The 252,959-nt window shown below is 40.8% G+C and overlaps 4 protein-coding genes across 9 annotated transcripts; 3 read left to right on the forward strand and 1 right to left on the reverse strand.

The window, feature by feature from the left end:
- Positions 1–23,019: 23,019 nt before the first annotated feature.
- Positions 23,020–121,609, reverse strand: LOC142391801 (rho GTPase-activating protein 6-like). 3 transcript variants are annotated; one of them, XM_075477875.1, is made up of 14 exons: positions 120,918–121,609; positions 45,562–45,721; positions 42,463–42,534; positions 38,078–38,226; positions 36,737–36,865; positions 36,429–36,624; positions 36,284–36,339; positions 34,182–34,332; positions 33,900–34,048; positions 29,355–29,534; positions 28,154–28,245; positions 27,821–28,071; positions 27,635–27,706; positions 23,020–26,621 (listed from the first exon to the last, which is right to left on the reverse strand). In XM_075477875.1, the coding sequence occupies exons 1-14, from the start codon at positions 121,404–121,406 to the stop codon at positions 26,050–26,052; spliced, it is 2,718 nt and encodes a 905-aa protein (XP_075333990.1). In that variant the 5' UTR covers positions 121,407–121,609; the 3' UTR covers positions 23,020–26,049. The 3 variants fall into 3 exon arrangements, with proteins under 3 accessions (XP_075333990.1, XP_075333992.1, XP_075333991.1); XM_075477877.1 differs by lacking the exon at positions 120,918–121,609 and adding an exon at positions 71,727–72,067; XM_075477876.1 differs by lacking the exon at positions 27,635–27,706.
- A 2,560-nt stretch (positions 121,610–124,169) lies between these two features.
- On the forward strand, positions 124,170–133,610 carry LOC142391803 (MSL complex subunit 3-like). Of its 4 annotated transcripts, none has more exons than XM_075477878.1 (14): positions 124,170–124,394; positions 125,612–125,694; positions 126,190–126,285; positions 126,559–126,653; positions 126,731–126,828; positions 126,907–127,071; positions 127,173–127,330; positions 128,123–128,281; positions 128,419–128,654; positions 128,922–129,011; positions 129,384–129,493; positions 129,735–129,834; positions 129,929–130,013; positions 132,269–133,610. In XM_075477878.1, the coding sequence occupies exons 1-14, from the start codon at positions 124,296–124,298 to the stop codon at positions 132,366–132,368; spliced, it is 1,674 nt and encodes a 557-aa protein (XP_075333993.1). In that variant the 5' UTR covers positions 124,170–124,295; the 3' UTR covers positions 132,369–133,610. The 4 variants fall into 4 exon arrangements, with proteins under 4 accessions (XP_075333993.1, XP_075333997.1, XP_075333994.1 ...); XM_075477882.1 differs by having other exon boundaries at positions 127,173–127,267; XM_075477879.1 differs by having other exon boundaries at positions 126,913–127,071.
- A 1,137-nt stretch (positions 133,611–134,747) lies between these two features.
- On the forward strand, positions 134,748–216,133 carry LOC142391212 (FERM and PDZ domain-containing protein 4-like). Its single transcript, XM_075476987.1, has 16 exons — positions 134,748–135,010; positions 190,334–190,456; positions 195,662–195,813; positions 196,621–196,723; positions 197,650–197,695; positions 200,409–200,513; positions 200,727–200,834; positions 201,979–202,110; positions 205,836–205,955; positions 206,376–206,512; positions 206,967–207,093; positions 209,317–209,406; positions 209,520–209,702; positions 209,842–209,980; positions 210,652–211,659; positions 211,872–216,133. Exons 1-16 carry the CDS (start codon positions 134,748–134,750, stop codon positions 215,222–215,224), a joined length of 6,189 nt encoding a protein of 2,062 aa, XP_075333102.1. The 3' UTR covers positions 215,225–216,133.
- Positions 216,134–217,826: 1,693 nt separating this feature from the next.
- Positions 217,827–223,114, forward strand: LOC142391401 (uncharacterized). Its single transcript, XM_075477174.1, has 6 exons — positions 217,827–218,205; positions 218,497–218,595; positions 220,480–220,610; positions 220,784–220,945; positions 221,163–221,389; positions 222,217–223,114. Exons 1-6 carry the CDS (start codon positions 218,139–218,141, stop codon positions 222,317–222,319), a joined length of 789 nt encoding a protein of 262 aa, XP_075333289.1. The 5' UTR covers positions 217,827–218,138; the 3' UTR covers positions 222,320–223,114.
- The last annotated feature ends 29,845 nt before the right edge of the window (positions 223,115–252,959 follow it).

Here is a 252,959-nt window from a genome sequence, read left to right on the forward strand (position 1 = left end):
CCAAAGATGAATACTATAACGACAACTCTGGAAACCCAGATTAGATTCAATTTTAGTGTTAATAAGATATGTCCGTGGCGGAAATTGTAAGGCACAAATAAAGATATTTTATGGTTAATTTTTTATCAGATTTACTACATTCCCATTGACCAACCTTATCTGTAAATTTGGACTAATGTGGTGTAGAGAATCAAAATAACATTTTGGCTTGGATCAGATTTGGTCGAGTACAGTCCCCAATTTTCAAAATCCGTCCACAAAATCTTGTCCAAACATATACAGTAGTTTAGATTTCATATGCAGCCAACCTGCTCTGACTTCCAACTCGTTGCATACTGAAGCTTGGTCAGTAAAAGGGTGCAAACTGGTGCAAAGGGCTTTGACCAAGTCATTCAGTTCACCGTGAAAGCAGGTGGTGATTGCCAAGTGGAAACCAATGGAATTGCTCATTAAGGCATTTCCATGTTAGCTTCATGTCATGTTGGCTTCTAGTGGTCTGATACATTTCTCTTCTCTACTACGCTAAAGCAACACAGCACAAACTTGTATTTCCACTCTGCCTCTCCTCTCATTGCCCGGTCTTATGTGACTTTTGTGTGCCATAGTAATTCGTATGCATCTGCCTCTTCCCTATGCCTCCATGACCTCAACGCTTCAGGGCTGTGGAACATTTGTTAGGGGGTGGGGAAAGAATGTCATGACCACTTACTCTTCCATGCCAGCTTCTCCAGCCTGACTCCCTCCACCCAGGAATCATCTTTAATTATCATATGTGCTGTGCGAATAGTACTCAGATAGACTCAGCTGTGAGAAACAAACAAGCGAGTTGACCTGGAAAAAGAATGCCGTTACACTGAAGGGCCCTGAGGGTTTGAAGGGCGCCATATAGGAAAAGCGGTTGGCATGGCTTCAAGTATTGCCAATGTCTTTCCCCTGAGCCTCAACTGCATTGGTTTGTCATGAGCTGCTGTTTTGTATCTCATCTGCAGAACAGTAGATGTAACATATAGGACCATAGCTGCTATCTGCGAAACAATTAGCTATACTCGTACTAAATCCAGCTATTATAGCAGTAACAAAGGGATTTTGAGGACTCTTGAGGAGCTCTGAGCATCCTCATGGCTCTCATTCTCATTAGATAAGGATCTGGATGCATACTAGACTCAGTTTTACAGGGCATTTCTTTCAGCTTCCTCCTCAGAGCGTGAGTAGTAATTTAATCAAGTTCACTGACTTTTCTAAAGGCCAGAACCAACACAATTAACAAAATGGGCGACTCCTTTGCTTTATTTTGCTCTTTGTTCCTCTTTTCTCATTTGAGTGGCTCAGCACAATCCCCTCACAGCCCCTGAGTTGATTTGCATTTAGAGAGTCAATTCTCGCCTCTCCCCTCTAATTATTCATAAACTTTAAGTCCAAAGTAAATGGCACATAAAGAATTAAGCAATGGAGTTCTGACTAAACTTTTCCTGTAGGAATATGGACAAGAGGAGGCATGATTTGCATACAAAAGGCTAAACACGGAAGCTAAAACAGCGAAGCTTCATAATCAGATTTAAAACCCCTGTTTTGTGTTTTTTTCTTGTCTCTACAGTATGATATGATATTTTTGGCTCAAGTACAAGCCATTGTGTAAGTAAATTCTGGTGTGTCAGATTTTCACTTACGTAGCCTTCAGGGAGTCTACCCATCCCTCTCAAATGTCAGCGTTTAACTGATTATGTTGCTTCCAAATGGGTCGGACCTCCCTGGGATTTCTCTCTTGAGCTGAGGGTTATTAGCAGGCTGGCTCTGGCTCATAGATGACTCAGAGATCCCATGGGACAGTTCAAAGTGTAATAAGGTTAATTAGCAAGAATCATGACCTAGACTGAAAAAAAAAATCCAATACATATTGGAAGCAGTGGTTGATGATTCATAGGTTGTTTATTGAGAATTTTGGATAGAAAAGGTGCACAAGTTATGCATGTAAAGTATAGTACTCTTAGCAATCAAACGCTAGAGATTAATAAAGATTGGTTTTCATTGGCAGTATGTTTTGGCAGCCCAGACCGAAACAAAGTGTCGTCATATAAAAGGTGTGTCTGTGGGTATTGATATTGGAGATGGTTTTGTTTTAAATGATCTGTTGTTTAGTGTCAGTGCTCAGGTGACATGATGTGAACCCGTAACCTTTTACTCATTAGTATTTAACCTATGTTTTTTAAATTCATTTATATATTTATCCTTAACTCTAACCATGTATTGCTTATGCCTAAAAATAACCAACCATTACTGACCAAGTAAAAAAGACAAAGGTCTTGGAAAACATTGAGTTAAAGCTGTTTTTCTGGTGTGAAAGTCCGGTGTGTAACGCTACTCTCCACCTCCTTCTACCTCATCATTAGCCTCTTGGAACATGTTAAAGTTTCATGTCATGCAAAACATGAGCATGTTACGATTTCCAAAGTCATTTTGATGATTTTGGAAATATCAATAGCGTTTTGATAATACACATGATTATATCAAGATTTAATCAGATAACATTCTTTTTTTTTTTTTTAATGGCACTCGTTGAATTTATTCAGTTGCAGCTGGATAAGAAGCAACAAAGGACTACAGGCCAAGATTCCACTTTGCTTGCGTTTATTTTCACTTGTAGTGGCGATTGTTTGTCAAACCAAACATCCTATAAGTTGAAACAAGCCACTACTGTACTGGGGTTGGGTTTCGTACGCAGGCTTTGTCGGTTCATTTTTCGAGCTGGCAAGCAAATAATACTGACACAACTTTTCTTTGTCCTCTGCTGCTTCTCCTGCTCCTCCTGCTCTGGTGAAAAACCATAGGCCCCACCCCAATCCATCCTGGTCCTATACCAGTCCCTATATTTAGAGGGAATGGACCCACAGTTCTTCCTGTCTAACAAAGAAACAAAAAAACAAACAATTATTAACCTACAAATAAACTCTGTATATTAACCCCCCAAAATATAAAGTAACCCATCCATCCATTTTCTATACCGCTGAATCCGTCGGTCGGGTCGCGGGGGGGCTGGAGCCTATCCCAGCGGTCAATGGGCGAGAGGCAGGGTACACCCTGGACAGGACCCCAGTCCATCACAGGGCCCCACAGAGACAAGTGAGAACAAACAACCATACACGTTCACACTCACTCCCAATTTTAGAGACACCAATTAACCTAACATGCATGTTTTTTTGGACAGTGGGAGGAAGCCAGAGTACCCAGAGAGAACCCACACATACATGGGGAGAACATGCAAACTCCACACAGAAAAGCCCCAGCTGGGAGTTGAACCTGGAACCTTCTTGCTGTGAGGTGACAGTGCTAACCACCACACCACCGTGCAGCCCCATAAAGTAACCCACGAATAAATTTTAACAAAATTCAAAGTAATGAAGCTATGGAATAAATAGCTCCAACACGATGTATTGGCACTTTCTCAATCAATTTTGACCCACCTGGAGAAAATCCTACCATGATTCCACACGTGTAAGACTTTCAATTAGTAGTTAAATTCTTGTTTGATACTCTTACACTACCCACCTTGCTGTTAAGCCAAAAGACATGATTTGTATCACTTAAACTCCTATTAAGAGAGTCCCCATAAATGATGCAAACTTAAGAAAGTATGAGGTCTGGATCCTCACATAAAGCCCACTACTGATCTGGCTGCCAAACACCATTAGAATCTGAAAGAGTAACAATCAGAAAGCTTTAAAGAAATCCTATAAACAGTCATGCAGAATAATCCGCAAGGGTTAAAGGAATATGGGCTGCTCATTTTTTCAACGTAATCCCAACTAAATGTTGCTGCCCACATGCCACACACATACACACTGCTTTGGTCATACGACCACCAGCAGAAGGTCAGTGTTGAGAGGACTGTTCCCTACAGCGGTAAAAAGAAAGATTTTAAGGTCAAACACAGACCAAGCACCCACTCACTCAGACAGTCGCGTATGCTGTGTGGGTGGCCAGGCGGTTCATGTGAGTGTGGTCAGCTATTTCTGGAAATTATTCCATTTGTGCTGAGGTCTAGATACTTCATCTGCATACTGCTTTTTCTGCTTGCATGGGTTTACACGCTGCACGTGCATGGGACATGCTAAGAGAATTGTTGGTCTCCCCGCCTCACAGTATACCAAACATCTGTTTTCCACTGTGTGTCTTGAATTATGTATTTCCTCACCTGCTTTTAGCATACAGTCAGAGACACTGTTTGACAAATGTATAGTACATTAGCTGCCTGCACATGTATTTCTGGATGTTTGTGGTTTTCTTTTAATGTTGTAGTGCATGGGAAGGTCACTCTTGTAGATTGGACTGTCATTTTAATAATGAATTAAAATGATTTTGACATTTATCAACCCTTAGGAGGTTTATTTAAAATCATGGGCAACATTATTAGCTTTGATTTATTAAGGAAAATGTAATGTGTAGGTAAATTGTATTATATTTTATGCTTTGCTTTTTTTTACTTATTGTGATGTGTTTAATCACAGCCCAGTCACACTGTCAGCTTCACTGAACAGCTGATCCTTTATTAATTTTAATCAAAAATCCATGAAAGTTATTATGTTCTCTCACAGCATAAAATAGCATTTCTATTTTTGCCAAATCATTTGCCTCTAAATTCCCAGTTGAGATCATGTTGAGAGCTTTTCAAATAAAAAGGCAAACCAAAGAATCCTCTCCCCTTCATGAATATTTCATCTCTCTGATCTGATTCTCGTACAGTTTTTCTACATCTGTATAAGTCTATCTTTTTACTTCAACCAAGCAAGGTCCTCTGAACAATGCCGCCTTCGGGCATCAAGATCTGTCTGATGAATCATAAAAATCAGAGTTTGAGAGGGAACGAAATGCTCTTAAAAAGCCACATGAAATCTTAAACACTTTTCAGACACTTTTTATACCCATTTGGCGACTGATGTGAGCACTGAACAAACTTAAAGGTCCCACTCAGTGGATTTACAGCACTTTTGCTGTGTAGCTGTTTTTTTGCCTTGTTTTCTCTCCAGGTGAAAGTGTGGGCTGTAACTAAAGAGTGTGAAAGCGCATACTGAATAAAAGAAGTTTGGATTTCTCACTAGAAGAGCATGAAACAACTGAAGGTGTGAAGCTGTGTGAATAAAACATGCATTATTAGTGCGCTGGCTTATATAGTTGCCACAAATGTCTATTTCTTTAAAAAGCCCGACAATTGTATTGAAATCTATCCAAATTTCAAAACTTTACAGATACTTGTGCAATTATATAAATAAAGCAAATACAGAGAATTACAGGGAATAAATCAGACAAGAGCAAACATTTGAAATTAACTTTACAACCGACACAAACAAACCAAAAAATGTCATTTCAAGTGGCAGAAATGGTTTTGCCACAGCACATTTTTTATGTTTTATCTCATAGTTAATTGGTCAAACCATCTTTGGCTGCAAGTCTCTTAGAAACACTGTCACTTGATGATCAGGCCTCGGCCAGGAATGTTTGATTCTGAAGACAGACAGATAGATTCATCATGAAAAGTCCAAGTTCCAAGTGAGGAACATATGGCTCAACTCAAATCAATCCTATCCGGTAGTTACATGAAGACAGTTGCTACAGTCTTAATCGACTCAAGGCTGGACTATTGTAACTGTGTGTACTTGGGCCATCAATCAGTCCCTTTTTGCCCATGTGTAGCTGGTTCAGAATTCAGCAGCAGGACTCCTAACTGTTGCCAGAAAAGGACTATATCACACCCCTGTTCTGGTATCTTTCCAGTGGCTCTCAATTAGATATAGAATTGATTTAAAAATCCTTATATTGGTAAGGCTTTACATTGGTTTGCACCTGCATATATTTCTGAATTCTCCTGCCCTTACTCTCACTGCAGACCTTTTAGATCCTCTGGAAAACTGCTTTTAGCTGTTTCCTTGGTCGAGGTTAGATAATAAGGGAGATTGTGCCTTCGTAGTGGCGGCTCCAACGCTGTGGAAAAGCCTTCCACTGTAAATTAAATGTGCCCTCTCTGCTGACAGTTTTAAAACACAGCTGAAGACATATTTGCTCTCCTTGGCCTTTAACTGCGTTTAACACGCTCAGTATTTTTATTGCTTCATTTCTTACTTTTAAAGGTCATCATTTTTATTAGGTTTTACTCTTTTTTTTATTTACTGCTTTAACAAACTTTTCATCAGTCTCTGTTAATATGTTTTAGTTTCCCATTGCTGTTTGTGTTATGTTCTGAACAGCACGTCGGTCAACTGCGGTTATTCTAAATAAACTTTCATTTGATTTGATCTTGATTGAATGTGCATTATGCAGGTATTCTCTGTAAGAGGCCTATGAATTTCTGAATCTGGACCTTTGCTTGCAGGTTCTTGGCAACAATGCTGGGATGACACCGCATCACTTTTCATAAATGGGTCCTCCTAAATGAAGAGTAGAGACGTCATTGCACATTTCCTGATCCAGTATAGGAGGTAAAGTACAGCACTATACTATACTTCTTTTATAAGACTTATATATTATACAGATGAAGAAGGAAAATCTAAACTCCAAAGTGGCACAGGTCCCTCATTCTTTCCAATGGTGTGTTGTCCAAAGAGAAACACAAGAGTGAAGGCGAAAAAGTTTTCAAAGATGATCATGATCATGTTCTTTTTACAATGAGACCGATACCTTCCTGGATGCCATTTTTACAATTCGAATACAGTTACTCTCATGACCACTTAGGGCTGCATATTCCTCAAGCATAAATACGTTTTTTCTGGCCTGCACAAATAAATGACAAACGGGGTCCTATTTGAAAGGAAAACAGTCTAGTTTAAACTGAATACACAAATCATTTTTGGTTTAAACACTCAGTGGACATTCAAAGTGGTCTTTTTCTTCAGGATCGAACCTGTAGAGCTGCATACAGCAATCTAGTCAATTAATAACATGCACAGCTTGATTATTGCTGCTTTAAACTTTAAAACGACCTTCTCTCGCGCCGTGTCATCATTTGTTTCAGTATGAGTTTCTTTATTTTATGTAACTGAATACACAAACTTTAAGAGATTTGCAATGAAACTCAGACGAGATTTACTTAAACTGCCCAAAAACATCTTTAAAATGTGGCAGGCAGGGCCAATGTTGGCTGATAATCATCCTACAAGTTTACATTTAATTAGATCATATTTTGTGTTACCTTCAGTATGGAAATGTCTGGCAGATGGTGCACCCACTGCACATGTATTTCTCTGGGCATAAATGTCTTACGTCCAACACTAAAACATGCTTCTTTCACTGTTGATGAAGTGATGTACACAGAGATAAGACAGAGATGGCCTTTTTCAAATAAATACACAACTGAAGCATATGTGGAATTAATGTTCCGATCTGTTTGCAAAGAGGCAAAACATCTGTGACATCTGGGACATTGGACCCATAGCACAGCGCATGACATGACAAGCTTTTTTCTCTCATGCCTCTTTACAGAAAACAGAAATCACAGAAAATCAGATCAGACACTGATGCTCATGAGGACATAACTTTTCTTTGGAACCGATTCAAAAAATGGGATTAAGATCTGCGGTTCTTTCGGTAAAACTCAAGCATAAACAAACCACCTCAGTAACTTTTTCCACTTTATTTCCAGGTGCATGTGGCCATTTTGAACAGCTCTCTATAAAGTGGAAAGCCAAAGAATCCTCTTGTGCTCCAACTTTCCAGAAGCCTTCTCCTTCCTACACGTGTTTTAAACATGAGGTGGTATATCACCTTGGTTTTGGCAGACTTGTCTCATTTCCACATCTCTTGCTTGTAAAAGTCCAGAGCAGATATTGAACAGCACAGCTGCAACATGCTTTAATGACAGTTTGTTGAAATGTCACAATTTAATACAAATTTGAGTTCTTGGAAATAACTATTACAATATATGATTGTTTCATATGCATGGGCATGGAAATAATTATACATAAAAGTGGGCTCACGAGGCATTTGATGAAAAGTGAATTCTAAAAGGGAAAAATTCCATATTTAGAGGAAGGAAGCTGACTCGGGACCCCAGAGCTCATTTCAAGTCTGACCTAGTTCTTTTTACACTTAATTCATTTTCATTGACTCTTCAGTTAGGTTTAGGCACCTAAACCATTTGATTAGGTTTAGTCATTAAAACTTTGTTCAGGGCGAGATAATGTCATGGCTTGCCTTAGAATAGATTCTCTGTTGTGCTTGATAACTTAAGTAGTTGAGCAGCTTCATAGCAGCAAGCCCCAGCAGGAAGCCCCAGTTTAAATCCTACGTTTCTTTCTGGAAATATTTTTCTGTCGCTCCAACAGTGAAATAACAGCCACAGAAGCCTGAAAAAAAATCATTGATACCATTGGCTTACGGTAATTAAATGATTTACGATAAACCTTCTCTGAGACTTTAGTGATGCTAATCGGTAAATGTCAGAAAGCTAACACACTCAGCCGACAAAACAGACATGCTTAACCTCCTTGCTTTACAATTCTTAAATCGAGCACGTTAGCATTCTAAAGCTAGCATTAACTTTTACGATTGTCACCTCATTTTTACAGTGCTTGTGGTATTTCAAAATATAGAGAGTGAATCCAGTATTACTTTGTTGTAATGGTGTTGTATCAGAACTCAAAGTAAGCTTAAAAAACTTCTCTATTTCATGTGTCTGACCTCAGATGTGTCTGACCGGAGAAGTCAGCTGCATGAAGCACAACCTCAAAAACAGGAAAACCATCACTGTAACTCTACCCAACGTGGTTTTTCGTAACGTGTATAATTTTGTCAAGTGAAAGCTTTAACCCTCAAAGGGGAAAGAAAAACACAGATTTGCATGAAATTGTATGCTCTGTAAGAGTCCACAAAGATAATTCCCCGCTCGTTGTTCGCACTTCAAACAGATACAGAATGACACAGCAAGCTGAGGTCCTGGGAAAAAGCAGTTTGGACACAAATTGATGGCAGATGTGACTTGAAATGGTGTGTTTACCCTTTAGAACTCGACCAAATGATCACTTTGGATTTGCGTCAGCAACTGACAGAATATATGTTTGACATATTCAAAGCTACAGCTATTATACGACCGTGGTCGTGCTGAAAACAATAAGACAGTTGCTCTCTGTCAGAGAAATGGAAACGACTGGATGCTGATGCAGTCATATTTGACTTGCTGAGAAACCACAGACGTGGACCGACACACCCTGCTTTAAACCACACACTGGATATTTCTACTCACTGAGGACATGAAGAATTTCAACTGGACTACTTCAGGCAAAACAGAAGAAGTAGGCCAGCGGTGGTTTAGCTTTTCTTGTCTTCATTTTCAACACTTAGACTTTTTTAATGATAATCACGGCATTATCTTTTTTTAAAGTAAAAAAACTAATGTGCCTTTAGCAAATTTTACTGTAATCCAAACTATATCGATTTGAAACAGGATTTTCTCTTCCTTAAAAACTCTATTACTCATGTTTGCAGTCAGTTTATCCTGCAAGTCCTTTCAAAACCTACCATCACTGCCAAAAACAAGCTTTTTTTTTTTTGCCTAAATATGCAGGAGAATCAAAGGATGGATGCAATATTACAGACTTATTTAAAGTATAAAAGGATGGTGAAGAAGATGTATCTGATGAGGTTAAAGTCTCTTTACCAGATAAGTGTAGATAAGCTAAGGTATATTCTGCTTTCATGCTCTTGAAATGCAAAAGTCCTCTGGTCACTGCTGCTGAACTTATTCACAGAAAAGAGCTGCAAAAGTAAATTATAGTTTTTATTGCGCTGTGCATAGAAATTTCACATCAAGCCCTTTATTCTGACTTGCAAAACTGCGTAGACAAAGCCATTCGTCGTTTAGCTCAATTCTTTTTTTGCTTGTTTTTTCTTACCAAGTGAAGAACCATCCTTTCAGTTGCACACTTCTACCTGCGGAGTTTTAGAGTCTCACAATGTGACCTTGTCCTTATGAATCTACCGCCCAAGGTGTTTGTCACTTGCGATTTGTTGTTGCTCTTTCAGCCGATAGGATAGGAATGAAAAAACAAACAATCTGTGCAAAAGAGAAAGAAAAAGACTTCTACGATGATAGCTTGTTGGTATCAAGATTATAACAGCACAGAAAAAAATAGCATTACAATAACACACTAAATGATGCTGTGTGTTATCACTGTGCATCTTAAGGTTTCGGTGTGTCATTGCACACCCTGCCTTCACTTTTACCCTAACTTGTATGTCATTTCAATGGTGTGAACAGTGACATAAAAAGCTCTCAATCTGTAGAAATGACAGATAATGCCAAGAAGGCTTTTTTTAGACACTTAAAAGTGGCTCGATTCAATCATTATTCTTCTCGCTCATAGTGTCATCCTTAACAAAGGGCAACATGTCTCATTTTATTTAGCTTTAAGATTGTCTTTGTTATTTCTGAATGAACTAACAATGTTTACAGAGACTGGTTTGAGCTGTGTAGACCTGTGATTAAATATGCTGCACATAACTAGATTGATGGAACAACAGATGGATAGCTGTTCAACCCTGGCTCAAAAAGCTAATAGCCACTGTCCTTCTGAAGCTGGATCATTTTTTTTTGATCACCAGCTCTGACAAGTTCAAGACAATTGATAGATGTTGAAAAAAGGTTCTTTATGTTTATTGTACCTAAAAACTGACACCAGTTTTAAACCATCTACGTGTGAGTATGTTGCAGTTCCAGGGGAGAAATGCTAAATCATGTTGTTGACTGCTAATTCTGCTAAGAATGTGTCTTTTAGCCTAAAATAAAACACCTTATGGACATTTTAACATGAGAATGATCTTCCAGGAAACATAGACCAGAATCTAAAGCCATTAGGAAGAAAGACAAAATGAACTGGTAGATTGTTACAGGATATAAACTGTGGTTCCCTCAGTTTTTTCAAATGAAATAGTGTATGAAAAACAAACCAAGTCATGCCCCGTGTTCCAGTTGTGCATCTTTTTTGAGATGTGTCATTTCAAGCTTAAAATGCACACAAGCGGTACCCGAGGGTGTGCCTGAAGTGGCGGGCTATTTATAAGCATTGCCATGAGATGATGCTGGTTTTCCTGCATCGTGGAGGTGCAAGTTTCTTTTAGCCACTAATTGAATATAAATAAAGTTCTGCAGGTTCTCTGATCATTTTGACAAATATTTGGTGCTAATTGTTCAATTTTATGATCTCAATGTCTTGATCATTCACCTTCTGTTGATCACGAATATGGATATTAAATTTTGTGACAAACCTTTTGCTGTTAGTTATTAGATGATGGATTAACAGAAATACTCACTGATCACTATATACATGACTATTTTAGTTACAAAGAACCATAAAAGAGATCATATCCTAAAGTGGAAAAGGCCATGACACGTTAGTCATGTCTTAACCAAAAGGTCCTCGACTGCAAGCTTCTCTGGCTTCTGTGCCGTACAATTTACTAAATCATAATCATGATCATCACTTCTTTATCGTGGGAAAGTTGAGGAAGAGAAAGGAAAACTTTGAGGAAACATGAAAGTTGGAGGAGCTCGAGGGAAAACGGTGGATAAGGCAGAATACATAGCTGAGCAATGAAACATTAATATGCCCACTGTGAATGGCATGCGCAACTGTGCCCTTTTCTGTCTGACTTATTTTCTGTTGTATAAGAAAAACTAACCCTACTTATAATGCACTGTGTAAATCTGTTTAATACATTATTACAAAAAACAAACTTCTACCCCAGGCAGTTACATATTTGTAGAATTTCCTCAAACATCATTTACACAAAGCCAGCTGGCTGTGGGACAATGAAAAGATTTCTTTATGAAGAAAAAGCCCAAAGCAGACATTTTCTCTTGGAAACAAGCAGTGAACTCAGCTGCCAATGAGCTGGAATGTTAACTGCTTTGTGGTGCTTGATATTTATAATGTGTTCGACGCAGAGAGTGGGCAGAATTGGCAGATGTGAATCAGGAAACCTGGTGGAGAAAGATGGTATTGAGAAGCAGAAATATATGAGCCAAATAGTTATTTACAAAGTACAGCTAACTAAGATTTATCACAGTTTCTTTATGCTTGTTAGCATTGTGAAATGACTACTTTTGATCTTTCTACAGACTTATAACAGCAGAATATGCTCTCATTATCCTAAAAAAAAATTTGAGGCATAGAAGTATGAGAACATAGTAGATGTTCAGACCAGGGTAATGAAGAGTGTTGTAAAAGAAAAAAGGAAAGATGAGCTGGTGGAGAAGAACAAGCACTACGCTAAAAGAGGACCATAAGTGACAGCCAGGTTCCCATATCCTGTAATTATAGCTCTACCATGACTTCCCCTCTCCTAACCTCCCCACCTTCACACTTCCTCATCCTCACAATGCACATTATCTTGCCTCTAACCCTTGTTAGCTGTCATTTTCATAGCTCTGCTCCTCTTGCCTCGGCCTCCTCCTCCTGGTGAGATCTGGGCCGCTTGACATTTGTGCTCACCAATGGGGAAAGTCTCTCCTGCCAGGTCCCCAGCAGCTTTGTTCCATCTCCAGACTGCAAGAGGTCCTCTGTTTTGTCATACACAAGTTCTCCAGCAAGGCAAATATTGAAATAGGATTCAAGCTAAGAGGCTACATGCTGGTGCTTGCTGGTACATCCCGCTTTGCTGTTTGAGGGCAGAACGTCTAATGTTTTAATACAAATATTATAGCACCAGCTGTAATTCCTGGTTAGGATATAAAACACTAAACAAAATACTGGTAGAGCAATATGAGCTCATTTATTTATTCAGTTAAGAGAATTATCAAACTGATTATGGGATTTGATTTTAACATGGAAGCAAACAACAACAGCAAAAGAGTTTCAGCTTCCCACCCTAAAGTAGAGAAAATGCAGCATCATCTGAGATTAAAGCGAGTTGGAGACGGGGAGGAGGCTTGATAACGTTTGCTTCAAAATTGTGATTTCTGACCCCACAAACAGCAGTTGGAAAGAGTCTTATGACAAAATTCAATTTGGAGCATTTTTTCTTCTTTCAGTTAAATTCAATTATCTTGTCCTCTTTTGCAAGTGTCAGTTTTACTTCATCTAATGTTGGTAATTCCTCACTTGAATATAGATTTGTGTTTTGTTTTGAGCTAACCCTGGCCAAACACAGGCAAAACAAGACCTCCAGTGTGCTCACTTTATCTGAAACATATGTTTTTGTTTGCTCTAAGCCCTTCCAGAAAATAGAATAAGAAACCAATGAATATCTCTGTTCATATACTAAAAGTCAGACAACGTACAAACAACAACTTTTAAGTGGTGAATCAATATTTCACACAGTCTCCTGTGCTGCGCCTTCGGCTGCAAAAGGCCTTCACCAAACAATAGTATCCTGACCTGCATTATTCATCTCTCACTCATTCAATCCTCTCTAACTCAGATACACAAGGGATTTAACTTTCCCAAACTAAACTTCAAATAAGAGAACATATGCATCTCCGTCCTTGAACGTCTGCAGTATTTTGAGTTGCCTTGTACATCCCCCTAATACAGTAAAGCTAACCACTTTTGAATAATGCATCACAGCCAGAAGACGTTATCGTGCCAGAATCTCTTTGGTTTGACAGAATGTCAATGAATGAAGCAAATACCGCTGATTGGGATTTTTTCTACAGTCTAATCTTATTTCTGTTATTTCAATTTTCGATGGAAAAACCCTCAGCCGACATGTAAGCCCGTCATAAATATGTAGAAACCACTCGTCTAAAATCTAACACAGATCTATATTTACAAGTACTCCAATTACCTTTAAATTAAACTTTGAGTATCCAAGTTGGCTTTTACAAAATGGCTCAACTGCATGCAGTAGATTTTTAATGAACTTGACATTTGATGCTTCATGGCTTTTAGTAGGTTTCCCCTAATGTCTCCACATAACGTGTAATTACCCGGACTTTAAATAATGTGTGTGCAAAGGTTCCTAACAAAGGAGATGAGGATCACTCAACCTCAATCAGTATATTATCTCTGCCTCGGAACACTACGAAGGCTGGGTCTTTAATAGCCTCTGCATGAGACGTGTGGCTGATTGCTCATTGAATAGAGGTGAATGAGGGCAGTGGATGTCAATCACTACATCCAAAGGGACTTTTAAGATCACACAAAATGGACCCTTAAGGAGAAAATTGTAAATGAACACATAAGTCAAGATGTATTTTACACCTACACGTCCGTCTCTACAATTAACCTACTGATACTTTTAAAAGTGACATCCAGTAAAAATGATAGTACCTCATTTAACACTGAATATAGACATGGAGGAACCTACAAAACCCGGTACTAAAATCACACTTTAATGTGATAAGAGCATTTTCACAATGTGATAGTCACAAGAAGTAACCACAGTGATAAAAGGAGGCAAGAATAAAGTTTTCTTGGGAAATGTCATTGAAGAATCACAACAAAACAGACCTTCATACAGTAAAACCCTGAATGCAAACAGGAAACGCACTCAGGGACGGGCCAATACTTGGGTGCAGAATGTGTGTTCAAGCTCTAAAAGTGTGCAGTAGTCCTTGTTGCAATTGCAGAGAAAAGCTCTCGAAAGGTTTTCGATGGGATTCAGGTCAGGAATAGCTGCTAACAGCTTTACAACTGTGCACTTTTGTCTTTGCAAACATACGTTTGTGCTGTCAGATGTCCACTTTGGGGTGCGTACTGTTTATGATCGTTGTTTCCTTTTTATCTTCCTTTCTGTAGAGGTGTCTACATGGGCGTTTGATCATAGAGTCCCACTTGGCAAAAAGTGCATCATATGGGACAAATTAAAACCACCACTTCAAACACGTCTTTTACTGTTAAATTTCTAGATCAGATTTTATACTGTCGAAACATGGATTTTAAGATCTCTGGTGATTGTCTTGAAGACTTTGGAATTGTTATGGCTTTTAATACAAGCATTCCTGTGCTCTGAGTTCGACTTAGTCTTTGTTTTTCTTTTTCTTTTGAAATGATTTAAAGTTAAAGAATGGAGTGCCATTAATTGTGCCCACATTTTACATCTTTTTCTTTTGTTATATTTGTAATATATAATATTTTGTCACTGTTCGATATCTATTGGAGTATTCTCAGTTTACACAATTTCTTTATTTGCATTTGTTTCTGTTTGTAATTTAAGGTCCGTACCACTTTCTTCATTAATTCTGACTAGGACTGTACCTATGTAACAAGTCCCTGCTTCCTCTGCTTTGAGAGGTGACTTAATGTCAAAAGAGGTCTGTTTGGAGGGCCACAACAGAGAATGAGGGAGGATTCAAAGTCTAATGGTAACCATAATGAACTACAGACGGGATCTTCTTAATATCACTGTGCAGCACATTGCAAAGCTCTGAGGAGATTCAACAGAAACTAGCTGGCAGTTGCTTGTGAGGCTCATCTGTTAATGCAGTGTACTTGGGTGATTAAAAATATCCTGAGGAGGATTGGAAAGTTAAAATGTCCATCTAAGGAACATGTTTCCAGCAGATTGAAAGGGGGAGAAAAGAACTGTGGGAGCAAATCAAATACACCACAGTCACATATTTGTCTGTACTGTAGCTGGCATCAACTCAGGAAGGAAGAGTAAGTTAATCAATATACAGCAGCATGATGTTGAACTTTCCACCTCCACACATTTAAAGCGCCATAACCTGGTTGATTAATTTAACAGCCCCTAAAGTGAACTCTTCATCTGGGAATTCCATCCAAATGTTTAATTCAGTCACCATAATTTATTCAAGTAACTTTATGACTAACAAAGAACACTCACGTTGTCTTTCTCACACACAAACCCACAATATGAGGCACTCGGCACACATATTAACATGATATGGAGTGGAATAACATCCCTCGAGGATGGCAGGGTGTCAGAGTGATGTCCTACACGTCAAGCTCAAAGAGCAGCATATACACTGCAGATATTTGCTGTATATGGGTACACCGGTTCGCAGTGGCTGCTATGCCATGAGTAATTCTGGGATGATTTAAAGCTTTGCTATCACTAACTGTCTAAATTCTGAAAATAGCCTGTAGACACAACTGAAAAACTATGCCCAAAGGTAAGTTTAACTTTTGTCCAAGCTAATCCAGATTATTCCATTGTGGCTCCCCCTCAAATTCTAACAACAGCCCAAGCTGCACAAGTACAAAGAAGTAACAGATTTGCCAAAAAAAAATCTTAACTCAAGACCAATTTACTGCAGTCAGCAGTCTGCTAATGAAAACTAATGTCGCCCCCCCCCTTAGGAGCACTGTCTGATTTGCTAAAAAAAAAAAAAAGAAATGACTAAATTAATCTGTCTCCTACTCACCTTTCTCATATAAAAGAAAAAGTGCAAAGTACTCTTTAGCTTTGAGTTTCAGCCCTTGGGAGTAATAAAATCATTTTAAAAAATCTGTTTAAAGTTAGCATTCATTTGCTACAACAAGCTAGCATTAGCTTGGTCAGGGCTAGCAAATAGTTAAGCTACAGTGCAAAGAGTGAAATCAGAGTGAGATGAAAATGTAGAGAATGCGCATAGGTGCATATGTTTGACATTATGAATATTGATATGACAATATAAGCATCACAACAGTATAAATAGTAACGTAATAATAATAATGTAGGCAATGATAATGGCTAGTTATGCCTATAGTTACAATAACAACAGCAATAGTGGTAATAATATTAATGATGATATCCTGAAAATGTGGAAACAGTAATGATATTGCAGTAATGAGCTCTTGTTGCCAAAGCTTTATTTCTGGTGTATTCCATTTGGTTTCTTTTTCTTGGTTGTAGTCTGTCTCGCTCTCGTCTCTATGAGTTTGGTCTAGTCTTGAATGTGACTGCCTCTGGATGTCCTCAGCTGCCTTGGTCTTGTTCCTAGATCACCATGTCAAAGCCTGTTCCCTGTTGCTCATCACTCACCTTTATCCAGTTACCTAATCACTCATCCCAGTATATAGTCTGTCCCCCTTGGCATTGGTTGTTTTTTGACATACCCTTGTTTTCCCTTGCTATACATCTGTCACTCAGTCTTGTTTCCCATAAATATGTTGTATCTAGTTTTGTCTTGTTTTTTCAGGTTGGTGTCCTCAATCACTACTGTGTCCTTTTCTTGATCTTCACCATTCCTTCTAAACATTCTTGTGATTCACTAAGTGTATTTATCTTGTAATCTGATGGTTTACGGTATCTTTTTATGCTGTGGTGTTGGGCACCACACAACACAAGTATCATTGAACAGTCTGATCATTGCTGGGTGCAGGGAGACCTTAAATGTCTATAAATGTGTGCATTTGGTATATAATTACAATTATTATTTACTGAACACTGCATCACACTAAAAAGTCAAAACTTCTAGTATATCTGACATATATTCATTATGTGGCTACATATCCTCACTTTATTGTTTTACAGTATTCTAATTTTACTGTTTACGGCATTTATATATTTTTCAGTGAAATTTTGTGGAGAATCTCCACTCATCTGCTTCGCATTGCATCTCCTTTTTCTGCTAGGTTTCCACTTGATATACTTAATTTTCACATCCGCGGTGCTTCCTTTTTCAACTGAATTGTACCGATTGCTCATTGGCTGGAGCTGTGTCTGCCATATTCGAGCAACCCGGAACTGTGGCTCTGTACGCAGACTGTTTTTGCTTCTGATTTTGCTTTAACTTTTGCACCGTGTTCTGCCTGAATGTTATTGTTTTAAGGGTCTTGCTCTTTTACTTTGCATGCTGTTTCTATCGCTCTTCCACTCAGATGCATATTTCATTTAATGCAAGCACAGAAAACAGTGAAGCATGCTAATTAGAAATCCAGTTTAATTAGGAAAAAAAACAATCTGACTGTAATATTTATTTTGTTCTCCTTTGATACCGTTATTAATAGACTGACCAACTACTTCCTGCAAGTTTAAGCTTTTGCCAAGTTTTGACTCTTGGGGCAGATCGGTGTTATGGATGGATGGATTATTTCTCAAGCTGCTTTCACATTTGTGCATCAGTTGTTGTCAAAGGCATTCTGTGCTGTCATTATTATATCATATCCTCGTGGATTTGGGGAACTTTGGGCAAGTTTGTAAAGCAAGTTTGTAAAGCATCAATCAGGTACAGCGTAGTAAATCTGAACACTCACCTGGATGCTAATACAGCTAGCACAAGCAAGAACAACTCCACAAAAAACAAAGACACAGATGTTAAAGAGTCTTTTCAATTACAACCCAGCCAAAGCTCATTGAGGTCGGAGGAAATGACAGAATCAGTTGCTTTTCTTGTTCAAAGTTTCAAGACTGCCAGTGTGGTTTAAAGTGGCAGTTTAAAGGACATGATACTGAACATACAGTAGGCCTCGAGCTGTGTTAAAAGATACCAACTACTCTGTAATCCATAATTGTTTTCCAGACTTGTGTCGCAAAATCAAACAAGAACTATCAAGTGCATTTTCCTCCCATGCAACAAAGAAACAAAATACTTTTGATTCCTTTGTCTTTTATTGAACATGTGTTTTTGAAGGTAGCTAACCAATACCACATTTCTAGAAATTACTTGTTTAAATTTACAAAGAAAAATCAATATCTGGATGAGACTAAAACCTGTATCAGACTGCACCAAATCAAACCAAATAATTGTTAAAAATCCTAAAAATAAACGCATCGTCCTCTGAATTCGTATCACATGCTGTGAATCATGAGAACGTAAGAAATAATCATACAAGGCAGAGATACACATCCCTTATGTCAAGCAAAAAGGTTATATGTCATAAACAATGCCATATTTCATACATTATAAACCCGAAATGTCCACTAAGAGCAAGTTGCCATGTTCTTTACAAACGCAGAGGAAAAGAAATATATATATATATCTGACAATTATGTGGTTTGACAACAAAAAGCCACACAATTGCTGGTACACAGAGCACCCCTGATGTTAAAGAATATCGTTCTGAAAATAACTGTTGTTGTCCATGAGCATCCAGAAGGCATTGGCTGACCCAGTGATTACCGTGCAGCGACGGTCACAGGTCATCTGCACAAGCATTTCAGGCGCAGCAATGTGACACACATCATTGTCTGTATTCACATCCAGGAGTGATGAGATGAGAAAGTGGACGTGATCTATAGCACTGATCAGTCTGAGGGACCCAGTGAAAGGAGGAAGCGGCATTTCATGAATATTACGCCTTAGTCACACCTTCTAATGAACTAAAGCAGTTATATGACAGAAAACTAGCATGTTTTCGTGCTTCTTTTGGTCCTTATGTATCAGAGCAAGAGAAAAATGAGTACTTGTGAATGATGATCTTTGTGGTCCTGTATTGTGATGTTTTTGTTTAGCAGGGAATATCAGATGGGTTTAATCAGGTCAGGAACATTTTCTATCTTCAGGCCAGTTTTTGGACCGTATGAAGCAACGCATGATGCGAATGAACCAACTGTGCCTGCTAATGAGGACCTTGTGGGTACACATTCCTTTCAGGGTGTGTTTGTATGTGACCATGTGTTTCTGCTTGTGTAGGCAAAAGAAAAAGTATTGAGCACACACTGGCCAAACTACTGGGCTTGCAAAACATACACCACCTCACATGGCCTTCCAAATAATGATAAAACAGGTGAAAACCGTGCTTTGTTTAGTGTTATGCGGTAATTGCTCATTCTCTCCGAGGCTGAGCTCTTGTAATGGCAATTACAAGTGTCTCTGTAAGGATGAGTTCATGCATACCTATTTGTGCATGTGTGTTTTTCTGGCAAATTGTTTTTTAGCTGGGCCAACTGGATAACGTTACTCCGGGCCAAGTCATTAGCCGCTGAAATAAAGCAGCTTTGTTTTACTGTCATGGTCCACAAAATTCTATTTAAAACCCGGCTCCTTTCCAGAAGCCGACAAAAAAGGGGACAAAAGAAAAACAGAAGACGAGCACTCAGAGTGCAGTATCTGAAACAAACTGCTTCTCTGCCGACACTGATCACAATTAACCAGGGCCTCCTCGAGCAGAACATGGCATGCTCGTTTCAGACATCAATTGCACACAGCCCACGACGAAAGCGTTTATTTGTGCGTTGAGGAGTGGACGCGGTAATGAGGTTGCATTTTCTCTGATGAACAAGGGAGCAAGAAGAAAGATGTAGCTGACAAAGAGAAGAGAAATGCTATGAATAAAAACAAATAAAAAGGTCCTCAGGTTGTTGTGCTCAGAAAGGGTAATCTGATTGTGAGCTGCAAAGTTTTTAAACTTAGTCGGGTTGATCAGAACTTCTGATAGCCTGCAAGAAAGAAAACAGAATTAAAGGCAGATGAAAAGTGGGCACCCTTAAACTTTTGTTTCTGCAGAAATCTCTCCTATTTATCCTCATTATTCCCCAAGTCTATTAAGAGGAGTGAGGTAAAGTAAGTCCTCACACTGCACATTGTCTCTATCCCAATTATTGGCTTATACCCATCTGTCAGTTAAGCACACACCCACACACACACTATCAGTCTCTGTCCCCTCGCAGTTAGGCACCCAAACGCTCATCCATTACCCTTTCCAATATGTTTAATGGTCTGCTTGCACTTCATTTCGCCTCTCTGAGGGTCTGTAAGATTATTCAATATGCTATCAGGTAGGGCTGAGGAAAATTGAAACCAAAAAACCTTGAGATCTTTTTAATCTCCTCTCTTTTTCCTCCATTTCTCTTTTCCTTTCTATAGTTTTTATCGTGGAACTTTTGAAACACTTGGACACACGTTTATTGCTGCTATTTCAATTGGCTTTGGCAAACACCTTCTGCTGTTTGTCATATTCTTAAACCTGCTCGTGTAATTCTATTAACTATCATTTGTAAACTATAATTTGGTGATGTGCAATGCAGAGGAGGAGAATGCTGTTAATGTGTACCCGCTTCAGAGAAGCCATTGCAGGCTATTGACTGATCTCTAGTGGCAATATAAGGAACGACAACAAACACAAGTGAAGGACTGGGGGGGGGGGGGACTTGGTCTCACAGTCAAAAAGAGAAGAAAACATCAATTTTAACAAGATCTAAATCATATAGTGAAGTCATGGGCCACCAAAGTAGATACAGTTTCTCTTCACGGTTGTGACTCAGTTTTTCCACAAGACGTGCTGCAATTTTTTTGCTCCCATAGTGGTCATGGAAAATGCCAACTCAGCATTCTCAATATCTGATCTGAATATCTGGGATCTGCTGACTCATGATTGTGTTGTCTGTGAGTTGATTTGGAATGCAGGTTTTCTTTTTCTTCAGGAAGGATTTTACCAGAACAATAACATGTCTTACCTCTGACTTGTTGACTTGCTTTGGACTCCTTTTCAGAGATGACTCATCACAGCCACGTCTTATTTTATCCACTGCTCACCAGACCGCCCCCTCTATTCTCCACACGTCACCCACAGACATATCTTTGTAGCCCAACCACGTTACGTTTTTAAAGACGACACTTTAAAACTCCCAGCTCACGCCTCAGTCTGACTTGATTTTCTGACTCAGAGTTGCTTTTTTTTTGCCTTTTTTCCCCCTCCCCCTGCAGTTTGTCCTTACATTTCAAATGAGAGGCACAGCTGTCAAAGATAAGGCGTATGAGGATGACATCTCTCTCACATTTCCTGGCTCACAAATCTTTTGTTGCTGCTATGCTGGCTGCTTGAAGGGCTTTCATGGCCCTTCTATCTCATAGTACCAAACAATCTGGAGCCCATAGGTTGCTTTGATCTCCTGGAGCAAAAAGCGGCCACAATAATGCAGATAAGGCTGACATGCAGAGGAACTATACTTTATATCCTGACTTTTTTTGTGTGTGTGTCTAACTCGGATTTGCCGAGTTAGACACACACACACACAAACCTGCCTTTAGAAAGTTTGAAATTTTTCAAAACGAAACAAAGCCTCATGAATGCATAATGACAACAGTTTTGAGAGGTAAAGTTCCATTTATCTTTTATGAAGGCAAAACCTGATTAGGAAGTGCACTTTGTGTGAGGAACAGAGAGAGTTCTGTGAATCCTTGATCCACTGAGGGGAAAGTTACACAGTAGTATGCAGTAGCCACACACACTGAACAAATAATAAAGGTAAGCCACCAACTTGCAAGGTGGGCTTTCCCACTGTATGGCTGTATATCTTATGTATGGAATGAAAATGAAGGAGAAAATGCAAGTCTCCTCTTCAATAGAAATGCACTCATGTTTCCCAACAGAAAATAACTTAGGGCTGTTCCAATGACTGAAAATCACAGGCACAAGACATCAAATCTGACAGTAAAATGATTGAAATGCTTAAAATAATGTCAAGTGTAAAAGATAAATTGGAATGAATTTGGATATTTCCCCAATTACATTGGAGAAAACGGCCATTTGTACTTCTATGATGGCAGCATTAAGTTCAATGAGATTTTTAGAACAATGTACGCTGCTTTCAAGACCACTTTTTTTCCCACGGGCATCCGTGCATGTTTTTCACATTCTGCACACATTACCAAGGCATGACTGCAGTCCCGAACTGTGTCCAATAGAGTATGTGTGCGTTTGCAGGAAGAATGGGATTAAATGAGACCCGAAAGGCTTCACTGCTCTCTGTCCTCAATGTCGGAATGCAAAATGGATGTAAATTAAAGTGAAGTTGACGAGACAAAACATTAAATATCTTGGGTAAAGTTAAGTTTCAATATTGTCCCATCCTTTTCAGATTTGGCATTGGAATTGCATGTATGTCTTAAAGCAGCATGTGGTACTATAATCTGTAATCCAGGAAATGTTCAGGTGGAAATGGGAGGTGTACTTAATGTTTAATATGATGTAATTATTGTGTATGCATGAAGATTGTGATAAAATTCAACTCAAAGCAAAATATGTAATGTAATATCGTACAATAAGCTGTATGACAATAACAGAATGCATAGAAATGCACAACATGCTGCATATGACAAAATACTTATTGTTACAATATAGAGTATAGTGAGAATATACTACGGTGTTGTATGTGACAGCATTTCTGTGTATGTAAAGTCAGCTTTCGCAGTGTTCAGGCAAACTCGGGTCAATTTTAACGTATTTAATTCCATTGTAGCATATGTTGATGATGACACGCAGTACAAAAGCAGTTACCAAACATTTCATTACAACTTGGACCCAGTAAAACCCACCAAAATGTAAAAAAAAAAGAAAAAAAAGAAAATAACACTTGTGTTTCTGGTAGTTTTATAGTGAAGTCATCAAGACAAACGTCAACAACATGATTTGAGCGAAACTAGGACCATGAGGATTACTCTTTTTTCTTTTTCTCTCCTTGAATAAAAATGGATACATTGTTTTAATATATTACAACACTCAAGACACAACAAGAAATACAAAAAAAACACACAACATATGAACTTTGAGCATTGCATGAAGACACATGTTTTCAGAGGAGGATCTATGGCACATTTATTTCCTCACAAAGATTAGCACATTTTTCACTCTGAGCTGGGCACAGATGGTTTGGTGGGTTCCCATGGAAACAGTAGCATCAGTTGCTGATGTGTGCTGTCTTACAATAGATGGCGCCATAACCATTTCCAAAATCATGCCAGTTCTTGCACTCACTGGGCTCTGACTTCTAAAAACATCAAATTACAACATTGCTTATTTCCGCATTAAATGCTGGAAATGAGCCAATATTACACCTAAACTGGAGAAATGTGAAATATTTGCCAGCAAATACCCACTTGAATGTGACATTTGGCAGGTGTTGGACAAGCTGGTCGAGGGTGTAAATAGTAAGTCACATATACAGAAAAGAATAACTAACTCAGGTAAAACAGTGTAGTCAATCTTTTAAACAATCCTATATATTTTTTTTTAAAAATCAATCAAGCCTCTTTGACAGGAAGGGAGTCCTACTTGGGATGATCAGTCCGGCTTTAGAGAATCAATCTGTGTCATTCAAACATTGGCATTAATGGCTGTAAAGATGGCTTGGAGAAGAATATATTGTTTACATCTTTAAAACAGTAGAAATTTCCATCCTGTCAAGTGAAAAAGAAAGTATAGTTGTCTTCCATATCTATGTTTTTATGTATCTGGACCGTCCTTAAAGGGCTTTTAAAATGACAAAAATACAACCTGATCAGATGAACACCCGCACAGGACATGTCCGATTGTGTCATTATTCATTTAACAAAAACTGAGCCAGATTGCAGAAGCAGTGTCTAAAAACTTTACTGCCTCCACAATAATTAAAAGGGTAAGAAGCAGCCAGGTGCTGCCAATCAAATACACTTAATTAATTGATCATCAGCAGTTGTGAGCATAATAGAAAAAGCAGACGTTTTGTCAGTTTGCTGCTCTGGGGCATTCAGGTGTGTGTTAACACAATGCAGAAGGAAGGACAACAGGAATGATCTTAGAGAAGCAGTTGTTGCTGCCCATCAATCTGGGAAGGGTTATAAGGCAATTTTCAAACTACTCTACAGAGAAAAACATTATTCACGAGAGGAAAACATTCAAGACAGCTGCAAATCCTCCCAGATAGTGGACCGGCAAGTTCACCCCAAGGTCAGACTGCGTAATGCTAAGAAACTTCAAAAAAATAAAAACAGAGCTACATCTCAGACTCTACAGACCTCAGTTAGCATGTCAAATGTTACAGTTCATGACTGTGCAGTGACAGATAGACTGAATAAGTATGATTTGTTCGGAAGGGTTGCATGAGAAAGCGTCTTCTCTCTAAACTGACAGGTTTAAAAAGCGGCATCTGGACAAACCACTGGCTTAGTCTGTGATAAATATTTATAACACAGCGTATTTCGTCACGTGAGGCTGTTCATCTGAAGCTGTATTTACTTCATTTCAGGACATGGTAGAACCGTGTGATTTTTTTATTTTTTATTTTTATCATGTCCCGATATGTAAAATCTTAGAATTGAAAGATTAACATTAATTTTATTGTTCTTAAATATGCATTTCAGTATATATTCATTATAAGGGCTTTTTAGGCTTTCTAGTAATTTGCATGTGAGCCAGTAAATTTGGTTTTTGCTCTTGTTATCGTTTGATTTTTTGGAAAAGTGGTCCTCACAACAACCAGATGAAATCATGCTTCTTGTCTTCCTGTCTTAAATTCTGCCTCCTCACTCCAGAAATGAGATAATGCTTGAATGAACTCTACGACAAACATCCTGTAGTGAGGAAAAGAGGCTTTGGCACCTTGTTCCTGCAGAGCAGCAGGTGGCAGGAGCACACATGAGTAAGCTTCCATCTAATCCATAAGTGAAGCATTTTACATTCAATATTAAAGACAAGAGAAGCAGTCACCAACATCTAGACTGCCAGTTAAGCAACTGCCTTGTTTTTAGGTAGATACTTTGAGGCAAATTATATATTTTACATATCAATTTACATGTGATGTTTATGCATGTTTGTCAACAATTAAGAGTATACACATATATGTACAGTTCAAAATAATCCGACATAGAAACGTAATCCAGCGTTTGATCTTTTTCGAAAGATGTGGCTGAATTTCATTTTTAGTATTCACGCAAAAAGTCTACATTTAGCAGCAATTACTAATGCGTACATCCTAGTGTGTGTAAGGTGAAGAATGCAAAACGTATGAAATGAAAATGTTTGTTTTTTTTTAAAAAGAAGCAAATGTTTTCTTTGTGTTCTCCATTAAGAAGCCTAAACTCACTTTGAATAAAAAGGATCTGGTGTTATTGTGAAAGGATCATCTTTTGAGGTATTTCTGTTGGGCATTTTTTTTTCTTTTTTTAATGCTCCTAAGTCACGATGTCATGATGGACAAAACATATGGGCCAAGATCCCTAAAAAAAAGAAACACTAGTGGCTCTTGGATGTAAAAGTCTTCATGAGGCAGCAGCTGCACACGTAAACAACAACGCCAAGGCGCTAAGACGCAGGATAGCACAGAGTGTTCGTGAAGAGGAGGAAAGGCAAGCCAAAGGAAAGAAAATGACAGGAATGAGGGGTGATAGTCATCTGGAGGGGTTTGATGGCAACATGGGTTGGCTGCTGGAGCTGGAGCTGGAGCTGGAGCTCCACAGACTGAGCAGGAGTTCATCGTCTGAGATCACACTAGTGTTTCAGGCAGTGTGTCAGCATTGTCTGAAGACAGCAGTTGCCAGATCTGCCACCGTTCCCTCTGCCAGTCCTGCCACTCTGGATTCTGCGGGACCGTTTGCGCCTCCCTGTTTGAGGCTGAGTTACTCTGCGCCGAGCTCGGCCTCTGAGACGCCACGAGCTGAGGGGAACTCTGCGAGGCCGCCAGTCGGTGATGAGCGTCGTACGGGGGAGGGGAGCGGATGTCGTTAAGCATAGCGGAGCTTCCTTGGCCCGTGTTCACCCCACCGTGAGGTCTGGAGATTGAGTTAACCCCTTGTCCGCTTGCTCGCTGGAGGCCCTGTTTGCTGTTGAGGTGTGGGGTCGCAGAGGGGTTGATGTTTAGCTGCAAGCGTGCTCGCCCCATCTCAACATGAGGGCCGGTGCACACTCGGGTGACCGGTGGGTGGGGTCTGATGTCTGTGATGCCAGGTGCTGTCTGAGTCCGTTGTACCGTGCTCTGTGGCTTGACATCACCATGGAATCCGTCGAGACCTTCCTGTGAGCTGCGGGAGCTTCCCTCTGACATGTTGCCGTGGGAACCTAGAAACACACCATCACTACATCAGTGGAATGAATTAATGTTCATGAATAACTAAAAAGACACACATCACAAACAGGTGCTTGACAAAAAAAAAAGCTTTATTAACCTCGGTCTCTAACCTCGTTTTTCATTTCAGAAGATACGAAAAATAAAAACATGTAAAACTGATTTACTTATTCTGATTGTCCAGTAAAAAATACTTTATTTATATCAAAGGGAAATTATAAAATAAAATATATATATTGTTCAAGTGCTGCAAATGATTAAAAATTACATCTGTGAGAAGCAAAAGTATATCCACCTTTGCTTTTTCGTATCTGGTTTGTTCTGTTTGTGAAGTAAAAGCTACACCTAAATGTATCCAGTAAATATTGATCAGTCCTGAACATCAGTTGTGAGGAATTTCAGCCAACTCCAGCCGACTTCTTCACAGGAAAAGTTTGATTCAGGTGTTCTTCAGGTTTTGAGTTGCATAACTTGTGTGCTTCGGACTGTTGCTGCATGGCCAACTTACTCTTGAGATTCAGTTCACAGACAGATGTTCTGACATCTTCCTTTGGAATTTACTGAAATATATTTTACAATTGAGAATTCCATCAACGATGGCAAGCTGTTCTAGCCAAACTGATCCGAACCATGATAGCCCCACCACCATGTTTCACAGATGGGATAATGTTCTTGATCTGCAGTGCCAAACCTAACACTATTTCATCAAAGTTCAAAACTTCTAATGTGGTCTCCTTACCTCCTTCTGACTTGTCCAGTTTAGTAAACTGGTGATAGCCAGCGATATGCATATTTATATTTAGATGAATGTGAAAGACCTTGTTAGGTGCAAGGGTTAGAATGTATACCATTTCAATATCATTGCACTTGGTTAAGAACAGAAACAAAATGGTCTGTTTAAATTTGGACAATTACTGACCTGACAATAAATAATCAAAACCAGCACATACTGCTAAGTCTCATATGGAATACCATTTGCAGTGAGTCTGATTTCAATTTCCGTTACCTGTGTATGATTGATTCTTGAGTGCTGGTTTGAGAGTACTGTGCCATGTGCCCCAAATGTTAGCATGCTCTTCTGAAAGAAGCAAATTCCTACTGTTACTTAATTATATGACTAATTGAGGTCTATAAAATGATAACATATTGCGATCATCTATCAGCGTGAATCATAGGGCTAGGTATAGCTCACCTTTGGAGCCCCAAGTGTCAGTTCCAGGCTCTCCGCTCCAGCCAGCCACCTGCCCCACCACAGAGTACTGTTCTGGGACACGAAAGTGCTGTTCGTTGGCCGGGCTGCCCTGCTCCCCTCTGCGCTCGCTCAGGACTGGGGAGTTGTTGTCATAAGGGGACACTTCCCCACTGGACACCTTGTTGGAATCACTGGATGAATGCTGCTCACTCAGGTTGAAGGGCTCCTCTGACTGCAACAGGTCCGGACATCTGTGGAATTATGAAAGTCCGGGTGTAAGATGTAATGAGTAAGAGAAACAAGAAACTATGCTAGCTTATGCGTGCAACTCACTGTGATGCTTTTCTCCTCAAAAGGTAATCAACCACATCTGGATCAGTCTCAAGAAGGCTCATCAACACTTCATTTTGAAGATCAGGAGGCACCTACAATAACATCAACATTATGGGTGAATTAAAATAAACTTTACAGGCTTCAAATCAACCAATTGTTTGCCCAGAGTTGGCATTTACCTTTCAAAATGAGACTGAATGTTTTTTTTGTTTGTTTGTTTCTTTTAGTTTTCACTTAAGCTACAAGAATCTGATCATCTCTAGTTCAGTTCCTGCAATCAAACCTTTACCAATGCAAAAAAAAGCATAAATTTGTATTTTTTTTAAACAAGCTATGACAGGTTTGTTACAAGTTTGAATAGACAGTTAATACCCTGTGAAGAAAAAATGATGGAATTAATGGACTTTTTTATGTAAAGAATAAAGAAGTCCATTAACTCCATAATTTTTTCATAATTTCTAGTACATTTCTCACATCTGTTCTTCTTCATTGTTAGATTTTTAGGCATTTTAGACAAGCCTGTTAAGCTGAACACAGTCCAAAAACCAAAGGTTTACCATTCTCAAATGCTTTGACATTAAAAGATTACCAACAAACCCGCGTAAAAGCAGGTTACAAAACACCTTTCAGATGTCTTTCATAGAGCTTGAGCTGCCAACAAATCTGTTTTTCCTCACCAAGATTGAGCAAGCCTATTCAGAATGTGCAATTAATAGCTCTTCGTTGGTTTACAGAGGGGAATGTAAGCCCTAGGAGAGGGGCTGTGGCAAATAACAAAATATTACAATTACGTTTTTGGACATGTTATAGCCCACTCTGCTTGTCAGGTAGAAAAGAGCAAAAGCAAATTAAGAGGTGGTATTCTGTGCAAAATCCTGACCTTATGACAGCACACATGGGATATCACACTTGAGAGAACAATCTGTAGTTTGTCGATGACAAGCTCTTGATCCTCTGATCAGCCAAGCGGCTTGACAGACTTTTCACAAGTCATTTTAAACAAAGCAACAAAGTCACTCTGGTTTTTCCAAAATTTCCTCTCTTTAATAGCGGTCGATTTCAGCTCTTTGTATCTGCTACTCATTAATATTCAAACTAAGATACAATCATTGTCTGTTAAGCCAAGGCGAATTATCTTACTTTAATCCAACATAGCATAGGTGAAGGTGAGACTGCGTATGTATGGAGACGAGTCACTGACCATGAAGAGTGTTTGGTAGCTGGCAATCATCCTCTGCAACACAGCGATGACAGCTGTACTCTCCTCGGCCCTGGCTGAGCTCTGCACACTGAACTCCTTGTCTGAGCTCTTCTGTTTGTGGAGCAGGTTGGGCCCAAAGATAGTAGCGAGGTTTAAAGATGTCATCTTGTTCCCTGTAATCTGAAATTGGGATTCAGACACAAAAATGCACAACTCCGTTAGGGACTTCTTTTCAGACTTTGTCTCCCACTCTTCATCCCTACGGATTTCATAATCACCAGAATAATTGCAAATTTAAAAAAAAAGTGTTTTTTTTTATGTTGTGCAACTATAAAGCAAGAAAATTGCTAAAAGGCATTTGCAACAACTGGACACAAAAAAACAGTGGTTTTGGATAAACTATTAGATGGCACCATTGTTTGAACTGTTACAATGGAAATAAGTTGTAGTATTTTTGTCATTAGCATGCTAATATTCCTGTTGTGACACTGCTAACTTCCTGCTACAAAGTAGGCGAATGGTTACTGTCTTAAGTTTGCGTGTTGAGATACCAGAACTGTAAATACTGTAGCATTTAGAAAAATATGCAACCTGCCTGTTTATGAACAAAATGCAAAGCAGAGTGAATTGCCATTCTTAAAGAAATACTTTGTTCAGTGAAGGGCAATGCAATTATTAGAAGCAAGTAACTAAGGGGGTACCAAAAACTAGTATGATTAGAGCTTTGTCCATTCACAGTTCACATGTGTGGGTGCAGACCACATGAAGTGGCCTTTAACACTGTTTTGCAGTACTTTTACAAAATTTGAGAAACTGGAATATATTTTTCTGGCCACAGTTTACCCTTTATGTTCTGCAAAGTCTGCCGCAATATCAGGAACCGTTTTCTTCCCTTATGAGGAAAAATGTTCAAAGATACTTGAAAAACACTGCAGAAATGACATCACTGTGTATTTCTGTGATTACACAATCTTTGGAGTAATTTCTTCCCCTCTCTACTAACTCTTCCTCTCTCCCCTTATCCTTCCAGTTCTCTCTGTCATGTTCATCCCCATGCCATCCAAATTTCGTATCTTTTGACATACCCCCCTCTCTGTTTTTGTTCATCTGAGCAAGAGTTGGATAGTTCGATGGCTGCCTTTCTGCTCGGGTTGAGTAATGGTGCAATCCTGTGACACATTTAGCAACTAAGATTATAAGCCCTTAAAAGTTTGGAAAACTACATTCATTTTCTTGTTTAGTTTACTCCCTTTCCACTCCCAGTCCCAACAGAGAGATGGGAAACACAAGCAGCCAAAAAGTACTGATGAGTTTTCCCAGACGAGTTTAAAACAGTTGGACTTCCTGCCACAGACTGAGATACTGGGGCCATAAGTCCGTGAAAGGAAAACGGCACATATCAATGTCTGAGTTCATTCTTATGCTAACACACCAACATAACAAAACACATTTCCATCTGTGCAGCGCTTTTGCTCACACATGCAGCTGAACAACACACACACACACACAAATAAACACTATGTGGCTTAAAAAAAAGTGGTATTATATATATAGTGCATAGAAAACAAATATAGACACTCTGAGATCAATTTTATTTCTTAAAAACATACATGTATTAGTCAGTGGTTTCGAAAAACTAGTTCGCCCCATTTGACCTTTTTCCCTATCTTGCATTACAGCCTATAATTTGGATGGATATTTTTAGATTTTATGTAATTAACCATTCTAAATCGTTCAAATTAGTGGAGCTTAAAAAAAATTAAAAACTGAAATGTGTGCAGTGGCGGCTCCTCCATAGGGGCGATTTGTGCGACGCACTACCAAACACGGAGGTTTTTTTTTTTTTTTTTAATCTAGTTGCTAAGGCGGGACTGATCTATTGCAGGCAAACTGGTTGTATATGTCATTGTCCAATCAGATTAAGGTCGCGCCTGGTGTTGCAATGCCCATTTTGTGCGATTTCTGTCAGGGTCGAATTTGCACCAGGAAGCTCCCATTGACATGAATGGTACCTCAGTTTTTTTCAAAAATCCTGCTCCCAATGCATTTTCTATGAGGGTTTATGTGCTCGCACAAACGACGCACAACGTGCTTTCGTCATATGTCTGTTGCGCGGGACCATGAACTTTCTACTTGTTGTTGTAACATTGTGGTTTTCAATAAATTAAAAAAAAAAAAAAAAAAAAAAAAAACATTCTATGAAGATGGCGAGTGTCGAGTGCAACAATACGGTAGTATATCTGAAAGAAGTACCCTTTAGTTGTCGTACTAATGCGGAGAAGGAAGTTTGGAAGAATTTTGCGGGATTTTCGGGCTCGCCTTGCGAGGCAAAGATGAAACCCAGGGCTCCACCAACCCTGCTATTTTTCCAGGTAGTATTTGATGTAGCTAAATAACTTACCCTTTTTGTGCTCAATCATTGACTTGTAATGATTTAAATCTTTTATATAATGTTGACAATGACAGCAGAATGTATAATGACACATTCATTGTTAATGGTGCAGTATTATATTTAAAAAAAGAGAGAAATCTCACATAAGTAAGCTGCACTTAACCATGTTTGACAACTGGTTATGCTTTTCTAAGTCATATTTTCCAAAACTTCAATAAACACTTGACTTGGATTTATATGCTGTCATTTTAATTACATTCTTTAGAATGAAAATTGAATGAATCTTATCATTAAGAGCTTATGTGTTTACTTATTTCATAGAATCCTGGAACAATATGAGGAAAATAAATAAATAATGGTTAAGGTGTAATATTAAATGATTGGCAAATAATGCAAAAAATAACAAAGAATTATTAAAAATTATTACAATAAATTATGCTACCTAGACAAATATACCTCAGTCCTATGGACTTTTATGGTACTTATGGACATAACGGGGGGAAATTGCAGAGTCGAGGGGTTATTTGGCAGACCAAATAACCCCTCGACTCTGCGTTGTGTTTATTTAAGGAAGACAAGGAGTTTCTGGACGATTGGACATTTTATTTCCTGTGTGGGAACATAACAGGTTTGCATCAGTGCAATCGGTTCAGCTTCGCACAGCACACTCTGATGCAGCTTTCACAGACTGGAAATTGCACTACCTAAAAAAAATGTCAGGAGCCGCCACTGAATGTGTGAGCATATTGTATGTATTCATCCCCTTTGTTTTGAAGCCCTGAATTAAGATCTGACGCGGCCTGCAGAATTTGGAAGTCACAAAATGAGCTTAATTAAGTGTCACATGATCTCAGTATACTCACACCTTCTGTAAAAAGCCTGTCTGCAACAGCACTGTGCCCGCAGCCCAATAACAATCAAGGTGCTGTCCAAATAGATCAAGAGCAAAGATCTGGAATACTACACTCTATGGTTGGGTTATACAAATATATTTTAAAGTGTAACTTGGAGCAGCACCATTGAAGAATTGAAAGAATGACAATAAAACAAACCTGCCAAGAAAAGAAAAACACAAAAAAGCATGTTAGAAGTTTACCAAAAGAGATCTGGATGTTCCCCAAACATGTGGAGGAGGGAAATCTACTCAGCTAAGACTAGAATTGAACTTGTTGGTGAACACTGAAACACTGCATTGATCATCTCGAGAACACCATTCTCCAGGTAAAACATGGTGGTGGCATTCTATGAAAATGTTTGCCCTTGGCAGGCCCTGGGAAAAAGGTCATAGTTGAAGAAATTTTGATAAATGTCAACACTGGTTTCAGTCTTCCAGAGAATTGAGACTGGGACATGGGTTCACCATTAACAATGCCAAACTGAAGCATATTGCTAAAGCAACCCTTGAATGGTTTAAAGGGAAACCTGTAAATGTTTTGGAATGATCTAGTGAATGCTCAGACTTCGATCTGAATGAGAGTATGTGAAAAAAAAACTTAAAGGTTGCTGTATTCCAGCTGAACCCATCCAGTTTGAATAAGATGGATCAGTTCGGACTTGATGAATGGGCATAAATCCTAGTCCCAGTGTAATAATCCTATTGTGTTGCTACAAGGATTTGCACTGTTTGTCCACTGTCTGCATTTGTGAAATAATACTTTATTCAGACACTTAATTATTACACTCGTGTACAATCTGCCGATTAGCTAATTCACACTTTGAAGCACTTTTTCTCACCATTAAGGCTACACAATCACAAACACATTTATTTGCTTTCTCAGACTTCCCCTAGGTTATGGTGTTTTCTGATCTCCAGAGTAGTAGTTTCTTGGTAAATTCAGCAGCCAATAGTAACTGAATATCAAGCGACCAGTCATCTAGAGTGCAGATGTGGAGCAAATGCAGCCATTCACATAATCTCCTCAAAACTACTTAGCATCAGTGTTTGTGCTGTGCATGACATCTTTCAGTCACTGAAAACTATGTATACAATCAAGTGCAACTAAATGCTTCCTGTCACTTTTTGTGGTAATTTCCAGCTAATGAGGTGGAAACAAAACACTAGTAAGCTGCCCACAAGCTGTTTGGACATGTTTGCATGACTAACAGGCGCTACAACAGACGCATACTTTCTTTTTTTCTTGCTTTGCTCTCACCTCCTGTCCGTCTTTGTCTTGCTGGCCATGTGCATGGTCAGCCACAGTGGACAGAAACTCCAGCAGCCGGTGAAGAGTGTCACTGTTGCATGCTGGGAGCAGGTAGATCAGAAGCTGGGTGACGCTCTGCTGCTCATCAGAGTCCAACACTGCAGCACAGATCAGGAATGGGATAGGTGTAAAAGAGAAATTGTGGCAAAGTGGGAGAAAAAAGATTGTCACAGAAGGAGATATGTAAGAAGAGGATAGGAGGCAGAAAGGTAGAGGTGACGGGATGCTCACATGCGGTGTTAATGAAGGCTGTGTAGAGCTCCTTGGTTAGGAGAGGGTCAGGCATGTCCCTGAGGAACTCCTTCAGCAGAGCTGCCACATCATGAACACTGTGCTCCTCGTCCAGCTGGACATCGACACCACGATCAAACTCCTCACGCAGCTGAGGGTGGTTCACAAAGAAACAGAGGAAGAGGGGGATTCAGAAACATCCTTCGCGCACAACAATGGACATTATATTCTTTGTAGCGCACACACCCACAAACAATCCCTTCCTTTTGGTCCTCCAAGTGACCTGGTAGATTGTGCATTCCAACTAGTTCTCCCAGTATGGGCTGTAATCTTGACCATCTGACCTTTTGGATGACTTCCAGAGAATTACACAGCTCATTCCAGGCCAGGATGATTCATTTTTCTAAGGATCATGGAAGAGTAGCAACTCTTGACTTGAGAGCTTTCTTCTTTTAAATGACCTTAACCACAGCTTCAGCAGAATAATTAACAGGTTATGAAATGTTAAACTGATAAACTGATAAAAAACATTATTTCACGAGTGACAAACGAGGGCTGATGGTCTCCAGGAGTAGCAATTTTGAGAGTAATAAAATTAGCAAAATTATTTGGATCTCCCATAAATCATCATAAAACTTCCAATCCATGACCTCTGAGCCATTAGTGTAGAAAATAACAATGTTGACAGTTTACAAATCGATAATATATCAATTTCCAAAGAGTGCAAGAAATGGAAGCAATAAGTTGTGAAAAACATGACAAATATTTTTTGATCATGTCTGTAAAAGACAATGCAGGAAGAAAGCTTGTTAATCCAAAACCTAAAAGATTAATTGCAAACACTGTCAGTGACGTCTGAGGGCCCAAGAATCAAAGGGATCCAATTGTGATTTTCATTGCCCTGTCCCTGTGTACAGATGTCTCCTGGTGGATGATAGACTATTCAACACCTTCACAATTTTACACTGAAGAACATTATTCTGCAATTGCTCTACAATTTGTAGACCTCTGCCCATCTTCACTTCTGGGACTCTGCCTCTCTAAGGTGCTCTTTTTATACCCAATAATGTTATTGAGCTGTTGCTGACGGACCTAATAAGTTACCACATGTTCCTCCAGTTGTTTCATTGAACATACTTTTGTTGCCAAATTCAAGATGAGCTCATATTTTCATGTTTTACTTTCAACACTTGATATCTTTTCTATGTTCTGTTGTGAAGAAAATATTTGTTTGAGACTTTTAAATTATTGCATTCTGTTTTTATTTACATTTCTATAGGGCATCCCAACTTTTTTGGAAGTGGGGTTGTATATTAAGACTGATAGTAACATATTAAATGAGTCAATCACTGTATGTTTGATCAATTTGAATCTACTATTAGGTATATATATGGTGCTTGAAAACAAGCTATTTCCTATTCTGATAATGGTTAGTCCTAAAAACTTTGGCTGGTATTTCTTATAAAGACGCATACAGACCCAGAAGTGAATATATGATGTGATCCATTATGATTTTGACCGGTGGAACGGCTAATGACACTGGCCACGCTGATTGTACCATGAAACTTGACTCTGATTTGAGCTTTCTATTACAGTGTATTCTGGGGTCAAAGGTAGTAGATAATGAAACGTGTAGCAGTGTCCAGATTAACTTCTCATCATCTGGAATAATAAAAAATAACGTCCGGATCCCCTTTCAGGTCACTGTGTCTGTATTTCTCAGGCTTATGATGAAAAAAAAAAGTTCATGCAGGATGTCATGCAGCAAAAATGCAATGGATGAAGTTTTGGATGCATGAGCAGCACATTGCAGTGTAACGTGTTAGTTATCACACACTACTCTTGGAGAGGAGGTTTTGTTTGCTGCCTGTTGACGTGCATGGATTGAAAGAAATGTGTGAAGAACATTTCACACAGTTTCACTTTCTTCCAAACTGGCTTTGGATTGGTTTTTGAGAGAGTTCAGCGACGACGTGTGTTTTATTTGTAGATTTAAAGGGTCACTAAATGCTTGATGTGTTTGAAAGAAACCCATCTGAGCACCTGGAGATTTTGCACCAAATGAAGGAAATCTTTTAAAAGATTACATGAAGAATACTCACTTGTCGGACTCTCTTCTTAGAGCTTCCGACTCTGAAGATCCCAACAGTCTGCAAACCTGAGTGGATAATTGGAACAACCTCAATGAATTTAGGTTAAGACTGGAGGTGCATGTATGAGGGTCGCAGAAGTTAAGTAGCAGCTCACCATATTTTTCGATGTGCTGACAGCAGCTATCGACCACCCGTGGCACTTGACGGTAGATGGGATTGAGGCTCAGCCTTTTGTCCCTGTGCTTTTCCTTTTTGCTCGGTGTTTCAGCCGGCAGAGAGAGCTGCAGTGCCTCGAGGAGGCGGGACTGGTTGTCGTCCAGGTCTGTGATGGAGTCCACTGACATGCCTCCCTGGGGAGGTGATCATGCATTGGAGTCAAGCTATATTGACTGAATAAAAAACAAATAAAACCCCCTGAGAGCTGTATGTGATTCTTGGATGAATTTTAAAGCATTGCCTTACCCTCCTGCGAGCCCGTGGTGCAGATTCAGGAGTGTTGGGGGATGTCGATTCATTGGCAGTCTCTGATGTGGAACTCAATGAGGAGTTACTGCTGGATAACTCCTTGTTGGATGGCCGCTTGGTGGCAAACTTCAGGACACATGATGAAAGAAACTGGTTTAGCTTTTTCTTTTCTTTTTTTATGGGACAATTTGCCTTGTGCAATGCAACTCTAGACACTTCATATACAGTAAAGTGCAAGTCTTGAGCCACACTTTATCGTTTGCTTCCAAGCAGCCAGACTTCCTTGTAGTTGTTTAAAGTGGTCTTCTACAGTTCTGCTCCTGGTTTTCTGAAGGTTTTTGTTGGACATTGGCAGCTTTTTCACTCATTTTCAGTCCAGCCTTTGTACTTGACAACGAGCAAAGAGCCCATTTTAAATAGCACTTTCTTACGAGCAAACCTGTCTCAAAGACACATAACTTGTTCCCATTTCTTTAGTTGCCTCAGTGAAAAATACCAAAGATAACAGTTGACAGTACAATAGTATTTTTGCACCAACAAGGTGATTCCCAAAGACCTATTGGCTGCAAGTGATCTCAACATGGTATGCAGTGTGTCCTTAAAATTTTGAGGAAACTGGACAAGGGGAGTACAAAAGAAGAAGTGGCAGGCCTAAAATAAAAAATATTTTTTTAAAAACTACGGAAAGATGAACAGTATCTGAAAGTGATGTCCTTAAGTCCATTAAAGGCCTGACACAGGACCTGAGAGATGCATCTGGACCTTCAGTTGATTCATCTACTGTTGGCCCAAGCCTCATCAGAAATGGTCTCCATGGAAGGGTGGCTGTCAAGAAGCCGTTCTTAAGGAAGGGAAACAGGGAGGAAAGGCTGAGCTGTGCCAAATGACACAAGAAGTGGACTGAAAATCAGTGGCAACAGGTCTGATGGAGGGATGAATCCTCCCCAGAACCCGGACCTCAACATTATTGAAGCAAGATGTGGGATCATCTTGACAGAGAACGGAAGGAAAGGCAGCCGACATCCAAAGAAGAGCTTTAGAAAGTCCTTCAAGAAGCCTGGAGAACTATTCCTAAAGCTCACTTTTTACAAGAAAGCTTGTCTAAGAGGGTTCACACAGTGTTGGATTATAAGTGTACTCATACCAAATATGACCTTCAAACATGTTAGAATTGCACAAAACCCTGTATTTCCCTTTTTGTTTGTACACGTCTCAGTATATCGCTGTAGCTAGTTCCTGTTTTACTTGTAATACGTAAAGAAATAAGGGATGGCTCAAGACTTTTGTACAGATGTGTATGGAAAACTCAGGGACAGGCTCATAGATGAGTTGAAAGACCTGTAGAATGGATGAGACAAGGTCAGAGGAGTCTTTGTGCTCCTCCCGCTGAGGAGGGTCCTGACGATAACCATCCTGACGCTGCCTGTGTGTTCTGTCATTAGCGATGACCTGGGAGAGGGATATACTGAAGGCCCGGGGTATGCATTCTGTAGGGTTCAAAAGAAGGAGAGAGAGAGAAGAATGCAGAAGAAAAATAGTAGTTAAAACAGGATCATCAAATGTATCTATTAATCACATCTGTTGAAGCTTGGCTTTTACACAAATGCTATAAAAACATCACAAAGTATCTTTACCATGTCAGTTAAAACTCTTCCCGCACAATTAAAGTAGTACATCTGTTTTCCAAAATAACATGTAATCTGGCTATGACAGCCCACAAATTCGAATGCCTTTGACCAAAATAACCCAACTTTGATGCCTCCCACCCACAAATAATGTAATGTTCCCCATGCAGGTCATTTTTAGGAACTGCTCAGCACTGACGAGTGTAAATAAGAGCCTGCTTGTATGCCTTTGTTCCATTTTCCCTTATTCTAAACTGTGAGAGAGGGGTAGAAGGGGTGGCAGTTACTCCCGATGGAAACAAGAGTGGTATGTCTGATGGATGCATATAGGCAGGAGCTGAATTATGTGCACAGATCCTTTGGAAGAGGAATGATGTCATGCTGGGCCATCACAGGATATATATTCCATGATACACAATCCCAGAGCCTGAGCCAACAGTTGAGAAAAAACATGCAGCTGTGCAGCATGTGTGTGTGTGTGTGTGTGTGTGTGTGTGTGTGTGTGTGTGTGTGTGTGTGTGTGTGTGTGTGAGAGAGAGAGATGAAGTGTAGAAAAGAGGCTAAGGAAGACAGGGAGAAGGAAAGCAAAATGCATTCCACAACCACAAGTGGAGGGCTGTGGTTTGTGAACAACATGACCGCTAACACTGTGACACAACGAATTTGCTCTGCAGCCTCACAGCGTTAACAGGGCTTACATAACCACACACACACACATTTTTATACTCAATCTGATTGGCATGGTGGGGAGGATTTTGCAAGTATAGTACACAGCATTTCAGGTCTGCATTCATCAAGCTGTGTCAGAATTTCAGAAATCTACATTTTCCAGGCCTACAGCTTCTTAGGATATGTTGCTTCTCATCTGTGTTCGTGCAGTGAGTGCACATGTACTGTATATACTAGACTTGCTCTCAGTTCATGAAGCAATCATCTAACGGCCTCAGGAAAGTTGCGAATACTTTGAGTCTTGTTCTTCTAATGAGTACAGATGGGCGTAGATCGCCTCGCAGCAAAATAGAACAAACGTGCTAAAAAGTATCAGCCCTATCAGTATCAGACAAACCGTTGGTTTAACTGGCAAAAACACCTTTAGCTATGCTCAAAGCAGCTTTTAAGCCATGTTTGCTCACATAGATCGCCAGAGGTGCGATCATAACAAACTTACAGCTCCGATTTCTCAGCCTTTTCCTCATCTCTCTGTGTCTCTCTTGCAGAGAAAAGACTGAGCCCACTTCAAAGTGGAATACAGGGATGGTATTTGGGGACCCCAGGAGAAAATTAAACCTAGAATCCCTTTGTTGTTTAGAACACAGGCACATCTGAGCCTTCTGGGCTCTGGAGGAGAAGCGAGGCATGCACTGGAGGAAAAAAATCCACCTACACGAAGTTTACACTCACAGTCTTACACTGACATAACTCTTACAGGCACGTCTGAATAACTGGATTTTTTTTCTCATCAACATGAGCTCATATGTAACCTGAAAGTGTATTTACACAGCTGGGAAACAGGGGCCTGATCATCATTACAATCTAAAACTAATAAAGTGGACACAGCTGACAAAAAGCTTAATTTCAATATGACTTCAAACTATGAGGGAAAAAAAACTTTAATGACGAAGACAAAGCTTTTATGAATGCAATCTCCCCGCAAAGAAGTGCTTAATAAAGGGCAGTTGTGAGATGGGCTATGACAGGTGTAAGAGTTGAGCTTTTGGACTGCTTTGAACCCGAGTTGACACAAGTTCCTGATGAGTTAATTTTTTAAAGCTGTTTCTGTTTTTACAAAAAGTTGGAGTTTTGGAGTATATGTAGAGCCCCCAAGCCCATTTGAGTCTAGCTGAATATAACGTACACATACAGGAGTGAAACCCAAATGGATAATCAGTGTGTTAGTCCAAGTTTGAGAAGCTCGATTTTATGCAATTCCAGTTGCACTAACATGTTAAAATCCATTTCAAGTCATTTTTTTTGTTAGACTTCAATACATAATATGTTGTTTTAAGAGTCATAATAAGGTGCATATTGAATAGTTTATTCAAGACATCCTCCCAGGAGTGGACGTCTCAGCAACTTCATTAGAAAAAGACTGAACAAGTATGGCTTGTTTGGAAGGGTCACAGGAGAAAGCCTCTTCTCTCTAACAAGAACATGGCAGCACAGCTTAGTTAAGTTAAGTTACAGCCGAACAAACCACAAGACGTCTAGAACAATCTCCCTTAGACAGTTAAGACCAAAGGGGAGATGTTTGGTCATCATGGACAGCAGCACATTTGGAGGGAACCAAACACAGCATATCAGCACAAACACCTCATACCAGCTGCCAAGCACAGTGGTGGAGGGATGATGATCTGGGCTCGTTCTGCAGCCACAAGACCTGCACACCTTGCAGTCACTGAGTCCACCATGAACTCCTCTGAGTTTTCTAGAGTCAAGTATTCTACAGTCAAATGTGAGGCCATCTGTCTGACAGCTAAAGCTGGGCTGAAACTGGCTCATCAACAGGACAACGATCCCAAACACAGCAGCAGATCTATAACAGAATGTCTGAAGAAGAAAAGAATCAAGGTGTTGGAACGGTCCATGAACTGAAGCATGATTGTCAAAAAGAGCGGACCAAAATTCCTCCACAGTGACGTGAGAGACTGATAACTTTATATGGAAAACTACTCAGTTCAAGTGATTGCTGCTAAAGGTGGTTCTACAAGGTGCTGAATCACAGGGTGACTTTTTTTTTTTCAGTTGTTAAATAAATGACACAATGCAATATGTCATGAGAATCAGCACCTACAAATCTGAGACCATGGTCCTCGGCCGGAAAAGTGTGGAATGCTCTCTCCGGGTCGGGAATGAGATCCTTCCCCAAGTGGAGGAGTTCAAGTATCTCGGGGTCTTGTTCACGAGTGAGGGACGAATGGAGCAGGAGATTGACAGGCGGATCGGTGCGGCGTCTGCAGTGATGCGGGCTCTGCACCGGCCCGTCGTGGTGAAGAAGGAGCTGAGCCAGAAGGCCAAGCTCTCGATTTACCGGTCAATCTATGTTCCTACCCTCACCTATGGTCACGAGCTGTGGGTAGTGACCGAAAGAACGAGATCGCCAATACAAGCGGCCGAAATGAGTTTCCTCCACAGGGTGTCTGGGCTCTCCCTTAAGGCTGAGTTATACCTCTTTTAACTGCCCTTGCGCTTGTGTTAATGGCTCGAGATGTTTATGCTTCATTTTGCTTTGCCGGCGGTTGCGTGTGCTGCGTAGCGATTCACCGCCAGGACAGTAGATGGATAGGGTGAGAAGCTCGGTCATCCGGGAGGGGCTCGGAGTAGAACCGCTGCTCCTCCGCATCGAGAGGAGTCAGATGAGGTGGCTCGGGCATCTGGTTAGGATGCCTCCTGGACGCCTCCCTGGTGAGGTGTTCCGGGCCCGTCCCACTGGGAGGAGGCCCCGGGGAAGACCCAGGACATGTTGGAGAGACTATGTCTCTCGGCTGGCCTGGGAACGCCTCGGGGTCCCCCAAGAAGAGCTGGAGGAAGTGGCCGGGGACAGGGACGTCTGGGTTGCTCTGCTCAAGCTGCTGCCCCCGCGACCCGATCCCTGGACCAGCGGAAGATGATGGATGGATGGATGGCAATATGTCACAAGGTTGTTTACTTTGGTGTGATTTATTTTTCAAATCAGTTGAACTAAACCTGAGATAAGCATTCCCATTCTAAAAGTTAAACAAGGAAATCTTTTTTTATTTCATACTGTGATCTTTCCTCCGTTTGAGCTTTGTGGGCTCAGGTCATTTTCTCCATCTTGCTAAATCAGCACAGTTTGCTCAGTGCAGCACAGTGGCTGCTTCTCAGAACCAGTCCACTTACAAGGAGTCCTTCCACTTAAGCTAAATATAAACTGTTAAAGGCAGTCAACAGAACCCGTGTTTTTATAACCTCACTGTTCACCTGCCTGAGGGGTGGAGACCACAAACTGGCCCTCTGTCTCACCAGCAGGACATTTTACGCCATAAAAATACATGAATAAGTAAATCAAAATAAGAGACAAAGAGAGAAAAAACGCTCTGAAGTGAGATTTGTGAGTATGTATTAAAAAGTATGGCGTACCTTTGTCCTTACTCTTCTCTTTTGCTAGGGAGTCCAGCTTCCTTCTCAGCGACTTTTTCCTCTTCTGTCCATCTGTTCCAGAGGGGAAAAAAGAAAAAAAGGAATAAAAGTAATTATTCATCTGAAACAAATGGTTCCCATATCTGCAGCATCTTATCTGGCTTATTATATTTAATAAGCTTATGTCAGGAATGCAGACATAAATTAACCACAGGGGGAAAGCTGTCCGTGAAATCCACTTAACTAAACAGTCAGGTCAGATTTGGTAGCAGCCACCACAAAAAAGCTCTATCAAAACACATTTAGTTGCTTGTACTGTTTATCTAAACCATCCAGTATGTCCTTTGCCTTTTTCACAGCTTAGTACTTTGCTTTCCAAAGCCATACATGGCAATTGTTAAGTTGCTTGGCCTGGTTTCCCTCCTCCGTCTTCACATGTTCTCCTCACCCTGACTAATTAAAGATGACAAAAATAGATGTAAAGCAATAATTAGACAGACCAGAGCAAAAACAGTTGATGCACTTGGAAAAGGATTCAACAAAAAACAGCTGAATTACTGCAATCACATGAGTGCTGTTGCTCATAAGAGGAAGCCACTTTGTCAGCTCTCAGCATGATGAATGACTCTTGGATCTGCTGATTAACAATCAGGAAACTCTAGGAAATTGAGGCACACGCAGCTTTTAAGTCCAGGAATCCTCGTCTTGGGCCAGGATGTCAGTCTGTGGAGACATCAGCCACTTCTGGTATTATCATTCTGTCACTCTATTTGTTTCTTTGGTATCCAAAATCAGCTCTTGTACAAATCAGGTCTGTTTGGACTGGTCTGTTTGCCTTGATGTGCTGGTTTTGCAACCTCAGTGTGAACCCCAGATGTTCCTGTCGGCTTGAATCAAACGAGTCACTCTTGGGGCAGAGCAAATCTTATCCAGCTCCCCAAACATGCTTCGTGGTGGTTTTAGGAGCTTACGTCAGGGACCAGGTTCAAGTTTCAGTTGCTGCTGTTTAGCAGATATCTATTGATTGAAATTCAGGTGATTACGTTAGAAGCTTTTGTGTCTGTGAGCCGTAAAAAGTCTCTTGTAGGACAAAGAGATATGCTCTTAGTGGTGCATGAGAGACATATAGGTGGAGAAAGAGTGAGGATTGGGTGCAAGATCCAAGGCAAAAGGAAAGCAGATGTTGTGATGAAAAGCGAGGGAGAGAGAGGGAAAGGAGGAGCAGGGATAGGAAATGGTTTAGATTTTTGACAGATGGCTCCCAAAGCCATACGGAAATCCCCCAAACCTTCACACTCCCCAGTTCAGCTCCCCTGACCAGTTTGTGACACCATCTGATGAACCTTTGCTGCCTTTCTGTCTAATCACACCCTCATCCCGTCCTTTCTTGTCTCTACTAATTCTGTCTTTCTTTAATCTGCTTTTCGCTCTTGAAGAAAAGCCAGAAACATAACCCTTGATGCTCAGATAAATACATATTTAAAAAAAAAAAGAAAGAAAAAAAGCACATTTAGCACTGCTGAAATAGCACTAACACATGCACACACTCTTGCACATTTGAAATATTTCCCTTGCTAGCACATGGCGGCCGTCAGGGCCTCTGGAATTCATAAGCAACACAGACAAGTATGTATTAAATCATGCTGGGGAGAGGTTTAACCTTCAGCTGGAATGCAAGGCCCTGGATAATCCATTGGCTGCACCACACTGCTGCTATGGCACCCACTTCACTGCTATACAGTGCAACACAAACACTGCTCACTGTGCATGGTGTGCATCTGAGTGCGCATGGAATGACTGCTCCAAAAATACTACGTTTATCAAAATTTTTATCAAAGTTTTTTATTAAATTTTTAAATTTTTATCAAAAATTTCTTCCCATTATGATCAAATACCATGTAAAGTAATTACAGAGATCTGGAAGTATGGAAAAGGTGCAGTAGTAAAGCAAAGTCTGAGGGAAAGAAAGTGTTTACAAAGTTACAGAAGTAGTAAAAAAGCCAAAAGCTTCCTCATTAAAGCCAAACTAGTGGAAGCCAAGATGGGGTTCATACTCTACAAGGAGAAACTGGAGGATTGGCACCGCAGTGTGCAGAATGTTTTAACATTAAAGTTGCATTGTACTAAACGTAGAGTTAGGTGGCAAAAAGTTGGAATAATTCTTGTTCTGCATGTATATTACCCACATTGTGTGAAACACTTAAGTCCAATCTTTTTAAAATATTGTGTATTCCAGAAATAATATTTAGCATAATGTGTTTTTTAATCACCCACATTGTATCTGATATCATTTTGTCATATTTTGCCCACGTCTTTGCTTTAAATTGAGGAGGATTGTGTGCATTTTTCCTCTATCTATAAACTGCTCTGCACGCTGACATTTTTAGCATGGGCGAGCCCAGTGGAAAACCACTGACTCCTGCAGTGCCGCTGCAGTGCTCTGTCCTTGTGTGGAAGATTTACATTAATTTGTCTAATTTAGTTATTTTCCAAAAGCTTATCAACTTAATAATTTGGTTTGTAGGAGCAAAACAAACTTATTAGGCTGCAGGATAAGCCCACGGGGACAAATATAGCCCAGTTTTTCATAACAGAGGACTTTTAGTGTTAATGGCCTCAAGCAGGGTGACTGCACCCAGCCTCAGCTACAGCAGAAAGGGAGTCGTGTGTCACTCTGAGGAGGGTCAAAAGATACCATGTCAAACAGGAAGCACCCGATTCCTCCGTGAAGTGTGGTTTACATCTAAATGCATGTGTTGTCAAAACTTCCCCAAACATAGACCATACATGACTTCCCTTAAAGTACACTTGAGGGATGACGAAAGGATGTGGTTAGAGGCTTGACTGTTAGCTTTATTTTATGGGACACTTGAAAGTATCTGCACAAACTTACACAGTAAACCAGGGTTAAGGGTATAAAATTAGGAGTACATGCTGCATGGAATAGTTATGGAGTCCATAAAAGAAGCATTTTGTCATAGCAAATGGTCACATAAATGTCAGTGTCTTACAAACTCAACGTTAACTGGAGTAAATCCCATCCATTAGAAAGTTGCAAACAAAAGTTTATGCAACACAGAATTACACAGATGCTCCCACCTTTTGGCATTGTTATCTGACATCCCAGGTCGTAGTCCTGGTGTAGGCGGGTGTAGGCCACTTCCTGCAGCCTGGCCCTCTCCAGCTCCGACAGGCTCTGGATGGTAACTGGCGTCAGGCGCACACTCCGCCCCGACAGGCCGCTCCAGGTGAAATCACCCTGAGAGGGAAAATGCAAGGCCAGGGATGAAACAAAGAGTAAAATAAGGCTATGAGATCAGAAAACGGCTTACTCGGATGGACAGTATATTGCATTTTCATGTCATGCAGTGAACCCTCCACTGATGTTTATCAGCCTTTTCAGAAACCATTTTACACCCTTTAACTTTTTTGTTGTTCGTTTTCAACAATTGCAGTGTAAAAAAAAGTATAAAACGTTGTTGTTGGCTTTTTTTTAATCTATTATTTGAAACTAAATTGTGACCAGTGTCCTCAGTTTGGCTTCAGTAGCACAAATAGGTTCCTCCAAAAGCACATTAGGACACATTTAATTAGATTACATTGATCATGATCTAGATGCACAGTCTCATGCCAGATTGTGCCAGAATAAAGGCTCAAAGATGGTCAAACTACAACAAAATCATAGCATGCCGACATTTTCCTTTGCAAACCCATGCATGCTTATATTTAACATAATGTTAAACTGTCACAAAAGGGATATTACATAACTATAAGAAGTTTCAAAACCCTTTATGGGAGGTAGGAGGAACTGGAGCATTACAACATTAACTGTCACGCTGGAGATCCAAATTTGGCCCCTCATGTTTTGGACATGTGGACAGATCCTAAAAGTGCTGACTACATCAACAAAATTACAATGCAAATAGGACAATTTCCTATATTTAAGAGATTTTTCTACATTTACTAATTTTAATCTTGGAAAATGACTTGTTTATCTCTGAAATTCTTCTCCTCAACCAGCCCTGTATTTATTTATTTCAAACCACAGTGGCCCTCGTGTAACATTGTAGGTTCCACAAACTGAATGCATACCAAGCTCAGAAAATCTTACCAATGCAGGAGTTTGATTCTCCCTTTCTAAAGATCATGGAAGCCTGTGATACCAAAAGACATCGCTATAACCTTTAAAGCTAGTACATATAAGGAACTAAGTTGAAAAGTTACAAGCACATGATTTTACTTGGAGAGCGGTGGGGTCAAAGCCAAATAAAACATGTAAAACTAAAGCAACAAATCTTCTCGATGCCTCTCAGAAGCAGCTGGGGACATTCTCTGAAGTGTCCTGTTCGATGTGAAATATCCACGTCACTAAAACACAAACCGGCATGGAGAGCGCACAGCTTTTTGAGGAGGTGGAGATTTTTCAAAATCGTTCTGGCGCAGGGCCGGAGGGTATAGGAAGCGGCCTTCTCCTCATTTTTCACTACAAAGACAGATTTTCTTTCCAAGTCTGGCTTAGTCTGTCATCAAGGTGAGACTGAATCGAAGTGAATCGTAATGAATTACTTGAAACCCTGAGACAGCTTTGGCTTTGATGAACATTTGAGTCATCTAAATCTCTGGTCATGCATTCCGCCGTGTCTACTGGAGGTCAGCGAGAGGGAGAGGTAGAAAGAGAGGGGGAGAGAAAGAGAAACGACTTCACTGCAATTCATCTAATGCCTTATTCAGACGGAGGCCTTACGAGTGTTCTCTAATGTCTCTGTTTGTGTGGTATGTTGCTTCTGTTAGAAGCAGAGGGCAACCATTGCATATCTGGGCCTTCTCTCTTACTTGACTGCAGCCAGTGCAGTGAGCTGTCACCCAGCCATCATGCTCAGGATCTGGGCCGCCTGAGTCAGTGTCCCTATGAACCAGGAGCCAGTCACTCGCCCAGCAAAGCGTGCTGCCCCATCTTACAAAGCATTTCATCCAGCACAGCTGCTCTTTGTGTTATTGTGTTTGCGCGCCTGTGTGTGCCATTCCTTATCGCTGACTGAGGAAACCCTTTTCCCTCCCGCATGACCTCACTCACAGCTTGAGGGGGCACACAGATGCACATGCCTGTACACAACCTCATGTCTGCAGCAAAAGAAAAGACAACCAGTTGGAAAAGTCAAATCGGAGGCCTCTCCTCGGTCGAACTGGTTCCGCGCAGCAGGATGTCTGACAGGGATGGATGAGCTTCTAGGAAACTCGTGGAATACTTACGGTGAGAGGAGGGGGACTAATTCCAGTGTCACAACATTAAACTGAATGCCTGTTTGACCTGCAGGGACATTCAAATTTACAAAGCGACCTGTTCAAGAGTTAACCTGCATGATTTAACTACCAAATAATAGGTCTATTGCTGCTTGATATTCATCAAAGGTCCTGTTTTAGTTAAAATGTAAAGGTTTTGTCATGTGTGTGGTCAAATGTACGCGTTTGCTTTTCCACCATAGCTCAGGCTCATTCCTTTAGGTGGTGGCTTGTTCATTTTCCGACTAAAGTCAGTGAATATGTTTTTTTTTGTTGTTTCACTGGGGCTGTGTCACCATCAGATTTTCACATTGCCATCATTGTGGCCAAACTCATTCAAGATGACGATATTATCGCAAAATCAGTCGCCAACATTTAGCATAAAAAGCATTTTTGTGTCTTTTATTGGCTAACTATTTACAAAATAGGATGTGTCTGTTAACTGTAAAAAAAAAAAACATAGAAATGAATCATTCAAAACCAGTACTGTAGTTATTGCAAGTTAGATCAAATCATAATATCATCATTGGTATTTTAAACACAATTGTCTGTAACGAAGCCATTTTTTCCATGGATTTTGAATCAAAAGCTAAGTATTAGCGTTATTTTTAGTATGTTATGTTTAAATTAACTGTACATTCAATTTAAATTTGGTGTTTTTTTTAAGGTTTTGTATCTACAGGAATATCTACCTGTTTTTTAAGATCAGAAAGTTTGGGAACTTTACAAAATATTGAAACTGACCTGGAAAATATCCTTGAGGTATTAGTACATTATAGGAAAATGATCCTTTTTGATAAAGTATTCTTCATTTAATTTCATTTCATCAACCCCAAACAGATAACTAAACCCAATTTAAAAAAATCCTTTGTCTTCAGTGACATTCTCTGACATTCTCTGACATTCTCTGACAAATTGATTTTAAATATGATTCAGAATTGATTGCCTTCAAGCCATTACAACTAAGTTTAAAATAAACATATTAGGCCATTTTCTAACAAGCTGACACAATTTTCTGTAGACTCAATGAAATTTCTTTGACACACTTTAATCAAAGTACCAGAGAGACTTTCAATCAGCTCCTATTGTAACCATGAATTTAAACCTCTGTTCATTCATCGCTCTCTTTCGCAGGATTAAAACCAAAGTGAGAGAGCATACATTAAGTTGCCTGAGAGAGAGCTCACACTAACACACACGCCAGCCCCAGCTCAGACTGACTGACACTGAAAGAATTTTAAAAATCTATTGTCAAACACGTATCTCCCATCTGCAGTTTGACCACTAATGGCTGATAACGATCCCTCTTTTAGACACAATCACACTAAGAGTTTGAGTTAAACTGGCCCCGGTTACTGAAACACAACAGATAGACTGAGGCCTGAAGTTGAAGTGGAGATACAGATCCAGGAGGCTGGATATTTCTACTTTAAGCTTGAACTGCGACGTAGAAATCCACTGAAATCTGAACAGATGACACATTTCCAGACCAAGGTAGCTCCAAAAAGAAAAAAATAGGGTTGCTGTTTTTGAGTTAGAAGTGACTTCAGACATCCGATTGCACTCATATTCCTCCACATTCGTCAATAAGTCCACATTTAATCTTAAGAACCAGTCTTTACAGCAAAGTACATGAATGCTCGTTACCATGCTAAAAAGTTATTTAGTTTTCGAGGCTACTATAAAAGAGGAGAGGATATAACCTCATGAAAAAGTACAAATTGAGTAACTAAAGTGATAAAAAGCTAAAATTTCTCTCTCGTCATATAGACAGCCAGCTATTATCATAAAAGCATGGTACAGAATACATATTTAGTCTCTGTCGAGATCAGTGGAGCTGGAAAACACAAACACAATGATATGATAACATCATAAGCAATTTCGCAACATTATACTCGGACCCAAGTTGATTCAATTTAAATCACATTTTAATTTAATGCATTCATTCTTTCAGACTCTTTATCCCACAAACCACAATGTACCATCACACAGAGCGAGTCAGCAAGCACTCATTATCTCAGATCTCAGTATGACATGCAAACATGCTGCTTTAAAAGCCTACATGGAGAAAAATCTGCCATGCAGCTCGTGTTACCATCTTTAAATTTGTTATGTTTGTTTCCCCAAACTGATTATCTGAATGGTTGTGCAGATCTAATCATACAATCCTGACTTGAAAGAAATGTTTTCGGCTTCTTTATGATACCTAATTCAGCCTGTATAAGCAGAACTAATGCACTGTAAAAGGTGATGGATGTGCATTTTAAGAATGAGGGAAAGAAAAAGGACAACACATGCAATATGGATTGGCTTTCAGCTATTATGTGGTAGCTATGTGGTCACCGGAGCTGATGGTGGCTGCTCAAGAAAAACTTTACGATTCCTTTGGACTCGCTGCAGAAAGTTTCTGGAATGTCCTAGAAGTATGTAAAATATTATCTGAGCCCTTATTAAAAAGCCTTTTCAAAAGCTTGACTTTAGCAAAAAAAATTAGGCTGTCATTGTGGCTGTTATTCTGTGTTCACATCTGACAGACATTTCACTGGAAAGATTAATGACTCTGCTGAGTGCACTCGCACCATGTAGTTAGATGACTAATGCCATCTGGACACAGAGTACAGTGCAAGTGCAGCATGTGGTTTCTGTTCTATTTCAGACAAAGGGACAAATGGCACAAAATAATATGCCAGTCTCCATGGCAACATATAAATGCGCACAAAAATCAAAAGAGTCCGGAAGGGAGAGAAATATTTCCAGGGTAACACAGTTTGAAGGCAGTTTGACACTTGTTGCTATGACGCATTGTGTAAATCATTAGACAGGCATGACCATGAGTGAGAACAACCATGTAAATGTTCATTTAAAAGTTATATTAATCATTTACATCCTTATAGTTAGGCAGCACGTGTGTTTTTGTGTTTAAATGCACGAGTAAAAAGAAAAAAATCTCTGGATTGTTTTATTTATTCATGCATTACCTCCAGAAATATGCAATAATGTAACCAATAATAAACAATATGATGACTTTTCAGTTGCAAAAATATTCCACATGCTAGAAAGATATAAATGGGATGATGATTAAGTGCGTGGGTGTGCCTGTTTGAGTTTAAGAACAGGGATACATCAGTCTGGTCATCACCACATGTTTGCAGAGGTGTATCATTCCACAAACAAGTAGATTTCTGAGGGCCTCAGAGGAAGAGTTATTCATGCCAACCAGGCCAGGAAAAGGTATCAAACCATCTCTAAAGAGATTGGATTCTGCTAATCCTGTATTGATCTTCTGCTAATCCTATATTCTGTATTGAGTAGTGGGCTAAACTGATCAACAGTTATTGGAAACGTCAAGTTCGCCATTAATGCTGCACCAGGATTTCACACCAGATTCTAAGAGAAAATCCGAACTTTAAGTCACAGGTATATTATCCCAGATCCTTTTACAATCTGTTCTGGCCTTTAAAATCTCATGAGGAAAATCTAATGAGGTTTAAAGCCATATTTATGCCGATCATTTTACAAATGTGCAAACTGTCAAGCACCACTGCCTTTCAGTGGCACGACAACAGTAAACAAAGAAATAGGGGAATTCTCAGCCATGTGTTACAAAGCCTTTAATCCACCGGTGTGACAAATTAACAGGGTGAAAATCTTGCAAGACTCCAATGAGTTAGAGGATACCCTGCATGTTGAGTCGCCTTAACTTCATTTCTTTTCTCTGCATATAGAACAAGAGATAGAAGAAGTCTTTTCAACATGTCTAATGGGTGAGCTGTAACACAAAGAGGTATTTCTGTTTCATCACCCATATGATGGCTTTGTTTAAACTACTACAACAGAGGCGATCGCCGACAGAGAGTGCAAAAACACAGAGGGAACATTTTAACATAGTTCACATTGTATTTTGGGGTTGTTTTCTTCCCCTTCAGTGTTGCAGCTGGTTTTAAATGACCCTTGAGCAGAGATTTCGTGCCACAACACAGAACTGGAGGAATGCTCAAGTATATTTCAACACTGCTTTTCTTTTTCTATCTTTTACAGGTTGGCCTGAATATATAATACAATAATAATACATTGCTTTCACTGACCTGGAACCTCCCCAAGGTTAACATCTGCTTGTAATTACTGACCACCCTGGCTTGTTAGCTGGCCCTGATAGTGTGTGTGTGTGCGTGTTTGTACATGTATCAGGCACACGCGAACAATTAATGGGCTTTCCCACCTGTTTTCAGACTGCGTTACGGAAAAATGGATTATTGTGCATTTATCCATATATAAGTTACGTAACCCACCACCCCAACCCAAAAAGCAATTTACCAGTATCAGGTTTCTTATTAGCTGTAATATGTGAGGTTATCAGACTCCAGTTTAGGAGGTTAGACGGATGAGATTTGACTGTATGCGATGAAAACAGCCTGTTAGCGTTATCAGTTAAATGATCATACCATTCATTCCATTATAACAGGTTGTCATGCATGTTAATCAGGGCTGAAATGAGTACCACTTAAATATTATAGTGCACTAAGTGATATCAGTATAAACAGTATAAATAATAAACAAATAACATTTAGCGATAATAAAGTCATTATAACAAGTGATTATTGGAAATAATGACCTTCTGTATTGATCCCTATCGCTTCACTGTTATTTAATGTTGTGTAAAAGAGGCTCAACCGTCTTCTATGTTTTGAGGAACATTCAACGCACAACCAGCCTTTCCTTATTCAGTTTGTTCACTTTTTTTTTTTGAGTAAGCAATGAACTTTTCTTACCCTATGCTAATTGAATATGAATTATTTTTATCGTTTATTGAACCGAAAATCATCTTCGATACATTTTCACTGTTTTCTTCCTCTTTTTTTCACTGATAAGTTGACGGAAGAAAATCAAAGCCGTATGTTGCAGCAGAGCATGCAGAATTTTCAGCTTCAGCCCAGCTCTGTTTCAACACAAGCATTTCATTTACAGATGGAGACCGGTGTGATTCGATAAGCACTGGATTAATGCCAAGCTAACAGATGAAGAACTGTATCTAATACAATGACTGTCTCATTTGTAAAGGAGATATTTACCATTGTGGTAGGGCTGCTTTCCTCAGTATAGCACATGGAATTCCTACTGCAAGTACTTGAACAGTTGTTTCATATAAAGTTTAACTCATATGCCATGGGGTGCACTGTAATAAAATACAGTTCTATAAACTCAGAGGCCAATAAAATGCAATTAGCAAAGGTACACAGCTTGAACTCTGTGTTGTTTTTCTCAGCTGGCAGGGCAAGAAAATCCATCCAAAATGTTCCTCAGAGACTCGTATTCTCACAACAAAAGTGATGTTTGCTTCAGAGTATCACTGTGACCCTTCATCTTCTTCTCTGAAAGGAATCAAAACGCTCAAACTTGACTGAATGTAACACATTTTAATGTTCCACTGAAATGTTACACAATGTATTTCAACAAGATACAGCTTGGCTTAGTTTAAATTTCAGGAGGCCTTTGTGAATACCACAGTTTTTTTCATGTGTTTTATGGATTATTTCAACACTTGTTCTTATTTTTTTTAATGCAGAAAAGATGATCTTTTAAAATGAATGAAATCAGACAGCAAAAGTAATTCACATAAGTTACCTCACAGTTTGTATCATACACTCAAAACTGCAGCTTTGATAGTTATTTTTGGCAGAATGAATCATTTTATTTTCACTTTTACGGCCAACACACATTAGTGCAGAAAAGCGAGACTTAAACATGAGCTCTTATAATATAGGTATCAACTGTCTCTGCACAATGTTGTTTGTCTGCCTTCGGATTTAATGAGCTCTTGCTGGCTCAGTGTCAAGAATGAGCGACTTGGAGTGCGTGCTCCAAATATTCCCCCCAATCATTGGCAAGAATATCTAAAGCCGCAGGCGAACTTCAAACATTTTAAAGAACAGAGAGAATGATATGAAAGGACCTACAGTAATAATGAGGCCCGACCTTGAAGACTTAATGTCTTGCATAATGGTTACATAAGCTGCTAAAGCATTGTGAATCAGGTATTAGCCCAACACCATAGCTGATAGTGGAGGGAGAAGTTGAGGTAATGTGAAGATTTGTGTGTATTTGTGTGTATTTGTGTGTATTTGTGTGTGTGGTAATGGTACAATGCAACCTGGGAATGGCAGCCCAACCAGACTCAATCTTAAAGCTGTCAGCGTTTTCCTCTATCAGCTGCCATTGACAGATTAGGTTTTGATGGAGACGACGTGCTGCAGTTTGCAATACAAAAACAATTATTATTGATGAATTATTTTTCCTGTGCTGTAACGCTCCAGCTCCTAAGGAATGCTTTAAATAACACTATGCACTAGGAAGAATTTAGATGTTTGTTGGGATCATGTCCTTGGCCCTATATTTTACCTTGAAACACATTAATTTGTTTTCAGAGCATTTGGTAAATCCTCACATTGCATGGGATGGTCCAGGAGCTATACAGTGGATGAGTTCAAGTCTCCATCCTTCCAATACTGACAAATATGTGGGGGTCCAAAATTGCTACTTTGTCTCTGTAAACCGATGCTATTGTGTTCTCTGTCAGGGTTCGGGTTAGACTCCAGGCTCATTTTTGTGGTTGTCTGCATCAAATTGGACAAAATGAAGAAATTATGCTGTTTGTGTGATGAATTGTGTGAACATTTCTCATAGTTCACTTGTTAAGAGGGAACCCCTTGAAAATGTAACCTTGGTGTTTGATGTGAATTATGTAACATGGGGCAGGAGGTGATATGAGACTAAGCCAAAAAGTTTTTGATTTTGCCACAAAGACGTTTAAGCTCCCTTGAAAGTAATACAACCGAAGATCTGTATCCCTTACTCTCTTCATTTTTATCAGTTTCTATTACATATGTCTTAATTTAGCAAGTCTTGCAGTCTCTAACTTTTTTTTTTTTTTATCTTTGTTCGACGCGCATACACATCGAGCCCTATCCAAGGAATGTGTGTAATCTCAACTGTATACAAGTCAGTAAATTCTCTTCCTTTCTGTGTAACCATACACGCCAGCTGAGCTATTAAAGCTGGTTAATCATTACTAATTCAGTGTGGAAAATGGAGCATTTTCTGATGGGGCTGAGTGTGTGCACATTTTGGGAAGGTTGAGAGGGCAAGTGGAAAAATGTACTGCTGTATTGCTGCACTTGAAGCAAGACCAAGTGACTGTGGCGTAATTGTAGCTGAGATGGTCTGAACAGGCAGCGCCGAGTCCTTAACGTGCATGCATGTTCGTGTTTGCATGAGTTCCTCCAAGCCTTCTTGTGTGCCGTGACACTCAAATTCAGGTCACAACTCAGCAGTAACCTAAACAGTGCCAAGTAGGATGGAGCCAACGACAAGTGCAGGCTTTCAACCAACCAAAATAGACACTTACAGTGAAGAAATAGAAAGATAATTTGCAAAGAAAAATCCCTGGTTTTAAGTTTCTTTTAACAACTGCCAGGTATGTGTACGTATAAACCTTTAATCTGTGTTTATTTGGACACAGAATGTTTTGGAGAATTTCTTTCCACGGTCAAGAAACAATATCTCAAGAAAAAATAAAAGTTTCCCCGTTCACGTTCCATCATCCTCCATGCAGATGCTTACACTAAACAGAAACAGAAACGTGATCCCCAACTGGACTCCAAGCTGTGCATGTGCATCCACTTCAAGGTTTTAGCCTGGGGTGAAAGCACTGCTGAACACTGGGCACATACTGTAAATCCACACTGACACAATCAGAATGGTTTCCATCCAAAAACTGAACAACTTTTGACAAGATGCAACCCCAACAACCCCAACTGTGTAAAAATGTAAATAATAGGCTAACAGAATGTAAAACCCTACATCTAACAGCGAATAGTATAACGGTTACAATTCAAATGTTGGGACTAAGTATGGGCCAATTTCTAGTTTCAAGGTGTATCACAATTTTAAAATGTCGAGGTTTCAAAACTAAAATTTTCCATCATAATGCTCTTGCGGTGTGAGATTTTCTTTAATGACTCGTCAGAATCAGAAGGTGTCAGAATCCCTTGTTCGCAGGGTACAGCAACAACTCCCTCCCTCCAGTTGGGGTAAGCAGTCAGTCCGCTGTGCATGAAGGAGAGGACATCAGTATCTCCTCCCCCAGTCACAAAAGACAAATGAGGCCGTGTTGGGAATTTTTCAGATATTGGAAAAAACCCATATGGCTAAAGTTTGGAGGAGGAAGGTAATTGTAAGATGTGCTTGGAAAGATTGTCTGCCAATGGAAGCAATACTTAATGTGTTTTCAAACCTCCAGGAACAAAACTCCTCACTTTATGCCAAACTTAAGGTAATGATGTTGAGAAATTCACCCCAGATTTGAGTTTGACTTGCTTTTGAGCAGACAACATGGCTGAATACCCCTATTGGGCCGCCTTTTAGCTCACTGGGATGGGTGACTGACCCATGTACGGAGGCTCTTTGCCTCGCCCCAGCCATCCTGGCTTGGATTCCAGCCTGTGGCCCTTTGCTGCATGTCACCCTCTCTCCTCTACTTTCAAATAATAGTAGAGAGTAGAAAAAAGTTGTTTTTCATTCAGCTGTTTTAAAGTAAGCCGTACTGAAATACCATGAAACCATGATATTATTGCTTAAGGTTATCATCAGAATCTCATTCCTAGTTGAGACTGAGAAGGAAAGTAACTTCCCTTTCAACATTTGATACGCCACATTTCTACTATTTTTCTAAAAAAAAAATTAATCAGTCAAAATTGTTCTGTAAGTGGCCTCATGGGCATTGGGTTCCCATCGACTCAGTCTGCAGTCTGAGATCTACTATGCTAGCACCGTGAGAACGGGATCTCCCACACACACATGTAGAGGCAGCTCAGAGATCACTCTCGACACAGTGTCACTCCATCAATCCCGGTATGTTCTGAAAAGTTGATTTAGAGATTAGCTGCGGTATTGGCGCTGAAAGGCCATGATATGTTGGGCCTCACATGTAAAGCAGGAATCTAAATCACGCAGCCTTATCTTTCTTGCCCTGTCAGTGGATGGGGAAATCCAGCAAATCAGAATACTTTCAACTCCAGTCATGGTTACTCGGGTTTCATCCTCATCCACACAAATGCGCACACTGTAAACACCTTCTAAGCTGATAAGAACTTTCTGACAATTAGCTGTCAACATGTTTTTTTGACAAGCAAAAATGTGCACGGACACATACCTCCAACACACTTTGCCGCTTTACTTCCTGCAGTCGAGAAACATTACAGCAAGAAAAGATGACAAGGACACACCCAAGGCTATGTTTTCCAGAGTTCTGAAGTCATGCCCTGAAGCATAGAACAAATTGTGGAAATTAAGCGGCATGCTAAGCGGCTAGTTTAATTCATCTGTCATTTTTGTAACAGCTGCTGTCTTCAAAACATTTTTTCCCCCCGAGACCCCGACATTTTTCCCTGTCGAGTTTCAAGACAAGCTTGATTTCACACTGTAAGGCGGTAGGACTTTTAGCCAAAGAGGGATTTTGCAACCAGAGAGTGGTCCTCCTCCTTGCCTAAAAAGATTTCCTCACTGAAGACCTCCATGCAAACAATCCCCAACTTGTAGCACTTGTTGTATTTTTTTAAGGAAGTGGGGTTGCAACTGTCATTCAAGATAAGTATGACTTCACTGTGAACTATTTCAAAAGAACACACTTGGTTTGGTAACAGCAGCTCTCATGAGGGCCCTTTGTTCTAATATGTCAGCATCTCTGTGCATTTTCACAGATCAGACAGTGGTTGCATTTGTAGTGCACCCCAGTCTTTATGTTTTTTTATGGATGCAAGATTATACACTGATCCTCTTAAAGAATTATTTCTTTTTCACACCATGGGCAGGAACATGAGCCGACAAAAGCCCAGCACATTCTTTTGGTTTTCTCTGTGTGTTTCTTCCATCCGATCCATTTAACACAGAGGGATAAGAATGAAGTCTGCTTAAGACTCTTTATTTTGTGGGTGCCATTTAATCCTACAGGGTAGCTTGAGAGCAGGGGTTTTAAATATAGGTCTGCTCCTCAGAATCCTCACCATGTTGCTGATGAAGATGACAGAGTTAAGGCAGAGCTGTGGTTGCTTTATGAGGCACATGCCAGCATTTACATACTGCTTAAAAGCAACGTGTGTGCACAAGACAGGCATGCGCACATGTTCAGGAGATTATGGAGGCCACATGTGTTGAAAATAGTGAAATACAAAGGGAGTAATGAAAATGATGCCCAAAGCTGGCCTCCATTTGTTTCCTGCTGATTTATCTTAGCTTTATTGATATGTGACAGTGTGTTCAGTGTGCTTCACATCATCCTTGCCCTAAAAACAAATCAAGGACCCTTCCTTATGCCCCAGGGCTCTTGTTCAGTTGTCTTTTCAGTTGTTTAACGGAGACTGAGAGTCTTCCATGACTGTGGTGGAATGTATAACCGGGTTGAAACAAAGCATATTTGAGCTCCTAGGGCTACTGATGGCTGAACTGCCAAAAAGCATTTTCATCATATTCCGCTACTGAAAATTGTTACTTTTTGCACACATTTTGCTGGATTTCCATTCACTCAGCTCTGAAAATGTCATTTCAAATCATGGAAAATGTCACCCACCCTCTCCCAAAATAACTGTCTATTAAGCCAGAGAAATTAACCATTTGGTGAATCTTTAAAACGGCACTATGGTGTAGCATGTACAACATGACAACTGACACATTGACCAGAAATAAATTATATAGGATTACACAACCAGAAACATTACAAACATTTAGAAAAGAGCCTATCCAATTGGGTAAATAATTGATCTACCCCTGGCGATTCAACCACAAAGTTCCTTTTCTTGAGATATCTCATCTACTGCTTCCTCTACAGTTTTCTTATAATAAGATATCATTGTTTACAGTAAAGTTTGGTGATCAGCATTTTCTTGCAGGGAAACTCACAGAAACAACAGTGACCTCTTTAACCCTGCATTACTATGACAATTAATGTTTGGATATTAGTTGGAGGCTCCATGGACAAAATAGCTGAGACAAAACTATATAACACCGTTATGGTGGTGGACAGTCGTGCACCCACGTCACAGTGGGCACATGACTTTGTCTTAAGGGACACATAAATCCCATTTCTAAATTAAGGGAGTTCAAAGAACAACTTAAATGCTGTTCAGGAAGAGAGTGAGGGTGACAAATGATTTTTACTTCTGCTGTCAGTCTGTGTTTGGCTAAGTTTAGGGATCTAAACTACTTGGTTAGTTTTGGACTTGCTATGGTTTGGGCAAATGATTCAAAAACTCATAAAAATCTGCAAATAGAACTTGAATTTTTTTTTAGCTGGAATACATGTAATATATCAGACCTTTTCACAAAAGCAGTTTTGTCTGGGGTTAATCTCGTCACCCTAGTGAAAAGTCAGTGGAAAAAGCCTTCTGTAGTACCGGCACAATTTTAACACGGTATTTGCTTCCACCTCAGCATGCTTGCTTCAGATATTTTATTGAAAGAAGTATGTAAAATTAATGCGAAATCTGCTTTTATGTGTTCCCACGACTGGGTAAAACTGAAAAATTGAAGTGAATAACCATAGTGGCAACGTAAGTGAAAGCTATCAATAAGCCATTCATTTACTATAAAAACTGCATATATACTGGGAGAAAACACTTCAGAAGTAATTAATCAGCTATTTAAAAGCAGCAGTCTTGTTTCAGTCCAGGAAGTTTTAGCCAAGTGTAACTTCCTGAAGACCCAAGACACACCCGTCACAGCCCAGCGATGCTTTGTTCTCCCTGCACAGTAGCTGTAACCATGCATGTGTTTATGGGTGCATGGGTCTGTGCACGTGCAACACAGGTCATCGTCAGGTCGGCTGGTGTATTATTGATTTCCTGACAGAAAGAGAGTGAACGCAGAGCGCTGCTGCCGCACACACCAGTCAACCTTCAACTGACCAACATGCGCGCGTGTGTGTGAGTCAATGTGTGCCAGCAAATTAGGCTGTAAAGTGTTGAGAATAACAGCCAGGTGCTGAACACTTTAAGCAGAGACTGATAAGTGCTAATGGGGTGTTTAATGAACACAGTAAACTACTTATTACCTTCCTTGTGGCAGTGCTCTGTGAGAGGCATCTAAACTTGACCAGAGCTTGTTTCTGTCTGGTTCTGTTTAGTGTCAGAGAGAGTTGGGGAAACTAAACCAACGAGCAATGTACAGGAAGGTTTGCCCCACAGTTCCTGGCTGACACCTGTGAGTTAAAGTAAGAACATGTGTGATGTACAACTTTGGAAGAAAAAAAAATATTCAAGTGTGTAGTTTTAAGTCTGCACCCTTTTATGGATATAAATATTGCCTTGATTTTGACACCCTGACATATCCCAACTATGTCCCCACTTTGTATTGTACACACTATAAATTAATGCATTTATTGATCATTTAAGAAAAATCTTTGTCAGAAATTGATACGGCAAATGAAGTAAAAAGGAGTGCTTCCTGAGAATTTCCAATGAACCTTGTGTCCTTGCCCCTTTATTAGTCTTTTTGTTTTCTTCTTTTTTCTGAATGAGAATTTTCCTTCCCTAAAATGAGACAAAGTCGCCTCCTGGGACATGCATGATATCCAAACAGACATCGTTGCTATGCCGATGTTGTTCCGTTAACAGATGCGATGCGGCCGTGAAAGCGGTGTGACCGAATCAGCTGAGAGATTCTTAAGAGTTTTGAGTGCCGCCATTACAGCTTTTCCTTACATGCAAATACAGATTTTGGCCCTGTGATTACCTCTGCTGCCTCAAAGATGCAAAAACTACCAACCCCCACATTCTGCCTTTGTGTCTTATAAACAGGATGGACTACAGCGTCGCATTTGTTCCACCTTGAAGCAGCAGTGCAAGGGGCTTTTGTTTACAAGAAGTTCACTCTTGCATTAAAACAAAACTTAATTACCTGAAGACCACGTGTATCAGTCTTCCAAAATGAGTGAGAATAAAATGAAGTTGTGGTCATCTGGAAGTCTTTAGAAATGGATCAATTTGTCTCTTAATTCATCAGTCAGCATTTCCAAATCTTCGCTAAACCTCTCAGAAACAGTGTAATTTTTATTTTTGTGGTGAAATGATCCAAACGAAAGGCCACTGCCTCTTTTTCATTACAAAAGTCCGCTTTTCTTTAAAAGGTTGTGCACTTGGATCTCTCGACAGCTTTGCAGAGCTACCAGACACGCAACAGGTCAATTAATCTTCATTTATGTCTGCACAAAGCCATGCACAGATTTAAATGATAAAAAATAGCCACTTATTTCCTCGCGTCACTAGCTTCTTGAAATCCAATTCCAGATATGCTCCCGGTGAGAAAAGAGAGAGGAAATAGCAAAGGAGAAGCGGGAGCTTATTAATGGAGAGTGATAGGCTGGTAGGTAAATAGTGAGCATGCCACGCTGGAATGAGCTTGTGTGCTTGAATGTACACTGCAACAACAGACTTGTTGATCCTCACATTCCAGTGGCAGCCTCGAGAGCAGCTAATCCAGTCTTAGGAAAAGACCCCTTTAACTCCGGGGTCACAGATTTTACTAGTTGTCACACAACCCGCAGGTTAAACGCATGGGCACGCGCACCTGTATGCGCATATCTGCATACCCAGCACAACTTGGATTCACACACCCACTGCAGCCATGTGAACGGCATCCCTGCTGCATCACATGCGTGGGTTATTCTTGTCATCACCATCTGTGTTAATGCTGGCATCATCTGTGTTACTCAAAGTCTGCATATTTCCATCGGCGATGTCACCAGGCTGGAAATCTGACTTCCACCTTCCTGCCCGTCAGCAAACCTGACCGATCCTATCACTCCGACCGACTCCAGTCGGTCTGTGTCTGAGTTTTTCTTTTTCTTCTCTAGGTGCATGACGACGATTTGAACATATGGGCAGGTCACGTAGACGTGCATACCATAATCTCAGATTATCTCAGATAATCCCTGACGGAAAAATATCACCGTCGCAACAGTCCGACAGTGAGGAAGTTAACTTAAGGCCAGTTGGTTTATATGCCACTTTTGACCTTGAGGCTACTAGTTTAAAGTAATCTGTAATATATTGATAAACTGTCTCTAGAACTACAGTTTGAAATATCTGCATATGCTTTGCTGTGTTATCTAGAATTACTGCCCTATATTTCTGCCTTTATCGTGCTTTGGGGATTTTACATAAGCACAACTGTACATGTTGCTGGGTTAACAGACGTCATTCTGTCGGGGGAAAGGTCAAAAACAGAGAGACCAGTGGCTTCTTCCAGCTGTTGGTTCTTCTAGTAAATACCCTGGATATTTCTGAACTTTGCACTGACTGATTCAGATTTCCCATCAATTCTCACCAGTTCGGAACATTCACCAAAGCTGGACCACTTTGTGTCTTCCTCTGTGATGTTTCAGGCTTTTCCTCTGAAGCAAAGAGCTTTGCTGCACTCAATAATACAGCCGACCAAACAAGCAGAGCTGGTTGGGATTTGGCCACATTAGCTCCTGAGGTTATTTGCACTTCGATTCAAAGGCTCAGCAGTGGTATTGTTTCTTGAGAGAATAACTTACTTCCTGTAAGCATGGAGAAAAACCCAGAGTAGAAAAACTCAGATCTGATCTTATTTTTATGAAAAGTGATTGTAAGAACTATAACTTTCAGGTGCCCTTCCAGGCTGAGAAGATTGTTTTAGAAACACCTTCATATCTGCAGTTAGGCTGTTTATTAGGCCGATGCCTAATAAATTCTCTTGTTTAGAGCCCAGACATTTCAGTGCAATAATTCACAAATATTCAAAGCTCCAGGGTCAAGTATTTCCAACTATCGATTGCATCTAGACACAGCTTTTTTAACCATCTTGCTGGAATAGTTTTCTTCAAACCTTAACGTGGTCGTGTTTTCTCGTTATGCAGATTGGTTTAGTACCATGCAAAAGTCTCCCCACATTTCTTTTTTTTTTTGCCTCCAAAAAGCAAGGAAAGTTGTCTTCAGCAATAGTTCTCCCGGCTTTCTAAAAGTCTTTAAAAGTTTTTCTTTGGACATTAGTTGCTTTTTCACTCATTTTAAGTGTCTTTCTTAATTCATTTTTTTGTTGTTCGTATACTAAACCACTCTACACTGACCTATGAATCATTCAAGCATAAAAAAGCACCTACCTCAAGGGATGAACCAGTGTTGTGTCTACACATAACATGCAACTTAGCAAAGAATCAAACTTGTTTAGTATCTTTAGGCCCTTTTTTACAAGCAGCCTGTGACAAAGACACGTCATTTGTTGCCATTTCTCTTTCCCCTTTGCCTGGCAGTATGTGAAGACATGAGGGTTGTTTCAAGACCTTTGTACAATACTGAATATATCCTAAAACACCGACCGAGCAGCCGAATATTGATTTTGGATATCAGTTACTTTTGCAGCACGCAAAACTTTTAAGCTTTGTAGCATTAATAAAGCCAAAAAAACACTCAATCTTAGGACATGCCTTCTCAATAATAATAAAAAAAAAGGTTTGAACAAATTAGAAAAACTTCATGTTTGAAAACTGTGCAGTCCAACTGTGTTCTTGTAAAGTGCTGTAGTCAGCATCTTGCATGGATGGGAAAAACCCAAAAGCATGTTCATCACATAAATTGGGAAGGCCTTCTTGAAACATTTTTTGGCTTCTGAGACTTGGAGGAGCAGCGGCCCAGCCCAAATGCACAATCGGGACTTTGGCTCACATCCGTAAATGTGATCTTGAACTGCATCTCAATCATGTGAATGATAATTAGATCCCTTTCATTAATGTACTCCATGCCTGTCCCTAGATTATTTGGTTATTCGATACAAAAACATCCACTGAGAGGTCATGCAGTGTATGGCCCGGACCGCTCCATGAACACATGGGCCTTGTTAGAGTAAAACAATATTCAGTGTATTCAGATGCTCTTTGACCTCTGAAGACACACTGAAGCAGCAACAGATGACACGATGCTTGATGTTGTGATTCCACAGAAATCCCAGCCCGAAACTTTATGACTTGCTGATTATTTTACGAGCGGACATTTTTAACCCAGAGTGTGAGGGTTTTTGTTCTTTCGTTTCCCCCACTGCATCCTTAAATCAGATTGCGATGCAAGCAGAGAAAATGTATTCAGCTCAGATTTAACGGCTTTTGCCAGTTTTGGCATAGCTGTGTTGCTAAGGTCATGTAGAGAGCAACAGCTGTCTGAGGCGTTTCTTTTGGGACAGCACGATCTGTCCTTATCATTTAGTTCTGCTTGAAAACGCATAAAATGAAGGATAAATAGCTCTGCCTTAACTGCAACTCATTCCACTGCTTTGCAGCGCAGGCAAATCAATGAAAACAAGCTGTTATGGTCATTTAGAATTCCTGAACTATGATGTAATACTTCACACAGTGACATGTTAAATGACATCATGCCCTTGCACACACAGACATAAAATGTGCCCAACCCCCTAATGACTAATGACGAAAGCATGGAGAGAGTGTCATCTGTAAATCAGACTCAGAGTGCGCGTTTTGCTGAGGTTCAGAGCCGTACCCCTGCCACTGGAAGTACATCTGCCTCCGCACACAGTGGATCAGATCTTGCCAGAACTTTCTCTTCTGCATTTCCCCAGCTCTGTTTTCCCCTCAGCCTTCGACCGTCTCCATAAAAAGACAAGTCTTGAGGAGGGCGGACCTCTCTTTCGCTGTTGATAATAAAACAAGTGCCTTTCCCTGACAGGGTGAAAAACGAGGAACTGACAGTGTTGTCATGACAAGCCAAAAGTGACGGCTGTGGAACGTGTACAGTCTTTTTTTGCTATAACGACAGAAATCCTTTCAAGTGCCAGGTTAATAAATCTACAAAACCACATATAGAGTGTTTGTACATAATAACGGGTTAACAAGCTCTAATTATATCACAAAGGCAGTTAAAAGTGGGATTTTGCTGGAAAAATAAGAGCTTTTTTCCTCCTAAATTGAAGTGAGAGGCTGTGATCTTGAAAGCAAAACTTTAAATTCATTCGGTATAAGTGAGTGCATTCCTTCTGACTGCAGTCCTGCGAACAAAATGTCCACTCCTGCTAAACCTCCTCCTGGGTCAGGGTGTGCTTTGGAAAACTTGTGATCAATGTAAATAAACTCGCTGTGCTTATGAGCCGCATGGATGGTTGACACCAGTTGCCTACACATACACAGACACTCAGTTGTTCATGTTGATGCTGAGTGGGTATTTGTGGATATTCTCTTCTGCATTACACTTAAAAAATCAATAGAGATTCATTCATTTAGCTCAACCTGCTTTTACTTCGCCTCATGAGCCGCTGCTTTGTGGCTTTTTCTGCCTGAGGTGTTTGTACTGGGAGTGGCAGGGGAGTAAAACAAACACTCCTACTGCCATAGAGCAAGGTCACACATCAGCAGGTAAGAAGAGGACAGCGTGCTGCAAAGTGTTTGCTCTCAGCATTACTGAGTCGGAGAGAGGGTGAGCACAAAGGGCACGAAAAGGTTTCTGAGAACAATGGCATTTGGAAAATGTTGGGAATATTTGGTAAAGAGAAGAAAAGTTGGAGACAATGGTCTAACCACCAAGGTGCTCTCTGGCTGACAGGGGGCCCGAGATGAGCCAAACAACTATGGAAGAAGATAATCAGTCATTTCATTAACCCTCTGAGGTCATGACATCATTAATGGGCTCAGACCCCAGAGGGTTAATACCGCCTTTTGTTTGTCGCCCTGTCTTAAGTCCATGTCAACAGTAAGAGAACTTCTGACCTTCCTGTAAAGTTTGAGCTGATTTAAAAAAAAAAAACTCAATTGCAGTTCAAGAGCTTTTCACACTGAGCCTCTCGAAATGCAACTTTTATTCATTTCAGCTCTAAGAGCACAGCCAGCAAACGCATGGACGCTTAATTTAAATGCAAGCCTACTTTAGAGAGTATGGACTTGTAACCAATTGCAAACACTTGTAAACACAAAACAAAGCTTGGAGACAAAGGGGATCTTTATTTGACTATTGGCAAAGCAGCAGTGCCGACTGGCAGCTCTCCAGGATTAGCTCAGTCAAACTAGCCTTCTGAAACGTCCTTGTTCATTCACTCCTCTGTTGTCACAATGTGACGACCAGACACCATGGTGCACATGACCCACAGCTCAACCTCAGACTCAAGAATGCTAATCAGAGAGTGAAACCCACTGTTGCTGTTACCGGTAAAGGAAAATCCAATTTTATGGAATAAACCCTGCAGAAACAGTCTAAATACGCCACCTTCTTCAAAGCGACAAATCTGATTAGTGTCTGTTTTGATCAACTGACGCTCTTCTCATTTGTTGTACATGACTTAGATTTCCTGCCTGGACTAACGCGATTAATTATAATTTCTATGGTTGTAAAAAAAAAAATAGATGAGTGAGTCGATTATCTGCTGATGATAACAACAGATGAATCAAGAGGGATGTGCAAACAGTTGCTCATCAGACGAACTGATTGGATGGAGGTCTACCATTTTGCTATGTAACCAAGATGGTGTCCACTTAGTGTATGTGTACAGCATTCTACACCTTTATAACCATTTGAGTATTTACTCTGGATACACATGATGCACTGCATGTACAAGTGCAACACAGCTGAAGTCTCTGAATTTATACCACCTGACTGGCATTTTTCTCCTTTTTTACACTGAGAAATCATTACATTAGGATTATTTGTTCATCCCTAACCCTCATAATACCATGTTAACCTCGGCAATACTGAGGAGTAAATTCCTTAAAATGCACGAGCTGAGTAATCAATTTGGACTGTTATCCCTGCTGGAATTCAGTTAGTAGCATAGAAAGCTTTCATGCCACAAGCACAATACATCGTGCACCAAAACAAGTGGAATAAATGTTCGGCCGTCTTTAAGGGGGATTAAACGTTTACGCAATGGCAACCGTCAAGTGCTGTTACACATCTCTTGCACTCACTTTCTAGATACATCTCTGTTTTCTCCATCCCTGTGAGTGTGGCAACCTAGAATCTGAAATATGTATCTAACCTGGCAGGAATGACAAAAACCTGCACATGTTTATCATCGACTCATGAAGAGCGGCTTGGAGAGGAATACTCCTCCATTAATACCAATGCAGTTTCATTTGGATCCTCTTTCTTTGTCATATTTCAAAAGCTGTCTTCTACCATGTTCAACTAACTGTTGAGAATTTATGAGACAGCAATGCATAACCTGGCAGAACTGCACTTGTATTTGATTATGATGTCCTGTCAGGACATAACTCTTCTGCCATTGCTGGCTGCTTTTGTATTAAAGTTGTGGTTTAAGGTTTCCTGTGGAATCGGTTAATATGTTTACAATCAATAGACGCTGTCTGAGGGAATTTTTTGACCTTATAAAGCTTTCACAAAGTACAGTAGATGGACTTCTTTTCACACATACTTTCCAACCGAAGCCACATCCACATTTACAACTACTCCAAACTTACTATGCAAGATTACTTGCAATATGTGTTCATGTGACCACAGCAAATTCAGATATCCATAGGCTGGATTCAGAATTCCTTTGACAAAATAAGGAATTATAGCTGCCTACTTTTCATGCCATAAGCAACAGAATTCTGACTGAAATTTCGACCCGTGTGTCATCAGTACAGCTCTAAAACAATAACAGCAAATGAATCTGCACATTTTTAGTTGATTAGTATGCGTTTAGATCATTTTTCAACTCATAAATGTCAATATTTGCTATTAGTTATTTTCTAGTTACATTTGTGGATGCAGCCATCTATGGACATGTTTTTAAGCGTATCTTTACTACTTTCTGACATTTAGCAGATCAAAATGATGCACGTCCTGCTCAAGGAAATAACTGCAGGATTTACTGATGAGCTTAAAGGCGGGGTAGGGGATCTTTTTCTGGAACATTTTTTTACATATTGCTTGAAATACTCTTCACACCCCCATTGCAACCAATTAATTAAAAGTTTTGACACAAATATGAAAAGTTTTAGTGGCCTCTAGAACGTACAATCTAGGAAAAACAGTATCCAATCATTGTGAACGGACCGTTCACAATGATTGGATACTGATGCCGTCTATCAAACTGCAATCTGCTCCTCCCTCCCCCTCCTTCCCCCTGTGCGCGTACCCTGCTCCGTGAACGAAGCTTGGCAGGAAGCTAAACAAGAGCCAGCTTGGCTAGCACCTAGCATTATTAAACATATAGTTAGCATAAACTAAATACTAAATACTAAATACGGCAACGATCGATGCTTGCTGTCAGAACAGCGCTCGTGCACCTTCGTGCGCGTTCATGTACTCTAGAGGCGTGCCTTCGGGGGGAAAGTGAAGAAAAGGGTTGGGACTTTTTACCTGTGTATTTTCAAAATGCAGCTTCGCTGGACTCAAAATCCAGGATCTCCTACCCTACCTTTAAAGGGACACTATGTAATTTCTTCCCCCATCTAGTGGTGCAATTTTATTTTGCAAAGTTGAATGAATTTGCTCTCTAGCGCCTCACGTTTTCAAATGTGCGCTGCAACTTCTTGAACTACGGCAAGCGGAATGTGTCAAGATTCAAGAAGCTATAGCTTCAGACTCAAGGTCCATACAAACAAAAAGAAATCAAGACACACAGTACAAAGGATTATATAACACACATACAACAACACTATGAATACAGATGACAGATAACATGTCAGATAACATAACATCTCCTTTGGTGTGCAAGCAATGCAATTAGTCATATTCCGGGAGTTACCGGAAGTGACGTTGACGCAGCGTTAGCATTAGCCTGTGTTAGCAATAGGAGCATTAGCAGCGGTAAATAAACTCCCGGTAAACTTACAAACTTTCTAATGCCTCGTTTTGTGAGCTAAGAGCCTATGTGTACTACGGCAGAAGTTTGGTAACAATCAATGCATTATTAGTGGGATCATTTACGAGATAAAATCTATTTAGCATTTTTTTTTTTTTTTTTAAACTTTATTAGTAAATCAACAAAATAACAGTTTACAAATGTGAGCATAACGCCAAAAAGAAGATATCCAGGGGGAGCATAGGAATAATAATAAAAAGAAGAAGATGATGCACTTACAAAAAGAAAGCTAATGAACACAAAGACATATGTGCCAAGGAATAAAATCTATTTAGCATTAGCGACTGTAATAAGCCATTTGGCGGAAATGACGTCACAATGACGTCATTTCTGCTTGTAGGCCTGGTGGGGAAATCGCGATTCGAAGTGCTTTATGTCCCTCTCGGCACTTCGTCATTTTTCATAGAGCGGAAGGACATGGCAGCCTCCATAGAGCTTACCTGCTCTATGTAGATACAGACAAGTTATTCTTCACTCAGGAGGATAAGTGAGATTTTTGACAGAGATCATTTTACACCAATGAGAACTAACTTATGAATGAATATGTTGATTTGAGCTAATAAATGACTTAATTTATTACATAGTGTCCCTTTAAATAAATGTATGTGTAAATGTATAAATAAATGAATGCCACAAAACTTGCTCATTTACTTCCACATGTTTTTGCCATTTTGCTTTTGTCTTCATGTGGGACGCATACAGTACTCTGCAAAGGACTTGAGCCCTCCCTAATTTCTTTATATAATGCCAGGAAAACAGGAAATAGATGCAACATTTTACTGAAACATAACACAGCACATAAGGCAAAATGTATAATAAAATGTATAATAATAATAATAATAAATAATAATAATTCTAATGAGCTTGATAGTCATTATTTAGCATGAGCATCTTTATTCTTCAACAAACAGCCTGAACCCTCTCAGACGAGCTTTCTGTCCTTTCTTTAAGGAGTCTTCAGGAATAGTTCTCCAGGCTTCTTGAAGGACATCCCAAAGCTCTTCTTTGGATCTTGGCTGCCTTTCCTTCCATTCTCTGTCAGGATGATCCCACACTGCTTCAGTAATGTTGAGGTCCGGGCTCTGGGGAGGATTCATCCCTCCATCAGACCTCTTGCCACTAATTTTATTCTTTTGTCATCAACTTTTACAGCGTCCTCATGTTTTTATGGACACACTGTTCTTTGTTGGAACAAAATATTATTGTACGTCTGTCAAACTGTGTTATCTTTGGTATTTTTGTAGAAGCAACTACAGAAATTGGAATTAATTTCGGTCTTGTTGTTATAGGCTGCTAGTAGAAACAACACTAGTTCATCCCTTGAGTTAAGAGCCTTTTTTATGATTTCGTGACTCGTGGGTCAGTGTTAAGTGGCTTCACAAACAAAAAACACATTCTTCTGGAAATGGTCAGATACAAGAACTGGGAGGAAGTTGCTAATGTCCAAAGAAAAACTTTGAAAGGCTTTCGGAAACCACGAAGAACGGTGAGCAAAGGGACGCAGCCCAAGATTCCCATTTACTTACCCTCCAAATATAATTGATTCCCCAGCTAATTATGACATAGAATATAAGGAATAAGAAGCTGGATCAGCAATCCTCAAGCCTTCCAGACGCATCGTGTTCTGGGGTTTCCTCCCCATTTGAATACTTGCACATGCTTACGCTCAACTGTCACTGGCTTTTCGACATATCTGAAATCTGAGTAATCCTAGTCAACAATATTTCAGATCTATAATAAAAAGATGCTATAATTTTATGGTATTTCTCCCTATCATTTTCTGTAACACAATTTAATCCCATTACTTTCACTCCTAATCACATCAGCTATTCTGAGGGGTTATTTGATTTCTTCCTGTGTATGACTGGGTTCATAAAAGCAGGCAGAATTTTAGTCAGCAAAAAGTCCTGATATCATCAAATGTAATTTTCAAGGTTGGTGATGTGCACTCTAGATGATTATTACATTGAGAACAAGCCAGTGTTTTGGACACAATTTAGACACATTACTGCAGACAATGTGGCAGCGGCTTCCACGCCACACATCCCAGCTACAAAGCCTGACTCAAACCACAGCACGGTGCCAGCAAAGCCAAAGAAAATTGTATTGTTTTCCAATCAATGCTTGCAGGTTTACGAACATTTCCAGCCACAGAAACATTGCTCATAAAGACCAGACAGACCGCTGGAGCAGTCAGCAGAAGGTTCCTCACCACTGGAGGGATGGGAACAGACGGGGGAAGATGATAAAATACTACCATGTGTGTTTGTGCTTCAGTAAGTGCATTCAAACCAAGCTGTCCTGCAAGCAGCCTGTTGTTTCTCAAGTGCTTCCTAATCTTTGTCAGAAATATCCCAAATCGTCCCATATGAGCTTCAAAAACGCTGAGGGTTTCATTTTGTAGGCACAGTTCTCACCAGCACCCTTATCAGTCCTCATGGCCTTGACCTATATCTGTGCGTTTTGCTTTCTTCGGGCCATCAAGCTTTGAGGTGTAGTATGTCGAACCTAAACACCTGTGTCTCTCCGCAGCAAGGCAGCGGCAGGTTCCTGCATCTTTTTTTGAGCTTCAAAAGTCTTCGAAGCAGGAGACGTGTGGTCATGTGGTTCTGAATGTGCATGTGCTCTGTGCACCACATGTTATTGAAATGTTCCATCACAGGGTGCCTCTGCATGTTGAGGCCCCTTTGGTCTGCTCAGTTTCAAATTTCTCCTTCACTCATACTTTACAGGGAAATGCCTTTGTTTAGTAAAACTCTTAAAGTCAAGTACATCTGCTGCATGTCCTAAAATGTAAAGTGTGTAAAGGAGGTTATGACTGCATGATGATGAAGTGCTGACTTTTTGGCGAGATTACAGAAGATAACCGAAGTTCTGCAGAGTCATTTTCGATGAGCACAGAGAGAAAGGCAGGTTTCAAATCCGCTTTGCAAATTTGTAGCTATTTATGTCATGATCAAGAACAAGAGGAGCTACTTTCCTCTATTTATCAAAAACATCTCAATCGTGCGTTTACGTATAACCTCTCAGACAGCACAAGATAAAAAAAAATCCTAAAGTCTCAGAGGCGCACGTTCGAGTCCACATAATTAATTGAACTAGATACTTACAAGATATGAATTTTGCCTGTCGAGGAACACGGAGTCTCCCATCGTCCCGAATTAGTATCCACATATAGTAAACACCCCCCAAAAATAGAGTCGAACAAATGATGTCCTGAGTCCAGAAAAGTGTATGTGCGCGCAGAAGAAGTCTCATCCGTCCTCTACATCAAACGCGAACAGAAACGTCGGACTTGTAATTTTTTTAACTGTAAGTAACAGCAGAGCTTCTTTAAAGGTGTGACGTCTTTTATAACACTAAGAGACACATGTCAGAAATCCAACAGTGCCAAAAAGCACACCATAGTGCGTAATGCGTAACGGATCCATACTGCGCGCCCCGTGCACTCTGCTTAAGACGGATGCTGAACCAGAGCGGGTAGGCAAAGATACTACTATCAAGTCAGCGCCAGTGCGAAGACATTTCCGGTGATTTCTTTCACAATAAAATATAAAGCTTGTTTATTTGGTATTCCCACACAGATATTAGAGATACTTGTTATAACACTAATGAGGGAAATTAATCCAAAAAGACAAATAGTTCATCTAAACACGACTTGTTATTTCCACATTCAATTCGTCAGGACATCTACTCTTTAGAAAGTAATGAAGAAGCAACTTTTAACATTTTATGGATGCCAGCGATTTTATAAAGCTATGTTTCTGCATACTTTTATTATTACAGATCTAAAAAAAAAAAAAAGTTACCTGTTTATAATGCATGTGCACACAAGTATTTATGTGGTATACTTAAAAAAAAAAAATCTCATTCATTTAGAAATATAGTTTTATTTTGAAGACAACGTTACCTTTTCCGGTTTCATTTGAAGTCTCTTTTGTACTTTGACAATGAAAAAAAAAGAGAGAAGAGAAGGATGGGCGGGGCACTGAAGGAGGAGGAGGACCAGCAGTGGAAGAAGCTTTTGATTATCAACAGCAGGGCTGCTCAAATGTTTTCGTGTCAGTGACCCACAAATGGGGCTCCACACTTGATAAGATTTGACTGGAGAAACTCCATACAGGGGAGGTTGTTTGGTTTGGGGGGGCTTTATGGTGCAGAACTGTAACTGTGATTACAGGAGGCGAGAGAGAAAAGGCACGAGGACTGACAGCATTCTGCCAGTCACAATGTAGCTGTTCTGAGACAGATGCATCCAGAAAAAAGCACACTGAAAGTCCCATCAATAAATTTTTGTCAAAATCAGCCATCAAATCCTACGTATTAAGATTTCTGACACCACCTACGACCTCAGAAAGGCGAGGTCAGACAGCCGGTATGTTTGACACGAGATATTGGAAGAACCAATTCTGACAACTTTCAGGGTGGCACTTTACAGTTAATGTGCATACTTTGTGATGACACGATGAAATAGCTGGGAAAACCTTTGAGGACACATTGGACACACACAAAAAACTAAATAACAGAGGTCCAATTCAACTAGAGATATCTTAACTGTGATGCATTCACTTTCTGTGACTTTCAACGATATTAAAAATGCACCAGTAGCCAGCTGGTCCAGCGAGCGGCTGTTAGGAGCCACACTTCTAGGTTTCTGGCTCCCTCCAGCCCACCGAGCTGCTGTATCTGCTAAGAGGCTGCTACCATCTCAGGCTCAACTAGTCATTGCTTGCAAACAGCAGCTTCACAGCTAGTTATTGCCAGTCAGTTGTGGCCACATTCTCTAGACTGGTGAGTAACTTTTAAATGGGGATGTGTTATTTGTGTCATGTCTTATTAAGGTCTTGAGACAGTATGTCTTATGGTTTCCAAAATATTATATATTATTTAGAGAAACACAAATGTGGTTTCAGGGGATTAACAACTGCTGAAGTTGAATTTTAAATCCGATCTTACATTTCCAAAACATTTCAAATCTGTTTTTCGACCTAGAAATTAAAGGTTTCTTTCAGCTATGTTAAATTATTTGCTGTAGACCCCACTGCTGTAGAAAATAAATCCCAACAGAGAAAATATACCAGATAAACCACAGGACCAAATGATGATCAGTATTTTTGTTTGTGTGTTTGTTTGTTTACGAGCATTCTCCTTTTAAAAAATGCTCTAAAAAGTGCCCCCGGTCCACCACTGGGATCCTAAAGAGGAGGGGCAGACTGTGGTTTGTGTAATGATTCATGTTGAACCAGTGTTGGGCAATCTGTGTCAAAAGACTCCGCTCACATTCAACCTAATAAAAAACAGAAGTAATGCAAAACAAATAGAGCACAACCAGGTTTCATCGAGGACATGGTGGCTGAGAAATGAACTGGCCTCACACACACACACACACACATAACGAGGGTTAATAAAAACCATCTGCTTTGCTTTCGTTCTCATTTTTTTCCCTTCAGAGCAAGACACCAGGTTCTTTTCTCTAATTCAATATTCAGAATGTGTGAAAGAGTTAGTGAGTGAGAAGAACTGGAATCCTTTCTGCTTATCAGATTGTGCCGAAACCATTTAAGGAATGCTGAGAAGTTAAGAGGAACACTTACTTTAAAACACTGGAGATGGCAGATAAACTCCTGATAAGTGACTCGGCCATAAACTAGCTGCTGTGATGTATCGTAGTGTGTATCTCTTACAGGCATCATCAAAACACTGTGGTGTTGAAACATTTCCATTAGTGGAAACCCTGTATTTACACAGAATTGACTCCTGCTTATCAGATCTTCTCACTATTGAGTTTTGAATGTTGCTTTAAATTTGAGGTTTGGTTTAGGACATTAGATTGAATCACATATGAGCAGAAGGTGAATCAGATTTGGGGCGGTTATCATGATCATATTAAGTTTGCAGAGGGTAACATTTCACAAAGGCATTTGTCCGTTCTGTGAATTGGTGTCAGCCACATGCTTGTCAGAAAGCAGGTAGACACACGTTTCTATCCGCATACAAACCTCCTGAGTTTAGAGACTGAGAGAAGAAGGCTTCATTGTTGGGTCAGTCTGATCATGCAGAACTTCTCTGCTTGGTTTGGATTTGGACATATCAACAACTGTAAGTAATTTGGCTTGTGACTTACTACAATGACTAAACAAATCACTCCCCAAAATAAACAGTCCTGTCCAATCCCAAATACTTTTCCATATGTCTGTCCTTTAGGTTAACAACCTCAGTGACATAAAGTGTAGCAACATGTAAGACTTGGATTTAAGGGGGGGGGGGGGGGGGGGGGGGGGTCTACATGTCCCTTACAGCAACATTTGAGGAAGTTTTAGAGTCTGTGTTTTGTGCACAACCACAGCTCAGCGGTCGCCGGTCACAGAACAAATGAGAGATCTCGGGTGAACCGCGCTCTGCTATTCATCTCAAACAATCCTGCAGGCCTCCGCATCCCATCTGGAACTCCATAAAATCTCCAGGTACATAATGCTCTTGTCTGAAACGGGCACCACATGGTCGTGTTTGTTGTTGTAGAAGAATCAGTCAAGTCCCATCTCTTAACCTGCACAAAGTACAAACAGGCAGAAACTTCACGGTACTGTGAAGACAAAATTAGAAACTGTTAACTAACATCGATAATGTCAGCCCCTCCACTGGCCTTCCTCGCACCACAAGTTAATTACTCTCGAATGGATATGATTTTTCTCCCAATTCTTCTTCTTTCCTGGTTGTATGACACCTCTCAGAACTCTTATGCTTGTGTGTATTAATATTTTATTATTAAATCTCTTCAGCATAATAAAAAATCATATGTGGATCCATATTCCTATTATTACATCAGATCAAGATCTTGCTTATGCTACATAACTGCAGTGCTGTGGTTTCAAGTGTCCAAAAGTATATAAAAAACTGCTTGGATGTTTACTCAGAAAAAGTTTGATACAAAAATTGGATACATTTGATATACTTTAGATCCAGGTCAATTGGAAATCAGCCGTAAGACGTGCAAACACCAAGTTTTCCAGCAATGCAAAATAACGGAAAGTGTGCTTCTGACATTTTTAGTCGCGTGAGACGAAACGTTTTTAATTGTTTAGCACTGTGGGTGTTTTGAAACAAACTAGCAGGCATTGTTGCTGGCAAAATTGTGGCTTGTTGTGAAGATGTGCTGCAATTTCCATTCTTTTTCCAGTATTTCTTCAGCATCCACCCCTCCAACTACAGCCTTTATTATATACATATGTGTTCTTTATTTATTTATTTTTTATACAAAGCACTAGTTGGTGTCTATATAATCCCTTCTCTTTCACACTGACTATAGATGTCACAAACACTGTAAACAGTATTAAAGTCTTTTCTCCCTGTTTTGGTCTGTGGCTTAAAACGATGGCAGTGCTAAATCATAAACCACAGCACTTCGGCATCGGCAAGCTCCACAAGCATTTTTTAAACAACATGAAGCAGCTAGGAGAGTGGTGGGAGAATAACTCACGGGACTTTCACAAAGGAAACTTGTGTTACAGTCCTGAATATGATCATTATTTTCCCCCCAATGTCAATTTTTTTGGATTTCAGTTTTGCTCGCTGTTCGTTCAGTTCATTTTAAACATTAAAACGATTTGGTTAGGTTCAGAAGAACATCATGTTTGGGTTTCAGTACACCGTCTCATTAACTCTTATGTTAGAAAGCTCATTAGTCCGCTGGAGATTTAACATGCATTGTACAAATGACTCATCTGGGTCAATTTAGTTTGAAACATAAAAACAGGTGATCTATGCTGTCGTGTCTCAGATGTCACTGATGTAAAAACCTTCACTTCTAGTGTTACCTTTGATAAGCTGCCATCTGTCTTGCGGTAAAACCTGCCATATAGTGCCTGAATTTATTGAATCAATTTCTTCTTCTCCCTCATGTTTGTTGCAAGTCCCCTGTCTGTATCCGTGTGTGTTTGTGTGTGTCTAGATGTGGTGCTTCTTGTCCAATAAGCCTGCACACCTGATACCCATCAACTCACAAAGCCCCACAGTATATCTACCCCAGCCTTTTATCCACTCCTAGCTAGTACTTAGTTTAAACTTGTCTTGCATGACAGGGTTGTCAGCCAGTTTTAGACCTGTGAATTATGGTTTATTTGTGTCGTGAAGTGAACCTTGCCTTTGGCCTAACGTCTGCCTGCTTGTTTGAGCTGCGACCTGTTCTGGCCAGGCCGCTATTCCAAAAGAGATGCTCAAGGTCTCCAGTCACATTTTCCTGATTTAAATAAAGAGCCAATTTAAGAGAAGGGATAAAAAGAAACTTGTATGTTCGTTTATATACTTTATTTTATACCTTATTTGTATGTAAGACTTTCCTTAATTTCCCAAACTAATTGAACCGTTTCCATGCATCTCAGCAGTAAACATCTTTACCTTTCTTTATGAACCAACCCTGTCGCTTTGATTGGGGCCACTTAAAAGTCTTGTAATGTGCAGATTTACAGCCTGCTCAGACATCCCTACAACCATGAAGTAAGCCCAGCACACCAACAACTGTAATGTCAGCTGCAGAGAGCAGCACTTGAGCTCCAGCCTCAGGGAACATGAAAGCAAAAACCTGTTAATGAAGGCCAATCAATTTTTTTTTGTATTGTTTCGACAACCTGGGCCTGTTGAACACCCTTAAATATTACAGGAAATAGTACCAAAGTAAGTGAACTGGAGACAAGGAAAATGTAAGTATTCTGCGATTCTTTGGCTATTAGCTAATTCATGCTAGTTGAAAATGTCAACTCTGTCATTTGACCAACCCGCAGGACTTGCAGTGTGTTGGTAACTTGTGTTCTTGTGTGTTTAACTGTTTAATCTTTTTAGAAATGCAGTTTCAAATATTGCCCTTTGAGTATTTTCTTTCTAAATTTAGTGTGTTGAAGTGTGAGCTCAGTTTGCTATGTGTGCTAATGTAAGACTAGCTATTTGTTGTGTTTTCTCTGATGGTTGTTAAGTGTACCCTGTGTATAAATATAAGTTTGCATTGTATCACAAAGGTGAGTGACAAAAGAAAAAAGGCAAACCCCACTGAAGTTTCCCCCTAAAACCAGCTGTTCTGGGTGCAGTGGGACATGGTGTCAGCTTGTGAAGAACAGGCTTATTGTGTCTCCTTTTAGAAACTGTAACGTTCAGTCATGAGGTTAAACCAACACACTTGAGGGGGGTAAATTAAATCAAGAGAAACAGGTTCTTGATAATGTATAGAGAGCACATGTTTGACAAGGCAGGAATCAGCTACTACTGCATGTTAGAACAAGATTAAACTGTTTGTGAAGGTCATCAAAAAGCCATGCCTGACCCGTTACGTCCTTGTGCTATTTTAAAATTGGAAGCAATGCTTAAATGAATCTGCATATGATCTAAAATTGATTTCAAAACATCCCCGGTTTTCCTCTGTTGAATTTCTTTCTGGCCTGTTTTGCATCTTTGCTTTTATAGTCAATCTGGAGACAAAGCTACTTGGATTTTTGGGGAACATAACCGACGGGAAGTGATTAAACCGACTGACAGTGCCATAAGGATCTCTTTTCTACCACTCTAGATTAGCCTCTAATATCATCAATCTACGGAAGCTTCAAACAAAAGCAGCATGAAAACTTCAATAGTTTGGGCCCACACTGCTGAAATCACTCCTTTTAATAGACATTTTAAGATTGCCAATATTATTTAATAGGGAACATGAGGTCAGCATATAATTCCAGTGCTACATGGTATATGGTTTTACAAGCAGCAAAACGCTAATGTTTACATCATTTACTCGGGAGGTGCAGCATCTTCCCTCTCTAAACGGAATGTCTGAGCTGTGAGGTCACTCCATCGAGTGGAAAGTATTTTTGTTAAAGTGCTTTAAGACAATCCAGTAAATGGCAGAGAAAAATCTGTTGAGGTCTTTGATCTGTTTATTAAACAATCACAAAATAAATGTCGCAAGACTAAGAATTTGCATGCGTCTCTTCACGCACGTCACTTCGCCGAACTCTTAGTGGATGCACGGTGAAAACTGTGAGCACAGGGGACGTATGACAATAACTTGTGACTTGTGCTGGAAAGGTTATCCTCGGCATGCGATCCACCTCATCACTGTGCTGTGTCACTTAGTCCTCCAATATTTTTTAAGCATTTGGGAACTTCGGTGGAAAACTGATGTGGTTTTTTTTAAGATGAAAAGTTTACTTCTCTGCTTGCTATAGGATTCTGAGCCCATGCAATTATTTCCACTGCAGAATCCAGTGCTGCCCATAGGCCTGAACATCCCAAAAGTTCTGTTTTCTTTTCTTTTCGGCTTGTCCCTTGCATAGAGAAATGCAGGATAGTCTTGTAATGTTTTGAGTAGACAACTAAACTAGAAAAGTGCTATATAAATACAGTCTATGTGTTCCTTTTATGATTTATTCATAAATTGTTTAACTGTTTTCCCACTCAGTCTTTAACAAGCCTTATCAATGCGGTGGTTGTGTCAGACCGGGCTAAAAATCAGCCTTGTTAAGCTGCCACTGTTTCTCTTTAGTAACTAATAGACCAGACCGAGACGGCATGATTGGGACTTGCTGCCAGTTAATCTAATTTCAGACTCATGTTTGATCAGTTATGTATTTAGCATTACTGGCTTCAATCAAATTGGATGTGAGCATATGTTTTTACAGTAGATGTTTCAACATTTGATATGCGGTCTTTATCCCCTTTTTTTCATCTTTTTTTTTAATCTCTGAATCAGAAAGCTGAATATGTTCGACAGAAATAATTAGCAAGTCATTGCATTTGTTTTAATTTTTCACAGCATGTGAACTTATTACGAAAAAAAGGATGGCGCCACATAGTATTCGTCATTTAATATTCATCGTTTTTTGCTTTTTCTTGTTGAAGATTAATCTGCAATGCCGATTTAAAAAGAAGAAAGTACATTTATTGCAGCCATGTGTTAGCTGGCTTGATTAGCTTGTCCACTTTCTTTCTGATATTGAACTTTGACCTCGGTTTCACAAGACAGTTGCACAAACTGGTGTAAGAGAAAGAAAATAAGATAGAGGGGAAAGGGTGACGGGGGTGGTGGTTAAAAAAAAAAAAAAAAAAAAAAAAAAAAAGGGGGCACACATAAAGAATTTACAGCAGGAGCTGCATAGAGCAGCTCCGGGGGATGACCTCAGAACTTGTGAATGTGTGCCTGTGCCTCTTTGTGTAAAAAGAGAAAAAGACAGCAGCATATACTCACCCTTCCCTCGGGAGGCTAATGGTGAAGACACAAACAAACATGACTAAACAATTATGTCTTACTCAGGGATTTAGAATGCAATAAAACTTAAGAGGTGACCCTTGCCCGGCAGAAGTTTTTTTTTTTTTTTTTTTTTTTTTTCTCAAGGAACCCATCACTCAAGATCCTCCAAATACAGAACACACACACACATGTTACACACATCTGCACACAAAGTGATGACGGCATGGGTCTGGATTCAATCTGGATGCTTCTATCAACAGGCAAGCCCACTTGTCCTTAATCTTCATACTGAGTCCTGAAGGCCAACAGACAGAAGGGGGAGAAAGTAGCAGGCAGGGATGGAAGTAAAGAATTTGGGGGTATAGCCATGCATTGCTTTGTACCTTTCAACTCCCCACCATTTTAATTAGACCATGCTGCTGTGGTCCTGACCTGCTGGCACAAAATGCTAAATAGAACATGAAATTTAGCTAAATGTGATAATGGCACGTCTCTGCAATGCAGAGATGCATACCTCCAGCATATTAAGCATGGAGTATTTCATTCCAGCGGGCTGAGATGATGGAATTGTGCTCTTTATGGGAAACACAACTGGTAGAAAGGAGTAAAACAGAGCTGCAAAAACTTATCACAGCGAGACCAGACGTGTTTTGGAAGATGCTCAGTTGACTTGTTGGACAAGATGAATTACAACCTCAAGCCTGCATAGTTTTTCCATTTTTACTGTTTCTATTCACCTTCTTGACATCTTTGAAATCCGAATAAAAAATATCAATGAAAATTCGGCTGTTACCTCTGTACTATAGCAGTTTGGAGTATACAACTGGGTTGGTCTTGAATCAAGCCTGGGAGCTGGGCACCTACCTAACTAAAGACGTCAGTGGCAAACAATCTGTTTGATTTCTCCTCACCTGAACAAAGAATCATTTTGGCCCCGGAAATGTTGTGGAACTATTCGTGTAATAAGAGGGGAGAGAAATTCTGCATTCAATTTATTCATATCCCTGACTAATAATCCTTTAATTCAAACTTAAAACTCACATCATTCTGATGGAAGGAATACAGTGGCATCTGCCTTTAATATCAAGGACACGTAAACCACATGTACAGAATTTAAATGTGATTTATTTCCGTTTCTACTGAGGAAAACTGCATGTCAGTTAACCGACAGCTTCAGAGGGTTTGCAAACACATTCTCCAGTTCTCTGCATTCTTTGTTACTACAGTCCAACTTTAATTGGCCAATAGTTCCTTTTGTTAGGTCAAACTCTGCAAACACGAGGCACCTTACGCTATCAAATGTCAACGTTCGCTCTCTAATACAAATGCTTTTGTTTCTTTTTTGGGTCACATCCTGTACTTAGTTTTGCAGGCAGCACATTAAAAGAACTGATCCTGACATGCCTGGCACTGCATCTGAAAGCACAACGTTGACAGCTAGAAAACAGCCGTCTTTAGCAGAACATATATACAGTATGTAAATATTTCCCCAGCAGCTGAGGACAGTAAATGAGCTCTTGGTCTTGTTCCAGTTGAAACAGTCTCTTTTTGAAAAACAGTATTGTTGACTCTTTCACCCACTCTGCAGACTGAATGGATTTTTGAGTGTGTAACACCCTCTTAAAAAAATGGGTTTGAGGTCAGCATATTACCTGCGGGTCACAAAATATTCAAGTGGGTGGTGCAAACAGATGTTAATGTGTGTTGGGTACATACTTCCCCCCCCAAAAAAAGGTCTATATTGCTAATGTAAGATAACATACTAACAGCAAACCTTTTCAACTAACAAGACAAATGTAATGCAATACATTTGATTCTGAGTATACTGACATCATCTCTGGGGTAGAAGTTTTTGTTGCTGAGTTCTGCCTCAGTCTAAATCCACAGACGTTGGTCTCATCTGTCTGTCTGTGTTATGTGCTGATGTACCAATCCGCTGATCTGACCTTCCACCCTTCTATCCATCTTTCTGCATGCTGCTCTGTCAGCTTGTTTGCCTGAATGGTTGGCTGGCAGCTTTTTTTCCCCCCAAGAATCCACATATTAATTGTTGCAACACCCTTTTTATGCAAAAAAAGTAATAATATAGTAGGGTTGGGATAGTTAACTCGTTATTATCGTGTTAACTCATTAATTATTTAACGCAGACAAATATTTTATCGCGCATTAGCGCAGGTTTTATTATTCATTTTATTTTGTAAAAGTCTGTTGCTGTCTGCTGCGGAACCGGAAAAGAAAGTAATCGGCGGATCCACCAAACATGGAGAAGGGTATGGAACTTTTGCTCGGCCATTTTCATTTTAAAGTTCTTCCAGACGGCGGGGTCGACAGAACCAAAGTCATCTGTAAACACTGCCAAGTTGAATTGTCTTCTCAGCGTAGTAGTTCCAGTCCAAAATATCACTTAAAGGCAAAACACACAACTGATAGCAGCAAGTCATTCAAGGAAACAGACAGTGGAGCGAGGCTTCTAGATAAAAACTACATAAAGATGCTGATGTTAAAAGTGTGTTGTACAACAAATGTTATGGCACTTTCATTCATATGGCAGCACATTTAAAATAAAACTAAATGCTAAAAGCTATACACTAATTTTGAATTAATTTTGGATTTTGCGTACAAATGCGATTAATCGTGATTAATCAGGGAAATCATGAGATTAATTAGATTAAAATTTTTAATCGTCGCCCAGCCCTATAATATAGAATTTATGTGTCAGAAGAAAAGAATGAAAGGGGTCAAAACATGTGTGGCATCCTGAATAGCTTTACTTTTAATGCATGCAATCCTTTTTTTTGGAATAGGGCAACTTATTTAATCAGTTTTGAATGATAAACAGAGTCAACTAAACATAGACCGATAGAAAACAAGTATAACTGTATACAGAAATATGATCATCACTTAATTGATTAATTAAACAAAAGAAATTAGTTTTGCTTTGTGCATTTCTTCACATCGTGGGTGTCCTCTTATTTTAGGTTTTGTGTACTTTCACTGCATGTTTGTTTTTTATTCTATGAGCATAATTAGAAATGCCAGAGTCCATGTGGAGTGGACAACAAAGCCTAACCTGTTTCTCCTGAAGTGTGCCTCATGGCATGGTCGTCTGTGTAACAAAGGCTGTTTTTCCCTCATTCAGACACATGTCGTATTTCTGCTCCAGCTCCTCCACCTTGATGCACCCACATACACACTAACTACCCTCTGTCCTCCACCTCCCACGCCTCCTTAATCTTTTCTGCCACAACAGTTGCCATGGTGTCTCAGCTCGCCCGCTGTGCCGGACAGCACTGTAACAAACAAGTGTGTATTTCAATTATATAGCGTGTGTGTTAGCAAAGCCACATGTCAGCATTTAATATGATGCACGAATATTCTTCAGCGGCAACGTCTCAGCTCGCCAGACTAATGTGTTTTAATGTCTTTTAAACCACAGGTTTTGTATTTCTCATGAGATAAAATATCTGTGAAATGTCAAGTCTGACAAATCGTGTTGTGGTCATTGTACCTCAAACAAATGTGCCTTGAATTTCTGCCACGTCGAGCTAATCTGTTGAGAAAACATTGCAAAACACCGTGGGAAAATAATTGCTGGGATTTTTTATTTTTTTTGTGCCCTGTGGTGCATTTTCTGGTGGCAGGAAGGCAGAAAATAGCCTGTCCTTTGTTGCCATGGCACCACAGTAAAAGCGTCTGAATCATTATGGGAAATATGAAGAGTGATGTTAGATCATCACGCTCACATGAGCTTACATCTGTAGCTCTTAATATATTTTTTAAAGTGCAGTCAATTACACATATTTGTTCTATCTTTCTGTCCTGTAAATTCATTTATCCTTTTAAGTGAAAGGTGGCAGTACGAAAGAAAACCCTTCTACATGTCAAGTGATCCCCAACAAAGCTCTGTTTCACGTTGTCCCCTTTCTTTTGTCACTGACTCAGTTCTGCCCGACATGGCAGGTTTAGACCAGCTCTTTGGTAAACTAAAGGAACAACCGCTGAGGAGACGCTGGCGAGCAAATCTCCAGAGACACCTGAGGGGAGGGTTTGGAATAGCTTGAATAACCGAATAAAATGTTCACTGAGCGACGTGACGCAAGTGTGTTGGCTCAGTCTCCCTCACATGAAGGATAGCATCTCCATCAGCACATTTGTGTGTCTTATTGGAGGGTTGGATGTTTGGACTGAGTGTGAACTATTTCTACATAAACTCAGTAAAGACCAGACCCACTCTCACTCCCAGCTTATCACATGCTGTGTGGAAGCTTGGTAAGAACATGACATGACATTTAGACACGTGGCATCCTTTTTCAGAGTGCCCTAAACCTAACCACATAGATTCTGTACCTAAACTTAACCAAAAGACAAAACAGTATAGCTTATTTTTATTGATGCTTAAAAAGAAAATTACTTGTTTGGAGTAAAAATACCATATTTGTACTTTTTACTATTTAATTTCACTGTGCTATATGCGTGGTGCATTAAATGACCAAAATCAAATGATAAAAAATCTGATAAGTGGGAATAAATCTTGAATTTGACCGATCACCTGTCGAAGTCGGTAAAGCTGAAAACAATCCAATACAGATAATTAACTGAACACTTGGTGCAAATCCAACATAAAGCCCAGAACTTTCTCCTCGGCAATCTCAGCCACCACTCAAGAGGCTTAAATATTTATTTATTTTGTGTGTGACCTGCTTTAAACCCTTTAATCTATAGTTTATATTTCAAACTATATCACTTTAGGGGGCAGTTTCCTGGGTGTTTGTCCAAAAGCAAGAGATGTAACCCTCTGTAAAATGGGGCAGCTTGGCTGCTTCTCTTGTTGTCTACAATAAGGGACACAAGTGCTTATCATTAATAATTAGTTTATTCAGAACTGTCTAAAAAAATTAACCAGGAACTACTTGACATGCGATGATTTGTTCATATATATTTCCCCACTAATTCAGAACACAGTGGGAGACCCTATGATAATGTTATGATTACAAGTAATGACTATTATTAGTGTCTTTTCCTTGTTTTCAGTCCTTGTGCTAAGCTAAGATAATCTAATTGACTGATGGCTGTAGACTTATCTTTAGTGCACAGATTTGTTCTAGAATGCGCTGCTGAGGGTGGCAGCACGTTGGAGTAGCTCTGTACCTCACATTGAGATTTATTCTTTTTTCTAAATTTCATTCCTGTTTTTTCTTGGAAGAAATTGCATTTTTTGGACAACTGTTCCTTCCTGCCTTGGATGCTGTGCAGCTGGATTGATTTTTCCCAATACTTTTGTATATTTTGCTCTTTTGTTATGATGCATAACCATAGCAACAAGGTGGTTTACAACAGGGAGCAGCTGATTAACATTGGAAAAGCAGAAATAATTCGACAACTGAAGCCAGAAATCCCACTGGAATTGAAAAGGAGGCGTCGTGGATGCAGAGCAGGAGCAAAGAGGAGAGAAAGAAAGAAGAAGTTCAAACCATCTCTGCCATCCGTCATCATGGGCAATGTAAGATCGTTAGCTAACAAGTTGGATGAACTTCTAGCCTTGACAAGGACTCAGCAAGAATATCGGGAATGTAGCATTATGTGTTTTACTGAGACATGGCTACAGGATCTTATCCCCGACTCCAGCGTCTCTCTGCCGGGCTTCCTGACTGTACGAGCAGATCGAGATTTAAAGAGCAGCAGGAAAAGGAAAGGGGGTGGATTGGCAGTGCTTGTCAACAACAGATGGTGTCACCCAGGACATGTTACTGTGAAGAGTCGTCTCTGCAGTCCTGACATTGAACTATTGGCAGTAGGTTTTCGTCCATATTATTTGCCAAGAGAGTTCACCAGTGTTGTTTTGGTGGCTGTTTACATTCCACCCTCAGCTGTTGCCGACACTGCATGTGATGTCATCAGTTCCATTGTTGCTCAGATACAGACACAACACCCCAATTCTTTTGTGGCAATATCTGGTGATTTTAATCATGCCTCACTCTCTGCTACACTGCCAACTTTTCAACAGTTTGTCAGCTGCTCTACCAGAGAAAACAAGACATTGGATTTGTTTTACACAAATGTCAAGGATTCATACATTTCCAAATCAAGACCTCCCCTGGGTAAATCAGATCACAACCTTGTTTTTCTCTGTTCAGCATATAAACCCCTTGTCCAGAGACTACCTGTCACAAAAAGGACTGTTAGAAAGTGGTCAGAGGAAGCTGAAGAAGCCTTACAGGGTTGTTTTGATGCAACCGATTGGATTTCTCTTTGTAAGCCACATGGAGAGGACATTAATGCCATGACTGAGTGTGTGACTGACTATATAAACTTCTGTGTGGACAACACCATCCCCACCAGAACAGTGAGATGCTTCCCTAATAACAAACCCTGGATCACCAGTGAGCTAAAGGAACTATTGAACAGGAAAAAAAGAGCCTTTAGGGAGCGAGACAGGGAGTTACTGAGGAGTATACAGAAGCAGCTCAAAGTCAAGATCAGAGAGAGCAAGGAGGTGTATAGAAAGAAGCTTGAGAGTAAACTGCAGAGGAACAATATCAGAGATGTGTGGTCAGGAATGAAGAAGATCACAGGCCTCAAGCAGAGGGAGGATCGGATGGATGGAAGTCTGGATAGAGCAAATGAGCTGAACACATTCTTCAACAGGTTCAGTTCAGGAACAAGCTCACCATCCTCTCCTCCTGTTCCCAGCCAAAGAGACATCCCACCCTCCTCTGACCCACAGCTTTCCTGTAACATCTCCACCTCCACCTCAGTCATGGATTCTTCTGCTTCCACTAGTTTGTCTTCAACCAAATCAGGAGATGCTGCTGTCCCCTTTGCCTCCCCCTCCCACTTTTCTGTTTCTAGAAGTCAGGTGAAGAGGCAGTTGGAGAGACTGAACCGGAACAAGGCTGCAGGTCCAGATGGTGTCAGCCCCCAAGTCCTGAAGGCCTGTGCAGAGCAGCTCTGTGGGATTCTGCAACACCTTTTCAACCTTAGCTTGACCCAAGTGTAGCAGTCACAGTGCCGTGTGGATTAAGAGTTTTTCAAACTTTGACAAAACCAACATTCCTGTGGGGGATGTTTACGTATGTGGATATAAACCAGATCTTCATTTTCTTTCCACAAAGGAAAAAGAGACAGAAACTGCCTAATTTACGTTAACCTTCTACCCTTTTGAGAGTTTTTGGGGAGTCGAACTCGCAACAGGCGCTCTCCATAAATTGGGATAAACTTGAATGAACAAAGAACCTTTCTGTTGGAGATGTTGGAGACCTCACTATCTTATCTTCACCATGAATCGCGGTTGACATATTAACACCCTCTCCCACCAGAGAAAGAGACCAGATGGCTACATACGAACTGAGAAGACTTCACTAAGACTCACTTTTAGTCGAATCTTAAAACTATATTAAATGTGTTTGATAACCGTATACAATTTCTTTCAGGTTTCCAGCTTGATCACAAGACTAATATAGAGACAATTTGTACGATTCTGGCTTAAATATTGACAAAGAACTGATCTTGGTTGAAAATGCCCAACCTGCCTGATGGAACCACATTGCCCCCTAGTGGTCTGCAGTGTTGATTAGTTGAACATTTAAATCCCAGAGGACTCAGTAAAATGGACAAGATATATGCAACTATTAACTTCTAACGATGTCCCTTTGGTATCTATTTGGTATTTGTTTGGTATCCCCATTGTTAACACAGAAAATTAACATTGTGTGGTTCACTATTCATATGTCACGATTTCATAGATATTCATCTGAATTTTGAAAGTCATAATCATCAATTACGTTGTCTGTTATTTTGATGTCTTTATATTGCAAGTCTGTTATATCTTTAATCTGCATATCTTAACAAGATGTGGTGTTTTCAGAATCACCGAGACAAATGTTCTATGAGACGGAGTAATGGAGAAATAAGAGTTTCTTTGTCTCATCCAGAAATCCCCATGCAAAACAGATCATCTTACACAGTTCAGGCATATCATTGGCTGAAAGAGTAGTGTAAGCTTACGTCACGCCCCGCCTCCGAGAGTCAAAACCCGGAGCCCGCGAAAAACACAGTCTCTCGCTCTCGTTCTCATGCTTCTAGTTTTTGTTCCAGAAGAGTTCCAACCCAGAGTTTCAGAAGGAGATTTGAGCAGAGAACAGTTGCTCAGAGAGAATTGGAGATGGTTTGAGCAGAAGAGAAGAGCTCACCAGAGTTTGGGAGTTTTCCCACAATCTCAGGAGAGAGCGGAAGGACGTGAGGATGAGCGATGCAGAGGACGACCGGAGGAAGCCCTCCAGAACCCAGTGAGACCCCGGAGACGAGAAAGAAAGACCCGAACAAAGATAAGAACAGGATGAAGTTTTCCTACCAAGAAAACCAACTCCAAGCAACCTTTTATTAATCTTCTGTGAACTTAAGTTCACTTCATCAGAGAAGCAACGGACCAACTGACACGCAGAAGATTCGATCATCTAACCACAGCCCTCGGCACCATCGTTCCCGTTTCCCAGTGAAAGAAGCAACTGAGAAGTCCGCTAAAGTCAGCCACCACAACCAGGAAGGCCCAGAGAGCGGAAGAGAAATCCCCTCGGACCCGCGTGGCCGCTGCCGTGTTCCGAGCTGACTAAGCAGAACTTCAGCACAGTAAGACCGACCCGTTTTCACCTTAAAGTGGGTTTGATGGATGTCTCGAGGCTTTCACAGAATGATACATTAATCCGAAATGTCAGTATTTAGCGTCAAATAGTCAGCCAACCTAAATTATTTGAATACATCCAGTATCTCCCCATTCCCCATATTTTATTTTCCATTCACTAAGTGTTTTATATAATCACCCATATTCAATGCATCTCCTGTTTGTTTTAAAGGTTCATGTTTTGGTCATATCATTTTAATAAACAGTTCATATATCTAGATATATATATGTTATAATCACAGATTGTGTCGTATGCTTTCTTTACGTAATGTCTGTCCAACCAAACGAGAACTTCACGAAAGTAGCGAGATATGAGACTGATTATTAATTGATTATTAACTGATTATTAATTTAACATACCAGGATCGTAATATTTCAACAGTTTTCCTACCTGACTGTAACTAAAGTTAAGATACCGGTAGGTGGTGCCCTTAATTCGAGGTTTAAGATAAATCCTTATATTTGATGCATATATAATTGCCCCAGAACGCTACACAAGAGAAGGTACCACTGTTGTGGAAGACATCCTGTCTGGTTCCGGTACCAAAGAAAACTCACCCTTCAGACATCAATGACTACAGACCTGTTGCCCTGACATCCCACATCATGAAGGTCCTGGAGAGACTCCTGTTGACCCACCTGTGTAAGCAAACCAGCACATATCAGGACCCCCTGCAGTTTGCTTATCGCCATGGAGTTGGAGTTGGAGTTGAAGACGCTATCATACACCTGCTTCAACAAACCCACTGTCATCTGGACAAAGCAGGCAGCACTGTGAGGATCATGTTCTTTGATTTCTCCAGTGCATTTAACACAATCCAGCCTGATCTGCTTCGTCTGAAACTCCAGAAGACTCAGGTGGAGGCCTCAACAATCACCTGGATTAATGACTACCTGACAAACAGACCACAGTTTGTCAGACTGAAGAATTGTGTGTCTAAACAGGTGATCAGCAGCACAGGAGCACCACAGGGGACTGTACTCTCACCATTCCTTTTCACTCTGTACACTTCAGACTTCCAGTACAAGTCAGACTCCTGTCATCTACAGAAATATTCAGATGACTTCTGCAGTTGTCGGGTGTATCAGAGATGGACAAGAAGCTGAGTACAGAGAGCTGGTGGACCGCTTTGTGGCATGGTGTGGGAACAATCATCTCATCTTGAATGTTAACAAAACAAAGGTGATGATTGTAGATTTCAGGAGAAACAGGGTTAGATCAAACCCTGTTTCCATCATGGGAGAAGAAGTGGAGGTGGTTGAGGAATATAAATACCTTGGTGTTCATGTGGACAACAGACTGGACTGGAGACACAACAGTGAAGCAATCTACAAGAAAGGACAGAGCAGACTGTACTTCTTGAGGAAGCTAAGGTCCTTCAAGGTTTGCAACAAGATGTTGCAGATATTCTACAAGTCTGTTGTTGAGAGCGTCATTTCCTCTTGCGTCATCTGTTGGGGCAGCAGCATCAGAACCAGGGACCTAAAAAGACTCAACAACCTGATAAGGAAGGCTGGTTCTGTTCTGGGGACGACTGTGGAACCTCTGGAGACAATAATGCAAAGAAGGATTTTGCATAAAATCAAGAGAATTATGGACAACCATGAACATCCTCTCCATGAGACTGTTATCGGAAAACAGAGTCTCTTCAGTCAAAGGCTTCTTCAGTTTGGATGCAAAACGGACCGCTACAGGAAATCATTCCTGCCCACAGCCATCAGCATCTATAATAACTCCTTGATTTAATTGAGCTACATGAACATTTAATTTCCCTCTGGGATAAATAAAGTATTTTTGAATTTGAATATGACAGTAGTCTTCGTTTCCTCATCTGATGCTCCACCAGAAAGTTAACTGACGACTTCAAGCACAAATGTACAACCAAAGCGAGAATTTTGGTCTTTCTGTGAAGTGTCGCCACAGGAGCTTTTCCCACCGATACTAATGCAACATTTAGATGGCAAGGAACTGAATGGCATCAATTGGCTGTATTATTCTGCTTGTTTCCTATTATAATAAGCACAGACTGATCACAATTGCTCTCATTTCTCATGCAAATTAGCTCGTCTCATGAATTTTCAGGTGTTGATGCTAATATAGACCATACTGTACTCTCGTTGTCCACAGTGTAGTAGTCCAGAAGAAGAAGATAAATCATCTTATGAAATACGGTATTGTTTGGAAACTGGGATCTGAATGGCTTTGCTCTTCTTTCCCTCTTCCTCCCTGGAGTCGTATCCCTTTCTCATCATATCTCTTTCTCATCATATCTCTTTCTCTGGAACAGCTTTCTTTTTCTTTCTTTGTATCTTATGCCTTCTTTCTTCGGAATCGTATTTCTTCAGAGGTTGTGTTTTTCCAGCACTCCATCCAACCCTTTGAGTTATAAAATGGAAAAACGTAAACAATGTATTTCAGTATGAGTTCAGGGTGATTTAAGAATTCTTTGTCAATGCACTTTTTTTTTTAAAACATCCACTTGATTCTGAGTATAGTTAGTTGTGATGCTACAGTACATTTTATACCTTTCCTCTCTTTTTGGTCAAGCCAGGAACTCAGTTGCACTAGTACAGGAGAAACTAATGAGCACAAGTAACATAGCTTGGACATATCTGTGCAAATGTTAGCCTTTGTGTCTATTAGGACTCCTCAGTCTATCCTGTAGATAAACTGTGTGCACTATATGTTTGCATACCTGCATACACAGCGTATATGAAACGTGTGTGATCTGTGCAGTATGTAAGTCACCTGGCCTGAAGGATATCAAACCTTTACCAAAGTCAGAATGAGCAGCCTCAGCTCTTCTTAGCTTCAGGGACAAATATTTAGTCTGCAGTATAAACACAGCGGCCTTCGAGGAATGCTCGGTTCACGAAGGACTGCGGTGCTTTTATTACTCTACCGATAAGATGGATGAAAGACAAAACTGTTTATTTATCCTAATATGCGACAGATATGAGCTCTGTGTTTTTGGTTTGAGAGATTGCCTTCAACTATTAGCAATAGGTTGACACAAATTCACTTGTTTTAACTGAGGTACATTTCATCCATTAAAATATAAACAAAAAAGCATTCTTATATTCTCATATATCTTCAGCTCCTCAATTTTATTCATCTGAAATGGTCTTTTTTTTAAGCTAATATGGGATCCGCCTTATGTATTAAGTGCTTAAATGTACATTTGTAGTAGATCTAAAGCTAAAAATGGTCTCTCTATGAATACTGCTTCATCAGCCTGGACTTGGATATGAATGTAAATGAGGCAGAAATTGTGAGTTAACAATGATTAAAAAAAAAAGGAAATCTGAGAAAGACTTTTCAAACCCTCACTCCCTCCTAAACTGCACAGCTGCTATCACAGCGTGAAACGGGTGTGAAATGTCAGTTTATGACTACAAGCAGCGCCACTAATCTATTTTCAAAACCAATTTCACAAAGGTTACAACGTCTATAATAAGCTAAATGTAGTGGCTGCAATAATTTGCAAATCGTTGAATTTCTACTAATGAAATTAAGACTGGACTTTCAATGCTAGCAACACTATGGAGTGTATCATTTTCAGCATTTGATATGTTACCTTTTGCACAATTTTTAGTAAAATACAGGGTTCAAATGATCCAGCAAATTGCTGTTTTCTGTTTTTAATTCAAATTTTGCTAAATTTCCAAAACTTTCCAAAAATTTCCAATTCCTTTGGAATAAGGATGGTACAGTGTTAGCATGGTGTCCCAAACTTAGCAAACACAGACTGGTGTGGCTGCTCTGAGGCTGATACATTTCTGTTCTTATTTGAACTCTTCAAGAGGTAAATGCACCCAAAAATGGGTCATAAATGCATGACGTCGTTTAAAAGAATAGCAACAAAAAATTATATTTAGCCAGTGCAACTCAAACAACAGCACTGGGGATTGATATGCAGTATATTTGGAGCTCTATACTGTATTTACAGCAGAAGGAAATGGAAATCTGTGGCACTGAATTGTAAAAAATAGCATCCATTTATTGGATTTGGTCGGGGAATATCTTAATTATTTAAACATTTATAGAAAGCTTGATATGCAATCGAAGAAAACCTCTGGGTTTTGCACTTGTTTAAAAGTCAGGTTTAAAAATAACACTGTACCTAATTCCAAGGCTTACCGTCTCAGATAAAGCAAGAAAATCTTAACTTTGTATAATATCGCGTGGAGCCTATAATCATACAAAAGGTCTTAAATATCTTAAATATATTAAATATTAAGTATCACGAATTAACAGAGAATTAACAAAAAAGTACTTTTAGAGTATCATGGTTTGCTTCCCATCATTGTCACAGTGACTGTAGATGTTATAACAATCTTTCCTCCAGCAGACCATGCCTACAATTTGTTGGAACATTTACTTGGTCTGATTTGGGATTTGATCACTGAAAGATCTCAGGTTTGAAGGGCAGCGTAGACGCCAACGTTTTATCCAAACACGCACGCAAACAGACAGGAAGGTTTATTGTTCCCAGGAGGTTTTTAATTTCCCAGACAGTATTGTCATGTGGTTTAACATGAGCTTCAGCAGGCAGACCCCAGTGTTTGTGTGTTTGGGTGGAGGCGCAGGATGAACGAGAAAGAAGTGGAAGAAGGAAGGAGGTGGGGGTTGACAGAGCCATCCCATCTCTTTTCTGCCTCTGGAATGCAGCTGGAATCCAAGCTTGCCTCCTCTGTTGGCTCCACCCACACTCTGTGCACCTCATATCGCGCCTCAGTGCGCACACATGAACATGATGCTCTGGTTATTGTTTCGGTTGGGTCATTTTTAACCACGAAATAAGTGACGGCCTGTTCTAACCCGTCCTGTTCATATCTAGCTGAGAGGACTCCTTAAGTTGTGCGTGTGTATGTTGAAGAGGGTGTGCTTGTCCATTATTTGAAGAACTGCATTCAGGAAGTTACCCAATCAGTAAAATAAATGCCCCCCCACTATGTTTAGATCAGAATGACTGGGCGCTCAAGCAACAGTTTGTTCAGCATCTCTATGTTTTAGACATACAATTTTTTTTATTCCCCCTTCATACATAAGAAAGCAGCTAAAATAATGCACAGAAAAATATGATAATGATTCATATCTGAGTGTCTGTTTGATTCTGAAAAAAGATTATACATGTTTATAATTAGTTTATTAAGCTTTCAGCTTGATTGAAAGGGCAAATCTCACTAACTGGGGCAAATGGAATGTTTATGGAGTGTTTTATCCAAACCAAACAGCTTAGAAAGCAAGAGGAGGCTTTGTTCATGATGCCCAGTACCAGCGTTTTGCCTGGCAGATTCAGCTATTCATGGTGAAAGATCATAAAACTTCAGGATGGACAATGCTCATCACATTTTGATGATAACAGTCAGATCTCCATCATTGTGGCTCCTTACAAAATCAATCCATCAAGTGTAACTCCAGTTTACCAAACACATAGAAGCTCTCGACTATCAGTGAATCCCATTCTTCAAGCTGTCCCTTCCTGAAATGATGAAGTTTTGTTATATTGCCTTAAGGAGGAATACATTTGTATAACAGCATAGTTAACTAACTAGATGCTGGATGCATAGCTCGATGCTGTGAGGGTTGCTAACCATTTCTATAAAATACAAAATGCACTGTAAATGAAAACCAAAGGTTCCCGTTCCTTAGTTACTTGATGAGGAATGCACTTTGACCGTTCGACTTTTCAAAGTTAATCCAGCTAATCAATAGCTGGAATTTGAAAGGGAGAGTATTTACAAGGCACACAACCTCATCTTTTACCATAATTTTCTCAATTAGTTTGGTATTTGCGACAACAAAAAAAACGGGATGAAGCAGAAGAAAATGATTAAAAATGCGACGGGCATCTAAAGTGCTTTATTTTAAGGCTGATATTATTTATCAAATCAGATTTGGACAAATGACCAATTACTTAATACAGGAAAAAGTTCAAATACCATGAAAGCTACCCCTTGAATGAAACACATTTTGATCATCATAAGCAGCTTCAAAAAAACTCCTTTGCTTTCTGGCTACTTTTATCGACTAACTACCCCTGTTTTTGCTCGATCACATTTTGAAAATAGTTCAGTTAACTTCTAAAAGGGTATGTAGACATTCTTAAATCCAGGTTAAAAACATTTCTTTTCTCATGCGTCTATGCATATAATCTGCATGGTATCTTTTAACTTATCTAGACTGTTGCTTGTTTTTAAATTCATTTAAATTATTTTATTTGTTTATCTTTATATTCTTTTATGTATTTTAATGCTTCTTACACTCCCTGCTGCAATGCTTTTATTTTATGTAAAGCACTTTGAATTGTTTGTACATGAAATGTGCTATACAAATAAATTTGATTTGATTTGATGATTTGATTTGATTTGATAAAATGCAATTACTGCAAATACTTCTAAACATTTTCTATTAGACTTCAATAATGCAAACTGATTTATAGATCATTTTGCTTTTCTTTTATTGCAAAGAATGAGATCGATCAGTTCACTTGGCATCAATAAAATCTTGGATGGTAGTTTGTTAGACACATTTCTTTCACTCAAAAATACAAGTCTGATCCGGTCGATGTTTGTTACTTGTATCTTTCTGAATTACAGCTTGACAGCTGAGTCACTCAGAAATGTAAATGTTTCCTGCAAGTGCAGCTCTCAATCATCCGTGTGTCAGGTTAGGCAGTAAAAGATGTTTAAGGTGCAGTAATTGACGTCCTGCGATTATGAACATTACTATTTTCAAATGTATTTACACTTTGAGTCGAACCTCCTCACGTCTGGATTTTTCCATGACAGAGAACTTGTGCTGACTGCGTCAGAGTTTTTCAACACATAAACTATCTCTTTAATGCTTACGTTTTAGAAAGATGCTTTCTTTGTTCTCACTCCTACAGCCGGGGTCAGCAGCAGTGTTTACATCACTGAGTTGTTGCTGTGGCAACAGACAGAACCTCATGGTGAGAGACCAAAAGAGAGTCTGTAGACTTAGATTTAGAAATCCTTGAGAAGTAAAATGAAACAAAAGCAAAGCAAGAACACATTCTGTGCAGCCACTTCTGAACTATGCTGCACAGAGGTGAATCTAAAAGTTGTGAAAAGGAAACCTTATTTCAGTTCTAAGGTTTTACAGATGAAGCCGTACGGTGGCCGACACGTGCAAACGCGCTGCAAACGCCAAAACAAATCCAACAGTAAAATGCTGCAAGAGAAAAATGCGGCAATCACAAAAACGACCGGAGCACACACGCTGCAAACCCCAAAACACATGCAAGAGAGAAACGCTGCAAACTTCAAAACACATGCAAGAGAGAAACGCTGCAAACCCCAAAACACATGCAAGAGAGAAACGCTGCAAACATCAAAACACATGCAAGAGAAAAACGCTGCAAACCCCAAAACACATGCAAGAGAGAAACGCTGCAAACATCAAAACACATGCAAGAGAAAAACGCTGCAAACTTCAAAACACATGCAAGAGAGAAACGCTGCAAACATCAAAACACATGCAAGAGAAAAACGCTGCAAACATCAAAACACATGCAAGAGAAAAACGCTGCAAACCCCAAAACACATGCAAGAGAAAAACGCTGCAAACATCAAAACACATGCAAGAGAAAAACGCTGCAAACCCCAAAACACATGCAAGAGAGAAACGCTGCAAACATCAAAACACATGCAAGAGAGAAACGCTGCAAACTTCAAAACACATGCAAGAAAAAAATGCGCTGCAAACTCCAAAAAACAACGGAAGTTCGCCAGGCCACTAGCGGGTCTCGACATGTGGGATAGGGGATCGACTATGAGAGAGCTCCCATATTAATGAAAGAGAAGAAAGTCAAAAGGTACGTTGTCATTTATGTCTTTTTTAAACACTTGGCCGTAATCTTTTACCTTATTATAGCGACATAACTCCGCTGCTCTTCTATAATAAAGTAAAGATTACGGCCAAGTGTTTAAAAAAGACATAAATGACAACGTACCTTTTGACTTTCTTCTCTTTCATTAATATGTTAGATCTCCCATTGTCGATCCCCTATCCCACAGGTCGAGACCCCCTTGTGGCCTGGCGAACTTCCGTTGTGTTTTGAAGATTGCAGCATTTCTCTCTTGCATGTGTTTTGGGGTTTGCAGCGTTTTTCTCTTGCATGTGTTTTGGGGTTTGCAGCGTTTCTCTCTTGCATGTGTTTTGATGTTTGCAGCATTTCTCTCTTGCATGTGTTTTGGGGTTTGCAGCGTTTTTCTCTTGCATGTGTTTTGGGGTTTGCAGCGTTTCTCTCTTGCATGTGTTTTGGGGTTTGCAGCGTTTCTCTCTTGCATGTGTTTTGGGGTTTGCAGCGTTTCTCTCTTGCATGTGTTTTGATGTTTGCAGCGTTTCTCTCTTGCATGTGTTTTGGGGTTTGCAGCGTTTCTCTCTTGCATGTGTTTTGGGGTTTGCAGCGTTTCTCTCTTGCATGTGTTTTGATGTTTGCAGCGTTTCTCTCTTGCATGTGTTTTGGGGTTTGCAGCGCGTGTGCTCCGGGCGTTTTTGTGATTGCCGCATTTTTCTCTTGCCGCATTTTACTGTTGGATTTGTTTCGCAGTTTGCAGCACGTTTGCACGTGTCGGCCACCGTAAAGCCGTGATGAAGACCAATGATTCAACACCATGTTTAACCCGCTTTAGCAGCAATACCTTGAAGTTAGTATGATGTAATTAGTCTCTGACATCATTGTAAAGAGCATTTTTGGTCCACTCTTCTTTACATTAAACGATTAACAATTACTAAAATGAATTCAGGACCACCGTGCTTGACAGCTGGTGTGAGGTGTTTGTGCTGATATGCTGTGTTTGGTTTCCTCCAAATGTGCTGCTGTGCATTATGAGCAAACATCTCCACTTTGGTCTGGTCTGTCCAAAGGACGTTGCTCCAGAAGTCTTGTGGTTTGTTCAGATGCAGCTTTGCAAACCTAAGCTGTGCTGCCATGTTCTATTTAGAGAGAAGAGGCTTTCTCCTGCAGCACTTCCAAACAAGCCATACTTGTTCAGTCTTTTTCTAATTGTGCTGTCATGAACTTTAACCTTTAACATGCTAACTGAGGCCTGCAGAGTCTGAGATGTAGCTCTTGGGTTTCTGACCTTGGGGTGACCTTGCCGGGACGTCCTCTCCTGGGAATATTGACAGCTGCCCTGAATGTTTTCCACGTATGAAAAATCTTTCTCTCTGTAGAATGATGGACTTCAAATAGTTTGGAAATGGCCGTATAATCTTTCCCAGATAGATGGGCAGCAACAATTGCTTCTCTAAGATTAGTGCTGATGTCTTTCCTCCTTGGCATTGTGTTTTTTACACACTGCTTCTGCATTTTTTTATTAAATAATGACACAGTGTATGTCATGTGTTGTTGTTAATTCAAGGTTGTGTTTACCCCATTTTAAGACTTAAGAACCAGCTGATTTTTCAAAGTGTCTTTATTAATTTCCATTTAGTCCTGATATGTAAAAATGTCATTTCTTTTTTACAGAATTTTACTTCAGTGCCGCATAATTCTGTAGCAGAACAACTTTTTCCTTTCAGCTGCTTTCATATCTACTTAAAGGAATACAGCAACCCTCACCCAACACTGTCCCTTAGTAAATTATGCTTTTCAGATATTTGAATTCATTCTTCAGAAGATTTTCAAATGTGCTTTACAAATGCCAACAAACTCCTTGATAACATGACATCCCTCCCATCAGAGCAGAGGAGCGAATCCCTTTCAAAACTTCAACTTAAAATTCCAATACATAGATATGAGCATCTGTCTTAGAAAAAATGAAAACTATCATTCCAAACAACACTAAGTGGCACATAGTATTCCAGCATCCTTCAGCCTGATGGAGCTTCCCAACTCAGTTCTGTAAACACAGGCTGTGGACCAAATTTAAACATCAGTTTTGTGTGGTCATGATTGCCCAGCATGGTGGCATTCCAAAAGCGGACTTTCTCCACTGTCAACAGAGAGCAAAATGGAAAGATTTGAAAACTTCTTCAAGCCAAAAACCATGCAGGGAAATATTCAAAAACAGAATACACAATGAAGCACACGCTGTAGGACTGTGGTAAGTCATTTCAGAGTCTATTAAATCTCCATTAACACACAGCCTCCCTGCTAGCCAGAGCTAATCCAATCCAGGTGTGTGTGTGTGTGTGTGTGTGTGTTTGTGTGTGTGTGCGCGCGTTTGTGGGTGTTTTTTTCCCCTCCACTGCCCGCTCATTCTCTTGGCCTCTCTCTTTCTTTCTTTCTTCCTTCCTTCTCTCAATCTTTCACTCTCTCAACATCTCTCTTCTTCATGTACTCCAGAAAAAAGTCTCCTTTTCCCACGCTCTCACTCAAACCTGGCAGCTCCGAGACTACAAAACCTTCTCCAATTAGGTCAAATTAAGGCAAATTGCAGCTCTCAGTGGGAAACCAGACTGACACACCTCTCCGTTCGACTTATCAAGTGAAGTCATGTCAGCTAAAGTCTGAAGAAGACAGCAGATGGAGTTACTTCTTCATTGCCATGCAGAGCTTAGGCTCTCAGTCCTTTGAGTGCGTGTCCCATATGCTCATCTACATCTACTGTACCCATCCATGAGCTTATTTCAAGTCTCAATCTTCATCTTAAAAGTTTGGAAAAAACAAATAAAAAATAAAAATAAATAAATAAATGACAGAGCATCTGGTTTCTATTCAGCTGAGTGCCTCTGTTATGAGACTGAAAGATGATGCACTGTGACAATGAAGAAATAGAGATGAGCTCTGTTTTCTTTCATGCTTATGTCATCTTTGTGCCTGATCCTCTGTTTACTGCAAACAGAACACTGTCGCTGCTTCGAGAAACATGCAGTAAAAGGCACTTCAGCGCAAGGGAATTTTCCAAGAAACACCCACTTGATCCCAGGTGTTAAGAAAGATAAAAACTCTCCTTTGCGGGCATCAGCATGACTTGCTCATTTGCCGCAGAAATCATTCATACAGATCAGCAAAAGGACCATTTATATCATAGGAAAAGTCAATAATGTGAAAACTCCATATTCAGCTGCAAAATTCCTCCTCTGGACTTTGTCTTAACCGACTCAAATCCAAGGATATTATTTTGTAAGTGTTCTGGGGACTACTGGATTTCCAAAACTATTATCTTACGTTCACACACACACACGTGAATGTTCTGGGAAGGTACGCTGCAGGAGAGAATAAGATCTCTGCTTGGAAGTGACGCTGTTCCCTCCTAAAGCAGTACAAACACACATTGTTATGTTTGTGTGTCTGTGTGTGTGTGTGTGTGTGAGAGAGAGGGAGGGAGAATATGTGCAAATTAGTGACAGTACAAACAACTCTGTTCCATGCGAGTTGTCATCATGAGAACATGAAGCAAGTGTGTCTTATAACAATACATGCCCACGTTTCCTCGAAGACCTGTGTGTGTGTGTGTGTGTGTGAGTGTGTGAGTGAGGGTGTGGGTGTGGGTGGGCTCAAGTGCTTTGCCACCATATGACTGGTCGACTAAGGTTTATCTGTATAAGATTGAAATATTTTAGGGCTGTAAAACACTCTTATGATGTCAACACGCTTCAGGAACCAGGATCAAATACGGGGTTTTTCCTCTCCGTCCGGCGCATTTTAAACAGTTTTATTTGACCCCGGCGCTGTGAAATTTGCTCTCACTGCAGCTGGTATCGGCTATTGTGATGTTTTTGGAAGATACTTATGACACAGATACACTGAGAAGACAGATGTGCACAGCTGTGACTAGACACAATGCAGCCCACCCACACATTACTGTGATTAATCATTTGAGTGTATATGTTTGTGTGTCTGACACAGTCGAGATAGTCCTGAGAGCTTTTCTAGAAGTTTGATGGTGCCCTCTCCTGGCTAAATAAGTCTTTACTTTTACATCTCCTTTTAAACCACACAACAACTAATCGAGCTGGGAGTCACAACAGTTTCTCCCTGCAGAAAGAGGAGGAGGGTACAAAGTGGGTTTTAATCTGAATTTATGCCATTGGCTGTCACTAAATCGTACACAGTAGTCGTTGAAAAACCCGCGACTAAAAGCTGTACCTGAAGCTTTGTTTGCTTTATTTAAATTAGATGATCCAGACTTTTGTTCAGTCAGTTTAATTTGTTCAGTATATGAATCTTTGTTCCAATGAGAAACAATCATCTCTGAACTCATTTGAACTCTGGGGGCGGTTTAATGTAAAGTGAAAAAGTTAAGGATGGGTGAAGTTTAGAACATTTTATGTATATAACGAGAGCATTTAAACACACATGCAAACAGAAGATAAGCCAGTTTGGAAATAACATACTATATGAAGTTGTAAATTATTGTATGTATGTATTGTCCATATTAAGTATATGGAGCATTTTCACCTAATTATGAGATGATTTATCACATCATAACTAATTAGGCCCAGCAGTTACTGGCTAAATACTGACTGAAATGTCAACTCAACTATCTCCAGTTCACCAACACAACATCTATGTCTGGCTTTATGTAAAACGTTGATAACCATCTCCTTTTATCTTTTGTATAAACACTTTATTTAACTGTTACCTGGCTAATTTACTGCATTTACACTTTTTCAGTGCAGGTGACCCCAGCTGAGATATTTCTTCAAAATCAGGCTAGTTGCCATTTTTCAGATACAGTAAAGTAATTGCATAGATTGGAAAAACGGGTGAGATGAAAGGGAATTGACCTAATATGAGCTTTTTAAAACTTTAGAAATAAATGGAATACCATGGTATTTCAACATGCAAACCAAAAAGCTGCCACTAGATGGCACCATGTTACCCATATAGCCTGATTTCAAGTAAAATCTGTTTCACTGATTTCTCATGCGCTGGTAGCGTTTGTTTCCTTGCATTTTTCTGGCCAACTTTGTATAACAGAGTTGTTCCGGCATTAGGTTAACCCACACCACCGTCAGACCGGAGCTTACACTGCCTTCCTGAGCCGTCCTATGCTATCCTCAACACACTCGTACACCCCTGAAACCAATGCGCCCCTCTCTGCTTCGCTCCTGGAACTTGAGCGTGCCGACCCATTCCTCTGCTGAGCTATTTTCTATTTATAGCAGCAGGGCTCCGGCTGTCTTTAAATTGCTTGTCTCATTCTGTTTTGCTTCCTTACTGTATGACTGATTTGTGGGGGTGGCCAAAGGGGTGAATAGGGGTTGGAGAAAGTGCTCCAGTTTTTCCATATTCGTTTGTATCCTTGGGTGTCAAGGATTTGCTCTCATAAAAATTGGTGAGACAGGCAGTCACAAAGTTTATGTTTAGTTTATGACAGATCCATCAGTAGTAACTGCACAAGTGTCTCTTAAGTTTCTTCCGTTGTATGACTCAACATCTTATTCATACATACTACTGACCTCATGTGGCCCTCCGCCACATATGGACACTTCCATCAGGCGTTTCCACATAGATTCCAAGTTCAGCCAATTGTTTGAGCTTACTCGCAGCAGTTCATGGTGACTCCAGACACAACAGGCAGGAGAAATGTATAAAAAGCCAATGAGATAGGATGCAGGAAGAATGGCTCACCCTGAAGTTAGTCGAGTCTTTCTTGTCTGAACCACCATTCTGTTAGTCACTGCATCTTATGTTTTGTCCTCTTTCTCATGTTTGGGTATGAAGTGGACCTGAAAATGCATTGTATGCAGTTTTTTCTTACCTTTTAGAGGCCAAAAAGAAAAAAACAAAGTGCCTAAATCTGAAAACCAACGAAGTCTCCAACGAAGACAGCCAATTCATAAGTTAATCATGAAATATTTACTGATCATAATCTTCAAATGCAGGCCTGATTATGGCTGAAGAGAGGAATTTCTCTTGGGAACCGACTAGCGCTCAGTGGCCATGTTGCTTTTGTCCTAAGGATGGTGAGATGGCTAATCTACGGTAAAAAGATTGAACCCTTGGGGAAATTGGACTTTTGTAAATAATAATTAGGAAAAAATCATCAAAAATGACACAACCTTTCGTCTCGGGACCATGACTGTGCACACACCAAGTCGTGGCTCTCTTGCGGCATGCTTTTAGTGTAAATATCGAACGGGTGAAGCTGGACTTTACAATACTTTTAGATTTCCAACTAACTCCTCCCTTGCTCAAAATTTGGCAGGTGTGATCCCTTCTTTTTGCAGTTGATGATGCATTTTGCATAAGTTTCAAATCTGAAAAGGGTAGTTCTGTAAAAGTAAGTCAACAAAGTGAAGACTGAAGGGGAATAAGCCAGCTTCAGAGGAGAGAAATAAAACCAGGCAAAGAAGAGAGAAGAGGAGCCGGGGGTCACTCAGTCAGTAGCCAGCCCAGAGGCGTCGGCATATAGCTCCAACCTGGAATTCCAAATGAATAATTCCCTCACTCAGCCCCCTCCTCCGCACCAAACTCGTAGAGGCTCAGTCACACACACATAACAGAGGAGCAAAATGCACTGTTTCCCCAAATCCATAGCTTATTTAAACTAAGTTTTTGGAAGTCTGCAACGTAAAGTCAAACACATGCATGCACAGGTATTCATTGTAAAAGCTGAGCCAGCCTGAAACCTACATGCAGGAACTTCCAGTTCATCCTTACCAACCACAGCAAGAAACTGTTTTAGTCATAAATAGATAGGTAGAGTGAGCCATGGCACAGGTGGAATGCTCTGCAGTACATATAAGTAATCAAAAGGCACTAAAGAGAAGAGCAGTCAATGGGATATTGACTCCGAGAGCTAACCAGAGCTAGTTCATGATACATGGGCAGCGAGCAAGATGTCTTTCGCTGAACTCAAGTTTCAAATTAAGTCTCAGATCAATAGTCAGATAAAAAGGCAGAGCTTGATAAAATCCAAAAAGCAAAATTGGATTTTATTCCTTTGGGCTCATTTTTCAGCAGTGGGGCAGGATATGAGCATGTTGATATGTCTTCATAACATTGACGTATGCATACAGCCCTTACCGATTGACACACATTCAAACTACAGCAAACCCGAGTTAAATAACAGGACAGAAAAACTTGAGTTTTTTTACGCTCATATTGGAGCTCATACCTTAAAGAAGTCGATGAAAACCCAAGTCTTATTGGAGGCCAGGCATTGAGGAATGGGCTGATGTTTACTGACATAGCAGGTAATATAAAAAAGAAGAAAGGGTCGGATGTTCCAACCAAAGTTCTGAACATCATCCATAATGATCAATACAACCACAATTATAATCACTTTATCATTTTGGTATCTACTTTATCTGTATTTCAGCTGAGCTAAGTCCTACTCAGCCATCATCTTCAGCAGGTCACATAGAAAATAACAACTGCACACTTTTTTTTTAGGAAGAAAATACTTTTTTTTATTTTTATTTGTGAAACCAAACACAAGATTCAGACTTCTTTAGTGCGCGCAACACATTTGGGTTTTGGTTTATAAAGCAGGATTCCTCACCCTAGAGGAGCCTAGAAGATGGAGTTTTAAGGATTTTTCCACTTTTCAGTGTCTCAAACAGTGGCGATTCTAGAGATTTATACATGGGGTGGTAGAGGGGTGGCAGGCATATATTGTAGGGTGGCAATTTTTTTAGGAAGCCCATCGTACTTTGTACTTTATATGAGCCCATATACAACAGTTTTTTCAACACCCAAGTGTGATAAATTCAATATTTGGTCTACATACATGAGCATTCCACTTTTTAGTATATTAAAACAGTGTTTCCCTTGGGATTATTGTAGCAGCAGAAATGTTTTCCCCCATTAACAATAACAAAATATGTATATCAACTGATTGCTATTCAGTATCAAATTTACAGAAGCTGTATGCGACGATTGCTGTGCTGTGCAGCAAATCTCTTAAAGCTGCAGTCTGCAAGATTTGTTGTTGTCATACGTAAAGTCCTACTTTTTGGTATTTTAAGGGTTTACATGATCTATCAGAACGCTTGAAGTTGAAAACGGTGACCTCCGTAGTCGCAAAATGCAAGAAATGTTTATTTTTTAACCGAAAAATAAAAAGTTATTCAACTTCCTGTCCCGCCCCTTCAAAACACATGAGAACTCGTGCACGTCCAGATGCGCCTACACGACTCCTCATTCATCAACTCACCTGTCATTTGCGATCATGGAAGACACAGTAAGTAGACTAGCCCGTAATGAAGTTCAATAGTCCAGATAAATAAGCGTGGGGACGAGCCTACCTTGTATCGCGCGTGCACAATCGGTGATTGACAGGCAGCAGAGCCCAGCTCGTAAACCTGATTGGTTACCTTTTACCGGTCCGGTCTGCAATTTTGTAAACAAACCTGCTGGCTTTGGAGGGACCTAGCGGGACATATAGGGGACCTGGAGAACTCTTTTTTTTTTTGTATTGGGGTATTTAATGTACTACTTTCAGAATCCCCGGACAGTTCCAGGCATTATGCTTGAAAAAGAGTTGCAGACTGCAGCTTTAACAAACTCATCCAAATCTAATTTTTTTGCACGTTTAGACTCAATCTCAAACTGAGAATTGCTAAACCTGTGAGTCTGTTCTCTGACGTAGTTGAACGCAGTTGATTTTTGATGAGTTTAAGAGCTGAAAAACTCCTGTATGGTTCCAAAAAACACGGAAATTCTGCTAGCCTTAGCCACCACTAGCATATTAGCCAACGCCAACTAGCAGACTTTTTAAGAACGGTTCATAGAACAAAAATGATATGAAATGCCACAACTTCAATTGGTTTCAGCTCAATATGTCAAAGGCTAGCCAGTAGCTAGCTAGTTATCAACGTTTTTCAGTTAGGTAGCGCCAGCGATCTAGTTACCGAACTGGCTTGAAAAGCTATCTTGTGGCTAACCGTGACATGAGGTAAAACGTAGCTAGTGGTTATCTGGAGATTTTCTTGTGCAAATCCGTTTCATGAATGAGACCCGAACTGGCTTGAAAATAATAATAATAATACTGTAGTGACTTCACGGAGGCTCTGAGACCGGCGGTTGCCGAACTGCTCTTTATTAAGTTTTACACCAGCAGTACAATCACAGAACACGGGTGACTCTCAGTCCTGCTCCGCAACCAACCCCAAGAGAGCACCAGACCTGCCCACGCCCACTCCTCTCCCCCAATCACCAGCCCACCCCTCTCCCCCAATCACCAGCCCACACCTGAGTGACATGACCTGCGGTCCAGTGATTGACAGGGAGAGGAGGAAACAAGCCAGTCCGTGTGCTTTTACCTTAATTCTGGGTCGTTACAATACTTTTATCTTGTACAGTGCCTTCCATCTATGAGGAATTATAAACGTTTCGAAACCATATTACACTTTGATGAATGTATCATGATTTTGTGTGAATGACAATTTATTTTCGCTGCGTTTAAACAACAGGATTACGATATACATATGTACCGCATGTTTATGGGTGGGTGAAGTCACACTCTGAAGTAGACCTGCGCTGTGGGTTACAGGGGGCTGGTGACCGTGATCTGGACTTCACTTCAATGATTCACTCCAACTTTACTTAAACTATAGTTGTTACTTCTTCAAATGGGTTGAAGACACGGACAAGAGGCTCCTCACTGTCAAAGTCACCACAACTTCAGAGTCCGGCTTCAAACGTTCACTTCATGTGCTAGGTTTTGACATACAGCAGGATAAATTAGCTGCTAGCCTACTGCTGTCTGTATCCTACTCATGAAAGTACCCAACTTTCGAGAAACGTATGCTGCTCCTGTCCTGAACGGTTTCATATTCAATTTATCCTGTTAGCAACAACAAAAAAGAAACTGACTAACTGGTTTGCAGGCTGCGGTTTTAGCTAAAACGTGTGCCCTCCTCTCGTCTTTTAGCTGTTCCTCTTACATAAAGTTTGCTGAATAAAGTTCCCCTGCACACTCAGAGCAAATTACGACATAAATCATTATATTACCATACCTTATTGTATGAATCCGATAAATCTAGTTAATGGATGCGGGCTCTCTGATCCTGTTTCGCGGGAGCTGCAGGTGACAGGCAGTGTTCATCTCGCGTTGGCTCTACTGAGCAGGGTTGCCAGATGTTGAACGATAAAATAAGTCATAGCCGCCCAGACCTGCATGGTCACTCGAAAAACTGATCAGAAATCAGCTCTCTGCAGCATCAGTCCGACCATTATTGTGTTAGTTCAAAATGTAAAACTGATCCGTCAGCCAGCCATCACCATTGACTGACAGCGTTTCTCTTGTTTGATGTGTGGACGAACTTGATCAATTACCTATCAGATCTAGGGTGGCCATCGGGGTGACCAATGACATTTCAGTGGTGGCCCTGGCCACCCTTGGCCACTACCTAAAATCGCCATTGGTCTCAAATTAATAATCCCGGCAGCTGTGATCAGCCCGGCCTCAGTTACCTCTAGGTTCTGTTCCATCAAGGAAGTGGCTGAAGCCTATCAATGACTTTTAATTTCCATCCATCCATCCATCCATCATCTTCCGCTGGTCCGGGGATCGGGTCGCGGGGGCAGCAGCTTGAGCAAAGAGACCCAGACGTCCCTGTCCCCGGCCACTTCCTCCAGCTCTTCTGGGGGGACCCCGAGGCGTTCCCAGGCCAGCCGAGAGACATAGTCTCTCCAACATGTCCTGGGTCTTCCCCGGGGCCTCCTCCCAGTGGGACGGGCCCGGAACACCTCACCGGGGAGGCGTCCAGGAGGCATTCTCACTAGATGCCCGAGCCACCTCATCTGACTCCTCTCGATGCGGAGGAGCAGCGGTTCTACTCCGAGCCCCTCCCGGATGACCGAGCTTCTCACCCTATCTCTAAGGGAGAGCCCAGACACCCTGCGGAGGAAACTCATTTCGGCCGCTTGTATTCGCGATCTCGTTCTTTCGGTCACTACCCACAGCTCGTGACCATAGGTGAGGATAAGAACATAGATTGACCGGTAAATCGAGAGCTTCGCCTTCTGGCTCAGCTCCTTCTTCACCACGACGGGCCGGTGCAGAGCCCGCATCACTGCAGACGCCGCACCGATCCGTCTGTCAATCTCCTGCTCCATTCGTCCCTCACTCATGAACAAGACCCTGAGATACTTGAACTCCTCCACTTGGGGAAGGATCTCATTCCCGACCCGGAGAGGGCATTCCACCCTTTTCCGGCCGAGGACCATGGTCTCGGATTTGGAGGTGCTGATTCTCATCCCAGCCGCTTCACACTCGGCTGCGAACCGCTCCAGTGAGAGCTGAAGGTCACGGCCTGAGGACGCCAACAGAACCAAATCGTCCGCAAAAAGCAGAGACCCGATTCTGCGGTCGCCAAACCGGACCCCCTCAACGCCCTGGCTGCGCCTAGAAATTCTGTCCATAAAAATTATGAACAGAATCGGTGACAAAAGGCAGCCCTGACGGAGTCCAACCCTCACAGGAAACATGTCCGACTTACTGCCGGCAATGCGGACCAAACTCTGACACCGGTCATACAGGGACCGAACAGCCTGTATCAAAGAGTCCGGCACTCCATACTCCCGGAGCACCCCCCACAAGAGTCCCCGAGGGACACGGTCGAACGCCTTCTCCAAGTCCACAAAACACATGTAGACCGGTTGGGCGAACTCCCATGCTCCCTCCAGGATCCTGCGGAGGGTATAGAGCTGGTCCACTGTTCCACGGCCAGGACGAAAACCACACTGCACCTCCTGAATCCGAGATTCGACTATCCGTCGGATCCTCCTCTCCAGTACCCCCGAATAGACCTTACCAGGGAGGCTGAGTAGTGTGATCCCCCTATAGTTGGAACACACCCTCCGGTCCCCCTTTTTAAAGAGGGGGACCACCACCCCAATCTACCAGTCCAGAGGCACTGCCCCCGATGTCCACGCGATGCTGCAGTGGCGTGTCAACCAAGACAGCCCCACAACATCCAGAGCCTTGAGGAACTCAGGACGGACCTCATCCACCCCCGGGGCCTTGCCACCGAGGAGTTTTTTGACCACCTCGGCGACCTCAGCCCCAGAGATGGGAGGTCCCACGTCCGAGCTCCCCAACTCTGCTTCCTCATCGGAAGGCGTGTCGGTAGGATTGAGGAGGCCCTCGAAGTATTCCCCCCACCGACTCACGACGTCCCTAGTAGAAGTCAGCAGAGCCCCGCCCTCACCATACACGGTGTTGACGGTGCACCGCTTCCCCCCCCTGAGCCGCCGGATGGCGGACCAGAATCTCCTCGAGGCCGTCCGGAATTCGTTCTCCATGGCCTCCCCGAACTCCTCCCAAGCCCGAGTTTTTGCCTCAGCAACCGCCGAGGCTGCGTTCCGCTTGGCCTGTCGGTACCCATCAGCTGCTTCCAGAGTCCCACTGGCCAAAAAGGCCCGATAGGACTCCTTCTTCAGCTTGACGGCTTCCCTCACCACTGGTGTCCACCAGCGGGTTCGGGGATTGCCGCCACGACAGGCACCGACCACCTTACGGCCACAGCTCCGGTCGGCCGCCTCAACAATGGAGGCACGGAACATGGCCCATTCGGGCTCAATGTCCCCCACCTCCCTCGGGACATGGTTGAAGCTCTGCCGGAGGTGGGAGTTGAAACTTCTCCTTACAGGGGATTCCGCCAGCCGTTCCCAACAGACCCTCACGATACGTTTGGGCCTGCCAGGTCTGACCGGCTTCCTCCCCCACCAGCGGAGCCAACTCACCACCAGGTGGTGATCAGTTGACAGCTCCGCCCCTCTCTTCACCCGAGTGTCCAGGGAATACAGCCGCAAGTCCGACGATACAACCACAAAGTCGATCATCGAGCTGCGGCCTAGGGTGTCCTGGTGCCAAGTGCACATATGGACACCCTTATGCCTGAACATGGTGTTCGTTATGGACAGTCCGTGACGAGCACAGAAGTCCAACAACAAAACACCACTCTGATTCAGATCGGGGGGGCCGTTCCTCCCAATCACGCCCCTCCAGGTCTCACTGTCATTGCCCACGTGAGCATTGAAGTCTCCCAGTAGGACGAGGGAGTCTCCCGGAGGAGCACTCTCCAGTGCCTCCTCCAGGGACTCCAAAAAGGGTGGGTACTCTGAACTGCCGTTCGGTGCATAAGCACAAACAACAGTCAGGACCCGTCCCCCCACCCTAAGGCGGAGGGAGGCTACCCTCTCGTCTACCGGGGTGAACCCCAATGTACAGGCGCACAGCCGGGGGGCAATAAGTATGCCCACACCTGCTCTACGCCTCTCACCGCGGGCAACTCCAGAGTGGAAGAGAGTCCACCCCCTCTCGAGGAGGCTGGTTCCGGAGCCCAAGCCATGTGTCGAGGCGAGTCCGACTATATCTAGCCGGAACCGCTCAGCCTCGCGCACCAGCTCAGGCTCCTTCCCCAGCAGAGAGGTGACGTTCCACGTCCCAAGAGCCAGCTTCAGTAGCCGAGGATCAGACCGCCAAGGTCCCTGCCTTCGGCTGCCGCCCAGCTCACATTGCACCCGACCCCCATGGCCCCTCCCACGGGTGGTGAGCCCGTAGGAAGGGGGACCCGTGCCGTTTCTTCGGGCTGTGCCCGACCGAGCCCCACGGGCACAGACCCGGCCACCAGGCGCTCGCCGGCGGGCCCCACCCCTGGGCCTGGCTCCAGGGGGGGGCCCCGGTGACCCGCGTCCGGGCGAAGGAACACGGTATCCAAAAATATTACTCATCATAGGGGTTTTGTTTTGTGACTTTTAATTTTCTTTTAATTAATGACATGATTTGTTCTTGGGTGTCATGTATTTACCTTTTTTCTACACAGATTCTCTGACTTTGCTTATTTTCTAATACAAATTGCATGATTGTGCAATATAGAATAGAATACATTTTATTAGAAAGTACTTTATTCATCTCCCCTGGGGGAAATTCAAAGATATAGTGAAGCATATTTCTGCACAAGTGATAAGAATTTGATTTGTTGAGCTGTATTGCTGAAACAATGTCTAAGAACAGGTTTTTTTGTTTGTTTCTCGTATTTTTTGCAGATGTAACTAAAGATATTCAACCAAATGATATGTCTTTGTGACTTGCTGTAATGAATTAAGTTCCTAAAGATGGATTTCAAAATTGTCTCTTTGCTAAGTTTTCTGTGTTGTGTCATCTTTTGAGTTAGGGGCCTTTTTATGCTTTAGTGATTCATAGGTCAGTGCTTAACTTAACTTACCTTAACTTACAAAAAGAAGTGTGGAGAACTATTTCCTAAGGCCACTTAAAACATCACATCAAAGTCTGGCTCCTGGGAAGCATATGAGTGGTGACACAAGACTTTTCCATTGGACTATAGATGGGTGGCATGAGGCCATTTACGCCACAGCCTCACACTCAGTCCAGTTATGAGACTGCATCCATCAGTATTGTAATTGCTGCTAAAATGTAAAGCAGTCATTTGTGTTGCTAACAAACAGAGGTGGGTAGAGTAGCCAAACATTGTACTCAAGTAAAAGTACTGTTACTTTAAAATAATATGATTCAAGTAAAAGTAAAAAGTAGTCATTCAAATAATTACTTGAGTAAGAGTAAAAAAGTGCTTGGTGAAAAAACTACTCAAGTACTGAGTAATTGTTGAGTAATGTCTGATTTATTTGTTAACACAAGCATTCAATCAGACGGACAAAAATACTAAATAATCATCTTTAGGCAAATTAGATATTTAATTACAAAATAGCTTAAATTAAAATAATCGAGGTAAATTCAAGTACTTCAATAAAAAATACAAGAGAAATGTTTTAAACATATGTAACCCATATGTAACCTAAAAAACAAATATTCACCTATCCACGGGGGAACCGAATTTAGGAAGCTTACCGCTACATGTTTCCTCAAGTTAGATGTTGAGTTTCTGAATGCTGAAATGTCCGTTTGTTTTGGTTGACACAGAAGACACATAATGTAGCTGCTGTTTCTCACTCTTCGTAAGGTAAACATGCTTTCAGTATGAGGCCTCGTCTGTGTTTACATTTCCCACCGTTGATTCTGACATTTTTCATCTACTTCTTTGTTTGTTTGCTACGACTGTAAACTGTAAAGCTAACCTGTCCCGCTGAGATTGAGTATGGTCACGTGACGAGACTGCACGGCTGCGTTTGATTGGTGAAACACAGTCAGGTGGTAGAGCCTTTGGCAGAAGTCTCTCTCTCTCTGTCAAAATAAAACATTAAAATGAGGCGTACGCGGGGGAATAAAAATAAAGAGGCGTAGAATACCAAAGAGGTAAGAAGAAAAGTAGCGAGCTCATTGTAGCCTAATGTAGCGGAGTAAGAGGACAGTTTCTTCTTCACAAATCTACTCAAGTAAAAGTAAAAAGTATAGTGATTTAAAAGTACTCCTAGAAGTATAATTTTTTCAAAAACTTACTCAAGTAAATGTAACTTGTTACTACCCACCTCTGCTAACAACCACCCTCAACTCCTTCGGTGCCTTCATTCATTCTGATAAACAACATGTAGTTTTAAAGTTATAAGTGCTGGTGTGAGGCAGTATCAGGAAGCGATGGAGAGTCGATGTGTAAGAACTCGAGTTCTAAAAGATACGACTGTGGGGTAACTAATATATTCAACCATTTTGTCAACATCCATGTTTCTGTTCCAAGACTACACAGTGTGTTTTGAGTCATTGTGAAACATCCTTTCCCAGCGTAAGTATCATATCACCAGAGTTTATATATACCACATCAGTGGGAAGTTTTAAACTTAAAAGAACTTTTGCATTTGTGAAAGAATCTTATCTGGACTTCCCCTCTGGCCCATGAAAATCCCTATTAGAGGGAGCATTAGTGGACATCAGGATCAGTGTAATACACACAGGCACAAGGAGACGGACATTTTGCCTTCAGACGAGAATGCGCACAATTAGATCATCCACCCACATTCACAAAAGTACATTCGACTACACAAAAAGTAACTCAACACTGCTGCTTTCTCACTGGAGGAGAGGTTTAATCTGCAACAGACAGAAAGATTCTGACTACGGAAATGAATGTTTACCTTTCAGCTGTCTCTATTTCAAGCTGCCCCCTTTTCCTGCATTGTTGAGAAAACATCCCAAAGGAGATGTGAGATTGCTAAACCAAAACAGTGCCAAACAAGCCCCGCTGTTTCATATGGTTCTTTTCAGCAGCGTATCATGGAAACTTGTCAAAAAAATTGCCCTGTGAGGTATCGCGTTTCCGTGCACAAATGAGCCACGGCACAAAATGTATTTTCACACACATTACACAGAATGTTGAGGTTCCCTCTCCTGCACCAGTCCATCTCTCAATGCCCTCTAAACTAGATTTAACAATGAGTGCTGTGCTGTTCAATTTGTTTGATGAGTTCATGGCCCTAAGATAAGATAATAGTTTACAATATGAAACATGAAGAGGGCTACGGAGGTAAACTGTGTCTCAAGAACATGAGGGTGGCGTATTCCTAATTGTGAACAAAAATAAAGATGATTTATTGGTTAAAAAAATAGGAACCCAAGAAGTTTATATTTTATGTAAAAAGAGTACAATGTGTATAGTATATTCGCCAAACACATAACCATTACTACTATTTTTGATCTCATAATATGTTTTTAATTTCAAAACAAAGCTGTGAAAAAAAAACAAAAGAAACAGTACTGTTCTGACATATATCCACTGCTGCCCATGTGTTATATAAATGGGACTTTGCCTGGGGAGACACAAATTGCCAGCCAGCTAAATTGGGATTTGCTCTCTGGAGGTGGCTCTGTGGTTTTAGGGCTGCAGTGGGTGTGCGACCTGACTGAAATTATGTGAGAAACTGTAAATAAGTCAAGGTGACACATCTCTCTGGTCTTCAAACCAATCATTATAAAGCTGATTACTGTCATTTTTTTTTTCTGTAAGTTCCCTTTTTGTGTAGATCTGTCAACCAAATGAATGATGTTGTTGCCATGATAATTATAAAGAAATATGACAAGAAAAGTTATTTAATCGTTACATTTAACAGGAACTGATTCCCACTTTACAATATTGCAGAAATACATCTTGACACGTCATGTCCCTTCAGATTTCAGTCAAAACGTCCTCACAGTTTTTGAAAACCATCTTTGAAAGTGAACATATTACAAAAATAAACTGTGTCCAACGTGCTTTGTCAACCCTCTATTGCTTCTATAATTTGTATCGCATCATTTGTATGTGTAAAGGACAGCATGAAAAAAGGTTAATGAAGTCTTGTTCCTGTGAGAAGCAAAGCAAAAAGACAGGCTAATTCATGATCATCTGTGAATATTATAGCTGTCTTCTCGCCATAGTGTAAAACGCCAACGTCTTAATAGTGCTGAAGGATTTTCAGCTGGCTTGCTTTAGTTTATTTTTAACTCAAGCTGAGCAGCTTGCTAAATGCATTAATTCACGGAGGAAGCATGACTAAAATCTTACACTTACAATTTCATTTAGTGAAGCTTAAACATTGTGTGAGGCAGATATCAGCTTTTTGGATTATGATGGCAACATACTTTTCCTCCTCTTTAACTTTTCCACCCACCTGTCTCTCAGCTGTCTGGCTGTCTGGGTCTTGAGTACATTTGAATATCAAGTGACCGGGTTTGCTGTTTTGTTCGGTAAAGCCATTAACCGAGAAAAGGAACTCTGTGGAGGCGTGAGGAAGCGGATGGGTTTTATATGCTTCACGTAACAGCTGTGAATCAATAAGGAAGTAAGACGTTAGGCTTTGCTCCTGCTGTTAGCCCTGTTAGCTCTTGAATTTGCAAAGTTTGGGGCTGGAAGAATCAGGAAGAAGGGGCCAATTTGGAGGGTTTTGTTTGCAAGCAGTCATGGACAATGTTGGCTCAGAATGTATTTAACTGTGACAAAAGTGTGAAAGTAAAGTTAAGCACCCTCTGAAGTTCCTTGGCTGAGCCTGGGCCAAATTGACTCTTTTAAAAATCCCATTACATTAATTCTATCTTCCTTTCTCCCAAAGCTAATACAACTGCTTGTATAATAATTCACTAGTTTTTTTTTTTTTTTTAAAAGGACATTTAAAAGGTTTCAGTCATATGTAACAACGTTTAAGTGGAGTAACCAGACTAGACCAATCAAAAGTAAAGACTATATCAGCTGAGAAAGCTGAAATGTTGAATATAACTTACACTGTATTATCTCTCATGATTGCAGACACTTCCTGTCCATCGGTGCCATGTTCACAACCAGGCACATCAAACCTAATAAGCGCCATAATCAAACTACAGCCCCGTGCAGACCCAAACGCATACATCCAGACCTTCTCCCAGGAGGGGAACTGTACCGAAAGATGTTGCACAAGTTATCTAACTAGGAATGTTTGGCAACAGGTGGCATTTATCTAAAGCCTTTGATTGAGCAGGGCATTGCTTCAAGGGAAAGCATCATTTCACCGAGTCGAAATCATTCTGAAGAAAAAAGAAAATCCATACTATAACCACTACATTGGTGTGGCTATATTCTCCTCCTCTTTAGCCACTCGGCCAACTGGAAATCTTTCCCTCGTATGCAAACACATTTGTACTGCTTGTTTTTCAATACCACATTAGAAAGGATCTTTAAATCACTTATAGACAATAATACTTGCAACAGAACTCTTTTAAACCTGATTCAGGATGCTGGGTGGGAGATCCAGCTTTAAAACATCTGTGAACAGTTCCACATCTTTCCAAGCCAAGAAAGTCAACCTGTATTTCATCACATTTTCACTGTTTTGATGGGGGCTCTTACAACAGCGTGATGACATCCCACATTTGACTCCTAGATCTAGATTATGATCTACTAGCTCTGTCAGTGCAAAACCCTTCAAACCATAGGAATTTGCATCTGCACGTTTGTGAGTCTTTCCGAATCTTGGCTGAACTGCCCAAAACTGATCTTTTTTTCTTTCTTTCTTTTTTCTTCTTCTTCTGTGTATTTTTGCTGCATGCATTCCAAAGATGTCAGCCCATCAAGGCCTTGTTCCTCCAACGCAGCCTCATCATTTTGAGGCAGCATAGGGAGGAAATCAGGGAGGAAAGGCAAAATGGATGGCAGTCAGGGTCAACAGTTCAAGCATTTCTGTGTCTTAGGGCATGTCCAACTATCAGCTGCTCGTAAATGTATCCACAGCGTACTGCTTTTTTTTTCCTGTTTCAGTTTACATTTTCATCTGAACTGTTGATCTAATTAATATGATCTAGCATCGTGAAAGTCATGGCATGAGGTATATTTTCCTTGCAACGCTTCCTGGAAATTTTGTCTTTCCTCGTTTATTCAGGCTGAACAGAGCTGCCATGCTCCATAAGTGTTTCATACTCCATGCATTGTTTTTAGTTGAGCATTCATTATGAGATTGCAGATAGCCCAAACTTTAGTTGTCAGGCAGTTTGCACCTTTAATAGATAAATCTTCTCATTTGTTGCTTTGTTATAGGCTTTGGTGGATACATTAAAAACAAGTCCTCTGACCATTTGTTATTCTTGTTGTAGGCATTTAAATGTGGACCACTTTGTGCACGTATGTGGGGGGGGGGGCGCAAATTGCAGGCTTCTGGCACAGAGCCATGGTCTGTGTGAGCTCCCCAGCTTGTATGGTTTGCAGCATAAGCAATGGCAAACATGTGCAGCGGCTCAAACTCGAAATGCTCCAGAGAGCATGAAGCACAAATGCTTTATTAATTAGATATTTTGCATACCTTATGGGGGACGCTTTCAAAACATAATGTACTTATGTGGAACAGGAAATTCTACCTCGTATCGTAACTGACAAACCGTCTCCCAGAGGTCGTTGTTTAATTATCAACATTTGTGAATGTTGCTTTGAAAGGAACATCCTGTCATTTAAATGAGGTGCAAATGACTTTATTTCAGCAACTTCTGAAAAATGTCTTAAAACTTAAATACTTTATAAAACAAAACACCTTTTGATGTATTTTTGCATCAAGAGTGAAAGGGGCTTTTCAATTTCTTTTTAAATGGAGCTGTGTGAAGTGTTTATGAGGAGGAGTCAGTGTTTTGCCTGCTGATGACAGAGGTCAGAACACCCTCTGCTTGAAGAATGAGAAGCTTTCCTGATGGGCAGGCTACAGCTAAAAGCCACTCAGAACGGAGCCACCAGCAGAGGCAATTTTCTTCAATGTAAAACAACTTAAATCCAACAAATTTCACAAAGGTTTGAGCCAATTCTACATTGTGGGTACTTGCACCGCATCACTTCTGCATCAGTTTGTTACACAGAGAGGCTCCACGTAACTAGGTCCTCTGCCGGTGCATATAGAGGAGGCTGAAGTGGATGAAGGGGGCAACAAAATATTTAGACGTCAACCAATGCAGCCATTTTCTGACTGAGGTTTGACCCCAATAGAAAACTTTCAGCCAATCTGAGCCCATCATTTCGTTCTTATCACTTTCATTTTCAATCACAGTTTAAGTTCAGGCACCAAAACCTTTTGGTTAGGGCAAGAAATCATTAACTTTTTAAAAAACTTTACACTCTCAACTTATCTATTCAACATAAAAGAAGGGTTTTTTTCAACTGAAAGTCAACATTTCTTTTACCCATGACTGTTCTATAACTTTATCCATCTGTTTCCCATCGCGATAGTGATACCTTGGTGTTTTCCCGAACCTAACCATGTTTAATAGACAATAAGGACACATATTCAAGCAATCTGCACAAAATTCCATAGCAATCTATTGATGAAATGTGTTTATTTCTACCAAAGTGGCTGACCGACTGAGCAAGCGACACTGCAATGGCTCTAGCATAGCAAAAAGGATAATAAAACATATGTAGTGATCCTTAAAAAGCAGCAAATGACTGTTTAGACCTTTTCAGAGTGTGCTTCTCTGCTTCTTCTCCGATCTCTAAGTACTCTGACGTAGTTCAGCAATGTTGCATAAACATAAATCAGCATGAGGGCCAAGGGAGATTTTTAAGAATGGTAACAGCCACGTGTAGGCAATCGTCTTTTAAAATGTTTTTTTCAGAAGAAGATGAAAGGGCAAAATATTTTCACACCTTCTATAAACTCTTAAAACTGGGTGCGGGGATTCCAGATGGTTTTGAGCAACTGTGAAAGCATCTGAAAAAGCCAACTTTTGTATTTCCAATTTCCTGAAAAAGTCATATATAAACTAAGGAATTCTCCTACCGCCAGGTTGTGATGACCACAGTTTGGTTAAATCTATCAAATATGAACTCTTTCTGAAGCTATTGATATACTTTACAGCCAAGACATTATTGTCTTACTACATTATTGTATTGCACTTTCCCTCAGTGGGGAATGGTGGGTGTAACAATTTCAGTGGTTGTAAATGGATGCACATTACACCACCAAACGTTGTCCTCAGAGACCAGCTGCTTGGCGTATTTCAATCATCTGCTATCAATCGTTCAGTAATAACTTTTTTTTTAAGCGGCTAAAATCTAATTTTGGACATATTTTCATCACTTAGTCTTAATCCTTTAAAGCATTACAGTAAGTCGGTCTAAAAACAGAAGTACAGCGTCAACATTCTGGCACTCCATAAACAACCAGGATTAAATTAGCTGACCACTGTTTCCTCTCTGAGCCTTTGTGCATGTGTGTTTGTGTGCATATATGAGCAAAGTAATGTAAAAAAAAAAAAGAGGATTTATTGAGGTTCAGCTCATCTTTCACAGACTAAAGTTACAAATTCCAGAACGTCAATATCCTCGTAAAACCCTGTGCTGTTTTTATGCTTGTATTGTTTTGCATGAGTGAGTAAGTGCTGATGTGATGTCCAACTTTCCAGCCAATTCACAACTTCCCAACAGCCAAATCCGGTCACTGACCCCTCTCCTGCAACATTACAGGAGGTACTTTCTGATGATTGGTCTTTCAACATCAACATCATGTAGCTATTAAGCAATCGTGGGCAGTAAAACTGTCAGACTCCGCTTTTTTTGTAAACCATTACATCTCTTCTTTGTTACTTTGTCTCTCTGCCTCATGTTCATGTCTCAGTCCTTAAAAAGGCATAACACGATACCAATATGGATGGCCTGCCCTACACACATGTAATTACACATTCAGTGGGGTACATGTAAATGATTTACAATGGGATCTCAGTTGCATAAATGTTTGGATAGTGATACATTGACTTGCACCTACTGTACATTTAAAGCTTGTCTATCCATGCAGTGAGAATTAGAGTTAAGACAGTGGCTGCGGTCAACTGTAGCTGTTATAACATTTGCTCAGCTCAGCTGGAACCTTAGAACCATTTCAATTAAGCAGCTTTACTAAAAGGTCTTTCCAATCCGACTCCATGCTTTGATAGAAATCTGATTTCAATGTATTCTGTAGAATGAAAAGCATGGAAACGTATCGGGTGTGTAAAGCCATTACTGATAATCTTTATAATGCATGTGGACCCTTTAAGTTCTGCTCAGCCACTGAAACAACACAGTTTCAGAGAAGTTCATTAAAACAAAAGTTTGTGAACCTGGATAGAAAAATCCTTCCATAAAGGAAGTCCGTCTCATAGTATTATGTGAAACTGTCATGAAGGAAGTAATGATCAGCTTTAACAGGTGAGAAAGTCAGTTTCTGGATGCTTTGCTGGTGTGATGTCAGTAGACTTAATTATATAAATGTTAGTAGTTTAGTGCCTTTCTTTATTGGCTGCACAGGGATTAGGAACCAATAAATATCTTGCAGGAACAGGCTGTAATGAGCCGAAGTCCGGCAGGTAGGATCCAGTATTTTGGGGGCTTGAACATTACGATAGACAGAAGGAGGTGGATTAAATTAAAGCAATGTTAGTGTTGACGTCGGGACTGACAGCGAGAGGAATAAATGTTTGTTCAGCATAATAAACTAACTCTACATGACTAAGTGACGTTTAATGCACGGCGCTTAAATGCATAATGAAAGTAGAAATGAATCCATATGATGTTTTAGTTAACAGAAACACATTTAAATGCATAAAAGCGTGCACACCCGAGGCTGAACTATGTTGGATACTGAAAACTGAATTACCACTGACCTTATGCAAACATTGCTTCCTTGATATCTTTTTTTTTTTTTTTTTTAACAATGTATAGACCTGTAATGCCTTCTACAAAGCTTATCCTCTTAGACCTCATGTCCCAGCTGGGAGTTGGAGGTTGTCTTTGCGGTGTGTTCAAGTGTTATTTTTTTCCCCAGATGCTGTTGACATGAGGAGGGGGGCCTTTACTCCGAGCTCCCTCTTGACATTAGTTTGGTGTGTAAGAGCTTTAACAGAATGAGCTGCTGTGGAGATTACAGCTGTATCTGACTCCTCTCGTTAGTAGTTGAAGAAGAGAATCTTTTGGGGCTTTTTTTCTTATTAAGAAAGCACACGCTACATGTGCAAATATAATAAACCCATTTAGGCTTTATTCGATCATTCTGTTTCTGACTTTGTCTTTGTTTAAACTTAATTTCAGGGTTTTGCTTCACGCCCAGCTGTGTAAGACACATCCCAGCACTCCAACAACACGTCTTGGCTCAGTATTTTTACAAACACTCAGAGGTGCAATAACTTCACGGTCCAGATTGTACTAATGACTCCAAACTGATGGCTTCATGCAAGCCTCAGTGTGCCTTATCAGGAGGGGGGGAGGGGGACTGCATGGAAAATAGTTAAAGCTGTGGGAAACTGCTTAGTGAGATGTGTTTGTGTGTGTGTAAGAAATAAAGGGAGGGACACTGCAAGAAAACTGAAAAGGAGATGAAGCTGGGGCTGTTGTTTGTAATGGGAAATGATGGGAGAGCTGTTCGGGGGCCGAGTAGTTTTGACCCTGTGACCGCTTCCAGTCATGAGAACTGACTCCGCAGCCTTGTGTCCTTCGGACCCTCGCATCGGCACACACAGAGGAGCTGCTGCACGTACAACCACGCACCCTGACACTGGGAGCAAGGATAATAAAACAAAAGCAGAAAAAGAGAGTCCTCAAACGAAGCAGGAAAATGATCATACCTTTCCACCAGTGCATGTGGACTCATGCCAAGTATGCAGCCTATAAAGCACCCCCTACCTCCCCCACTTAAAATAAGTCTCCCAAGTATGTTTTGGTAGGGATTTCATACCTGCCTGCCCCTCATTCACACTCAGTTTGAAGTTTAAATGAAGACAAAAGGCCAACCAACCCAGTGATGGCAGCATAGGGGGAAACATCTGAACTTCATGGCCCCTTTTGTTGGAATATTTTAATCCTTAAATGCTCTGTAGGATTTTATTTTGCTTTCCCACAAGAGAGAGGTGGTCCATAAAAGAATAAAATCCATGTGGGAGTAGTTGGCTGCTATCCCTTTGCCCACTTAATTACACATGTGCTCGTGGGCCAGAAAATTAACCCATGTGAAGAAATTGTCTAAAACAACAACAACAAAGCAGAACAAACAACAACAACAAAAAACACTGAACTTCTCACAGCAAAAAGTGATACAATTTCTAGTTATGTGACTGAATTGTCATCACAAAGGACAAAATAATGCATTGCTTTGGGAAGTTTACCTCCGATTTCCACACAACGTAAGCGTGAGGGCAGGTCGGCTGCACTTTCCTCTGGAGCCACCTCCGCGGAGAGAAGAGCGTGCCGGTGCTTCCGGACGGCGCTCCCCTCACCATAAACGGTAAATCCCCGGCGGTATTCCTTTTAGCACGCTTCACTATATCATAGTCAAAGTGAAAGTTGGAGGATGGTGAGACGTCCAAGGGTATGGAAGGAGAGGAGATCGAGGGTGTAATTGGTTCCTTTAATTTCGGGATCTTGGTGCGTAAAGCCGGTTTCACGCATAAGGGCTCCGGGGGCGCACCTGCGTCCGTGGCTGCCGCTGCCGCTAAAAACGAGGCACCACTCACCTCATCGGTCCCGGTGTCGCAGTGTCTTATGATAGCAGGGTCCAGGCTGCGGGTCTGGCGGAGCCTCCGCTTGGCAATGGCTTTGGAGGCAGGGGATGAGCAGGAGAAGACGCTGTTGAGAAGTCCTTGCGCCGCTGACATGTCTTCTTATTTTTGGATCTCACATCAGCGCCAAGCAATACTTCTCTCTAAAGCTCCCCAAACAACACTCACGTTTAGTGATGCCCCATAAGACGGCAGTTCCAGATATACGCTGATGTAGAGCTGGAAAGCGCTGCATCTGGCTGGAGACGCAGCGTAAAGGAGACGGATCAAGTGCTCCTGTTACTCTCCTCCTCTGTCCGTCTGCATGCTAATCAATGCTAAACTGGAGTGGAGCGAGGGAACATTGTGAGCGTGTGCGTGTGTGTGTTAAGGGGGTGGGGTTCAGAAAACTATTTTTGCTTAATAGCCTGCTCAGTGTGATTTAATTATTAGACATGGTTTTTCGTCCCTTTGAGTTTTTGGGTGAATTTACACGGCCATTTCGAGAGCCCGTGACTTTGTCATCCCCAGAGAATCATGAGTGGGCGAATCCCCATCCTCTTCCATTAGAATATGTCAGATTTTTTTTTAATTATTTGTTGTTATTTTGTTTGTTTTTGGCAACAGATCATCACTAACAGTAAAAAAAAAAAAAAAGGGTTCTTAGAAATCTTGTGTTTTAAAGAACCGACACTTTCCGTGAGATAAAAATCCAGATCAGTGTGAATAGTGTGTTGTTTTTCAATCAATCAATTATACTTTATTAATCCCCAAGGGGAAATTCCAATTTCGCTCATGACAGACAACACAGAAACAAACAGGGAGAATCTTAAATCTGGACTTGGTCTAAAATGGTTTAGGTCACTAGGAATGTTGTCCCTACCTCTTTTTTTGCATAAAAATGTAATGTGACATGTTACATACTGTATTCCCCACGATTTTCTTTATATGTTTCTACAGCTTCATACACAGTAAGATTTTTTTTTTAATGGGGCCAATTAAGCAAGGACAGATGTAATAATCAGGAGGTCACGCATGGAGATGGACATGATTTAGCCAGGGATGAAAGTACTAGTTTTAATCCTTGTCTCCATTAATCCTCCTTTCTGTCTGGGAATAACGGCCCTATCAGTGAAGCCTGCCGTGTGCTATTATTAGCCAAACAATAAGTGAGCTGTAGGATTAATAGCTCTCGCTTTTCTTTATACACCTGTGCATGCGGCTGTGTGCCAGACATTGGTTTACACAGATGCTCATATAGTAGAGGAGTCCAGCAGTTTGACTGTGTTAAGGTGGCTGTGTAGGACAGAGTGTGAGCGAGAGAGACACCGAGACAGAAGACAAAACAGAAGCATGTGTGTGGCCTTGTGCGTGAAAGTATGGGAAAAATGAAAAGAGACAGCAGGCAGCAGGAGCCTGGAGAGGAGAGTGCCGGCCAGCTGATAAAGGAGCTTATGAAGCCGGGCCACATGACACACTCGCACACAAACAACACAGCATGACATGACACTGATAACAACTGCGATAGATTTGACCCCTTCTAAAAGCAGAGGGGGACAAAATGAGACAAGGAGGGAGTGGAATACAGACACAGCAATATATGTAAACTTTGCACTGGAGGAAATATTGCTTTAAACTGCTGTTTAAACTATGCAGTTACACCTAAATATTCCCATTTGAAGAGAATTTGTATGAAAACATATGATGCAGATCATTTGACATGACTGCCACAATATATCTGATGCATTCAGGGTCAAATTGAGGGAAAGTAAATCAGCAGGACTACGGTACACTTCAGCCCGTCATGTTCAGGGTTATAAACACACTGTCCATATTTGGTATACAATAGTAAAGCAGTGTTGCCTTAAACCATTTTAAGCAAAATGCGTCAAGATTCAGGTTCAGCTGCAGGGACGTTGTTTCCTGCTGTCGGTGTGCATTACATTGTTTGAGCCTGTCAGACAGATATAGGCCTACATGAAAAGGTTGCAAGGCCAAGAACAAAAGAAGTAATCTCTTCAAGGCCCACGTCTGGACTCTATATGAGTCTATTTTTATCTGTGAACAACAATTAACTTGGGCCCATTTGTTGTGGAAAGAATATATGTGTCCAGTTCTCCTGCTCCTGCAAATAAACCTGGTCCTTTTAAGAGATTCATTTCTGAGATTATGGGAATATGTCCACAAATGTACACTCACATACTCTGCCTTCATTTGGAGTTTTTCCCCCACGGCAATGTACCTGCCTGACTGCATACTTTTCACGATCCCTCTGTAGCTCACTGCACATAGAACTATTCCCATGCTATGCTATATTTAGGAGTGACCATATTGTTCTAATATGAGGTAGATTAGATTTTTGAGACGTGGTGAATTTTCTTTCACTGTGCTTTGCCTCAAGCAAAGGGGCTTTCCCAGAGTTGTGAATACCAAAACCGCATGTTTTGTGTTTCTGTTCTATAGGATGAATGATCCCTGGACTGCTTAATTTGCAGAAATAGAGAAGAGTTTTAGTTGTAACTGTTTGCCGTGGTTATTTTACATTTTCATGTCATAGATCCTTAAATGAACACAGGTGTCTCTCTGCTTTGGTTAGACGGTAAGGTATACGTCTAAAATCAGTTAATTGAAGCAAAAGTGCATATGTCGTCCACATTCTGCACTGTTAGTGTTGAGTTATGTATTGTTTTAGTTTGGCACGGTACAATAACACGATAATATCTAATATCCAGACTTCAATTTAAATTAAACTAACTGAACAGAGCAAGGTTAGAGGTTAAGGCTTAAATTGAGTTTCACGCCTAACTAATTGTGCTTATTCTGGCATCTGTTGGCCAGTTTTCGAAATTGCACTGTTAGTACGGTGTCCGTGGAAGACCAGTTCTAGCTAAGCGCCATCCTTCCGTTGGATGTTTTGGTGGGAGACCCGTTACAGGAAGGGAAAGGGTTAAGGAGTTTTTTAAGGCTCCGATCGATGCCTCCTCTCCAACACGTCGCCATGAACAAATGAATTCGCGGGGAATTAAATATCAGTTTCACAAAGGAGACCGAGTCCTGTGCTTTGAACCCGACCCTACCAAGGCTAAAGTGTTGTATGACGCAAAGGTAACATTTTAAGCTAGCTAGTAATTTCCTTTCGGTGCTTAGATTCTGTACAAAGGAGTAGTTTATTTTGGAAAAGCGCGGTTGTTTCCATTAGGTGTGGGACGCTTGAGGACCACGAAGGTTACTGAGGCCACAGAGAAATATATTTGGGTGTAAATGAAATGTTGTTGTTTTTCTGGGCTCTCTTGCATAGTTTCCGGGTGCGTTGGATTACATGTTTGTGGCTGAAGGACACGATTCTAGAAAGTAAACACAGCTCTGTTATTTTAACGTTACTTGGTTGTTTATTGCATAAGAGTCTGTCTGATAAGGATTTCTTGTCAAAACTAAGACTCCTGCATTGAATAACTTCATCCGAATAAACGTCAGGTGAATTTTTTTTTTGGAGAAGAAAAATAATTATGAGCTGGATGGCTTTCGACCATCAACACTTAACCGACTAAACAAACCCACCAGCACATCTGTGCTGCGTGCTAATCTATTGCCTTTGTTTGCTATATAGGAAGACGCTATGTTTCTCATGGGAAAAAAATAAAATTAAACTGCTCCGCCCGGGTATGGGTGTACTTTTTCTTGTGCGCAGTGTTTCCCTTCATGTAACTAGCTAGCAAGCTAATGCTACGAGCGAGATATTTAAAGGGAACCGACCCATTAAAAGTGGCTTTTGCTAGCTAGCGTTTTGCATTGACTGTGTGCAAGATGTTAGCATAATATGTAAAAGATACATTTTCAGCGACTAGACTTGCATTTTTTCGGTGTGTGTGTTTGAGAATTCGTATTGTTGCTCCATCCTATGCATGAGTACAGTTTTGTCATTTATAGTTATCATTAGGCTTCATTAGCTTTACATTATCTGCTAATGACTAATATGACTGCATGTGCAGGATCTTGATGTGCAAGTAACTTCTATTGATGTAAAATCTATTAAGTTTAAAAGATGTGCCACATTTGAAACGAAATAACTCTATATTTTCCAAATGCAAAAAGATCAACAACACTAATACAAATGTCAAGTTTCCAATACTAGTCCTGTGTTGTTTTCCGAATTTGCTCTCGCCTCCTTGGGTCTGATTTAATGGGACCACCTGTTAGTTAGTGCTTAACTTATAATATAACACAGACTAAATTTTAAGCTGTATTTATGGACATTAACATCTGTTGCAAAGCCAAATGATACAGCATTGTTGTACATATTGACTGGTGTGTTCACATTACAGGTCCTTGATGTCATAATAGGTACAGATGAACATGGAAGACGAATCCCAAAGTACCTGATTCACTTCAATGGTTGGAGCAGAAGGTAACAATAATTTGCAATGCTTTATTGTTCATAAAAGCAAACAGAGTCCTTAAATTAAGGCAGCACAGACCACAATAGACATTCATTTTAACCTAGTTTTTACGCCGCTAACATTTTGTGCATTCACTGTGCAGCCTATGTTGTACTGTGTGTGCAAAGTCGTGAGTTTTTGGGACGCAGTTTTTGCCTCTTTTTCACATTTTTTAATAGGGAATTGTTTGAATTGTGAACCTGGGGATCAAGGTAACAACGCAGGTTAGGCGTGTGATTTCGGCAGCCATCAAAGCATCAATAATGAGCTTGATTTGAGCATATTTTTCAGAAAACTTGTAAAACCTTTAAAATCGTACAAACTTTCCTGACATTTTGCTCTTATACAGAATGCCTTGACTTTTTTGTCTGAATCCTTTAGAACAAATGATTGCAAAACAGCTCTTTTATATTAAAGATGTCACATTGATGAAAAAGTCTACATTCTTTGATGTTTGTGTGCAGCTGGGACCGCTGGGCTGCAGAGGACCATGTCCTAAGGGACACTGAGGAAAACCTTAAATTGCAACGTAAACTGGCTCGCAAAGCTCTCGGTCGCATGTAAGTTCGCATTCTAATCTTTCACGAAGTGAGTTGACAAGCTTTACAATGAACGTGCAGCTTTATTTTATTCCACTTCTGCCTGGAATTCAGTGCAGAATCTGCAAAAAAAGAGAAAGTCAGGTGTTTTGTGAACCTTCCTGAAACCTGTAATTTAAGCTGCTGGTGGAGTCATTGCTTGTGAGTTGTGGACCTGACCTTTCATTTTGTTCCATCTAAACACAAGACTGACACAGATAGTGGGGGTGTTGTGTTTCTTTTACTTGGCCGTAGGAAGAAGAAAGGATGGACGAAGAGGCGTCGTCGTCAGTCTGGTACTAAATCTTCTCTGAAGACTCTCCCTAAGGAGGACGACAGCGATGACGCTTGTGAGAAATCTCTCTGTCTTGATTTCTTCTCCTAGCCGCTATCAATCAAACTTAACCCTACATATTTGTGTGTCCAGGTTTGATTTCCACTTCAGAGAGCAGTGAAGGAGACGACACTGACCCGGAATCTTCAAACAGTGGGGACAGTACCTTCTCTGAGGATATCAACAAAATGGTACGTCTGTGTACATATATCACTTATTTATTGTCAGATTAATTTCCTCAGAATATTTTAGCCTAATTAGTCTCACAGTTACAGGTTCCTAACGCTGAACACGTTGTGTTTCAGAGGGTTGAGCCAGACATTAATGCGAAGAGGGAGTGTGAAGAGAAGATTGTTCATGTGGACATTAGCATCCCCGACGCTCTGAAGAAGAAACTGGAAGATGACTGCTTCTACATCAACAAAAGGAAAAAGGTACACAGCAGAGGAAATAACTATTTTAAGGGTTTTGGTGGTTATGGTGGTATTCTGAATAAAGGTCCAATGGAATTGAGTTGAGGCTCTTCTTCCCCCAGCTTGTCATGGTTCCCTGTCAGACGAATGTGGTGCACATCCTGGAGTCGTACGTCAAGCACTTTGCCATCAACAAAGCATTCATGGCCAATGAGAGGTACAGGCGTCAGCAGAGCACCACACAGAACAGCAGTCCACAGCCAGTTCCTCCAGAGAAGAGGTTAGTCTTCATACTGGGGATGGCTGATATGGGACCAAAAAAAAAAAAGAGACAGGAGTGACCTGAACAGGTCTGTTTGAAAAGAATGGAAGTGTTTAGCATGATTGGGGGGAGTTTTGTAGGGTAGTGAGGCTGTACTGTAAATGAAAATGAATAAATTTGGTGGTTAAATGTGTTCTCTTTGATAATGTCAGTCTTTTTGTACACATTGGATGTAGAATACTGTAGCTTGGAGCTGTTTGCTGGAACCAAGTCCCAATCCAAATTTCCTAACCGTCGCACAGTGACTATTTTACACAGCTTTTTTTTGTCCGAGCATTTTCCAAAAACAGTTCCACAGCAATTTAATTTACAACTGGGTCAGTGTATACACAGCAAAAGTGAGTCGTGCACTTAACTTTTCTGAGCGATGACTCTCACTCATTAGCAGCAAACTGTGTTTTGTAAATAAACTTCAATGAAAGTCCTGTGTTTGGAGGAGCCGTTAGCTTGCTGTGGTACATCAGAACAACTTCTCTCTCAGATAAGTTGTGGAAAAGATGAACTTATCAAGTTGGTCCTCAGTGTCAAGCAGCAGTAAAGTTGTGACATGATGTGTTTGAGTGAATTAGCCTCTCTCAGCATTAAACGTGACAGAAATGTCAGCGTTGATGCTCATACATTGTGTTGTGCAGTCCAACTTCAGACACTTTAAACAGAAGGGAAAAAATAAAGGGAAACCGTGTCTGTGTTGTTATATTTTAGTTCAGTCGCATGTTCTTGAGTTTACACTAAATTCTTCTTTGTTTTAAGTGAGGAGCTTTGTAAGGAGATGGTGGATGGTCTGAGGATCACTTTTGACTTCACCTTACCCATGATCCTCCTCTACCCCTGTGAGCAAGCTCAGTTCAAAAAGGTCAGCTCCTCCAGGCTGATCCTGGCCATGAATGAGGGCTCGCCTTGCTCCAGCAAGTAAGCGTGCAGAGAGGAATCCTTTCATGCGCTCAGTATCAGGGACCAATGATCAGCTGTGATCAGCTGTATTCAGATGTCGAAATCTGCCAGTAAGGTGTGTTTTTCTTCTTTTTTCCTTCCCTCTGTCTTTGAAGCGCCCAGCGAGAGCGCAGCCCGAGTCCACCAGGACACAACCCGCCTACCCCTCAGTCCACAGACAGCCAGCCGGCTCTGAGCGACACGTCTGCCACCACACCCACCGCACCAGCCCCCACTCCAAAGCGTCGGCGCCACCCTGACATGGACTGTATCTCCTACCAGTCTCAGTCTCTGAGACGCTCCACCAGGAACACGTCAGGAGGCGACCGGCCGGCTGAAGGAAGCAGCGGAGGTAATCAGGCTTTAATGGAATTGGGACTGACTCTATCTCAACTGTTTTGGAGAGTGTTTCTGGCATCAAACTTATTTATTTTTTATATTTTCGCGATACTATTAAGTTAGTCATTGAACACACTGAATGTTTGCTTTTTTGGACTCAAGGCTCAAATGAATGAACAACTTTCAGGTTTAAGTTTGTTGCATAAAGTTCCCAGCTTTACCAGAAGTTGGGTGTGTCTTTCTGGTCTGTTTTTACAACTGATGGTGTGTATAATGACAGGCGGAGGCAGTGCCACAGCGTCCCCGCAGCTCAAACGCCGGTTGGTCGACACATCGGCACAACCCAAGTTCTTCCTGAACCTCGACAGAAGTAAGTCCAGCTCATTATATTCCATTACTCTTGTCTGGATTTGTTCTGGAGCAAGAAGTGGCATCTGTTATTAGTCACAGCTGTGAATGACCAGACAAAATTGTCCACCTTTATTATTTTATTATGATTATTCTAATGAGGTTTGCATTAAAATGAAATGCACTGATGTTACTGGTATTTGTGTTTGGAATGACAAATTTCGCCCAGTAGATGGTGCTATCCTTCCTCCTGTGATAAATACATGCTGAAGAACTGTTCTCGCCGTTTCAGTCGTCAGCTGTGCAGATGCAGTCCGGATATGAATATAATTTCTTTGAAAATGTATTTAATCTTTGCTAACTCCAGCCTGTTTTTGAACCCCTCTTCACCCAGAAACTCCAGTCCACAGTGGCTCATCTTCCCCGTTGCCCTTGACGCCAAGCAAAGAGCAAAGTGGGCCTTTCTACGGCCTGGAGAGCCGCAGAAACAATGAGCTCAATGAGGTGATGCCATCGAGTGTGATGACCATGCTGTTAGCTCAAGGACAATAGCCTCGTTACATAAATGGCCTCCCTCATTGTAGGGGGATATGGACATAAACATTTTACCCGTTGCTGAATGAACATATCACATGTGGTCTTGGTCACATTTCGTGCAAAAATTTGTTTTACTCTTAAGTTAATGAAACTTGTCTGTTAAATGCATTTTCCTTTTTTTTTTTTTTTTTTTTTGTCTGTCAAGCAGGTTCTGAGCTGGAAGCTGACTCCTGACAACTACCCTCAGAGCGACCAGCCTCCTCCGCCCTCCTACCTGTATGGATCACAGCACCTCCTGCGGCTTTTCGGTTGGTTTCTTTTTCTCCTTCCAGGCACTTTCCTGTCCGTTATCTTGTCCTTAGCTTGTCTGACACCAAACTCTGCTGAACTCTTCTCTTACAGTGAAGCTTCCTGAGATCCTGGGGAAAATGCAAATCCCGGAGAGGAATCTTCGTGCCCTGATCAAACATCTGGAACTCTTTCTCAGGTAATACTGGTTTTTCCAATCTAATTGTGTCCTTGTGTTAAGTCCCTGCAAAAGAGACATAACATATAAATCATTGGAAAGATGGAGTGTTTCATTAAATTAACAAGACAATGAATCTGAGGCTCTCGGGCTGAAAGTATGTGCTAAGAACCAACACGGTTCATTAACCAAGGTGTGACCCAGCTAAGCATTAAAACCCTGTGCGGAACTGCAGGAAAGTCAGCCGGGAAACTTAAGCACACCTTTTGATAAAGACTCTTTACACATATTAGACAAAAGCGAGAGATTAAAAGATTCCTTAGAACAGCAGATGAAAATAACCTGGAAGCGCTGAATCAAAAAAAGAAAGGCAGGCTCAATAAATGCAAACACGCAGGGGAGACGGAGATGGAGCGACAGAGAGCATGTGTTGGAGGGAGGCAGATGAGTAGGCGTTACACAAGCGCGGGAGTCTAATCTTTAAATCCTCCCGAGCGATCTTCGGTTCAGCCGGTCCCAAACCTGAGGGATTTAGGTCCTTTCATTCTCTAATCAAACACAAGCAGTACCGCCTCCGGCCAGCAGGCAGCTCTGTGGAGCAGCAGCTGAACTCGCCGTGCCTCTCAAAGCTCACCCCGAGCGCCTTTCCGGAAAAATGTTTATTAATGCGTAAAACTGGGACTCAGCATTTCAGGCAATAAAAGTCACACGGTGCTCATTTTGAAAATAGCTTGTATTCCTGTGAGTTTGTGGGCTGGGGCGTGGTGTGCCACATGAAGGATCGGCTGCTTTCATATAAGTATGTAATGCATTGCCTTCATTAGATGTTCTTTTATTGTCTCCTGGCGGGACAGAAATGCTCAGAACATAGCACTCTGTGTAAATTGAATACCAATATCTGGAGCATCAGCGGTTTCTCTTGGGAAAGCGTCTCCGTGCTGGGGTCAGAGGGCAGAAGGTCTTTTAATTCCCTTCAGTGGCTCTGGGCTGGAAACGGCTGGTGCATCTCTTTTCGTAGAGTATTACTCAACCCAAATGACACGCACAATAACTTGGTTGCAAAGAGCGAGGTGCTTAAAAAGCAGATTAATTTTGCGGTTGCAATCTCCTCTGCAGCGGCCCGGAGGGGTGATGGGTTATCCACACAGAAAACCTGTTTTCTGAGGATCTAATTGATGCGTTCACGGCGTCAGAGACCCGGCAGGACACTTAAGCGCCCGAGTCTTTTGGGAAAGGCTGCGTGTCTTTACTCTGTAATCAGCCTCGTGTGCAGATTGTGCCGAGCGGGCAAAAACCGATTGATGTCGCAGAGACTGGCGTGCGGTGCATTCTGGGATTTGGCCACAGTTGATCTCTCACTCTCCTTTTCAGTGCAAAGAATGATTATGATTAAGTGTGAGGGTGTGCGCACGTGTGCGTGCACACGTTCCGGTGTGAATGCCTAAAAATCGCTTTGCTTCGTGTCGTCGCTCCTCTAGCCGCAGCACAGATCAGCACTTGCTTCTATTTCTGATGCCAAAGAGTCCGTAAGATATTTCAATTGAAGAAACATCAGTTGAATTATGTGTGTTGCTTTTAATGGACCTCTGTGAACCAACTGTTTGCGTTTATGGAGAGTAATTAAAGAATGAAGAGGCCCTTCTTGCTCACCTTCTTTCCCTTTAGTGTCCCACGAGGATGTCTTGATTGTTATTCATTCTTAAGTTCTCCTCTGATGAGGATAATTTGTTTGCATTAAGATTAGGAAGGCCGGTGGAGCTAAGATGAGATGGCAAGATTTAGAGGATTTGGCCGAGTAGCGGATACTAAGAAGATTCCGGATTAGTTTTCCCTGCTACTGATTAGATGGGAGGAGGGAGGGATTTTTTTTCACTTTCCCCCTCTGTGACTGTCCCTCGGTCATTCTCACGTCTGCTCTGTCTGTTTGAGCGATTGATTTTCGGCCGGTTGTACAGGGATAGATGAAGGGGCTTTGACTCTGGAATAGGGCAGTGGGTCTTAGATTTATTTTTATTTTTTTTGGAATGAGGCAGGGGCATCTAGGAAAACCAGAGGATGATGTGAACTAGGGTGTGACATTTGAGCTGCTTTCCTGACCTCGAGTATTGCTCCATGTAAGGCTTTCACGTCCGCTGATGTCCACGTCATCTGATAAATGGCTCATGTTGAATATTGAATGTGGACAAGCGGACTCGTAAACCTTTTTGTTGAATTGTCTAAATGTCTCACTAGATTTCCCTTTCTTGTACTCTCTTTTTTCCTAACCCCTCTCTTAGGTTTCTGGCCGAGTTCCATGAGGACTTTTTCCCAGAGTCTGCGTATGTGTCGGCTTCAGAGGCCCACTACAGTATGAAACAGCCGAGGCCGGTTTACTGAAGGGGACGTTGGCGCTTTCTTCCTTGACCTAAATCCATGCCGCTTGTCTGGGCCTGTGTTCAGAGGAATAGATACCATCTTCTGAGTTCATCTGTTTCCTGCCCAGCTAAAGTCCCTCCTGCAGCAGCATCTTAGTATGCAGACTTTCTTTATGCCTTTAATTAATTAAACACTTTGGATTTCTTGCCCCCTTTTTTTTAGACAAGAGGGTCAGACAGTCGCGGCATGTATCCATATCTCTCTAACCCATGATTTTCATTCCGTTTAATTTGTTGCTATTGTTGGGTCGTTTAAAAGAATCCAGCCTTGTCTCGAGTTGAATAAGATCAATACAAGTGTATGTGATTTATCTTCGGGGATCTAATTTTGAGTCTATTAGCCGAGCAGAAAGGATTAACAACTTGAAGCCAGGGGAAACTGTCACAATGACTTTGTCCAAAAAGCTCATGAATACACTTAAATGGACCTTTTTATCTCACTAATTTGTGAGCTCAGCGTCCTGATATGTGACGCTTTCACTTGCATCAGTGTGAAACGAATAAGATGCAGTGTTAACTGTGCAGCTTTTTTTTTTTTATTTCCCCCCGTGTTTCAGCATATTGTTGAGCTCTGCTTTGGCTGTTTTTTCTGTATGTCAAGCTTTGCTAAATTAATTTGGATTCCTACATAAGAGTGGAGTCGACGTTCTCCTCCAACTGACAGAAGCAAGTAAATGTGTGTATTTATTTAGTGTGTGCTGTCAGGATGCAGAATATTTGCTCTCGTGCTATTGTTGGGCGGAGTTGGGAACCTGAACGCTTTAAGTCACACGGATTGTGCAATTAAATTCTGATCGGGTCATCGTGTAACCACAATGAATGTGTGAGACTGTTGGACAGATTTTGGCACAGTTGTTCCTTTTTAAAGCCATGAAAAAGGCATATGATACACATTCTATAACTTAAATCTCTGCTTTTAAAAACTGTTTGCTGGTGGAGTTGCACAGCACCGTCAACAAGAACTTCCACATTTATCTCCTGTCCAATCCAGTACCATCGTTTCTTTACTTTGGCCTTTAGATGCAGCCGGGGGAAGTTAAGGCGTGACAATGAGATGAGGTTTAGACATTAATAAGTAGCTGGATAAGTTTAGACGTTTTATTTGGTTGATTTAGGATTTTTGCATTTGAGAAATAAAATCAGTTCATCAGCATGAATAAATGTTTAACTAATGAGATACCATCATTTAACGGGTTTGTTTTTTGTTTTTTTTTACTACTTATGTCGACTTGGAAAAAAGAAAAAAACAGATTTTCATCAGTCTTTGACTCTGCGGTGTCTTCTCACTCATTCTGAACCCGACATATTAGTGAATTTGTGCATATTTTCATCGATCCGCTCCAATTTGTATTTTTTAAAGATTTTCAGCAGACCAACTTTCATTCTCCCCTTTGAGGAAATGCATATTGTATAACAACTTTAATCCACATCCTAAATCTGTTGCAGCACAGCTGAATGTCTCTGAATAGAGGTGAATACGGACAGGAACTTACCCTTTGTGCAAATTTAATCAAGGCTTCCTATATACTTTTAACAGAGTATCTTTACTGTCTGCAGACTTGTGCTCTTTACTCCCTTTGCACCTGCGTGAAACTGACTAACCTCTGTTCCCCATATCACGGTTCTAATGGGCTTTAGTGGTGAACCTTAATTGCATTTGGACTGGATCAGTCCACTTGTAATAAACCACATATCAGTGCAACCCAATCCAGCACTCTGTTGCCAGCCGCTATCATGTAGCCACAGAAGCCACCAGTTCAAGCCTCTCTGCGCATCTCCGATTGATTTCCCATCCTCCGCTGTTACTATCAACTTACCACATAACGCAATTGTTGAGGGGCTAAAATGGAACGTAATGAGATGTGAGCTATCACCTCGTAAGTGCAGCTGACTGCACATTTATCCGGAAAGCACCTCTTTTGTTTGTGTTCGCCACGGCCATCTGCAGCGCCGGGTTCCCGCGTTTCCATCCCGCTCTCCAATCTCAAAGTCTCGTTTCTTCTTTGGTCCCTGAGTGGTTTTCTTTTCCTGCTTTCACATCCATATCACCACATCTCTTTAGTCTAATGTTCCTTGTGATTGGTCTGTTCGCTTTCTGCCAGTCTCCTTATTTACCGAAGCACTTAACTGAGACACAAGAGAGGAGGAAGATTTTGATCACGAGGAGCGCACACTCTTTGGAGCTAAGAAGCGTTTTCCACCTCTCCTCTTATTTGCATCCAAAGCTTTTGCCTTCACGACATATCTTTTTTACCTCTCAGCATCCTGGTCTTGCCAATTCATTCCCTTCCTTTTTCCCCCCACTTTTATTATCATTCTTTACCGTTTTCAATCTTTGGCCATGAACCTCAGACATGGATTTCGTGAGGAGTGGGTGGACTCCAGCTCGTCCGCCTCCTCTGACTCTTCTTGGACATCTTTTGACCTCAGCACTGACCTCACATCGGTCAGCTCAGACCAAGTCTCGACCCCTGTGACAGCTCCCAGTAGCTATAAACCTTTTGAGATCCAGCAGCCAAAGAAGTCCTCTTCGGTTAAGGTCTCATCTAAAGCCCGGATCGGGGATTTCCAATGGAGAGAGACGTCTTTTCTTGGAAATGATGAGTAAGTATATCAATAACTGAGATATTCATGATGGACCAGCTAAGAACAACTGACGGATATGCTACTGTGTTCAAGACACAAGATTGAAATAATTGGGAATTAAAGACTTAAAGATTCCTTTTCAAACTTTTTTCTTCCTCTTTCTGTATAGTTTTTTTAACATCAAACCAACACAGTAGGCTAAAATGAATTAGTTGTACGTATTGCTGTCTGGCAGATACAGGAAAGACCGCTCAATGTCATCATTTAGTCCATCAGTATCAACAGACATGGAACTCTAACCCGGGAGAGAAGAGGCTGAACGAACAGCACAGACGCCCTGGTCTCATTGAGTCCTCGGTACAGTGTGACAGTGATTCTTTGTTTTATCTGGTTTCAGTCCTGAGCGGCTCTGTAACGGGAGTCTGATTCTCTGTTGCAGGACAGTGAGAGCGGATAAAAGTTCAGATGGAGACCATATCTAAACTTGAATCCTTGAATTCATCAGTGGATTTCTGGCAAATGGAAAAACCTGAGGGGTCGTTCATCAGTGTCTGTTCTCTTTTCTTTCTCATCTAATCTATTTTCTTATCTCACAATCACTCAGGCATGATATAATATGTATAATTAAGTTTTTAAATCACGGTTAACTCCCCTGTTGAGTGCACAATGATCGAGGCGTGAAGACTGGAAAAAAAGGCTGGCTGGAGGGGAAATAAAAAGGCATTTTAGATTTTACCTTTTGAATTGAAGGTTGTGGTGTGAAGGTCAAATGTAGGCTGATTTACTTATTTTTCCTTTTCATGAATTTGAACACTTTCACAGTCACGTAGAGAAATGCAGATCGGAACGTAATTCTTCTTCCAGCTACAACTCAAAAATAAAAAAATAAATAGAAAATTTAAACAGCAGAGCCAGAGCATAGGGCGCTGGTTTTTACTACAGTCTGTAAACTCAGTGCCAGCTGCATGATGTTCGAGCTCTGCTGGAGCTGAGACAGCTAGAAATAGTAACTGAGATAACAAAAGGAGCTTTTTTTTTTTATTCAGCTGTGAAACAGTAGTTGTAGAAAAGTAGTCGAGTAAAATGTTCAGAACCAAAAATCCCGGCTTTTTAGTAAGGACCAGATACCAAATCAAATCAAATTTATTTGTATAGCACATTTCATGTACAAAACAATTCAAAGTGCTTTACATAAAATAAAAGCATTGCAGCAGGGAGTGGAAGAAGCATTAAAAATACATGAAAGAATATGAAGAGAAACGAATAAATTAATTCAAATGAATTTAAAAACAAGCAACAGTCCAGATAAGTTACACGATATTTCATGCATAGACACATGAGAACAGAAATGTCTTTAACCTGGATTTAAAAATGTCTCCATTTGGTGAAAGTTTAATCTCCACTGGCAGAGTTTGTTCCACTTGTTTGCAGCATAACAGCTGAATGCTGCTTCTCCATGTTTAGTCTGGACTCTGGACTGGACCAGCTGACCTGAGTCCTTGGATCTAAGAGCTCTGCTGGGTTTATATTCTCTGAACATATCACAGATGTATTTTGGTCCTAAACCGTTCTGGGATTTGTAAACCATCAGCAGGCTTTTAAAATCTATTCTGTGACTGACTGGAAGCCAGTGTGAAGATTTTAAAACTGGTGTGATGTGTTCAGATCTCTTAGTCCGGGTTAAAACTCCAGCAGCAGCGTTCTGGATGAGCTGCAGATGTTTAATGCTCTTTTTGGGAAGTCCAGTTAAAAGAGCGTTACAGTAATCGAGTCTACTGGAGATGGATGCATGGATGAGTTTCTCCTGGTCTTTTTGGGAGAGGAAACCTTTAATTCTGTTGATGTTTCTGAGATGGTAAAAAGCTGCCTTGGTGACAGCTTTGATGTGGCTGCTGAAAGTCAGATCTGAGTCTATCAACCCTCCGAGGTTACCAACTTGGTCAGTGATTGTAAGGTCCCGAGTCGATGGACAGCGATGGACATCCCCTCAGAGAAGAACAGGAACCACTTTAAATGTTGTTGTTTTTTTCTTTATCCTTTTAATCTTTTTTAAAGTTATGTGCTGGATGTGTTTCTTAGCTAACAGCAAACAGAAGTAACAACTAATTCAGTGATGTAATCACAGAAGTAGATGAACGCATTCATTTGTCAGTACAAAATTATGAACTTCCTATTGTCACTTCTAAAATACATGATTAAAAATTCTAACAGCTTGTTTTCTTTAATCTTTAAAGTGAGACATGCTAGCACTTTCCCCATCCTTCCCGCCTTTTTTTTTGCTAAGCTAGGCTAACAGACTCTTGGCTCCGCCGCCAAATTTGACACAAACTTGAATGAGCTGGTGCCTATTTTCTCCTTGAACTTGAGTAAAAGGAAAATCATTTAGGTTTGGCATTTAGTGTTAGCAAAATGTCTTGACTGTTATGAGCTTTAATTCTTTGGGCCTTTTAAAGTCCTCTGTTCCCTCAGTCCTGAGGAGTGAAACAGTCATTTTTCTGGGGGAGTGTTTATTATCTTAAAAGTTTATGATGGCCACACTTCTAAAGTCTTTTTGGGTGGTGCATTTAGGGAAGCTTAGCTGTGGCATAGGATCATCTGGCAGAGGACAAGGTCACTCATTTAACAATAATAGTGCAAAACAACAATATATTTACTCTTTAAATATATTAACTTGCAGTTCTGGACATGAAATTCACATGTCCAGATGTCAGGAAAGGCAGCCTGTTGCTAATCACATCGCATCACAGAGGAAAGGGCTACAGAGATGCAAAGAAGAAAGCAGATAAAGAGATTTAGTGATTTCCTACTTGCTGTGGAATCACCTGACCCCTTCACTACTCTTGGACCCTCTGTCCTCGATTCACAGCTTTTCTCCAACTTTAATCAGTTCTCCTTCCTCTCATTTGGCTTTTCTCCTCCTCCGTGTGCGTTCTTGCATCAGAGTGGCTTTCTCTTTTTGTTTTTAATTCTCACCCCACCCCTCACCGACGTAAACCTAAAGTCATTTTCCTGCAGTTTGGGGAGATTTTATTGTTGGAGCCTGCCTCTCCGCCGGTGGCAGCCTGAGGATTAGGATAGAGTCGGGCAGAAAGTCTCACCAGGATGGCACACTGAACCATGAGGTAAAAACATTTATTCACCTCTCACTTTCCGTGTCCATCATCAGCTTTGTTGACAAGTGCACAGTTTTTTTTAAATTTATGTTTCCGTTTTACAATGCCTCATTTCCCCTGAAGAGAAGTTTTAAAAAGGTCGTTTCAGGGATGTTGGAGAAGGTTGTTTCTGTCTCTGAAGTCGAGCACAGTCTATGGCAGAGTTAGACATTTCCACAGTTGGGTGGATACACTCTGAGTGGAGCCCTCTCCATCATTTTCCTAAAGTAACTGCATTTTCTACCTCCTTCAAGCTCTGTGCATTTGTCATAGAATTTGTGAGAGTTTAGAATAAGGCATTAGGTTGTAGCCTTGGACTTAATTTCATGAGATCGTGGCCGCCTAAAACTTAATGTAGTCTCTCACATTTACCTTTTTTTCTTTTTCGTTTTGGATGCAGCGTCTCAACTTGTGGGACAAAATTTAATTTAAAAGAAAAATGCAATGATTTGCAAAAACTCATTTAACAGCTACATTGAATTGGAAACGTTCTTTGTCAAAGGTACGCTCATGTTGAAATCGATAATGAGCTTTAACAAAGGTAAGACAAAAGGCATCTGAAGAGTGGAGACGCAACTTAGAATGTTGATGAGTAACAAGTTAAAAGCATGATTAAGAACACAAAGGGCGTCCCAGAGAGGGCGAGCCTTTCAGAGCAAAGACGGCGAGGGATTTGTCACTCGGTGAATGACAGCGTTTAACAGCTGCAGGATAACTTCTCAGTGTTGATTTGGAGATTTTAATAATCTGTGTTACATAATATCATCTCATTTTCAGAGAATCACGAGAAATCTATGCAAGGTACACAGCTGTGAAGTTACCTTCAGACTTTGAGGCCACCGGGCTTTAAAAACAGTGGAAATCGCTGTGTGTTCAGAAACACATTTAAACACCGCTGCCAGTGAGCACAGTTTGCTATTTCTAAATTCATGCCAAAGCTGAAAGAAAAAAAAAAGATGGACCATCCAACTTGTTATCATAAAAAAAACGATCAGGTTCTTACCAGGTCTTGATATTAGGTAACAACTTCAGATTAAGATATAAAATATGATATATTATATACACACTAGCAGTGTGTGGTAAAGCTAATTACATCCCATGAGTAACAGCAAAAACTTGAAGTAATTATTCTCTTCATGACTTGTTACCAGTCTCTCACGTTCTTGGACCCTCAAAAAAAAGCCCAGATCATCAGCCCTCCACCACCGTGCTTGACAGTTGGTCTGAGGTGTTTGTGCTGTGTTTGGTTTTCTCCAAACGTGCTGCTGTGCATTATGAGCAAACATCTCCACTTTGGTCTGGTCTCTCTAAAGGACAATGTTCCAGAAGTCTTCAGTTCAGATGCAACTCAACAAGCCTAAGCTGTGCCTTCATGTTCTTTTTAGTAAGAAGAGTTTTTCTTTCATTCCTGTAGAATCTGTAAAGGTGGACTTAGTTTTTTTCAATAACATCCTGATACAAATAGGCTTGGAATTGAAAGAAGTTATCTTCCTTTTGCCGTCTTTTAAGTGGCGACCTTTTAAGGGAATGTCTTGCTTATTTCAGCATGACGATGCAAAACCTCATTCTGCACATACATCAGCACGGCTCCATAGTAAGAGTGTTAAGCTTATATCCTGCAGTCATGACGAAAACCCAACAAAAACAGCTGAATTTAGAAGTGTTAAAAGAAGTTTTCAAACATGCTTGGCAATAATTGAAATTTAGTGAGCATTTTAAAAACCAATTCAAATTCTGTTTGATTTATTCCTGTTTTACACTGTTACAGCTTTCATTTGGTCCATGAAGATTAAGTAGATCATCAACTGTTTAATGTGTCACTTAGCAAGTAAACTGTACTTGATGGGTTGAGAAAAATTATGTTATCTATCCTAAGATATTGTTAATTCTAACTAAGTGCACACAAACATGGGTATTTCCTGTTTTTCACTCGCAGAAATAGTCATGTCGACACATCACTGTTTACAAAAATATCCTCCATTCAGATGACACCTGCACAGACACAACTGAAGCTAAGTGGTACAGTGCGCATGCAACATATCTGACAGAACTGACAGATGATTTACCGTGCCGTGTAAAAACAGCAAATTTAGAGCATATCTTACAGCCGCCCATCTCAATGAGCAGTGAAAAAGCGAGAGAAGACGTCTAAATCCCGCCAGCAGTGTCTGATGCATAACATTTGAGTTAAAATTTTGACCTTTCATTATAGTGCTCTCATTGGGACACCACTTGAATTTGCAAAGCATCGGTGGATGTGTCTTGAATGCAAACTTGATCATTAACGGCGAGCAAAATGTCTCATTTTAGAGCGCCATCATTAGCATAATAGAGAAAATTGATTAAAACTAGAACTGGTATACGAGATGGCACATTTCTTATCCTTTTACAGGGATTTTTGAGTGTGTGGCCGGGTTGGTAGGTTAATGGCTGTTTTGTGACTGAGAGGACAGGATGTGAGAAGTAAGGATCCATGGCACCTGGGAGTCAGCCCCATATTATATCACATTAACGAGCTGAGACTTAATATTGTAGATATAGATGTGAACGATGCAGATGATGTGAACTGATGACAGCCTTTTTGGCAATTTAGCTCTGAGTGAGGATAATCATTGTCCATTAGGCCTAAAATGAAAAAGGTCATCTTGAATTTTACAGAGTAAGTTATTCTTTCGCCTCTCAATTTGCTTTTCTCTTGCTTCTCGTTTACCCCTTTATCGTCTTTCTTCTACCCGACAATCCCCATAATATTACATAAAACAGGGCAGTGGATAAAAAAAAAAAATTAAACCTCTCCTTAGGAGACGCTCGCTTGCTTTTCTCAGTAAACCGATAGAGTTACATAAAGTCTACAAAGCCTCCAGATGGACAACCGCGAGGTCCAGTCATTTGGCCAGAAGTAATTCCCAGTATTACATGAGCACAACACGCAAACACACCTGCATGAGGGCATTTAGCAGCTCATTCTCATCCCTTAATCCCCCGTTTATTCCCTACATGCTCACATTTGCAATTCACCTCACCTTAATCATTATGGTAACCTTATCCTCTGTCTCCTAAATCCCGTCTTTGATGGCACACCAAGTGAAAATTTGCAAAAAGGAAGCCTACTTTGGAATGTGAAAAATAATTTGTAAGACGCATACGAGAATAAGTGAGATGATTTAGAAATGAAAATGAATTTATTCACAGTTCTACAGACTGTAGTAGTGGTCAAAGAGGGGCCTCCACATCTGTGGTTTAAAAAAAAAAAAAAAAAAAAAAAACCCCAGCCTGACAGATGCTCATGGTGTACTGATTCAGCAGATATTTCAGTCAAACCTTAATGTTTTATCATGTCATGTATATAAAATTAGACACACAAGGTCACGGCCGTGTGCAAATCAGTACTCGCATCCCTGTAGATATTGCTGTAGATAGCTTTGGCAAAGAATAAGCACCAGGTGGCATCTCAAGGGGTTATGAATGGAGCCGCTGAACAAGAACAGCATCATAAATTGTTTCCCCTTCCGAGCTTTGATTATAATTAATGTCCATGTGAAAGTGTGGAACATTCGTTTGCGTTTTGTAACGCAACGGAACTGATGTCGCAGTACAGATGAGCTGATTTCACTTCTCGAATGAATGATGCACTGAACTGAGGAAAGTGACTCTGGAGGACGAGGACCACGCAGCCATAAATTTGCTGCACGGACAGACACGGAACAAGTTTAACAGGCCCGCTAAGTGTTATAAAGTTTAGGGTTTGAGAGGGATGTTCTGTATCTCCTGGGTTAACAAAGAAGTGCCTGCTGGTATGTTTTATTTAGTTAAACCTTCCAGAAGCTTGCTGCTCCTGCTGTTTGTAGTTTCAGCCCATCTTCCAATCCACTCCTATTTGTTCGACCTTTTTAAAGCCTGCAGTCCTTTTTGTGGTGTGTTTCAACTCTATTAACATTTTTCAGCTTAAAACATATTTTCAGACCTACCTTTGTGCTGCTGGGTTTGTCCTTCTCGTCGTTGTCCTGCTGATTCAAAACCGTTTTTTCGTCATTTTTACTCTCGAATATAATCGTAATCTTTCCTTATTCTGAAGAGAACACACAAACACTTTGGTGCCAGTTACGTACTGGTGCGTTTATTTTTTAACCTGCAACAATATTGGACAAAAAGATGGAACTTGGTTTTGCAAAGGCTACGAGTCTCATCTGACCCAAAACTGTTTAAAGGCTTTGATTTAATGAGAGAATATCTTTATATAAAATCAGCGATCAAATCCAGACGGTTTTGGCCATATTTTTCATTCTTTTTTTTTTTTTTCCAAAAGCCCATTTTACAGGACTGTGCACACTGTGATAAGGATTGTGAGTCCGTATTTGTCCAACTGTTGATACAGAATGGGTGAAGATTAACAGAGAGGGACCCTCCCTATGTTACAGCACTGTGCACAGGCTGACCAAACAGTGCTGATTTTCACATTATCTGAAATCGGAGAGAAAAGGGGGCAAAAGTAGCTCATGTTCATGGTCCCAACAGCCAGATATTACGGTCACTGGTCAGCAGAGAGAAAAATGCACCGACACTTCATGCCCTCCTCTTTTTGTACACACAACTTTGCTCTTTGGCACAAAGGTATAAGAGCGATATCAGGCATCTTTGTGTCAGAGATACACAGTCGTGCACACACATGCTCGGTCTGAGTACAGCCACAGATTTCTGCGCTTAGTAGCAGCTCTGGGGTTGGCACACATCTGTTCATGCATTGATCCAGCTGCACTGTGCGCAAGCATTGAGCGAAAGACGACTATGTGTGTGTGCATGTATGTGCTGGCGACACTGTGTAGCACATATCTTGTGATGTTAATTTCAAGCTGTGTGGGGGAGGTCCACCATGCATTGTTTCCTCTTATCCTTTACTATTCCACACTCTGCATGCGTGTGTGTTCTGGCTTCCACGCAGTTGTGAGTATGTGTGTGTGTGTGTGTGTGAGTGAATGGAGTTTATCCCTGCTGGCCCAGATGCCCCGGCTAAATCCATCAGCAGCGGCGCTGCACAGCGTTGTTAAGCTGGAACATTTGGCACCAAGCTAGGAATGAAAAAAAAAAAGAAATAAATAAAAAAACAGAAGGAACACACTGAGACATGCACATGTGCTCACACACACACACACACACACACACACAGACACGCATAGAAAATTGAGTTTGGGGATTGTTTTTTTTTTCCGAGCTTCAGATGAAGTGGATTTTTTATAGTTTACAGAGTTGGTCTGACAGAGTGTGTGTCTTTCTCCGATGTTCTGAGCGTTTTGGTGGCGGTGGGGCTGGGGTGTCCATCCCGCTTACTCCAACCAATCATTACTTCATCGTCTATCCGGAAAGATGGAGCCGTGTGATGATGATGATGAACTTGGAATCTTGACAGCATTCCAGTAAGTTCTGGTGTCCCTCGACATGTCTCGTTTGCTTGATTTGATACTTTTTTTGAGTTGAAGTTGTATTGTCCAGCGCTTGTCACTTCCTAAAGAGTGTTAAAGCTCTTTAGTCGTGGGCTTTGGTGCTGAATGTCCATGGGAGGCTCACGCCGAGGTCGTGATGCGTTGTGGGAGCCCGTTATGGGCCTCTGTAACACAGCTTCCATATCACCCGGTCCTTGTCTGGATCTTTTATTTCTGTTGATGTTTTTAGAAGAATCATGTAAACATGCAAAAATGAATCGTGGATTTAAGGTCTTGCGAATTTAGTCTGTTTTCTTTATATTTGAACTTTAATCGTGGTACTTTAGTTGAAATGCACGCAACCAAGCAGGAATCCGATTGGATGGTAGTTATAAGTGCAGATCTTTCAACACGAGCAAAATGCAAAAACATGTTTGGAAGAATTTTTTTTTTTTACTTGGATTGTGTTAGAAGATATTAAACTGTGCCATCTTGCTTCCTGGTTAACTCCGAAGGATTATTAGTCATATGTGACAGTAGTATCTTTGATCTGAGATATTATTTCTGTAAAGTGCTATAAGCAAATTTTGGATTTACTGACTCAACATTGTTGCTAGAGATCCTTTATTTCTTCACTGCCTTTTCTATCATATATTATCTAAGCAAGCTGTCTGGCTGTCCCATGCAAGCTTCAGAGCAGCCATATTGTAACCTTGCTCATTGAATTGACGGCACGTGAGAGGCAAGTTTCGTAAGACTGAGTAGTCTCCAAGTAAAGGAGGAACCCGGGACCTTGTAATTATTAAACACACTTAGAGATTACATCATGGATTGAGGGGGTTTAGCTAGCTGGCTGCTGGAGAAGTGTGGCTGTGTGTGTGCGCAAATGTGTGTGTGGTCATTTGTACTTGTGGGTGGGTAGTCCCATGAAATGCCCATAAATCTGACTGTGCATTGCTTCACTGAATGTGCATTTCTGGTACATAAACACAGGCTGCATGAATGCGCATTATACAACATGCACGTGTGTGTGTGTTTCTGTGTACTACAGGCTGTAAGATTGGCTCCAATTTACGTGCTGAGTACCCAAAGCTCAAGAGGGGATTTAATTGTTGTTCCTTCAACAGCTAGACAGAGTGTTCACTCATTTGCAGTGATAATCCACAAATACACACAGGCGTAAATAAATGTATTTCTCTCTGTTAAATTTGCAGTATGTCAACATATAGCAGTAATTTACGATAAAATTTGCACCCCTGAGCATTTCCATTGACAGGAAAAGAACTCTGGAGACCTGGTTAAAATATAAAGTTGAAATCAAGGCAATCCTACTGAGTAGTTTGTGTGTCATCTATCCTCAAGTCAGCTTTAAGACGGAGAATATGAACTAATCAGCAATAAGAAAATGGATTATAAATAAAAAGAATAAATCTGTGTCATCTGTTATTCAAGTTAAGATGCAGCTTTAACTCATTGCTTATTTAAGTTAGCTGTAATGGATAGTAAAAAAAAAACTAAAAGTCATTGATATGTGGTTCTTAGCCAAAAGTCACAGGTAATAGTCAAAGGAAGTGAAATGATCTTATTGTTGAACTAGCTAAAAACGAGTGTTCTATCTGTAGGTAAAAGAGGTAGATGTATTTTCTACATGGTAATAGTTATTAAGAAAATGAATGATAAACACTTTTAAAAGTAAGCTAAATCCATCGGTCCATTTTCTATACTTGCTTAATCCAACTGAGAGCCTCCGGGTGAGGTGGGGAGGGGGGTGCGGTGGGAGTGGAGTCTATCCCAGCTGTCATTGGGCGAGAGGTGGGGTACACGCTGGTCAGGTCACGGGGCTAAATGTAATGCCTAAATAGTGAAAATAGTAACAAATGAATAACTAAACAGATAAATTATTTGAAAATTCAGGGAAAATACTTTTTTAAAGCCCGAAATGATGAGCTAAAAGTAATATTTTAGAATAAAATATTTGAAATCGTCTAATTGTCTTAACTGCTAAAGGTGACGAGTAAATGTTTGAAAAAACTGAAATATGGAGAATTTTGAATAGCCAGCTAAAGTAACATCTTAATAGACAAAACAGCTCAGAATCTGATCAACAAAAAGTGGAGCTAGTTTTGCACAGTTTGCACATTTAGAGGTCTTACATAACTAACTGATGATAAACCAAAAAACATCAAATATTTTTTTAAACTGCAACAGCTCCCATGTAGGAGCAGGACCTAAAACATAAGTTTGCACTTCTGTCTCCTTCTTTCTCCCTTTCAACACGTAAACCCATCCAGCTGCTTGTCAGCAGTGAACTGTGGGATTGACGGATCGCAGCATCATTGTTGAAGGATTACAGCGACGAGGTGATGGGTCATTGGCCAGGAAACATGTGGCCCATATAGGAGACAAATGAAATTCAATTTCAGACTTTGCTCTGCTCTGTCAGTCAGACAGTTCGACAGACAGGGACGCAGGGATGGACTGATTTTCTGTAAATCTCTCGGCCTGCTGTTACTGGTTGTCCAACCTTAGGTAATCCAAATATTTGAAAGTTGACTCAGCATCTGTAGTCCAGTGAATCTGCAATATTTGCTGCAAATCTGTACCTTTTTCCAGATATCATAGAAATGGGTGAGAATTCATCATTAATAACAGTTTAATTTATCCTTACTACTGTTGGGGGGATATGCAAAAAGCGAGATGTTGCATATTTAGTTGGACAGTCCCAAAACAAAAGCCTTAAATGGCTTTTGCACCTGGTTATGGATGACTGAACAAGCTCCAAAACCTCTCAAGGACATTGGAGGATACACCAGATGCCCATGACTCAAGGGCTGTCCTGGGAAAGTAGGTCCATCGACGTTCCCAGCCTCAGCAGGGTCATAAGCTGTGGGTACTGACTGAAAGTAAAAGATTTGCAAACAGCTGAAATGAGTTTCCCCCCCAAAAGATGTGTATGGTTCACCATCAAAGATAGGGGGCCACTGCTTTTCCACATCAAATACAGCCTTTTCAGGTGAGTTTGGACCGGCTGGTATGCCTCCCAGGTGATGTGTGTGCATGGACATATCTGGCTGGTATGAGGCCCTGAGGCAAACCCAGTAAATATTAGAGAGATCATGGCCCAATCTCAATTCCCCTCCATTGGGGTGCAGGCCAGGAGGGGTAAATGGGATTGTGCTCATATCCATCAGCTGGCTTGGGAATTTCTCAGTGTTCCACTGAAAGAGCTAGAAGACTGTTCCTCCACGACTCAGATTCATATCAGAGGTATAGATAATGGATGGATGCTCCTCTCACCCATAAGTCACTGAAGGTGCATAACAAGGATTTAAGCAATGAAAATGAGACTTTCTTCATTTCTTGGCAGTGAGTATTCCACTAAATTTTCCAGTTTATCTACATCTTCTGACAATACCCCGGATGATTTTATATTCTTTCATTTTCCCTGCAGTTTTAATCTCATTGTACTTGTACATAACAAGGAAATTAGATTCTGAGGTATTAGAATTTTTTTCTCATAAGATTTCAGTGTTGTGCAAATCAGTGTTTTGCTTCTTTTTTGTAGATACTTTGTCTTCTTTGTTAAAAGCGAAATGTAATTCTCCCCGTGAAAAAAGGGCAGGAAAGTTGCACGCCGACATCAGATGCTCTTCCTTTGGTTATGAAAAACACTTGCTCCATGCCTGTTTCTCGCCACGCTGCAGGATGTGCACAGATTGGCGGGGTCAAGCTGGAGGGGTCTTTAGGCCAAATCGGTCACAGGCCGATTAGTTTGCTGGCAGGTGCTCAGTCTCGAGTTCTCTTCCTCCTCTTCCTTCTCTTCCTCCTCTTCCTTCCACTGTCGGATGGAAATTCCTGTAAATTCCAGAGACCAAAGAGAGCAAACAGAAACCATTTACACGGCGAGGTTACAAATCAGACTGTTAGATAAAGCCGAGTGTCAGCTCCCGGCTTTGATCTGACTGCAGATGAATTATAAACTGCATGCTGCCGTCAGGATTCATATGTGGCAGACTTTGTGACTTATAAATCTTGGAGCTACCGTTGCTTTACTTCTGATGGGACCAGACATTCCCTATGCGCTGCCAAGGTTGCATTCACATGCGAATGTGACCTGTATAAGAGACTTCTGCTGAGAACGCACGTCACACCATTGACTAACAAGGGTAACCCATCGATGCCACATCCCCAGAAGGCAAAGTGTGTGTTTGTGTGAAAGCATATTGACAATGCACCAGCAGGATGTTTGCTTGCTATTCTCAGCTGATATATGCTGAGATGCTCAGCTGACAAATTTATAAATATATACATATACACAAACAGATTTGTATCTGTATTAATATGAGCATTTACATGTGTGGAGCAGACGTTGAATCACGTGTTGCACTAAGTGGGGATATGTGGTGTAAATCTGTCATCTGTCAAACAGTCGGAGATCTTTGATGGATGACGGATGAGCTAATGTGTAAAGCCAAAATCCTTTAATGGCCAAATAGAGATGTGGCAGCAGTTAAGCAACATTTACATTTAAAGAGGTTATCGCATAATGTTCATGTCCATGCCGGCGTTTTTTAACATTTAAAGCTCATAAGCCACTTAGTTGCATATGGTCTGAGCTGTGGTCCCCTGCATGTTGAATGGCTTTAGCAGATAGAGGATTGTATCAACAAGTGTCGCATTGCTCAAAATCTGTAATTGTGGACAGGTATGATGGCTTAATGAAAAATTACCTGCAAAAGCAACTTTGAATAATAATGCGACACATTCTCTGGAATGTACCATAACCAAGTCAGACGATGAATCAAGTTTCATTCACGTTTTTAACTTTAATCTATACTTGTTGTGACCACTCTGCATCTGTGGACCCTATAATTTCCACTCAAGGTCTACATGTCTGTGGTGGTTGTCTTTGAACGTGGCCTTTTTACATAGTGTACAGTTATTCAGCCCAACCTTTTTGGGGCTGAAAAAAGTGGAACAAAGTAAAGTTTTTTTTATCTATTTCTGAATATATTTAGGGAAAATCACATGTCCAAACTTACTATTCTCCTTGTTTTATTCTTGAAAGGCTCTCCTCTTTAGTTACCCAGACAGATTGTAAGAGGGAGTCAGGTCCTGCAGCTACTGTTGAGGTGTGCAGATCTGTGGACCTGTTCATTTATGATTTAGAAGAATAACACCTGTGAAACCACTGCTACGCTGTATTCCTCAGATAAGCAGCTTGTTGTACCTTTTGAACATCACCGTTGCTACTTCTCGTTCTCATTTGTGGCGCGGGGTGGAGGTGCCAAGTTCAATGCTGTGTTTGCAAACACAAACTCCATTTCCAGAAAAGCTTTCCAAAATGTGACCAAATCTTAAATCTGTTTGTTATTTTGTTTGAATTTTTTTTATTTACCAGACACTAGTACAAAAAAGGGTCGGTCAGAATGAGGTTTGGCGTTGTCCAGCTGAAATATTGTCTTATCTCCGGGGATAAGATGTTCTCTGCTATGTCTCCAGAACCTCTGTATCAACGGTACCTTCACACATATGTACGTCATCTGTTCTACAGGCATGTAGAACCAGGCGTAATGTTTTTTTGTTTGTTTTTTTACCCCAAAGCATCTGAAACACACAGCCACTGTCTTTCTTTCCATCTGAGGTGAGCCCATGAGCAGAGAACTCTGCAGTGTTTCTGCACAGAGTTGATATTTGGCTTCCTCCTTTCATAGTACAGTTTCAGGTTACATTTCTGGGTTCAGCTGTGGGTTGATTGAAAATGTTTTCCCAAGGTAATCCAGAGCCCATGAGGCCACATTGATCGTGGAGGCACGATGGTTTCTCACACAGTTTGTATCCACCTCCACAGAGATTTCCCCAGACTCTCTGAATCATTTCACACTATTCTGATCTTTAGATGTTGGTAGACCAAAGTTCTTCCCAGTCTTGCATTGAAAAAAGTTGAACTAATTGATGATTTGGGGAGCCACCACCCATCCTTGCTTGGAAAGACTAAAACTTTGATGGGTGCTGCTTTTATACCCAATCTTGGCGCCCTTACTTCTCACCAATAAATCTGCTAATAGTGGAACCTTCCAGAACTGTAACACTTGTATAGTCTATAAAGTTTCATGTCTTCATTCACCTGGAATCAAATCATATCGTGAATTTGTTACATAGTGGTTGTTCTGAGAATGCCCTGAAAATCATTTATTTCTGCTTTTGTCAGTTAATCAAAGATTTGATTTTAGACGGAAACTGTGCCAAACTGTGACACAACAAATATTGTAAAACAAAAGTAACATGAAAGTGTAACAACAATGGCTCCAGTCTGCTGGGTGAAAAGATCTTAGTTATATTCATCCATCACTGCCCAAACTCCAAATGGCCCACATTTGGTCGGTTTTTATATGTCGCCATAGCCTGGGAATTCCCATGCTGCTTTGCGCGCGATTTCATTCACACTGCAAAGGCAGCCTGGAAACCACCGCCCTTATTTTTGCCTGAGTTAGGGAACCAATCACGGGGGGGGGGCAGCAAGATGATGACGAGCGTCTATGCGCGACACCGAAGCTTGTAGAGTGGTAATCCAACATGGCAGCGGACACAACTTTACCGTTCGATGCAGCCTTAGAAAGTGTTTTAAGTAGCTTAGAACGCAAGTTTACTTTTATTTAACGTTTTTTTCTTCTTCTTCCTCGTCGAATTTATGTAGCTCTATATACGTCATCTGGTATAAGTGATACAATTGGCTATGAATGTCGCGCAAAGCAGCATGGGAAGAACCAGACGCCATTTGATAGACATTCGTAGCGCCCAATAAACGGCTCTAGGCATTCGTAAACCACGCCTCAAATACGAGAAAATGCACACCTAGTTCCCAGACCACCATCTCATCGAGATGTGGACGCGTCAGCCAGGCTAATGTCGCCACACGTCACACTGGAATTTCCCACAAAGTGCGCGTGACTAAGGGCTGCAGACTGCATGTCAGTATATGACGGATTAAGCATAAGAATGTATTGGTTGGTCCTAAATCTGACTTAAAATCGCATGAAACTTGAACCCATGTTGAGAAAATATACTGTGAAGCAGCTCCAGAGTAAGATTATAAGACATGAGGACTGAAACGTGTTTAATTTTGGACATTCGTGGCCTTCTTTGCAATGCTGTGCATGTTGGGAAATATAAAGTATCAGTTAGTTGAGAGCACATAAGAGCAGCAAGGTTCCCATCCAAATTTAGCAAATTTATGTTCCCACTGACTACATGAGCTGGATCTTCTTGATGAGCTGTTGGTAGCACTAGTTCTCCAGGTTGAGTAATTGTAAAAGACAACCTCATGTTGAGATGAGGTGAGAAAGATGAAAAACACGATGCACAAACTGTTGGTTTTAACCAGGGTTTTTCCTGATTTGGAAGTTTTGCCTTAAAAGCAAATCAAACCCGCTGGACTCAAATTCATCCGGGGATTCTGCTCCTGTCATCTCTTGCAGAGATTTCCAACATGCCGAAGAAAATTCCACCAACTCTGGAGTGATAGAAAATCGTGCTAAAAATCAGGTGCTAAAGGAATGTATTAATTGGCTGAGCATGATAACAATTTTAAGGTTCGTCCAGCCTGACACAGTGACGCTGATTCTCCAGTGTATCTTTCCAGTAAAATGCTTTGAAACTGCAGCACAAACACACACACGAGATGCTACGCTGTGGCCTCTGGGTTCTGTAGCAGGGAAATCTGTTATTTATAGCAGTCAGTCCTGCCCAGAACACTTCCACCATCACTCTGGCTCCCACTTTTCTCTCTCATCACTGGGAGTGCTGCCCAGCCATGTTCAGCAAACCTGGGACAGTTGCCCAAACAAACCTCCCCTCTGGCCCTTTTGTCATTTGCCTGGTAAGCACGCTGTTACTCCTTGCATACTTTGAGATATAGTTTTGGACAAATCCAGTGAATCAACTTGGTCGGTAGTGACTAAAATCAGGGATTTCCTTCATTTGATTGAGCTATGTTTTTTTTCTTTCTTATTTTTCCCAGAAAGTGTTCACACATGCTTGAATGACATTAAGTTGCTGGTACTGAAAGCACATTTCTCGGTCAGCATTCGAGCTTAGTGAGCGTGTTTGTAATTAGATGTCATCCTGGGCCCGAAGAATAGCCAATAGCAATAAATCAATTTGTTCTGTTTACGTACGAGTGGTCATCGCTGCATTTTGATCTGTGTGCGTGCCTGCTACAATGGGACAATATTTATGGCACGCCTGCAATTGAATATGTGTTCAAAGGAGAGCAATGGTTTACTCGGATGTGTGGAGTCGAGCGCAGCTGATACTGCCTGCTTTGAGTTGACGAATCGCTCCCCTTCGTTGCTCAGTTTTCCTGACATCCTAAGTGTCTACAACAAGCTGTTCATTGAAGAGGGATGTTTAGGAAACTGACAGCGGGAGGGACGCAGAACGAGTGGAGAAAAAAGAGGTAGGAACAAGACTTGAGCCAAATGCCTCATTTGTTTAAGCCCACGTGGAGCAGTGAGCCTCTATAATGCATCAGAGACCATCTGAATGATGCCAGGTAGATGAAAAACTCAGCTGCTCTGGGAGAACATTAGACAGATTTGAATGTACAAACACAGTTCCCACGGGCTTGTGAAAAGTTTTATAGGGTATTCTCTCAGGAACATGTAAATAAAAAGGTTGAAGTTTGTTGAAATTTGCAAATCCATGTTTAAACGTTGTCTTTACATTTACTTTTGTTGGGGTCCATCGTGTTCTTTCATCCCCTGAACTGTGGATCTTAAAGCTGCAGTCTGCAGGATTTGTTGTTGTCATACGTAAAGTCCTACTTTTTGGCATTTTAAGAGTTTACATGATCTATCAGAACGCTTGAAGTTGAAAACGGTGACCTCCGTAGTCGCAAGATGCAAGAAATGCTTATTTTTTAACCGAAAAATAAAAAGTTATTCAACTTCCTGTCCCGCCCCATCAAAACACATGAGAACTCGTGCACGTAGACGTGCACGCCAGATGCGCTTACACGACTCCTTATTCATCAACTCACCTGTCATTTGCGATCATGGAAGACACAGTAAGTAGACTAGCCCGTAATGAAGTTCAATAGTCCAGATAAATAAGCGTGGGGACGAGCCTACCTTGTATCGTGCGTGCTCAATCGGTGATTGACAGGCAGCAGAGCCCAGCTCGTAAACCTGATTGGTTACCTTTTACCGGTCCGGTCTGCAATTTTGTAAACAAACCTGCTGGCTTTGGAGGGACCTAGCGGGACATATAGGGGACCTAGAGAACTCATTTTTTTTTTTGTATTGGGGTATTTAATGTACTACTTTCAGAATCCCCGGACAGTTCCAGGCATTATGCTTGAAAAAGAGTTGCAGACTGCAGCTTTAAATGTAACGAGACAAACGGTTGCAAGATTTTGAAATCGAGATCATGATATGATGGTGCTGTGGGCCTGTGTTGCCGCTTGTGTCACTTCTCGCCGGGAAGCATGGATTAGGTTAAAAACCAGTCAATTCTGGGCCCAACTGTCACCCTCTCAACAGCCTGGAGTTAGAAAAAAAAAAATGGCTTCTACAACAGGATAATGATCCAGAACACCTTTCAAAATGGAATTGGGGAGTTTGATCCCTTCCAGGCTAGAAAGGGTTTATGTTCACACTTTTATGTGTTGACTATTACCTCTTTTATCAGCTGCAATATATTTAGTAACATAATTTCATTGGAGTCGAAGGACAAAAACCGGTACAGATTGTTGAGTTGTGACAGATAATAGTTATTATAATTATTTAACCAAACAAATTCAGCATCCCTTTAGATAATTCAAGTTTTTAAAAAGCTGTTGTATTTATTCTTTTCTAAGTTTTTTGCTGGTTTAAGACTCTTAAATGTATGGCAAAGTTGTGATTTTAAAAGTGTTTCGATGCCAAATCTCTAAATAAATAATGTTTCCCACTTGATCGCAAATAGCATTATGTTATTTTCCTTTCCTTTCTCTCATCTCACGTCATTGCATAATCCAGCCCCTTTGAGCCTCTACTTGCCCTTTTCTATTCTCTTTCATTTGTCTGCACCTCCAATCCATCAACTCCCACATCACACCTTCATCTTACAAGCCCTCTTTTCAGAATATCAATCACTCCTGCCATCCATTTATCCCCCTGACCTTTCTGACTTGCTCACCCTCACAGCCCCACCGTTGCTCCCTACAGGCACATCTCTTGTTGTTCCTTGTATCAGTCCAGTCCATTTCTCCTCCCTCCATCCGTCCTGCCCCTCCCATGCTTTGGGATTGTCTGCCCTATCAGATTAGGGCTGTGTCATAAGGAACAGAGAGAAACAGGGAGATTGCTGGTTGGATTAAAAAGGGTGCTGGAATGAAATTCTATGATCTCATTGTTTGGACGAGTCACATAAAGTTTGTGTGTGTGTGTGTGTGTGTGTGTGTGTGTGTGTGTGTGTGTGTGTGCATGCGAAGGGGTGGCGTCGGCTTTATCCCCTGTAATGACAGGTAGCGGGCCAGGAACGACTGACCCTGCACTGCTGCATTCTGGGAAATAATGCATGCATCTTCAGCATGGCTACAGAAAAAGAGTAATAAATGATACGTCGACTGGTTTTCAGTTTTAATGGAACCATTTGTCATTTCGATAAATCATTTCTTTGTGAGTTGAATTAATTTGAGTAGTGGAATTGGCCAAAGAATGTGATCAGGCCTACGTTTTTCTTTGATAATGTTAATCAGGTATTACATATTGGTCATGTTTCTATTATTAATGCCTCCTGCCGTGGCGTAACTTAATAAAGCAAAGAAATTCAAATGAATTATAGAAGCTTTTTGCATGGATCTGGTGCTTCTTGGATTTTTGGATAAATACCCACCGTGTATCTGTACCACCCTGGTCGTGTGCTTGCCCAGTTAAGAATGGTCTTTGTCATGGTCACTAAAGTTGGATTGGAAGAAAGTACAATTATAGATATAAGTAGAGGGAAAAAGTTTTGCAACATAATGCACTTTAAAGATTCAATAGATGAGATGTTGAGCTCGATCACAGCAGTAAACAGTTCTTGCTGTGTAAGGATATATTTGAGTGATGGTGTACTCACCAGACACTGAAGCTGCGCCCCTGCTGTTGGGTGTGTTGGAATCAGAGCCCACACATCCCCAGCTCAACTCACAGAAACGCTTGCTCGATGCAATGTAGTCTCACAAGGGATAATAAAATATGTATGTCGGTCCGTGGAAAAATGTGTTCTGGTTACAAAAAAGGCTAAAACAAATGTACAACAGCTACTTTTTCCTTCCTCGGTTCTCCAATGCGGCACAGCTGCTGTCATGCTGAGGATGACGTTTCTGCTTCTGGTGTGACATAAAGACATTGATGCCTTTGACATCATGATGTTGCCACTCTTGACAGGATAAAAATGCCATTTTAGGGGGAAGGAGGACCTGGTGGGTGATGTTAAACCACTAACTCTCAAGTAAGATTGCTGGTTCAAATCTCAGCCAGCACAACCTCTCACTTTTCTACCACTGCTGTACTTCTGTATACTTAATTATCTTATTTCTTATTTATTGCGATTGATTTGCTCCCAATCAGTATTGGTTGTGGTTAAAAGTTGAATGTACATTGTTAGGAAATAGCCTCGCATGACATGTCATGCAAAGCTACTTGACACAAAACAGCTGTCTCACAAAACTTAACTTTTCAGCCTGGATTGTGAAACGTGGACAAACGCTCCTATTTCACCTTTTCTGGTGACAACTTCTATTGAAAACTTCACTGTTTAACATTCATGGTAACTTTGTGTGTTTTCTTCCCTGCAGTTTCTCATGTTTTTCTCACAGCTGGCCCCAGGTTACGGAAACGACTGCCATTCAAAGTACTTAGTTAAGGTTAGAAAACATCCCAGTTAGACATTAAAATACACAATAAGGTACATTTTTTATTGTGGAAAGCTTTGGTGACAATTTCCACATTGCTATGGCAACTGTCCTACCACTGACATGTTGCCAGCCTGGAACTTGAGGTAATGTCAAAGTCACAAAGCCGCACAACTGACATTTTATTTTAAAAAAACGTGTCACTTAATTAGCTCGTTGCTTTGTAGAATGATGGATATGCTTCAGTACATAACCCTTCAGCTGTGGGGTTTTATTGTTCTTGAGACGTCATGCAGTGAAATTCCCGTGAGTGGAGGCAATGTCTGATTGTTATTTTGTTTGACATTCCACGCCCTGCTCCTTTAAAAGGCAGAGAGGAGAGAAGCCTTGGTATGGATTCAGTCACATACACACACAGACGGCTAAATGATTAACGCTACACATGTGCCAACCGTCACGGACCAAAAGGTGAAGGAGTGCTGAATGCTAAAGTAGTGTGTAATAATGCCAGACACGCGCTCTGAGTGTTTCTCTGTTTTCAATCCCAATCTTACTCACAAGCCATTCCCACTCAAACGGTGACCTTGGGTTGTTCGGTTATTCATTTGTGGACAAAGGCACGTCTCCTCTTATCTCTGCCGGACACAAAACAGCAGTGGGATGCCGGTTGCATTCCTATCTGTCCTCACTGTAATAAGCACTGTTGTTTTAAATCAGGCGAGTGTCGAGATCAGACAGCAGCCTTGAGAGATAAAAGGGAAGGTTCTCCCCTCTTGTTTGTCAGGGGCTAAACGAGTTGATGGACCAAAAGGAAATGATTGAATTAATTTTCTCTCTCACATTTGAAAGACTGCCCCTTTGGCTTTTCAAGGTTCCTCACGTTTCTTGATATCATTCTGTGTCTCATCACAACTGTACCTGTGTCTTTTTTATCATAAGTTGTTCCTAAAGCGTCACGAGATCCTCAGAAACTATGAGAAACATCGCAGCCTTCTCCCTCATATCGTACTGAGAGCACATCTTCGGCATAAAGTCTTCCGCTGTAAAGCATATATGTGAACAGCAGCTACGAAAAGAAAGCAGGGACCAAATTGTCTGCTCATTTTCCGGAACATCTCTCGTGTCCATGCCTGAAAACGGATTTAGAGATTATGGTCTCCTGCGTGAGTGGATGAGAAGGGTCAAAGTCAGCAGGCCTCTTGGAAACATTAAATTGTGAGCAAATCTCACCCTTGGTAACATTTAGGTGCAGTTCATCATATTCATTAGGAATGGCAGTCTCAACGACTCCAAACTGCCATCTGCACAATAATTGTTTATCTTTTTTTATTTGGATTTATATATCTTTTCAAAAAGCAGAGAGAGAGATTAAGATGTGTAAAATATGGAAGCTGAGTGCAGCTGTCCTTATTTCTTTTACACCATTTCAGTCATCTTGAGACAACAAAGCTTGTTTTTGTGTAATAACAAGTTGATTTATATTGTTTTCTTTTAAAAATGGTGTTGTTGTTTTTTTTTCAACATCAGAACATACAGTAATCATGAGAAAATGAGCTTTGATCTTCGAGATCACAAGGTGATTAGTGACCTCGAAAGAGTTTGATAAATGTTTGCTCCTTAGCGCAGACGGTGGGACATCTGTGCGCATCGAGAAGAGTTGACTTGAGAAAATGAGCCTTGCTATCTCGAAATAATGACACAATTAACCTGTTATCGCAACTAAAGAAGCTTTGTTATCTTGAGATAATGGGAGAATTACCGGATGACTTTGAGATAATGTTATTCAAAGTTTTTTTTGCCAAACACAGTATTCCAGAACACGAAAGACCCACCCACATTTCTGTACAAAAACTGGTTCACATTACTGGGTTAAGAAACCTGAACGCTACCCGAGCAGTGTTGCAGCTAGCAGTGCAGCTAGCAGTGCACATACTTTTATTTTGCAGAGACTAAGCAACCAGAGGAGAGCCAGCTCGTTTGGTCAAGACTCAGCAGTGTATCTCCATCCACTCTTTTTTTGGCCAGTATTGTACATATTTCAGATGGAAAAAACTGATGGTTTGACATTAGGTGACTTAGTGAGGAAATCTGTGTTTAGGCTCATACAGCAAACTAATGTTAAAAAGTAGCAGCAATGATGCCACCACCCCACCCCCCGTCGTGTCATGTTCGCAGCATCTGGGAAAACAAATAGCAAAGACCACATGCAACTTGAAGCGAGTTGACACCACAAAGGTCACATTAATGTATATATTTACCATGCTGAACATGCTATGCTGAAACTCTGAGGGGCTCCAACAGTGTGCCTTACACAGTGCAACGACAAGGGCAACAGACCTGATGCTTTTGGTATCTAAGAGCCCAAACATTGTAATGACCACCAACCATAAGTCTTCATCCTGTTTCACCACCATTAGTGCAGTGATTCATCTGACCTGACTGACTCAAGTCGTGGCTGAACAGCTTTCAGGGTGCAGTTAACCCCACAACATTTTAAGAAGTCACACTCACACCAGCAGTCTCTGAGTCCAACCAGCTCAGTGAGTCTAAACTAAAAGCTGAGTTATACTTCTTTTAACTGCCCTTGCGCTTGCGTCTTGCGCGTATGTTAATGGCTCGAGACGTTTATACTTCATTTTGCTTTGTCGGCGGTTGCGTGTGCTGCGTGGCGATTCACCGCCAGGACAGTAGGTGGAGTAGCGGGTTTTTTCAATGACAAGCCTACTACGATGAAAGGAAATTCACCGCCAGGAGCTCTTTGGCTAGTCTCTCTTCCATAGATTCATGCTTCTTCTTCTTCTTGTAAATAGCCGGTATTTTGTCAGATTTTCAACACCTTGGGGGTCTAAACGACTACTTTCTCGCCTGAAAATGTTTCAAATGTTGCTAAAGTTATATATTTACAGAGTTTAGCGTATAGCTTAAGGGAAATCAGCTTTTCAGGCCGGCTGATTTCGGCTCGGGCAGGAGTGAAGTGCACTGTGTGTAAACGCTCTGCATACTGTCAGATCGATCAAGTAGTAGGCGATTTCGACCACAGCCAGTGGCTTGCGCTTGTGCTTGCGTCTTGCGTGAAGTTTAGAAAATTGAGGTGACACACGCAAGCACGCAAGGGGGGGCTTGCAACCGCGTAAGGGCTTGCGTTGCGGCTTGCGTCTTGCGTTGCGGCTTGCGTCTTGCGTTGCGTCTTGCGTTGTGTCTTGCGTTACCGACTATAAACCAGGCTTTAGACAGATTCTTGCATTGATAATTACAGATATCTTGACTTTCAGCTTAGACAACCTGAGTCATATCTCAAGACAAGTTTTGAAAGATGTTTTTCCTCAAGTGAATGACCTTTCTGACCCTCCACTGAATGAATCCAGCTACAGCTTTTTTTCCCCCAGTTGTTACAGTTTGAAAACTCATCTCAAGCTTCATGTAAACCTAGAAAAAGGGCTGCAAAGTGTTGCTTGTTGTCCAATGATTCTATTAATTCATCCTTAGGCCAGAAATATACTTGCTTTTGATTATGGATAGACATGTTTATCCCGGCTGCCTCTTTGTTTGGAGCATCCCTTGTGCACATACTCAACAATTAGCACTACGCGCTTGCAAAGCTCATTTTGCGTAAAAAGGGTAATTGGGGGAAATTGAAGGGGAAATTTCTGTTATTTAAATTAACCCGGTAGCTGCACACTTAAAAAAAAAATCGATACCCAAAATTTAATATATAACCCATTAGCAGAACTAGCGGAAATGTCATTTTTCCGTTCTGCCACTAATTCGACTGTGACTGAAATCGAGACTCGTCAGCCCAGGCAGCATTTTTCCAATCTTCTATTGCCCAGTTCATGTGATCATGTGTGAATTGTAGTCTTAGTTTCCTGTTGTTAGCTGACAGGAGCGGCACCAGGGGTGGTCTCCTGCTGCTGTAGCCCATCTTCGTCAAGGCGCCACGTGTTGTGTGTTCAGATGTGGTATTCAGCCCGCCTGGCACCAACAACCACGCCACGTTCAAAGTCCCTTAAATCCCCTTTCTTCCCCATTCTGATGCTCGGTTTAAACTTCAGCGAGTTGTCTCGACCACTTCTAAATGCATTGAGTTGCAGCCATGCGATCAGCTGTTTATGTTAACGAGCAACTGAACAGGTGTAATAGACGGTGGTAAACAACATAAAATGGTTGCGTTTGAGTGGTTTCAACTTCAACCATCTTTTTTTTTAAGGTGCCGCAGTGTGGAAGGCTGAAAGTGACTGTTTCCCTGAATTATTTTGGACTGATAACAGTCAAGACAATGAAACTTGAATGATTGCTCCTTAGACAAAAGGCTAGGGACCCTCCCACCCCCGGTGGTCAAAAGAGTTAATTACTGTGTTCCCAAATGAATTAGAAAAAATATAATATAATGAAAAAAATGTATAAATATTTATAAGTGACATAAAGCACACACAGTGACAGTAAATATATCAGAATTCATTCGACCATAACAAATATTAATTAATTTTTGGCGCTCAAGTCGTGACTATCGTCTTTGATTCATTCATCTCTCCTGCAGCCATTGTGCTGGCCTCGTCATAATGTCAGAAGCAACTTCCTCTCAAGATGATCTCGGAGAAAAACAAGCTTCTCCCAAGCAGCCTGCTTCCCCTCAAAACTTTTTGGTGACAATAGCAGTTCTCTCGAGTGGCTGTGCTTGTGTGTGTCCAAGCAGGTGTACGTGTGCGTGCATGCAGCGCGCATGAGCGTGCGCTTGTGTTTAGGGGCACAAAAAAAAATCCGCACCATGATGTTATGCTATATCTGAGTTGTAATGCACTGCTATGTATGCTTCACAGTGTGTGTTTGGCTCAGATCTCGGGACTGTCTAATAGACGGGTGTTTTTTTTTGTTGTTGTTGTTTTTTTCCCTCCTTGGCAAGAATCTGAAAGTCCGCCTATGCTTGTATCCCAAAGTTTTCAACATTAACACTCAGTCTTTCTGAGATGGAACGCTTTGAAAATTGGATGGTTGGGCAAGTGACTGAAGGGGTCAGTAGAGTCCAGAAGGGAATGAGAAGCTTAGATGTTGAAGGTCTGAGGCGTCCTTCCAACACTCCACTCATAACATTCAGGGTGCACACCTGTTTATTATGTATTTTGCATTTCTGTTTCAGCCTGGGACTTTTGACGGATTGCTCTTTTTTCCTAAATTTTAACAAAAAAGATTATGTTACAATATTTGAATCCATTTGACAGACTTTCAAAGATCAGACTTGCAAAATTAATTGGAGTTTTCCTGCATTAAAATCTTCACGGAAGTTATTGGATATGGTACGAAGGCACTTAAGAAGTGAATGGGAAACAATCAACACTGTTTGCTCCGATTAACACAAGTCATGATGATAAAATTGAAATCTGTGAACCGTGTTATTATTATCTTTTGCAATTCCAGTCAGTTCCCCACTTAGCTTCAGGTTCCAGGCTTGAGAAGTCACTCCAACACTTTAAGCCACCGCCTTACATCAAGACTGTTCCTTATATCAGCAATGTGTTTTCTTGTTGTGAAGCCTTAGTGTGTTAGACAGAAGTACCACAGCAGCTGTCAGACTGCCTTATCATCAAATTGTAGAACACATGCATCACACAGGATAACAACTAGAGGCTGGTCTCTGTCATGCCCCTGAGCACCAGTTTGTCTTTTCATTCAGCCGGCTGACATCCACGTTGTTCGTCACTTGTGTCATGTCAAATGCATTATTGGAAGAGAAACACGTGAGCTGTGGCTGGGGGAGATGATATATTACGTCAAACCTGTTTGGTCTCTTACTCTCTGTCCAGACTTACAGATGTCCACGAAAGTCAGAACATCTGATGGTGTTAGAAGACTTATACTTTGTATATTCCCAAATTTCACATCATTTCAAAAACTAGCATGACGACGGATTCCTGAAAATGGTCTTTAAGAAGCTGCCAGTGATGCACGACAGTAGATGTACCAGAATAATATCTCTCTGTAATAAAGTACAGACAGGAAATTGAATTTACTAACTGATAAGAGGGCTTACATTCATTTGTATCTGCCATGTGCCGAGTGGCTTTCGTGTTTGAACCAGTTTGAAATTATGAGAGGACAAAAGGGGCTCTTGTGACATTCCACCCACACAGGTATGTTTGATGTGGTTCCATGCATGTGCTTTAGGGACCAGCGTGGTCATCAAAGAATGTTTGCACCGCAGCTGCCTGATGAAGCTGCTTTGCTCAAACGGCTGCTTTGCCCTCAGATCAAGAGAGGGCTGCATGTGCTTTTTATTCACTGCTGTCCACTGAACACAACAGAGCATTTCCACATGAAAAAGCACCTAAAACGTGTGGCATTTTTGCTCTGTGTATTATATGCCTCCCCTGTTATGAGATCTGCCCACGTATAATGTGATTGGATTCATTTGTCACATTAAGCTCAACTTGCAGTGGCTTAACAATTGCCTGAGTCAGGCAGTCAGTAGATTTAGTTGGTCCCCTGACTCTGGTTATGTCTTCACTTTAACCCTTGTCTAAAATTTGACATGGTCTGATACTTTGTGTTATGACCACAGACATCCCAAGTTCCAAAAACTCATTTCAGGGAGATGACTCAGACTCGCCTCGCGGGCATCCGTGATTAACTATCAATATCAGGGAGACTCCCGGAACTTCCGGGAGACTTGGGATGTCTGTGACCAGAAAACTTCAGAACTATCTAATGATCCTCGACTAAACTTTTGTGTTAAATCAATTCCGTTCTTGTTTGGTTTATTGATGTAGCGCCAGTTTCACAACATGTATCATCTCAAGGGACTTTAAACAGAGAACAAACTAGTTAAGTCCAGTTAAATTCAAGCACAGTGGAATTCATTGTAATCCAAATAGAACCTGATTCAGTTTATCATAATCAAATTCATTCCAAATCATCCGACTCATATGATGTTTTCATATAATGACAACTCAAGCGGGCGGCCATCTGTGCCATGTAAGTTGCTTAAGTAATATGATGAAGCCAAAATACCTGCTAATCATAATGTTTTAGGCATCAGTGGACTGTCTTCTCATGCACTTTGAATGGGGCGGCGTGTTGAGTTGCAGAATCGGCATTCTGGGTCTGTGGCTTTCCTTTGAGAGCATAGCTTGTGGTGGAAAGGTAAAATTAGTTGTGCTTTTCAAGGAACAGCCGATCAGTCACCTGATAGACTGTGTGTCTGACTGTTGATCCAATTCCAAACGTCTGACTGCACACCGCAGCCATATGAGTCCAACCTCACCGCGAACATGTTAGCATGTTGGTGTTAGCCCTCATGCTACAACTGTGCTTTGAGCCTCAGTGAGAGGCTTGAACTGCCTAGAAAAAAAGGAACGTTGTCAGAATCATGTCTTAATAAAATTTTCAGATAAACCGAGATTTGTTGGTCTTTAGGGCGAAAAACAAACTGGAGCTTGCTAGAAAACAGTCAAAGGTAAGCATTAATTATTTGATGTCACACTGGTTATTTGGTGTGAAACATAATCGGTTTGAACAGAATCCTCAAAAAAAATCTTCATTCAAACTAAAGTCAGAATTAAGCCTCAGACTTCTCATAATCTGATGTGCAGTCTTGTATTGCTCCACCGAGACTCGTTCATGCTCAGAAAGAGTGATTAGTCTCTTCTAAGCCATCAGAATCACAAAGGAATTTGTAAATCCTTGTGAGGATAATGGCTTTTGTTACTCCAAGCTCAGTAAACAGATATTTACTGTGAAGACATTGTGGGCAAGGAATAAGAAATTGTACCGAGTATTAAATAGTATTGACCTATAACATGTAAGTGTTTAGCTGCATGGTAGTAACTTTATGATGAGAGCAGAGGCGGCTGAACCCATTGGACAAAGCACACTCAAACTATCAGTCATTGTCTGGCTATGTTTGAGCTTTTTTAAAGATGATTTTTTTTTAAAAGTATGTCTGCATTTAATGGCTGCACACAGGTCAGTAAATCGTGACATTCCAGACCGCCTTCTCTAATTTCATCTGCCAACCGATATCGAGTCCACTGTAGGATATCCTTTTAATTAACCTCATCCAACACGTTTCCTTGACTGTGTGATCATTTCGATGTGGGAATACAATAACTGTTGACAGGGATTCTCATTAGTCTGTGTATCACAGGAAAACGAAAGCACAAACAAAATGAGTAAAAGCATTGTCCTCCCCGCTCATTTGCATTCATAAGAAGTTCATCATCACCGCTGAGGTTCATTTGTGCTTGGTATTGGGCCACTTGTGGCATGAGGCCAACAGGAGCAGCATCTTGCTAAGGCTGAACCATCTGTGCTCATGTAAACACACACACACACACACACACAGTTTAATGACAGGCAATGAGCAGGAAAGGGACAGGAGTCCTTGAGTGTTCTTGTCAGAAACGGTAAGCAGACAGAATAAACACGTCTAGATGTGTACTGTGTTCAAATGAGATTTATTTTTCTCAATAAAGGGATGCAGCCACAGTTTCAGGCCAGCGATTGGTGCAAAGCCAAATGTTCATTCTGGATGAGTATGTGGGGTCTATAAGACAAATGCATGTTTTCATTATGGGGATTCTGCTTTGTACGAGCTTAGTTGGACAAAGAGAAAAACCAGAACACTCCGGGTCTTGCTCCCCTCAGCGTCCCATTCTGCAGAGTCAGCTTTTCTGCACCCATCTCCATTCTATCCTGCTCCGTCTGTTTGTCTTAGTAGCTTCCTCTTGACAATCAATGTACTTTTCCTCTCCTTTTTTTGTCACCTCCTCCATCTTTCTGTGCCCCTTCCTCTCTCTGCATCCTCCCCTCTGTCCTGCAAAGAGACTTGCAGCCCACACGAACGGAGAGAGCAGAGCTGGAGCCAGAGAGCATCCGTCATCCATCCGCTCCGTCCCTGCCTCCCTCTCACCTCCCTCGCTCTTCCATTCTCCCTCCCTCACTCCTCGCCGCGGCTACAATCGCTGCACTTCCCCATGCTCTTGAGATGTGGAGCACATACAGAGGGCTCATTGCAGCCCAACTGATCCAGGTGGAGTGCAGGGGAACGGGCTGACTTGTCCGAGTGAGAGCAGAGCGGTGGAGGGTGACCCTCACCGTCTCTGTCATCACTTAAAAAGGCTTTTAGAGACCTGGAATGGGACTGCCCATCACTGGATGGGGCTTTCAACAGGGGTGGTACTTGCTGCTGTTTGAGTTTTTCATAATCTGTAACAAACCTGAATTCTGTGGTTGACAGACTTTTTTTGACCCTTGATACGGAACTGGATTGACACTGGATCGTGTGTTTTAACTGTGAAAGGATTCGGATGTGGATTAGAATGCTGATGAGGAGCACCTGAGCTTTGGGACGTAGAGCTCTGTAGCTGGACATGTTTGGTTTCTCTAAGATGGCAAAGCTGTCTGGGTGAGTGTGTGCATCGGTTGTAGGTCAATTCTTCATGAGTAAGCAGACACACTGGTGTGTATTCTGCTCTCTGTTATTGTTTGTGAGTAAATACAGTAATATGAATCTAATTTTCAGGGTTTTCGAAGCTATTGTGAAAAAATCTTTGTGATCAATGGTGTCATAATCTACGCAAGGTAATTTGGAGAGAAATAGTCGTAAAGAGTTTCCTTCTAGAAAATTGGATGTTATAACCTAAAAAGTTTTATAAAACCAACAATAACTAAGTTAACTTTTGGAAAAAGAGCAGCAAAAAAAGGAGAGTTGCATGTACTTTCATATCAAAGGCTCTAAACGCTGTGTTAAGGGTTGGTTCTGATCTACGCTGTTGCTTCACGGACAGGTAGAAGTCTGAGGTTTAACTCTTATTAATGAAGGTGGGACACAGGAGGGATTCACTGAAGAGCAAAGAGGCAAAGAAAGTGTTGAAAGTTCAACAAAGTAAGATTACAGCTGGACGATTCGTATGACAAGCCTAACTATAAAAACTTTCCATGTAGCCTATTCATTAGCTAAGAACAGTATAAATTCCAGTTCATGGTCAGTTAGAATTGCATTTACTCTGTCCAGTCCAATCAGAATCTCCAATTTCAAATCCAGGATCTGATATAGCACTTTTGTAATTTGGCAAATGAGAAGAAAAACCAGGAAGTCTTCAGACAGAAGTGACCGGAACAGTTAACTCCACCACAATATCTGCCCATTCCATGACCCTTGAGTCATGTCTGGTCACATCACGAAACTCACCTAACATGGCTCATGGAAAATCTTTTAAACCAGAACACTAAGACAGAGTCAGAGGTTGGCATCTGGAGTGTATGAAAGATGGAAAAGTCTCAATTTGAAGTATAAATTTCAGGAGATGATTAATTTCCTTTATTCACTGCTCCATCGTTTAAGTCTTCCCTAAACTGATTTTGTTTCCCACACAACTAAGATGGTTGTTCGTACACTATAGAGGTATCAGTAGGTTAAATCTGGCATCCTTTAAAATGTTAAAGATTTCTTCTGGAGCTGATCTGAATGCTATTTCTGGGACTTCAACGCTTCAGTGGAGATTATCTGTACATTTTTAAAGCCTCGACCAGGAGGAGGGCATACAATTAGTCTCTGTCGGTTAATGTTAAGTTAATGATGCGCTTGGTTGCAGTTGAAGGATTTGCCAACTTTGATAAGATTTTGTCTTACAGGGCACTTTACTTTCTGATAGTCATTTTAGAAACATTTTTTATTTTTTTAATGCCTTGCTAGCACAGTAGTTCATATGTTACGAGTTATATTGGAAAACTTTATTATTCTGCACAATTGTAGCACATGGATGCAGATGTATGCATCACGCGGTGGGAGAAGCAAGTGTCTCAACTTTGCTTTTGTAGAAGTAATCACATTCTATCCAAGTCAGCCAGGCAAAAGGTTGCCAAACCCATGTTTACACATTTGGCTCTGTCTGCTGTTGACAGACATTAAAATGGTAAAAGTTATTCATAGTCTAGCACCAACAGGCTCCAAGGGACTGCATGGCAAGTTAGCTGCACTTTGAAAATACCCAGATGGCATGTGTGCATTATGTGTTCTGCTTTTCCTAATTGTAGACAAATTATATTTACGTCACTTCATATCTGGCTTCATTTCAAGAGAATTGCGCCGATCAGTCTGATCCATTTCAGCCTGTGAATCCTGAAAGACAAAGACAGGAACTGTATCAGTGTTTGTCATATGGGGAATATCTTGGCTTTAGTGTGTCGTTATTTGGCAGTGAAACTAGCCAGCACTGCTTGTTTGTGTTCTGTATATCAGATTACAGTAATGTGTGCCAAATTGCCTTCTGCTTTATGCCAGTACATGTTGCAGTGTGAGAGAGCAGAGATCTCCATTGTGAATGAGAGCAGTATCACAATTCATGCTTTCCTAATGGTTTATTCAGGGATTTTACAATTGGAATTCAATCAAACCAAATGGCATTTAATCAGATATCTCATCACCTGCAACTGTCACCATAATGCTCCATGAAAGTACTACTAAAACACTAATAATTAACTTAATATTTAGATCATTTTTTTCTTCTTTAAAAGTTACCCCTTGATTCCTTAAACTGGAGGAGATAAAACTCCCTTGGCTATTTTAACATGCATGTCTCCGTCTCCACCGGCTTCCATTAGTTACTCTACTCCAACCTTCAACTCTTCTATTTGACGACATTAACAAAGAGCTTATAATGTGCTGCAAATGTCAGATACACTTTATTTCTGATAATAAGCTCCTAAGTAGTCTCACCCAGTTGATAGCTGAGACTGGGGTTCCCATGAGTATTTTACAAATTAAACCCTGAGTCTGTGAATCTGTGTTTTAGAGACACTGGCATACTAATGTTCTAAGGGAGAAAGAGTTGACAAATTCTTTATGTTGCTTTTAGCATGTTAACTACGCCATGTGTGCAATTTTTCTGAGCTATTGTGGATAGTATACTGGGACAGAAAGGTGGGATATGTTTGGCTCGGTTGTGCCCCACCCTAAAAGTTCATGGTAGTTTGAAAATACTGGTTCCATATGAGGGCTGAAATGTCTCTCCCTTAGCCCCTGGTGCCTGCAGTTTAAAATGAGGTGACAGAGGAAGGAACCCCCAAAAATACCCTGTAGCCAGGTCAATGAGTCTCATTCCTGGTGAAATATTCAAATATAAATTCATTAGCGCTACTGTCAATACAGTAGAGTGAATAAGTGCTGTATTATTTCTAAGCAGCTTGTATCATACCATTTTATGTCAGCGTTATACAGAGAGATGTCAATTGCAGCATGTTTTTCATGAAAATCAGCACTTTTTTGCAGTCAGTGTATGTATACTTCTGCTGTTTGTTTATTCAATTTAACTGTGACTATGGTGATGGTTTAAGTTGTGACCAACATGGACTGGCCTCATTTAGTCCTTACCAGTATTGAGTCAAAAATATGGTGAAAGCATAAAATGACTGATTTGACTGAAGAATTTTTTAATCGAACGTGGGGAAACTCGAATGTGACGTCATTCGAACGTCTGCACCTGACTGCCGAAGCCAACGGAACGCAGCCTTTTTTTTTTTAATTGGTTACCCTTCATTTAACTCAAATATGCAAATAAACATTACATATAAACTACATTTGATAAATCAAGCAATTTCAAATGAAACTAGTACCATGTGGATGCATGACGAACAAGCAAATAAGATGGAACGCGGCTGAACACACGAGCAGCGCAAATCCGTTACGTCACAGGCGAACGTGGCCGGAAGTACTCATGTAAAGGGATTTAATCCACAATAAAATATCCTTCATAAACTTTAAAGTACTTATAATATACGTACTGGCGTTATTTTACCTGCCTTTTCTGTTTTATTCATGTTTAAGTTGTGTAGAGTGCGTATTCACCAATTTAATATTTTCTGACGATGCTGTTACCGTGAGTGTGATGGGTATGGCGGCATCCATACACCCCTTAATATATAAAGTAATTTTTTCAAAGAGTTCCAGGCTAGCTCTCTGTCACGCTTCCTCGGGGAGCGAGGGTCTCCACGTGACATGTGCTCCCCCAGACAGGTTGGGTTGAGCTAGGGTGGTGAGGCCCGATCCACCTCTGTCACCATAGGAGAAACCCTTCCTCGATGGACCGTGGTAATTGATGATAACCTCCTCATCGCTTCAGGATTTATCCTCATCCAATGGAGAAGGCGGAGCTCAGCAGCAGCTAAGCTTAATATTTACTCAAACTAAATGCCGCATCTGGCGCTCTTGCCTTCGCTAAACACTTTAGCTCGCGGACCTCTGCTATCTGCTCTAAAATGCATCGATCACCCGGCGACCAACACTCACTTATTTAATAACACCAGTCTTATTATCCTTTGGAAACACATTTAAAAGGCGAATTCAACGCCAAAGGCTGCTCCATCTTTACCATCAACAACGGCCCAGCTTCACGAACATCACCCCCGTGGAGCTAAGCAGCAGACATTATTACACTTCTTTGAAAAATTATAGTATTTCGGTAACAAAGTCACAAAGTCCTCATATATGAAGGATGCAGAACTCATCTGTCAGCCAACTGCCTTTGTGTCAAGTCAGACCGACACTGACACAAAATGCGTGTGCAACACTTTTCTTTGACACCTTTTTTTCACTTCATACTTGGATTTAAACAACAACATCAGCTGGTTAGATTCATAAAACAATCATGGTAGTAAGCTCTAAAACGCGTGTTTAAATAATGCGACTCTTTCACCGCATGGACGCCATTTTGTCGGTTGCCATGGTTACGCCTTAACAAACACGTTCCGACGAAACGTCGTCACTTTCCGGTTGGCTTTAGAAAATGACTCCCCTTGGTTAGAATAAGTTATGAAATAAACATTAGTGGTAGAAAACAAGCGCGGTTAAGGCTCCATTAAAAAAAAAGTGGAATAAATCGAAACATGGACGCCATGTTTTCCTGTCGCATGCAGTTACTCTTAACAACCACTAGAGGACTATTTACATTTTTTTCCAACCAAAGTATAGGCTGTATCTGCGTCTATGGCTATCACGATCACCCCATAGATAAACTATGTAGAGAAGCAAAGTGTCTCCAAAGCGATTCTTGTTCATATAGATCCAGTCATAATAACTATGATTTGTGTGGATAAATGCGAGGACAAAGGTGAGCTTGAGCAGCCTGCTACAACAATATTTTTCACTTTTGTACCATTTTCTTTCATTTTAAATGACTAACCTTGACAATAAAGCAATATTTTACGTAGTATTATACCTATATGATATATGGAGATGATATATTGATATTTATTGAACTATTTTAGTGTAACTTCAGCCATCCAAAATCACAAGTGTTTGGTCGGATCCTCTCTGCACCATGTTGCCTTTTCCTAAGTCCTTTCAAATTTCAAACACCTTTCCTTAACTTCATGACGTTTTACTGTGAGGCCAAGAGCTAAGTCTGCCATCTCCTATCTTGCTCATCCACTGCTCGTGTCTAAACTCAGCAGGCTCCTGTCCTTTCCTTTTCCTCTGGCGTGTCACATTCTGCAATAATACTGTAATTTAATTATTTCTACACTGACTAAATTTGTCCATTTTTGTTCAGTTGAGCTCTCCTTACCCAAACCAGTTTCAGCCAAGCTTTTGCTGTCAGACAGATGGCCTCCCATGTCTCTTTGACTTTGGTATACAGAGGAGTTCATGCTCCCATCACCTACGTGACCCCTACGGGAGTCAAACAATTGCAGATCTCAGAAATAAACAGCCATATAAGGTTCTTGTTGCTCACTTTAATATGACTCATATATGAGTGCAGCAACCATCATTCTCCAGTGTTTTCTTTTTACCAGCCAGAGAGTCTTCTTAAGGAGGTCTGAGGTTCAACACAACACACTCAAATCGGCTTCTGAACTCCCAGATACCAATCTGATGAGATCTGATGGCATCTGGGGGAAGTCAAAGTCAAAGTCAAATTTATTTGTATAGCACATTTCACGTACAAAACAATTCAAAGTGCTTTACATAAAATAAAAGCACTGCAGCAGGGAGTGGAAGAAGCATTAAAATACATAAAAGAATATAAAGAGTGAGAATATAATATACACCCTGAACGTTCAGACAATTCTTTTGGCTGCCAGAGAAGGACCTACACAATGTCAAGCAGGTGGTGATGAAGTTGTGGCTAATTGATGTAGGTTGTAATTGCACGGATGAGCAAATGACCAAAGCGTTCGTTTCTTGCAAGGACAGCCTCTCTAACTGAGTAAATATCTTTGTTTTACCCACATGCTCATTGGAACTTGAGTGCATTTAACATGAGTGGTATTTTTACTCAACAAGAAGTAGTCCTTTAACTTGAAATTTCAAACCAGTAAGTTGCCCTTTGACCAAAAAGGTCCAATGTGCAGTTCATACAGACTAATGAGATTTATGTTAAGATCACACACTATTTGAAACAAGTGAAAAATGAAAAATCAATCCACGGAGCAAACACCCCCCACATCATTACTCCCTGTCTCACCGTCTGCCTTTGGCCCTTAAAGTTGTGCGATTTTCTTGATTTGAGTCTAGATAATCCTCCTAAGGGATTTGGTTGGTGATCATTGCAGGAGCAGTTGGCAGAGTGAACACTGCTGGCTGTTTCATTCAGTACATAAAATCGCATCACATATCTGTCTAGCTCTCTCCATCACTTACCTATCTGTCTACTTTATATGGCAGCACATCCATCCACTTATCTGTGTACTGTCCCAGCTCATAATTTAAACGGGCTCGGCCTGCTTCACAGGTGTGAGTCATGTCCAACATTAGGTCTGATGTGTCAACATGTTGAAATAGACTTTGACATGTTTTGTTCGGGTATAAGCTTAAAAATGATGGTATATTTTCCTTTTTGGAGGTGTAGAGAAACAGTAGCAAGTGTAATTCATCCTGGACTAACGCACATTTGTCATCCCTCTGAGCTTATTGGATATCCGATAGCAGCCCTGAAATGAAATGCTTTAATCAGTCCCGCATTTTTCGCAGTTTCTTCTCTAGGGATTCATTTCCTGCTGAAAACTGATACTCTGTTATGATTACAGTGTTTTACTAACCCAGAATTCCAGTCATCTGTCGGCACCGAGTGACTGTAGAGAACAGCTTTGGCTTCCGCTCCCCCTTTAACTTGTGTCTAAATTTAATCACTTATGCAAATGATGCAAAAGCCATTTTGTTTGTTGCACCGTTTAGATTTCAACTTCCTTCCTTCGCCTCTGCTTTACGAAAACAAATAGCTTTCACAGGCGACATCATCTTCCAATTGCACTTCATTCTCAAACTGAAAGCAGACTGACGCTGGGAGAGCGTGTGCGTGCGAATTAGTGATGCATAAAGGGACATTCGCATTGAATTCTCACCCACGGGTGAGTTCCAAGTGTCCTGTAGACGTAACAAGAATGTGACGCACAGCCTGTGTTTTTACTGCCACTACAGAGTTTCATTTTGAGTAGTTGTGTTTGCTGCGACGAGCTTCTCCTCTTCTCGATGCATGTTATAACATGGCATACGACAGAGTTTGGCCTCAGGTTGAACCCATACACATCCCTGAAAGGAAAGGCATCAAACCCACTTAAGCACTCAAAAGTGAATTATGCCCTGTGTTTAATTATAAGATAAAGAATAATCCAGTGCTTTGCAATGCGATACAATATGTCATGATGGAATACAAAACAGTGGGACAGATGAGTGACATCTATACATTATATTCTGCAGGAAGGTGCCCCTCCTTCCAGTTAAGGGAAGTCACAATGGCAGCATCGAATAAAGGCATTCACTGATTTTACAATATTTTGGTACAGGGTCAGTTTACACTTCTTTTTTCATCTTATTTTGATTTTCTCTGCACAGTTTTGAGCGCTTTGTTTGAAAAATAATCTGTAAAACATCACATACAAACATTGATATTCACACAGCAGTTGATGTATGTACCCAAAATGAGTGTCAATAAGAGTTGGGTAGCAAACTCATTACTTATATGGGTGCAAACCAAATGTTTTTTTTTTGGTTATTCTTGTTATAACAGAGTAAAATATCAATTTCAGGTCATGGTATCTGTTTAAATGTACTAAACATGTCTTAAATGTCAGCTTTATAGAGCAACAGATATGCATAGGACCTTGCCACCTATCCAGTCAATCTTCTTGTGTTTTTTGCATGTTTTCAGGTGGAAAGTGTTTTCGTAAAGTCTTCCTGTGTCACTGACTGAACGTAACCGAGAAATGAAACATCCCTCGTTGTATCTGAGGGTGCTAAGCTAACTGCCTCACTGCTTTGGCTTCAAAGCCACATGAGTATATTCAGTCACACGGTTCACACCGACTGACCTTTCCCTTCATGAAATGCTGCGTATACCTCGGCATACTTCCTCTGCCTTCCTCTCTCCACACCACCTCCAGCCTTTACAGCTGCAGGATACCTTTCAGGGTAAATACTCAGAAAAGCACTCAGTGTATCTGGAATTGTTTGCATAAAACACAGAGAACAGATAAGTGATTTGTTATCTATATCCTTATAGAACAGTAACACGGTGTTACAGTTGTGCATGTCTCCAGAAGTAAGTTGACTAACCTTAATCAATGACTGTGGATGTTTCACAAACCGAGACATACTGTACATGTCTTTCAGCAAGTGCATTTTCAATAATTGATCCCTTTAGCTCGGCTTTACCACACAGAGAGAGCAATTCAGTGGATGTACGGAGGAAGGAAAGTTATAAATATCTTTGTCATCCTGCATTTTAAATGTGCAGTGTCACTGTAACACACACTCGCATGTTTTCCGGGCTGCAACAGAGAAAGAGCATTACCGTGAAATGAATCAAACATGGCAGAAAGAATGTGGAATTAATGAATCCTTGTCATGAATCGTAGATGTCATCTGTTCAAGCAGAGGGAATTTTATTTTGGCCGCATAGAATTTGTTTTAACATCAGTATTGTGGACGTGTTTCATATTGGATGTTACTTTTTCCATTCGAGTGTCTCATCAAGGTGAAGGACTCTCATTTATTCCTCTTTTAAGTCACTTTGTCCAGAAGCCAGATAGAAAGAAGGTTAACTGAAGAAAAAAAAAAAAAAAGGAAGGAAGGAAAATCCGTTGGAGATAACCAAGTGAGGTGAGAGAGGTGGAAGATGAGCCCCTCATCCAGTTCAGCTGGTTGTTTGTTTGCTTGCTGAAGAGGCTAGTAGAGCGATTAGTTCTGCTCCAGATACCATCACATAATACTTATAGGCCAACTTGTATTCTTAGAGTAAACCTTTGCTACAGTACTCGCACATACACACAAAGAACCCTTGCAGTGCCTCATGCACTCACGCCTCCTGTGGATGTACTAGCGTGGCTAGCACATCCCCTAAATGGACTGAAATGGAATGAATAATTCAATTTAAACTGAACTGAAAAGCCAAACATCAGTTCAGCCCTCATGATTGTCCAATTGTAGCGCTGTAAAGCAGACGATCGCGGCAAGATAAAAGGACAAATTGTCAGTGGTTTAAGAAAAAAATGACAACTTAAACCTTAAACTCTTTGAAAGAACTAAACTTTCTAAAGGGCACTGAGATCATTGCTATATTTGCCTTATTTGGAGTTTGTTGGAATCTCCACTGATATTCACAAAATACACAACATTTACATTTCATACAATACATTTCTTTAAAATTAATTTGTGTTAATCCAACAAAGTCTCACAGAAAAACCTGAAATAGTCACGGCATGGCTGTTGCATCACATGAAACAAATAATAGTACATATTTGGGCCTCAACCAAGTTGGACTCCCATCCCAACCACTGACGTTTAAAAGAGAATTTTCTTTAACTTTTCATCATTTTAGGATTCATTAGTGCTTTATTATGGCTGTTTTACACGTTCAAACTAGTGACAACCAAGTCCTGCCACCATGGCTACGAACCACACGTCCTAATGAAGAAAAAGATGCTGGGTGGCGTTAAAAAGAAATACAGACTTTGTGTCAATCAGCTCAAATGCAGTGTTTTCCTTTTTTTGTCACTGTTTCACGTTTTACCAGGTTGTCTTCCAACCATCTTCCTAAGAAGCAGAAGCCATGCTTGAGGGATGAAATGGACTGAGAACTGTGGAAACTGTGCGTGCAATCATCACAACTTTAGTGGAGTATCCCTGATTTGATCAGGCATGAAAATACCAAATCTGGCAACTTAAGGCTTTGAGAAGCTTTGACAGTTGCTGCATTTGTTGTTTGTGAGGAAGTAGTAAAAAACAACAAAAAGAACCAACAAAGCAAGTCCCATTAGATTGACGTTTTTAAATTTCCGTTTATGTCATTGTATACAATCTGTCAAGTTTTCCGCTCTGAACACTTCCTCTTGCTGCACTTTTAGTTTTTTTTTTAATCCCTCTTTCTTTCTTTCTTTTTTTTTTTTTTACCCTAAATGCACTCTGAGCAAAAAGAGATTTTCATTCCAACATTATGATTCAAGAGGCAAGACGTGAGCTTAAGTGTTTCTCATTCATCTTAATGATCATCATTCTCCTGTGTAATCTTATTCAGGGAGCGTTTAGCAGCGTTTGTTCTGCTGAGGTATTTTTAGTCTGCGGAATGACGCTTCAGTGTTGAGTGCAGATGTTCCAGTCGGTTCTAATATTTTCTGCCTGTTTGTGTTCTGACATGGATTGAATGCACCCAGTGACAAATGAATATTCACACATTTTGCACCTCTGAAACCTCCCATAGTGTGCAAGCAGATGTGCATGCGCACACTGTGCTCTTTCTTTAACCTTTCCAGTTGACTTGAGCCAAATAGACAGAGGTAGTCAGTGCTTGGGTTGTCATTACATTATGCGTGTACAGTTAACCAAGTAGAAACCACGCTGCAGTGGAACTCCCCATTGGCATTACAGTCCTAACATGAACAGACATTTGAAGCTCTGACACTGGAAGCAAAATTCATTTGAAGATGATGAAAGATAATAACTTTACATGATTTAACATGTTGACGAATGGAGTTTTAAAAGCCAATAGGTAGTTTGTCAGAAGATAAAAACAGCAAGAGACTGCCCCAAACTCTAAATCATGACCTTTTCTGGGACTATATAATCAGGCAAAAGGGCAGACATTGAAAGTGAAGTCAGTGGTAATTGTTGCTTCTCTCCGGGTATCCATTGATTTGATTTTGAGTGTTTAAGCTGCATCTTAATTGTTAGTTTTGTTTGTTCTCCCTCTGCTGAAAAGCACAATCTTATTTGATGTGAGCTTTGAAGGTCCAGAAATGAATTTCCTGAATGTATGGCACATGGCGGCATTGACAAATGTTTTGCTGTTGACAGACTGCGGTGCTTTTGATATCCTACAGGAAAGAAGACGTTCACAGTAATGTGTGTTCTGCCTTCAGTGAGATTTCGGCCAAACAGAAAAGTAATTATTGGATCAAGAGCATACTGTGGATGTAATTTAAAAAGACAATTTCAGACCTTTTTGGATCATAAATCATAACTTCCACAGCTGCCCCGTTTTCTGCGGGGCATCGTGTGACATTTTCAAAGATCAATTAGTTTTTGTGTCGAGGACCGAATTGACTCACAGAGAGACACCGCTGTGCCAAAAAGGTTAAAAGCAATATTGTATAGGGTTCTAGTTGTGCTACTGATGTTGGTGCAGTGGAAACTATTACTGACGGGTTGTAGACACAAGTGAACTCCAATCAAGCTCCATCTTATCCTGATACGAGCAAAGACCTTTTTGTTATCACTTCTTCTGGTTCTTTTTGTGTTCAATTAGTTCAAATTGTCAGAGATGTGTTTTTTCCTTTCTCCCAAACCATGTGTTTCAGCTTTACGTGCTCCTTAAACTCCTATAAAACAAAAAGGAGTACAGGATATATCAGATCAGATAGCTCAGAACATAGGAGGAACAATAGTCTTTGTGTCTTTTTGTTTTGTATTACTAAAAAAGACCTTAAAACCTATATTTGATGTAAAAAGTCATAGAGCTATAATTAGCAGTTAGGAGTTGCGTAAGGCATAAAGCAGGAAAGACATCAGCAATGATCAGAGAAGCAACTGTTGCAGCCCATCAATCTGGAAAGGGTTAGAAGGCCAGTTCCAAACTATTTGGAGGCCACCATCCCACAGTTAGAAAAGTCCTGCAAACTTATGGCTTGTGTGGAAGGGTTGCTGCGAAAAAGCGTTCTCTCTCACAAAAGAACATGACAGCATGGCTTAGGTTTGCAATGTTGCATCGGGACAAATCACAAGTAGAGATTCTATGTCATCATTCACAATGGAACTTTTGATGAAAACCAACATAGCATTTCAGGCACAAACCTTAGAGCATGGTGGCGAAGGATGGTTAGGTCTCGTTTTTGCAAAATGTGTGTATTTAGTTTTTTGTCCATTTCAAGGCCTCGTAAGAACTATATGATTTTTTTTTTTATATAAAACAGACATTCTTTTGGTCCTTTATTCTCTCTCAGTGGCCATCAGCCAGCTACACCCTGGACCACAGGAAAATATATTTATTGATTACTTTACTTGAGCGAACATGTTTATTTTATGTTGCTCTTTCCTAAAGGCTACTTTATCTTTAAATTAATTTAAAAGTAAATACGTTAATTTTCAATGAGGTAAATCCGAGGTACTTAAGATGAGGGATGTGTCTCTGGGGGAAATATTCCCAGCAGCCATTTAGTCATAATATATTACCTAAATACATTTACTAATCATAGAAATTAAGTTTGAGTGGCATTGATTAATTATATTAATCCCAGCATGTTTCTCAGAGCCATTGAACTAATAACCTTTTGAGTAAATCTTTCCATCTGAAAATGATTTTTCACAGGTAGAAAGAGAATGCTTCCTACAGAAGAGTTTCTCCAATAGGTCCTCCGGGGTTCTTAATTTTGTAAAAACTGAACCCCTTATTCATTTCTAATTCAACACACTATACAATTCAAACAAGGACTTTATCTTAAGTAAGTCCCAAAGGGCAAAGATCCTTTTATATTCACATCTGAAAAGCATCTGAATACTCCCGTGGACAGCATGTATAAATATAGTTTACACACACACACATATGTATATCTGTATAGTAAATGCTTATCATTAAATCGAGACAAATCAATAAGAACAAGCTGACACAAAAATGATAAATGTTTTATTTCCAGTTCATTAAAATGGAAACAACTTCTTCATTTTGAGCTAAAGACTTCCGTTCTCTCCTGTCTTCTAGTCTACTGTCATCCTTTGCTTTAACCTCATTATTCATTACAAATCTATTTAATTGATGTAGTTGCTTTTTATACGTGTGCCATGTCTTCTCTGCCAAGTCTTGTATCTTAAAGGCGGGGTAGGGGATCTTTTTCTGGAACATTTTTTTTACATATTGCTTGAAATACTCCTCACACCCCCATTGCAACCAATTAATTAAAAGTTTTGACACAAATATGAAAAGTTTTAGTGGCCTCTAGAACGTACAATCTAGGAAAAACAGTATCCAATCATTGTGAACAGACCGTTCACAATAATTGGATACTGATGCCGTCTATCAAACTGCAATCTGCTCCTCCCTCCCCCTCCTTCCCCCTGTGCGCGTACCCTGCTCCATGAACGAATTACGCGGTCCAGAAGCTTGGCAGGAAGCTAAACTAGAGCCAGCTTGGCTAGCACCTAGCATTATTAAACGCATAGTTAGCATAAACTAAATACTAAATACGGCAACGATCGATGATTGCTGTCAGAACAGCGCTCGTGCACCTTCGTGCTCGTGCACGTTCATGTACTCTAAAGGCGTGCCTTCGGGGGGGAAAGTGAAGAAAAGGGTTGGGACTTTTTACCGGTGTATTTTCAAAATGCAGCTTCGCTGGACTCAAAATCCAGGATCTCCTACCCTACCTTTAACTCCTCCTCTTTGATCTAGATGATGTATTGGCTGTGATCTATTCTTATGAATGAAGTGTAACTGCCCATGCTGTCCTCTTACGCATGTCTCAGGTTGTTGAATGCCGTCTGAATTTAACTGCAGTTAAGGACAGCCGCTTATCAGAGACGGATCTGTGTGTGTTATGAGTGGGCAGGGGACCGAGTCTTTGCACTGTAAACGTAGCAGGTGCGCTGAGTTCTTGTCAGTTATACTCATGGTATGAAATTATGTGAAATAAAACAGAGCAGCAAGGAGAGAAAACTAATGGGCAAGTAGATAAGAAATAAGCAAGGAAATTGAGTTGAAGTCCTTAAAAGTCATCTCCAGATTGAGTGGTTGGACTGCCGTCCAAAGTGTCTTGTTGTCCAAAGTAAGCTTTTTTATGAAATGAGGCTGCAGTAGTCAGAGTGTTGTCCAAGCCAGACAGTTGTGATTGATGCAGCTGTCCGTGTGCATACTGACATAACTCTCACTGCATACATATTGTGTCTGTGCACTGAATGTAATCCAGAAAGAACTGTATAATCTGTGAGGGGCTGTCCACAGCTCTGAAATCAGATGAGCCACAACACGCAGTAAAGCATCTCCTTCGCTCACCCACTCCAGTGCATTGATAAAGAATAGGTTTTTATGGTGAGCTTTTAATGGATTCTATCATCACGCACTGTTGGCATGTTTCCACATCAGTACCAATAAGTCTTTTTAAGGAGCTGAGTTTCATCTCTAGGGGATATAACAATCCTAATCTCACTAATCACCCCAAGTACAGCTCAGCCTTTATTAGGATCTCAGAGAACAGTAAATTTGGAGTGGGAAGACTTTACTGCGCACAGTGCAGCAGAGTGCAGCATGAGAAATGCACCCGCAACCATAAAACAGCATAGTAGCGGTCACCTACTGCCTGCTCTCTAGATTTAGCAGCTTGGTGGCTGACATGGAAAAACAAATGATTAAATCTGCTTTTTTTGGAGGATGACGGTGTCAAAGGACCAGGTCAAACCTAAATAACAAGATGATTTAAGAAGGTACCCTATGAGATGTTCACCTGACATCTGCCTCTTCCGGTTCTCTCGTTCGCTGTATATATTCATGAACAGGAGTGGCAGAAAAGCTACAAACATAAACATAGGTTAGATTGATGAGGGTTGTAAGTCTGCTATGCTCTAAACAAGGAATGTACTTCCCCTATTTAATAACTTCCTTACAACTCAGCTGTTATTGGTTAAATCCCCGAAGACTGTTATAGTCCGACTAACCCACTTAGTTTAGTGCAACCACCGTGATGTATTTTAGTCCATATCATGCTGATGTTCCATGCTCACTTTTTGAAGACTACGATAAACATAAACTGAACGGGACATTTACATGGAAATCTTCTTTATTTCAAACTATACTTACTAATTCTCATTTCTCCAAATTACATAAAAAGCCTAAAGGAGATACTCGGATGAAATGGAATTACTTGAAATAGTGCTATAGAAGCTTGGTGAAATCTGTACTTAAAGGCTAGTTAGCTAACCTGCTCTTGAAGCTTGTTTTCAGTTTGCTATTTCAGTTCTCCTGGAGTGTTGTTCTCCGTCGATATGTACATTATTTCTTTTAACAATGACTTACTGAATATTTTAGGAAATGCTGTAAGCAAGCTAGCTTACAGTTAGCATGTTCTTGCTAACCTGCTAATCTACAGTTTGTAATATAACACCCCAACTCGAGCAATGCTTGGATGATGAATATAGAAATTAAAGGCTCAGATGAAAGAGAACGCCCTTTCATCGTCATTTGTTCTTGATTAAAAACAGAAGTTACTTTTTTTGTTAGAGAGGCTACTTTTCCAGACGACTGACAATTATTCCTGATGATGGTTTTGGCTCAAGTCATGGTCATTGGGGAGGTACACAAAGGAATGCTGCATTTGGCGCAAAGTAACATAAATACATGTGTCTCACATTTCCAAACAGTAGCAGTGTCACAATTTAGGGCAAACAATCAGGATATGACAACATATTTGGAGGCATTTCTTTTGTGTAGGGGAACTTTAATGTGTGGTAACCACAGTCAACGAAAAGGAAAAAGTCCTAACCATGCACAGTTTTTTCTCCCAAGTCATGTTGCAAAATCTAACCCCTCCAACTATCTGTTTAACTATAAAAATCCCATAGCGACATGGCAGTTGCATCTCCATATTGAAAAAAAGGGGAATGAGAGATGATTTTTAGGCTTTTTTCTAATTAAAGGGCGACATTTTTAGGCATATACATAGATATATGACACATGTATCACTTTATCCAGTTATGGACTGACATTTTTCTGAGTTTGTCTCACAGAATATTTAAATGTGTGTGAAATGCACTCAGGGAAAGGGTCTGTTGTCTTTAGATAGTAAAGCTTTATAAAGTGAGAGCACTTCAAGAGCATCCTTTAACAAAATGCGCCCATGTTTAATTTATGACCAGCATGAATAGAGAAGGAAAGCACCAAATGGAACAAAAGAGAAAGGCGAACGTAGATTTATGAGGTGGGGGGGGGTCAAGCCATGGCTGAAGTTGCCTCGCTCGGAGCTGTTGGTCTGAACATTAATGACTGTAATGAGGAAGAGGGAAGAAGCTTCATTAGTAAGCCAATTAAGAACATGTGAGTGACGATAAGTGTCAGATTGGATGATAGTTTTCTGCTGACAGCAGCACAAATCCTTTTAATTCAACGGCGTCTTTGACAAGACTGACAGACTTGAAGACAAATGCAAAAGTTTGGGCATCCATAGTGAAAGTCTTAAATTGCCTGCGGGGACCTCCCAAAGGGATCCATAAAGTTCAATAAAGTTCTCTCTTACGGGTGGTTGGTGGCGTAGTGGGTTGAGCAGGCGCCCCATGTACAAGAGGCTATACTCCTCGCTGCAACTGGCCCTGGTTCGAGTCCTGCATCGGACGGCCCTTTGCTGCATGTTGTTCCCCCTCTCTCTTCTCTCTGCCCCCTGCTTCCTGTCTCTCTCCACTGTCCTATCCAATAAAGGCATAAAAAGCCCCAAAAATACTTAAAAAAAAAAAAAAACACTGTCGATAGCTACAGAGTGAATGACTTACTAAAAGCATGGAGTTTAAAATGACATTCCTTCGATGATTTAGGCAACATTATCTTTTTGTATATATTTTTATTTTCATGATTACTGTAACTAAAATGTATTACGGAAACAACCAAAATGAATTAGAAAAGGCTGCGAAAGGATAGAAATTGACTCTTATATTTACTCTGTAGCTATTTAATTTGATTACATACATTGTAAACCTAAGTTATGTAATGTTTTGTTTCTTTAGCCTCATTTCATTTGCTAATATACAGTAGTTGTGACACAATCCAGAAGAAAAATGTTTCCAAGTTTGATTTCTCTGTTGATTCTTTATGTTTGGACTCTACATGTCCTGCATTGAAAATGCATTGAATGGAGCAGAGTCTTCCAAAGCTATCCAGCCGTTTTATCTGTTCGTAAAAGAAAGATTGAGAATGAACCCTTTTCTTTTTCGCCGACTCGGTCGACTTGCCATATCGAGGGAGCTGGAACGAAAGTGACCGAAAAACAAATTTACATCTTTCATGTATATTTCATGTGCTGTCCTCCCAACCACTTAACCTACTTCTCCTTATGAGAGAACAAGCAGCATTAAGGACATGCAGCAGCTGCGCTTGTTAATAGAAGAAAAGAAGTTTCCCTGAGAGTTGTTTGTGATCTGAAATTAACCTAGTTGTTCTGTAGAGTGTAAAGTGTTGGGAGTATGAAGTCAAGCTGGGTTCGGTGGCTTTTACTCTGCTGGCCTCAGAAAGTATTGTAATAATGTAGGTTAAAGCATCGTGCGAGAGCTCTTTGCCTTTTGTGCAAATTCATTCGGTCTGCATGGAGATCTGGAGGGAGTTTGCAGAATTTCATCCTTCCTGCCATGCGTGTGCTGCATCTCTTAAAAAAAAAAGAATAGGCCTCCCAAAATTATTTACACTTCAAGAAGTAATAATAAGTAGCCAGGCCACTGGCAGGGGCAGTACTCATTCTGACAGGTCCAATCTTTAACATGAAGCAGAAGCTTTTTTGGATCATAATGGAGCTGATTCATATTCCAAACTGCAAGTGTGTGTCAGTGAAAACAAAAGTAGAAATGGCTCAGTGACGCCATTCCCATGCTTTCTATCACACATGGGAAAATATTCATTTTTGGTTTTGTGATCCAAGGTAGAAATTAGCGACATATCGGGTCAGGAAAGAAAAGCACAGAGCCCGAAGAGACATAGATTTGTGAAAATAACTTCTCCTGAGATTAAGTTCATGGGTGGGTCAGTCATGACTGGACTTTATTTTGCAGCACAGAGAACATTAAATTAGTGAGATTTAAAAAGAATGTCTTCTACAACAGAATAATGCTCCGAAAAAAGCAGTCATTGACATGCTGCAGAGTGAACTGATCGCGTAAGGATTGGAACCACTGATGTAGGGAAGCTAAGATGGGAAAAATACATGACTTAACATTAGACTTTTATCAAGAGACTTTTTTTTTTTAACCCTGAGTTAGTTAGATCATGGTCCTGGGCGTTAACAGTCCAAGTCAAAGCTGCAGTAAATGAGGAATGAAGCACTTGTGTTTGGGGCTGTGCTGACTGGAGCACGTGGCTGAATGTGGAGGTCTGTGCCAGCTGTCTGAACTGCTTTCTGTGGACGTGTGATGCAGCAAAGAGCAACAACCCGACTAACCTCAGTAACCACCATCTCTGTTGACTTTATCAAGGCGGCCATTTATTCGTCTTATATGGAATTGGATACAGGTGCAATCTTGCTTCTTTCTCTTCCGCACTGTTATGCAAGAGGATGGGCATTGTTGTGTAATGGAAAGCTGGAATCAAATTTTAGTCTTTACACAAGCTAATGAAAAATCATAGCGAATTAGTGACTATAATGTGAGTCTCTGTGGGACCGGTTATGACAAATCAGTTGTAGGGAAGGTAGAAGGGTGAAAACAAGTATTAATTTAGTTAAAATATTCAAAGAAGACAAGCTATACTCCACTGTTGACTATGTTTAAAGATGCTGATGCATAAAAATCACACAAATAGGCAGGCTTTGTTATTATCTGACAATTGCTTACATCATGTCAGCCCACAATCTGATTTTATTTAGTTTTATTCTATTCTGTAGTTTAACTTCTTTAACTGAAAGAATGTCTCCTGATAGTGCGTTTCTGTCAAAGAAGATGAAACCGATAGATGAGCTTTGTGTCATGAATTGGAGGAGGAGGGTGAATCGCTGAGGGGAAACTGATCCCTCAAGACAAAGTATTAAGGTTAACATGAATTTGGGATGGCTGACGTTACACTAAAATAGTTTAAAAAAATATCAATATATCATCTCCATATATCATATAGGTATAATACTACGTAAAATATAGCTTTATTATCAAGGTTAGTCATTTAAAATGAAAGAAAAGGGTACAAAAGTGAAAGATATTGTTGTAGCAGGCTGCTCAAGCTCACCTTTCTGTCCTCGCATTTATCCACACAAATCATAGTTATTTTGACTGGATCTATATGAACAAGAATCGCTTTGGAGACACTTTGCTTCTCCACATAATGTATCTATGGGGTGATCGTGATAGCCATAGACGCAGATACAGCCTATACTTTGGTTGGAAAAAAATGTAAATAGTCCTCTAGTGGTTGTTAAGAGTAACTGCATGCGACAGGAAAACATGGCGTCCATGTTTCGATTTGTTCCACTTTTTTTTTTTCATGGAGCCTTAACCGCGCTTGTTTTCTACCACTAATGTTCATTTCATAACTTATCCTAACCAAGGGGAGTCATTTTCTAAAGCCAACCGGAAAGTGACGACGGTTCGTCGGAACGTGTTTGTTTACACGTAACCAGGGCAACCGACAAAATGGAGTCCATGCGGGGAAAGAGTCGCATTATTTAAACACGCGTTTTAGAGCTTACCACAGCCTATCTATCTAACAGCCTTGCCACTTACTATTAAAGCTGCAGTTTGCAGGATTTGTTGTTGTTATACGTAAAGTCCTAATTTTTGGCATTTTAAGAGTTTACATGATCTATCAGAACGCTTGAAGTTGAAAACGGTGACCTCCGTAGTCGCAAAATGCAAGAAATGCTTATTTCTTAACCAAAAAATAAAAAGTTATTCAACTTCCTGTCCCGCCCCATCAAAACACATGAGAACTCGTGCACGTCTACGTGCACGCCAGATGCGCGTACACGACTCCTCATTCATCAACTCACCTGTCATTTGCGATCATGGAAGACACAGTAAGTAGACTAGCCCGTAATGAAGTTCAATAGTCTAGATAAATAAGCGTGGGGACGAGCCTACCTTGTATCGCGCATGCACAATCGGTAATTGACAGGCAGCAGAGCCCAGCTCGTAAACCTGATTGGTTACCTTTTACCGGTCCGGTCTGCAATTTTGTAAACAAACCTGCTGGCTTTGGAGGGACCTAGCGGGACATATAGGGGACCTAGAGAACTCTTTTTTTTTTGTATTGGGGTATTTAATGTACTACTTTCAGAATCCCCGGACAGTTCCAGGCATTATGCTTGAAAAAGAGTTGCAGACTGCAGCTTTAAGCCCCATTGTACCGGCTTTTTGGCCTCAGTTCCACCAGAATTCCACTGGGCGCGTCGGTGGAGACCAGAATGAATTGGGCCCAATGGAGCTCAAGAGCGCTCAGATTTCAATGTAGTTTCTGAGAAACATGGGTTTCCAGTCAAAAATCTACTGAACGAGTACATATATCCCTTTGATTTCTTACAGGTTGGCTTCTTGTTGTCCACAACGCGCTAGCATTGTGCTAATGACAGCTGGTCGACCGGCGAAAGAATGAATTACGACCAGAGGTACCACTTGACGGCTGGCTCCATACCAAGCGACAACAGAATTAAGATGGACTTTTTCCGCTTATGTTACCACAGCCTAAGAATCTGTGATGTTACCACAGATTCTCTCTTACTACAGCTCTTCCTTGAAAACGTTGCTGCCTTTGAGACCAACAACAAGCAGGATTGTTGCTGTAAAGCGGCATCTCCGGTCGTAAGCTATGTATGACGTCATATACACTTAAAATCCTTTTTTTAAGCAAATGAGTGGCTCTAAAAATCTAAAACTCAGCCATGGGTATTTTCTAAACATCCTCTTTCGAACACAACATTCGAATTATTAGAGAAAAAATTATATCTTGAGATAAGGGCACGCTAGGGCGTATAGCTCCATAGGACTCCATTCATTCTGGTCTCCAAAAATTGAGCGCCCCACGTGGAAAGAGGGTGGAACTGCAACCAAAATCGCCTCGTTGGAAACCGGAAATGCACCGTGAGTTGCGAATCTGTAGTATTATAGAATCTGTGAGCTTACTACCATGATTGTTTTATGAATCTAACCAGCTGATGTTGTTGTTTAAATCCAAGTATGAAGTGAAAAAAAGGTGTCAAAGAAAAGTGTTTTACACGCATTTTGTGTCAGTGTCGGTCTGACTTGACACAAAGGCAGTTGGCTGACAGATGAGTTCTGGATCCTTCATATATGAGGACTTTGTGACTTTGTTACCGAAATACTATAATTTTTCAAAGAAGTGTAATAATGTCTGCTGCTTAGCTCCACGGGGGTGATGTTCGTGAAGCTGGGCCGTTGTTGATGGTAAAGACGGAGGAGCCTTTGGCGTTGAATTCGCCTTTTAAATGTGTTTCCAAAGGATAATAAGACTGGTGTTATTAAATAAGTGAGTGTTGGTCACCGGGTGATCGATGCATTTTAGAGCAGATAGCAGAGGTCCGCGAGCTAAAGTGTTTAGCGAAGGCAAGAGTGCCAGATGCGGCATTTAGTTTGAGTAAATATTAAGCTTAGCTGCTGCTGAGCTCCGCCTTCCCCATCGGATGAGGATAAATCCTGAAGCGATGAGGAGGTTGTCACCAATTACCACGGTCCATCGAGGAGGGGTTTCTCCAATGGTGACAGAAGTGGATCGGGCCTCACCACCCTAGCTACTAACCCATATAATCTGGGGAGCACAAGATCACGTGGAGACCCTCGCTCCTCGATCAATCTTGGCAGACAAGGTGGTCAACAGTCACCCCGCTACCTCGAGGAGGGGTTACTCCAATAGTGACAGAGGTGAATCTGGCCTCACCACCCTAGCTCTACCCAACCTGTCTGGGGAGCACAAGTCACGTGGAGACCCTCGCTCCTCGAGGAAGCGTGGCAGAGTGCTCGCCAGGAACTCTCTGAAAAATTATTATATATATTAGGGGGTGTATCGATGCCGCCATACCCATCACACTCACGGTGACAGCATCGTCAGAAAATATTAAATTGGTGAATACGCACTCTACACAACTTAAACATGAATAAAACAGAAAAGGCAGGTAAAATAATGCCAGTACGCATATTATAAATATTTTAAAGTTTATTAAAGATATTTTATTGTGGATTAAATCACTTCACATGACTACTTCCGGCCGCGTTCGCCTGTGACGTAACGGATTTGCGCTGCTCGTGATTTCAGCCGCGTTCCATCTTATTTGCTTGTTCGTCATGCATCCACATGGTACTAGATTAATTTGAAATTGACTGATTCATCAAACGTAGTTTATATGTAATGTTTATTTGCATATTTGAGTTAAATGAAGGGTAACCAATAAAAAAAAAAGGCTGCGTTCCGTTGGCTTCGGCAGTCAGGTGCAGACGTTCGAATGACGTCACATTCGAGTTTCCCCACATTCGATTAAAGAATTCTTCAGTCAATCAGTCATTTTAGGCTTTCACCATATTTTTGACTCAATACTGGTAAGGACTAAATGAGGCCAGTGCATGTCGGTCACAACTTAAACCATCACCATAGTCACAGTTAAATTGAATAAACAAACAGCAGAAGTATACATACACTGACTGCAAAAAAGTGCTGATTTTCATGAAAAACATGCTGCAATTGACATCTCTCTGTATAACGCTGACATAAAATGGTATGATACAAGCTGCTTAGAAATAATACAGCACTTATTCACTCTACTGTATTGACAGTAGCGCTAATGAATTTCTTCCTTATTGTTATTATAAATAACCCTATATTTCACCAGGAATGAGACTCGTTGACCTGGCTACAGGGTATTTTTGGGGGTTCCTTCCTCTGTCACCTCATTTTATACTGCAGGCACCAGGGGCTAAGGGAGAGACATTTCAGCCCTCATGTGGAACCAGTATTTTCAAACTACCATGAACTTTTAGGGTGGGGCACAACCGAGCCAAACATATCCCACCTTTCTGTCCCAGTATACTATCCACAATAGCTCATAAAAATTGCACACATGGCGTAGTTAACATGCTAAAAGGGATGCTTGAATTTGAGGAAGTTACAAGGGAAGCCAGAGAAGAATGAGCCATCCTTAAGTTTTTTTCAGTTTTGTCTTTTTAAAGTTGGAAGAAACTACAAACTCACTATAAACTGCCACTCACACCTGATTTGTTGATTTGCGTTCATAGACATTGAATCTTATTTCAAATATAACTGCCTACAGATTTACAGTCTCAATATTTGTACACTCTCATACAATTATACACTTAAAGCCGCATTTTTAGTTTTCAAGTGGGACATTTCAACCGCCCGTTAAAACCAAACGATTAGAGCCTTTCCTGTTTCATGTAGTAGCAGGTATCATCAGGGCTCTAAGGGAGAAAACATACTGGTCTAATACACTTCTACCTCACAGCTCCATCTTATCTCCTTTTGTCCTTGAGTTGTTGCTGTAAGTTGCAGAGCCTCCATGGGACAAGTTGCAGCTGATACACATGAATATTTAGATAAAAAATGTGCCCATTGTTGTTGCCCTGACCATCATGATAAAGGGCTTAAGTGAGGGAGGTAATGCAAACAGGAAGCAGTGTCTCCAGGGATAGGTGCTATCATTTCTCAGTTATTAATACATATCATGTCAAATAGAAGCAAACTCTGGTCTTTCAGACATTAAAAAAAACTACTGACTTATACTACCACCACTGATCTTTCTATTCTAAATTGACCGTAGGAGTCAGTGTGAGTGTTTGTTTAAACTGTGTCTGTATGTATTGGCGCTGCCGTGGACTTCCAACCAGTCTGTTGGTAGCCGAGATAGGTTCCCGACCCCCTGCGACTCCGAACTGGATGAATTGTGAAAAGAAGATGAACATTCTGATATGTAAAACCACAGTATTATAAGAGTGCATCCTTTCTTTTACTCATGACTTTATGTATCTATACATACAGAAACAGCTGCACCACTCCCTCATACACACACAAAAGTACTCACACACTGTGGATTTGTTTTCCCTGTGATGAGAGGGATTATGGGATAAAGGAGGCAAGGCCACAGCAGTTTAGTTCAGTTTGGACCAAAGCTGCTCTCAACAGCAGCACAATGACAAATACAGATGAATGTCTGGCTGCACACTGGGGAGCTGCACAGCCGTTAACACCACGGCCATTGTATATATGGAGCACAAGAGCCTATGTTTGGGATTCAGGAGTAGCGGTGGATCTGTTTTTCTTTCGGATGACTGAAGATCAGCAGAAACACAAGCTACTAAGGGAAATCCGCGGATTGCAACAGACTAGGGACAAGCCCAGCGGTGGTGGAAGGCATCTCCAGCCTCTGAGGATATCCTGAATATCAGTTTTTTTTTTTAATGCCTTCAATGGAGGTTTCTGTTAATGGAGTTGTGAAACGTTCCTTTTTCTTAAGACACCACTTTCTTATTTTTTGTCCTGCTGCAATCGAGCTTGATATTCAAAGGGCAATTTTATTTCAGCTTCCATCCTGCAAGCAATGAAGTGACAGAATGATGTATTCAACCCACCCACAACACAATGTTGGAATCAATCAGCTGGATTGTTACGGCGAAGATGTCCTCATATAGTATGCATTTTTATTTACTCCTCTAAAGGATTTTTACTCACTTACAAGTTATCACTTGGGCACTTTATTTCATGCAGGGGTCCAACAGCTGGCCCTTCTGACTTTAAACAACTGGCCAGCTTTCTCTCTCTGAAATGTCATGAATCATTTGTTGCTGTAGCTGTGTATCAGTTTGCAATCTCAATAGCAAACTCCTCGTAGTTTATGGCAATTGGAGAAGGTGCTCTAGATTAAAAAAAAATGAAACAGAAGAAGAAATTCAGCAGCATTTCACTGGCTTCTGATCTTATTTGGGATCATTTCTGCAGAACGTTAAAGACGCTGATGCTTCATAACCTGAGCACGATCGGTCTCTGTGGCATGTGAGAGCGCATTTGAATTTTTGACTCGGCGCTCTTTATTTGTGGGGATTACGTGTCCAGTTCTCATTGCAGGGTGGATAGTTTTTACATTTTAGTCGCAGAGAAAGAAGGAGGAGATGTGGAAAGAGAGTTTTTCCACGATCAGTTCTCATCGTCTTGAAATCCTCCCCGACATTGTACTTTTCAGTAGGCACACCCGCTGCCACATTAGTGTTTTGCTTTCTCCCGCTGCATGCATGGGTTTTTGTTCTTACATGCAGTCATTGATTGCCTCGCTACGGAGCCGATGAGCTGTTATTCGACTGCGGTCGATCGCTCTAAGCAGTTCCACCTCACACTGCAAGCCACACTGAGAGACGATAAGTCACACTAATTGGACCGAGAGGATTCTAACCAGCAGTGCGCTAAGTGTTTCTGAGTGCATGTATCCAGAGCCAGTGGATTGTTGAAGTAAAATCATCCCGTATGAAAACCCTCCCAGTGAAGCTGATAACAAAAGCTAAAATGAGTCCAAACCACTGTTTAATGTTTGTTAAATGTGAATTGTGTCTACATTGTAATCCCAAAAAATGACTTTGGTGAGTTCTGTCCTGCTTGATTCAATAATTTTTGGCTCCTTTTGTTCAAATTTCTTACAAATAAAAGAACCTGAACCAAGCAAATTTTACCTGCTTGCAAATTTATTTTCTATTTTGAACAAGAAAGTGAACTGATTTTCTTGTTCTCTTTTTCAGCCATAGGAATAAAACATCAGGCTGGCCACCCCCAGGCCCAGGCTCCTGGGCAGGCCTGCAGGGGCCCCCGTACAGTTGGGACAGCATGAACAGCGCCAGGGATGCACGGGACTTCCTCACCAAGTATGTCTGATCCTGAACATGTTCTCACGCAAATATCTACTGTTGCATCTGATTGCATCGTGACAATTAGCTCATTAAAGAGCCCATATTAAGCTTATTTTACAGGTTCTAGAGAAGTTTAGCATGCTTTGATATTAAAAAAAGCACATATACACGGTATACATGAAGCCCTCCCAAAGCCATACTTCAGTTTAATCACCAGCAGAGTTAAAATATAGGGATTGAACAGTGCTATAAGCATTGGTTAATCTAGCCCTTGCTCCTCACATGCACAAAAAGTAACCATTGTAATTTTGTATTCCACCAGAGCAAGCACTTTTGTCTCTGTTAATTTGTCATGCTGGAATAAATCCCCTGCCATATAAACATGCAAAAGCTCGAATTGGATTGACATTGAGATGCTAGCACGCAGATCTGAGGCACAAAGAGTCCAGCTTAATTTAGATGCTGTGGAACAGGCTCTCCGTGCATGTCTCTGATTTCTGTCTCACTGTGAAAATGGTAGATTGTCAGGTTATTTGCATGTGCTATTGAAAACGCACTTCTTCTGGACTTGTTGTCCTCACACAGCATGTAAACTCCAGATGTGTTTTTTCTGCTGTTTGTGATCATTGTAAGCAATCATAGCTTTTGTTGGGAGCAGGATTTCTGGAAAACTAACCTATACACAGAAGCATTGTAGCTTACTATGAAATGAAGTAACAAATACCTTTTAACCCATTCGTTCCTAACCGATAAACACCACCAGCATTCCCTCTTTCCCTGAAGTATTCTCAAAAGCGACAGCAGTGACAACAGTCAAGTTAGTTTGTCCTGACTGAAAAATGTTTGTAAAATTTAAAATTTTCGCCATCTGCTCAGTCCTGTAAAAATCCTGGCAAATCTAATATTTACAGTGGTAGGGGTGCAGTCCCTATAGACTGTATTGCACTGTTTCCTTCATATTCATAACGTTTCGAAGAGTTTTACAAGAATGATTCTATTTGTGTTATTCTAGTTTAAATAGGCTCGTCTCAGTGAGAAATGCCAAATTTGAAGCTGTCATTGTTTTGAAATGAACTTAAAACTGCTTTCTCCCTCATGATTTTCAAGCATCAGGAGGAGCATTATCCCGGTTTCTTTTAAGGGTTTCATCGGAGTTGCATTGCCTGAAGTGTCTCACAAATATTTTGTGAAATTTCTGATTTTCTGATTTTGAAGAGCTGCAACTGAGAGAATCCGAAAGTAGACACGAGTGTCTCTAATCATCACTTTAAATTCAGTGGGTGAACACTCGTCCACACTCATCCAGAGTACTTTGAGTAAGTGTAGTGGGTGCTGAAGTAGTCCAGGTGGCACAGGTAACTTGCTTTTAACACAAGAACTGCCGCTGTAGTACGGAACAGGCGGATCCTTCACACAACCTCTCTGTTGATGGTGGTATTTTGCAGAAATTGATAGCAAAAGTCCTGCTTTCAGATCAAGTCCTCATACCTAAACTAAAACACTTAATCTTATCTTATTAACTAATATCATCTATTTCAAACTTACTTATGTGCACACGTAACGTGTATTTAGCCTGATAGCCAAGACAAGGTTAACTAGGTCTGTTAATCTTATTATATTAATTATTCTGCTTCATTATTAAATGTATCAAATCTGTCTTGACTCTTTAAGTCCTTTAAAATGGATGATATAGGCTTTTATAATGAGTAATTTTTTTTACACCATTCCATTTTCTGGGACATGAAGTAACGACAATTTTGTTTGTGTTGAATTAAAAAAAGATTCAACAGCTACAAATGGAATTGAAAAGGCAAGAGCTCTGGAAAAGCGTCAGATTCTGTGGTTTGCATGTTCTGTTCCATTCTTCCATGACTAGGATTTGACCTTTTGATTTCAGCTTACCCCTAACCCCATTACCCTCACTCCGTCCTTCAGTGGGATTAAACCCTTCGACCCTGACGGGAAAGATGAGCCAGTGCTCCAGATTGGAACATGCCTTATTACAGACAGATTTAGATTGAGATTTCGGCCCCTTATGTACATAACGAATCAATGTGTTGGTTCAGAGGTTCTGATTGTTCTGGACTGGTATAAAATATAAAGGGCAGATTCAGGTAGAGCTGCATATTGTAATTCTAGATGTCCATATTAAAAATTGTAATCATTTAAATCTAAATAGGTCATTTTAGAATTAATTTGACCTTTTATTTAACAGATACAAGTACAAATGAAATCATTTTTTAGAGTTCCCACAGGCAAACTTTATTGTATCTAGAAAAATATAAACACATTTAGAATTTAAAAAACACATTTAGCCGCAAAACACTCAAATAAAAAGTAAACGGGAATAAAGAAAGAGAGAAAGTATATAGAATATGCAGTTAACATTGTTCTGGAAGATTCTACAATCAACAGATTAACTGGTGGCAGGTGAGGGTGCCAGGATTGGGTATAAAAGCAGGATCTGCCAAAGGCTGAGCCTTTTCAAGCAAGGACAGATTGTATCTCAACACTTTGAGCCAAACTCAATCAGAGAATCATTAATGAGTTGAAATATATATATGAAATATATATATATATATATATATATATATATATATATATATATATACATATATATATATATATATTAGGGCTGGACAATTAATCACATGATTTCCCTGATTAGTCACGACTAATCGCATTTGTACGCAAAATCCAAAAATGAATTCAAAAGTAGTGTATAGCTTTTAGCATTTAGTTTTATTTTAAATGTACTGCCATATGAATGAAAGTGACTTTGGTTCTGTTGACTCCGCCGTCTGGAAGAACTTTAAAATGAAAATGGCCGAGTAAAAGTTCCGTACCCTTCTCCATGTTTGGTGAATCCGCCAATTACTTTCTTTTCCAGTTCCGCAGCAGACAGCAACAGACTTTTACAAAATAAAAGCCTGTGAGCAACAGACTTTTACAATAATAAAATAAATATAAAAAATATATATATTTAGCGGCTTATTAATTATTTAAATAATTAACGAGTTAACTCGCTCAGCCCTAATATATATATATAATTTACAATGACAAACTGTCACCTATCCCAACTTTTCCTTTTAAATGTGTAGTTGCATCATTTTTTAGATTTATTTGTATTTTCTAAGTACAGTGAAGACCCTAAAAATAATTCATTTTGTACTTGTGCCCTTTTAGTCAAAGGTTCAAACAAACAAACAGTTTAAGATTGAAGTTTTTGTGGCACTTTTAAGGCTTTTCTGAAAATGAGGATTGTCAGCATCAGTGGCTAAAAGGCACAAAGGCCGTTCAAAATCTTAGAACAATGCTACCAGAGAGGAAAAAAAGACAAAATGAGTAAACAATGTTAAACTCGTTGAATCGTAGAGCTTTTCAGAAGACAGATATGGTCTGTGGTGGACAAGACCACAGCAGACTTCCTTGCTGGACTGCATTGACAGAGAGGAAGCAACAAATGCCAAGAGAGCTCTCCGAGCTGCAAAGAGCAGAGGAAGCACAGAAAGAACGAGTTAACCCAACTAAAATTGTATACCACTATTTAATTAACAGGCACTTTGAGTTTTCAGTCTGTCGGCTCAAACAGACGTCTGAACTCGTCAATTTAATATAGTGCATTTACATTTCAGTGCAGCTCTCACCCTAAGTGCAGTGACGAACAATATGGCAAATAGAAGGGCCGAGAGTGGGAAGATCAGTGGCCACGTATCACAGTTAAAACACCAAAATACAAGACAGGTGCTTTTGCTCTGCTGGAAACATCTTAATGGCTCTCTCAGAACATGCATCACTATCCATCTCGTTTAATCTAGCAGAGTATCGAACCATAAAAAACTAACAGCCTCGGGGTTTCATATTCACGTAGATGAAATTGGCTTTGATAAAACTAAAAAGTGGCACTCCTGTAACCATTCGTGACAGCCATGTTTGTTTGGTCTGATCTGCCGTTTTGCACTTTTTCACCTGAAATCAGCGTCAAAATGATTTTTTTAGATGTTGATGAGGCCTTTCTAGATGGGTTATTGTATTAGATCGACATGATATTTTATTACTAACATATTACACCGAAGAGTTTTGGAGTTTTGTTGAACTGCATGTTCTTTGACCCATGATGAATTTAGCTGCTTCTCCATGAAACAGGACGTTAATATACATAACGTATAGTCTTTCCCAAAGTTCATATGTTTGACAATCACCCCAGCCCTAAAACATCTGCAGGACCATATTCACTTTGAATCGTAGTGCCACCTAAAGGCAACCAGAAGACTGCTTAATTTGACACATATCCTGTTTATATGAAATATACAGGTATGATTTGTTGAGAGTCTGTAAAGCCAAGTAACAGGCAAAGGAAATCACGTGTTTTGTTAACCGCTAAGTGATGAAAGAACCACTTGACAGGTCTAATATCTCTACTTGTACCTTTTTGGAGCACATTCCGAATGGTGAATCATCATTGAGTTATATTCTGCATCTGAATGTATGTCAGTGCATTTCCAAAGCCTTCAGGAGAGAGTTTACGACATTTAGGAGAGAGAGCCGGTAACTATCCAGATTTCAGAATCAATTAAATTGTCATCAGTGGAAAAAATTCCAAATGAGCTACTGATTTAACTTAAAAAGGGAGGAGCTTTGACAAAGATACATTGGACAGATATACAAGTTCTTTACTCCTTGAAAATGAATTATGATTGAGTGATCGGTGAACTTTTAATCCGAATAGTGCTGCAGACTTTTCCATAGTTTTAAGTAGCAAATTGGTTCCAGATCACAAGCCTGATGCATATTATGAAAGAAGCAGGACAAGTGGCCCTTAAGGTTTAAAATGCTCTGCACCTGAGCCAAAGCTCTGATTTATGAGCAGCAAAACCAAAAGCTCTAAGTATTCATTTTAACTTTAATGTTTTTATCTGAGCCAAAACTCTGCTGCAAGGAAGAATCCATTGGACAACCTCTAATGTGCACTGAGTCGTGTTCTTTAAGAAAGCCTCCTTTAACCGACTGGATAGATTTGATCCTTTAGTCATTGTGCCCATTACCCACAATGTCATCATCAAGCAACACTTTTCGCTGACTCATTTAGCATCACTCTCGATGAGCAGGTCAGCAAGCTGTCTGAACTTTAAGTGAGTAGAAGTGAAAATGTCCTTGTCCTCTTGATTTGTTTGATCGCATATATATTTCGTGTCGTTCTTCTTGCTCTGTATTTTTCAGCCAAGGGTCCCAGAACAGCTCACTGGAGGAGGTCCACCCGGATGGGTTCCCCCCCGCCCCCCGTCTGGTGGAGATGCGACGGGACCCGGTTCTGGGCTTCGGTTTTGTGGCGGGCAGTGAGAAACCGGTGGTGGTCCGCTCTGTCACACCAGGTGGGTGCCACGACCAGAAATTGTAAGCTTGAGAGGCTTTTTTTTCCAGGCATTATGTACGATTAAGTCCAACTTGGAGGTTCACAGATGAGTTTTCGAGGACTTATAACCACTGCAGTTTTTAGGATTTTGTTAACAAAGGAACTTGAGGACAAACGTATCTATTACACGTTGGTGGTTATAACCCTCCTTGATAGTTTTGCACATGGAAATGAGAAGATTATACTTTTATAATATGGCATGTAATGTTGTTTCTCTAATATAATTGCTTTCTATGCCAAGCAAAAAGATGATGAGTGGATCACTCAAGTTACATCAAGTTATTCAAGTTCAAAAACAACCATGCAAACTGTTAGTTTCTCAGCCAATAACTGTATGAGTGACTACAATAAATCTAATGTTTGGTTGTTTTTAATGTTTCATCCTGGATGTACGTAAATTGATTGGTTGATTGCCAAATTGTAGCCAAGCTGCTTACACTCTCTGATCAGCCATCAGCTCTATCTGTGGCACATGCACACGCAGCAAGTGAACATCTCAGTCATCAGTCAGGGTGGGATTCTAAGCAGATGGATCAATTGATGAGAAAGCAAATGTAGATGCTCACTCTTATCATGCGTCTCAAAAGACAAACGCACTCAACAAAGTGGGCCGATACAGATTCACGCATTCATTAGTAAGTGTCCACTAGGCTGTGACTGCTCTTATTCATTCACGTATAATCTTCAGCAGACAAAATAAATCTGTCTGCCTGCTGCCCACATTGGACTGATCGGCTCTGACCTATTTTCATGGTTTTGTGCGCAGGTGGTCCATCAGAGGGGAAGCTGCTGCCAGGCGATGAGATCATCATGATCAACGATGAACCCGTCGGGTCGGCTCCTCGAGAACGAGTCATCGATCTCGTCAGGTACATGCACATACCTCAGGGACTCAGTCTCAGCTGTAATGGTTCAGTTCAGGTCAGTTGGCTGATGGATCTGTTGCCTTACTTGTAATCTCAGCACATAAAAGCACACATATTTGCATGGTTATAGAGCCAGGTACAGTGGAATGCAAAGGATCGGGCACCTCATGGTCAAAATTCCTCTTCCTGGGGATAACTAATTTATCAAGCTACAAGTGTTCCGGCTCTTCTTTGGGGGATTTTTGCCTATTCTTCTTACATAAGGCTTCTAGTTCTGAGTAACATTTACATTGAATGATTTCCATTTGCTGTGATGGACTGGTGACCTGTCCAGGGTGCCTGCCTGTGGCCCAATGACAGCTGGGATAGGCTCCTGCCACCCCCCCGCAATCCTGAGTTGGATTAAGCGGGTATAGAAAATGAATGGATGGATCATTTCCATTTGAAGTCATCTGAACAATCTTCGATGGCAGCTTCACCAATAATCACAGCAAAAAAAAGAACAACTAAACAATAATTATGTACGTAATTGAAGTCGTAATCATTAATTTGCCTTTTAAATCATCGTTGTTATCACTCCAGTTAAGTCTTTGCCAAGTATTAACAATGATTTCCAATCGTCTGATTAATTCTTGGTTAATACAGTTCTGCTCTGGAGAAAGTAAGATTAAGAGCATCTTTCAGTGTGCACAGCATGCTACCATTCAAATCATTTTCACTGCACGGAAGCAACAATCACTTTTTTTTAATTAAACTGGGAACTTAATGAGTCTCTGTATGAACGCCTCTGGTTTTAACTGCATCTGGCCGTTGCCAGAAGCCTCTTATTCCTAATCGGGTTCCTGTTGTTTATCCACTCCTGTAGTTTTTTTTTCTTTTTTTTGTGTGCGATTGTGTTGACTTTGTGCTTTTCTGTCTGCTTGCTTCAGGAGCTGCAAAGAATCCATCATGCTGACTGTTGTTCAGCCGTATCCTGTGAGTACATGCTGTAATCCTTGTCAAAAACATTTGTCAGAAATATAGGAAAGTCTGTTTTTTTGGACTGAATATACTTTTGACACAGTAACGAATGTTTCTGTAGAATTTTCAGAAAAGAGACCACGGTGATGACTGATGACTGTTGAGATAAAACCGGCTTATAAAAGGTTCCTGTTTGTACTTGAATGTGGGTTTCAATTGCATTTTACACCTTTTCTATGAGCTGGAACTTGCTAAGACACCTCACTAGCCCTGATAACTCTGTCACACATAGAATAAGGCTAGTTCTATCCAATATTTTTTAATTTTGGTAATGAATTCCATGAGATAACCATAACAAACAAAATAATGACCCTGCTTACATTGTAAGGTACCCATAAAGTTAGATCCTGATGTCGGTTATTCCTCTAAGTCGCAGCAACCTGATTCTCACTTCCAACTTATCACATACCGATGCTTTTAAACACAATGGATTCCCCCAGAGCAGGTGGCGTAACAGTTGTGGGACGCATCACCATGGCAACGTGGAAAATGCTGGCAAAGCTTTCAGCAAGAAAATCTATTTGAATGCATAAATACAATGTTTTCCCAACCATGACCAAGTTTTTTTTATATGTACAACGATGTACAATAGTAGAGTGAAAGAAGTCAAAATAAAGAAAGTAGTGAAACAGCAGTTGGACTAAAGCCTCAAATAAAACCACAAATACGATGCTTGGTAGTCTGGGTGTATTATCATATTGACATATTTGTCATTTATGCAGTTTGTTGGTCATGTACTGCAGCAGAGGCATAATAGGGTAACGAGCAGCTGAAGAGCAGTTTCCTCTGCGCTGGATAGTGACAGAAGGGTCTCTAGACCAAGCATCAATAGGCTCTTTCACAAATGCAAGACATGACTGACACGCCTTCGTTGTACATAGGGATGGGAATCGAGAACCGGTTCTCGTAGAGTAGTTCGATTCCATGCAATCGTTAATTCGCCTGCCTAACGATCCCGTTTATAGGTTCCTCTAACGTCTGACGCATTTGCGCGATGACGTCATGTGCACGCTTCGTATTTTGGCTCAGAATGTTTCTAACATGGCGCCGAGGCGGAAGAGCTCCAAAGTTTGGTTATATTTCACCAAAATGGACAATACTAGGGCCAGTTGCAACACGTGCAGAGCTTTGATCACATCAAAGGGGGGAAATACCTCCAACATGCTGAAACATTTGACCACACAGCGTGCAGTTACTTTGCACGGATGTAAAGTCTTTGACACGCTGCTAGGCGATGGCGGTGACTCTCGCGGGGGAGCTTGTGGAATAGCGTCTTCCGTCTCAAAAGTCCCAGCTAACGCAGGGCTCTCAAGTCTCAGGCATTGAGCGTGACAGTCATGCTTTTTGGTCTTTTGTCACGCACTCCCGCCACACATTGTATTTCTCACGCTGAAAAGAAATGACAAAAGAAATTTGCAGTAAAATGTAAAAGTAAAATGACAGAGGTGGAAATAGATCAAATGTTGGTGCATACTTGAAATTAAAGTGTTAATGCAACCAAAGCCATTTGTACTATATTTGTACTACATAACTGGATGAGAATCGATAAGAGAACCGATAAGGAACCGTATCGATAAGCGATATCGATAATGGAACCGGAATTGCTAAATTCTTAACAATTCCCATCCCTATAGCTGTACATCATGTCATGTGTGAAAGAACTGGGGGGTCGAAGTCGATCCACTACTGAAACGCCTCTGAAGCTGTAAGGGAGATAGTAACAGAGGCGAAACAGTTCCATCAACCCGGCATCATGGAACCCGGCAATCTAACCAACGATGCTGTTGTCACTCAGCTGAAGACGTGACGCCGGCTTGATTCAAAGCACTTTGAATTACATACGAATTGTGCTCTATAGATAAAATTGCCTTGCCTTGCCTTGATGTTAGTAAGGATACGATGAAGCGGGACTGAGCCGCCTCTGTTTGGCGAGTGTGAATATACGAGGAGGAACAGTGACAGGCTAATGAGGACTAATGAAGCCAGTATGTGACAAGTAGGGCTGTCATGATAACAAAAGTGACTTTAAAAGTCCTTTATACGTCAGTATCTGCCCAAAGATTGAACAAATATAAGTAACCTTGGTGCCTGATCAGGCCCGTGTTGCCGACCAATGAGAGCAGAGCTGGCTCTTATTGGAGGGAGTCAGCCTTTGGGACTGTTTGAACAGGAAACTCTCAGATATGCAGGAACAGACAGAACTCCCACAAGCTGTTTCGTGGGGACTTTGAGAGAGAAAGACCTTGAGAGGAAAATTTTTCGTCAACTTTCCAAAGTCAAGTATAAAGTTTCTCTGAATAAAGTTAATGCTCTGCTGCTGTGTATACATCCACCTTTGAAAGTAGTCCCCCACATTCTCACTCTTTACTCCCCTATGTGAAACAGCTGAAAAGAACAGCTAAAGTCTAGTATTATCAGAAGTTCTTCCGTTGTTTTAAGAAAAGAAATTCAGAAAAAATTGCTCTTCTGTGATTGTTTTTAAATGTTAAAATGTTTATTATTTAACCTGCAAATCAAAAAGTCATGGGAGCCTTTTATTTTCTCTGCATTTGCACATGTTCATGCCTCTCTTTATCCCTTTTCCTCCATCTTTCTGCCTCTTTCTTCCTCCCCCCCATCTCTCTTCCTCTTGCTGTCTGTCTCTTTTTTTTGGACGATTACGTCTTAGTCCCCTAAATCAGCGTTCATCAGTGCAGCCAAAAAAGCCATGCTGAAGTCCAATCCGGTCAAAGTGCGCTTTGCTGAGGAGGTCATTATAAACGGCCAGGTTCCAGTCAGTCCAACCACTCACACAAACACACACACTTTTATGGACAAAGATGCTTATGTATGACCGACATAGAGAATGCCAGATGGTTTCTACTTAAGACAGTTTAGTGAATGAAAGTCAAATAAGACAATAACAGAAATGAGCTATGACACTTCCATGAATTTTATCTACAGATTTAACACAAATGCATCTTTTAATGGTATTCCTCCTTTGCAGAACCCGGTGAAGGACAACTCTCTTCTGTTCATGCCAAATGTCCTAAAGGTCTACCTGGAGAACGGGCAGACAAAGTCTTTTCGCTTCGACAGCAGTACCTCCATAAAGGTGTGTGCATGTTTCACTAAATAAGCACTCGCAGCTTACAGAGGATTTCATTTAGATTTCAGATACTTGGGCACCTTATTTTTTTCAGTCAAGGAGGCAGAGAACATGTCCTCTTTTATGGCGTTGTTTATTCCTTTTCAGTCGCCATCCTCTGCTGCTCCCACCTGAATTTACTATAGAGCAGAAAACACCAGCCACCAACAGAGAAAGTTTATGTTTTATATGCGCTTTGTGTCTTATTAGGCTAATGTGTCTATAGGTTGTAATTTGAAATTGACCGCTTGTGCATTGTTTTTAAAGGGACATTATAAACCATTATTGTGGGACATTACTGTCAAATATCTATTTAACAGACACAAGTACAAAGGAAGTGGTTTTCAGTGTCCACACTGGCCAACTTCATTGTATTGAGAAAACTTAAACACATCTAGAATTTGAGTTCTAAAGGCATGTTTATCATCGTCTTCTGCCATTCTTCCTTTTAAGTACACTAATTAATTGTTTAACAGGTGAGAATGCAAATAGTTTCAGCTTTTGCAGTAGGATCCGTGCCCATTCTTAAAGATTTCAATATTGTATTTATATTAATACAATCGAGTTGGTCAGTGGAGACACTGGAAATCGTTTTCTTTGTACAAGGCTGAAACAAATGAATAAATTACAGATTTAAGTTTTTGTTGCATTTAACACAACTTACCAATGTTTTCTGTAACTTGGGTTTATAATTATAAGGCTGCCGAATGCTACTACTGAATCACACTTAGTGATCACTTTGTGAATCACAAATTCATTCTGACCCAGTAACTAATTAAAAACTAGATCTAATTAGGTGCAGGGGATGTCTTACAGAGTTTATATTGAAAATGTGATATAATATAAACTAAAATATCACTGAAAACACTTTATATTTCTGTGTGTTTGCTGGTTAATGTTGCTTTGCCTCAATGTGTTGCACAAATGAACTGACCTAAAGCGCGTTACAGTTGGAAGTGTAACTGGTGTTTCCTGGTGTAAACACTGCTTACTTTCCTGTTGTTAGCATCTGAGAGAAGTATTGTTTTCCTGTCAAATAAATTAAAGAATGAGAACTATTAATCAACACCCCTACTCAAATGTTTTGCCTTTGTTTGTATCTTTATGCCAGGAAGTAATATTGACCCTGCAAGAGAAGCTTTCAATCAGATGCATCGAGCACTTCTCTCTCGCATTGGAGCACAGGACCGAGGGCTCTGGAAGCAAAGTGCTTCTTCTGCATGAACAGGAGATGCTTACTCAGGTGGGAGATGTTTCATTTTCCTTCTTTTTCTTCCTTTGTGTCCTTTTCCATCAGACTCTCTCTCTCACACACACACACACACACATTCACACGCACACATTCCTGCTCAATATTCAAGCAGCACTTAGACCCCGGTGTCATTTATCAGCTGGGGCACAGCAGGGGTGACAGCTCACATTACACTTACCCTCCCATACACTCTAACACACACCCCACAGTTGCCAAACAGCATGTGCGTGCTCATCCACAGCGGCCATTCTAATGAGGTAGCCCAATCACAAGAGGACAGCTTTTTATATTCACGCCACACAGTTCTGATGTAAAATTCTGCATGTGTCACACACGAGGAAGAGGGTTTAAAGAGCCGTTCTTCTCTGACAAGACTGATAAACGGTAAACCATGCAGGCTGGAATACAGCTGCGGGTCAATCCTGCTCATTGCTTTAGACAAGAAAGCCGGTGGTTCTTGAAATAAAAAATGAACTCTCCCTCTCGCTGCACTTTGATGTTCAATCATTTATAAAATGTGATCAATATTTCAAAGATTATGCTTGTCTTTTTGGGGGGTTCTTCTGCAAGAAATGCAAAAACAACTAACTGCAGCACCTAAGTGATGTTTTTTCTTATTCTGGGCTACTGAAGCTGATGGTTTTAGGTTATTAAGTGGTTTGAGTAACACTAAAGGGTAAAACTATGAATATAAAAAAAAACTACCGCCTTCCAGTGGTGGAATATAACAAATACATTCACTCAAGTGTTGCCCAAAATCAGTTCATTCATCCATCTGTTTTCTGCCACATTTGTGTGACTGAATCATAAGAGTAACAGTCTGAGCAGAGGTCCCAAGTCATCCAACTTCAGCTCCTTGTGGGGGGACATAAAGGTGCACCCAAGCCAGCCAGCAGATATGATCTGTCAAGTGAGTCGTGGGTCTGCCATGAGGCTTCATTTCGGAAACACGTCCAAAAGACCTCCCCTGGGAGGCGTCCAAAAGGCATCCTGACCAGATGGCAAAACAGCCTCATCTGGCTCCTTTGGATGTGAAGGAGCATCAACTTTATTCTTAGCCCACGTCTGATGTCTGAGCTCTTCAACCTGTCCTATAGGGTGAGCCCAGATTCCCTTTGGAGGAGGCTCATTCCTTGTATTCGTAATTTTATTCTTTCAGTCACCACCCACAGAGCATAGTCATAGGTGAGGGTTGGAATGTAGGTCGGCAGCTTTGCCTTTCAGCTTAGCTCTCTCTTCACCGCGATAGACTGGCACAGCATCCACATCCCTGCTGATGCTGCCCCAAGTAGCCTGTCAATCTCCCACCTCCTTCTGCCCCCGCTCATAAAGAAGACCATTAGATACTTCAAGTTCTCCGCTCGAGGCAGCATCTCACTGTCAGCCCAGACTGGCCAATCCACCCTGACTGACTTCCAAGTGGCAATTCTCATCCTAGCTGCCCAACACTTCCAAAAGCATCCAAGTCCCTACTCGACAACCCGATGAAGAAGACAATCTAAGTTGACCGATGTAGAAACCCTCCGACTCTTATAGTGCAATAGACCACTCTACCTCCCGAGCTACAGATGCTCTCAGAAGAACCTAGACAATGTTTAACCAGGTTTTTTTTGCGATTTAAAGGTTCGTTTATGGTCGGAAACCAGGTCGTCTGCGTGTGTGTTGCAGTTTACGCAGACATGCCCCCCCTACGCAGACACTCTGGTGCACCTCCCCAAAATTGTAACTCACCGCAGACAGTGCCGCAGATAGCGTCGCAGGGAGGAGAGAAAGGAGGCCTCTGATTGGTCAACTCTACATCCGCTCTACACTATGCGTATTTTCAGTTTGCTAACCGGCTAATGGTGACACCAACCGTGCTAACCGTGACGATTCTTTCGCCTCTCTGCCAGCTCCAGTAGTAGCAATATTTCTTCTATTTCTAGATCGATCAGCTGCATCTCAATCAAAGCGCGCATTCGTCCAGTCGCCATTGTTGTTGAATGACCTCCGTAACCCGAAGAGAAACACGCCACCCACCACACCCACAATCCTAGCTTGTTCGTGATTGTCCCTCTTGCGTTGTGGCGTGGGATTAACATAGCGCAGACCGCGCTTCAAAATTGGGCATAAATCAAAAATAACTGCGTCATGTCTGCGACAAGCTCACTGCGACACACTGCTGCGAGAGTATACACGAGCCTTAAGGAGTCTGAGTCTATAAGAAGTGGGGATTGCTGTCCAAGTTGAGTTGTTGATGAGAGGATTAGAGTGTCCAGGCAATTGTTGATCTGGTTGTCTGAACTGGGTTCCAGACTGCAAAACCGGAGCTGGAATGGGGTAGAATTTGAAATGATTTTCTATGTTTGTCTGACTGAGCAGTTAAGTTGGCAGGCAGACGAGGCTTGGGAGAGGCTGGCTGAGTGTCACTTGGTCAGGCTGACACAGAGTCTGAAGACAATGGAAATCCACTGAATGTCTTAGAGAAACGTTTTGAATGCCACTTTTCCTTTTCTGGGCTAGAATGAATCTTTAATAGAAAAAAAGACTGCAAGTTTTCCATTTCTAATATAAACAGGATTTATTTAATGGCGCTAAATGAACTGAACGTGAAATAATAATCAAATAAGTCCAGTTTACTCAGTACAGCTCTAAGAAGGAGATTCCCAAAAGTCAAATACAGCTCTTCTGTCCAGTTTACATTTGCTGATAGTATAGATATGTGTTCATTTAAGGAAAATTTAGAAATTAGGCCCGTCCCACTATGCTGTGTGAATAAAGGGTGATATCACAGATATTTAAGTAACTTTAACCTCTCCTCACTGCAGCATATTACAATTACACTTCTATGAAGCTTAAAAAGACAACTGGAACGTTCCATGAACGTTGTTTTTTGATTAAAGTTTGTTTTGGTTGTCATATGGTTCACCGGGATAGTTTGACTAGCATAAATATAGTATTTTAGCCTATATTTTGCATGCTTTGGATGTTATTCTTGCTGAGGAACCTTTGAGCAACCTTTGCAGAATGTTCTTTCTGGGTTGTTTTTACCATTCTGCTAACCTTTAAATTTCAGTCAAACTTCGACATTACTATCAGATCTCTAAATGTTAGATATGTTCATGCTGCCAACACAGTCCGTGGTGGTCCACTCATTATTCTCAGGAATACCAAAATACAACCAATTAGAAATGTTGTATAAAGAGTTCAATGCAGCACCAAGAGCAGTTTTTGAATGCTCTATTACTGCTGAACCATGTGCACGTTTTACAACACTTTATGGAACCACAGGCTCGCGTTAGCTGAACGTTATGTGCTTGCTGGGTAGTATGGGTCAAGCTTCCAAAACACTGGATCCAATACCTCCCACAATGCATTGCTTAAGCATATCATCCATTAGACCTGCTCTGCTTGATCAACTTTCCCATCCTGCTTTCCTCCAGACTCTCCTTAATTTTGTAAAAAGCACTGCCCTACCGCAGGTCTTACATTGATAATAATAATGATGCCATCGCTTACACCACAGCTGTTCCCTTTCAGCTATTACATCTCATCCTACAACCACAACCTCTACAAGTACCACTGTTTCTCAATAAAACCCTTATCCGAAAAACCTCCCTTTATTTTTTTTTTGCTTCTTTTCTTCTATTTACTTGCTTGACTGACAGTTATTGTTTCATAGTTTATTCACCAGCATGTGTATTGATGCTTCTCTTTGTCCATCTCTGTTACCCCAGGTGACCCAGAGGCCTGGCTCTGACAAGATGAAGTGTGTCTTTAGAATCAGCTTCATGCCCAGGGACCCAGTAGAGCTGCTCCGGAGAGATGCCGTGGCTTTTGAATACCTCTATGTTCAGGTGAGCTACAACTGGGAAATAACTAAAACCTCCTTCTTAAAACTGCTTTAGAAAGATGAATAAATAAGCTGTAATCAATTTTTTTTAATTAAAATTAGATTTCAAAAGTTTAAAAAAAACCCTCATGTATAAGGTAAAAAAAAAAAAATGTTCATGAATGTTGAAAGCATTTTAAGTGAAATAGCCTGCGAGGAGGAAAAAATAATTTGTTCCTCTGAGTCCTTCATACAGGACTGGCTGGTACCCTTTGAAGGGATCTCAAGCCACCAAGTTTGAGAATTGAGAGTCATTTCTTTCTACTCAGCGGGGATGCATTGCTGCTTGAATCGCTGCGAATATTTGAAGAGGTTAAATGCACCTCGCAAACTCCAAAAGTGACTTTGGGATTCTTGCCTACCTCTGCTTCCTGCTTTGCTGCAGAGTTGTAACGACGTTGTTTTAGAACGGTTCGGCTCGGAGCTGAAGTACGACGCTGCGCTGCGACTGGCTGCTCTGCAGATGTACATCCTCTCCATGACAACCACACAGAGCCAGAAGGTCTCCCTCAAATATATCCAGTAAGTTTGTGCGCAAATGTAGTTGTGTGTGGGTGTGTGTGTGTGTGTGTGTGTGTGTGTTGAACTGTTGCACAGCCTGGTCTGGCTTGGATTTGTTTTGTTATTTCTATATGATGTTTTTATAGACTTTTATCATCAGATACTGCCAAAATAGAATAAACTATGACAAAAACATTTAATATTTAACTAAATTACCTTTACTAAATTTACTTTTGTAGATGATATAGTCTTATTGACATGGCACAGCACTGTAATTCTCTTAGACTTCATGACCTATTGAGGAGACACTTTAAACAAAGCAAGTTCTCCTCCTGAGAGTCGATTCAGAGTTTTGTTCTCTCACTGACAGCCAGTCTACTCACTAGGTTTTGACTGCAAGCGTTTAACCCAGGTCCGGTGGAAGTGCTTTTCTTCCAAGGGCGTCCTTATCCTGAAATCAATCTCCTCTCAACAGAAAAGAGTGGGGTCTATCGCTGTTCCTGCCTCCAACTGTGCTGTCCAGCATGAAGGAGAAAAACATCAAGAAGGCTCTGACACACATCCTCAAAACAAACCAGAATCTCGTGCCTCCGGGGAAGAAAGTAACCAGCTCTCTTTGTCTTTCTTTGCCCTTGTTAATTACCTCACACACACCTCACTTCTCTGTCCTCTGTTGCACCATCCTAAAATAGCATTGCTGCCATCCTTGGTGTTGTAAAGGTTCTCACCTTTGTCAAGCTAAGACCCGTTGTGGAGCTAGACCTTGAATGCTAATGTGAATAACAAGTGAGATGCATTGTCAAAGTTTGTGCATAATGAAATATTCATATTCACACACACATGTCCCAGTCAGGGGCAGCTAATCCAACTGGGGCTGAACTTTTCTGCATTTTGTGAAACTTTTCTTTAATGATACAAGCACCAGCTGGTCTGTTCATTCACTGACACCTACATTGACTTCCACAAGTAAATATCAGCAGCTGGCCAAAAGCTAAATGAACCCATGCAAAACCTAATTCACTAACCATCAGGATGTTAGGTAAGTGAATCAGAGTTAATTAACTGTGTTTACCTAAAGCCAGCAGCGCTTACTTGGTCCTACTAAAGGTTTGAATAAACCAAAGAGGGGCGAGTGAGCCATTTTTTAATTTCAGCATTGAAGATGTTGAATTTATATATATATGTCGGAGTAGATATTCTTTTCCTTCTTTAGCTCTCAAACAGCTTAAAACGTCTGTGCACAATTAAAGCAAGAAGTATTGGGGCTGAAAAATTGAATAAAGAAAAAAATCCCTGTGTTCAGTCAATCAAAGTTTCTCTATTTTTCTATAAATTTTCACACAAATCCTTAAAGAAAACGGCAAGAGTTCACTTCAATAGATGGTCACACATTTCTCAAAGAAAATTATCCAATGTTCTACATTTGTGGCAAAATTATGCAAGCCTCTGGAGTTACCAGTTAATTTAGGGGTGAGATTTGGTCTTTCGTGTGCTTTCAGTTGGTGGACTGACAACCAGCCGGGAGCGGGTGCCAGACACCAGACACGGAAAGCAATTTTTACCACTGATAAGTAATATTGGATCATTTTCCATAATATAGGGGGGAAAAAAGTTTAATATTCAGTATCATTTGATCTATTGGATTCTCTCTATCTTCTTGTACGACTTAAACGAAAACCTTATGATGATATGCCAGTCATGCAATAGGCTTCACAGACTCTCAGCAGGACTGTACATTGTGATTTATTTCTGTGTGGGAGTTGAATTTTGACTTGATCCCACATATGGAAATAATCCTTGCCAAATATTAAGTATGTAAATGTATTTCCTGAAGGGCAGTTATTGTTCATATCCTCTTTTGATACCTCAAAGCAGTCTCCATTTGATCCCGAGTTCTTGTTCAGTCTGATATCATGCTTATTAAGAGGAAAATATTCGGTTTTCTAGACTAATACATGTGACATAAAGAGTAGCTACACAATGAATGATGTCTTCTGTTTTAGGTTTTGGTTGCGACATACGTCATATACGATAAAGTGTCATTTTAAAGCAACAATATAAACATTTTTTAGTTTGATAATGATCTCCCCCGGTCTCTAATCCAATAAAAAATACACTGAAGATGAATTTTCACCACAGCACTCGTCAGCAGGCAAATTTTTCATGCTCTATGTCTGATTCATTGTGAAGCACTTAATGCAGCTTCGCACTGTAGATTAAGGGATTTAGATCAGGTCAAACGCACCACAACTTCATGTCCATATTTACATGTGTTGCCAAAGCAACATGATGCTGTGGATATTTATTTGTATTCTCAGTGGCTATTGCTTTGTAGTGATTCCTTTGGGAAAACAGCCAGTTCAAAGCATCGATGCTTCAAATCTGCTTTTTAATTTCAGATTCCTCAGTTTTGCAGAGCGGCTGTGAACAAAGCCGTACGAAGGTTTCAGATTGACAAGTTGATATATTTGCTGAAAAATGAGAAATAAAGATTCATCAAAATATAAAACTTCAGGTCATGAATAAATGCACATCTCACCAAAGTAAAAGCACATTCAAATTAGTAAAATCTCGCTCGCCCTAAATAACCGAGGAAGCAAGCAGCCATAGAAGTGAGCTATGGGGAGTGCTGCAGTGGAGTGGAGCCCCAGAGATTCTGATCAGATTCAAAGGACATGATGGAATATAATAGAAAATCAGTGGTCCACATCAAAATGGTTTGAGAGTGTTTTACATCCTCACATTATAGGATAAATGCTTCTATTCAGGTTGGAGGGATCTCATTTCTCAATACTTACCAACGTATTTCAACTCTGTCTTCACAGCTGACTGCTTTACAGGCCAAGGTGCATTATCTGAGGTACCTCAGTGAACTCAAACTCTATGGAGGGAGAGAGTTCAAATCAATACTTTTGGTAAGGTGTTACATTACAAAGGGATTTGTTGGATTTTTTATTTTTTTATCAAATGCTTTCGATAAGAAATCTCTCAGGGAACAAATGTCTTTCTTTTGAACTGTTTTCTGCAGCAAGGTGAGAAACAGACTGACGTGATACTCTTAGTTGGTCCACGATACGGAATCAGTCATGTTATCAACGCCCGGACCAACCTTGTAGCCCTATTGGCCGACTTCAGCCATGTCAACCGCATCGAGATCCTCACTGAGGATGAGACCAACGTCCGTCTGGAGCTCCATGTTCTGGATGTCAGGGTGAGCACACTTCTCTTTGGGAGCAGACTGCCAACTCCATTCTGCACAACGATCAAGCATTTAACGTTTGTCCTTCCTTCTCTGTTTTCTTTACCCTTCCCTCTTTCACCTGCCGTTGCTCCCCTCTTTTCTTTTACAGCCCATCACACTGATCATGGAGTCAAGTGATGCAATGAACCTTGCTTGTCTCACAGCAGGCTACTATCGCCTCCTAGTGGACTCAAGGAGATCTATTTTCAACATGGCCCATTGCAATAGTACAGGAGGGGATGACACTGGTGAGTTACTGTGATACACTCATGTGAAAAAGTCAGTCCAGCTTCATTCAGTTCTGAGGGGTTAACGTGCCAGTATACAATAAAAGCTGGTTGATACCAGGCCTTGAGATGGAAGACATAAAACTTCCTGTGTCCTAATTTCTTTAACAGAAAGTAAACCATGATGCAGACACAATGTGTAAAAATAAACCTCACAATTCACTAACTGTTGGCAGCTTCATTTCATTTTTTTTTTTTACTATGATTAAGATTCAAAATCTTTGAAGTGAAAGAGGGCTGACTTTCTTTTTCACATGACTTTATATTAATCACATGTACATGCATGTCTTTGTGTTGTCACAATAGTGTTTTAGCCAGTTGTTGCTTATTTTTCAAAAAATACAAACTAAACAGTCTCTGTTTTGCTGGTTATGTTATTTTTATAAGAAGCAGGATCTTATCCCAGCTATATCGTCTGCATTAAAACCATTAAAAACGCCTTTAAATGTTTGTAAGAATAACACTCAAGGCCAAATTATTAAAATTATTAAAATGTTTTTATTGTGAAGTAGAAAACCTTAAACATGCTGAAGCAGAGCACACTGTGGGTCGAGTGAAAAGAAGGCATTTGCATTAATATTTAATCATAGAACACATAAAGAAGTTAAATCTTGCTTTACGTCTGTCTGCAGATCAGGATCGTGTCCTTGAGTGGCCGTACAGCACATCTTTGGGGGACAATGAGGAGCCATCACAGGGAGAGGTCTACAACAGGGACTATTCAGACAACGGGCAGAGGGAAAACAGCATTTCTCCTTACTTCCAAGAACCCCCAAACCCTGACAGCGACCTCGGGCCACGAGGAAGTCCGGTGCCCCCTCCTCTTCCCCCTGCCAGACACAAAACTCAGGACTCCCCTCGAAGCGCCAAAGTGTCATTTATTTTTGGGGGAGACCCACCTTTGAACAGACCTAAGAACTTAGGCTATGAAAGACTGTCCGAGAGTCCCGAGTTGTCAGAGCACAGACCGCCCTACTTGCACAACAACACAGACTTTCAGCAACAGGACAGAGTGCCATTCCAGTTCAGTGGTCTAACCCATGTTTACAGCAACATTATCACAGAGGAAGGTGGTGAGGAGCCAGTTCTAAGGGACCTCTTTTATCGTGACACAACTGACGACGCAGAAGATGATGACGATGCTTCGTGTGAAGAAGACTCCACTGGGGGGACCCCAGTGAGTGAAAACAGACAAGAAGACGTAGACTGTACCAATCAAGAAGGAGGGTTACCCACAGCCGCCAGCAAAGCTACTTTCCTTAAACTTTCTGGTTCTACCGATGACATCATCGACCTGACATCGCTGCCCCCTCCTGAGGGAGACGACGGCGTTGATGATGATGACGATGACACACTGCTGCAGACCCTCAACCATGCGATTGCAGCTCCACCACCAGGCTTTCGGGACAGTTCAGATGAGGACACAGCCCCCGAGGGAAGGCCTCTAAGCACATGTGATACTGACGATATACCAGTATCGTTAATTGATGCTGTTCCGACGCATGGGGAGGAGGGCGGAAGCAGGGAAGGGGAAAGAAGGCTGGAGAATGCAGTCATGAATACCTTACAGGCACTAGAGAACCTGTCGGTGTCTGAACAGCGACCTCCCCCACCACCATCCGGTAGAAGAAATAATCCAGGTCTGTTGTATACAAATAAAATAACAGGAATGTTTGTTTGAATTTATGTTCTTATTTAGCATTGATTTACATTTTTTAATCATCCTCACCAACAACAAATAAATCCTTAATTATAGACTTTCAGTTAAAGTTAAATCATATCACGACATAATGTCTGAATACTAGTTTTTGCTAAATGATTCATTCTTAACTTTTTATCTCTTATTGTCTAGGTGTTTACACATCCCATGGCTTTAGCCAAGAGTCCTCCTCAGACTCTGGCAATGAAACAAACTCCTCAGAGATGACGGAAATCTCTGAATTAGCTGCTACTCACAGACTCAGCGAGAGCCACATGCGTTTCCTGGTGGCCACAAAGGAAGGATACCAACCTTTACTCGAGGAGAAAACAGAATTTCCTGTCTCACCCAATATGCATAGCACAGTAGAAAGGAAACATCGTAGTCCAACACGACACCTTCAGCCTCCTGCAGTTCCTCCGAGACGGAGTCCGCAGTTAGACGCGACTTCGTCAAGGCCAGACAGGCTGGAGGTGAAGTCCCAGACCAATCTCTCTGCCACTCTTCAGCGTCCGAGTTCCACCACGCCAGGAGGCAAGCACCATAAAAAATCTGCAGACTCCAGTGGGAAATACAACACCTTCAGCACAAGGGAAGGACATTGCGGTGAGAGCAGCAGGAGACGCAGCTGTCTAGACTTGGAGCAGCGCACTTCGTTCTGCGAACGAGATGAAATTAAGAGGAGACAGAATTCCTTTGTGGCTGAAAACTCTGTAACCGAGGACATTGGAGTGAACAGCCTCCCCTGCGACCATCGCAGAAATCCCCGCCCCTATTCTGCTGTTTCTGATCACTTCTTAGACGTCAACTTGGGGAACTGTGCTGCAGACAATGGAGCAGCAGTAGCAGAGCAAGACGAACATCTAGTTGTCGCATCATTGCTGTCCCCATCCAACAAATCCAGAGCTGGGGGGTCTGACCAGGGGTCGGACATACAAAGCGACCATCAGCCCATTTCAAGACAGCAGAGTGTTGCACGGTTGTGTGAGTACCACCTAGCGAAAAGGATCTCAAATTTGCAAGGAGAAGCTCACAGTTCACTGCAGGGCTCTCTGTGTTCATCCCTGGATGCCGGTGGCAGCACGAATAGTAGCACCTGTGCCACACCAACCGACTCTCCCCTTGGCCCTGGTGCTGTTGAATCCAAACACCACCGTCTGCAAAGGCACCCACTTTCTAGTTCCTCCTCTTCACTGCTTAGAGGGCTAAACTATGAGGACAACAAACCCGGAATCTCTCTCGGCATTCCTAGCCAGACCACTCAGGGAAAAGACCTCCATCCTCAGGCAGACCCTGCCCTCCTTCGGAAAATGCTGCCTAATATGCATCCCCCTCTTTCTGGGGCAGAATCAGGCCGACCCTCATCAGCTACATCATCTAAACATAAAGAGACCACAGGCACAGGAAGTAAGAAGCCCCACAATGATGTGCATTCTAAACAGCAAGCCTGTTTTAAGGGGCTTAACCCGAAAGAAGGCAGCGAGGCCTACAGACAACTGATTAACTATCTCACAATCAGCCAGATGCATCAGGGAGGGAAGCTGCACAGTGCAGGTATGGGGGGTGCAGTGAAAAAGGACACCAGGCGCTTTATCACTAGCAACCCTCAACTTTTTGAAATGGTCAAGAATAGGGGGAACAACATTGCCCGCTGTCCATGTATGCCTTCTTCCATATCCTCCCCATTCCTCAGCCCAAATGTAGTTGCACCTCATGCATCCACACTGCAAATGGCAAATAAAAATCCGCAGTACTACCATTCTGCCACTCTTCCCGCCAAACTCAAGAGAAGCCCTGATGTACATGTGCAAAGACCAAGCAACACTTTAGATTTCAGGCAACCTATTGCTGGACGGAGGAGCTCCTTTTCTGGCCTGGAAAGTGAGATTTCCATTCCAGATCAGTTTCTCTCACTCAAAAGAGAGGAATGCATTAATCGGGATGGGGGATTTAATCCAAACAGAAATCGTGATGTTGGAGGTACAGATAACCGTCCCCCACCTCGGTCAAGGAGCCAGCCAAGTTGCAGCACTGAGGACTGGTACAAATCAGACCCAAGAGCGAAACATGCAGCCCGCCAGTCTTATCCCCGACCTAATGATTCTCTTTGTTTCTCTGCTGCTCCCAGTTTAAATGGTCAACGTGCGGACCTCAGCGCTGTCTCAATAGGAAGAGGAGATCATCCATCAGCTTTTATAAGGCAGGGATCTAGTAGCGCTAGGGCTTGCGTTACATCTCCAACACCCAACCCACAATCGCCACCCCCACCTCCCCCACCACCTCCTCCTCTATCTCTACCCACGCAGGCCAGACCTAGCTCCAGCAACTCAGGATGCCCACAAGATTCCATCCATTCCATCCACTCTCGCCAGAATCAGAACCACATCCAGTCCGTTACCCCAACCCTGCCACAGACAGACCACTTCAGATGTAACATGCACCGGGGCAGGGAGCTCAAACGCAGCTCCAGCAACGTGACCGCCAGTTCTGGAAGTGTGGAAGTTGTGTTTGATAAGCCCACGCGTAGCCGAAGCCAGCAGCCCATGTCCCCACCTACGTCCCAGCAAGGGGACACTAAAATCCAACGTCGACCAACGAGGAAACGTCTCTCCAAGAGCTACTCCCAAGGCTCTGTATTCTCCCACAGTAGCTGCTGGTCCACAGGCAGTGGGGTAGACAGAAGATCGTCCGTTGCTTTCCCGTTGCAGAAAGACTCAAAACACATGAAGGGCTCTCAGAAACTGGACACGAGTCCCTGGAGATGCAACGGGCCCTTTAGCTACTGTTTCTTTAAGCGTAGGAATGACGGAGATGAGGATGAGATTGAATGGGAGAGGCCAAGAGGAAGACGTGGTGGGGGCAGTATGGACATGAACAGCGCTGCTGCATCAGCCATATCCCCGTGCAGCTCAGCAGTGGACGCTTCGGGGGAGCAGCTGTACGGAGAGGTCCTCAATAACATGAGTTTTAGTGACCGTCTGGCACGAATCAACGCTCTCAAGGACCACATGTACAGCTTCCCTTCTGGCTTTACTGATGTCCGCCGTGACGTCAGTGAGCTCATCGCATTGGTGAGATCCAGCGTGGGCCGATGCGATCGCGGAGTCCAGATGCCGATCCAGGACGTCTCCCAGTACAAGCAGCTCCTTTCTGTCGAGTCTAAAGAGTTAGGCCGGGCGTGCCGGAGGATGGCTCAAGCCCACAGTAGTCCAGATGAAATGCTGCTAGCCGTAACTTGTAGCTTTCAGGTGCTATGCTGCCTCTGTGAAGCTTGTATGTGTCTGGTCAAGGGGCTCGGAGCCTCGGCCTCACACCAACAAAGAGAAGTGGTGGCAAAGGTTGACGAGGTCGTTATGAACTATATCTGTTTGCTCAAAGCGGCTGAGGCTGCCACCATAGGAGCACCAGGGGAGCACAGCGTGAAAGCCCTGGTCCGCCACTCCAGTACCATGTCGGCCATTGCTAACGCACTCACCCGCTCCCTTAAAACGCTGCTAAGCAAGTAGAGGCTAAATCTTTATGCTTTATAGTGTGGCCTATGCAGTCAGAAGACGTCTGTCTTCAAGCATCTTGCCGATTTTGAGTCATCTGGAAAAGTTGTATATTTTTCATATCATGTCTGCGTGGTCTTTGTATCGAAATTAAAAAACAAAATTTTAAGACTTATTGCAAGTTATTTAACACTGAAGGGATTAGTAAGATGCTCAAAGGAAGTCATCTGACTGCACTTGCTTTTTCTGATGTCTGTATTGTATATTTACAAAGCCATACTCTCACTGTCCCTTTGTAATATATGTACCTAATAGATATTATACCCTTTTACCTGTGCTTTATGTAACTTATTTAACGTGTATATAATGTACATAGGTACCATATTATTATATTATTTGCAGTAGCAGTTTAAAGAAGCCCTGGAATACTTTGCTTAATGTGCTTTACCCGTGCACAGGGCTGGAGCGAATTCACTTTCCAGTGCAGTTTTACTACAGATATGATACACCAATTATTATAAAAACGTATTGTAGAGCTCTAATTAAAAGTGTGTCACTGTCAGTCTTGTGAAGAAAGTGTCACATTATGTAAACTTGGTAATATTCAGCTGAATTTCTGATAGGCTGTAAACGTGAACTGATTTAAACTCTGTTGCCCTGCAGCACTGTTTCGTCTTTTGAAAGACAACAGGAATATTGTTGGAGACATGTTGAGAACACGAGTGCAGTAAAAAAAACACTTTTATCATATTTCACTGTCGGGAATATTTTCTGATGAGAACAACAAACAATTTTCACTAAACTATTGTTCTGAAATATTCGCAATTTAGAAAAAGGGAGAGAATCAATTCAAATTCTTATTTGCGTGTTTTCTTTGTTATCTGTTTTGTGCTTTAATGATTTATCATTTCACACAATGTGTCAGGATGCAGTTACATCTCTCAAGAAAGAATATAAATTCCTGTTGTTTTTTTTTTTCAATTATCCAACATTCTATTAAAAGATGTTTTGCATAAGTGCTTTTGTCTTATCTTCTTTCAGTCTGCTGTGTTACGAGTTATTCAAGTCATTTTAATGTCAGTTTAGCAGAGGTGGAAAGAGTACTGAAAATTTGTACTCAAGTAGAAGTACTGTTACATTGCTTAAATTGTACTCAATTACAAGTAAAAGTACTGGTGTTAAAAAAATACTTAAGTAAAAGTACAATGTACTCTATTACTTTGTACTTGAGTACTCTAGTACACACTACAATTCACACAGGCTCACCAGAACTGGACAATAGAGGATTGGAAAAACGTTGCCTGGTCTGACGAGTCTCGATTTCAGTCGCAGTCGAATTAGTGGCGGATCGGAAGATTTCCGCTTTCCGCAAACGCGTCAACACATAAACGGACCGGAAATTATTAAAAATTTCCGCTAGTGCCAGCCACTAGTACCGGGTTAGTACCTAGGGGTCCCCCTAGTGGTCTTAAAATTAAAGCAAAATAACTGAAATTTCACGTTTTAATGCAAAATTGGCCTTTTAGGCAAGATTAATGTGCGTACGCTCTATACGCATGTTCTATACGTTCTATAAATATCCTAAATATTCTATGAATATGTCAAAGACAGTGAAAATGCCTTGTTGATGTGACAGGTCAGAGGAGAATGGGCAGACTGGTTCCAGATGATAGGAAGCAGAGGTGGAAAGAGTACTGAAAATGTGTACTCAAATTTGTGCGAATTACTCCTCTCAAAAACTACTCAGAGTATTAATTACTTTTTAACCAATGGATGTTTTATTTCATCGTCAATAGCAGACATTTGATTCGATTCACCTGTATGAAATATCCACCAATGGCGACCCCTGGTCTCGTGCTATATGTCAACAGAGAGCTGGGAACCTGAATATTGATTTGAGATGCAGCTCAGCACTGTGTACCAAAAACAGCTCACCTTATACAGTGAAATTACTGCGACGATATGACTATTATGAGGCAAGAGTGTAAACAGATGACACACACATGAATACATACTCAAGTATGAGTAAAATTACATACATGAAAAAAATACTTGAGTACAAGTACCCAAAAATCTACTTAATTACAGTAACGTAGGTATTTGTAATTCGTTACTTCCACCCCTGCAGTTTAGTAAAAATAGTCCTTAAAGATGGGATATTCTTTTTCTAATTGTAGAGACCAAGTTTCTTTTGTCCTTGCCACATGCATATTTGTACATAACATTTTCAAACAAAACTTTAGACTTGAGTGATGTCCAACATATTCCATATCTGACCTATTTGTGCCTGTGAATTTGCTATGTTTACATGTCTAATCGGAATTTCTCTCCTCCTCGAAATGTCATTTGTTTTGATTTGGCACTATGTAAAAAAATAACTGAATTTAACTGGAATCTGTAACTTTTTGGCACTGTAATTTGCTGCACTGGGTCACGTGCACATCCATGGAGAACGGTTCCTGCGTGGCCGACGTGATGTTTTTCTACTAGCGGAATAGTACAAGGGGGGAGAATGAGACAACCAAATCTGCATATTAGGCGCGTGTTGCACGCACGCTGCGACGTTTACCAATCAGGTCGACATATGCATTAAACCACACCCGCGCGGCAACTCGTGTCGCGCGCCTCAACTGCATTGTACTGGCAGACAAAAGTTGCAGATTTTCCGTTGTTTTCGCTCCGTTTTCATTAATGCGTGCCTTCCCCCCCCCCCCCGAAGTGCTTAGTTCATATTCTGCGAGATATTAGCGAGGACTAGCTTCACATCACCGAAAGAGTTGCTTACTGCCGAAGTCACTGGGGGACAAACTGTGACGGGGGAGAAGTAATTGTTAGGCACCCCGTGGGATTTAAAGTTCAGCTAGTAGTAGCAGCGCAGGCTATTAGCAGGTAGTTAGCTCCATTATCTTAACTTATTAGTTTGGTCACAATGGCAGCGGTGTGCCAACCACGACGTGCCTTGGTGGAAATACCTGAACCACAGCCCAAAATTGCAGGTAAGTCCGGCAAATGGCAGTTTTCTCTTACAGGTTTAAAACTTTCTTGATTGTACTCTTCATGCAAGAGGCTGCTCTGTGCTATCAAGCTAATGTTATCATCCCCCCATTCCAGCTGCTCTTTAACCATTAACGTAATAAAGTTAAAGATAACCGTGTTAGTATTTGCAGTCGCATTCATTTTACATGATCTGCTTTGTGTCGAAGTGGCGTTTTATATTGTGGAGAATCTAAACTTTTTTTTTTTTTTTTTTTTCATGATAAAAGTTAGTAATTTTTTTAAATTTTCAGCTCGGATGAGAAGGTCCTATTTAGAAGTTCTGAGTGCTCGTTTGGCCCCATCTCCTCTTCCAAGGTCGAGAACCACAAACACGAAGCGAGCGCAGTCATGTAAGTACCAAATTAAAGCGCCATAGCTGCACCTGCGGAATGAATGAAGGGTTGGCTTTATGTTATGACTTAATGGGAGGCAAAACACAAATATGTATGTGATACTGTGCAACAGTCTTAAACTTCCCCCTCATTTATTTATGCTCCTTCTAAACACATTTGAGGCACTTACTAAAAAGAAAAAGGCACCTAACTGGAGGGGGGTGACCCATTGTTGTCTAAACATTGCGGACAAACTACTAATGAACCAATTTATAAATTGTACCTTTCAGCAATTTAAGTGACAATTTGCAGTGTGAAATATAGACACAACTTTGTTCCCACTGTGAAAAATACACATAAACACAGTTTGACAGACATGAAATAGTACTTTTTCACCAACAAAGTGATTCCCAAAGAGCTATTCGCTGCGAAATCGGCATATCTCAGCATGGTAATATTATCTACAGCATCTGAAAGTGATGTCCTTAAGAAATAGGGAAAAAAATCCATTAAAGACCTGACACAGGACCTGAGAGATGCATGGACCTTCAGTTGATCCATCTACTGTTCACTGAAGCCTCATTAGAAATGGTCTCTATGGAAGGGTGGCTGTCAGGAAGCCGTTCTTAAGGAAGGGAAACGGGGAGAAAAGACTGAGCTATGCAAAATGACACAAGAAGTGGACTGAAAATCAGTGGCAACAGGTCTGATGGAGGGGTGAATCCTCCCCAGAGCCCGGAGCTCAACATTACTGAAGCAGTGTGGGATCATGTTGGCAGAGAACGCAACAAAAGGCAGCCCACATCCAAAGAAGAGCTTAATGCCTTGTGTACACCAAGAGCGACCTACGCTAACTGAGCGTCGGATTTCATTATTTCTCTATGGAGGGTGAGCAAACTGAGCGACCAGAGCGGATTCCAGCGATTAAACTCAAGCTAATATTATGGTAATGAGCTATGACGCGGTTCGGCGAAAACCAATGACAATCCACAGATTGGAGCGGTCCGACAATCCGCGGGGTTTCGCGGAAACAGACGTGTAAACTTTGGTTCCTAGTTCCTACGTCCTTTAAACATGGCAACTGAAAAATGAATCGCCGCGGTGTCCGCCCACCAGATATTGTACAACCCCACAACATTTGCATATCGGGATAATAACAAAAAACACAACGCATGGTTGAGAGTGAGGTGGTTGGAGAGTGGAGTGGTGAGTTTGTTTGTGCGCTATTTTTGTTTTTGATGAAACGATTTATTCATTTCGTTTATTCGTGTCCCTGCCCTCTTTTTCCTCCTTTGTTCTTTTTCGTGGGGGTGCTGCACAGCCACGGGGCCTTTAAAAATTGAACCTTCTAAATGTGACGTCACGAACGAACAAAGCTACCAAAGCGAATTCTCAAGCGAAGCTTCTCCAGCTACCTCCGCTACCAGGCAGCGTAGGTCGCCCTTGGTGTACACGCAGCATTAGAAAGTCCCGTAAGAAGCCCGGAGAACTATTCCTAAAGCTCACTTTTTACAAGAAAGGTTGTCAAAGAGGGTTCAGGCTGTGTTGAAGAATAAAGGTGCTCAGACCAAATATTGACTTTAGAGCTCATTACAAATGTACAAACTCTGTTTTTGACTAATATCCTGCATTTTCACGTTATGTTTGCACATGTTGCTCAAGACGTTTGCACAAAATCTCCAACCACTATGCTCATAACATTTGTAAATGACTCGTATAGCTAGTTTTGCAGAATCAGCTGAGTGATGACGGCGCTGCCGGCTTACCTTTACACTCACAGCCCGTTTAGCCTCTGTTGGTACCTGTGTAGCTGTAACACTGAGCTTCTTTTCCTCTTGTGCTTTCACCAGAACTGCTTCCACCCAACCTTGTTTGCCCTAATCATATTCCTTTGCTCTGCAGTGGACTTGTCCCTTGATGGAATGTGGAGAGGAAGGCTAGAAGAGAGGTGCGAGAAGATGGATGAGCACCCCACCCAGCTCTCCAAACAGCAGCTTGTACAACTCATCAGATCTCTCATCTTAGTTGAACAGGTATCTGGACAGAGTTCTATTTCCAAGGTTTTTTGTATACATTTGGAAATTGTATATATATTTGTGGGATGAAAATCCATACAACATAATCCTATAAAGTGAAACAAAATATACTCCCCAACTCTGTGCCTTCTGTGCAATAACTGAAATTTGATGTGCTATATTGTCTGTAGAACCACGAGCCCAAAATCATGGCATCGGACCTAAAGTATCTTCAGGAAGACCTGCAGCTAAAGAAGGCAAATGTTTACAGGTCCATACCTTACTCTCGGTTTGGCTCCAACAGGGATGCTCACTGCTACAGAAAGGCGTATCCACACCTGGTGGCATTCAAAGTGAGTATCTGTGTTGTTTGTTTATTTTAATTGCGCATATTTACGTGTATAAAGGCCAATTACAATTAGCATGAAAGTCGTGTCCGCCGTACTCATTTGTGTGTAATTGCGGGTCACATTTTTGTCACATAGATGAAGCGCCTCTCCACAGGGCAGCTCTCAGTGAGCAGCAGGTTTGTGTCACGCTAATCTGTCACCTCCTCATCCACCGCCTCAGGTTTCGTGTCAGGAGTGGGGCCAAGTTCTTTTGAGGAACAAAGTGTGGGATGATGCGTTGGAGCACTCCCTGATGGCGTGGCGATACACCAGCGAGTTACCACAGTGGGACACTGCAGACCATAACGCTCTCACGGAACAATGTTACTGCATTCTGGCAGCTCACAGTCTCGCCGCTCTCCAGCATTACCGCCCCGAGCCCAGCAGAGGACGCGAGCTGCTGAGGAGGTGAGTCTCCGGCTTCTTTATGCCACATGAACAGTCAACATACATGCCACAGCCATGCCAACTGTGCTTTAGTTGAAATTAGTTAAGGCAATACTTCATGACAAAAGTGCCATTTTAACACCTGTTTGGTTGGCCCAACCTTTTTAAAACATGCACACATTTATAAAGCTGTGGAGTGAACCACACCATAAGTGCAGTTTGCTTACAGACAAATGGTAATGAAATGCAAGTAAGCTGTTTCCTGATGGCTGCTCACTTCCCTCCGAACAGTAATTTAAGGGAATGAACTCTAGTTGAAGGAAAAATCCGGCTACAACCTTGTTTACCGTTCGTGAATACCGCCACGAAGTGCTGTGCTGTACGATGATAAACCACAGCTCAGATTAATTTCTCTGCTGACGGGTTGGCGTCAAGTTGCCGACTTATTTATCCAGGCCCACAGACATCCTACTGGAGTCCCATCTTGTCACTTCTTGAATGTAAGTTAACACTCAAATTTAGCTGGGTTTCCACTTACTTCACCACCCAAGTGTTTGCTTCTTCTCACTCTGGGACACGTAGTTTGGATGCATTCTGCCCTTTATTCTATCTAATTACTTTAGGATCTAAAGTACAGCCACTGTTCATTTTGGGGATTGCAGCAATTACAATCCTTGTTAGCTTGGCATCTTGTTATTATTTATAAAGATTTGTTTTTAATATTTGAGCTAAGAGGCATTATCACAGTGAACAAAGCCTAAATGACTCAGTTGGTGACCAATTTCTACTGAAAATTGGTGCTTTTCACATTAAATCTGACTGACTGACTCCTGTTTTTTTGCCTGCAGGTTGAAGATGGCTCAGCTGCACAGGCAGTCGATTGTTCCCTGCATTCAGGAGCTGCAGAGGATTATGGGTTGTACTGAGGATTTGTCCATGGATACAAAATGATGCGATAACAGCTCAGCAGATGGATGCTCCGAGTGTGCCTCATGTTTGACGACCTATGTGATTCACATGTTGTTATGGGCCAAAAACTTTGTACATAATAGTGTTTGGTGAGAAAAACCACTACAGTATTCTTCCAAAAGATATGATAGCTAGTGCAAAATGAACTAGAAGTGCACTTGGAGAGTGTGTGAAAAGGAAGGATTTCTGATCCAGAGTTCTTCCTTCATCGACCTGCAACCTCTCCAAGTTTTTTTTTCTTTCTTTTTTTAAATGCAACTTAGTAATTTTTGTATAATCTTGCAAATGGACGAGGAGGGGAAGGAGTAAGTGCCTCATAATGCAAACTTGAGTAAGTAGCCAGCTGAAAGCCATTTTTAAATGGCTGAAAATTCAGTGACGCTTTTTAAAAAAAATTTTACTACATGGCATTTTGGATGACGCCACAACGCGTTCCTTTCTTTTCAGCGACGTTCTCTCTGTAGGTTTCCTTGCATCCTGTTTGAAAACACACTTCCTTTTCAGATGAGTAAAAGTGTTCTGAGAAGTGTTTGGTGCTGGGAGCAATTTGTTTAAAGTCTTGTATATTTTATTAGAAGTTTGTAGCGTATAGTTTGCATTGACAACTGAATTGTAAAGAAATATCAAAAGGCCTTTCCTGTTGCTTTATATGTGTGTGTTACTGTTCACAATACTTGAAACAGTGGCCTGTGTCTTGACTCGTCTCCTTTTTGTATGTATGTGTGTGTGTCTTGTTGATGGAGAATTGTCTGTCGTTTATTGCACTGTCGCTGTTTGTCCTGAAAACTTGAACTTTTTTTGAAAAAAAATGAATTCTAATTTAAATAAAGTTGACTAAAACTGCAGAGAAGCTGGTTTTTCTGTCGGTGTATCTTCTCTTTTATACCTAACAGCAGGTTTTTAGTGTAAAAGCAAACTGGCTTTATTACAGTTTGGTTTTAACTGTAGCATTAACTAAATATTATCTTCTTCTTTTGGCCTCTCCCTTTACCAGGGGTTGCCACAGCCAGTCGATCTTGCATCATTGATTTGTCACGTTTTACGCCGGATGCCCTTCCTGACGCAACCTTCACCATTTATCCGGGCTTGGGACCCTGCTCCCCAGAGGCTGGGTGCTCACACTCACACCTAGGGGACCATTTAGAGTCACCAATTAACCTAACATGCATGTTTTAGGTGGGTGGGAGGAAGCCGGAGTACACGGGAAGATCAAGCAAACTCCACACTTTAAGGCCCCAGCCAGGAATTGAACCTGGAACCCTCTTGCTGTGAGTTGACGTTGCGAACCCCGACACCACTGTGCAGCCCTAAATAAATATATTATTAACCTGGAAACATCAAGCTCTCTACTACCACTGCTTTCAGTGTCATGCGTCAAAGTACATTTCAATTGTTTGATATAGTGCTGTACAGTTTGTCTCCCACAATTTTTGTTATGAAAATTACATAAAAGATACTTTTATCCCAAAGGAAAGTTATATAATTATGATTTATGAGTTTAACCACAAATGAAGTTAGATTGTGATAAATTCTTTCCTGATGAGTCAGTGAATGAGTGGAAACAAACACTTTTTATTCATGTGTATTAAACACAACGCATACACACGTATGTTCACATTAAATACCTTTATTCTAAGTTCTGACATGTTAGTTTATTGAACTTGACTGAAAGCTGAGATGTTTAATTTGCAAAGAGGGGAATTTGCAAGGCCCCTTGATTTGAGACTTAAAAAATAGGCCATTACACCAGATTATAGGATTAACCGATCCTTGGTTCGATTATTTGGCAGTGTGTGATCCCTGCTCTTTAAGTTACCATTAAGTGCCACTAGGTGGAGCCCATGCAGCACAGTTCTTCTGCACCCAACATCAGAATTGCTGGAGTCAGGCTTGTGACTTTAGCAGGACTCCAATTTGTTAATGTCACTGGAGAAACAGCTGTTGCCATGGCACTCCGTAGAGTGAATATTAAACCATTTTTGAATGTTATTTAGCTTCCAAGATAATGAATGAGATTCTGTTGGCTTATGATTAAACCTTTTGCTGTATTGACATTATTTCCCCTTTGGAATTTAAGGTCTTCTCTGATAGCTATAATTTTCTGTAGCTTTATTCCAGGCTTCTCTGAAATACAGGATTAATGCATGTGTTTGATTCTGTGCTTCTGCATAATGGAGTCTATTAATATTACAGCCTATGGCAATTTGTTTAAATGTGGAAACCCACTCACACGTTGTCTTAATTTGTGACCCGTACGTTAGAAATGAAGCTGCTGGGCTTATGGTGGCTGGACATTCTCAACTGACATCAGTTTCTTTGCACAATGTGTGAACCAAAGAAATTTCACGTTTTTGTCTCGTCAGCTTTTTTAAATTGGTTCATGAATATCTGTTTTTGCCTTTTGGGCCTCTAACACATTCCCAAAAGTGTTGGGAGCTTTTACCACTTTATGTTGCCATTGTTTCTTTCTCACAACACAACACACAACCAGAGCTGATCTGGCAATGAAGAGTTTCAGGTGTTATTCTTACCACAAACATGACCCGTTTCTCTGAGGTCAGAGCTGCAGGCAGGCCAGTCTTATACCCACCCCCTCTTCTTCCTCAGCCATGCTGCTGTCATGTGTGCAGAATGAGGTTTTGCATCGTCTTGTTGAAACATACAAGGGCGCCCCAGGAAAAGATGCGGGCGGTACTTGTTGCTCTGTGGGGATTTGTTGCTGACGACAGTCTGGATGGATCCTGTTCACCTTTGCTTTGGAGCACACGGTGCCTGTTTCTGTGTGGTCCATCCCAGACTCCTCTGAGTCCAGAAAAGTCCACACCCGCCTCTGGACAAGGTTAGCATTCGGCTTCTTTTTTTCATAGTAAAGTTTGAAGTGACATTTATGAATGTAACTCCATGTATTTGAACTTTTTTTTGACAAAAATGTGCGTTTGGTGACAAACTGGTCATCCTTTGCCCATCTTTTCTCATGGACACTGCCTTTGACATCAGCTTTTTCAAATAACATGGCTATTCATCTTTGGCTCATTACCAGCTGTAGTTTACCTTTGTGCCCGTTCTTTGGTTGTACATAAAATCCCCCCTTTTCTTGTGTCTCAGTTCCCTTTTCACCAGTGCTTTTCATTAAAGAAAAGCCAATCATCATAAAAGAGAGTGGCTTTCTGTGATCATTTGAAGATGATCACTGCATACTGTTGCTTGTGTTGAGTTAGTGTTCAGTTGTAGAAGATGGGGCTGTTACGTGCTTTATGGACACGGTAAGGATACCTCTTGACTCGTCAATTATTTTCAGGAAGCGGTATCCAGGTGAACAGCTGTAGACGCTATCGACAAGTCTTCAGTTACATAAAAATCGTGTGCGAAATAAGTGGTGTGTGGGGACCCCTTGATCTCAGCAGCTGAGAAAATACTTAAGAGGTACGTCACAAACTGATGCAATGTAGTTTATTATTACATGGCTGCAAGATAAAAAAAAAAAAGAAGTATCAGTCCATAACGATCCCTCCTGCGCGGTGGATGTGTTTTTGAGTCTGCCTTTGCTATTGTTCGAAGATTAGAGAGCTCCTTTTGTTTGCCTCGCTCTATAACTGCATATTCTCCTTTCTGTCTCTACACCATGAGCACCCAAACTGCGCTCTGTTGCTGCGCATTTTGTCAAAGTGACCATTTCACATACAACCCCATATCTGGAACAGTTTTGATGCTGTGTAAATCTTGACGAAAACAAAATCCAGTGGTTTGCAAATCTTATATGTCAATATTTGTCATATGTCAATGTATGCTGGAGCTTTGGGAGAGGAATGTTTCCCATTCCTGTCTGATATAGCGCTCTTGTTCCTGTAGCTGTTTCTTTTCGGTCTCACTTACTCTTTCGCAGCCTTTTGATACCGATCTTTATATGTATTGCAGCCATATACACTAAATGGAACATGAGAAATGTATTGATTTTCTAATAGATCCATATGTAATGGAAGGCATTAACACATTAACAGTTTACTTAATGTACACTTCCCAATGTAACCTCCCCACTAAAACAGCCTCTACTCAGTGTACGATATGGCAAAAAAAAACATGAATTGGAACAAAATCTAGGTAAACTATGTTGTTCAAAGACTGAAGAATGAAGGAACAAATCAATAAAGTGCAAACATAAATGCAGCAGGATGAGCAAAACTGGATGTATCCAAAAGAAGTGAGTCCAAACACTTTATCCTAAAATAGCTCCTGCTGTGCCGTGGACACCACAGATGGATCTTGTTCCCAATAATTGACTAATTCCTGCTGTTAGAGTGTCAGGTTTACATTGTTGGTATTCATTTCTAGCAGCGCTGCACTACAATTCATTCATCTTCAGCCATCTAATAAGGGGCTGACTTACACCTGGGACGCCAGGTGAGCATAATTAACTGTAATTAACTAGCTGTGAGGATAGAGAACCAGCAGCGTTGGGTCCCAAAGAGTTACAGAAGGGATTTGGAATGAGTGAACACAGTGGCTGAGTGTTTGTACAAGGCTCGAATGGTCTTACATCGCTTCATTCGTCTCTTAGACATCTGTACTCGCTTGCAAACATCTGTCATTTCACTTTGGGCAGACCGGGCTGAAAGAAAATGAAAGGGGGATTTTTGATGCTACGGAGCCAGAATTGCAATGATGAATCCGTAAACACGAGCAGGTAGGCGCACTGATAAGAGCAGCAAGGACAAAAGTTGCTGCCACAGAACTGGAATTGCCCTTTACAGTCTTCTATCCCAAAAGTTTAATTGTGTTGTGTGAGAGAAGGCTTCCTTTCCAGAATAAATATGAATTCGAAATGGTGGAACCGTAATGTTCTTCTGTCTGACAGCACAGTAACCTACAACTGATGTATTTCTAAGTAAATACCGCTTAAAGAACAGTTTGCATAGAGTGGCGTCAGACTGTCTGAATGCTGATCCTTAAAGCTGCTATTTGAATTTCCTGCATTTTGTGCCCTTTGGCTCGATTTAGCTGGACCTTCTGAGCAAACGTTTCTACAGGTCACAGCAGGAGAAGTGCAATTTATCGCCCAAGATGGTTTCAGTCCAAACAAAAGCCTCCCAGTGAACTATGTTGTTGCAAGAGGAGCAAAATGCTGTAGGTAAGTTTTATTTATTGTGGTAAAACGCAGTGAAAAACATGCTGAAAGAGCTGGTCCTTGATCTTTGGATATTTGACCATAACATGCAGTTGAATGCTCTGGGGAAAAGCTTCTGACAAAAAGTGCTGTTTTCATTTTTTTTCTTACCTTTTCATGTAGGTAACTCACTTTGATTTTAATGTTCCGGGACTGTGAGCGGCTTCATGAGCTCCTTTTTTTTCTCATTGCATAGTTAGAAAGTCGCAGTGCAATGAAAAGAAGACGAAAACTCAAGCAAACTCAAGTTTTGTTTTTTTTTGTTTTGTTTTTTTTTAAATGTATTCTGACTTCTCTTCAGTATAAACTGGTTCTGTGACATTTTAAGAGCAAGCAGTATGTATTTGTAAAAGCTTCCTTCCAGTAAGTTTTCCTGTATGTGTGTGTTTCAAAGGGACCATTTTATTTGCTGTTTAGGTCAGTTGTCAGATGGCTCAGTTACATGATTTGGTATAAAAACGGTCGTTCAGAAGGAGATCACAAATTTGAATGTGTGGTCCAATATTTATTTATTTAAATTTTTTTTATATATCATCTACAGCACACAATGTCACTGAAAGATTTAGAAAATGGTTCAAACTGTTATTGGCACACAGTTCAGAGGTCACGAATAAATGCTTATGATAACTTGAGCATCTGAGGGTACCATTAACGTCGGCCTCATCCTGACATGTGGCCGTGAGCCTCGGGTGTCAGTTTTGAACCTTTTTGGACGTCAAGAGTTTTCAGAGCTGACGACATATCAGTCGTGGGACAATGTGGTGAAATGCTGGCAAAGTTTAAAATGTATTTAACTTTGTAATTACTCCCCTAAAGTTTGATGTTTTCCTTACCTTGGGTACTTTTAATGCATGCTGAACTAGTACAGTAGCAGAGGAAGTTTAAATAAAATCAGCATTCTAAGGCTGAGCTCCAGCTTTAGAAGTGTGTTTCTGTGTTTTTAATGTTGCTGTTGCTGAGGTCAGTGCAGTTATAGCGACAGAAGGATAATTGGCATTCTACAGCCACAAAGTGGTTCCCTGTGTGAGTTTTAAAAAGTGATAATGAAGGGGTACCCTGTGCGTTAATGTAACTCAAAGGGCTTTTGACAAAGTATGTGACAAGTTGGACCAAGGATGTGTTATTAATACTGAATGATGTATCCAGATTTTGGAGCAAAGTATGCTGCCATATACACTGCTTGCTGATTTCAGCAAGAGCAAGTCAGACCACACTCGACAGCATGGCTCTGTGATGAAAGAGTCTTGGTGCTGAACGGGCTGGTCTGCAGTCCAGACTCCTTGTGAAAAGGAGAAGTGGTGCAACAGAGTGGCCCGACTAACTTTTTACTGGCTTCAATTTGAATTTGTAACATCAAAACGCTAGTTTAACGTTTGAGCTCTACTATTTTCAGTGAAATGCACTGATTTGCAAATCGTATCCAATTACAGTATATACACTTTAGTCCCATATATTTACTCCCACATGTTTTTCTATTTCAATGACATTTACTGTCTCAAAAAAAAAGATGCCTAACATGTAATCAGCCCATTTTGTATGACTGAATCAAGAGATTCAGCTGTGAACATTGCAAATGCTGAGAAATTGATTTTCCTCACAGCTGAAGTCACCAGACTTGTCCTTTCCTCTGGTTTCCATTTTGTAACCAAGCTAACCAACTGGTGATAATTTGATAATAGGATGAGTTTTCTCATCTGACTCCGGACAAGAGGGTGACGAAGCACTTAATCAGATATTTTTAATCAAGCCACTTCTCGTGTAATATCAACGGTGTCTTGACTTCACATGAAAATGCTCACTTTCTGATTTGTTCCACTGGGATGGAAGTTTGGAGTCCTAAATTTCAAGATTAGCATGGAAATGTAATGAGTGGGCTCCATCTGTTGAACTTCAAAGCAGCACAATGAAGCACTTGGATTACTTTTTTTTTTTTTTTTTAAAACCAATATAAATTTTTATTCAATTGCTATTTAGTTCTCAAAAGTAAAATGTTTTGTCATGGCTAAAACACTCAATTTATTCTCTTTCAGCAGCTGTTTCCAGGGAGTAAGGCCAGTATTATTATTTTTCAGATACAGAGGAGTGAAGCAATTTGTTCTGTGGCACAAGGTCAAGAGAAATAACTGAACACCCTCAAATCCTGCAAACTAGTCCATCTGAAATCAAAATGTGCTGTGTAGTTTTTGTAAATAGATCGGCGACTGCTTTTTAAACGTTTTTTCTTTTCTTTTTTTTTTGTGTTACGAACAATTTGACAGTACAAGGAAGGAGAAAACTTCATGTCATGAAGGCCAGAAGTTTTGTTTCAAGCAAAAACTGGGCTGCAGTGATTCCAGGACTTGTATATATATACGCTACTCGAACACCAGGCATATTAAAACACCTTTTGGGACTGCCAAAGTGAGCATCAACTGGCAGGATGCGTCTCTTAGATTAAACGACCACATAATGGCACTGTCCACACTCATCGCGTCGAGCTGTTTCAGATGACTCGGAATGGTTTTGCTCCCAGATTTCGACTCTCAGCTGCAAATGTTTAAAATGCAGGTTGATTCTGCGTGGCCCCTGAGGTCAACGGAAGCAGGTGCTCATGAATAAAGAGGATGTTGAATATGCGTGAGGTTATTAATTACATGCCTGATATTTTTACAATGTGCTTCTGTGTTTTGCCTTTGCCAGTTGGGCATGGCTGTCAATACATTTCTTCTTCTCTGGCTTTTTTTTCCTTTTTACACCACGTTTCTTCCTCCCTCACCTTCTGCCTCCCAAGGTGGCTTTGGGAGGCTGTTTTACCCTGATGACAGCCCTATTTTTAAAACCAAAAAACTAAATGTCGCAGTGCAAAATGGCGACAGCTGTCCCAACTTCTCAGGCTTCTATTTTTTTTTGTCATGTCGCTTGCAATTATTCTTATTCATTATTGTTTATTTATATATTATGCTGCCCTGGTCAGCAAGGACCATTTGTTTTATGCCTGGAGCCAAAAACAGTGATAAGGGGAGGATGCAAATGCACCACAACACATTGAAAGCAGTTGCATAAATGGTTTAAAGAGTAATTAGTTTTCCACTGACCTTTAAGACTTTCAGCAAAGTCCCTGAACCTTCCTGTGCAATTATACACTTTTGAACAATGTGTTTGTTTGATTAATTGTTTTTTTTTTTATTATTTATTAGTGACTGATGACATTTCTTTGCCAATGCTGGAGATAGTTGTAACTATTGACCAACAACTGTATATTCAGTTACAAACAGGCTGATGTGCATATGTGAAGTGAAGCACAAAGTTTTCCTTAGTCATGCTTTTGAGCATCAATGAGTCACACTTTAACGGTGGCTGTTGTGATCGTAGTATTTAATCTAACTGGAGTTATCACATTTGTGGAAAGATAATAGATACATATAGCTTTTTGAAATAAAAAGCACACCTTTTGAACTATTCTGCTTATCATGACAGAATTTAGGGGGGGGAAACAATCATGTGGTTCTTAACCAGGTTTTACATTTTGCTGATGAATAATAACCAAATAACACTGTGCTATAATTTGTCTAATTAAAAACTAAACCACAATGCAGAAGCAGAGTGTGGAAGTCCACCTTTTCTGCTCTAACAGGAATTAAGCGGATAAGCAGCAGCCAGGTGCTGCTAATCAAATGCAGTTAATTAACCGATCATCAGAATGAGTCAGTCGTTCCACAGTGAGCAACATGAGTCACAAGTGGAAAACATTAAAGATGGCTGCCAATCTTCCCAGGAGTGGACGTCCCAGTAAGTTCACCCCAAGATCAGACGGTGCATCCCTCAGAGAAACATCTCAGACTCTGTGGGCCTCAGTTAGCATGTTAAAGTTCATGACAGTACAACATAGAAAAGACCAGGCACGTCACCAGACACTTTTTACCGAGGCCCCTGTAAACATGCGTTGTGCCCCAGTAAAAATTCCCATATACATCTACGCTGCCTACGACTGATATGTGCCAAGGAAGAATAACATAGGCAAGATTTTCCTTATTTCAACCACGTAACCTACTTTAGCCAATGCTGCATAGGTCTACCAAAGAGTGTAGAGGTTATATTCGCTGGCATTGGGTGCGTCTGTGCATGTTCAGCGAGTGGGCCGTCTGTGACGCGTAGCGAGTTGGAAGGCAAGTTACTGCGGCCCGCACGTGGCGGATAGTAGCCCACACATTTTGCCAATCGAAGCGTAGTAGGCTATATGAACCACTACACATTGATGGATTGCCGTCATCGTGGTCATGGACATAAGGAAACTCTTACAGAGGAGAGTCAGGGACAGAGAAGCAACAAGGAGAGCTGAGCATGAAGTGGAGGGAGGTGAGAGATTTTTGTTTTCTCTGTTGTGTCGACGCCCATGCCTACCTATAGGCCACTGTAATTTATCACGTTTGCATTTAGGCGTAAACAGTGTCTGGTTCCATAGCATGAAAAACGCGAGACAATATGCTATTCTGATGCTGGTCTACAAAGCTCTGAATGGTCTAGAACCAAAATACAACAGTGACCTCCTGACCCAGTATGAACCTTCCAGGCCCCTCAGGTCATCTGGATCCGGTCTTCTATCAGTTCCCAGAGTCAGAACCTTCAGCTTCTATGCTCCACATGTCTGGAGCAAACTCCCAGAAAGCTTCAGATCAGCTGAAACACTCAGTGTATTTAAAGGATAACTGCGGTATTTTCAACATTAAGCCTCTTTTCTGAGTCGTCTGCAATGTTTTAGAACCCTCCTCACTGCTTTTTTGATGTTTACTGCTGTCTCCGGTATTTGCCTGATTTTGATTCATCTCAACCTGCTTCAGAATGACAAGTCATGTGCATGTCCAAAAAGGTCCGTAAAAGCACCATAAACGTTCGTTTTCAAAATCATCAACTCATCGGAGTGGTTACTGGTGTGCACTGGTAATCCATATCAAATCTTGTTGCGAAAAGTTGCTTCTGTCGTGTTTTATTTGGCAGCTCGTTCATGCTCGAACTATTTTCTTAGCCACCTCACAGCCGTGGATAAACTTCCGCTCGGCAGTTGAATCTGACTTTTCGTTTCGGTGAAGGAGTAATATCAACGAACATCCAGTCTTCAATACAACTCAATGGGATTTACAAAATGTCAAATAAAACACGACAGAAGCAACTTTTCGCAACGAAATTTGATATGGATCACCAGTGCACACCAGTAACCACTCCGGTGAGTTGATGATTTTGAAAACGGACGTTTATTGTGCTTTTACGGACCTTTCTAGACATGCGCATGACTTGCCGTTCTGAAGCAGGTTGAGATGAATCAAAATTAGGCAAATACCGGAGACAGCAGTAAACATCAAAAAAGCGGTGAGGGGGGTTCTAAAACATTGCAGACAACTCAGAAAAGAGGCTTAATGTTGAAAATACCGCAGTTATCCTTTAAGTCCAGGTTGAAGACACACCTATTTTCAGCTGCATTTGAATAAAGCTCCAAATCTGAAGCTTGAGTTTCGAAACTTAATTACATTTTAACTACTGATTTTTATCTGATTCTATCTATTGTTCTTATTTCTTTCTTTTTTGTTTAAAATTTAAATCATGCTTTTTATTTCTACTGTTTTAATGTCTCTGTGAATCGCCTTGTAGTTGAATTGTGCTGTACAAATAAACTTGCCTTTCCTTGCCTATTCTGCCTATTATTTACTAAACTATCTTAGGCATTAGGAAATTGAAACAGGAAAACGTCTGTGTGATATTTTTAACGTCTGAAATGGTTATACAAGCTGGAATGCATGCAGAATAAATAGTGTTTTCTTTTTTTCTTTTGGTTCATGTTGCTGTAACAGAATTGGAGAGGGAATTGAAAAGCTAAATGGCTGAACTCAAGTGTTTTTATTTGCTTATATAGCCTATAGCTCTGAGGTTTGTGCAAATTTGAACAAATGTTCTTATACATCCAGTACAGGCTCATTTTCTGTATACAGTAAGGCAGTGTTGGTGGTGGTGTCCTGGCTGGGGGCCTGTTCCCCTGTACAGCTGTATGCCGAGCAACGTCCCTGGAAAAGGCTGAAAAAGTATGGCTTGTTTGGAAGGGTTGCAGGAGAAAGCCTCTTCTCTCTAAAAAAGAAGATGGCAGCACAGCTTTTGTCTGCTATGTTGCATCTGAACAAACCAAAATACTTCTGGAACAATGTCCTTTGGACAGACCAGACCAAAGCGGAGATGTTTGGTCATAATGCACAGCAGCACAGTGGTGGAGGGTGTACAATTTAGGCATGTTTTACAGCCAAAGGACATTAACACTGCACTGAACTCCTGTATTCCAGAGTCAAATGTGAGGCCATCTGTCCGACAGCTAAAGCTGGGCTGAAACTGGCTCATCAACAGGACAATGATCCCAAACACAGCAGCAGATCTACAGCAGAATGTGTGAAAAAGAAAAGAATCAAGGTGTTGCAACGGTCCAGTTAAAATCCAGACCTCAGCCTGATTGAAATGCTGTGGTTGGACTTTAAGGGAGCTGTGCATCAACAAATAACGTGAATTCCTCCTCAGCGACGCGAGAGACTGATAACCTCATACAGAAAATGATTACTTCAAGTTATTGCTGCTAATAGACATTCTACATCTGACTGAATCATAGGCTGGATTTCTTTCTAATGCTTCCTCTGCATTTTGGTGTAGTTTCTTACATAAGTAATGACGGTGTAATATGCCATATGCTGTTCATCTGAGGTTCCTTATCTCATTTTAAGAGCGTGTAATTTTCACATGACCCACCAAAAACACAAAAATGTTTGAGCTTGATTTGATTAGAAAGCAATTGTGCTAGGTCACCGATCGTTTAGTTGGAAACATTTAGTGTCTGAGAGCTCGACAAGGAGGGTGGAACAAACTGAGCACTGGCAAGACAGCGGCGTTGTGAGGTTGGAATGTCATTCGCGAGAGGTGCAGGTGCATGACGGTCATTTGGTGCAACAGTGAGAGTCAGCAGGAAATACCCTGATTGTTCCCTCAGGATTGGTAACATCGCTGTTGGTTTTTGAGGGCATGTTTTCAAGTATGGAGCTGGCTGCATTGCTCATTTGATGAAACTTGGAGAGTTTGTGTTCAGAAAATATGTTTAAAAAAAATCAGTCATCTCAGACAAAAAAAAAAAGCTGCCACAAATTTCTTTTCAGAAAACTCATAATCTAGTCTCTTTGGTTTCATTGCATCAGACAAATACCTACGTATCATTGACTTTTAAAATTCAGCCACAGTCCTCACTGAAGTCAAGTTTGATATTTTAAGTGAGATCACTTTTAACTGAAACTATCAGAACGAGAACAAGTCGAAATTTCTCCTGCCATCTCCTCGAGAGATTCAGTGTGTCACCCAGAGCATAATAGGTGAGGTCCCTGTGTTCAGCAGGTGTGTGAGTGATGGACAGCAGCAATGGTCACTATAATTGCAGGTAGCAGAGTGTTAAAATGACAGAGGCGAGACCCAGGCTGGAGGGGCTCTGTCCCAGCGTCATGTGTCATTAGCTCAGGCTGAATTGGTGGCAGACTGCGAGAAAGCCAAGTAGTGGGGGACAGTGATGCTGTTTTCATGGCTGACTGGAAAGTGCTGTTGGCCATCGCCTGTCCTCTTCCCCTCTTTCTAAGGGAATGAGCTCCATCCAAGCCGTGTCTGGCAAACAGAGGATTCGTCCCACTGCTTCCACTGCTCTGCCAGATTATTGAGATGAGATAAACCTTATTTTGACTGGTTCGTGCTGCTATATGGGAATATCAAAAATGCTAACTTGGCATTGTTGACAGTGTAAATGTAAGCATGAAATTGATCAGCCTGACTTCATTCAAGTTCATTTCGGCACATTTTGCTTTGCCAGCCTATGTGAATATAGGAATGTTCATTAATTCTCATCAAGTACAAAGTGAAATGAAGAAAGTTAGTTTTTTTTTTTTGCACAATAGATATTCCGCCAACAGTTGGATCCCACACGTCCGTGTCTCTTAGACGTAGCGACGATCCATTTTAAATTTAGATTGTGAGTCACACCGATAGGCGTTAACAATCTGGAGTGAAAGCTAAATTACTGCCACAGAACCTGAACACAGAAGTGCTGATGATGCTGGAAGTAGAACACAAAAGTAGAGAGCTGTCAAGCTTTAAAATTACACACAGCAAGCTGGGTGAAAAGATGATTATGGGCAATTATGCAGCCGCATATGCCCTCTAAGGGAAGACCTTCCACATTTCAGAGGTTGGCTGGTATGGACATACAAATAGCAATCCAGCTGAGCAGCTGCTGTTTTTTTTTTTTTTTTTTGACAATGGTGATGTAAGTTGTTCTGTATAAGGGGAAAAAAAGACATTATGTAGCATTAGGAAGCTAATTCAGTCCAGCACAACTGAGTAATTCCATCTGAGTGCTAGCAAAATACTTATAGTGAACATACTATATATTGTGTATTTCATCATGAAAGGGTAAGATTGCCAAAATCAAGAATGGGATCATTTGTGTCCGAGGCTCAATGTGCTTTTATACCACTCAGTCAATTTTGTGGAATTTAAGTACAGTTATTAAAGTGCTTCCATGCAATTTTGTAGTATTTTCTTTTTCTTTAACAATCGACACGAGGCCTAAACCAAACTGAACTGCCATGGACGCAATCCCAACCCCAAAAATGGGACACTGTAAAATGTGGATAACAAACACAAATTCAACAGTCACATTTATAAAAAAAAAAAAGAAAGCTAATATTCTTTATGAAACAAATTACTCACTTTGATATATTTTACACGGCATCCGAACTTGTCCTAAAAAGCACCTAAAATGCTCACCCGTAACGTTCAAAGAAGCTTTTATGCAACCAATGTCAATCTGTAGAAGTACACTTTACTTTTATGTCACCATCGTTTCCTTGAGCACCACCACATCCATGCACGTTACTGATGTTGTAATTTTAAAATCCTTTTAATGTGTTATCATATATAAAGCTTTTGAGCAAATATGAGCAATGTTGCAGGTGGTACAAGGTTTTTCACAAGAATTACAGACTTGGATGAGGGATGTGTGGGTGAGACTCTGAGCTGGATGTACCTGCCAGAATACAGGCTGATCTTTATGTTAATTGAAATGAGGTATCATTCTGGTGTTTTTTTTTATTGTTTGTTTTTTTATTATTATTATTTTTTATTGCTGTCACTCTTCTTTATTTTGACATGATGGTAGATACATTCCTAAGTGTCAAACTCATCTCAAAATAAACAGAATTGATTGTCTTATTAATCTGAACGCAGAGCCTAAACAGGTTTTTGGAGTGTTTAGTTAATTTGTTGAAGGATTACACATTGTAATATCTAATTTATTTAAAGATCCAGGTCCTTCACTTAGTACTCGGCTAAGTTTCAGAGGTCTCCTCAGTTCTTCCTTTTTTTTTTTTTTTTTTTTTTTTCTTGTCGGGAATGTCCAAGCTCCTGTTGGATGATAAAAGTTAGTCCAGAACCTTTTTTTTTTTTTTTAAGGTCTCTGCAGAGATGTTGCTACGGAAGAGTATTAGGGCCAGGCATAAAAAAAAAAATATATATATATATATATATTTTGCCTGTCGAGAATAAAGTCGAATTTTCGAGAAAGGTCAACTCCTCTGGTCCATCATCTAATTACTTTATTTTCGACTTTATTCTCAACAGGCAAAATATAAATATTTTTTCTTATGCCTGGCCCTAATACTCTTCCGTATGTTCCAGCTATGATGTGCTTGTTTTTTTTTTTTGTCTTTTTTCTTGGCAAACGTCACTCAACTATCAAATTTTTTGTCATTCACCTTTCATCTAGTTTTGATTGGCCTCCTAGCATCCTCTCTCTCTTGCCCTTGCCACTGAAAGTATCCCCACAGAATGACGCTATAACCATAGGGATGACATTAATTAGGTGTTGCTCAGTGCCTGGTTTCCTCCACCCACATCATTGAGCACTGTGACCAAAAAGTTCAGTATTTGTCTCATCAGATTGGATCATTTTGCTTCCCATAGACTTGGAGTCATCTTGTGCATTTTAGTGATGAATGGCTGTAAGCCTGTAAAATTCTCCCAGCTCCTCAGGACCCGACAAGCCAGTTGACATTTTGACATTTCTGATCACTTCAATTGGCTTTGCAGCCACATACTGTACCTGTGGTTTCTTTCAAGCTAGAATGACGAAGGGTAAAGTGATTTGGGCTCTTTAAATGCTGCAGGAACATTCTTGCCTTCTTGCCAATATCTGTGTCTTGGCAAAATCCTGTCTCACAATTCTCTCGACCTCCACGGTTGAGTTTTCACTCAAACATGCATCAGCTTTGAGTCTTTATGTGGACAGGTTTGTTCCCTCTTAATTATGTTTGATCAATTCTGTTTGGCGCAACAGACTCTATTCAAGTTATAAAAGCATCTTTGAGTTCATGGGCAAGTTTAAAAAAAAAAAAAAAAAAAAAAAATTCAGATTTTATCAACAAAACATTAATCATTGGGATGAATCATGTGCAGTTTGGAATTAAACCATTTATTCCAGACAGAAATGTACAAAAAAATGGTAGATAAACAGTTTGAAAACTTTCAGTCGGGACTCTTACTTGCAACCAGAAAATGTACATGTAGGAATTATATGTATTGACCCTATAACCAAGCAAAACTACGGTTAATGAGCTGATCTATTCGGGATATTGTAAAAAATAAACACTTTGTGTGGAGTTTGATGGAGATAAATCATTCCTTTAATCAGCACAAATGCTCAGTTTTTCCCACTTTCAACTGGCCTCTTCATTATTTCAAACGGATGTGTTTTTCAGCCCTCCATAGATGCCTGTCTTCCTTCCCAGACAGGAAGTCATTACAGGGGCTCTTACCCCATCACAGATGGCCATTTAACACATCGCTGGCAACTGCAAATGAACCAGGAGTAGCAGCCGCTTGACTGGCCCGGACTGACTTTGCACAAATGTTTATCTCGCTCACCTGCTGTGCTGGCCTCGATTTTTACTTTATTTATTTGATTTCATTTGTTTGTCACAGGGAGTCCACACTCTGAATTCAGAATGCTCACCACTTTTTATTTTCTCACACTTTGCTGAACAAAAAGTACTTAGCGTGGCTTCAGTGTGGCAGCAACGCAGCCCTCCTTTGTTTGTTTTTTCCTATTTGTTACTTTCTTGCTTTTCTCTCCAGAGCAGGGGAAAGAGCTGACATATGGCGTGCAGTTTTGCTCTAATCTTCTGCTGCCCCATCGAAATTTGTAATTGCCGGTTTTGCCCTGTCAAGCTGCCTTAGCCTTTTGGTGCTTTTGTAGTTCCGTTGGTGATAAAGCAGATAAAGCCTTCTTGACAGGGTAGAATGGGAAAGCAGTTGCAGCTGACACCCTGGAGACAGCCATCCTCTGTGTTTCCCTCTCAGCCTCATCCTTCGTCACTCTCCCCATGTCCTGTTTTCTCTGGTCTTCTGGAAATCCCTTGCTTGTTATTTACCATCTCTACAGGGTAAAATATTAACGAGGATACCCTTTGAGGATGTTTGCATGCGCTGAGTGATACGACAGCTGAGGCACTGTGGAATTCAAACATGATGTCTGTTCAGTCTTATCATTGCACTGCTTTGCATTTGATGCATATACTGATGCATCTTCCCATCTGAGTGAAGGCATGTTCAAAAGGGAAAGGGCTAATTATGTGTTTTTGTGTTGGTAGAGTGCAGGACCCTGCGCGTGAAATATTCACGAGAGATGGGAAAGAGGGGCTCGATGGAACAGAGCTGGCAAGACTACGTGTCTAAATCACAGTTTGGAATGGACCCTCTGTGTGGCCATTGGCTGTCACAGCCACAGATGGAGGACGGAGCCCACAGGAAAAGGATAAACTGTCTGATAAGCGCACGGTGAGGTACAGGGCTTCTGCTGGCAGACAGGCTCTTGAGAGGGGGGAGGGGGAGCGTAAGGAGATGGGAATAGAAAAGGAAAATGAGTCAAGAGGGAGCAGGCAACAGATGAATCTCCATCTGTGTTCAGAGGCGAACAGGGATGGCAGCAAGAAAACAAGCCAAACGACCACTGAGGTGCAGCTTTGGTCTCATACCTCTTTGTGGGTTTACCTCTGTGAAGGAACCCTTGAGTGTTTTGATAGTTCTGCTTTCTGCTGAGGAAGGAGCAGCGTATCATCTTGTGATAATGAGCTGGGATGAGTGGCATCAATCAGCTGCTTCTCAAGAGAAGACCAGTGCAACAGCGGCAGTTGTAGCGACAGCAAAGTGATCATTTAATCGATATAAAATCAGTGAAGCAAATGGTAAAGACAATGATGTGCTATATTATAACAGTTTATGTAACAATGAACAGCAGCGCAATGAAATTAAATGCAAAGATCTGATCTGAATATGATCATTAACCTTTGAACACTTCTAATTGGTTAACCTACTTTATGACAAAGTTTAAGACATCTGTACTAAAGAAACCACTAATTACATAAAAATCTGGAGCGGGCTTTTACAAAGTGGTTTAAGATCCTTGATTATGTAAGGGTCGAAGAACAGAAATTATTAATGGCTCTTCATGGACAGCTCTGTTATTTTGTCAGATTACTTATTGAGAAATTTCGGTGGGTGAACGGTCATATTGGGGGGGGAGGGGGGAGAAAGCAAACCCTCTTTTAATTCTAAGGTTTTACTTATCTGAACATAATAAAAGATGATAAGATGAACGGTTTCTTCAAGTTATTACTCCCTGCTACTACACGCTACTGAATAGTGAGGGAGGTAGTTTTTTTTTTTTTTATTCATTGCTTCTGCTGTTTGGTTTAATTTTTCTCAAAACAATAATGATGAAAAATAGTGTCATTTTTCTTTTGATTTTGTATTTGCCTCTTTTTTTTTTTTTTTTTAAGACCTTTTAAAGATTACATAATTTTCACCCCATCTTGGCATTTGCAACCTAAAAGCTGGACTTATTTTTTCTCAGCTGTAATTATCTTTTTTTTTTTTTTTTTTTTTTTTTTTTTTTAACCACCAGAAATCACGTAATATTTGAATGATACTCAGCCTTTTGGTAGACCATTTCCCTAGCTTGGCATTGTACTGTAACATGATGTTACAAAATCCCAGTTATCACAGGAGCGGGCATTTATGTTCTTCCATGCTCTAATTGCTCTCTCCTTTCTCGCAGCCTATGCCCCCTATGTCTATTGATGGCTCCGCTTTAAGACTTTTAATTTTAGAAAATAACACTGATAAATGCCAGCTCGATTCACAAAACATCCCACACTCAGTGGGTGTATCAAAAGATGCATAAAGTGGGGGGAAAAGGCAATGATGTCCCTTCAGTAATACAACTGGATGGATGAATCCTGTTAAATACCTCTCCGAATGAGTACTTTCTGTTATTCCCAAAATAATAGAAATGGTTTTAATAAAATTTGTCCCCATTAATAGATGACAAATGTATTAAATGGGAAAATATCACATTGAGATAAGTATACAGACTCTTTGCCTCCCATTTATTTTATCTTTTTCAATAACTCTTTAGATGTTTGATTGGAGTAAACCTTAATAAATTAAAACTCAGTTAACTGGGTAAACGTCTCTCTATGCAAGTCTTACAGTAGAAAACCCATTTCACTACTCAAGCCAGACGAGGAGTTTAAATCAACTTTCATGGAGCTCAGAAAAAAATAGTTTTGCGATAGGTTTGTGGAGGATAAAAATGCTGCTGGATTGAAGAGCACAGTGACCTTCATAATTTTTTTTATTTTCTTTTAAATCAAAGCTTTTTTAAACCATCAGGACCTGGCTGTTTCCCAGTCTGAGAAAGATCTCGGTAAGCAAGGAGGTGAAGAACCTGCTGGTCAGTCTGGCTGATCTTCAGAAATACTGCGCAGGGAGGGGTGAACCATCCCAGCGGCACTCCACTGACCTGGCTGTCATGGTTAAGTGGCCACACAGAAGGCTCTCCTAAGTGAAAGACGCATGAAAACCCAATGAGTTTCCAATAAAACCCCGAAAGGACAGTCGGACATTAAAAAAGCAACAATCTCTAGTCTGATAAACTATGCTGACCTCCTTGTGCCTCGGTTGTAAACATAATGTCTGGAGGAATGAAGGCGCTGTTCTTCATAAACCCAACGCCATGAAAATGATGGAGCGTAACCGAGACAGCGTTAGATTGTAGAAAGGTTTTCCGAGCAGAGCCATGATTTGAATCAAATCAAACACCTTTTGAGACCCGAAGGTTGTTGTCCTTCTCAGTTTGGAAAATCTGCTGACTATAAATATGAGTCAATAATATCATGATTTTGTTTTCATAATCTTTAAAGATGGCACCAAACATTTATTGGTGTTACGACAAATTAAACTGAATACTTTTTTTTATTTAAAAAAAAATAGCTTTTGATTTCGTGCATCTTTGAGATTGAATACAGTGGAGTCAAACATTACATCGCTAATAATTGTGAAGAGGAAATGGTATCTCAATGGGGCTCCCGATGGACAGGAAAATGGCCTCCAAGGCCAAGCTAGGTGAAACACAAGGGTCACAGATTGGAGAAAAACCCGGGTAACTAGATTGTATCCCGAGAACAACTCCATGTGAAGGGTAAAAATAGCATTTGGATTTGATTTTCCAGTCATTTTGATTTCTAACTCTAACTAGTAGTTATTTTCAATCCCTCCTCCTTTTGAGGACTTTGTGAGTAATGAAACAGAAAACGTGGCGGTCCTTGACAGGAGGCCATTATGAGCCATATTGAAGGTTGAGAACAAAAGACTTGTATGACTGTTTCAGTTGGAGGACTTGTTAGATTGACACCATGCCATGTGGACAATGCCCTGCAGGAAAGAACAGAGGAAAAGCATGTTGCCCATGACGACTTGCAGCCATTGATTGTGACACCTTTGTGCTTTGGACAAAGTGGACAAATGTATGTACATACTACATTATTTCTGGCAAGACGGGACGGATATTCCCCTTAATAAGACTCTTATAAAAGATAACAAACATTATGACATAAAACTTCTGTTTATTTGCTCAAAAAGGCAAAGAAAGGAGCAGGTGCAGATAGAAAAAGTTCTAAAGAAAAGATTATCTCAACTCTCAGTTAAAGTTGTATCCAGTCATAAAGCTTAAAATCTTGTGTGCTGCAAACAGGAAGTCAAAGCTACTGATAGTGCGTCAGTTTGTTTACATTTTCTAATGGTCCAGTATTGATAAACTGTAATTAATATTATGATTCACATCATATCAATAAAACATTTACTGTATATGACTAGCTTACTTACCTTAGCATTGACAGCTGATGGTTTTGGGTATCCTTAGGACCATTTTTCTTTACCCCACTCTGAAATATTGAAATTAGATTCTAATTGTTAAAGAGACTAGTGCATGTTTCAGCTCAGGAGAGCTGACTACATGTCTATTGTATGCTACATGTCTCTAAGATATACATTGATAACTTAATAAAAGATTTATACACAATAAAACAAGCATCTCTCAGGCAAGAAGCAACTTTGACTATGAGATATTGTTTGAACTTTTTGATTTCTTTGAAGAGCCGGCGCCGTAATGATACGGCCGGCTTTGATGCTTCGGCAGAAGTTGAAACAAAAGAAATAAAGCCAGCAGGCATTCCCAAATCCCAATTCATACCTGATTACATGTGCATAAATGGTAAAAAAATAATAAATGTTGGCAATTTCTTGGGGTTACAATCTTTCAGTTTTACAAAATACCAGCAAGGCATCCAGCCCAGCTTTATTGTCAAGGGATGAAAGTTTTTTTTTTTTCTTCTCCCTTTTTCTATGCCAGCTGTTCACATTGATAGCAGACAGTCAGACGCTGCTCACAGTGCGTCAGTCTGGACACTTACTCCAGCATCCCTTGGTTATAGTGTATGTCAGAAGATAGGATGTGCAATATTCTCCAACCAAGAAATGAATCCGCAGAGATTTCTTTGTGGCTCGTCCAGATAATCCCTTTTGGTCAAAGAAAAAAAAGCCCGCTTCTTTTGGCCTCGGGCGTCAGGGGGATTCTCGGAGGAGGCAGTTTTCATTTCAATGGCGGTATATACTTGTGGAGTCTGTTTACCATTCGGTGATCCAGTTTAGAGAAATGGGATGAATAGCTCAGTGGCTCAAGTAGAGAAGGCGGCACTTGAGGTAAATCATCAAAAATTCAGGAATGAACTTTGTTTAATTGATGACAGCCAAAGGAAGGGAAGGAAAGGAAAGGAAAAGGAGGTAAAGGAAAGGACGTCATGCAAGACATTTCCTTTTGTAATTTACTGTTCAGGGAGAAGTAAATATCTTTTTCATTACTCAAGTTCCCCTGAGCCGTCGGCATTCAAACCACAAGATTTAAACAGAAAAGAATATCATCTTATGTGGTCTGAATGCTGAATAAAACTGAAACAGTTTCCCTGTCAGAGGTGTTTTCATATTTGGATGCTCCATATGTATGTGTTTGTGCTCATGGGCATGCATACAGGCAAGTATGTGTGACAAGACACCAAGTTGCTCCCATTCCTCAAAGCCCCTCGAGCACTGGGGAGCATCTGCAGCCCTCTCTTCTCCATATGCCCCTTGCCTCTCAGTCTCTCTCAATCATTAATTCAGGGTGATTATGAATTAACAAGCCACCATCACTCTTCATCCTGTCAGGTCAGCATGATTTTTCTCCATCCCTTTTTTATGATTTCGACATTCAAAGAAAGCCGATAGTTTGAAGGCAAAGCTGCCTCAGGAGAACAGTTTGACGTGATGGTGCTGCTGCTACATTTGCTATTGTGTTCCAGCTTTTAAAATAACTTTTTGATTTAGATATCCCCTTTGGGATTTCTCAGCCTGGCTGCAGAAATGAAGATGGAGTTCATTTTTCAGTTTCTTGCAACGATCATGAAATAGCTTTACGAATTCAGGGTGATTAGCCACCAAATTCCACGGACTGTGATAAACAGCGCAGTTATTGATAGAAGCCCTTGAGCTGCCTGGATGTAAATGATTTTATTTACCTGTTTGTACAGAAAGCTGCACAAACACACCTAATCTATGTCATTTCCCCAAAGTTAGAGGGATCTTGATGGAAGCGAGCTCACACATCCATCCAGCAGGCAGGGGTTCCGGCCCATACAACAACGGGACAGATGCTTGCCAACATGGGGGCCTGAGCACAGCATCCTCCAACGGAGGGGTGGTCTCCTTAATCACCACGACACCCTGCTGCTCTGTTGTCTTGGCAGAACAATGCAGAAACAAATAGACAGAGCAAACTTGATTAGAAATGTTGGGGGTGAGATCTACAAGCGTTCTTTTGGCACTCTAACATGAGACCATAGGAAATTGCATGAAAGTGAAGTTTGCCAGTAGGACAATTTGAATGTTTTTGATTGCTCCTGGTACGATTGGTAGAATCTGTTGCCTCATCAGACAGAGAAAACCGTTAAATCCGTATTGAATAATAAGCATAAGAAAAAGCTATTCATCAATAATGTGTCGAATCATTTCACACATTAAAATTTCTACAGAACAAAGTGCGAATTGTTGATTTTTGTATTAATTGGTATTGTATTGTATTAATATCAGATGGGAAAAGTGCAGGTTTTTCTTAAATATTTGTTTAATGGCAGCAGCTATAATTAGTGGTTTAGCAACAGAAAAAGTTACTTTGACTTTTACATATATATGCATTTGTAACAACACCTGAAGTACTTCAACGCTTTTTTGTTCTTTACTTTCCAAATTTTCAGATCTGTGGTTGTATTGCGGCTTTGTGATAACTTTACTTTGTCTCAAGCATCTGTTTTGCTAATGCAGCCTACAACACGTGGCTGGTTGTTTTCCTTGTCTTCCTGTTTGCACCAGACACGCAGTAGTAGCCTATCGCATCACGAATTCAAGGTTAAAAACTTAAACTTCTAACACAAGTATTCGGAGACATCCCTGATGATTAGACCTCAGCTTCTGTTTAAAATTGGCAAGGAATGAATTGGGACATCGCGAACGTGCATCAATGAAGTATAGATGCAAACGGCAATAAGGGGGCCAAAATTTCAGCAAGGCCCAGTTGCTATAGCAACTTGATCTGATCACATCCAAACCGTGGCTTTGAGCAGTGTTTTGCTATTGACAGCGCCACCCAGTGGTCAGGTAATTGTTTTTATTTTATTTTTTTTAATTTTATTTGACAGTCCAAGGAAAGGTTACTGTTTTTCTTCCTGTTTGGCAGCTTGATGCTAATTATCTGACTGTAACAAATTAATCTAAAATCGATCTGATCATTTTCACGAGGCCTTCTCTGAGGGATCATCTGTGAAAACAAATGTGGCCAGTGAAGTTAAAAATTAAACCCAATAAAGAAGTCCCTTTTGTCAGGTTGACGGTGTTGGTTTTCTTTGCACTGCAACAAAAGTAAGAAGTAAAGCACAGACATGCCACCCTAAAAATGGAAATCGATTTTTTTTTTTTTTTTTTTTTTTTTTTTTTTTTTTTTCTTATTTTTCTGGTGTAAATGTCTTAGATTTTGATCAATAGAAGCTATTCCCTCACCTGTCCACTAGAAGCAGGTCACATGACTTCCAGCTGCCTGCCCAGCTGTGGCTCGTTTGCTCCACCTATGAGCAGAGTGTCTTTTCACAGCGTTTTCTCAGCAGCTGAACTATACTTCTATCTTTTAGGGGATATTTTTCAGTTTTCTGATGACTGCCTGCGTCACCCTGCCTTCAGGTTGCAAACTGTAAGTTTAGATTATGATTTAAATCAATTGTCTTAACTGTTATTTACTGTGTTTCAATCTAAATGTAAGCACTCCAGTCCTTTTCAATGTTTCAGTCTGTTACAGTAAAAGTTAAACAGTAACAGCTCGGCTATTACTCTTGTTTTTTTTTTTGTTTTTTTTAGGCATTCTCACATGAGCTGTAAGAATAGTTTAAAAGTTGAAAGTGTTGTTGGGTGGAACATTTTACCTCAATATAATATGTTTGACCTTTTTAAATTGTAGCCTGCACTACTCGTTTCTTCAGGGGATAACATTTTTCTAATTTCATGAAACAATAGACCTTTTTCATTTTAGTGCCTTGTTAGAGCACAAAATGAGCAGGTGTTATTAATTATATGAGCAATGGTGAAGCTCTTTTAGTAGGCTACCAGAGTAAACTTTGATGATGAACCCAGCGCAGCCATGATTATTACAGCTGAGTGTTTCCTGCTTTGTTTTGATACTGCTTTTTTCTTATGAATCCTTTTTCTTTGACATAAAGTATTTTTTTTGTGCCAGGAAGGTGTTGAGATTGTTTCTTCCCCCTGAGTGTTCTAAAAACCTCCTCTTCCTTCTGCAGTTCACTTAGTCAAACATGTCATTAAAGGTCATTTTACAAAATAGCCTCTCATTGCAAAAATTTTCAGGATTACAGTAAATGCTGTTTTAGTTTGATGGGATTTACCAACTGCAGTTTGGTGCTTTCGTGTGCAAATGTTAGACAGACCATTAAATTATAAACAAACATGCAGAGCCTTGGGGAACTCTGGTGGGCAGAGTTGGCCCACCCTGTGTCAGACCTTTATTACCAGGCTTTGATGTTTGCATGAGGCTACAAGAGAAAATTAAGTGTTGACTCATGTATGTTGATGGTTGTACTTTCAGCTTCTGTCCCAGAAATCGAGGACAACTCACCTGTGCACAATGCCACCAGGGATACTTTCCACATTGTCCTTCAGTGGAGGTGAGTTTAATTGCATTGTTGATGGTAAGGAACATTTTGCAAAACTTAATTCAGCTGTTTAAGTTTGTCAAGGAAAAGTCGCACTGTCAATACAAAACATTATTCTGTTCCATATCAGGAACTGGTGATGGTGCAAACAAGAAAGTAGAAGTTTCTTCCTCTTCTTTTTTCTACACTGGTCCCAAGAATTTCATAAATTTGGTGAGTACCAAAATAGCCTTGATTCTGCTCGGCAACATCACGCAAGCTTGTATAGTCTTTCACGTTGATTTCCAAAATGTTCCCACACATTTAAAGCTCCTCGTCATTCATTCAGCTGAAGTTCTGCATGATGATGGTGTCGGTCTGTGTCACACCTGGCACCTTAGTTTTATGTTAAACATCAGGTATCTGACCATTTTATATCAAATCTTACTTTAAATTAGTTATGCAGTCGTCGAAAATCAAACGCGGCTATACTTTATAACATGTGTAAAGTGTTTTGTTGTACAGAATATGATGAACACAACACCAGAGTATTGATGTTTCAACTTTACAGCCTCCATTTGGGCAAGATTGTCATATTTAGATCAATAGATTGTTCAAACAACACCAGAAGATGTAACGGATAGTTGCACAAGAAATATTTAATGTGCTATTGCCCAAACAGTGTTGGGTAATGGTTCTTTTAACCCTTTCAGTGGACTTCAGTGAGTCCTCCCCATACACTGCCACCCACTGACCAATTAGTGTAAGTCCAAATTTCTCAAAGTAAAGATGACTGATGGAAGAGAGTTCTCTCAAAAGCCCTTCTCATCTCGGATGCGTTATACAGCTGAGAACTATCCTAAAAGACTTCTTAGAGTAGGAGGTCCTTTCAAGGTGCGTGATTTTAAACGCCAAGTTGCATCCAAGGAGCAATGGAATTGTTAATGTTGACAAGTATTGATTTTATTTGGGGGAATCAATCATCTGTCCACTAGATTGGACTGCATTGCTGGTTATATTTTGTAAGCAAGTTAATACTGACACTTTTTATTTTTATTTTCTAGCTTTATCCAAGTTTTCCCTTGGACAAGACATTGTTTATCATCACTCATTTGTCAAACTGTTATCTTAGAAATATGGGGTAAACAAGAACACTGTAAAATATTATATTTTTTATAATTCATGCATGAAAGGGGTTAAAAGTTAATTTGATTACAGGGTAAGATCTTTTGAATATTAAGTACTTATGTTACCAATACACCTCTTTGCAACTCCTCTTGGACTTATTCCAAAGTAAATAATGTACTGACAAAGCAACTTCTGTATTAACTGACTCTAACGTTAGGCCCAATTCCGTCATGAATCTTAGCTCTTCAGCCTTGTAATCCCTTATTGTGTTTCTAACTGTAGCTCCTCCAGTTAGAGGGGGAGAAATGGCGAAACTACTATCCCACAGAGATGTACTCCATCTCAGCACTTGACACAATAAGACCCAGTGGACTGAAGGATGATTATGGTTCCTATTTTTTTAAAACTTACTACTCACCTGCCTTTAGTCCCTGTCATTATGAAAAGATGTAGGTTTGATTTTTATGGAAGATAATTACCATGTGATTTTTATTTATTATTTATTTTTTTTTAGTTAATCACCTGTGAAATGAACATGAATTCTATTCAACTCTATCCTCTGAAGACCACTAACCTTTGACACTGGCATGTTTGTTTGCACAGCTGGAATAAATTAAACTGCTGTGCAGCCTTTTATGGGTTTTTTTATATCTGGAATTGCAATTGGGATTTTTGTTTAGCTGCTCAAACAACTACGGTCCGTGTATCATCCGTTCATTCAGTTATTCCATTCATCTGGCGAAAAAACGAGTCAATATTTCGTTTTTCTGTTTAACCAAAAAATGAATGATTGGTGTTTGTTTTTCGTATTTTCAGCTCAAAACAGAACAAATCTAATTTGCGTTTTCAGGTTATTGGTTGCCCCATTTCCCAGTGTCTTTGTTTTGGGTGCGCACCTTCTGCGCATACATGCATGAAGGCTGTATTAGTGTTCCCATGATCCTTAGCGACAGTTACCATGGTGAAAGCTGCAACATTCCGGTCCTCGCAACAAAAGTGGAAGCAACAGAAAGTTCCACGGTATGGTCCAGAGCACGTTATAATGGCCTCACTCGAGCCATACATCAATATAATCAATGATATGTTCATGAATGGAGAGACGCATCATGAGATCTCACAGAAATTGCAACAAATGGGTGTCCAGCGGGGATGCTCTGAGAGCAGTGTCCAGGGACTGCTTGCAAAAAACAGCATCCTACCCATAGACACCCATAGAGTATTTAAAATGCCAGAGCACTGTATTCCTGTGCAAATCGGCGGACGATTGCAAACAGGGTCGGGGGATTACTTTTCACAAGTAAGATTCCACATTATTATTGGTTGTATTTTGTGAATAGAATATTATTGTACTGTATTTATGTCCGACAGCTAAATCGTAGCCAGCAAACGTTAAGCTAGGCTATGTTTATTGTGGTGTTCACCCGGCTATTTGGCCAACAGACTTTATAAATCAAACTCAGACAGACACATCTCTGAAGATCCTCAGTCATAAAAGTGGTAGTTGCACAGTATCTTGGTGTGGATTTGTGTTGTATATATTTCTTTTAAGGACATGAAGTTAAAGCATCAAATTTGGTAAAATGATGTATTGCCTTCCTGTTTAAAGTCATCTTGGTACATGCAGTCCTTCAGATGAGAAAGCAGTGCTGAGTGAGAGCTGCTAACCTTGGATGTGATGGATTGTCGCTCAGTTCAGAGAGCTTATGATAATGACAGCTCATGGTTTGAGACTGGGTCTTGCATTTGGCCTTTTTTCTTTTTTTTTTTTTTTTTTTTTTGTTAATCTTTTCTTACTCCCACAATTGTTCACTGGGAGTCTAATTCACTCTTGCTTCAAGTAACTCTGCACATAGTTTGATTTTAAAAGAACCCGTTAGGAATGCTGTAATGCAGTTTTTGGCACGATGGAGACCCAAACATTTATTACGCTGCTTTCTCTTTAAGAGCAAGTTGTTCAACTAGGCCTTGTCATTTAAGGACAAAGAATTTGTTTTCTATACATTTTTTATTTATTTCTTTTCCCCACAGATTATTTGCCATTTGGAGAAAAAACTGAGCAATATCTCAAGTCTATTGCCTTTGTTACAAGGGTATCACCCTTGATAAATTAAGGAACAGTCGACAGATTGCCATTTTCTTTTCCTTCAGATTGTGTCCCCTTTTGTAAAATGAATTGCGCAGCCTGTTCAGATGAATTATGCATTTCATTTACTGCTTAATAAAATCAGATTTTGTTTAAAAGTAGCCTAGCTGCATTAAAAATTGACTGCTGATATCAAATGGAATAAAGCAAAAACACAATCTGTTCTAATCACTCATCTCTGGATGTGATCTACTTTATGGTTTGAGATTCAATGCTGTGGCATCAGATTTTTTTTATTCTATACAAGAACACATTGCATTTTTGGGATGAAGTCTAAAGTATTTGACAGGAGTAAAACACAGTATGTTGACATAAAAATAAACTCTTTGTACCAAATGAGCATCTGTATTCCTCTCCCCACGCACCGTACTCACTCTGAGTGCCTTCTTCTGAAATTGCTGCTCGCTCATCGCAGCCTCTCTTATGATGTGATCTGGTAATCCATCTTCAAAAGCCCACCCACCCCTCCCATCTCTTGCTCTCCTGGGTTAACGTAGGCGGATGTGCTGTAGCCCGAATATCATATGCATGAAAAATTTGCCATCCCTGCACTTTTTTGCTTTGAATGTTGCAGCACGGGAGTTGATGGATAGAATGTGTCACTTGGTGCAGTGCTCAGGGCAAGAGGCATGCTTTTGGAGGTGGGATGGTTGTCCCTGAGAGTCAAGGGACTGAAGACCGAAAACTAAAGGCCAAAGACCCAATCGTTTTGTTCATGTTAACTACCAAGACCTGACAGGGAGCTGCAATTCAGGGGAGACGGGTGTGTTTATAGATGATCTCACTTGTGTTCCCAGATGTGCATTATTTAAACTCAACTTCTACAAGTGAAGGCTACAGAGTTTTTCCAGCACCAAAAAGGAAAGTCTTTACTTTGTGTGACCGACTTTAGAGTATGATCAAGATTTTTTTGTTTTCGTTTTTTTAAATGCTAACAAAACATCCCATATGTTTAGTCTGTTAACAGTTTGAACAGGTGTAGTGAACTATCAAAACAGCACTTTTTACATACATTATGGATTCGTTAAAATGAGCAAACTGATGACGTGACTCTTTATTTCAGAGCAATATCTGTTAAGGATATTCTTCTCCAAAATGATTGATTTTAAAATAGAAAATTCTTTATTTTGACTGGTGGTTCATCACCAAAATTAACCTCCAATCATATGAAACAGTAACCTGCGATGCTTGGACTGGCATTTTTGCTAAATGAATGAAAACTATCAAATTAATGTTCTATTGGCATAACTTTCTGACAAGACGTCGATTTTAAGTGTGTGTGTGTATAAGTTCAACTGCACACGGGCCAATGAAGGTTTTGCAATAATTGATTCAGAATCTGGTGTGAGGGCTGGCAGGTCACATTCGCAGTGTGGCTGTGATGTGCTATTCTGAGCAGGCAATGAGCAAGGCGGCCTTCAGCACTTACAGGTCCTGATATCATTTCAACAGGCTCTCTGTGGCACGGAGAGTCATTGCAGTGGTCGAGAGCTAATGGGCCAGATGTAAGGGCCACCTGGCCGGCACCAGGGTTCCGTATGCTGCTGCTGACAGAGCCAGTCATGCAGAGCTGCTGTCTGCCGCTCGCACTTTCTCAGGCACAAGGCTTATTGCAGCTCATTTAGAGGAGCAACTGTGCTCATCACGGTTACATTCTTTAGCAACTTTTTTTTGTGTGCGTGTGCACTCAAGTGTTGAATCTGCATTTAAAAATAATGATTTCAGAAATTATAACTCGGAGCTAGAATCAATATATTTCTCTGATCATCAGGATTTTATCCCAGCTCGGCCTTTTAAAAAAAAAACAAAAAAAAAAACAATGCAGTGCTCAAAGGCCAAAATCCATCACTCTGAATCACCTAAACACTCTGATTTTTGCCTATACATATCAGAGCCTCAGATGTGCTATTATTTTTAGTATGTGGAATGAGCAGTGCTTTTGGCAGTCTGCCCATTTTAATTCATTTAACAAAGAAGAAAACAGAGCACCTCTAGCAAACGGGGCCGTGCAAAATGGAGCTGTGAATCTTGATTGTGGAGGTAAATGAACAGATAGGTCTGGAGGTGTGTCATCTGTCTGTGAACAGAGATGCATTAGTGCGACTACACCCCGTCACTCCTCGGTGTCCTTGGTAACATCACAGAACAAACGTTATCAAGCGGAGAAAACAGGTCTGTCTTTTGGATGTTCTCTCATCATGTGTCTTGAATTAAGGGGAGAAAAATGAAATAAAATGGTCCAAAGGGCACTTCCTGAGAAAAAGGCATAATTCAAATGTGACTTCAGGCAGCCAGTGATATTCCAGACAAAGTCGGGCAGCATTGTGTGTATATATACTTGTTTAAATATTCATAAAGAGGGCAGGAGGGGTGTGTGGCTGGAGTGTGATATACACCAGCAATAAGTTTGTCAGTGCAGAGGTCGACATTACCCCTGAGCAAACTTGCAGAGCAGTGAAAAGGAGATGATAGCCACCCACTGCTGATAACCTCTTAAACTGTACAGCTATTCAAAATTATGTGACCTGC

This window comes from Odontesthes bonariensis, chromosome 11, assembly GCF_027942865.1.
Source record: "Odontesthes bonariensis isolate fOdoBon6 chromosome 11, fOdoBon6.hap1, whole genome shotgun sequence".
Taxonomy (NCBI): Eukaryota; Metazoa; Chordata; class Actinopteri; order Atheriniformes; family Atherinopsidae; genus Odontesthes; species Odontesthes bonariensis.

What these genes read in the sequence shown, in the direction of transcription:
- LOC142391801 (XM_075477875.1), bottom strand. Translation starts at nt 121,406, where the DNA reads ATGTCAGCGGCGCAAGGACTTCTCAACAGCGTCTTCTCCTGCTCATCC. An exon ending in GCTACCAAACACTCTTCATG is followed by an intron (nt 28,246 to 29,354) that starts GTCAGTGACTCG and finishes ATGTTATTGTAG; the next exon opens with GTGCCTCCTGATCTTCAAAA. An exon ending in CAAGAATCAATCATACACAG is followed by an intron (nt 26,622 to 27,634) that starts GTAACGGAAATT and finishes GTGTGTTTCTAG; the next exon opens with GTTCCCACGGCAACATGTCA.
- LOC142391803 (XM_075477878.1), top strand. Translation starts at nt 124,296, where the DNA reads ATGAATTCGCGGGGAATTAAATATCAGTTTCACAAAGGAGACCGAGTC. An exon ending in AAGTGTTGTATGACGCAAAG is followed by an intron (nt 124,395 to 125,611) that starts GTAACATTTTAA and finishes TTCACATTACAG; the next exon opens with GTCCTTGATGTCATAATAGG. An exon ending in GCACCTCCTGCGGCTTTTCG is followed by an intron (nt 129,835 to 129,928) that starts GTTGGTTTCTTT and finishes CTTCTCTTACAG; the next exon opens with TGAAGCTTCCTGAGATCCTG.
- LOC142391212 (XM_075476987.1), top strand. Translation starts at nt 134,748, where the DNA reads ATGAACCTCAGACATGGATTTCGTGAGGAGTGGGTGGACTCCAGCTCG. An exon ending in AACAGGAGATGCTTACTCAG is followed by an intron (nt 202,111 to 205,835) that starts GTGGGAGATGTT and finishes CTGTTACCCCAG; the next exon opens with GTGACCCAGAGGCCTGGCTC. An exon ending in CGGTAGAAGAAATAATCCAG is followed by an intron (nt 211,660 to 211,871) that starts GTCTGTTGTATA and finishes CTTATTGTCTAG; the next exon opens with GTGTTTACACATCCCATGGC.
- LOC142391401 (XM_075477174.1), top strand. Translation starts at nt 218,139, where the DNA reads ATGGCAGCGGTGTGCCAACCACGACGTGCCTTGGTGGAAATACCTGAA. An exon ending in ACCACAGCCCAAAATTGCAG is followed by an intron (nt 218,206 to 218,496) that starts GTAAGTCCGGCA and finishes TTAAATTTTCAG; the next exon opens with CTCGGATGAGAAGGTCCTAT. An exon ending in GGACGCGAGCTGCTGAGGAG is followed by an intron (nt 221,390 to 222,216) that starts GTGAGTCTCCGG and finishes TTTTGCCTGCAG; the next exon opens with GTTGAAGATGGCTCAGCTGC.